At 39.1% G+C, this 288,358-nt stretch overlaps 8 protein-coding genes and 1 long non-coding RNA gene across 27 annotated transcripts; 6 read left to right on the top strand and 3 right to left on the bottom strand.

Annotated features, from left to right (window-relative positions):
- Positions 1-10,609: 10,609 nt before the first annotated feature.
- RHBDD1 (rhomboid domain containing 1) lies at positions 10,610-45,454 on the top strand. Of its 5 annotated transcripts, XM_062005580.1 has the most exons (9): positions 10,610-11,359; positions 13,174-13,264; positions 19,535-20,053; positions 21,268-21,400; positions 27,479-27,567; positions 28,783-28,833; positions 32,665-32,784; positions 42,536-42,668; positions 42,773-45,454. In XM_062005580.1, the coding sequence occupies exons 3-8, from the start codon at positions 19,621-19,623 to the stop codon at positions 42,649-42,651; spliced, it is 942 nt and encodes a 313-aa protein (XP_061861564.1). In that variant the 5' UTR covers positions 10,610-11,359; positions 13,174-13,264; positions 19,535-19,620; the 3' UTR covers positions 42,652-42,668; positions 42,773-45,454. The 5 variants fall into 5 exon arrangements, with proteins under 5 accessions (XP_061861564.1, XP_061861561.1, XP_061861560.1 ...); XM_062005577.1 differs by having other exon boundaries at positions 10,610-10,919; positions 42,536-45,454; XM_062005576.1 differs by having other exon boundaries at positions 42,536-45,454.
- Positions 45,455-48,996: 3,542 nt separating this feature from the next.
- On the bottom strand, positions 48,997-121,679 carry COL4A4 (collagen type IV alpha 4 chain). 4 transcript variants are annotated; one of them, XM_062005571.1, is made up of 47 exons: positions 121,334-121,679; positions 117,007-117,189; positions 115,129-115,168; positions 113,005-113,082; positions 102,562-102,696; positions 101,605-101,649; positions 100,117-100,233; positions 96,636-96,704; positions 96,384-96,419; positions 95,558-95,620; positions 95,064-95,099; positions 94,857-94,898; positions 93,799-93,879; positions 93,235-93,288; positions 91,981-92,040; positions 91,344-91,388; positions 90,365-90,418; positions 84,817-84,886; positions 83,260-83,364; positions 82,518-82,682; positions 81,845-81,937; positions 81,365-81,528; positions 78,430-78,502; positions 77,104-77,210; positions 76,465-76,648; positions 75,632-75,700; positions 74,478-74,582; positions 73,746-73,964; positions 73,444-73,605; positions 72,628-72,798; positions 72,081-72,224; positions 71,298-71,405; positions 70,870-71,048; positions 69,623-69,686; positions 68,038-68,112; positions 67,642-67,749; positions 67,216-67,323; positions 63,348-63,419; positions 62,451-62,579; positions 60,595-60,702; positions 59,599-59,754; positions 58,887-58,985; positions 57,249-57,380; positions 55,065-55,181; positions 54,147-54,335; positions 52,064-52,350; positions 48,997-51,467 (listed from the first exon to the last, which is right to left on the bottom strand). In XM_062005571.1, the coding sequence occupies exons 2-47, from the start codon at positions 117,060-117,062 to the stop codon at positions 51,204-51,206; spliced, it is 5,037 nt and encodes a 1,678-aa protein (XP_061861555.1). In that variant the 5' UTR covers positions 117,063-117,189; positions 121,334-121,679; the 3' UTR covers positions 48,997-51,203. The 4 variants fall into 4 exon arrangements, with proteins under 4 accessions (XP_061861555.1, XP_061861557.1, XP_061861556.1 ...); XM_062005573.1 differs by lacking the exon at positions 83,260-83,364; XM_062005572.1 differs by lacking the exon at positions 93,799-93,879.
- COL4A3 (collagen type IV alpha 3 chain) lies at positions 121,513-177,390 on the top strand. Its single transcript, XM_062005581.1, has 52 exons — positions 121,513-121,725; positions 131,707-131,763; positions 134,582-134,671; positions 135,983-136,027; positions 136,792-136,836; positions 137,123-137,185; positions 137,936-137,989; positions 138,659-138,685; positions 139,269-139,346; positions 140,350-140,412; positions 140,859-140,894; positions 141,039-141,080; positions 142,557-142,634; positions 143,998-144,060; positions 144,316-144,372; positions 145,373-145,417; positions 146,817-146,870; positions 147,245-147,286; positions 148,536-148,623; positions 149,033-149,068; positions 149,401-149,565; positions 150,437-150,529; positions 151,242-151,337; positions 151,684-151,754; positions 152,870-153,058; positions 153,930-154,098; positions 154,971-155,063; positions 155,369-155,473; positions 156,359-156,456; positions 157,813-157,963; positions 158,081-158,194; positions 159,365-159,532; positions 160,601-160,690; positions 161,216-161,350; positions 162,055-162,153; positions 163,643-163,732; positions 164,117-164,256; positions 165,252-165,378; positions 165,631-165,711; positions 166,666-166,764; positions 167,723-167,773; positions 168,785-168,970; positions 169,578-169,708; positions 170,161-170,233; positions 171,519-171,590; positions 171,713-171,832; positions 172,091-172,189; positions 172,780-172,992; positions 173,627-173,804; positions 174,520-174,634; positions 175,924-176,096; positions 176,338-177,390. The coding sequence occupies exons 1-52, from the start codon at positions 121,642-121,644 to the stop codon at positions 176,420-176,422; spliced, it is 5,016 nt and encodes a 1,671-aa protein (XP_061861565.1). The 5' UTR covers positions 121,513-121,641; the 3' UTR covers positions 176,423-177,390.
- Positions 177,391-181,278: 3,888 nt separating this feature from the next.
- On the top strand, positions 181,279-205,113 carry MFF (mitochondrial fission factor). 9 transcript variants are annotated; one of them, XM_062005422.1, is made up of 9 exons: positions 181,279-181,572; positions 185,943-186,160; positions 187,068-187,240; positions 188,111-188,199; positions 192,093-192,167; positions 195,704-195,862; positions 201,280-201,342; positions 204,025-204,109; positions 204,468-205,113. In XM_062005422.1, exons 2-9 carry the CDS (start codon positions 185,944-185,946, stop codon positions 204,597-204,599), a joined length of 993 nt encoding a protein of 330 aa, XP_061861406.1. In that variant the 5' UTR covers positions 181,279-181,572; position 185,943; the 3' UTR covers positions 204,600-205,113. The 9 variants fall into 9 exon arrangements, with proteins under 9 accessions (XP_061861406.1, XP_061861409.1, XP_061861410.1 ...); XM_062005423.1 differs by lacking the exon at positions 181,279-181,572 and adding an exon at positions 181,665-182,157; XM_062005425.1 differs by lacking the exon at positions 201,280-201,342 and having other exon boundaries at positions 181,280-181,572.
- A 1,831-nt stretch (positions 205,114-206,944) lies between these two features.
- On the top strand, positions 206,945-210,438 carry MRPL44 (mitochondrial ribosomal protein L44). Its single transcript, XM_062006041.1, has 4 exons — positions 206,945-207,108; positions 207,397-207,865; positions 208,777-208,955; positions 210,112-210,438. Exons 1-4 carry the CDS (start codon positions 206,945-206,947, stop codon positions 210,281-210,283), a joined length of 984 nt encoding a protein of 327 aa, XP_061862025.1. The 3' UTR covers positions 210,284-210,438.
- A 4,995-nt stretch (positions 210,439-215,433) lies between these two features.
- LOC133626480 (uncharacterized) lies at positions 215,434-222,920 on the top strand. Its single transcript, XR_009819547.1, has 3 exons — positions 215,434-215,886; positions 216,206-216,620; positions 222,577-222,920. It is a non-coding gene; the product is annotated as an uncharacterized LOC133626480 (long non-coding RNA).
- A 1,020-nt stretch (positions 222,921-223,940) lies between these two features.
- AGFG1 (ArfGAP with FG repeats 1) lies at positions 223,941-258,573 on the top strand. 4 transcript variants are annotated; one of them, XM_062005944.1, is made up of 14 exons: positions 223,941-224,427; positions 233,666-233,759; positions 243,375-243,490; positions 244,029-244,191; positions 245,120-245,276; positions 249,350-249,466; positions 250,085-250,156; positions 251,029-251,238; positions 252,063-252,246; positions 252,962-253,041; positions 253,299-253,391; positions 256,683-256,841; positions 257,377-257,468; positions 257,844-258,573. In XM_062005944.1, the coding sequence occupies exons 1-14, from the start codon at positions 224,261-224,263 to the stop codon at positions 257,901-257,903; spliced, it is 1,764 nt and encodes a 587-aa protein (XP_061861928.1). In that variant the 5' UTR covers positions 223,941-224,260; the 3' UTR covers positions 257,904-258,573. The 4 variants fall into 4 exon arrangements, with proteins under 4 accessions (XP_061861928.1, XP_061861927.1, XP_061861926.1 ...); XM_062005942.1 differs by lacking the exon at positions 250,085-250,156 and having other exon boundaries at positions 223,942-224,427; positions 256,686-256,841; XM_062005941.1 differs by lacking the exon at positions 250,085-250,156 and having other exon boundaries at positions 223,943-224,427.
- A 3,566-nt stretch (positions 258,574-262,139) lies between these two features.
- LOC104563285 (thiamine transporter 2-like) lies at positions 262,140-268,401 on the bottom strand. Its single transcript, XM_062006040.1, has 5 exons — positions 268,252-268,401; positions 265,621-266,437; positions 263,587-263,779; positions 262,926-263,067; positions 262,140-262,262 (listed from the first exon to the last, which is right to left on the bottom strand). The coding sequence occupies exons 1-5, from the start codon at positions 268,399-268,401 to the stop codon at positions 262,140-262,142; spliced, it is 1,425 nt and encodes a 474-aa protein (XP_061862024.1).
- Positions 268,402-276,072: 7,671 nt separating this feature from the next.
- Positions 276,073-282,281, bottom strand: LOC104551622 (thiamine transporter 2). The gene is made up of 5 exons (XM_062005901.1): positions 282,132-282,281; positions 280,989-281,805; positions 279,466-279,658; positions 277,465-277,606; positions 276,073-276,252 (listed from the first exon to the last, which is right to left on the bottom strand). Exons 1-5 carry the CDS (start codon positions 282,279-282,281, stop codon positions 276,073-276,075), a joined length of 1,482 nt encoding a protein of 493 aa, XP_061861885.1.
- Between the last annotated feature and the right edge of the window lie 6,077 nt (positions 282,282-288,358).

Here is a 288,358-nt window from a genome sequence, read left to right as displayed (position 1 = left end):
CATGAAAGGTAAGTGATTTCAGTGAAATCTACAATGAGTTTGATTCTATACCAATGTAATATCCAGTAAATGTTGTCTTTAGTGCATAATGTGAGAGAGAGGTCTGTTGCCAGTGACCTTAATACGACCAATTACCATGTGGTTTGTTGAGTAAGCACTGTGTAGTGAGCAAGTCAGAAGCGTATCCTCTGAATAAAGATAACACTACATCAATATATCATTATTTCAAGCTTACATTAACAACCCAAAAATATTTGTTAAAGTAGCAGAAATTGCACCATGTGAAGCCTTCTTTCACGTCCGTTCTAATGCAAAAATTCTCTGCAGAATGATCTCACAAGAAAAGACTGCAGAATCGTATATAAGCAACAAGGAAGAGTTAGGGTTTGCATAGATCTTCACTTTGTCACCTCCAGATCTTTATGAAAATGTAATATTTTTTTTGCTAAGTGATTTTAAAAATAATCTGTCCATGCTTTATTTCAGTCCACTGAGTAATCCCTACCCCTTTACTGGGACTACTGTCTCTAGGAAGGTTTTCTCTGCAAAGGCAAAGATTTTGCAGCAGTACATAAGCAGATGACATAGTGCTGAATTAAGTAGCTATAGATAATCTTGCAAGAAAAGAGAAAACATGTTATAGATTACTATTCCCAGGTTTAATTTGTATACACAAAACTAATGGTCCAACATGACCTTAATGGGGAGTGCCACTTGCTGTTCATTGAAAATGCAAATGGTTAAGGACCTTGAAAAGCACTGCTTGCAGAGGTCATCTCACTGATCTGTTATCAAAGCTTGCATAATGAAGTAGATGACACAGCCATTAACTTGCATATGGGTTTGTATATGTCAAACCAGACCAGCTTAATCTAAAGGTGAATTCAATAATGTTATGCTGAATTGCAGTCCAAAAAAAAGCCTGCTAAAGCCTATGATTAAGGGTCAGCACATCTGGCTTCTGATTTGATGTCAGCTGCTAACCTTTCTTTGACTTTATCCCCTGCAGACCTTCTAACTGACTATTACTAAGGATATTTTACAACATCATCTTGCTGACTCTCGCTGTGCAGTGAGAAAACACCATGTAGCTTCACCTTTCCTAAGTTAATTTCAAAACCTCTTCAGTGCACCTGGAAAACTAACATTTTATTTTAATTTCCTAAACCTGCTGTAAATTGTCATCTCACATTGGGAGGACATGAATCAAAATGATAGGAAAGTTTATTTTTCTTTTCAAAATAACCATTCCATTTATTAGCCAGCATGATCTCTGGAATTGCATGCTTTTCATAACAGCATTGTGACAAAAAATTATTCATCCTTAGCGTAGCTGTGTGAAACAAACAGCAGAAAATTTTGCTTGTGCTATATAGGAAATCATTCACACTGCGTGAGACTTCCTACTTTACTGACTGTTATTGTTCTTCCATTTATTCATTTCCCTGTATTTGGCAGGTTAGTGTCCCATTTCTGTTGCTGATAGGCTGAGGCTTGTTTACGCTTTTGAGTAGGGCAGTCCAAATCTGCCAAAACCCAAAATCTGTATTCTTATGCATTAAAAAAAGAGAAAAATCTCTCTCAACTTGGCTTCCCATTTGCATCAGAAAACACTCTGTTCATTAGAAACAGTTTGCAATCTTAAATGTTTCTCTAAGCTCCATATCAACTGATTCACATTACAAAACAAACAGAATCTACAATTTACAAAAGTGAAAGGTAGATAATTACACTAGTACACCCAGTTATTAAATCATTTCCTCATTTCCAAGTATTCAAAAGGAAGGAAATGAATGGTTTGTGAACACCCATATGCAATAGCCCACTTTTCATAGTGAGAATAAATGAACAAGTTTCTCAGCACAATGAATGACCAGTAGAAAAAGATACATGGAGAGTTTGATACCTAAATATTTTAGAAATACCGATCAGTTAGAACACACCTTGGAATTTTTTGCAACGTACTCAATTCTTCTTGAAAATGATGTACTACAGACTGATGTTCAGCACAAAAGAGAATCACACTATTTCAAATAATATGCTAGAATTCAGACGTATTTCTTTAATCTATATTTGTAAAAACCTCAAAAAAGTAACTATCCAAGAATAATTATATGCACTAAGATATATAAGAGAGACTATTTTTATTTTAGAATTTTACCAATTATCAGCAATTCCCACTTATTTCACCCTTTATGCCACATTTAGGGAAAATGGGGCTTAATTACAGAAGCTAGCAGCTGTTGTAGCTCCATAATAAATATAAATAATACACCAAAAGACTGTGGGGCCTTTTGGGGTTACTATTTTAACGAAGCAGTATCACAGTTCTAGCTTGTTCCACCATTTCCCCTGTACATATCAGCAGTAAATCTAATCAACTACATGCTGCATCACTGAATAACAGACAGAACCTACTGGAATGTAGCTGAAACCAATATGAATTTAGAGCTATACCATACGTAGCAGGAGCTGCAAGTACTGAGCAGAGACTGGGCTTGTTGTCTGCATCATGGCCGTTTAAAGTACCAAATAAATATGTATCAAGAAAACAGTAAAGACAATCAAAAAAAAAGTTAAATAACTTGGTTATCAATAAGACTAAACACAGCAATCAGAAATGGATCTGATCTATGCCTGCAAAGCCTTGTAGTCACTTTTTTGTATTACTCTCAGCCAAAAACGAAATCTTCATTATCACCTAAAGTCCACCTGGTTCTCTAAACAAGGCTTACATCACCTGTCCTGCAATTCTATAACTGAGCAAATTTAGTCCCATGTCACAGTCTTTTCTGCTAGATTGTGACTGCCCCCCAGTTTATCTGCCCAAAACCTATTCTGTTAACAAGCAAAAGGATTTTTCATATATGGCAGAGAGAAGGTGAAGATATTTGCTGGATGTTGTGTGGTCAATGACTCCTACATCCCTCTCAGTAATGCAAGCCTTCTTATAAACATCAGTAACCATGCATGCACAAAATGCGTTTCCCTTGCTTCCCATACAGGCTCTGGCTGGCACATTCAGCAGCCTCATTCTGTGTGAAAGTTTCATATTTTTCCCCATTATGAGTCCCCACAGCCCAGATTGATAGTAGACCCAGCTGTCCTTTATAATTACATTTTAATGACTTAGGATGGTTGTTTGCATTTTGGCAACTTGTTTAATAGTGATGACATTTAAATTGTCACAACTAGGCTTCAAAGTTATCAATTTATTAGATGATCAGGAAACTTCACACCTATGCTAGTGCTTTTTTTGGCTGCAAACTCAGTAATCCATCAGCACACTGATTTATACAATGAAGGCTATTTCATAGGGATGTGCTTTAGTTAATTCAGCCCTGAAAGGGATTAACTTGCACAAATTAAAAAGGTTCTGTCTACTTATTTATTATTACTTTAGATTGACAGATATGCCAAAAAAAACCCATATAGTGTTTGTCTTATGTTGCATTCTTCATTTCAGTATATTGGGTTTGTTGTGCACACATCCATTTATTTGTTCTTCTGCAAATGAACCTGGGATTTGCAGAATCACATATGATTCCTTCAGAGAAAACAGACACACCAACAGAAGTAGTCAAACACTGCATAGATTTTATACTTGGTAGATGTTTTTGATAAGTATTTTAACACCCTTCCCCCCAACAGTGCATCAAAACAGGTGTCCAACTTCTATAAATATACAAGTCATGAATAGTACAAAAATTAACCCTGATTGCCTGTTCCAAATATCAGTTTCAACCATAATACTGTCAGCTTCCTGGCATGTTCCCTACATACTGCCTATTTAGCCCTCTCCCTCCCTGCTTCCCATTTCCAACCCAATGGTTTCAGGTCTCTCTATAGTCTCCTTACCCATCTGAACTGTTGCCTGGAAAAGAATCACTACATCATATGGGCAGGTAAAGCTGTGTGAGGAAGAGGGTTGGGCTAAAAAGGAGAGGCATCCCCTTGGTATCTTCTGCCATATCTCCAGTACTCAAGGTCAGCTCTGAGATTTACATGCACACCCTCCGGCATTCCAAGCAAAAAGTCTGACCGTGAGTGGGAGGTGGTGAAGCCCATGAGCAACCCACACTTCTGGCAGATGAGACTGAAACTGGCCAATTGATTCAGAAGTTACTGGGGGAGGTCAGCAGGCAGGTAAAACTGTCACACATTAATTTTTCAGGAAATCAATAAAAACATGCTTGTATATGTGGCTGGTGATCAATATCAACATAGATATGCCAGTCAACACTGAGTAAAGCAGCTCTGGTGGGGACAGCAGGAGGACTACTGCTCACTACCAAGTCCCTGATGTTGCAAGTGCCACTGCTGAAAGGCAACATGCAGATGCAAGCTAACATTTTGCCATTTTGTGAGCTCCCACATACCTCAGGGATTTGGCTCAGTATAGGGTCTGCCATATAATCTTTCCTCTGAGAGAGCTGGCTGTAATAGACAAACTGGAGACAAAAAAACCTAATGAATGTACTTCTCTACATTTTTTACTGGCTTTTCCTCCTTATCAGTGGTATTACCTTCAAGCAAGTAATCATTAAATAGATCTCAAAGAAAAGTAATTTCAAGTACAGATTTCTTCCACTAAATTCCCTGGAGTGCCTACTCTGTAGCCTTTGGGCAAAATCCAGCATGGATTTCTCAAGAATAGGCCAATACTCATTAATCAAGCAAAAGCCTGGCTGAAATCTTCACGAGCGGCTGCGCAGAACGCTGATTCACCTTGTTTTAACTGATCGAGGTACTCTGCAACGCCAAAAGCCAAAAAGCTGCCAAAGACCATTATTTTACAGATGGAAAGTGAGTAAAGAGAACAAGGAAAGTAATTAAAGAATATATTTCTCAAGATCATTGGACACAGATAAAAATTAAAACACTGAATGAGTAATCGACAGGTAGCAGAAATATACATTATTCAGCTGCTGAAAGAAAAAGCTGCAGACTCTCACAAGTTTTTAAGAGGAGGAAAAGGTCTGCAGGGCAATCCCCATGGGAGTTCTGCGGAAAGTGGGAGGGTTCATCTAACTAATGGCTGAAAAACTTGCCCTTCTACCTAGAAAGCTGGAAGAACCCCAGCAACCTAAGTAAGTCTTAGAAAGTTTGCTTAAACACCCATGAACATAGCTGAGCGCTAGTTTTATGCCCTTGTTGGTGCTCATTCCATGCCAATCACAAGACCTTTGACCTGACCTCTGCTTTGTTCCAGAGATGCCCTTTGAAGTGTGAGGTTCTCACCGTGGAAATGGCTTGTGGGACAAGACAGCCCAGGGGCTGCATTACTTTTTCAAGCTGGGAGCTGTACTGCACCTCTTCTCAGTACAGGTAAAGGATGATGTGAATCTTGCCTCCTCCAGCCCCACCCAGCTCCTGGAGACAGCCCCAATCTGATAACCAAGCACTTAGCCTTGTGATTTTGTTTAAAGAAGATTAAAGAGCTCTATCAACAAGGGATTGACAGACAATCATCTTCAGCAGAGTGGGAAATAATCTGAAGTAGAATGGAAACCTGTTGCAGCTGTTTGCAAAGTGACTTCACCACAGCAGACCAATTCTCAGCCTCAGCTACATGTCATAAGAGGCAGTCACAGAAGTACAACATGGAGGCATCTCCCCTTGCTACCCCTAGCGTGAAGGAGGGCTTGCACCTGTATTTGTTGGTGCCATCAGCAAGTAGCACTACATCTGTCTACACACTTCTGTCTTTGTCCTGAGGAGACCATTATGGCTACAGCAGCACTACCACAAAACCACAGGTGAAACCTGTTACTTGAAACCAAGAACTGATGCTTATTTTTCAATACACACATAAGAAAAAGCACCATCCCCAGCAGACTCACCAGTTATTTCCACTCAGTTGCTATATTTAACTTCCAGTATGCTCTAATCAAAAAAAAAAAAAACCACCCTAAATTTTTAACTCTGAAGCCCACTGCTTCTGCTTCCAATCTGAATAAAGCATTGTGCACCTGCAAGCTTGTCTACTTTTCCCATATATACTAGCTGATCAAATAAAATTTATTTGCCAGAAAATTCTGTTTTGCTGGCTTAGAATGAAATTTCTCCTGAGCTGAACCTGAGGAACAGACGGCCACAAAATATAAGCTCCCAGATTTGGTGATGTCAGTAGTTTTACTCAGTTGGAGTATAACTCACACATAATTTTCTGAGCTAAAAATGCTTCAGAAAACCAGTTTGATCTTTACTTAGTTTACTTTTCTCCTTTCTACAAGATCTTTTTCATTTATATTGAATGTTTTAAAAACAGAATAATAATAATAATTTAAAAAACAAGCACTGATAGAGCTTACCAGCTTTAAACTGCCACTTTCAAACTCACTATCTTGAATATTGTATCTGCCTCTTTCCTACTATGGGAGGCAGGCCCAGCTCCAAGTGGGCCTGGGAGGGTTGTGGGATGGTCGGTCCAACCAAGAGCCAAAATCACATGGCAGCCAGTGGTAATAAGGCAGGTTGGAGGCAAGCCTGGGAACTCAGGATCAGACACAGGGCCAAGATGGCCAGACTGAGCCAACAGCCCAGGCCCAGGCAAGCAGGGCTTATAATCAAGGCTAGGCTGTGGTAGAGCTGGGGCTGTTGTGGAATCTAAAACACTACTACAGTCCCACTGAAGAAAGGAACAGTGGCTTGGGGCTGACCTTAAATGGGCTCCTGCACCTACGGGAAGGGGGTGTGGGGATAGGGGAACCCAGGTGAGGCTTGTCAGGGCAACTATCAGTGCACCCAGCCACAACAGGTGCCTTTGTTAGGCTTAGTTTTGTTCAGTAAAACTCGGTATGTTAAAGACAACTTTAAGAAACTCATTCAGTTGAAAACGATAAAGAAACCCAAAACCAAATATTCAACTTCCATTTCAATATTATGACTATTAAGCCACCCTATACCTCCTCACTACTTCTCGGATTCAAATTTCCAAGGGAAATACAGTTTATTTCACAGTATGAAAATGGAAATAAAAATATTGAATTGTGAAGTAAAATTTTAGGACCAGTCTTCCACTGGTTTCCGCTCCTCTTCCAAATGCATCCCTGCCCCTGCCTCTCAGTCTTTGCTGAGGATGTGAGTCGGGTTGGTGAGCATATACACCATACGAAAATACAGAGCAAGAAAAAACTTCCAAAAGGGGGATTAATATGATTTCTGGAGGATTTCCGCTACTATCTTTGACATATCCTTTTTTCCAAGGAGTGCCAGATAAAGTCCTCCACTATTGCTTCTGGATTAGCCCAACTTTGAGAGCTGGGAACCTGCAAGTACTTCAACATTTCATCTCCCTGGGGAGCACAGTGCTTCCACTGTCTTGGCATCCTGCAGGCCAATGGAGCACACAACATTGTCATCAGATTACTGATACATCCTTGTTATAAAACAGTTAAAATGGCATAAAAAATTGGAACAAACCCCATGTTTCCATAAAGAAAAACATTATATGCACACTTTCTAGAAATGTGAAATAATCACAAAATTTTCACAGCTACAGTATTAACAAAAATTCCCTGCCAGCAGCAGAATATACTTTAACTTCATGATTTGTAGAAACTGAATGATGAAATGTAAATTACATTGCTACCGAAAAAAAACTGTATTCAACAGATTATCTTCTGCCTATTGTATTATTATGGTTACCAACTTTCAGACTGTTTTAGTAATGATTATTTAACACCCCTGTGGTCGAGCAAAACGAAGGTAAATTCTTGCATATACATGTTTTAAAATCAATTTTAGATGACAGCAGGTTATTACATTGTTATTTCATAACCAGTAACTGTTGACATTATAGTTTGTTTTCACCAGTGATCTTAAATGATATTCTCTTTGGTTTTGATACTTTTTTCAGAAGGCTCTTTAGTTACATGGAGGGATTGCCTGGTATCTTCTTGGCATAGTTCACACATTCATTTTCTGAGAACTGCCTTTCAGTCTGCTTTCTTCTGGTCACATACAACAGCTTAGGCTTTTGAGGATGAAAATGCTTTGGTTTAACTGAAATCTCCCAAAGCAATGTGGAAATATCTGGATAAGCACGATGATCAAAGGCCCCTCTGGCTGTGTTATGAAACCTTTTTGATGTTAGTCCATTTCTTCTGGCCCACGTTCACACCAATACACTCTTTTATTTTCTACCAGATGTTTCTTCTATTCCTTCCGGCAGATCAAGAACCTCCAGGCCATATTCCTTTTATCTCTATAAGCTGGAGAGAAAGCATCTACATTTTTCACTCCATTGTCCATATCGTATTATAAAGTCATAGTGTTGGTGATGATGGCAGCAGAACCAGAGAAAGTACACCGCTATGGAAAAGTTTGTATGGGTGGGCTACGTAGCAAAGACAAAGTTAATGTCAGATCAAAGGCTCCAAAAGAGTAAGCCCTGAACTCATACAAAACAGTTGCTATCAGATCATATTTCTGTATATCTCTCTAGGAAGGGCTTGCCTCCACAGTTTCCAAAGCATAAGGTTGTTTCCAGAACCAGAATGGTAGTAGTTGTACATGGCTGTATATAAACTAATAAGACGTTTAAACCTGTTCGTTAATCGTCTGTATTTTGTTAATTTTCTGACAGACTAATAATATTCCATGTATCAAATTCTGGGTTACTGCTTCTCTTCTTCTACTATTTGTAAACACTGTCATGTACTGGCAGTCTAGGAAAGTCACAGTTCCTTTGCTATAACTGTGCTTTGACATCCTTCTTACATTTGTAGGCTAGTCCTAACTAGTTCCTTCACGGTTAACATAAACAGTGTTTCAAATATGCTGCTATCAGATTCCCAGCATTAATTAAAAACATATCCTTCAGATACGGATTTAATTTGCATCCATGCATTCCATAGCAGCCTTTTCCTTCCCAATTATTTTGTGTTGAAAAGCCTCAGTATAAATCTGAGAAAAAAATGAGTATTGAGAAGCTGCTCTACTGCTTCTAAAACCTGGCTAAACCTTGTGCTGTTAAGCAAAGATCTCAATGTCACTTTTTCATTATGGTTCAACATGTGACTAAGCTGTATGTTTACATTGATAATAGCTGTATTATAAATATTTACATGGATTATATAGTTAGCAGTAAGGCGTAAGCAGCGCTAACTGCGTGCGTCACTCCTGCACTAAGTGTACATGACTTATGAAAATGGTGGTTGTGTTTATTGCTTATTTTCTTTCCAAGAAGAATTCTCTTTCTAATCGGGCCAGCTATGACTAGGAAACAGAACTTACACTGTTAATAGTTGCTTAAATGGAAAAGGATATTGTCTTACACAAATTCAACTAACCTTTTATGTGCCAGCCCTTGTTCTCGTGACTTCTATTATATATGCCACAACAATGAAGACCTGAAAAGATGGAATATTAATAAATCATTGCTCAGGTTGACCCAGGAAGTGAACTAGGAATGAAATGCAGATATTCTAGGACCCTCAAGAGGACCACAGCTTCAGGACTTGTACATCCAGTAACAAGATCTGGATCTGTACTCAGGCAATAAATACTGTATCTTTAAGAATTATGATTGCATGAAAATGGAGTATGCTATTACAGAAAACGGTGCCAATTATAGAAAACCTGATGTACGACAGAAAATCTATCAGTCTAGGCATTTGTAACTCCCACATCCTGTGATTTCTATGAATTATTATGATTAGTATTAATTGAGGTAACAGATCTAAATGTGACAAAACTAGGGAGCTTTAGATAACGTGTTTAAATGGTGGCACACACTAAATCTGCCCTCCTCTTCTGGCTTCTGTTCATTCTTGGAAGACTCTGCTGAAGTTGCTTGTTTTGGCAAAGTCTGCTCCTTTAACTTGATCTCCACCCTGTTTCTAGGAATTCAGCCTCTCTCATGCCTGCCAGTCTGCTGAGCTGTGTGCTGTTTTTGGAAGGGCAGAATACAATTTTCTTATAAATACTATGACATACTTGCACAAATTGCCAAGATTGTCTATGAAACTTAAGTGCCACATAAACGACTGCAAAATAGGGCCATTTACAAGTAGCTTTGGCGATGGATTTTGCATGATTCATATCTAGTCATATATGTGCACCATCAGCTTCCCAACGTTTCTATTATTCAACCTATTATTTTAGGCATTTGTAGTTCGCTCAATGTATTTCCTGCTGAACATTAATAACAAAGCTCATAGTCTAAATGTCTGTATCAAATTTGGGGTATACTACTTAACACTAGCGACCAGTGCTCCACATAAGTGAAAATGTGTTCACCTAATTGCCTTTAATGCTTGAAAAAAAACTGAACGCGGTTAACCATTAAACTTACAGAACTAGTTACTGGTTTGCATGGGCAAGACATTTTCAAAGACAGCGCAATCACACGTTTTAATGGTAACCAGTACCTGATATTTTCACAGGCATTGTTAGAATAAACTCAACTCAAAGCCTTCTAACTGAGGAGCTGGACACCTTTTATCACCTGGAGCAGGTATTTCACCAGAGCTCACTCACTGAGAGGCTTCGCTCAGAAGTGGGCTTGCTCCTCGTCACTGCTTAAGACTCTCCCTTATCTTGGCAGGTTTGTACCGCCTAAACGCCGCCCGCGCCTGCAGCGCTGATAAAGCTCACAGGAGACACTGAACCCCTCCTCAGCAGTTGCCTCAGCTCCGGGGGGGAACCCTTCCCGGTGACACGACGGCCTGAGCAGAACAGGCCGCCACACGCCAGAGCTCATACCAACCCACACCGCCCAAGCCAAACTCCCCTCAGACCGTCTCCTCCCGCGCTGACGGCGCACTGCGGCCCCTCCCCGCGCACGCGCGGCTGCTGAAGGCCGCGAGGGCCGGGCTGGGAACAGCCGCTCTCGTCGCTGAGTGGTGGCGGCCGGGTCACGTGGTGTGCCGGAGGGGCGGGGCCTGCCGCCGCCGCTGCGCGCGCTGGATAACGTGAGTGCTGAGGCGGGGAGGGGGCGCGCGCGCCTGCGGTGCCCTGGGCCGCCGCCGCGACAGCAGTTGGGGAGCGACCACCGGGTCCTGCCGCCTGCTCTCGGAGCGCCTGCCCACACCTTCTCCTTTCTCCCGGCTCTGCCGGCAGGGCCCGGACTGCCCGCGGCAGCTTGAGGGACGCCGGAGTGCGGTGTCCGCCGTTCCCCGGCGGAGGGTGGGAGGCGGTTGTGAGGCCGGGGCGTCGCGTCGTGTCCGGCGAGCCGCCTGTCCTGTGATGCGTCCAGTACCCCGAAGCAAAGCCGCGGGGAGGTGTGTGGGCCAGGCAGGCTCCTGCCCCTGGAGCCGGTAGCTCTCTGGAACCAGCTTGTAGGAAGTTGGTCGCTGTCGAGTTCATCTCGTCCGCTGCCGCCGAGTGGCGGAGCGGAGTTGACGGAAGTGAAGTGAGTTTTAGACATCTCAAAGAAAAACTGGTATTTCACACTTTATCAGGCGTAATGTGTTGCCCCCGTTTCTGTAGCGCTTTGGGCTTGGGAACGCTTTTCAGACGGCAGAAGGAAGCGATGCCTCAGAGAGTATCACCTGTGGCAGTGCTGGTTCCCCGGGCACATCCCCCAGACACGCCCGATTTATCAGTGTCCTGCAGCAAACTAATTTCAAATGCAGGGCACCTTAATATGCACTGCTTCTTAGCTTCAACAGTCATTTTTTGGTCTCTGCTATGATTCTATACTTAAGTATTTTTTGCAGATTATGTAAATAATAAACTAATTTTAAAGTCTGACTGTAATTATATCCCTGTCTTTCCCTGTTGAAGTGATAAAATGGTAAAAAAACCCCAAACCAAACCTGTGAATAACTTACACTTGTATCAAATGCGAAGCAGGGACAAATGTAACCTCAGCTGCAGTTGGTAAGCTTTCAGGTGTTTGTGTAAATATCGAGTTTAAGTACTTCAGGTGTTTATAAAATGTATTTAATGAAAACCTGAGTTGGTTTCATTTCCTGAGATAGCAAAATGGTGTTCTTCCTGGAGCTGCATTTTGTTGAAGAGATTCGAGGTCTTGGAAAGAGTTAATGTACTAGTACTACACTACTACTAGAAAGTGTATGCTTCTGAATTGTTTGTATATTTAACCAATATTATTTAAACCTGATTTTATTAGAAAGTAAGCTTTCTGTCCTCCTTTTCTCTTACAAACTGCAGACCATTTTTCCTTGGAAGCAGGAGTAGCTAAGGTATGCTAAACTTGTAGAAGCTCTTGTGCTTCACACTTCTGAACTAGAGTTGGAAGCATTGATTGCTTGATTTTAATTATATTAGAAAATTCTAGAGATAAAAGAGGATGCTCTCTTGGGTATAATTACCCAGTTTTAGGACTAGCAAGTATTGCAATCAAGTAATAAACCCCCAAACTTCCTGACCCCAATTAGAGCAGTTAAACATCTATGAAGTAAAAACTCTTTAACTGTGGCCTGATTTGAAGTACACTGTTCTGAAGTATTTTTGTTAAATTGTAATATCCCCTGACTCTCACCAGTACATTGATATAACTATAGATATTTATGGTTATTTTACTTCTTTAACTGGAATTATGTGTAGATACATCCTTAATGTTTTAACAGGTAGTTACTAATTACTCAGTTATGAGATGGGGATAGTATGAATGTTATCAAACTCTTTTGTGTCTCTTTCCTTCCACAAATCTGGGAAGGGGCTTAATATGTCCATGTCTTCCCTCAAAATATCTTGATAAAATAATTCTGACCAAGCACAGAGGTTCAGCAACAGCTGATACTTCAATGAAAGAAATTATTATTGACACATTTCCTTTTACCCTAACTTGGTTAAAAGTACTTTTATCTGTTTGATTATACATGGCCTATAAATTAGAGGTAAAGAAAACTGTTGATTTTAAGATTTCTAGCCAGAAGTTGTAACACATTGCTGTTACAGGTCCTGAACAGAGCAGGATTTTTTTTTCAGTGAAGGAAAACTTAGTAATTTCTAAGGAGAATTGCTAAAATGTAGACTTTCATAAAGGTAAATTACAGAAATTTGTAAAGATTTCTGCTTTTTCTGTCTGTTTTGCACTAACAAGATGTACTGATTTGGCAAGTACAGCAGAACCTGTTTTATATAAAAACTTACGTAAACAAAACCTACCCCTTTTGATGGTCTATTTCTAATCAGGTTCTAAACTAGAATAAGCTATATAACCATGAAAAGGCTTTTTATTTGGTTGTTCTGTTTCAGGAGCTGATTTATGTTGCACTGTCATAAGACTGATGTGATCTTTGTCTCCAGAGGAGGAAATAGAGAGTATCCACTAGAGTATGTATTACAGGTAAATTGTCTTCACCGTACATTAGGCTTTGGTTTTGAGGCACATGAGCAAACCACTTCCACAGTGGTTTTCTATCAAAGATAATAGAGAAACTGAAAGATAGTGAAGGAGTTAATTTATTGGTATATTAGTCACATAATTAATACATTTTCAGTAATTTCCTGGATCACTACATAAACAACTTTTCAGTAATTTCTGTTTTTTTCAAAAACTGAGGAGGGTTTGAAGACTGTTGCATGAAAAAACAATTCTCATTTGCTACTGCAGGAATATTTTTGGCCTTTTTTAACTTCTATAACTTATTTTTCTTCTTGTAACTTGGGATCACTCATTTTGTTCAGATTCTGGCTGCTGCATAATGCCCAATGTGTAAATTGCCAGCAATGTGTCTCATCAGCTTTAGGGTCTGGTTGGTGTCCGAAATGCTCCATGTATTTTCCAGAGTAAGTCTCCCAGTCTGTGCTAATTGTTGTGTTGGCTCTGAGGGAAGTTCTGACAGAGCAATTGTGCAGCTGGTTCTAGTGTATGTGCTGGTGGAGCGTCTCCTTAGAACCAAAGGACTATTTGGACATTCAGATTGACCTCTGCTAGAATTAAACCTTTCAAGTTTGTCTTCCTGAGAGTGTCTTGAAGAAATTCTTTGGCTCTCTGTGCTGCATTGTAGGGTCATTGTAGTCAACTGAATAGTTTGAGGACTTTGAATTAGAAGTGGATGCCATGTTAGAAACGAAGGCAGGTGTATAAATACAGTTATCTTAAACACATTTTTGAGTTAATGGTAGTAGTCTCAAATGATGACAGAGACTGTAACTGGTCTTTATGATAACCATTAGAGAAGAGTTCAGTGGATGTTCATTCTGATATTTAGATGTGTATGTTGATTCTAATTAATTTTAAATATATGATAAATATGAAGTAAATTGATCTATTTTGTGAATGGAAACGTGTAAAAAATTGACAGGACTTCTAGTATTATTGCAAGTTAATAATTACAATGAAACAATTTGAATAACTGTATTTTAGCTGAAGGATGGAGAGGTAACCTTTCAAGTATTTTTCTTTTTAGCAATAGTCAAACCAATGGAGCAGTTAGGAGCCTAAAGGCTTAGTGGCTCATATAGTCATATTTAAGATATGAGTCAGAGTATGAGATTTAGCCTAGTCCCTTCTGTTCTTTCCTCCAAATGCTATCTCATTTTGGGATAAGGTGTCCAAAAGTGCTCTTGGCATGTATTCTTTAACAGGTATATATCTTACTGTGTATAGTAATTGTCATACTCTTCAGAACACAATTTCCAGTTTTAAGGTGAAGTTGTTCGCTTAAAAGCTTACCCTATTAAGGGCTTCTTTTTCATAGTACTTAAGTGGGTTAAAGGACTATAAAACACGTTCAGTTTACATGCTGAAGCAGAGATGAGAGGCAGAGGAAGTTCCTTATTCTCACAGAAAACTTTATTTTAAATAAACTGTCGCATACTGAAAATGACATTATGATGTAGTCTTTTATGCAGTCCTTTTATGTTGGTATTTAACTTTGCCCCTTTCAACGTTGCTCCTTAACGTTGTCTCCTTTCAACAAGGCAGTTATTGACTTGAAGTGTTTTAAAACATTTGTGTTACAGATGTCTGACTTCTCACCAAATTCTGAAACGTGTTTTTTCAGTTTCAAGTTCAGTGTTGCTTTGTGAGTGAAAGCACAGTATGCCCTTTAGAGACACCTTTGATTAATCGAGAAATCATTCTTTATAAAGTAATTACCTTTATAATTATGTCAGAACCCTGTCTTTTGTTAAGAGCTATGTAATTGACTACATTTCAAAGCTCATTGTAACTGACAGCTTGTGGTTCACCTTATCACGACATATGTATTAAATATTAACAGGATGATTCATTATGTTCAAAATTGTAGTTTTTTCCTGCATTGTTTGTTTTTCCTATTATGTCTTCCTTCTCTTGCCAAATTTTGAGGGAAATAGTAAAAGCATTTACAGTTTGTTTCTGCTTCCTTTGTAGGACTCTTCTTTTGCCCTAGGAGCCACTTTTCTGTCTCAGTCTTTACTTGGATAAGTCTTTGTACCCTGAAAATGCATCTTCATAGACAAGTAGTGTGGACCTGTTGAGGCTTATCTATAGTGTGAAATGGTTTATACTGAGGATCTGATCGTCACTCTTTACGTGTTTACATTGATCTAGCTCTGATCTGGATATGTAGACTGAATGCCTCATTTTTTCTGGAATGTATTAATTCTTTCCTGGAACACATCTCCTGGTTTAGTTTTATCTGAGAAGAGACCAGTTCATGCATATCCAGGTCATTCCATGATGTCCAATGAATTCAGTGGGGGCAATGGAGAATTTCCCCTCAAAGTCTTAGTCTTGATCTGAACTGAAAGAGCAAGACCTGGGATTTTTTTTCCTGTCAGTGAAGAGTTACACAATGCTAAATTGCCTCCATTACAAGTAATTTTTGCAAAGCAATGAAAAGAACAAAGCAGTTATAGAGAGAAGGTTGGTGACAGATCTGAAGGTCGGGATGTGACATGCAGGTAATGGCAAAATCTGTAGATCATGTCTGCATTCACCCTTGGCAGAATGAGATGTCATATGTATCAGTCTATTCATAACAACCTAGGATTTAATTTTCTCTTTTTTTAAGGAGAAGGGCAATGGGCTGGATCTTGCTTCACATAAACGTAAATCAAAATTTCAGGCTAGTTCTGTCCATTGCAGGGGGAGCTAGGGTACAGGGACATTTGTTTTCCTCTAACTTCAAATTACAGCTATAGGAAAAAGACAGCTTTAACTAGTATTTACTAAAATATTTACTTTATGACATGATTTTTTCAGTAATATGAAGTCATAATATTTTATGGTTGCCAAGTAAGCAAATGATGTTTTTACAGTAAAAATAAAACTTTAAATACTTTGCACTTGGTTAGTACAAAACAAACAAACAAATTCCGAGAATGTTTAGTTCAGACATTTATCTTGAGTAGGTGACAAGAATGCAGACACGTGGCAGCCTGGATGCGAGACAAATGTCCGTTTCAAGTCTTTTGGAAATTTGTACATTTTGAAGTGGGTGGCATGTTTTCAAAAAAGGAAAAGAAATAAGTGCTTTATTGTTTCAAGCCCTATTGGACTTCTAATAAACTGAGTAGAGGCTGAAGAAGAATGTTATAACAGTTGAAAGCTCTGTATATTTTAAGTGAGTTGCATTCCAGAAGGCTCTCAGATAACTACTGTTGTCTTTCTTGCATCTGTTTCCTTTATAATCAAACACATAATGGCTGATGTTTTTGATTGCTCCAAATAATGGGAATGACCCCTAATATATAGCACTGCTATAGTCATGGTGTAAAGCACTCCCAGTCATCTTAGGTCATTATTGTACAAATATGTACTGTATGAGGAGTTATTTTTCTAGGTGCATGTATGTAAAAGTATTTAAATTAGAAATTAAAAAGCATCAAAAGGGGGAGGTGGAAACTTTAAAAAGTTAGACTGTACTATTTGACAATTTGAACAAGATGAGCTGGCAAGATTTTGGGGGTTCTACATAACTTGTGTTTGAATGATGTCTACTTCTAAATTCTAATAGTTTTTCTCAGTTGTTTTGTGGTGGAAGAAATGTAGCAGTGTCAGTAGTACGAGACAAGTCAGAGGTTTGGGTAGATGCATGTAAGAACAGTTTGAGGATGTTGATATATGTGGTTTTGGAGCATGTAGTATGGTGAAAGAGAATGACTAATGAAACTTTGTTATCTAAATACTTTTTTGGTAACTACAGTAAAAAGTCAAAGGCTGATAATATTATCATCTGCAACAATCAGTTTATACTTTAAGAGGTCTTAGCTCATTTAAACTTTGTATGGACTAAACTTTGTGTCTCTTGGTTAAATTGTGGTTAATTGGTTTAATTGTTAGACACTGGTTTTTAAGGACACCAGTGTAGTTAGTTGTGCTTAAGAGGCCTAGTACAGCGTGTTTCTCCAGTTTCTACTGTTTTGAACAAGACTTAGGTATTATGTGGCATCTCTGAGATATTAGACCATGGGAAAAAATGGCAATATGTTTATTTGCGTTCTGTTCTACTACAGTTGTTCTAAGAATGCTACCAGGGTTGTGTTTTTTTTTTTTCCCTTCTCTTAAAGTGCTCTAATAAGTATAAATGCAATTTAAAGAGAAATCCAGAGACTAGAAGTGGCATGAACTGTGTGTGAACTAGCATGGAAGTATATGCTTCTCTTACTTGGATGATCTTTGATGTTCAGCCCTGTGCAGGTTTTATAGTTCCTTTTGCTCTTACAGGATAACATAATTCAGAGGTGACTTCCTTCTTTTCTATGTACTCCCATATTTTGTGTGGTGTAAGCTAATGAGGTTATTCATGATACTCTGAATACCTAAGGAAAAATGTTTAGTGACATGTTTGGAGGCACACCAATGGTCTGTATAAATACGAAACTTAGTAAATACTAGTAGATACAGCATGGAATATTAAACTGTGCATCTTGAGCTGTTGCCTTTTTCTCATAAGGGTGTAATTTTGTTCTGCTGTCTTCCAGAAGAACTAGATTGTTGCCTGTTTATCTAATAAAAATGTTCACAGAGGAAGTATTTGATGTGATAAATTGGAAAGGAATTTAAATAAAAAGTTAGTATAATAGCAACTCTGTTTCATAGTAGAAATGAAGGTGAAGGGGATGCTGAGATGCAAATTTTCTGTCTATCTAGATAGTTCAGGAAGTTGATTTGAAACCTGATAGCAAAGTTATGAAGAACAAGTGTGTTTTCCTGGCTCTGCTTAGTTGAAATATGTGTGTGAAATAATGTATTGCATATCTTTACAGTTCAGCAAAGAGCTGACCTCTTAGACATGCAGAAGAGTGGCTATGTTGTTGTGCCACCTTGGAGAGTTTTGAGAACTAAAAATAATACTGGCCAAGTTGATGTAGCCCTTAGCACCTACTTGAAATTCAGTGTCTCTTCCTTTCTTCTGCAGGTGGTTCTACTTGTGCTATATTGCCAATGCAGTTTCCTTCCTCCTCCCTTTATAGGCTGGCACAGTTTAACTTGATGCTCTTTCTGTTTCTCTCATAGAAACCCTACTTGTTGATAGATCTAGACTTTTTCTAGCCCTTTTTAATCCTCCATGTTATTTGACATAAATAGGGCAGAGATTCATATTTTGCTCTGTCTGGAAGTTTTATGTGTTGTTCTCGGATAAGATTTCCTCCTACAAATTTTTTTTTTCCCCACCATCATTGTCCTGGTTTGGGTTGGGATATAGTTAATTTTCGCAAGAAGCTGGGAGGGGACATAGGGAGCTAGCCAAGGGCATATCCAATACCACATGACATCATGCTCAGTATTTAAACTGAGGGGGCTGGAGGGGGTTGAGGAAAAGAGGAGTGATTGTGGCTCTGGAGCAGTCTGGGCATTAGGTTCTAGTTGGTGAGCAGCTGCATTCTGCATCGCTTGCTTCATACGTCATTTTATTAATGTTATTGTTGCTATTTCTTTCTCTCCTTGCATGATCCTATTAAACTGTTCATATCTCAGCACATGAATTTTTACCTGTCTCTCCCAATTGCAACCAGGAGAGGAGGAGGACTGAGTGGCCACGAGCAGCTGGGCCTGAATCACAACAATCACATGCTTTTAAAATAAACTTTGAATTACAGTCTCTAGGAAAGCAGTACCACTTTTCAAAGCATACATTTAGGAGTCCCTAGCTGTGTCTCTGATACTTTTTTAAATGGTAACTTCTAATTTTCATTCTTAGCTTGCACTGAATATTTGTAAAAATTGTCAAAATGGTCATGAAAAAAATTATATAGCAAGCCTGAAAACTGAAACCAGAGAAGAATTTTTAAGTAGTTCTCTTCCTGAAATGTTAATAATTGAGTGTATCGGGATAGTACTGAGAACATGGCTAGAACACGTAGGAATTCTACAGATTAAGTAAAGCTTGTCCAAAGATGAGAAAGAGAGGTTGCTGACTCGTTTTTCTCACAATGCTTGTTTGGATTATCTGTGTAAATCCCTTTTATTTGTTGTTTTACCGCCAGTTTAAAAATGGTGATTTTTACTCCTCATTCAAATTTTTGTTTGATTTTTTAAAAAAGATCTCAGCTGATTAGCTTGAAGAATTTGCTGTGTGTAAAAAAAAAAAACAAACCCAAAAACCCCAACCAAGAATCCAAAATTAATGAGCTCAACATCCTTGTATACATATAATAATGCAGCTGTCTTTTTCTCTTTCAGAATTTCCAAACTTTTTATGGTTTTAGATTCAAACAGAAGACAAGAAATTGAAGTCACCTTCACATTTGTCTGAATAAGAAGTAACAATGCAGCGAAGGCAGGGAAGAGTCAATGCTGGACTGCTTTTGCTGCTTTATCAAATTTCTCAAGTTGGACTTCAGAACATTCCTTCCGTTACCCTTGGGGTTCTTGTGCTGAATATTTTTCTCTTTCTGAATCCCGTGCTACCACTGCATGAAGTGTGTATCAGTGTAAACGAAGGCTTCCACAAAAAGAACTGGCAGCGTTTACTGCTCTCTCCCATCCACCATGCTGATGACTGGCATTTATATTATAACATGATTTCCATGCTTTGGAAGGGAATAATGCTGGAAAGAAAGCTTAAGAGCATATGGTTTGCATACATAATATCAGTATTTTCAGTGCTGATTGGAGTTGTTTACATGGTGCTGGAATTCATGCTTGCAAGAATTCTGGATGATCCTTCATATGAAATGCATTGTGCTGTAGGTTTTTCAGGTAAGGCATCTAGAAGTCCAATTTACATATGTAAAATATGTTATAGGTACTATATAACAATATTTGTTGAATGCTGAAAATTGATAGGTGTACATCCATATGCATGGGTATGGTTGCCAGTAAAGTTATCCATTTCTTTTTAATTAAGAACATGTACTCTGGGTATGAACATTATGTGGTTCAGTTCATATTCTTGTGACCAGCAGTGTCTACCTGAGAACACAAAGAAACAGATCATCTCAGTGGAATTATATTTTCTTATAATATAAGTCTGAAGATTTTAATATTCTGATATCAATAATGCTTGTTAGGTGAGTTCTAGAAAAGCCTACCACTTCAGAATTGTTATCTTCATATTAGAAAGTATTTATGCCTGTCTTTAGAGAGATTCCCCTACATCCAACCACCTGATTTTGGCCATCTTCCAGTAATGAATGGTCTTCTCAATTAGAAGATCAAAGTTTCAAGTCAATGAACTCCTTAAATCTGCACACAATGTTTTATTTACTAAATCTGTATTGATGTTCAGCTTTGCTCTCCTTTCCATGTTAAATCTTTACTTGTTATTGTTTCAATTACTTTTTGCCAGAAAACCATGTGAGCTTCCTCTCAATGGGAACTTTTTAGAAAACATTCTGAAAGTTCCAGTAAACTATGTGAATTCATTCTATCATATCAACTGTTGTTTGCATGATAAAAAGTTAGACTCAATTAGAAATAAATGATCATTTATTGTGATTAAAGGTGATTTATCTATTTTTTTTTTCAGAAACAAATGATTCTGGAGTATATGTAAGATGATGTTTCCATTAATTCAGAATTTTACCACGCTGCTCATCTTCACATGTTATTTGGTTGACATTAGGGGCTTTTCTCCACTGATGGAACTTTTTATTTAACTTCAATAATTTTCTCAAACATTTCAGTTCTCATTTTAAAATTGTGTTACTTTGAATATCTGAATAGCTACAGTGAGTAGGCATCTTAAAAAGCATTTTAGAATTGATTATTATACAAATATGTCACTTTTTATCCCCTTGGTTTTTTTAAGTTATTGAAAACCAGCTTGGAACTGTTGCTGCATGCCAGAACAGTAAACTCTGGTGCTGTGAAGCTGCATGGTACTTCAGCTTCAGTAGTTCATTTGTTTGCAGTTCTTTAATATTTGGTCACAAGTACTTCTCTGTATATGTGATTTTTGTTCTTGTTTGCAGGAGTCTTATTTGCTCTGAAAGTTCTTAACAATCATTACAATCCAGGAAGAGTCAGCAGTGTCCTTGGATTGCCAATATCCACTAAATATGCTTGTTGGGTGGAGCTGGTGGCTATTCATTTAATCTCCCCGGGGTAAGTGCATGTAATATTTCAAACTTAAGAGATTTTGGCTATCTAAAGTAGCTTGCAATGTATTTTGAAATGTGTAATATTAGCTGGTATCCAAGTACTGTGTTTGGGCTACAGTTAAATGTTGAAACCACAGTCAGCTTTTTTTCTCTAAAACCTTCTATTTTGAGCACATTTTAAAACAAAAGAAGGAAATACTGTGCCCAGAAGGTATTACTAAATACTGAGGGAAGAAGATAAAAGTTGATGGACAAGGAAAAGGGATGTGCATTTTCAGCCAAATAACCAAACTAATGTGCTGTGGTGCCAAGGATGTCAGCAACACAGCATTCCACTGTTTGCTTGTTATTTCTGTCCTAGTCCCTTCTGTCCGTTTGTTGTAGTCACTCTCCTAATTTATGATAAAGCTGTCAGCCAGTATTTTGCAAATTGTATAGTTTTACTGTCCTGCAGTCTTGCTGAGCATCATCCTGAATTTTCTTGTGCTGTAAGTTCTGCCAGCACAGTTCATCTGCCCATGCCTCTGCAAGAATAACCAAATCCCAGTTCACGTGCAATTTACCTTTTTGCAGAAAGATTGTTTTTCCATGCAGTGGTGCTGACATAGTCTTCATCATATCCTGTGATGTAGCTAATAGAATGTTTCTTAGGCCAGAAGGAGGATTCAAATATTATGTTAAACACTGCCTTTCTGGCTTGATGACACTGCCTGATTGACTGCAGCAAGGAATCGTAGGTTAAAAAACAGAGACTGAAGAATGCTCTGTTCCGAGTGCAGTTTTGAGTGTGAGCTTGAGAGGTCACTTGCATGGCGTTACTATGAGTATAAACCAGAGTTTTCAGTGCATTGAAAACATTCTTCTGAAAAATAGAGACTGTTGTGTTAGCTGAACATGGCTTTTATCTGGCAATAGATTTAATACTGCCACTTATTTTATTGTTAGCATAATGGAAGAACATTCTGTCTGATGTAAAACCATGAGTATATGATGATAATGTATCTGGCAGAGGAACAACATGAGTTTAGTGGCTAGGTGCTGTTATTGTTCAGTTGCATTACTGAAGAAATGTCTTTAGGGTAGAAAGTGTATAGAAGATCAAGAAATAATGTCAAAAGCCTTTTCATAATTTTATGGAAGCTTAGATTGCTGTCTGGTGTAAAGAACATCTGCATTGTTACATACAATCTTGATATGACAATTTCACAGCACTTAAATGATAATGGAGGTCACAGAGAACAAGTAGTAATCTCCAGAAATTCATGTCTCAGAAGATGTGTTTAATTAGTAACTGCTAACTGGCTTGCAATGAACTGTAACGAATGTAGCTCTTGGAGCATTGCTTTTACATGCTCATCTGCGTGTTCAAGGCATGTTGTGGTATTTCAAGTGTCTGATTAAATGTTGTCCCTTTGTAGATCAAGTTGCATGATTTAGTTTTTGAATAATTGAGCGATCAGTAATTGGAGCAGAAGTCTGCCCAGTAAAAAAGGCATGCAGTCAATTTGGATCTGCCTTAGTGAAGTGATGCACCAGGATCAACTGAGAATCCATAACCAATGAAGGATCCAAAGTTAATATTGGGGCTATTGTAAACTTTAATTTGTGCACTAGGAGAAGATTTAGGGTTTTACTGGCATCTGGTAATTCTTTTTGTTTCTCATAAATGTTGTTGTTGTGGATGAATCTTAAAAGATCTATAATATTCTTGTAACCTTCACCTCCCGTAAATAAAGGATGTGGAGATGTAGGCTTTCTGTAGCATCCACTACATACTCTAATTTCTCAGCAAGATCAAACTTTTTGCAGTGTTTAAATTATCATGTGCAGGTGACTCTGTACTTGTGTTAATTTGAAAATAAACTGTGTAGAAATAGCTGTATTTGATTCCCATCATCTCAAAAAACTGTTTTAAAAAAATGAAGTTGGTCTAGATTCTTGTGGTATGTCACTTGGGTATCATTCCTTTCTTTGCTTATTCAGTGAGAACATGTTTCCTAGCCTAGCTTTGGAACAGGAGGTGCATGGAAATAAGATCTTTTCACAAAAGACTGCAGTAAAAGCTTAAGCTAAAGACATAAAGACTTTCCTTGCAAAGTAAGAGACTTTGTTCTGTGGTAGAACTGCAGGCAAACCAGATTGGGGTTTGCTGGTAGGAGGAAGTTAAGGCAGTTGTGATAGGTGTAGGCTTTCTTGCTCTGTTTTCATTTGTTGTGCCAGGTTACTGACACTACGAAATTGAAACAATTCAGGACCAATTCACCAACAGTGAGAAATTGATTTCAATGAATCGTAAGGATACTGGAACATATATGAAAAGCAAATGCAGTTCAAGTGGTTTTCCATCTAGGGATACCAGTTTTCGTGGGAATTACACAGCCAAATGAAAAAGTATAATTAATTCTATTTAGAAGATTTTTCTGAAGTAATGTGCACATTAGCTTGATGGCAAATGTCTTCAGGAAGCAGTATTTAGACATATTGCATAATTATCATTAGTATGAAGTGAATAGTTGAGATAAATAAGATCTCTGGGGATATCTACATTTTCAAACAAAAAGTTAAATGAGACATCATTTGACTTTCTTGATACCAGGGAGAACATTAGTTAATACTCATAAAACTCATTGACATTTAGAGAAAAAACATGCAATTTAAAAAGTCAAGAACCCTGTTTTTATTCCTACTCAAAGTTCATCTTATATTATAGAAACTGAAAATTGTACAGTGGGGGGAAAAAAAAAATCTGTCAATTTTTCTTTATTAACCAGGAGGGAAAAGAGTAGTAATTTATTATGCTGCAATCATTAGAATGTTTTTTCATTAGTGTAACTGAAAAATAACAGCCAATTTTTACCTAGTAACCTATACATTCCAGTTGAGATGTGGTTTTCTTATGAATAGTGTAAATTGTCTGCTTTGGAATCAGTCAATAATGGAGGGTGTTCTACTGCAGGTATTGTAGGAGTTTTTAATTATATCCAGGATTATTTATATAGAAAGCAGAAAAAAGAAGTAATCTCAGTTTTCTGGATTAGGCAAGAAAGAAGAATGACATTTACAATACAAGTGAGAGAAGTCTTGATAGTATGTACTTGGGCAAGACTTCTTCACACAATTTATTTTGTGCTTCTTTGCAAATTGTTTATTAATCTATTTTCAACCCAAATCCATGGTATTTGGTTCTAAATTTTGCATGTTATTGTTCCCTGTGTAAACAGTTGTGATTCTGCCATTAGCTTTAATGTCTGCAGATAAAACTCAAAAAGACTCATAGGCAAGAAATCCATTATACACATTTTTAAAAACGACAATCTACTGAATTGAAATCCACTATAAAGTATAGGAAATACTCCAGAAGAGTGGCACTGCAGTATTGCTCAGGATTAGTTGTTCAAATATATTGAATGTAATTGGAAATAGGAGTATATGTTTTCGATTAAGGCATGTAGATAGAAGAACATTAATTGCACATGTAAAATAGTTATTATGTCATTTACTTAAATTGAATAATTCCAGTCTATTTTTTTTATAAATTAAGATTTTAGAGGGTCTGAGATAATCTGATCTCAGAACAAATGCTCATAGTGCTGAGTTTAGAAGATCAAACATATATATGTTTGTGTATAAATGTATGTATGTAACTTACATTCATCAATATTTAATGCACTTTTAAGAATCCTTACAATAATAAACTGTGATTGCTCTTTTCAGGGTCTCAGTAGCCCTCTCATTTTCTCTTGTGAAGCAGAGACAAACATGGGAGAGAATGGGCTCTGGAGCCTTGAGGAGCTGGGAGGCCTCTGCTTCATCTGGATGGAGACCTCCCAGTTTCTCCTGGCAGTCTGTTCTCCTACTTTGATGTTTCTGAATGTGTTACTGTGACTTATGTCTGTTACTCCTTATCTTATGCATAAAGAATGTGGCGAGTGTATTCATTCCTATTTTTGACAGACTTTTCCATATTTTAAGATTGTATCTGTGAGAGAATTCTTCATTAGATTTAAGTGAATATGATCCCGTGGCTCTCTTCTCAGAAATTGGGGGTTTTTTGTTGCTGCTTTTCTTTCATGGTATGCAAAAAGTAGGCTCAATTCTTCAGCTCATACTACTGCTGAGTAGAGTGCAAGCAAATTCCTTAATTTTGGGTTCTGTACAACACCATTATGCTTAGATATATCAAGATAAGCACAACAGTTGTTTAAATCGCTGCCAGGAATATAAGTGAATAAATCTCACGTTGCTGATTTCTAGAGTATCTTGAAGTATTTAATGTTTTCTGTGTACAGACATTTTCCAAGCCAGGCATGTATTTTTTAAAATTTAAAAAAACCTGTTTCAGAAAAATCTGTTTGTCAAATTAGTTCCTTAGACTTTATTTTGGTGACTCTTACCTCTAAATTATCGTATCAGCACTTGTATTACTCTTAGAAAAATCCTTGGTTATGTTTTGGAGAGAACTGCAACTCCACGTGGTAGAAGGCAAAAAGGTTGCAAAAGAGTGAATTTAGATTTGATCTCTATCTCCCTCTAGTGACACACTCATTTTCTTGAATGCTTTTACCAGTGCTGCCTGGAAGCTTTGTTGTCATGAGTTCATATGCTATTATCTATGTAATTTCTTTTTTTATACTTCTGACCAGAATGTAAAAAGGGAATTGTTTAAAACTATTTTTACATTAAACAACGATTTTGTTTCTGCTTTATAAAGGAAAACAACCCCTCATAATACTTTTGGATCTTTGGACAACCACTGTAAATCCAGTGAATAGTTATTTATAATGGCATATCACAGGATAGTAGGGGTTAGAAGGGACCTCCAGAGATCATCTAGTCTAGCTCTCTCCTAAAGCTAGTTCCTCTCAATCAGATCACACATCCAGAGATGTTTGGAAAAGCTCCAGAGGAGGCTCCGTATTCTCTCTGGGTAGCCTGTGCCAGGGCTCCCTCACAGAAAAGAAGTTTTTCCTCATGTTCCAGAGGAACTTCCTGTGTTCCAGCTTGTGCCTGTTAACACTTGTCCTGTCACTGGGCACTACAGAAAAAAGAGCTCACTCTGTCCTCTCATAAATACCTAAAGGGCAGATGTTAAGTATTGATAAGATCCCTCCTCAATCTTCTCTAGACTAAACAGCCCCAGATCTTGCATCCTTTCCTTGTCAGAGAGATTCTCCTGATCATTCTGGTAACCCTCTGCTGGACTCTCTCCAGAAGTTCCTCATTTCCCTTGAACTGAGGATCCCAAACTGGACATAGTGCTCCAGGTGTGGCCTCACCAGGGCTTCACCAGATGTGAAGGGGAAGGATATTCTCCTTCAACCTCTTCTTGACACATCCCAGGATGCCATTGTCCTTGACCACGAAGGCAAATTGCTGGCTCATGTTTAGATTGCCGTCCACTAGAACTCCCAGGTCTCTCTCTGCAGAGCTGCTCTCCAGCAGGTCAATCCCCAGCCTGTACTGGTCCATAGGGTTGTTCCTTCCCAGATGCAGGACTCTGCACGTGTCCTTGTTGAACCTCATGAGGTTCCTCTCTGCCCAACTCTCAAGCCAGACAAGATCCTGCTGAATGGCAGCACAGCCTCTGGTGAATCAGCCAGTCCTCCCAGTTTGGTGTCATCAGGGAACTTGCTGAGGGTACACTCTGTCCCGTCATCCAGGTCACTGATTAAGATATTGAATAAGACTGACACCAGAACTAACTCCTGTGGAACCCCACTGGCCACAGGCCTCTAACTATCTCTAACTTCATAGTAGGGGTGGACAATTTACAAATAGTGTTAAACCTGGTTAAACTCAAAATATTTTAGTCTTGAATAATGTTTAAACCTGATTAAACATAAGAGTTCAACATTTAATTTCAATGCTGAAAATTGGTTTCTGAGTTTATAGAGTACCATACTTGGAGCAAATCTCCAAATATGCACTTGGCACTCATGTTCTTACTGTTAAGTAATTTCTCTATGGTTTGCCTCACTCTGGGACTTCATTGATTACAACAAATTCTGTGCTCCTCCTTCCAGATCTATACAATGAAAAAGTCTTCCTTTCCATCACTCACAAGATGTTCCTTTTTTTGTAGCACTTCTTTTGCCGGGCATCTGTCAGGGATTCTTGTTGGATTGATGTACACCATGGGGCCTCTGAAAAAGATAATGAAAGCTTGTGCAGGTATATAATTTTGTTCCATTTTATAATCTGCATGAGAGATATTTTTGTTTTTAAAGTCCAGTAAGGCTTGAATATAGAAACTCAGGCCATTCCAACAAGTTTGTAGGCATTTAGAGCCATGCTGATTATTAAAATGAATGCAATATGGATGATAAGCAGCAGCAAACGTGTCTTTTAGATAATTTTTTAATTAGAGGAATACTTTTTACCCTTCTTTTAAAATGTTTATTTAGCGTAAAATGTTCCACATAAGATGTCAATGAAAATTTAATTCAGTTAAAATGCGATGAAGCCATAAATGTATGCCAAAAAACAGTGTATGTCCTTGTTGGTTTCTACTACTTGTGTGCATTCTAGTGGAAGTCCCTAGGGTTTGAAAAAGATTGTGAGATGCGGTTTTAAGTGGAAAAATAAAGACCAAAGCATCAGATTTATTATGCCACATGAGTGAAAACAGTATCACATTAGTGACATATTAGTTAACTGTTATTATTCCATGTTTCTGCAGCATGATAGGGCTATCTGATGACAGTCAAGCATCAGATCATGGTGCCTAGGGAGGTTCAACAGTCTCCATTGTTGGATGATTTCAAGACTTGACAAGATAAAGCCCCATCTAAGTTATTTGATCCAGTCTCATAGCTAACCCTGCTCTGAGTGGGGGTTGGGCTAGAGACCTTCTGAGGTCCCTTCCAAAATGAATTACATCAGAGTGCTGTGATTAAAACCTGTGGTACTGCTAGTGAAACATGCTATGGAGATCCTCCTGCTGTGTGACTAAGACCTGGAGGAAGGAGCGTTCCAGTACACAGGTCATCTTTTGTGTCTTTGTAGCAGAGCAGAAACAATGCTGTGTTATTCCAGTCCTTATTTTTCTGTCTGTTAACCCATTTTTACCAACATACGATCCCAGTGCAAAAATTATTCATTATATGTTTTGGAGAACTTTTGTTAGGCTGGTTTGCATTTTTCTAGGCCACACGGATATGTCGCTTAAACACAGCACACTGCTATAAAATCTGGAACAACATTCAAGCTTAAAAATACTATATTCTCTCACCAGTGCCCTGAAAATTCATAGGTACTCAGGATTTCATGTTTGTAACTTATAAAACAGGCTGTGAAAGAGTTCTTTATAAAGTACAGAAATCGAATTTAAACCAAGACAATGGAATTATTTGATTCTAATGTTCCATGTGTTATTCTTACATTTAGGTGGCATTTCTTCATTCACTGACCCTGCCAGACCAAGGGACCACTATTCAGGTCAGTACTCTCACCCAGTTTACCTAAAAACTTGTTTCAGCTCTAAAAATCACCTTTTCTAATGATAGAAAACCTATAGAGGAGCTAGTTAAATGGAAATACATAGAATATAGAAAATATTCTGCACATTTGTATACTTGATAAACTTAGATTACTTCTCTGGCCGTGTCTCACCTTTTCTTTTTAGAGAATTGTGTGGATGTATTTCACACAAGAGGCTTTAAACCTCAAATTAAGGTCATGACTTCATAAAATGATACCCTGGGGAAATATCATGCCTTTTGCAGATGGTGTAGCAGGGGGAAATTGTGCCTACTGAAAGCAGCCCTTTGAACCTTGGTAAATCTGCCCTGATCTGGGAAATTTATCTGTTCCATTCTAAAATGGTTTGTTCCCACCCACCCTGTCCCCAACAAGAAAGTTCTTCCTTTGAACACTTTTTGTAAATGAAGTAATTTACATGCAAAAAGCCTGCTGCTCACCAGAATAAATTTAGGCTACCTTCACAGTATGTAGATGAGTAGTTGTAATACTGGCACACTTTGAATGTAGCATGTTTGATTTACGTCTCATGCAGAACATTGAATCATAATGTGGAATGTATAGAAATAATAGGTGGAAGCCTGTCTGGGAGGCACAGAGAGGAGCCAGCTGTGAGTAGGGCTGTGTGTTTGATCAAAGCTAAGGGACATGTAGCCTAGCGTATCTTATCTACTGCAGTGATTTATACTATTTCCTGGGCATCTCTTATAAGAACATGATAAATATGTAGTGATAACTCCCTCAAATATCTGCCAGTGTGCAGTGGCTTGTGGCTTAGAGATATTCTCAGCACAAAGTTTTATGGAGGAATTTTGTCTTTAATAGCCTGTGATAGATTCTTCCATGAATTTGTCAAAAGCTCTGTGAATTGGCATGAACTCTTTTAACACCTACAACATCACAGAAGAATTTCACAGTTTACTTCCTGGTGTAGAATCTGTTGCTTTTATTTGTTTTGAACCTGGTAGCTGCTAATTTAATTTCATGCGCATTAATTCTTTGGGAGGGGAAACTAAACCCTCATTTTTTATGTACTTTCTTCATTCTCTTTATGGTTTTACAGACTTCATGCATACTTTACTCACCACGGTAGTGTGTTCTCTCTGGTTGAGGAGCTGTACTCTCTATGGTTGCTTATATGAAAACTGTTTAATACATTTGATCATTCTTACTGTCCTCTGATATATAGTCATACTGGGGGTTTTATTTTTTATAGTCTTCTGTGAGATGTGCTTACTCTGAGCCACAGTGAGCCAAGATTAGTGTTGCTTTTGTTCTTCATGATGGACGTTGTCTTCCATGATCTACCTCGCATTTTATTACTACATTAAGTAATCCCCACAAGCAAGATTATGGGCCCTTGGATATTTTTGAAGTGTCTGTTTTGTAATTCCTAGCCAAAAGATCTTAACCTACTTTCCTTACTAACAGCAGCAAAGATTATTGTAACTTAAAAGTATATTTGCCTGGGATTTTTGTTAGTGAAGTTCTCAAGTCAAAAAACATTTGATCTAAAGGCCAGTAAAGAAATAAAACAATATGAATACAGACTATGTAGTGAGCATGAGTAACCTATTTCTGTGACTGGCAGTCTCAGCCCAGTTTAAGATATTCACCTAGCACCAGGAGCTGCTCCGTCCTGGATGTGCTGCTTGCATTGCTCTGTATTCCACATTCATACACACTCAATCTTCTTTCAGTATTCCAGTACAGCAGTGTTGACAGAAACACTAAAGATTTAAGTTGGTACAGGTACTGTAATGGCTAACAAAGCTAAGAATTTCTTATCTTTAATATTCCTAATTTATTGCGGTTTCTGTACAAACACCATCTGTCAGTGTACAAGACCACCCTTGTAGAACAGGAGCAGATTTGAAATAGCCCTTTACTTTTTCCAGCTCTTCCTAAGCAGGAGAAAGAGAAGAGATTTCATGTAATGTATTTAGCATGATGGGAGCTACACAGTATGTGAGATAAACTGGAGTATGTTGACAGTGAGGAAGACAGGGGTTTTTTGCATGTCTTGGCCAGTCCCTACAGTAGCCATGCTTTCTGTTGTGGACAAAATGGAGATAAAGGAGATAGTTAACTTGGAGATAAAGGAGATAGTTAACTTGAATTATCCTATCTTCCAAGGTGGCTTTAGATGAAACTACTTCTTTTTTGCACTAAATTCATTTTTCTAAAATGCCTTACAACTGCAATTTAAAAAACCATAGATTTGTTAGATCATTCCTTCAGTACATACTTTGTAACTGTCTTTCATCCTATTTGCAGAAGTCTTTATGGAAGATTTAACCTTTTTCTTGGTGTATTATATATGTAATAAATTTGGCCATCTGTGAATTAAGAAAACTCTCTGTGGTGTCATAGGCTAATGATGCATATTTTGATTAATTTTTCATTTGCTGATCTTCCTGATTTATTTCTGTCTGCCTTTAAATACCAATTTAAATAGAAAAAGAGATGAAATTGTGATCAGAACAGACTTTATTAAACAGTACAAAGAAACAATGTTAGAAGAAAATTGTTTTCAGTGTAATTTTAACACATTTAGTTACTGAATTAGGTTTCTCTAAATGCAGTTAATGAATAAAGTATTAGGGCATTTATTTTGATGAGTAGGAACAACTCAAACCATCTTGATGTTGGTGAACTCTTTTTCACTGTAAAATAAGATTATTGTTTTCTGAGCACTTAAAACTTGATGGCAGCATAAAACATTAAACATACAGAAATTTACAATAATAGAACAAACTTAAAAGCAATCTTTTTCTTTCACTAGATAAGTCCATGCTTTTAGTACCAGAATTTTTATAGGATTCACACATGCAGTTTTGAAGCTTCCAGCAAATAACTTTCTAGCTGAGAGAATGTTCATTCAAATTAACATAATGCAGAGGGGAATGAGTGGAATACATGAAGATTGCATCCAAATGCAATAGAGTAGAAAAATGAGACTTTTCTCCCTAGTTTTTCTCACTTTAGATTTTCTGTGCCTGTCAGGCAAGATCAGATTGTCCTGAAAGGAAAAGAGTATCACTATTCTCTAGCCAAGTATCTTTTCTTCTAAATATCATGTGTTTGGGTGGAGGATGGTTTGTGCTTGGTTTTGACAAACTTTGCAAATGGTCAGAAATTCTTGGCTGTCAGCAGTGCAGGCAACATGCAGTGATGGTGACATTACTGTGTTTTTTTCCAGGGCAGATGTAGCTGTACAATAGCACAATATTAGATGTGTATATTACTACAAAAATTTGCGGGAATCTTTTCCCATGGGCTTTCTAGGTCCAGACATTGCTTGAATTTATGATGACATTGGCATGTATTGTTTATGGAAGCTGGAGGGAAGGGAGAGACAGGTGGGAAAAAGCCTGAGACCTGCCTATTTTCTTGTTGCTGTTCAAGTGGCATTAATAAAGGTATCCAAATTTTTGACAGTAAGGAACTGATTAAAAGCATCTTTCAACTTATATATGAAACTTCTCATTAATAGCAATTCTATGACACTTTCTTATATCAAGTATAAAAACCAGAGATGTTTGATGCATCTGTTTCCTGTTATTTTTCACTCTTATTTTTCACTCTGGCTTTGTAAATTAGAAATTCATCCATGGCATATATTGTATCATAACTGCATCTTAGGATCCCATTATTATATAATATATTTTTTCTTTACCAAATTAAAAGAATCTGTGGAAGAAAGATAGCATTAAGATAATATCTGTTTTCACACTCTTCTTCTGAGTAGCAGCACTTAATTTTCTTTACTTTGTATTGATGTTACAGATTATTATGGCTATGCAGGTTACCAGTACAGAACACCGAGGAGCTATTATGACTATACAGGTGGGCTTACGGAAGAAGAACAGCTTGAAAGGGCAGTGCTGAACAGTCTTAATGAACGAAGTAAGTTTAAGTTACAATTCATACTGGGAAGGAGGTGTGAGGGCAAGGTGTGTTATGCAGTATTTTGGACATATCTTTGGAAACAGATAAAAGTATCTTGGTAGATTTTTCAGGAGTGCAGCATGGCATCATTCTTGTACTATAATTACATTTATTCATAATTGATTATTGCTTGAGTGTCTTGCTACCCCTATAGTAAAAGAAAAGCTATCATAACAAATAACCCATAAATAAAGTTGCCACGCCAAAAAAAACCTTACAATACTCTAAAAAATAACATAAAGTGATATAATAGAAGAATTGATGTTGTCAGTCTTTCTCTACATGTATGCTTTTGCTTCTTATACAAATCTAATTGACAAGCAATATACTGTTTTCTTACTCTTCACACCATCCTTTTCTGCCTTATATGAAGCTTGTATTCTAGCTATCTGAAGTACCTAAAAAAATAGAAATGTTTATAAATTAAAATGGTGTTTGTTTTTAACAGAAATGTTTTAAATTGGTATTAAATACATTCATTATGATATATTGTTACCTTTTTATAATACAAGTGAAGTTGATAACAAAAGAGCACTTTATAGAATCTGTTTCTCAGTTTCTGAAAACTTCAACCTGAGAGAAAATATGTTCAATAGAAATAACCATGTTACTAGAGCATCACATGTACAATTTACATCACAGGTGAAATGTTTATATTGGAGTGGCCAAATAAAAGACAGAAATGACCATAGTATATATTGTCTGGTGTTGAGAAAGTTTTTCATACCAAACATTGCTTCCTCTTTAATCTGTTGCATGTCAGTATGGATTCTTTTGGAAATTCAGCCAAAGGCTTTAGTTGTTCCTTAAGAAATCTGAAAGACTTGTTTTAAATTTAGTGAAGCTGTAACATTTAATGATAACAAAAATAATAACATGACTGAATATCTCAACAATGTAATTCTGTTATTCTGTCTTCCTGGCTACCAAGGAAGTATTCATCAGGATAAAGGTACAGGAGCCTCTACTTGTAACTGCAGCCCTTAAGATGTGGAACTCCATTCATAAATCTAAGCTCAGAACATTAATTTACACCACTGTGTTATGGCTGTCAGAGAACTATCAGGCAAAATATGAAAATTAGTATCTTGACAAATCATCATCACTTCTACTTTCACACCTTCTGTGATCCTACTTTTTATTACACAGAACATGTCATGTTATCTGGAAGACAGTTTTAAAAGCAGCAGATGAGGCAAGACTGGGACAGGAAAAGGCTTTTCCAGTTGGAAAAAATGGCTAACATTTTTTTAAAGTAAATACAGCTTTTTGCTTTATTAAGTTTGCATCTATTCTATGAGTCACTTGGGAGGCAGGAATGCAAACTTCTAATGGAATTAGGGTGTTTGTAACCCATGTTTTTTTTCCTAGTTATCTTCACCTTTGTGTATACCTTTGTTCTTTAAGCGTAGCTCTCCCTCACTGTCCCTCAATATTTTGAGGCTACCAGCTTAAAACAAAAACAGATATTTTCTACAGCAAGATTATTTCTGTAATATATTTGTTCTAGAAGTGATTGCAATCTGAGTAGTCCCATTTCACTCAAACTGTACTGAGAAACATAGAAGACAATGAGAATCTTAGCCTTCAAATAATTCAATAAACCAGCATTTAGTCCACCCTGTTTGTCAGCAGAAGACAGTGAGTTAGATACTGTTCATTCTACGTAGAAATTTTTTAAAATCATCAAAATCATATTGTGTTGTCCTATGTAATTTTTGGACAGAATAGGTATAAAATGAACTTTATTAGAAGTTTTATTTTATTTTATTGAGTTTTTTACATCCAATTTTGCATCATTTTTAACACTGAGTTTGAGAAAGGAATCCTTAAAAACTGTAATGTGTTTTGAAACGTTACCTGCAAGCAAAATTTGTGTGGGTTTGAAACTATGGAGGAAATGGAATACGAATAACAATGACAAAATGATGATGATACAAGTAACTAGATAGCATACACCTTAGAGATGATCATGCTTCAGTGTGGAACACCTGCAGCTTTAATTTGTAGCCTTAAATAGTCTCCATCAGTATAGGTAACTAGGTCTTTTTTGCCTGCTTGGTTTTGGACGAAGGTAAGTTTTCAAGGGAATATATTCTTATTTGGAGAGTGCTTTTTGAAACATGAGATCAATCTGAAATAACATCTCTCACTGGTAGATCACTGTGGTGTACCAAGTCACATTTTTAATTTCAATTTGAGACAGCAGAGTTTCTTAACACTATGGCAGTGTTTGTTTTCAGTGATAGAGTTTCTTAAGCCTCATAGATGAGTGAAGTGGGGATATGTGTCATCGTATGTTTTTTCCAATATAGTTTGATATGATCAAATACATGTAAATGGAGGGTTTTTTTTCCTGTGGTTTAAAAAGAGTGTTTTAATTTTGCACCTCTTTCTGCACTTTAGTTTAGAACAGCAAGGCTTTACAGCTGAACACAATATATTTCCTTAAACTGCTTAAAGATTAAGCTTGCCTATAGATAGATGCCTGATTTAACAGAGTAATACAGAACATGTAACTGATCACACCTGTTTTATTGACACAAAGGATGAGATGAAATTACTGTGCTAACGAGCAATTAGGATATTTTTTCCCTTTCAGTTAGTCTGAAAAATAATTAGCTTGAATGAGCCATGTCCTTTGAAGACAATGCATTTTTCCCTAAAGCATGACATTCATGGTTGCTTGCAATTATATGGATGATGAAACAGGTACTTGAGTAAAAATTACGTTAAATAATTTTAAATAGCTCAATGGTTGTAAAAACATGTACCATAATCTAAATTTAGGGCTCTGTTTCCTTATTAATCTTTTCTCCCCCCTCAACTATAACATTTAAACCATCACAGTTGCTCTGTAGCTTGGACAAAGAGGTATTGCAGTAATTTAGACTGATTCCTGCCCCACCTCCCCAGCCCTCTTCCTTTGTTGGACACGTGCATTTATTAAGGTTTGTAATCCACAAAATGTGCCATTATGGATTTGGAATGTTGATCTATTCTTACCAATTACAATGTTAGTGTCCTGCTAAGCTATTAAAAGAATCAGTAGCATAGTACAGAATTTTCTGATATTGGTTCTGTTCCACAACTAAAAACTAATTTGTATTAAGACATGCATCTTCTTTCAGCTCAGTAGTTACTCTTCTATTATTCCACACATGGGGTATCTAAACCTACCATAAAGGTACTGCATTTCTGCTTACTCTGCATCCAGGCCTTCCTCAACTGTAATTCTATTTTTATTCTCTATCCTGAAAGTTTCTTAACAATTAGTATCAAATGCATAGAAAGAAAAATCACCAGGCTTGTTTGAGAGATATGTAGGCATCAGTTTTAAGGTTATGAAATTGTTGTAATGGTATAGGTCCACTTACTATTTATATTCTTTCCCTTCCCAGTTTTAGATACGTTATTGTCTCAAACAAGAGTTGGTTTAAACAGCATTAATTTTTTTTATCCAAAGTGTAGGTTTTTTCATTTTCATAATTATGTATTGATTACAAATCACAAACATTCTTCCTTTACTTAAGTCGAGAAAATAATTTTGGATTTAAAAAATCATATCCCTTGATATTTAAACAATACTGTTTGAAGTTAAAATATATGGCTGCCATTTTTGTTTAATACTATTATTAGCATCTGTCCTTAGCATAATCCCAGCGTAGTGGATCTCTTCTCTGTTGTTTAGTTGCTGTTCTGCTCAGATGAAATGGCTTGATTAGTGTGGGATGTAGATTTGGATTTTTGTTGTGGTGGGTGTTATGATCTTTTGTGAGTTGAACTTCTGTGTCTGTCTTGTAATCTCAGTAATGTTAAGAATCCCTTGCAAGTTCACGTCTCTGCACAAAGGAATTTTCCTTTTTTCTTAAGACTTAAGTTTTTTAAACATGTAGGTGGCTGTACAGTTTGTGATTAAAGAGAAATACCTGTAAGTATACATACATAGGTATAGTACTCATGATATTTTACACTGAAACTGTCTACATTTGCATTTCTTTTGTTCCACTCAAAGTTTTCAGATGGCCAAGTGTGGGCTACTCATAGGTACATTTGTGGTTTAGTTAGAAAATATCTAGGCACGTGGCTGGCTTGTTCTGGGAATTTTTAAGGGTTCCCATTTCTGTTTTCTTCTACCAAGACTGGACTTTGTTAGTAGTTTATGAAATTTGCCGAATCCATGGAAGACTGTATTGAGAATGAAACTGATGTCATAAGACTGTAGAGAAGTAGTGTATAATTCAATTTCATTTTTCCAATCAGTGTTATCTTTCCCTTCTACAATTGTAGGAATGTCAGTCCTTGCATTTGATTGATGGTTTCCTGCAGAAGTATCTTAAAATAGATGATACACACAAATGTTCAGGGCACTGTAAAATACAGTCATGAAGTCATTGGAGAGCACTGGCATCTGATTCTTTTCATCCAAATTTCCTTTTTTCTTTGTTTTTAAATCCAGACTATAGATGGTCTCAGGTACCCAACACCTCCTTTTGGAGAAGATTCCCCCCCTTGAGTACAGTGGCTGTTGTAAACATCTTTCTAAATCTGCAGCTGTGCTCTATGATCCTCCTCACCAGCAACTTTCTCCAGGCAAATTTCCAGGCAATTCAATCACACACTATTAATTTAAAAGTAGGGCTTCAGTCCATGTGAGTGATGTGTTTACACTTACTATTAAAGTGAAAACAATATGAAAACAGGAAATGCTGAAGCATTGTGACCTAGCACACTGAGAGTAAAGAACCCAACTTCAGATTGAGTTTGCCACCCTAATACAGTATGGCTTTCAAGGCTCTTTTGCTCTGTTTTGTCCTGTTGTTATTTGCTTCTCTCTAATTTGCCGGGGATTGTAGCACTGTGCTGAGGTTACTCTGTTCGGTGTTTAACATGCTGATGTCTCTCTTTTGCAATGCAGCACATCTTTTATTCCTTCCATCAAATGTTTGGTACTACATCAGGTGTACTTGGAAACACTGCCTGAAGGGTTAACTTCCTTTGGTCTTTAGGCAACAAGTTGACAGAGGCATAATTGTTCTTAGCTTCCGATTGTTGCTACAAAAGATTTTGAGACACCAATTCAAAAAATGATTGGTTTCTTGCATTAAGTATCTAGTACTCATGCAGAGTCTTTATCCACATTTTCATGCTAAAATGCATACAGCATGCTCATTTTTTTGTGTGTGTGACTTCTTAACTATGCAAACATATCTGAAGGTGCTGCCAATGCAGCTTTCTCTTGGATGCTCTCCTTCTTGCAAAAGTTTCAGCTGCCAAATACAATTAAAATAGGAAGAATGAACTTTATTAAGGAAGTTGCTAAATCTTTGACTGTAGCTAGAGGTATTTGTCTTATATTCATGCTACATCTATTAGTGTGGTTTGCATACGGAGGTAGAGGCTGTTGTTGGTGTTTTGATCCAAGACTCAGTGACAGAAATGAAAGGGTTTTTTCACTCAATTCAGTGGCCTCTGGATTTTATTTTTTCCTGAGTAACTTGAACTTTTTCTTAAGGGAACAAATGTTGTTCCTTTCACAGTGGGTTTGGCAGGGTCACCTTGCTGGAGAACAGGCAGTTCTGCTTAACAGCTGTGGGCATAATTAGAAGCAGCTCTGTGCAGGCTACATAAAAGCACTCTCTTCCACTTTGGAGAAAGTGGTAGTTGCTGTGGAGTGATTCCAGTCTGCACTCGTGTCTCCATCCATCCATCTGGATTTCTTACTCTTGGCATGGGGAAAGGGATATTGTTTGGAGTTACTTTGTTGTTATATGTCTTTGTTAGGCAGGCAGAAATGCACTAAGAGGGGAAAAAAAAGTGTTGTTTTTCCAAATATGATTTTATATATATTAAGATTCTTAATGAATGTTAACAGACTTAGTCTGGGGATACTTTTAGTGGTAAACTAAGGTCAGTGGATAGCCCTAATCTTAGATTTTCCCCTGATTCGCTATTTTAACTCTTCTTGTTTTATCACTGGATTAATTCCATAGACTGGATATACTTTACAGTTTGTTCATTGAGACTGTCTTAAAAATGACGTTCTGAACCTTTTTCTAATGTCTGGTTAAATAAATGAGTCAATTCTAGTAGTTTGAAGAAAGCTATGTGTCTCATTACATCTTGGTGGTCAACATCATGTCTGCACCCTTGTAGCCCTATGGACAACTCTGTTGTGGTTTGCTTCTCTTCTATACTTTTCGTTTTCTATCTGAAGTCTCTAGCTTGCATTTAAAAATGAATCTCTAGTTATTTTGTGCATTACATAGATTCCCTGCTGTTGTCAGCCTGCAGCAATAGGTTTTAGTATTATGCAGAAAAGGGAATATGTGGGACAGTTTTGTCTTTCATATTCAATCTAATATGACTGTGCAGTCTTGTAGACATGTGAGCAAGCCCAGCTTGCCCTGAAAGTTGGTTGGATGTGAGCCAGCTCTGATCAAAAAGTTTCATTTGTTCAAGAAGTTTTGCTACTGCAATTGGTTACATTTAGCAGGCTTAAGTATGGACAGTTATGGTCCTTTCTGCAAAGGATTCATTAGACATCATGACTTCAGTGAGGTATTTCAGATCTGCTTCACAGATAGGGCACTGCAAGATGGTAGTGAATGTCCGCACTTGTTTCAGTGACTTGGCAGTGACTTGTAGTACCATTTATATCCTGTAGTACACACAAAGGTGTGGCTTGCACCTAGGGTTGATGAACCTGAGAATTTAAATCTAGTTTTGAGCATAGTTTTTTTCAAAGTGGGGAAAAATGATTCAGGTCAGCATAACTTAGTAACTTTTGTTTCTATTAATTCCAGTAATTACATAGCCTAAATGTTTATTTAGTCCATTTTTTAACACATTACTGTGACTGATGATAATATAAAGGATGAATAATGTGGTTTTTTAGTACTTTTAAAAGAAACTTCATGTGAAGCAACATTTGGATGAAAATTAGAATTTAGTTGAAAAATAAATATGCAGTTAGGATATGTGATCCTGGTTATACATGCAAACTGGGGACAAGAGGCTGGAGAGCAGCCCCACAGAAAGAGATCTGGGTGTTTGGGCAGTATTCAAAAATAAGTGATGGAACACAGCATTGATTCTGTGATTAGGCTGGGTGTAAAACTAACTAGAAAAGCCTGTGTTGAAGTATGGATTATATGCAGTGGAATGCCCTGGGTGGCGTTTGGGTGATGTAATGCAATATATCCCCCAATATAGACCCAGGAGGGCTGCAGATCCACTGAAACACGGGAGAAAAGTGATCTTGGCAAATTGACAGGCTGCCTCAGAAAAGATGGATGAATTCTGTTTGAAGTTCTCTGTGCTCGTAGATCCAGCCAGCAGCGTAACATGGACGAGCAGCGCTGTGTCACACGGCACTTGCCTCACTGTGAATCTAGGCATAGGCACGTGAGCTGCAAATGCTTCCTTAGGTGCTCTTCAGTACTAACCTGACCTTGAAGTGTAGAGTGGCACTGAGTTCTTAGCATGTCTTTTGAAAAAAGAAACCCACTCCCTGTTCTTCTTCCTACAGCTTGATTTAATCTGCTTTTAAAAAAAATATCTTCCTCATTCCCTCAGAGCTTGTTCTGCAGCTGAATGCCATGAGCTACTAGGAGCATATCCTTGCACTGTTCTGTGGTGTTCTTCCTGAACCTTCTACAATTTCTATTACAAGTTGTCAGGTCTTCCCAGTTCTTTAGCTACATAATTTGTAATTTAAATGGAATTGACTGTAAGATCAGGCAGTTTGGCTACAGAAAACACTGTAAAAGGGCAAATCACACAGTAGTTTGCTGTGAGTCACAATGATACCTGAACCTTGGCTCTGCTAAGGGTAGACTTCTTGTCTTTCACAAAATCCAAGGCAGGGTTACCTTTGTAGCCTTGGACATGAGACAATTAGATCGGAGGCTGCTGTTAAGGGCTCTCCTATTCAGCACAGAGCACTCATTTGAAAGACTTGTATCCAGTAAGACAGCCTAACTCTGCATTTATTGTTGGTTGAGTTTGTTACCTGTTGTCTCTGGGTACAATTTCGAATCTATTTTCTTGTTCTAAACCAAAAATATCACTCAGTAAAGTCATGACAGGCACTGAGTGTCTGCAGTGTCAGAATGCCAGAGTTTCAGAATCGAGATAGCAGTTTGCTTACCATGTGTTAATTATAAAAATTAAAGCAGAAAATGGAACTTAAGATATAATCCAGAAGTTTTGTCTTAAGAATCAGAAGCAGCAATATTAGGTGCAGAATTCTCAGTCTCCAGTATCTGATAGGCTATGGCTAATAGTCTCATATAATCATATATTTTTCCTTTCTGGCTTATCAGGTCAGGCAGTTGCATTTTTAAGATGACTGTTGAATGTGCCACTGATTTCATTCCAAGTCTTGGAACTTGACTAGAACCAATAGAGTATGCCAAACTTTCTAGGTCCTTGAGGTGTTCCCCTGGTCAGTTCTATCTTTTGACTTGAAGACTTCTGCTCAATCATTTTTTGTCCAGGAAAAAGGGTGCAAATTTGATTAACAGTCTGTGAATTCCTGTTGGGGTTTTTTTAGGTAGTAAAAATGGTCTTATGGGTCAGCATAAACAGTTTTGAAGTCTTCTTTCTAAACTTGTTATCATGGTTTCTATACAAGCAGTTCCTCATCTAAATCTTGACAGAGGTCAGCCTCTGAAGGAAGCCCAGGAAGTGAGGGACTTCTCCTTCATAAAACCATACATTTGTTGGCGAGTACTCTACAAACTGAAATGCTTTTGTAATTGGATAAGACACTAACAGATCCTCTTCTTAAGTTGGACTGCCTGGGATCATCTCATGTAAACAGGCCTTATGTGTGTGCTACAAATGATTTGGTAACAGGATGCAGCTGGATTTGAAATTCATCTTGAAAATGAATAAAATAGTGCGATACTCACTTGTGGGTTCCATCTTTGCTTTTGCTGATTTAAATGCGATCCTGAGGTGAAAGTTTCAAAAATACTGAATGTTACAGAGGCTGTTATCTTTAATTTTGCTTCTCCTTAACACTGTACCTATGCTCAGAAGACAAGCTCTTATTTTTGTTTCCCAGAGCCTTTCAGCTGAGGTTGTATAACCATCGCTTTTTAATTGTTTCTTTGCTCAGTGACTTCATGTCAGTTCTGGAGAGCTGCTTTGTCTTTTGGAATGCCAGGGCAGAGAACCTTCCCTCTTGCTTTGCTATTTCCACTCAAATTAATTTGCTTACAGCTCTCTCTAGCAGAGCTGCCACGTGTAGTTTATTTCTGTAGTTGCTTCCTGCCAACTGAGGGTGGGAGATGTACGTGCAGATGGGACGGGTCAGCGCGTATTAGACCACAATCCTAAAAGCAAACACAAAAGCCTATTTTGCCAGAAGTAACTACTGAGGATGTTTAAATAATTTTAACAAGATGGAGTTTACTGTGTAAAGCAGGGAACATGGAAAATGTGAACTCCCATCTTAAGACTTGTTAGAGGTTTGGTTGTTCTTTCGGTTGTGGTTTGTCGGTTTGGTTTCTTTGTTGGTTTGTTTGCTTTGTGTTTCAGTGGCTTTGAGAGCAGTTGCTGGAAGTTGTGATTGCCCCAGAACTGGAAACATTCAACACCCTGTTTCCTTTGTGCTGTGATGCTTTGGATTACAGGATATATGTGCATTTTTTTCATATTACAGAACAAAATAACAGTTGTTTTTCATTGTGTCTTGTAGATTTTGGTGGAGCAACATATAACGAGCGGCGGCCCTATGGCTTCTGGTTTGCGCCCGAGCAGCACTCGGAAGAGGAAATAAGAAGGCAAAGGCTTCGTAGGTTTGAGAGGCGATGAAGTTGGCAGGTGTTGATGTAAATTGCAAAGTGCTATTCTGAGTTACCAAAGCATTTGCAGATTCATTTGTACTGTGCAGATTCACTGTATTTTTTTTTCTCTTGTTTTTTTTTACTACTAGCTACAGCACTGCAGAGGGTTTTGTGAGTTCAGGCTCGGAATTGGAACTTGCCTAACAAGTGCGAGATAGAAATCAAAAAGTGATCGCTGGCAGTCTCCATCTTAATGCACCTTAAACAAGGAGGAAGACTGATGGTTTTACCAAACTGTCTTTTTTCTTACCTTCTTTCTATGTACCTTCAGGAATTTCGAGGCTTTTTAACTGCCAGTATTCTCAGATAACAGGGGTTTTTCATCCCTCATGGATTCTAAAAGTATTATTTTTTGATACAATTGTAAATCTTGGCAGTTTTTTCTTACAAACATACATTTTTATGATGACCAACTGCTTTTGGGATTGATATGTAGAATGTCACTTGAAAAAGGCTGCTTTAATGACAACAGCTAGACCATGTGAGTCTAAAGCTCTTCAGCAGTCTTGCAAACTGCAAAAAACAATTGCAACTATCTTTGCCCTAAGGAGTTATGTAATAAAACTTAGTGTTGCAGTCTTCCCTAAAACATGCTATTTTGTCTACAGCTTGTATGATAAAAATGAGTTGTAACTACTTGTTATTTCTTAAAGCCTTCCGTAATATTTATGTTGTAAATAAAATGCTTCCCTTTAGAGTTGAAATAATTTGTTACTAGTTTTATGGAAAGGCAGAATATATTTGTTTAGTAACTTATACTTTTTCCAAGCACCTATTTTAATTTTTAAGAAGGCTTGGAAATTGTATCATGTATATGCTGTTCATACAGCTTCAGAAGGCCATTTTCTCTATATGTATCTGATTTGACAGCAGTAAGAGTTTGCAGACTGTATTGAGCTTGTGTGGCAGCAGGGGAGCTACAGGGGTGGCTTCTGTGAGACGCTGCCAGAAGCTTCCCCTGTGTCCAACAAAGCCAATGCCAGCTGGCTCCAAGACAGAGCTGCTGCTGCCCAAGGCCGAGCTCATCAGCGACAGTCACAGCATCTCTCTGGTAATACATTTAAGAAGAGGTAAAAAGCCCTGCACAACAGCAGCTGAGAGAAAGGACTCAGAATGTGAGAGCAACAAATCTGCACACCCCAAGGTCACTGAAAGATGGAAGGAGGTGCTCCAAGTGCTGGAGCAGAGGTTCCCCTGCAGCCTGTGGTGCAGCCCATGGTGAGGCCCTGCCCCTGCAGCTATGGGGGTTAATGGTGGAGCAGAGATCGACCTGCAGCCTGGGGAGGACCCCACATCAGAGCAGGAGAATGCCTGAAGGAGGCTGTGACCCTGCGGGAAGCCCACACTAGATCAAATTCCTGACAGGACCTGTGAACCCATGCAGAGAGCAGCCCAAACTGGAGCAGGTTTGCTGTCAGGACTTACTGACCCTGGGGGGGACCCAGCCTGGAGCAGTCTGCTCCTGAAGGACTGCACCCCGTGGAAGGGACCCACGCTGGAGCAGTTTGTAGAGAACTGCAGCCTATGGGAAGGACTCATGGTGGAAAAGTCTGTGGAGGACTATTTCCTGTGGGAGGGACCCCACATCTGAGCAGGGGAAGAGTGTGAGGAGGCCTCCTGTTTGAAGAGGAAGGAGCAGCAGAGAAAAAATCACTTTCATACAGAAAAAAAAAAATCCTGGAACTATTTTTTTACTGTTCCTTGTTGTGGTAGTTTGAGCCTGGCTGGATGCCAGGTGCCCACCACACCGCTCTATCCCCCACCTCCTCAGCAAGCCAGGGAAGGGGAGAAAATAAGATGGGAGTCTCTTATATGAGATAAAAACAGTTTAATAAAGAAACAGCAAAGCCGCGTGCGGGAAGCAAAGCAAAAGCAGATAAGCTGTTACTCTCTACTTCCCATCAGCAGCCATGTCCGGCCACCTCCCGAGAAGCAGGGCTGCGGTACGCGTAGCGGTTGCTTTGGGAAGGCCAGAAATGAATCTCGCCTCCCCTTCCTGCTCCTCTCCCCCAGTTTGTATTACTGAGCTAAAGTCATATGGTATGGAATATCTCCTTGGTCAGCCTGGGTCAGCTGTCCTGGCCATAGTCCCTCCCAAGATTGTGCTCACCCACAGCTATTGGTGAAGGTGGGGGAAGGAATGCTGGAGGGACAGCCCTGATGTTGTGCAAGCGGTAGTCATAATATTGATATCAACAGTAAGCACAGCACTGCAGGAGCTGCTGTGGAAAATCACTGCCATCCCAGACCCACTACACTTGTTTATGGGGTACATTTTCTGGTTGTAACTAAGGTTTTGTTTGCTGCAAAATGCACAAGCTATTCTTTCTTTCCTGTGGCATTCTTTCTTACACCTATCATCCTAGGATCCATTTTTGTGCCAAAAAGCAGGACAGTAGTGTTCCACCAGGAAGGTGCTGAAGGAGCGCCAGAAGATGTGGCTGCAGCGTGGCTGTGAGTGTGCTCAGCTGTTCAGACAGTGCAGCAACATGGCTTATGTTACACAAAGTGCTTTGTTCAGGTTCTAAGATACTTGGTGCATGCAGAATGCTAATGTTTGCTGTATTCTTGGTCTTGGTTGTTTCTCAATGTATGCAGTAGCCATAGAATAAACCAGCAGATACTCAGCCAGCCTTCCAGTGCTCACTGCGAAGAGGGATCCAAAAGCTGCCTGCACTTTGCCATTGAACGTGCACAAACATTGTCAGTGCTAATAATTGTTTGTCTGTTTTGACTTTCATATTAAAAATTGAAATATATATTTTTTTACATGCAGAACTTCTCTTTTTTGACTGTGGTAAGGAAGAGGGTGCAGATTTTGAATTCCAGGGCTGCCACCAGTGTTAGAAACAGAGACTTGTCACACTGAGGGGGGCAGATCGTGGCAGGATGAATTTTGTTTCTTTGCTTTGAATTTAGTAGAAGTTTTGGAATTAGATTATTGTAAAATTCCAGTGCTTAAAGTATTTTGCAAAACGTATTAACAGAATGATTCCTTAGTAGAATTTTTACTTAAAACCCCTATCACTTTAGGTTTCAAAGCACTGATGATGGCTGATGTAAGTTGTAGATAAGTTTCTCTCGTGTGCTCTGTTGCACTGTGATCTCTTCTGGGACAAGAATTGTAGACAGTCTCCAGAGCTGAGTGCCCTGTGTTGTCTGTCTCCTGACACTGGTCAATGCCTGACCAACTCTACACTCAAGGATTCTTTAAGAAAAAGCAGGTTTGCATAAAATACCTCAGCATCTGAAGTTTGATTCCTTTGCTGCAGGAGCTGTGGTTTCTTGTGAATTTTTTTTTGTATTGACTCTAAATTCTGTGGCCAGGTACCATGAAAGACATTCCACCCCCTTAATTAATCCTAATCAGCAGACTTGTTAATGGTGCAGTCTTAAAATGTGATGGTTGAATGATCTAACATATTACTGCTAATAAACAGGAGTTTCTCAGTCCAGAATCAAGATGTGCTGAAAGAACTGTGTATTTAACTTTTCAAGTTCTTTTCCCTCCAGTGTCTTGTCTTTCAGCACAGGCAGATTGCTCTGGCATCCATGTGCTCCTGTCCTGGCAGCACCACTGCTGTTGAGAAAACAAAATCACTAAGTGCTGCACTGCATAGGACAGGCTGTGCTGGGTGAGCAGAGGTGGGGAGAGAGTTCTCAGTACCAGTGTAAAGGAGATCAATATCTGTCCTGCCCCCTTCAGTTGACACCTTTGTGCTTGGGGAACTGTCAGGGGGGACAGAACCTGTTTGTGCAGTTGTACCAACCTTCTCCTGAAGTTGTTCTGCCTGAAGCCTTCTTTGCCAAGGTACATTTACTGCTTTGGTGAAAATCAAAAACAGGTTTTTCATGGACCTTTTAAAAAAGGTTTGACTAACTTCACCCTGTTTAGTTTCACAGGAATCACTCCAAGAACTCCACTGGTGTAAAGGGGGTAGGAGGAAGCAGTGAAGGGACTGACCATTCTAGAAGAATTAAGTTTTGCCTTTGAGTTTTTTGGCTTGGCTTTATTGGAAAGGGAGAGTTTGACTCTTAGGTATAATTTGTTCATAGCAAATTCAGATAAGGAAGAAAGCCCAAATATCGGTTCATTAAATTGGATAGATACAAAAGCCTGTGGAGTGATGATGTATCTGAGGAGAGAAGGAAAGTCTGTATTAAAACACCTTGCTAGGAGACTATTTTGAATGAGCTGAAGCAAGTCCCAGTTTTGATAGCTCTTAAGTTAAAAAGGAGAAAGGAGGAAAGTGAGAGAGACAAGGCCTTGGTATCAACAGCCTCTCTGGCAAATGTCTTCATTTTTGGTGTGTGTGTATATATATATATATAAGCTGAAATTGCAGCTGTGAGCCATGTTAGTCCAAGGCAGCAATCCTGACCAACTGAAGGCAAAATGATGCTTTTTCCCCTATGTAATAATGACAGATTGGAAATGCCTGCAGGACAAAAGTAACTCATTTGTTACTCACTGGTAAGTGTAGATGTTGTTCAAATATAAGAATAAAGAACTGTTGAAGCATTACACCACCTGCTTGTATCTAGACCGTGGAACCTGATAAGCCTACAAGATTTCACAGCAAATCTGGGTGACACCTGAAGGAACAGCTCAAAAACCAATTGAGGTACAGCTGCCTTTAGTGTAGTGATGTGATGGGAATGGAAGGTGCTGGGAGGACTCACTGCTGAGTTGTAACAACTTTTGTTTGGCATTGAATGAAAAAGTGAGTCACACTGCAACAGAACAGCTGGCTAACAGACTCCTCTTGATGGGCCAGGGCTTCTTGAAGGAGTGTGCACATATGCAGGATGGAATCATTTTATGGTTGTGCTGTAAGCTCCTGATTGTTTCCTATGTATTAAAAATATTTGCTAACTTCAGATTTGTTACTGGATTTCGTGAGGGCAAGAGAATGTTAACAAGTCTCATCTTCCAGTAGCAGAACTGTTTCTAAAAGAGTATTGTGCTGTCTGAAGGATCTCAATCTTCTAATAAATACTGATACTCACTTATGCCTTCAGGAGCTGTGACCATTGGAGGAGGGCAGTCACACATTTAACATGATTTGGGCAGTTTTGTTTACATGTGCTCAGAATGATAAAGTAAGTGCAAAAAATAAAAGCTGGAGTACCTCTGTCCATTGACAAGAAGAAACTGGCCTAATTTGCAGCACAAGGAATGTAAGCAAAGGATTTCTAGACATGTAGATAGCAAACTCTTCTACCAGCCTAGGGATAGTCTGGAATTTCCTTTAGTCCTTGTGGGGCAGGTTAAATACATACCTGGGAAGGGCTGTCAAGCAGGTAAATGGTCAATGCTCTTGGCTGAGGGAGGAGTGTTGGATCAGGTTAGGTCCTTCAGCCAGTTATTCCTTACAGGGGTAGTTGCAGAGCTATCAGCGGCTAGGCCACTTCTGCAAATCCATGTTCCCCCCACCTTGTTCAGGAACAGCTCCTAATCTGTACATCAGTGGGTAGGGACTCATCTCTTTGCTGACATTTTAGAAATGATATTTTAAACTAAGTGTAAGTATGCAGCTTTGCATCTGAGGGGGCTCCTGTGTCATCTCTGCTGGATTAACAGGCGGATCATGTTGTTCTTGAAGAGCTGAAGTCAGACACAATGTTAATAATGTAACTTGACTGGGTTTGGTGATATTTTTCCTTTACATTAGTACAAAATGTAATTCCCCACCTTCTGATCAAAGCTTTAACATATCTGGGATGTGAGGGTCAAACCTCATTTTGTTGGGCATTTTGAAACTGAGCTTGGGTGACCTTGACCCTGGAAAGCTTGGCTGGGCCCGAAGTCAGTAACACTGCTACCATTTATTGCATGTATTTAACTTGTTATTACATGCATCTTAAATATATCAGCACAATAAAATGAAATCATTTGCAAATACTAATTTGCTTTAGAGTTTTTGAAATCCAGTATGTAAAGTCTCACAAGCCATGGCTGCAGCTGCCTCAGAGTAGCCATTTCTAATCCAGATTTCTTCAGGTGCCATCAGAATTAATTGCTTTCTGCCTCCAAGACAGTTTCTGCCTCCACTGTAATGAAAAAACCTCTGTCTTCATCAGGCTAAACTGTGAGGGGAGCATCTCCAGAGTGGGAGTGGTGTTTGTAACGGGTGTAAGGAAAACTAAATGCTGAAAAAGAGGGTCCTTTTCTGGGTCCTGGAACAGTGTTTTCCTGAGCTGAATTTTCTGTGGTGTTGTTCAAGTTAGGTGGGCACAGATCCAATTCTAAAATCCCATTGTATTCCATTTGTCTTCAACTTGTCTTATTACAACGTAATTTGCTATAACATAGTGTTTAAGATTTTCTTTATTGTTTATCTAAGTGCCATTAGTAGCAAAACTCCACTAAATATTTCCAGCAAAGCCCACCCTTCTCCAGAGAGTTTCTAACCTGAAAAGGGGCTGCAGATGAGCAACAAAGAGCTGGTGAGGACTGTGAGGAAAAGGTCATAGATGAGTCTCTAACCTGGAATTACCTCAGTCCACTGAGGAAATGGGGCCTTTGCCACTGCAAATGTCAGCTGGAGCTGCAACCACTGGGGTTTTAGCTGTGGCCTTTTCGGAAATAGAGTCTGCATACCGTAAGGAACAGGTGAGTGAGGGATGGTGCTCATCTCACACACTGCTTTCCTCGCACAGGTGGAAGCACCAGAGCCCTCTGGTACCTTCCAGGGTTGAGATGTTTTTTTCCTTCAAAAGTGGATCTGACCTGCGTGTGTGTTGCTGCCTGACACAGGAGGGGATGGAATCCTTCCATCAGTTCAGCTGCAGGGATTAGTCCCTCCTCAGAAGGCTGGAGTGCCAGATGTGAAGCCTGCAGCTGGCAGTGCTGAAGAGTGAACTGAGAGATGTGCCCTGTCCCAGGGGGCCACTGGGACCAAAAGAAACATTCCCTGGGGCAGGTGGGACTGGAAGGTGCCTGGGAGGGCTCTCAGCCTTTCCCAGTGACAGAGCTGGAGGGTTAGTTGACCATCCTTTGAGCACAGATCAGTGGGGTTTGGCTGGTTTTCTCAGAAGGAAGTTCTGAAGTCAGATGTATTTATACTTGAATGGGCTTAATCTGACTATTTTCTTTTCCTCTGGCTGAGACTGGAATGTCTGTCTTTCCTGCTTTTTGAGTTTGTGTATCCAACATTCAAATTGGCTGATCAGCCTGTTGTACTCGTGATGGCTTCAGAGGGAATTTTCTCTGAATCAGGACTCTTGGAAGTGGATCTCAATTTCCTTGAAAATCTTTATCTTGGGGCACCTCTTTGTGAACACAAATTGGAATGAGAAGTGCTGCAAAAACCCCCATTTTATTCCATTCTAATAAAATGTACCTTATTTAAGTGGTGAAGGGAAACATTTGTGGTTCATGATGAACTATCCATTTCTAATCTGTGTTTCCAGTAGTTTCACCAAGGTTCAGATCAGCATTTAACAGCTGTGTGTTTATAGCTGAATAAAGGAGGTATACGTGTGTTTTAAAGGTGATCCGTCCTTCAGCTTATGAACATTTTAACAATCAGTGCCTTTAAATAAAAAGTGTCTCTGGAGCTGTGATTCCATAAAGACCTTAAAAGGTGATTGGGGTTTGGGGGGATGTTGTGATGTATTTAAAGAGAAGCAAAAGATGAACAAAATTTGTTAGCTTCAAGTGTAGCCAATTGTCCTGACACCACTTCTAGTCGTCACTCGGATAAGTTCACCCATTTTATCACCATGCTACTATTTCTTTTCAGTTACTATTAGAAGCAGCTTTGTTTCTTCAGATGCTTGGATTGGCACTTAATAATTTAACTGCTTTTAGAAATTAACTGTGAATATAAACATAGCTTTTTAAGGATTCCTTATCTCAGACAACTTTATTTTCTTACATACTCTGCTGCTAAACAGATTTGCGACATTTTGTTGCTTGTGGAAGCCCAGTTAACGGTTCTGCAGTTTGGTTCAGTGCTCAAATGGTAAAAGATTTTGATCTTTATTATTTTTTAAGAGATTTTTTTAAGCACATTTTCCCCTTCCCTCAGGAACAGCATGTGCAAGTCTCTTCAGCTTGGGGAATTCAGCTTTAGGGCTGTAAGACATTTGTATGTCCACACATCTGTATTTAGGATATTTAACTATAATATGCTACATAAATGCACACGTTCTTCCTGTGGTAAATACCATTTCTAACAGGAAATCCATTGCCTTGCACCCCAGGTATGGGTTCCTTGACGTTACTGACTTGCCTTCAAGCTCACCTTGTTACTTGTGTGTTGCTCTGACGTGACAGTTTCACTGGCTTGAATTGAGTTGCTTACCTTAGCTCTTACTACCTGTAGATGTGTGCATGTGTGTGGATGAGGCTCAACAATCTTTCACCTTTAGGTCTTTCTATATATCCATTTAAACAAAAAGAACTGTGCTGCACTTTCAATTATATTCAAATATTAAACACTGGTTAAACTTGTAACATGTTGCCCAGCCTTACGCAAGTCTCGCTGTAGCTGTTTGGTTGTGTTTCTCCTGTCAGCCGTGCTTCAGGCATACCTGGCATCTACTGATTTTTCTCCTCTGCTCTTGTCCTTCTTTAAGAGTTCCTGAGACGGGGGCTGATGCAAACTGCAATTCGGGCATCACAGTTGTTAGCCAGAAACTGTACTCGTTAGCAAAAAACTGGCACGTTCCCCGCTGCCCCTGGCATTCAATGAATGGTGCAGATCTGAAGTCTTCCAGGCAACTCCCAGGTGACATAAGGGACTGTCCGCCACCCTGATCACCTGATCCTGTGTGCTGGGAAGAACAAAGAACAAACTTGATAATGGTGCAGGAAAATAAGTCAATTATGTTGATCTGTTTTTCTTATTTGCTTTATTTGCATCTAACTGCACTGGTTTTGGTCACCTCGCATCGTAGTAAGCTTCAGTTGCTGGAGAATAATTTGCTCTGCAATGAGTTCATCTCAGAAGTTTAGAGCCAGCTTCCTTATTTTTCTGGTATTTATCAAAACTGAAGAAAAGAGTAATCTGGGTTGATTCTAAACGATGCTGTTACCTAAACTGCTGCAAATTTAACTGGAGGATGGCATTAAAAAGACCCCAACCTCTAACTGTGGACAGTTCACCTTTGTACATGAAAATCCCACGGTTTGTTACAGAGCAAAAATCTTTGCCATTTGAATTCTAATGCAACTCACAACTGTGACTTAGTATCTCTAGTTACAGCCAGGTTCTGCAAGTAGGAGCTAATCCTCGTCTTCTTTCTTTCTGTGGGTTTTCCTTTTAACAACTTTCCAGGCACTGCCTAGTTTACTTTTTCAAGCTAAAAATCTTCGAACCTTTAGATGGCAAAAGCCCTGTGAAAGAAACATGTACGATCATGAGTCTTACCATCAAAAAAGAATATCCTATCCAGAGGCTCCTCCAGTTCACTGGGCAGGGGGGAATTGACTGATCTTGGCTGTGAACTGCCACTGCCTGGGCTGGGGCCTCACATACAGCACATCTGCTGATGTACGGCTGTATTTCCTCTTCGGAGAGTGGCGTCACGGGGAGAGGGGCGGCGCTTGCCAACCAGTAAGACTTGTCATTTCGACTAGCGTAGTAACAAACCTGGTTGATGTTACAGTAGGCGAAGGGCATGGTGTTAAACACAGGCAGACAAGATCCTGCCAGGCCTGAGAATAACAACAAATGATGAACATTACTCCACTTCTTTCTAGGTGAGTTGAAACCAGTATTCTGGCCAATATTGCTGCAAAACTATGTATCTTAACAGGAGTTACACAATTCACAGGCCTTAAAGCTCCCAGACTATTTAAGAGAATGGTTAGTTGTGTTGAAAACAGCAGCTTTCATTTACTAGAGAGTGTCTTCCTTTGACCAAGAGCATGTGATGGTGTCACAATCCAGTATTTAAACATGATGTAGTTTGTCACCATGGCAAACAGTTATGATAACAAATTTCTTAGCTGTGCCAACACCAAAAAATAAATTAGGCAAGAAGTGGCAGTTAGTTTAGAAGGAGATCAGCTATTTACAAACTCATTACGAGCAGTGAGAAACCAAATGCCAATGCTGATAAATACAGAAAATGTTTGTAACATGTGACAAGCTGTTGCTACCAGTGCATTAAGCTGAAATCTCAGCAGCTGTTCTACTGTCTCCCAGAAAGGTTTCACAGACTCTCAAAGTGAAATAAAAGGATGGAGGGAGTTTGCAGAGCCAATCCTGCAAAATTTTCATCAGGCAGGCACTGATGGCATTCAGAAGCGAGTAGTGCACACTGCACCGTGCTTCAGAGAGGAAGTTCTTCTTCCAGAACGGAATTCAGCACAGCTTCATGATGACCTATTTAGTTAACAATAACAACCACTGCACATATGTTCTGCCTTGAACTCCATGTGATGTATTCTTCCTGTAATGCCCCAAAACCATAATGCCTCTTCTAAAGACACGTGACATTTCTGTACAGAAGCCCATTTTATCACTGATAATATTCTATTCCAGTACTAATAAAGGATCTGGAGTAGCTTGACTAAGGAAAATGCCTGCAAAAACAACACACTGGTCACAGGAAACAAGGACTTTTATTTTCTTTGAATCTTATTGTCACTGCTGTTATAAGCATTATGTTACCAGCTGGCTCTCCAGGGGAATGCCAAACACACAATAGTGAAATTTCAAAACACTGCTGTACTAAAAATAGCTCTTTTTATTGCTCTTTGAAATACTAGGGGTTTTTTTGTCCAGTTTATTAGGTCCTTGGTCTTTCCTCCTATGAGACTTCTCTGCTTCTTGTATAACAAGTTAACAAGAATTTAGGAACTTTCTTGCTGCCAATCAGTTTCTCAGGCTGGGAGGCAGACAGCTTATTTTAGTCAGAATTGTAGAGGGTGTAAAAGAAATGACTCGAGTCAGCAAAAGGAGCTGTCTTTGGGAGGAATTTGTCTCTTCAGAAATCTCTGACTTTTAAAAGCACACAGTTCTGCTGTACACATGATGCATAATTTTATTTGTAAAGGTGGTTTATACTAACCAGCTGTAACCACCTCATTTGACCAGCTCTTACTCCCAAGCTGTCTACAATAAAAGGAGCAGATCCTCCAGGGAGTTACTTCAGAGTGGCCAAATGAGGTTCCTGATCTAGAATCTCTCCATTGAGTTCAAAACAGCCCAAAGTGAGTAGCCAGGGTGAGTGAAATAAACCACTCATCTCTCCAAATTCTATTCAAATTAGAGGTAGAAATACTTCTTTTCCATTCAACTGCATAGCAGCAGACAGCTATTTGAAATAGGTCACCTAATAGGGCAACATAACCAAGTTCATTATAATCAGTGTAAATTAGTTTTGAGTCTGTAGAAATAAGTAATTGATGATTCTATAGTGTGCTCCATTTGAATTGTCTTTCATTGTACAGGTCACACCATATTGGACCTTAACTGAAGAGCAATTATGTACAACAGTACATACCAAGATCTTGATTATGAGCTTTCTCTTGTCCTTCCAGGTACAGCAGACTGTAGCCAGTCCATAATCTTGGCATCCCCTGTGGACAGAGTGGTTCTCTGTCTGACTGACTGTGAAGGATGAGCAAGAATCCACTTGCAGATCTAATATGGGGGCCTGGTGGTCCTGGGACACCAGTCTGGCCGGGTGGACCTTATACATAAAAGAAAAGGTAAAACAAGTTTACTTGTATGAACACATAGCTAGTGTGAACTCTGATCTTTTACTGTATTCCTGTGGTCAGTAAGCAGTTCCTGACTGAATATAACACAACTTCAGAGATTGTCATGGGCAATAAAAATGCCAAGAGACTCATGCTACCGTTCTTATGGGAAAGAAATGAAGTAGATTGCCACTGAATGCTTGACAGTTTGCTTTTCTATTGTCCTTCGGTCCTGTGCTGTATCGATTAAGAAATGAACTGAGGTGGGCAATGATTTCTCAGACTTACTTGCTAGAATGACTTGTCTGGACTGGATTTGAATCCCTGCAGTAATAAGCAATGCCCTTTCCTCATATGTATAAAACTATTAATTAATTATACAGCAGCCACAGTTAAAATACAATTCTAATTACTTGCAGTTGCACCATTAGCTGTGACTCAGAAATGCACACCTATTGATATATGGTGTTTAAGCCTGGGTGGTTAATTACCTTTCTGATTAATAATGGATGCTGATTCTTCCAATAGGTCTTTTTTACATGTTATGAAATCATTCACAAATGTCACTATCAGTGCCTGAACTGAGAGGGAAGAAAGAAGTGTCATGGTACCTCAGGGAAGAGGTGGATGTATCGGTGTGTGAATTGGGGGAGTAGAGAGAAAACAGTCTGTACATCATCTCATGCAGCTCTCCCTCAAAAGTCATGTTCCATTCTTACCTTGTGGCCCAGCATATCCTTGCTCTCCTGTATTCCCGTGGTCGCCTGGTGGTCCAGGTGCCCCTGGTAAGCCATCTTGACCTGGCAGGCCACATGATCCTTCTTCACCTTTTCTTCCTAGATCAATACAAAGTGTGTGCTTTCCCTTCACATGGCAGCATTTGAAGGTTATACACTGTCCAAAGATGCACAGCAGCAAAGGCCCAGTCTGCAGAACTGACACCACCTGGAAAGGACTTGCCTGGAGGGAGAGGTGCACTTCTGCTTTCTGCTGGGAATTCTCTTTACAACTCATTCCCCTTGTGACCACAGCAGTAGTGGAGAGGCAGGGCTTTAGTAACAGCAACTGCTAGTAAGGTTTTATGTCCTCTTGGCAGAACTTGTCATTTGCAGTTGAAATCAAAGCAACTAACAAACATAATCATGAAAAGCCTATTGCAGAATTACCATCAGTATCTGTACTGTGTAATGAGCTATAACTCATCCTATGGCAGACTTTCATCTTTTAGGACCCACTTCAGCAAAGTCCTTAAATATGTACTGAACTTCCTGTGAAGTAATGCACATGAAAGAGTACTTAGAGAACAGGGAAGGACTGCAGGACAGGACTATGTCCAGTGGGGAAGGGTAAAGACACTTAAAGGCTCCTGATGGCCTCACCTTTTAATATTTCTAATTTCTACATGCGTTTCTATCCATTGGCATCAGATGGCTATGACAGTAAGAGATACATCCCATGTGCAGGGCACAAATAGCAATGGTCCTGTTCACTGGCTACTTCAAACATAATCTGCATTGAACAAAATGATATTTGTCGGGTGTTACTGCACTCAGCAGAGGTTTTCTTCTTTTGGTCAAAACCAGTTTTCAGATGAGTGTTTTTTCCACAGTTGTTTCTCATTAATAGTGTGTGTTTCATTCCTTTTACTATTTAACCTGCAGACTGAGTAATTCAAGGCTGTCTCACAACATTCAAAATTTCCCCATGTTACTCTTTGCTAGATTGATTAAGAAAGTCTGAACTAGTCAAAACAGCTTTTCATTTTTGGTTGCACAGGTATTTTGCCAAAGCTCAAGTACACTGAACTTTTAGAAGCACACATTGCTTTTGCCAGTACAACATCCAGTCTGCCTTCCAAGCTGGGAGAAAATTGGAATTCTACTATCTCAATGAAAGGAAAAGCATTACTAAAGGTTTCATTCATAAAATCAGTGTGAGGATGTATCATTGTATCAGAAATTGTTTTAATGATGTACATAATGGAAACACAGCTACAGCTTTTAGCTGGCAAATCAGTTAAGATATGCAAAACTAAACAGTCCACTGAAAATTGCCTTGTGCTTACTTTCATAAGGGGAATGACAACTGCAGGGCATCTCCTGGAGAAAATCGTGGATTTTCTCTCCAGAGATATTGGGTGTCCAGTTCAGCCACCACAACAAACTTTCGTTTCCTAAGTAGGAAATATCTAAAACCACATGAAGGATTCCACTATCAAAACTAAGACACCACATTCAGACACAACCTAAACTGAAGACCTGACACAGTCCAGCTAGGCTATATTTCTATGACGACAGTCATTCTTTTGGAAGCATCAGTAGCAGTATCACCCTTGTTTTCATTTTATCTACAGAACAATGTTTCAGTCTTTCACTATTTTTATTTTTAAGATCTCAGGGTTTTTGTGGGAACTTTTTCATGTTCTAACAAATAAGAAGTGCTACTGTAGCTGCCTGTCTGACCTCAGTGTCCTTGCAGGGCTTGGGTTAGCAGAGCTTTGTGATTCATTATTGCTAAACTTTAAAGTGTGTGTATGTTTAACATCCTCCAAATATTCTTTGTCTAAACCATAGGAGTGGTTTGAGGTATTCCTCTTTCAGTTGTTGGTAAAAACAATTAAATACTATTTGAAGAACTCTTCTCCACTCTTCCTGATGCTTTTGTCCTCCCTGGCCTGGGAAAAAGGAATGCAGTGTATAGAGGCTTACACAGCCTGGTCCAGCTATACTAATCCATCATCCTCAGCATTCACCAGCCCACTACATGTTTCTGGAGTCTGTTAGTAAGTGTTTAAGGAGAAGAGACAGGATAAAACATAGAGAAGTAACACTGACACTCTGTCTGATTTCAGTTTGTGGTCTAAATGGCTAAAGTAGACATTCAAGCTTTCCAAACAAGCTCACCTTGGGGTCCAGGGTGGCCTATTGGCCCTGGTAATCCTACAGAGCCATCATCTCCTCTTTGCCCTGCTTCCCCAGGAGGTCCTGGGATTGCAGGGCAAGAATCATCTGTTTTTCCTGGTTCACCAGGGTCACCTGAAATGTGTAATAGGGAAATCAATTAGAAGGTTTTCTTAATAGGTCCCATGTGAAAAATCAACAAAACTGGTGTTGGTGTTCAAGTGAATACTTTTAAGTATTTTAAGATCTTGAATTATTGAGCCTCACTGCTTTTGATTTTACTCTTAGCCTTTTAGCACAGCATTTAACAGCACACCATGCATGTGTGAGCAAGTGTATGCTCACTGATACGTTTCAGATATTTTGTGTACATTTTTTCTGTCCTTATGTGCCTCAAACATATTTGAGTTAAACCTAAATTCTAGCCAACTGCAGCACAAACACCTTAGAACGTGTGAAGATTTACAGTACTTTGCCTACTCAGTGGATGCAAAGTCATCAGTCAGCAGGCCAAGGAAGTTAACTCATAATATCCATTTAGAATAATTACCATAATAAAAAATAATGACCACATTTTCTGCAATGAAAGTTATTGGGAGCTGTTGGCTATTTGTGTTTTGGAACAAAATCAGAATTGGAGCAATTTAGTCAGATTAAGAGTTCAGTGTTTGTAGTAATCCAGTGCTAGGATTCAAGCTTTTGCCAAGTTTTTGGTTAGAAAGCATCTTGTGGGACAACCAAAAAACAAAATGATAATTTGAAACAAGTGTGTTTTACAAGTCAAACTGACACCATAGCATGAGACCTCTCCATGGAGCGTTATCACGACATGGCTTGTCTTGCAAGTACTAGCTACTGATGTGAAAAACATATTACAACTATGTTGCTGTAGCAGTATCTACTATTCCTAGCAGACAGGCCAAGAACACCTTCTAATAAGAGTGTATCTATGGCTTGTGTAAGAAATAGCGTGGCCAGCTGGACCAGAGCAGTGATTGTGCCCCTGTACTCTACACTGTTGAGACTGCATCTCAAACACTGTTCTGGGCCTCCCACTATAAGAGGGATGTTGAAGTGTTGAAGCGTGTCCAGAGACGGGCAACAGAAGCTGGTGAAGGGTCAGGCTGGCCCAGATATTTAAAAGACATGCAGCTGAGGATATTTAAAAGACATGTAGCTTAGGTGCTGAGGGATGTGGTTTAGTGATGGGCTTGGCAGTGTGGGGTTAGTGATTGGACCTGATGATCTTAAAGGGTTTTTTCCATCCAAAACTATTCTATGATTCTACACAGAAGGAAGCCCACATGCAAAAAAGCAATAATCAATAGTCAGGAACTTACCTGTGAAACCTGAAGGATTGGTAAAATGAAAAGCAGATTGCAGCCATTGGAGTGCAGGTGGAAACAAGTTTCAGGCATGTAAATTAAAGAATGGAATGAGAACTGAAATCACTTATGCAAGTGACATTAGAAACATACATTGTTCCGAAATTCATACAGAAACAAGAAATCAGTTAAGCTCTGGGTTTTTTTCTGAGATTGTTTAAATTGAATGTGTGCAAGTAGATGTTAGTACGATTATATATGAATGGAAAGATTGTGATTACAATTGAGAGACAATGAGCAACAGCTTCATAAGTACCTGTGGGGCCTCTGGGACCAGGTTTTCCTTGAAAACCTTGGTCTCCTGGTTGTCCTGTAGCACCAGGTGGACCCTGTGGGCCATGGATTCCCATAGGACCTGGGGAAAAAAAACAATTGTGCGGTTACATGTGGTTGCATTTCAAGAAGGTGAACAAATAAATAAGATGAAGGGCCTGCTAGAGTAACAAAAAAAAATGCTTAGGCCAATTCAGCTCTGTTGTCTCCTAGAAAGAAATGCACATTTTCCTCTTCTCTCCTTGATCTTGAACTGAATTTATGACTTTTCTTTTGGAGAGATTAGAAGGGATTGGTATAGACAGGACTCTATGGTGTGTGGAAGAAGCAGAGTATCTTAATCCCTGTTTTCAAACTAAAGAATCTGTTGAAAGCCCAAAGCTATTGACATGGGACAGATGTGAGACTCTGTGTTGGTTCAAACACATCTGCATCCTTCATAGCTTTTCAAGACGCCTGCAGTGAGGTCAAGGTTTGTTTTATCTGGCAGACTCAAAAGTTTTACCGCCTTATTCTCAGGTTGATAGAAGAGTTTTCCAGCATGGTGTTGGAAGCAGTAACTGTGAATGCGCCTCTACTGTGACCTTCTGCCCCAGCCCTATCTTATCTGTATATCACAGGGCAGAGCTGTGTAATGTCCACCCTACCCCTTCTGTCCTAAGTGCATGTAGTACATAAACCACCTTGGACCGTACCCTTTGGGCCGCCTCTTCCTTGGCTCCCTGGAGAGCCTCTGGGTCCTTGCTGCCCTCGCTGCCCAGGGTGCCCCGGTGCCCCTCGCACACCAGCGTCACCAGGATCTCCTCGCACAAGCACAGTCTCTCCAGGGGGACCAGGGTTCCCAGGCTGACCTGTGGTAAAAAAGCTTCATTTTAATATATGCATGATGCATAAACATCTGAAACAGCCACATTCCACTGCGGATTTGGTGTTGGGGTGGTTTATCCCTGCGATGTTTGACAGCCCTTGTGTGTTATCGGAAATATTTGCTTTAGCCTCCGTCTGAGGCACTGTAAGGAAGACAAGAGCTCCCAAAATGATGTAGATTCTGTAGGAGCAAAAGGCAGCAAGCTAATGTCACATGTACTGAGACACTGTATCTCTGTGTTTATTCTAGTGCTCTTCACCCTTCCAATCTCCCTCCTGTTTCCCAATAGGAAGTAAGTCTTTGTACTGGCTAAGGGAAAGTTCAGATAATCATGTAAGGGGTCAGAACAACTCGAAAGAGCTCCATTTGATGACCAGAATTTATAGGAAATGACTGGATCCCTTGGCAATGCCTGCTTCTAACATACATAAATGCTTACAAAAGCGTTGTCAGCTTTAGGTTTCCTAGGGCTGGATTTAGATTGGAAAACTTTTCTGTGGTTTTAACAACAACGTAATGTGTTTTATCTTTTTTTGCTAGGAAGAGAGGACAGTAATCTATTTCTATTTGCTTTTATGGAAATTGAAATATGTTGTTGCAGCAGGACTTGTACAGAATTACCATACAGGCCAGAAAACTAAATCTGGAGATCTGATTTTATCCTTGCTCTGATCATCTGTCCAGTGTTTGCTTCTCTGTGCATTCACTGAGGGTGCTGATTGGTTTCTTTGCTCCCTCTGCACTTTAATGTGTTGTTCCACAGACAGTAACCCAGAGACTCCTAGTAGCTCATCATCAAAGTTGGTATTTTTGGTTTTAATACCTCTGATGCCATCTAAACCAGGTGGTCCTTGATCACCTGGAGGACCAGGAGAAGCACTGTCAGGAGATCTTCCCATAGGTCCAGGGGGTCCAACAGGTCCTCTTCTACCTGAGGGATCACATGTGTGAATAAAAAATGAGAAAAATAAATCTGAGGTTTTTAGGTTACAGAAGTAAGTTACTAGCTAAAAGAATGCTGATGCTTGAAGTCATGGAGGTAATGTATGCTCCCACTTGCATACTGAACATATCAGTGATGAGGCTAATGAAGACATCTTGTAGAAGTTAAAATATTCATTAGCTTTTAAAAATATTATTTCCATAAAATTTACTTAAACTAAAGAATGAATCATCACACGCTGGCCTGTTGCCACAAATAGCTGCTGCCTTCCAAATTCTAGCAATGGGAGAAATGGGAAACATGTAAGACAAGTGGGGCCGATGAAATCGTTCTGCCTGGGTCAGGATAATTATTCACAGATTGTCCCTAAGCAGAAGCGAGTTCAGCTGTTTCCTAAAAACCTCAGTGAGCAAGATGAACTTACTAGCTTTAAATGCATTTTTTTCCTGATTTGTGATTTGGATTTTTGCAGAGACAGACATTAGTGCCCTTAGGGGTGACAGGCATGTCACCCTCCTCTGCATGAGCGCTTCTGACAGTCGCACCTTGTTGCACTCTGCCTTCTCTGTTCTACCAAAAACAAATCTCATTTCTTCAGTTTTGTTTTCAGCCCCATCCTTCCATGTACTCTAGGGAGTTCTCCCTAATTTGTCAGAGCTGGACACAGTATACAAAGGGAGGCCTTGCCCATTCCTTGTCAAGCAGTGTTAATACATCTTAGAGTGAAACTTCTCTGTTTTTCTCAGCGGCACCCTTCTGTTCACTCCACCAGCTCATGAGCTAGTAACTGAATTCAGAAAAATGATTGTGCTTTCATCTTCAAATAATTCACCTCACCAGAATCCACCTCTGCTATTTTTCTTCTGTGTGATGCAACACTGTGGCATCACTTCTAATCACAGAACTGTGGAGGCCTGAATGTAGCCCAACACTCTCCTCAAAGCAGGCTCAGCTAGAGCAGGTTGCCTAGGGCTCTGCCCAGATGGGTTTTGAGTATTCCAAGGATGGACACTTCATAACTTCTCTGGGCAACCTGTTCCTGTATTCTATTATCCTCACAGGAAAAAAAGACTTGTTTCCTTACATTTAAGTACAATTTCCCATCTGTCTGTACCCATTGCCTCTTGTACCGTCCCTGGATACCATTATGAAGACTCTTTTTCTCCATATCTTTCTCATTAACTACTTATACCCATTGATAAAATCCTCTTAAGTCGTCTTCTGGAGGCTAAGTAATTCCCACTCCCTCAGCTTCTCCTCACATGACAGATTTTCCAGTCTCAGCCTTCTTAGTGGTCCTTCCTCAAACACTTCCTTTTTTGTATTTACATGTAATTCCTGTATCACCAAGGGTCTTAAATAATCACAGCAATCTTGAGATACAGTTCCATCTCACATTTACATCAGAATAGTTGATAGAGTTATTGTATTTCTGTGACTACCAGATCTCTTGAACTCTTTTTCTTCAGGAATTTCTTCCCAAGAGGCAACTCCACCTAGCACTTCCCTGAGTCTGTCCAAGTCTGGAATTTTCTGTTCTTATTCTTTCCTCTTCTGTAACATAATAAACCAGAAATACTGGTGTCTCTGTACCTACTCAGGAACAGAAATGTCTTTAGGGAGGGAATCTACTGGGTATGTATTAATGTTCACGCTAATCAGGGTAAAAGCCTGTACGAGCTTATTTCAACTCTGCAGGACACCTTGCAGAAAGGAGAAAGAAAACCCTTTCTTACCTGGGAATCCTGGGAATCCCCTTTCTCCAGGGGGGCCTGGAATAGAAATACCAGGCCATCCAGGTTCACCTCTGTCTCCTTTTGGTCCAAGTTCGCCTGAGTATCCTGGGGGCCCTGCTTCACTTTGACCTTTATAGGGAAACAATTATGTACATAAACCTTACAGTGAGTACAAATACAGATGTGCAGAATAGAAATACCAGCTGCAGATGTTCCTCTTTGAAAGAGTTGCCTAGTGCTATTTTTCTGGTTCTCTCTTGGAAGTTGGATAGAATTTTGTTGATTCTGGCCCTAATTCATCTCCTTCATAGAAAGTAATCTCTTTGCTTTAATGCTTTTCTTCAGGGGTGTCATTATTGTCTATAACTTGAAATGTAAAGTGGTTGTATGGTTCTAAATTTAATTTTCTATCAATGTAAGTTTGTAATCTCTAGGTAGATGAGCACTGTTTTTTAATAGTGCTTCAAAAGCACCTTTTGAAAGAAGCAAATATATCAGTGTGAGTGAAATCCAGGTTCCTCTTAAGGTTGTGGCACAACTCCCGTGGACTTTAATGGGGCTGGGATTTCATAAGTCTCCTTTTAATTTGTTAGTTTTATCTCTTACACATAAAAACCTGGAGACTTGGCTCTCCTTTGAATCATCTGCAACATTTTTGTTTTATAAACAGCCTTGTAAGGTTCCACCAAGAATATATGAGTAATGGAAGTTGTAAAGCTTCCCTACAAATAACTGCAGGTGTGTCATTAGGCATTCTTCAGATTCCGTTTGAAAGTTTTCTGTGCCCTAATGGTATCCCCTGGACAAGGCAAATACAAAATAATGCTCATTGTTCTTTGCACATTCAGTCATTTAAGAGGAGATTTTCTGTCCCACAAAGCTATTTCCCTTCTTTACCTGGAGCTCCTGCAGAACCTTTTTGACCTTTTAATCCATGCAAGCCATCCAGTCCGGGCAGTCCAAGAGGACCTGAGGAGGTATTATAGACATGATTGGGTGCCATAATAATCCTTTGAAGTCACAATCAAAAATTATGCCATTTTTTTCTCAAAACACATCTTGGGTCAATACAAGGTATTTGCTGAATTGGACTCTTACTGGCAACTGAAGATGAGATCCCATTGCACCTGAGTGCAGCCTTTTTGTAAAGGAAAGTGTGAAAAATCTGAAAGTAGCAGTCATAGTACAGTTTCAGATCAAAGCAACCAGAAAACACACCTTTTAATCCCTTGGATATTTCTAGACTGCAGCTAGCAGTGAGAAGGCTAATTTACTCTCTAGTGAACCTTGTAGCTGTGGCTGCTACTGCTATATGAGACTAGCTACTCCAAAGTTAGCTGTGCTATCACTACATGATCAGGTGACTGGGATGCAGACATTACCTGAAATAACTGTAAAGCTGGAACTTCTGTACAGTTCCTGTTCCAAAAACAAGTGCAACTTCACCTAGCTGCACTAGAAAGATGCGAAATTTTCACCTGGCTTCTTTTCCCTGGTCCTGCAGGTTTCACACAGCAAGCTATGTTATGCTATTGAAAAATCCTCTATCTGAAATCTTTTCTTATTAGTAGATGACAGGCTGCTATCTGCATGTAATCAGCATACCTCTTCATGTTTGATATCTTGTCTATACAATTTAGGAAACTATGGAGTGCTAATCACATGGGGATATTTTTACCCTCCACTGCAAACAAACACCATCTCAGTGTAGTTCAGCTTTTAAAAAATGCCATCTGTGTTTTTATTTATTGCATTTTATCAATTTTAAAAAGAGTACAGATTATAAAGCAAAACTTGTATCTGACTACCATGAACGCTCAGCCTGGCCTAGTGAAAACCACCAGCGACAAAGCTGCTCTGTACTATCACTTGTCAGTATAGATCTTAATTACAGATCTGTTGTCTTCAAAGACTTTGTGCTGTTCAGTTTCAAGAATTTTTGTAATACTGTGATAGACTTGGGATGCTTCTTGCTCCAGAAAATGTCAGGTTAGAGTGAACACTTACCAAGAAGTTCAACAGTACTGCCAGTGCCTCTTCCTGTCTCTTTACCACCTTTTTCCTTATCCCTAACTAATTTCCTTCCCCACTAGCTCCTCTCCCTGTCATGTAGGATTCCCAGTCCAGTTCCAGTGGTTTTTTCCCACATGTTTGAATTATCTTTCTGTCTCCTCCCTGTCTAGCTCCTTCCTGGCATAGAAGATACAGGTTCTCTGTTTCAGTTCCTGTGCCTGATCCCAGCATGTCCCGCAGCACGCAAATCTGCTGTATAACCAGGGCACGAATCATAGGATTTATTGCTCTACTTAGGCACATATGAACGGATTAGTATTTTAATAAAAGTTTAGAAGCTGGTCAAATTTGGCAAGGATAAATTGCTGTAGGAAAAGCAACATAAATGCCCTTTAACTGCTTCATCTGCCAAATGTAAAGGTCCCTAGCTCAAAGATGGATCATCTGAGAAAGGGAAAAATAAAAGGGCACTACAGTTCTCTAACAGACACACCAGAAATAGTAATTGTTATCATAAACTGTTGAATTATTTAAGTTAATATTTAATAAAGGACTGAAAAAAAAGGGAAAAAAAAATCCAGGCTGTAGGAAACACCAGTCTATTTTAAATCCAGAAGATTGACTGAAAACCTCCAAGACATTGTTAGTACACTCTCTGTATAATGCCTTTTATAAAATGGGATGTACTAGTAATCCAACCTGTAATGTCTTCTGTGTCCTTAATTAACTGCTCTTTAACTTTTCATTCTAAGTTTCAGTCCTTTTTCTGTCGCCTGCTTGTTCTTTGGGCGTGTTCCCACTTACAAATTTATGTGAGAGTTGCATGACAATCTGGGGAATTTAACAATGATATTTTAAAATTATTATGAACTCCTGACTATTTTTGGCACCCAGGTCACCATTTAAAACTTTTTTCATCTTTAGCTTATTCAATCAAGATTGATGGCTTGGTTTACTTCCTTTCCAGGGAATTTCTGACACATTTGCCAACAATCCATTATAATATCAGCACTTGCAATTCTAGAATTTTGGATTGCTATAGTAACATATTTCTAGGTACAGCTGAATTGGCTGACCTAGGCATGAACCACTCTTTCTGTATTTTACAGACCAATTCAGCTTCTACTCACACAAATAATTCTGCTGATATTCTTAATAGTACTTGCTTCATCAAGAATTACTCACACATGTAAAGCTTGCCAGACTAAGCTCTTAACTGGTGAAACTATCTTTGTAATAAGGAAAATGTGATTATACTTTGGTAGATGCTGTTTAATTTTTTTAATCTAGAAGTTCTTCAGGCACAAGACATTTAGTGTACATGAGAAGCAGTTGGCTATAAACAGCCAATTACCCATTTCACTTCTAAGCTAGCAACAATATTTACTGAAAATAGCATTAAAATTTATATTCTCCCATTGAATTGGAACACAAATTCCATTCGGTTTTCATTGCTGGGTATCATTTCCAAGGTGTTAACCCTCTTTTCAACTATACTGGCAATATATAGAATCCTAAGGCATACCAGGCAACTCGGTCTCTAATGAATTGCCATTTGGAACTGAACTTTTCCCTCTGCAGCACGTGTGTTAATTTGTTAAGTTTCCTGTGCAGGACGTGGGATAACTTCTGCACAATATAGATGTGCCTTGCCACTTAGGACAAGAAGGAAAGTGTCTACCTGCTACTAGGAAGTTTTCAGCAGTCAAATGCCTCTTTCTTTTGGACCCTTCTCAACTTAGACATCACTGTCACTGTGGATCTCTGCCTTTGTTACAGCAAATATTGCTTAAACAGTGAAATGTTCTTTTGCAGATTATGCACCAGCAAGGAATCTGTCATGACAGTTTAAATCAACATCACTTATTTACTCCAAATAATCATAAATGGTTTCCAGTTTTCATTTAAATTTTCAGTAGTTTCTAAGAAACCCTCTCAAGTTGTCCTTGACTGCATTGGAAAAAGTTAAATCCATTGTCCTCTCTAACCATTTATCATAGCCCAAGTGTTACTTTATTGTGATTTCTGTATATAGGTCACTAATATTATTCTTCCTGTCCAGGAACTGGTTATGAAGCAGACTATAACAGAGAGAGGACAGAAACTGCATAGCTGATTACCTTTCTTTATGAAGTAGTAGAGTAACTTATAATTTCAGTATATCATTGTGAGTATAGTAAAAGTTCTCCAACAAAAACAACTGCTGTTCAATCTAAACAGAACAGTCGTTGTGAGAAGGGTAAATTAGGATTTGGAAGAAATGTTTCTACAGTAAATTGACCCAAAATTAAGTTTTGGAGAAAACAAAACAAGCAAACAATAAAAAACAACCCAAGTTACCTATCACGATTTGTTAAAACAAATTGGTAAGACAAAACTGTCCATAGCAATCTGCTGGTTCTGTAGAGTAACAGTGGCACTCCATGGTGAAAAGGTAGAACACAGTGTAACTGAAGTGAAATATCTGAATTACTGCAAAGTCCTTTTTGTACTTCTGTTCTCAGTCACATCAGCTGAGCCAGAATCTGTTTCTACCTTCTTCTTTAGTCATTTTACATCATAGCCCAATTTTCTGAAGTAGCATTTATGTTACTTGGCAAAGGTGATAGGAACTGCCTTAATTCTAGTAGTTTAAGAGAAAACAGAATCAAAATCATGCTCACAATTAGGCCTTTTTCATTTTCACTGCTAAAAGGGTATTTATGTCGGATGCTGTTACAGTTCCAGTAGAGCTTCACTGTATACCGTTTACCTTTTCTGCCTGGGGATCCAGGTAATCCTTGCAATCCTGGAGGTCCCAAAATTCCAGGTCTCCCTCTTTCTCCAGGTTCTCCTGGCAATCCCTGAGGACCTGTAGCTCCTGAGAGTGGGGAAATAAATAAATAAACAGGTGAATATGCAAATCTATTAAACTGATGACTTTTTTTCATGCTCTGCAGCACACTGCAGCCATCACAGACACCTCTGGGAACACAGGAAGAATGGACAAACCTTGCTCTCAGACTCTGAGCAGACTATTGCTGCTGTCTATACATTCTGAAATAGCTTTCAATACATGCCTTCCTATAATCTCTCATTTCTCTAGCCTCCTCCACAGTGGTGCCTCCTCATCTGCATTTTTCTGTTCCATATCACTTTTATGCTGTTACCTAGAACTATTTTTAAACTTTGGCATTACCTGGAAATCCAGGTATTCCTGGGTATCCAGGGTCACCCTTGGATCCTGGTCTTCCAGGTTGCCCTTGGATACCTGGTGAACCCTTCTCTCCTGGGGATCCACAGAGTCCTTAAAGGAAAAAAAAAATATATAAATTCTAGCATTTACTTGTTTAAAGTTGCCCATTTTTACTTTAAAAATAGGAAAGTTCAGTAAGGTGACCTAGACAACACTAGACTCTACCTCCTATGTTCATGTTAGCCTCAATGCACACTATGCTGCTTCTCCAGGCCCTGGGTTTGTAATTATAGAAAATACAGGTCAATTTGCACAGGAAGCAGAGCTCACTCTTCGCTAACTAAAGCAAGAGAAAATTAGTTCTGAAGTCCAATTTCTTCTTCAAGCAGACAGAGGTACCTGGTAATCCTGGATCTCCGGGAGGCCCTTTTAGACCATTTGTACCAAGCAGAAGAGTTGGGTCACCTCTCTTGCCTGTTGAGGTAAAAAGATTTTCACCCAAGAATCCTCTTCATCAACAAAACTAACACTAGATAATTTTGTAAGATCAAGTAATTTACTCATAGATATTAACTGCTGTAATGGAGACTGAGAGAACACAGAATGAAAAATGCTTTGGCACATGCAAATTGTCTGTCAGCTCGGCTTTGTCTTGAAGTACTAACTCAGTCTGTTTAGTAGGACTCCTGGCAGTATTCATGTAAATTTCCCTAATGAGAAAAAGAAGAAAACCAGAATTTATAGGAACTTTCCCAATACTGACAGGCCATACTGAAAATGAAGGAGGTTGTATACATTCCCTATAACATGTTACTAAAGACAATATCTTATATAAGTTTGTGAGGTTGTGTCAAATCAAAACAGCATGAGTGTATTTACTTAGTAAAGACACTGTAGGAATCAGCTGGGAGCTTAAAGCCATCACCTTCGTCTTTCTGTCTGTGCTGAAATCCCTGTTTTACAGAACCAATCATTCTCATCAATTTTGCCTTATATTGTCTGTACAAATGTCTGGCCTCTGCTACCTATTCAAGCGATCTCCAGCTTGTCTGATTTTGCTGTGCAGAGTTAAGAGGAAATATCAAGTTGAGTGTTACTAGAAATCCCCTGTGCTTTACTGGCTCTTTCCTGCTTTAGTTTTAAGGGTAACTTGTCCAGTAAATTTGTTTTCTTTATATTGAGTATTGTTCTCTACTTTTTTGTGTGAATACCCTCCCTGGATGAGAAGGTTTTGAATTATTGAAGACATGGAAAATGTAACTGAGAAAAGAATTTCTCTTGTCCCCTTAATGTTTTGGTTTTTTTTCCAGGCAATGATTTCTGTTATTTATTAGAATTAAAATCCTGTTCCAAGGAAATCTGGGATATGATGGATGACACCATTTTGTATTTCTTTGAAACACTTTTAAAATATCTAAATATTTTAGAAAAATATTTCAGAGTAAACTGATGCAAAAAAACCCAAAACTTCTTATTTCCAACTGAATAATGTTGAATGCAAATGTATGAACTCTGACTCATTTGTTATGCTCCACTTTCAGGAGTTCCAAGAATTCAAAAATCACAGCCTGCAGAACACTCAAAAGTGAGTGGTGAAAAACAAAAGGAAAGTAATGCTGGAATATTTTTAAAATTCCACATATCTGTATAATATACTGCAATACCACAGAGGATTTCATTTGCTCTAATTTGATTTGACAAATTTTACAGATCCATGAGAGTGGGTGCATTTGGATTTTTTAAACTCTATGAAATTTGACATAAATGTATCTTCTAAATTAGTAAGACCTACTTTAGAACAAATTCTAAAAGAATATATTGAAGTGCAAATTTTGCCTTTATGTAAGTCAGACTTGTTTCTAATGACATTCCAGTTTGAATGATCTTCATTTCTTCCCTGTTTTCCCTTTTCTAGTGAGTACTTGCCATCTATCAGAGCATACAGATCCTAATAATACTGCTCTTTTCAAAAGCATGTCATTACCTTTAGATCCTTTCTGGCCTGTTAGTCCTGGATTTCCAGGGATTCCTTGGAAGCCAATGTCACCCTGTTTTTAAAAGCAAAATATAAATGTTTGACATGTGATATGTGTAGCAGGAATGATCTATAGAATCATGGAACCACTGAATGATAGGGGTTGGAAGGGACCTTTAGAAAGCATTTGGTTCTGTTATGCTGGTAAATAGACCAGCAATCAATATGAATAGCAAAACTGTACCTTAAGCTCAACAGAAAAACATGCTGTCTGTCACACATCTAACACTGACCACTAACACTTCCAAGAAACTGTAGATTAGACTTGCTAATCATTTCAAATTTGTGCTTTTGTGGTTTATGCTAACTCTTGGCTTGAACAACTTAAGTTCCCCACAGATGGCTTCAGTAATTTGATAAAAATTTACTAAATACTATGGTTTGTTACCCAAAATTTACTATAAATGTTAACTATAAATATGTTGTGATGTAACAGTAAAAATACAGAGATCTCTCAATTTTCTTTTGAATAACGACTTAGAATCATCAAAACACAGATTATCTCTTCAAAGAAATATAAGACGAGCCAAGCCAAGATATGTCCCTTTACCAAAAAAAGAATTGTGCTTTATGCTTCATGTAACCTCACTGCCTGTCTGCCTAATATACAGGCCAGTGATGAATTTTACTTGATTTCCATATGTGATATATATGTGGTTTTGTGTATTTTCTCTTGAACAATCCTGCTTGCCTGGGTTCTGTTTGGTCTAAGTTGTCAGTATGGACATAGACTTGGTTTGCCTTGTCCATTGGCTTGGCTGCTCCACATAGCAAGATTTGATGAAGCAGCTGTATATTCATTTCATACTTGTGCTGCTGCTATGTTATGATCTCTGCAGTAAGTGATTTGTCAATCTGTTCTTAGGAATAATACTAAAGACGTGACTGTGCATCCATTTTTTTCCCCTCTAATTAGTGCAGAGTAGCCTGGACTTACACCAAGTGGCAATTAAAAAAAATCAAGACATGCAGCAAGGGGAAAGGCCCTTTACTGACTGATAACATTTTAGCAGGAACTGTAGCCAAAGCATTGAAGTATTGCATTAAGGAATTTACTTTTGCTATGATACTGACAGTCTATTCTCAGGAGGAACATCTAATGGGTAAGTACAATGGAAGTACCCTTCATCCCTCCACCCTTCTTGGAGGTAGGAGATAATAGAAAGTCTGTGACATTTCCCTTCCATTTTGTTTACCTGGTCACCTGGTTGTCCTTGAAAACCCACAATTCCTTTAGAGCCCTTTGGTCCTGGGAATCCCCGTGATCCAGGAAACCCCATCAGTCCAGTGTCCCCCTGGCCACCTGGCAGTCCTGGGACACCATTCTTCCCTGGAAATCCTGGAGTGCCTCTAAAACCAGTATTGCCTTTTTCACCTGAAGTTAATTGCAGAACAAGATAATGACCAATACAGTCAAGCCATTATTTGACACTTATTTTGACTACTGCTATGCTTTCACACTTATACTGCCTTGGTAAGTGTCCAAAGAAACCAGCCTGCTGGTTAAGAATCTATAAACACAATAAGGTTGCTGGATGTTACTGCAGCTACGAGTCCAAACCGTGAAAAAGACCAGTGATTTCTGTCAGATGAATGTGATGTGTGTGAGGTTTCATGAACTTACCTCTTTCACCTCTAACTCCGTTCTCACCAGGAAACCCTGGTTCCCCCTTTTGTCCCTTCTCAAGACGGATGTTAATGCAGCCACTGTCTCCTGCAGGCCCTCTTTCACCTTTGAGCCAAACATATGGGGTGTAAGTAAATCCTCATGACTGACACGTCATGAATGAAAGTTAATTTTCATGAAGACTTCCCTAACAGAGAAAAACCTTCAAATACTAATGCAATTCTCTCTTGTTTCAGCAGGCTCACTGCTAACACAATTTATTAACCTCCTCTTGCTTTTAAGTTACTTCAGTGGTAACCCAGGTGATGTTAAATCTGAGTTATTCCCTGCTGGTCTGGAATATGAGAGATGGCAAATACGTTGTCCACTCCACAGTGTACTGCCTGTGATTGCACCTTGGAGGTGATTATTCTCTTATATTAATATTAGAGAGATTATTTCCTGTACATTTTACACAGACTGAAGAACAGAGGCAATACGATAGAAAACTTGAAAAATCTAAAGCTTCAGGTGTATACAGGACAAAACTCAAGGTTTGAATAAGTGATCCTACTCTGCTTGACTTAGTGGTAAATGTACCTATTGATCTGAGTGGAATTAATTCTTCTGTAGTTATTTTTCATTATGTATTTGTGAGATAACTGGATACTAAATACTAGTATTTAATATGTCTGAAAATAGATGTGAATAGACACTTATGACAAAGTAAACCTATTCCTAGCACAGTAGTAACAAAACTAACAGTAACATAACTACAGAGGGAAGGGGATTTTTACAAACCTTTTATTCCCATATCCCCACATTCTCCACTAGGCCCAGGTGGACCCATATTTCCTTCTTCACCTTTTACACCAGAGATTCCCATTGGGCCTTGTGTTCCTGGGAGTCCTGGGAATCCTTGGGGTCCTTGAATCCCTTTGCTTCCTGGTAATATTACAATGCTTTATTGACATATTCAGTCTGTTATGAGGTTGCTGTTATATATAAAGCAAAAGGCAGGAAGTTGAGAAGGACTCCTTAGGAAATCACCAAAGCTAGAGAACCAATAGATGCAGTATGGCTTCAAGCCAAGGTCAAATTTGTCTTGAAATCCAGACTGCCTTGAAGCAAACATCTTCCTCCTCCCTGCTGCCACTCCTTGGCAATTTACAATAAGTACTAAAGCAGTTATCCCAAACGCATCTTATATGCAATGCATAGTCTGAGTTACCACCAGATTTTGCACGTGGCTACTGGAAATCATTGTGTACTGCTTTAACAACAGTAGAAATAGCTCCCTCTGCAAGAGAAGCAATAGATGAGATGTTTTGCAGGATGTTTAATGTACCTGTTTGTCCTGGGAACCCAGGTGGTCCTCTATTGCCTGGAAGTCCTGGAAGCCCTCGGGAGCCTGGAAGACCTGGGGCACCTCGTGATCCAGGAGAACCTTTGACACCTTTGATTCCAGGTGGCCCAGCTAGGCCCCTGTCTCCTCTTTGACCTTTAAAGCCTGGTAAGCCTGAGAAAAAGAGCTTTAATCTATGTATGTGAATGCAGGAAAATGGTTCAGCAATTGTATATAAAAAATAGAAAGTGACAGATTTTGGTATAAGTTCAAATTCGATCAAACATGGCAAGATAACTTGGAAACTTTGCTACCATGCTAGAGTCCTACATTTCTCACCTGGAATGTTTCTTTTCTTGTATTTCTTTAGTGCCAGACATATTAGTCAAATTGTCCTGTGAAAAATCCCTACTAATCTGTAAATATTTTTTATATATGTCTACTGCTCTCCCTAAATAACAATTCCATTTGAGAATAAGGAATATAAAAGTATCACAGTAAAGACAGGAGCTCAGTTAAGTTGATGAGCACAACGGAATAAGAGATAACTCTTGTATTTATTAATTGACACAATGAACACTGTAATTTGGCCAATTAAGGAAGAGTGTGGAAAAGGAAAGAAAACTGGGAAAGATCTGAGATGCACAATATACATTCCCTGAGTTTAAGGAAATGTGCAAAACACTGAGTACATTTCCACTAATGAGCAGCTGCTATGGAAACATTTGCCATGCCAGGCACAAAAATCACGTGACTAAATCTGCAAGAAAAGATGCGCAGAGCTTAGAGCTGTGAGGCAACCTGATGGATGTGGTGTACCTTGATGCCCTGGCAGGCCCATGACACCTGTGAGTCCTGGTGGCCCTGGTAAGCCCGTGTCACATGGTGGACCAGGTAAGCCTGGACAGCCTGGGGCACCTATATCACCTTCGGGGCCTCTGAAACCTTTGGCACCTGGAAATCCTGGGGTACCAGGCTGCCCTGGAAACAAAACCAAAATAACACAAATGTTGTTATTAAACAAAAAAGTGAAATGTTTTAGTTTCATTCCTCACCATCTCTCAGAGCTCCTAATTGTAATTTTGAAACACATCAGAATGCTTAAAAAACATGCCTCATACCTTGAAACCCAGGAACGCCTGGATCACCCCTTGCTCCTTGTGCACCAGGCTGTCCTGGCAGCCCCCTGTTGCCTGGGATTCCTGGAGGACCATATGTTGTATCACCTGGAACACCTTTCTGACCATCTCTGCCAGGTGGGCCTGGAGGGCCATTTATACCATCGACTGTAGATCCTCTTTCACCTTCGTCACCAGGATCACCAGCTTCACCTTGAAAGCCTGTTAATATGATTTTCAAATACAAACAGGGCAAAATTCAGAAGTTGTTTGAGGTTCCCCCTCCTCCTCAAACTGTAGAATATTACAATGGAAATTTAACCAGAATTAAATTATCACTTTGCAAAGAAAAATAACACTGTACATTAAACGTCAGGTTTCTCATACAACTAATGATACACGAGGACTGAGGAGGGAGTTACTCCTGTGGGAAATGACAGTGGTTTTCTTTGGAGCAGCATCCACCTTGTCTATGGTCACCCTTGTCCAGTTCAATCCCTTTGCTAAAATGAAACTAATTGTTTCCAATGTTCTGAGAAAACTTCCTCTCTAGTCACTGAACTTTAGGTTATTGCAGTGCTGGGGGAAAGAAAGGGAAACTGGTAAAGATTCCTCTTCCCTTAGCTTCTGATGAAAGGTGCTTCCTATTCTGCTCTACCATGTTCTATCTTCACTTGCATCTGTGCCTTACAGCTTGTCCAGCAGGTCTCCTGGATTAAGAAAAGCACATTTTACCTTCTGGCCCAGGGATTCCTGCTCCTGGCCTGCCTCGATAGCCTTTGTGCCCATCAAAGCCATTTGGTCCAGGACGACCAGGGAGTCCTTTTAAACCCTTTGGTCCTGGAAAAAGAAATTATGTAAAAAAACCCAAAATATCCAAACCCCAACACAGCTCTAAAATGTGTTACCCAAGGAAACAGTATTGCATCTTTATCCTATGCAAATTCAAGCACTTTGAAGGCAAGCTCATTTCATCTGCTGATAACATTTTGGACAAAAGCCACCACCCAAGTCACAACCAAATGCATGGTTGCTGTTTTTCTAAATAGACTTGTTTCCTAATCCATAAACAGCAGACTGCAAAGTACCAGATCAGAAAAAAGCCCACAACTGTAACATTTTAATGTTACAAGACATCAACAATATTAACCTAGTAAATGACAGGAGTCAACTCAAATTCTTACACTGTCTTGTGCTATATGCTGCTTCTGGAATGGTGCAGAGGAGCTTAATACACCAATCCTTGTTCTCTCATGTCTGTATACACCGATGTCAGGGAGATGGGTAATACCATATTAAGCAGCTTGAAAGTCCAGTATCTCTATTTGTATTTCAAGTGTTTTGGAGGTGATCACAAGTAGCATTTTGCCAGTTTCTGGATGACTTATCAGAATTTAAATTAAGTTGAACAAGTTAAAGTAGTGGCAGTAAGTACTCAGATTTTAGGAGTCAATTGCAACTTGCCATGAGCAATATAGTTTCTAAATTCCTGAATTCCATCCTTGTAGCGTATCTTTGCCTCACACACCCTTTTTTCCCCAGTCTCCAGATGTACATAGTCTATCTCTTATCCAACTCCAGCCACCTGCAGATTTTACAGACTCTCATGGGTTTTAATTGAGGCAGGATGGACTTCCAAGCTACCTGCATTTAGTCATTTCTGTGGAGGCAGCCTGAACATTTTGATCACGTAAACTGTAGCTATCTGACTCTTGATTCTACTAGATTCGTATATTCCTGTATACCTACAGTTCTACATATTGAGACATGTATCTGTTGAAAAAGTAGACTAGTGAATCTTTGTAGGACACCTTTTTTTTTTTTTTTTAAATTAGCACCTTAAAACCTCTTTCAATTAAAACCAAAAATTCTCCCATCTGTAAACATACCTGGAATACCTTTAAAACCTGGAGGACCTGGATTTCCAGGATATGGTAACGTAATGCAGACAGTCTCACCTGAAGCAAGAGGGAGAAAGAAACTGGCCTATTTGATTTTAGAATAAATGGAGTCTGAATGTTTACTGTAATATTTCTGTGGGACTAACCAACTAGATGTAAAATAAAGGTAAAAAGAAGGGAATGTTGTTGCACATTGTTATTTCCATATTATTTCAGGTTTTATAGAGAACTTGAAAATATTTTCTGCTTGAGATTCATTTTGTAGAGAGCACTGTTAATGATTCAAATTGTTGCACTATAGTTGTATTCTGTGAAGACAAAACATTTTTCTTTTCTCCTTACAGAAAGTTGTCTTTACAAGCCTTTTGCAAGAAAGAATATTTTCAGCTGTGTACATTTTAGATTCAGTTATCACTGATACAGTTATCAGTGTAGAATTCTTATTATTTTGTTAGGGATTTTTTATAACCAAAAACCAGACCAAGCCTTAAGTATGAGTTGTATATTCCTACTCCTTCAGCAAAAGAGCATCACCTTGCAATTCCTTACACTCAGGAATACTCTTCACTCCAGAAAATCATTCTTGTGGTAGTGTGCAAGTGGTACTTTGCAAGTATAAGGCCTCTGGAAATCCGTATTGTCAGTAGTGTCTGCTGCTAAATGCTGACAGTACTGTACCTTTCAGTAGCCATGTTTCACATGACCACTGCTTGCCAAAATTTATTTTCACTATAAATACTGTATATAATGCATATGAAACTGTAATGCTTCCTACCAAAGTTATATTTTATATGGTTCTTAATGCAAACATTGAAAATTACCTTTTTGTCCCTTTGGACCAGGTGGCCCAACGTTACCAGTATCACCGAAGTCTCCAGGGCTACCTCTGACTCCTGGAGGGCCAGGAAACCCCAAACCAGGCAATCCCATCTGTCCTTTTACCCCAGGAAGTCCTGGGACCCCAGGGAACCCTTTATCACCTGGCACTGGTACTGCAGAATCACCCTAAAAGAAAGAAATTGTTTGTAAGTAATAACAAGACCTGTCTTCTTTCTTCTCTTTGATTATCAAAAGCCATGTTAGAGAATTATCTGGAGAAACCACTCTTCCATAATTGACTACATTGATGATGCTACTACTTTTTATTAGTAAAGGGCACTAGGAACAAAGAGTAGAATTTTGGGGTCTTTTTTTAATTCCTGATCTCATACTACTGGCACACAGTGCATGCATAAGTTATATTTATATACCAAAATAAATAGCTTTACTCTCAAGGAAACAATTGTTCAACAGATAAAAACAACCTTTTTTTATACAGGTTAATATAAAATTACAAAAGTGATTAATCTACTAGGAATATGGAATAAAATTGTGCTTTTCATTCTGTAGTTCACCTTTCATAAGAAAGTATGTTAACTGAACTCAAGAGGTTAAAATCAGTTGACAGAAGTCAAATGTACCTCAGCTCCTTTTTCCCCAGGCAATCCTAGTTCCCCATCTCTGCCATCATTACCTCTTTGGCCTGGCAATCCTGGAACCCCAGCAGGACCTCTTTCACCTTTTACTCCTTAAAACAATTTGGAAAACAAAAATAGTATTTGCAGTAAGTTTTGGGGCTTTTTGATTTCTGCTCAGGTAAATGCTGGGTAACCATTCAGCATTATCTGTACGATAACTTCCACACTCTTCAATTCACATTTCCTTAAGGAGCTATTTTAGGCTTAGAAAGGCAGTACGTGGTTGGACGCCTCAAGGAATAACTTGGTCTCTCTGTAAAAGACATGTTTACAGGCACCACAAGAATGTGGCTTTTGTTCATGCTATGTACAGAGTGAAAATATTTTGCTATTGAAATCAGAGTTTTACTCTTGATTTCAGTGCAATCAGGATATAGCAATACCATATGATGCAGAATATTTGCATCAATATTCCCCAAAGGGTTTTCTTATCTTGCACTGACATTTATGAAAATGAAATTAGAGCATAGACAATAAAAGTATTCTAACTCAAAGATTCATTGTGCTGTGTCAAGAAATCCTTTGCAAATAAACAGCAACTGTTTTGCCCTGCTCCAACATCTGTAAAGGAAACATAGGCATGCAAAGCTAAGCTAACTTTTCACAAACAATAAAACGGGCAATCTTTTGTCTGAATAACTAGTTTAGCATTTCTAACTAAGCTTTGTCATCAGATTGCTGTAATTTGTTGTTCCCTGTTTCTTTTGCTTTCGCAAACCATAACCATAACTGCAGAGAGCTTTTGATCTATTTAATTACAGGAATTTAAGTTGTGCAACTGGTGGCCTATTGTTTCTCCTCAATGCCTGGTCAAGAGTAATTTTTAGAAATAGGAGCAGGAATCTGAGTAGCCACTGAGACTGAGTTTTTCCCCAAGAAGGACATTAGTGGTTTCAGTTGAGGTAACAGCTGGGATATCGGCATATGACACTTCAGGAGGTGGCTTCATATTTCTACATGCTTTCACAGTAACTGTATTCTACTTAGTTTTTGCTATGCAGACCTCTGTAACACCCTGATTATCAATCACATGACATGAGAATTCATTTATTAGCATTATTATCCTATAAAACATGGTGTTGATTTTGTATTTAGTAAGAGGATGAACACAATGGTACCATGATAGCAGTTTGGATATAAGTGTTTTCTAGGCTTCAGGAACTTACTAAACTAATGACTTCAATAAAGAGGAGATGAATATGGTTTTCTCACACTATTGCCTAGGCATTGTATAGGAAACAAAAGGCCAATGACAAAATGTGCATTTACCTTTTATTCTAACTCTTCCTGGATCACCCTTCTCTCCTTTTTCACCATGTTGTCCATCAGGACCAGGTGTCCCCTTATAGAGAAAAAGCAAAGAAAAAAAAAAAAGGATCACTTATCTCTTTTGACATCTATAGAGGTGTGTGAATAGCACCTGGCTTTTTCAGTCTGACTCTGCCAAATGCCCAGATCCAGAACTATAAGAAGTTGAAATGCTAGAAGAATTGTGTCTGTGGCCAAACATATCTAGGGCTGTAAATGCAAGACTATGGAGATGTAAATGATACATAAACTATTTCCCCTGCAGACTTCAACCCACAATCCACTGATGCTGTGCAGGAAGGGAATCTCTGGAGAGCAGTCACTGCTGGATGAGGCTGTCCTCCCAGAAGTGAACATAGCAGGAGGTAAGTGATGCTTTTTTGCTGAGTGAAAGCCTACAAAGCTGTCAACCAAAAATTTCATCTATGTCTTGTTAGGTATCTGATATTGTCAGAGTAAGCTATGGCTTGACCACTTTAGAGGGGAAAAGAAATGCTTTTTGCACTGATTTGTGCACTCACTTCTCCAAGCAGAGTGTGGTTTGTGTATCATCATTGGTGAGGTTCTGGTCTTGCAACCATACACGTGGATAAGTATGTTTTACCAAGTGAAATATACACAGAAGTTAGAAGCCCTGAAGGTTGAAAAACTGGGGTATTATTTAGACAATTTCGTCTTATTCAAAATCTTTCCCTAAGAAATAGATGGATAAAATAAAATTTATGAAGTGACTATAAATCTTGACAATTGCAAAACAGGCAGGAGACCTCTGAAAAATGTGGTGTTTCTGAAAATAGCAGTGACTGTTTGTTAAAATGGCTAAATCTTTGAGTTGGCAGTGACCAGTTATTAGTGTTTGAAACTCAAAATGAGATATTTGAGAAGAAAAGAGAGCAGAAAAATGAGAAAAAGTATATATGTAGGAAATTCATTAGACCAAAGCACTACTGAAACAAAGTGAATTATTTATTTCCAAACTAATTACTTTGTAGTGGTTTCTCACTTAAGCAACCTAAGAACATGAAAGTGTTTGGGACAAGGCTTTAAATTTTATTTCAGAATACAAAAGCTAAAACATACCTTCAATAGTAATCAAAAGATTGAAATCTCACATAATCTGCTCAGATATTAGGATTTTATGAAAAGAAACCATTTGAACTTGTAACAAATCCATTTGAACTAGAATGACAGAGCCTCTCCACCTCCTTCCTTCAGTCTCACAATGGTTTGGTTTGGTTTTGTTTTCTTTTGAAAGAAAATGTTCTGGAAACTTTTAAGCAATTCCTCATGTGAAAATGAGTTCTGCTATTAAAACCAAACCTCAAAAATCCTCAAACAAACAAAAAAAACCTATAAGGGAATAGTCACAAAGCCAAGCATACAGCAGTGTTATATATTTTCAAATAAATTGGTCTCACACACAAAGTATATTAACCCCTCCCCCTCTATTTGGCAGTATTTTGGTATGCAGCATCCTGGATGTACAGTCCACATGTCAGACCAGAACTAGTGGAACAAAATCATAGCAAATCCAGTAAAAAATCATTTTATCATGTATTCTAAAGCAGTCATGGTGTTTGGAATTATTGCTCACTATGGGGAATAATATAAACTATATGAAGCATATTAAAGAAAATAAGTAATAGCTAGTCTCACCGAGTTAGGCAACAAGCATCACACAGTAAATTACTGACCCTGTAAATATATAGGTCTTGAGCTCACATTTATTTTGTTTGTTCATCCTGCTGACAGACAATTATAAAGTAGAAATATATATCTGACCTAAAGATACCTTTCAAATATTTCTTAACTACTCTCCTCTACCTTGCTGTGAAAAACCTTTATAGGGTTTTTTCCATTAAAAAAATGGATGTCAGATTTGTTTACACTGGAACAAACTCATTTTAGGAAAAAATGAACATTGTATGTTGATGTCAAATGATTCTAGTACTCAGAATCTTTACTACCAAAGAAGTTCATTTAGTTTCTGCTCTTGAAGAGCTTTAAATGAAATTTATATTGCAAGGAAGATATTTCAGCAAATGAAAAGTCTTCATTTTGATGGTTATAGTAGCATTTCCTTCTAAGAACTATTAAGGGTTTTTTTTTCACTCTATTTCAGCTTCATTGCTGATATGTTTGTCAGAGAGAGCCAAGGAATTACCTATAGTAGCTGATCCTTGCTGTGAACAAACTTTGGCTGAGTACTGACTGAAAACAGGAGATTGTAAATTAACATGGAATAGTAATGGGATAAATGCTAACAAATAGCAACGCCTTTCAGACTCTGTGGGAGTGAAAGACTACATTTTGTTCAGATTGCCTCATAAAATAAATAAAGTATATCAAATAAATTAAGCTTTTCAAATCACTTCTTAAAAAAGGAAGTAAAAATGACTTGAAATGCCTGAATAAAATCAAGTATTCCTTTTTTCTCCAGATGGGCTGTTGACATGAATTTTGTCTTGACCTGCTGACATGATGCAATTCTTTGCCTTGATAAGATTTTGCTGGAAATGCTTTCCTTTCAAATAACCAAAAAAGCATCTTCAGTGAATCAATCTGTGCATCTACTGTGTTTTCAAGAAAAACAATGGCTATTCAAAACTAGAAGAAAAACAAGTCAAAAGAAAAAAAGATGAACATACACTAGTTTTCCTAAGCCTCCTGACCACCCTACAAACATAACATAGGCTTCTGTCCCTCACTGTAAAACTGCTCACTGCCACAAGGGAAATCAGATAGAAGCTAATAAAAGCATCCTCCCACAGGACTGCAATAAGAAAAATGGATAAAACTTTCAGATAGGTTTTCCTGTATCCCTCTGCTTAAATGCCTCATGTGTAAGTGGTAACTTGATATTATTTATTTACTGAAGCTCACATAAACTACTCACAGGTAGCCCTGGTGATCCCATCGCACCAGACAAGCCTGCATCGCCCTTCTCTCCATGTCTTCCAGGGTATCCCATTTGTCCTTTCTGTCCTTGAGTACCTGGAGGTCCTTGCGTACCACGGGGACCAGGAGGACCAGCACTACATGAGCAGAAGCCTTGATTTCCTATGTGAATGTGTCAAAATTACATTGAAACAGTTGCAAAATTCATATATAAAAAGTAACACTGCTCTTTTCTGTGTGGGTAGTTCACAGACCATTTTACTTCCTTGCATCTTCCAAAGGAGTGAAGCATGCCAGTCTCTTTTTACAGTGCCCAGTAATTGAGTCTACTGACTTAGCAGTTCCAATGCCAACAGGCCATTTAACTCCACACTTTGATGGGCCTTATCCTCCAAGTTACCATAAATTTCTTGAAATTCATGTCTGACATATCTGGGAAAGGTCTTATATTCAAATTGTTGCTGTCAGGCATACTTACCCTTTTGTCCTTTTACACCTTTTCTTCCAGGAAGGCCCATCTGACCTTTTGCCCCAGGTTCTCCAGGGATCCCTCTCTCAGTACAGATTACACCTGTGAAAAAACAAATTGTACAGCTAGCATAAACCATGTTGACTGTTTCCACAGCTTAGGTCATGTGTTCTCCTCCCCCTTATCTTGATACCCTCACCTGAAAAGCTAGAGATGTTATGAAATACTTTACAAGTTTTTGCTTATAGATGATAGAATCACAGAATGGTTTGGGTTGGAAGGGATCTTCTACTACAAGAGTGAGTCTGGCTCAAGTTGATGCTGACACGTTGTTTTTATTGCCACTACTTCTTCCTTTTTCCACTGTAGAATTTTATGACTCTTGTTTCTTTACTAAAGGATGATGAATTGAGTTTCTTCCTGTTTAACTTCAGCTGATATATATATTAGGGATGTTTTTCATATGTGTTGCATTGTGGGTTTAAATCACTATGAAAATCTTGCAGTCTCACTGACTGACAACTAATAGAAAAAATATATTTTCTATATCACATGAAAAGCTCAAGATATCTTTCAACATTTACTTTTCAACTCTATTGCCTTTTTGTAGGACCAACAAAATCAATGAAACTATTAATATGTAGAATGATATTCTTGACATGTAAGTTCCTGTTGAACCTACTGGGTAGTCCAGGTAAGCCTTGTCTTCCTGGCTGTCCTGGTAGGCCTGGTGGTCCAGGAAAACCAGGTCTCCCTGGGATTGATTCACCTGATCCAGGGAAACCAGGGTCACCTTGAAAACCTCGAGGTCCTGGTGCCCCACTCACTCCTGGCAGGCCAGGTAGACCTATAAGGAAGAGAATGGTATATGGCCTATACAGCTTCAGAGCAACGATTGTTACAAGATATCAAAGAGGAAATTACAGGTCATATAGAACTGTCCTGAAGAACAGCTTCTGTAGAACAAAGACTTAAATCTAAATCATTAGGTTTTCCAGGATTCCCAGGAAAAGATACTCCTGCTTTAAACCTTCAATTGCTCCTTTTCCTCCTCCCCATTCACTCTTTTCAATATATCCCAGTTATTCTAGTTCCTCATATAGAGCACTTTCCTTTATACCTTTTTGAGACAGAACATGAATTTTTGAGCAAAGCACTCCAGATACAGGTTTACCATGGATTTACAGGTCATGGTACCATTCTGCTTTGTATTCCGTTCCTTTTCTAGTAATTTCCAATGTTCTGTTTGGATCATTTTGGGGTGTTTTTTTGCCATTAATTACTGAGACAATATTTTTATTGAACTCTCTGTAGAGCTCAAATTCTTACTGTTGATGACTTGCATCAAGTGAAGAACTGTTTTCTTTTAGTTGCATTCTCTCTTACTGGTACATACTTCACATTTTATCCCCTATTCCTCTTACTTGTTCCATCATCTCCTGGTATTCCTAGCAGGCCTGCAGGACCAATTGGTCCAACTGACCCCATATCACCGGCAGGACCTGGGAATCCGGGGTCTCCTTGTGGACCTACATGGAATTATAAAAACATGTGAATTGAATACCTTGTGCAAATTGACAGTTAAATTCAACTGCAACCAAAATTATAGTTTGGGAACAATACAAAAATAAACCACAGTAACTTCTTTTTGCCTTTGAGAAGCATTTTTTAAAGTGTAACAATTTAATTTTAAGGTGGGAGGATTTGGTTACTTTTCTACAGATTCCTGCCCATTTCATGGGTTCAAAGAGTTTTAACTCATTGCCACACTCTAGTACTATTTTTGCGTACATATTTCAGTGTTTGTCCCAAATCAATACATGTAGCATTTAAAATGAACATACTTCTCATGTTATGCAGATTTGGCAGTGCTCACAGGGAGGTGATTTCAGGATTATCCTAGTTCAAATTATCCAAATTTTTAACAGTAGATTTTCAAGTGAATAAATTTTAAAAATACCATTACATAACAATAAGAAAAACCCTGAGTAAGATATAAAATGTTTCATTAAATTAAAAAAATACTAATTGGTAGTAGTTTTGTTTTTAAACAACTCTGCTAAAGGCATTCTGGAGAATTTATCCACTCACACACCAGGCACATTATTAACTTTAAATGTTACTTTAAATGTTATTTGAGATATTAAGCATAGGGTTAAGTCTTCCATTGTATGGGCTGGAAACACACAGATGCCAATGGAAAACAAATTTCATTGATTTTTTGGATCAGGCCTCTAATGGGGAGGTTCTGCTGAACTGGGGTTGTGTTGTAACTTACTTCTGTGTTCATGATCAGCATTTACTGCACTAGAAATCCAATTTATGTTAGTTATTGTCTGTTAATGTTCTTACAATATAGGTTCCCCAAGTGTGAGAAGCCAAAGCAGGTCCCTTCCAGGAAGTGTACCTGGCTGTTCTCCACTGCCTTTTGCTGTGAAATAAGAACTTCCACAGACTTTTAAACCAATTAGATTATAAAGATGGGTATAAAGGGAGCTGCGACATAAAAATCCAGAGTAAGGTTTAGGTAGCAAAGTATCAAGATTGATGGTATTCTGTTGGGAGTACTAGTTCCAGGATTTGACCCCTGTTATGTAGTAGAAAGTTGTGTGTTTTGACAGTTCTGAAAATACAAACTCTAAAATACAGTAAGAAGGATGGTTTTCTTATTTGCCATTCATTATCAAGCATGGGCTTATTTCTCAGAGCTTTTAAAAACACATGCATATGTCCAATAACTAGGGATAGACCTGCATATCTAGCCAGTGCTGTATGCATAAAGATCTTTCAAGCAAACATTTAAGCTGGAACTTGTATGTTGAACATAGTTCCAGTAAGATCAGTGAGACACAAACACTCACACAGTGTGGCTACTAGGAACACATGTCCCCTTAATCCCTGGTGATCACTTTCAAACACCTTAGCAAAATAAGTCTCACACACTTTATACAGCAAAAAGACTAGTTAAAACTAGCTCTAACCTTTTATAGGAAGAGGTGGAATTCCAACAGCTCCGGGAGGACCTGGGGGCCCCTTTTCTCCTGGATCCCCCTGTAAGAGTCCACCAATAGATTTTATTGATAGATACAAATATGCAGTGTGCTAGCGTGTAACTGAAAATTTCAACAATGGTAAGGTATGTAAGGATGTGACACGTATCACCTGGGAAACTCTTTATAGCATTTAAACAGGCAAAAAGATGTAAAATAATAGTTATCTTTCAGGACAGTAGCGACCAAACAGTAATATACCTACTGCACATATCTATTTAACACTTAAAACTTGTGACTGTTGTATTTAATTTAATTTCACGTACTGTAAAGAGAAATTAATTACAGTATCAGTATCTATTTGAGACATTTTAATTTAGCAACCATGGTGCAATTATTTGCCTTAAAATTCTATATTGAAGTTTGGAAATGACTTCTGTAATGATGGATAAGCATTAAAAAAGGAGGTTTCACACTCTGACAGATATTATCAATGGTAAGAGATACTCAGACCTCTTATAAGAAGTTTAAAGCATCCGCATAAGTGAAACATAAAAGTGCCTACTAATGGCAAGGAAAATCACTTCTTCTTGGAGGCTTTCTAAATTAGCTTGGACTTTTATATTTAGAATTGCAAGTAAAGTGGACTTTAGGGAGGGCTTCTATGTGGCAAATTGTATTAGGCTTTTTACTTTGTAGATTAGGAGTCAGCCCTGCTCTCTGCCGCAAATGAGAACTGAGAAAACAAGAATGTGAATGTGGGAACTGCGTAGTGAGTTTGAATTCCTGAGACAAGTCCAGGGCCTTTTAGGATCTGGACAAGAAGAACTGAGACTGCAAAACTGTATACGCATTCTTACACAATTGTAAAGAAGGAGTCCATGTCTATTTCTGGACTTTTATTTTAAAATTAATATCTCTACAATATTTAAACAGTTCTGGATCTGTCACTGAATGCTGTCCTCTTAACCTTTGGCCTTTTGGCTGACTTTTTTCCTTTGACTGTATTTTGCAGAATGAAACAACATCCTTGTGTCATCTTTAGCTATTTTAAATAGGAATGTAAATTTGTCTTCACTAATGACATAGAAGAGTCTTCTGTGTGGCAAGAAAGAAAAAAAAATTAGCCTAGTATTTTTCCTTCTCTGATAAACTCACAAGTATTTTGGGATTTAAAAATAATTTAATGACTAAAAAAGTATCAAAGATTTGTACAATACATGGACATGGACTAAGTCTTATATGATTTTCATGTTGATTTTAAAATGACACAACCAGAACACAAGAAAGAACTGAAGAGTCATTGAGTCAAGGTTAAAAAAAACACAGTTCTTGGTATCTCCTCAAGTGCAAACTTCCAATGGTGGTCTCTGAAAATCTCTGTCTTTAGGCTGTTAGGTCTTACGACCCTCTATGGATGGCAGCTTTCTACTTGCTGCATTTTCACTGTTGGTACACTCCCACATAGTGGCATATATACGTTTGAACTGGTTTTTATTGACTGATGCTGTTTTGTCTTCCCATAAAGACTTCAGGAGACTTGACTTGCCAACAGTTATTAAAAAAAAAAAAGAGTAAAACTGCTATAAATGTCCATCAGAAGCATATCTCTCCTGTATTCTGTGATCTGGAGTCATCTTAAAACAAAAGCTTATAGCAACCATCAGTTTTACTGATATCCCTAATAAGCATTAATCACTGTACTTGTTCTGTTTCTATAGCTTTATATAATGTTGCTAGCAAAGAACATTTTGCATTGCCTGTAAAGACCATTTTAATGAGACTCATTCCATTAGTAGCAAAGATAAATGGTCTCAGAGTGATTTCAACAGGACTCATATCCTCCCTTGCATTTTGTCTGAAGACAGCATTCTGTGTTTTTTCATATTTATCACAGAATGGCTGAGTTTCGAATCATAGAATGGTAGGGGTTGGAAGGGACCTTTAGAGATCATCTAGTCCAACCCCCCTGCAGAAGCAGGTTCACCTAGATCAGGTCACATAGGAACATGTCCAGGTGGGTCTTGAATGGACCACTGGAGCTCACTGTGTCCAAAACTGCTGCTCAGCAGGACCATCTAGACCTAGTTACCCAAGACAATGTCCAGACAGCTTTAGAATATCTATAAGGGTGGAAACCAGTGCTGAGGGCAAGGATAACCTCCCTCAGATGATATTTTCCTAATAAAGCCCAGGAAATCATTAGCTGCCTTTGCAGCAAGGGCATGATGCTGGCTTATGTTCAACATCTGCACAGTGCTGCCAATGGACTTATGGATCAAAAGGTATGCCAACAATTCCTTGAAGGCCATTCTTTGCTTTAAGCAACAATCAACATTTTTTAGAAGATGATGTCCACTTCGAATGCAAATGTTTTTTTTCTATGCCTCTTTCTCTTAAATCTGCAAACATCTTATATTCTCTTTGAATGTGTTAATATCAGAAAATCTACAAGGATGGGCTATTCTCAGGAGTGTTTTTAATCATATTCTTGTTCCTCCAGTTTATGTGATTTTTAGTAGATCATAAGCAACACCTGGTGAGGCCAGATGAACAGCTGATGCAGTCTAGATAGACCTGCACTTTTCAGGAATAATCAGATTTATCCAATTGTTTCCCAAGCAGAACTACAGCATCTGTTCAGTCCCTCTGAATTTTGCATATCTGTGTGAGTTAATCTGATTATTTTTTATGAGGTGTTTTTTTGCTCCGTGCATTAGCAATTGTAATTTCAGTTTTTTGCATCACTGTTGCAGACATTCAAAATTTTCCCTAGCATAATCTACCAATAATTAATTATTCTTGCTTATTGTTTGCAGTGTTAATTGATGTTCTCTCAGGCTGTGGGCTAATCAATGGAGACTGTAGAATGGACTGTTCTGTCTACACAGTATGTTGTCTCAAGTTGGTTAATGATGCCCCCAACTGAAACAATGTGCACATCAGGGTGCATACTTATTAACAACTTAAGGTTTGATTCTGCTTTTGGGGAGTAATGTACTGTAATGATTTTTTGTTTAAATAAGACAAGCAATGTTTCTGTCTAATTAGTATCTGAATGATTCCACATTGTTGTGAATCTGACAATGGGCAAATGGGAGAAAAAATTAACACCCTTGGGCAGAGTTTTTTGCCCCTCAGTGTGACTACATAAAAGAAATCTTGGCTGAAGAAGCTATCTAGAACTTTCCTGGAAGTCCTAACTTTGAAACAAGTAAACCTGAGATTAAACCAGATATATTTACTGTGCTTTTATTTATTTATTCCATCTGTTTGTCATTTCTCATTTGTAAACCTGCAGTGTACTACTACTGGCAAGTTTGGACCAGCCACAGTTTACTTCCTTTTGCCATCACAGATTAGTATGTTCCAATCTTAACCTTCAATTTGTAACAGAGGTGATTCTTGCTCAAATCTCGTGAGTGTCATTTCTGATTTCACAGGTGTAACTAATAGTGTTTTAACATAAGTTACTGTTTTACAAGCATGTTTCCAAAAAGACTATTTCAAAGGGAAACAAACACTCCTGGACTTTTTTATTTCTGAGTACTTAGAGCCAAATTCATTAGTGTCACAATTTCTTGGTTTTGACCTCTGTATAACTTTGTATTAGTTTTTTCTCAACCTTGCTGTCTCTACTGATCCTGTCACTGACCTTATCTGTTGCAGTATTTCACTTCTCTTGCCCACACACTGCTGACCACTTGGACCCTATCCCAGTGACTCCCTAGACTTTCTCCCTGCCTAGACTCACTACTGCTTTGTTCTTTCAAGAGTAACATCCAGAACTGGAGTTTCATTCTGAATGTGCTTTAGCATTGTACATTCCATAGAAAATATAGTATCGTAGAATGGTAGGGGTTGGAAGGGACCTTTAGAAATCATCTAGTCCAACCCCACTGCTAAAAACAGGTCCACCTAGATCAGGTCACACAGGAACTCTTTCAGGCAGGTTCTTAAAACCTCCAGAAAAGGAGACTTCACACCCTCTCTGGGCAGCCTCCCTCACCTGAACAGTAAAATAGTTTTTCTTTATGGAACATTTTGTGTTCCAGCTTCTTTCCATTACCCCTTGTCCTGTTGCTAGATACGACAGAAAAAAGGGATGCTCCAACCTCCTGACATCTACCATTTATATACTTGTAAATATTAATGAGATCCTCCCTCAGTCTCTTCTTCTCTATACTAAACAGCCCCAGTTCCCACAGCCCTTCTTCATAAGGAAGATGCTTCAGTCCTCTGATCGTTCCTGATAATTCTCTCCATTCAGGTTCTTGTTGTCACTCAGAATTACAACATGATCATTGGTTTTGCAGACTGCAGAAAAGCATTCCACAAATTCATATAATGAAATATCACTAGATTGGCACCTGGACATTTTGAAATTGTCTTAAGCATCTTCCTTGCTTTTCAGATGAATATTCAGATAAATATTTGAGGCTGTTTAGTCTGGAGAAGAGGAGACTGAGGGGAGATCTTTATTAACATTTATAAATATCTAAAGGGTGGATGTCAGGATGTTGGGACATCCCTCTTTTCTATAGTAGCTAGCAACAGGACAAGGGGGAATGGGATGAAGCTGGAACACAAAAAGTTCCACTTAAACATAAGAAAAAACTATTTCACTGTGAAGGTGATGGAGCCCTGGCACAGGCTGCCCAGAGGGGTTGTGGAGTCTTCTTCCTTGGAGGTCTTCAAGACCCACCTGGACATGTTCTTATGCAACCTGATCTAGGTGAACCTGCTTCTGCAGGGAGGTTGGACTGAATGATCTCTAAAGGTCTTTTCCAACCCCTACCATTCTATGATTCTGTTCTATGATTCTCCTCTTTCATTGCTCAGCTCCCTGAATGTGACACCTAAACTTACAAATCCTAATGGAAAACAGCATGTGTTATAACATTAAAAATGGCTAGCATCATCTAAGTGAGCAAAAGGAAAAAATGTCTTAACAAAGCTGGTGTGAAGGACTTCAATTTCCATTCTGGTAAGCATCTTGGAATAGCTACTTCTGTGAACAGGCTGAACACATGCAAAGGGATTTTGGGAGGGCATGGAAACAAGCCCACTTCAATCAAATTTTCACATCTCATTTGGTGCGAATTAACATACTAGTTCATAGACCAAAAGTTTATAGGATCATACTGTTACCTAAATAGCAGGTTCCTTTACCTAGCATACCTCTCTGGGGAATGCAGCTCAACCACGAACACCCTGCAGAGTACTACAATTCAGATTGGATAGCTATGCAACTATAGTTAAAGGCAACTATTGGCAATTGGGATTAACCAATTCCTATGGCATGCAAAAGGGAATTCCCACTCTCATATGCACCAAGCAGGAATGTTTACTTACACTGTTATTTACAACCACAGTGTTAACTATGACCATAATGAAAACATAACATCTTAGAAGTGGTTCTGACTGTGTAAAAGGAAATGATCTGATAAGCAGGTACATTTGGGAGGCCTCATTACCATTTATATAGGGGAGTGTGTATGTGTGTGCACACATGCAATGTGTTTGTTAGTTTTATTACCTGTATGCCTGGATAGCCAGGTTGTCCAGGAAAACCAGGAAATCCTGTTTCCCCCTGGAAAGGATCATATAAATATAACTTGATTCATCTGCTCAGACATTAATATAGTTAATTGAATGAAAAACAGTGAAGCAGTCATACAACACTGTCATGTTATAATAGTGTCTACAGTTTGCTTCAGAAAATTCACTGGGAATGTTTCATAGAACCTCTCTGTTAAGAAATGCAACAAATATCACCAAGTTATTTTGACAGCGGTCAGCAGATTCAATGTTGCTGGGGCACAGAACTAGCTGGAATACAGACCAGCAGACTAACAGACTGTTATGGCTGAAATTGGTTTGTTGCCTGCTGAATGACCCTCCTAAACTACCGCTGCATGAAAAGCAGCTGCATTGCAGCTCCTCTCCTTTCATGATCTAATATACTCATCCATCCAAGAGTATTCAAACTCTTCAGGTAGGCAGTGGTAAAAAACAAAGTAAAAAGTAATTTTGCAGATAAAATAGGCACCTGGAACATAACGAGATGCAAATATCTGTACATTAATGTGATTTATGAATAGCATTATCATTACCTTAACTACATTTGAAAATGAGCCGGACAGAGCAGATAGGAAAAAAAGCAAGATGTAGCTCTATATACCTACATCTGTTCTTCACTCCAGTAAGATGATGTAATTTCATAACTAACATTCAGCAGACTTAACAGCAAAAGTGGAATTTCTTGAGACAGAAAGATAATCCAAACATCCATATAACACAATGTTAAAAATGTTAACAAGCTGTGTAAACTTTCTATCATGTGTCACACTGTCCCGTTCTCCCCCCTGCCCCGTGGCAACAGGTTGCAAGAGAGAAAAGAAGGAATGTAATGTGGGCTACCAAGTGTGTGGGAATTCTAAATCTGCATGAATGCACAGAAACGGAATTCTCACTAATGCCACTGTTCAGGGAACTGCTTACATTTTATATCTTACCTTCATTCCAGGAAAACCAGCAGGTCCGTAAGAACCAGGATTACCCTGATAAAAGCAAGTACAGTATGAGCTAAAATAGCAAAAGCTTACTCAAAATAACAGTTATTCAGAATTGCTAGGCAGCTAATATTCCTGAGATAATTATTAGAATTTTTGCAAATACTTTATATGAGAGACAGGCAGGAATGTGAGCTACAAACTAAAGTAAACCAGACAGGTCTTAATATTTTTATCATATTGCACAAAGCACAGTAGTAGACATGTTGCTCCATGTGAGCACTGTTCTGCAAATCAAGCACAAGGTGGTGTAAAAAACTGACATTGGTACCTATGGAATACATTAAAATTACTGTGTTAGTACTGTGCTACTCTAGAGCAGCTTAGTACAGCTCTAAATATTTAGACGATAACCCTACAGATTTACTTTCTTTCCAAGGACAGAAAGTCTGAGTGTTCTTAAGTCTGAGACAGGCTGAGTCCCAGAGCAGGACTCCTAAATATTCTATACAGAAACTATGACAGATTAATTTTTAAAATCCTTAAAATTCTCCTTGCAGATGCAAACTTAAACTGCCAAATACATTCTGAACCTAATTATAGTGAATTTGTGAAGTAATGTATTCTGCAACTTTCTTACCCGCAATCCAGGAAATCCAGGAATGCCTTTTTCACCCTTTTCTCCTCTCCCAAGTATACCCTGGAGCATTCAAAATACTTTGTTTCAACAAGCTGCTTGGTGAAGTTTGCCATAAACTTTATTTTTTGTGCATGTTTATTCAGTTATGCATATATTAGGTTAATGGACCTTGTTTCACTTCCTAGGCTCAGTCACTGGGACCTGCTTCATACAAAACCACTAGCTGTACCTACGTAGCTTCAGTTATTTAAGGAACCTGCTATGGTCTCTCCTCCAAGTTTAATGTGCTTTCAGCTTTTTTTGGTTTTTTTAAGCTCTGGGCATCTTTTGGGCTGCATCAGTCAGTTTCTTAGTTCCTGCTTATAACTAACAAGTGTGCTGTCATCTACACGTACAGTTAGTACTGGAGCAAGCATATAAAGTCCATCTTTTTCAATGTAAATCAGATATAAAAAGATGAGTTCTATCTCATTTTCCAGTGCTAAGTAGCAGTGGTCCTGTTATGACAGAAAAATAATTTTTGAAAATGTGCTCAACTCAGAAATGTGATTTTCAGGTTTCTTGTTTCTTCTCTTCTGCACACAAAGCTAAATAAGTTTTAAACATAAACGAGACTCATTCCTTTGTCCCCATTCTGGTTTTCTGAGATCTGGTAGTTTCATGTCTCTGGATTTTCCTCCTCCAAATCTATCAGCAATAAACACTTCAGAATCTTTTTTGTGACTGCTACAACTCAGCATCCAGGAACTCCTTACTGGCACACCAATGTTTTAAATTAATCATGCTGATAGTAAAAAAAGAAAACGTAGAACAGATAGCAAAAAGCAAATCTTTCTTTCCAACAGGTGGCTCTGCCTTCTCTAGTCTTGAGGATATCCACAATGAGAAGTTAATACGTCATGCCTCATTAAGAACACGTACAGATCTTCTCTATTTCTCTTCTTGAGAAAAAATAATCTACACTTCTGTTTTCTTCACAGTCTCAGTTTGTTACATGTCAGCAGCTCAACTGGCAACAACACTGCCCTTCTGCTGCCAGGCAACGTTCAGTAAGTACGGATAAAACAAGACTCACAAAGTGTTTTCCAAAAGGTTTTGAAATAGCTTTGCTTTCACACTGAATTAGGTGGTGATTGAACTTCACAGCACAAATGCTGTTATTTCTTCCATCACTTTGTGCTTTAAAAGATTAACTTAACCACAGAAGGGCTTTGCCAGCACCATAAAAAAAATAAAATAAATCACACTACTTACCTTGGGTCCACGTGGCCCTCTGAATCCTGTTACCCCAGGTAGCCCTTTCTGGCCCTATGTAAACAAGGAAAGGTTTTGTGCATATTAAAATGCAGGACATGCCTATGTGCTGTTAAATTTTTTCAAAGCCCAGTTCTAAATTACAACTGTTAAACAGTATTTTCTTAAGCTCTGAGCCTGTTCCTCTGAGCACAAGAAAAGTAAGAAAAACAGTTATGTACTGATGTTTATTTCTGTTAACACTCTGAAAACAACATCATAACTGTGGAGTGAGACAGATATATCTCTTAGCTTGCAAAGACCTCCTAATTGGGACTTTGTTCCTACAAACAAAGAAAAACAAAGCAAGGACAGTATCTGCTTTCTGCATTGAGACAGTCATCCCTCAAGGACATGAAGAGACGTACACATGGGTTCTCCTGTCCTGAAAGCCTCTATTGAGGGTACTGAACAGCAGGATTTCTGCTAGAGCTGATGGTTTATTTGTCCTATGCCATCCTCGCAAAAGTCACAAGATTGTATTTTCCAAGTTGAGCACAGTTAAATATGAAGACAAATTAACACCTTTTCTCCTTTGAACAGATGTGCTCCAGGAGGTCCAACTAACAGTGGTGACCCAGGAGGCCCAGGAAGTCCAATGTCACCCTGTGGAAGCCAAAGGAACAGCAGAGAGACAATTCTGTTCTGTGCAGCACTTCAGTAAGCCTCCAGGTGTTTTCCTGTTGTACTACAGCACTACATATTTCAATCCTCATTGAACATGCACTAACACTTGTAGATAAATAAAGGTTTGTATTGAGATCTGTAAGCTTCTACTGTCTTCCCAGATAAGCAAAGTTGACAAAGTTAACCTCCTCCTATTCTTCTCAATCATTAAAAATAATGTTATGGCTGAGGAAATAAATGAGAACTCTGTGCTCATGGCTCCTGCTCCGAGTTTGTTGTGGAGATAGTTACAGGATTGACAATCATCTGTGTGTACATACAGGCCCTCATGTTTCAGACCAAAGCTTTGAGCACAAGGCTTTGTGGATGTAAAGATGAAATTATTGATTTGCTGTGGAAAGTTGTGCTTGTTGGAAATTTGCAGGAATTCTAAGAAGTGATTGTGCAAAGTCATAGAAAAAAATGAAATATTTCACATTGGTTCTAGAAGTACTAAGCATACTGGTAGGTGGAGACTGGGAGAGGAACTATTACTATGTGTTTGTCCTTACAGCCCTTCCTTGGTATCTGTTGCTGGACATAGCAAGATGAGATTGCTGGCTGCTAAGCGATGAGAGTGATCTGGTACCACTGCTGTTACTGGAGGGTACTGTTGTGATTATTTAGGCAGTGTCTGCACAAACCAAAATTGCTCACTGTGTAGGTGCTAACTAATGTATCAGTCATTGCTTTTCGAAACCTCCAGAATATTCTTGATTCCTGGAGGCAGCTCACTGAAGGAATCATTTCTGCACAGAAGTAATTGATTCAATTAGTTACGTTACTTCTCCTTCCATTCTAACTTGATTCATGGGAGCACACAGCCACAAATGAATGGGTTCCAAGGAACCCAACAACAGTCTATTAAACAATATATTTGTAGTATTAATTTTCTTTAATAACATTTGTTTTCTTACCGGCTCCCCCTTTTGTCCATCCACTCCAATACCTGGATTTCCCTAATTGACAAAAAATACACAGTTGGAATACAATCACAGAACATGCTGCCATTAGATTTTAATCAACTCCTTTGAAAAACTTGGTAACAAATAACCAAAAACGATATTCCAAACATTTGTTATTCTATCATTTCACTAACAACTTCAGAAAAAGTCATTGCCTACCTGTTCACCTGGCAAACCAGGGTAACCTGGAATACCCTTTAAAAGAGAATGTAGACAAGTTAGTATGTCTGATTTAGAGACAGCTTTGCTTTGAAAATTACCTCCTCTTGCCAGTAGCAGCTAGAGGCAGAATTTCTTCTTGGGATGTACCTATCCTGAAGTGCAATTTACTTCACCTCATGACTGCTTTCAGGAGGATTGAACTCTGGCTTCCCACTTTCCTGTCTCACACAAGGTGGCTTTGGGGAAAGGGAACAGAGAGAACAAGCAGCGTTCCTCCATCACCAGACTGCCAAGATGAAATTTGTTCTCGCAAGCATGTGAAGGAACAACATATGCTCGAATTCCTGAATTTCCAAACTTATAAGGTGAGACAAAAATCTCTCTTTTTACCATTTGCCTCAGAAATTCTAAATTGACAAGTTTTATAATTGGTAGACCAGAATTTATGCACATCCTGAAAATGCAAGGCTGTATAACTGTGGGGATCTTACAGGCAGGCCTGTCTGGCCTGGGTATCCAGATGGTCCCGTTGTACCTCTTGACCCTCTAGGTCCCTGGAAAAGACACCAAAAGGTCTGTGAAAACATCTAAAAGCTTACTCTTCTCTTTTTTCCACAAAATAGTTCCTCTAAAATGCATGCATCACTTGGGACTCACTCTACTGGCTACTGCATTTCACCCATGGCCTGAAGCTTATATCATGCCTGAAACTTCAGCTTCACTAAAGCAGCTCAGCACCAGTTTCTGGATAATACTGTACAGATACTGGACAATGCACAGTTATACTGTATTAATGGATTGAAAGAATGCTTCTTTAGTAATTGTGCTACAGTGTGGGGACTTTATACAGTTCTCCAGTGAATACTTTTATGAAGGGAAGACAAAGAGGAATCCAAAGCCATTAAGAGCACAAGTCAGTAGTGAAATTAAACTCTTTTGCTCTCACATGTTTTCATGGCCAAAATACAGTACTCTGCTACATTTTCTTTGGGAGATCTACCAGATACTGTTGAAGGTGTCACATCTCTATGAATCTTCAGTTTCACAAAGGACGTATTCTGCAAGGTGTAAGTACCAGGGTGACAACTGCTCAATGCACAGCTTATGTGGATGGGCATGCTCTGTTTCTGCCCCTTTTCTGATTGCATGAACTGGCCATGAGAGCAGACACAGTCTTCATGTATGTTAGACTTTTCTCTGGGCTTTTGCTATTTAAAGCAGACAGGGAAAAACCCCAATTTCTCTTTACTGTACTAAGAAGGAAAATTTTAAAGGTCTTCAAGACAAAAATAATGTCTAGAATCTGACTGTACTTACAGGCATGCCAGGAGGTCCAGGATCACCTCTGTCTCCCTATAATGAAAATCATTTAGCACATGAATCATTACAAGCTTTGTTGTGGGTATTTTCTAACTATCCAGATCATAAGCTATCTGTTCCAGCTGTATATTTGATTTGAATCTGGTTTTGTACCAAACATTATTAAACTGTGAGGAGTTATGAGAACAATTACATTTGCAATATATGTTTTCCTACAAAATTTGAGTTCTTTCATAATCAGGTACTTACTGGAGGTCCTTTCCCAAAATGTGAAACATACACTGAATTTCCTTTTTCTCCTTTTTGTCCTGGACCTCCCTTTAAAGAAAAAAAAAGAGTATTTTAAAATGTGATCCACTACTGATATCCTACATTTCTATGGAGACTGAATGATCATTTCTCAGGTTGTGCTTCCCTGGTGCCCCTATATCACTAGGTAATCCACTAAAATCATGCCTGAGCCTTTTGCAGTTCTTTTATCTAACAAGACCTTTAAAAATAAAACTGCTTTCTATACTGTTGAGCAAAACAGCTCTCACAGCTTCCGGACTCCTGCTCTTAGCAGGAGTTAGACACTCTTTAGCTCTTGGATACTTCAGTATTCAACAGTCTTCACAGATCTTGCCTTTAGTATCAAGTATATCCATATGCCTGACTTTTCTCTCAGGGAGTCAGTGGCTTCAAGTATTAGCATTCCGCCTTCTCCAAAAGTTGATGCTGTGATTCAGAAAAATCTGGTGTGATTCTGCATACAGTTAAAAAGCTGAGAGCATGGACTGTGTGACATGCAGGATCTTCAGTGTTTCTATCTATTAGGAAATCTGTTTCACAGCTTAGAAAAAAAAACCTCTAATGCCTAAAAGCCTTGTTTCAGAAAAAAAATAAGTTCCCATGGTGCTTGCTGTGGAGTCCTTTATAAAATGTTGCCAATCTTGGCACTCTCAAAACCTCAATCTGACTTAGCAGGAACTGATGACCTCTTTTGTAAAATGTAATTGTAATGATCGATTGACTGTTAAGAGCATGATATGCACATATGTTAAGAACAGATGTATTAAGACACAATACTTCTGAAGTTTTCTCATTTGAAATCAAACGTATTGGACATAATTTAACTAACTTGGCTATTTAACTATTGATTTCAAAGAAACGGGATACTGTTTTTCATAGAGTTTAACTACTTTAAAACTGTACTGGTTTCCTGGTATTATACACTGGCTGCACAAATCCTGAATTCAGAATGAAACAGGGAAAGTACTTATCCCTGGAATAGTACGACAGAAAGAAGTCACAGCTGTCTGCAGCTGTATTTAGCCACAGTAAACTGGATGCAGATTATAGGTCAAAAAACAGCTGCTAGGGCAGACAATCAACACAGGAAAAGTTATATTTGTCTTTGGTTATTTTAACGTGTTATCTCTTGTATAATAGAACATCACTATCAGACTCAGTTTGTTACCTTCTACATGACTTAGGTCAAGGCTTACAATCAGAAACTACTTTTCTGCTTTATTAGTGAGGTAAATATACAGATCGTACAAGGTAACAAAAGTAAAGCTGATGAATATGTACATAGTGTTAAATAAAATTATATGGGACACCATTATAAACAAAATACATTCAAATGTTAGCTGTAATACAGAGTCAAGTTGGCACCCAATGCAATAAATTGATTGTAAAACAGGCAATCTGCATAGAGAGTTTGGAAGAGCATTCTTGTACACAAGAAAGTATGGTCACTATGTCTTGTTTTTCTGGATAGTTAAATTAATTTGCACTGCAGTGTTAGTGTGCATAGCCAAGGCTACATGCCTATTGTGTTTCCTATTCTTTGTAGCTTGCAACTACTTTTCTATGCCTGCCAAAGAGCATGTTCCTGGAATTGGGAGGACTTATGCTGTAATTTCTCCCATGTCCCATTTTGCTTTTATGTAATTTGGCTAACTATAAAACACAAAGCTCTTATATTGAAAGCCATGAGAAGTAAAAAGTACAGGTAAAATCTGAGGTTTATCAGAAGTCATTTTACCATTTAGAGGGTTAATGGATTACTTTGAGAGGTGCAGCAAATAGGACTATCAAGTTTTTTATCAGGTTGTGTATTTTGTGGCATTTATTACAGGTCCAAGATTGAAATAGTATCATTTTTTTATAATTGCTACACTTTTGATAACATCTTTTCACCCTGGCATTCACTGATTTTTTTTTTAATTCTCTGTGGCTGAACCAGCATTTTACTTATCTCCTGCTAAACACATTTGACTTTTAAAATAAATTGCAGTTGTTTTTATTGTTGTACTTAGAAAAATTCAGACACACTCTTGGACCAACCAATCGGCTGTTAATAATTCAGAATTAAAACTTGGTTCCATGTAAAGTCAAAACTTTTCCACTCAGTCAAAGCTGGATAGAAGTGTGGATCTGCTTGAGGGTAGGGAAGATTTACAGAGAGATCTAGATAGGCTGGATGGCTGGGCCAAGGCTATTTCCATCAGTTTCAATAAGGCCAAGTGCCGGGTCCTGCGCTTGGGCCACAACAATCCCCAGCAGCACTACAGGCTTGGAGAGGAGTGGCTGGAAAGCTGCCAGGCAGAGAGGGACCTGGGAATGTTGGTTGACAGTGGCTGAGCATGAGCCAGCAGTGTGCCCAGGTGGTCAAAAAGGCCAAGGGCATCTTGGCCTGTATCAGGAACAGTGTTGTAAGCAGTAGTAGTGGGGTGATCATTCCCCTGTACTCAGGTTTGGTGAGGCTGCACCTCAAATACTCCTTTGGGCTCCTCTCTACAAGAAAGACATGGAAGTTCTGGAGAGGATCCAGAGGCAGGCTACCAAGCTAGGAAAGGATTTGGAGCACGTCTCCTTTGAGGAATGGCTGAGAGATCTGGGGCTGTTTAGCCTGGAGAAAAGAAGGCTCAGGGGAGACCTTCTTACTCTCCACAACTACCTGAAAGGAAGCTGTAGCGTGGCAGGGGTCAGTCTGTTCTCCCTAGTAACAAGCAACAGAATAAGAGGAAATGGCCTCAAGTTGCACCAGGGATGGTTCAGGCTGGATATGAGGAGGAATTTCTTTACTGACAAGGTTGTCAGGCATTGTAACAGCCTGACCAGGGAGGTGCTGGAGTCACCGTCCCTGAAGGCGTTTTAGAGATGGCTGGATGTTGCACTTAGGGAAATGGTCTAGTGGTTGATAGGGCTGGACTTGATCTTAAAAGTCTTTTCCTGCTGAAACGATTCCATGATTCGATACTAATACAGTTAATGTGATCACCCACTAAAAATCTTCAAGTGTTACGGGACTTGGACTTGTTGAAACTTCCACTTATTGCTAATTCATCTCAGGTATATCCCTACTATTAAGGCTTCTAAGAAATTTTAAGTATTGATAGATGGTATGGTATGATGGTTTTGAGATACTCCTTCTCAGTTGTACTTCAGTGAAATGGAATGAGCTTTTGTGTGGCTGTCTACTGGGGACACAAAGCAGAATTTAACTCTCAAGGTATACATATATACATGGAGGTTATAGGAACTTATATCCTATTCAAGTTTAAGCTTAATCTGTTAAGGCACTTAGTGTCCTTCACTCACATTAACCTCAGCAAGAATGCCTGGAAGTTCAACGTAAAGATAGCACGGTAGTCTAAAACTCTTTCCATTTTAAGAGCTGTTAGCTTGAAGAGGAAATGTGCACATACAGTATTCATAGACAGTAAGAATGCCTTTCACATACATAAGGACCTCTTGGTCCAATATAACCATTTTCGCCTGGAAATCCTGGATCACCTCTGGAGCCATTGCAGCCATCCAAACCAGGCTTGCCTCTAGGTCCTCCACTTCCTGGCAATCCCTGAAAGACAGTTTAATATTTATTAATGATATATCATGAAGAATAGGGAATTACTTTTTAAATTAACAGAACAGTTTGGAAACAGGTATCTCACAGTGGTCCCAGCTTTGTGCTCTTTGCATTAGAAATGTTTTCTATTGTGATGAATAGAAATTTCATATGAGTAACAAACGATTTAAGTATTTAATATCTTTTTCTTTGATACATAGCAAATATAACAGGGACAGCACTGGTTCAGAGGGCCAGACTAAGCTCTCACTTGGGTAAAAAAGTAACATGTCATCTTCTCAGAGAAAGCATACTCTAGCCCTCTAGATGATCTTGTGTCTGTAAAGAAAAGCTGAAGAAATATACAAAAGTCATCTCAAGAGGCAACATATTTTTTTCATTGATTGGATAAACTAGGAAAAAAACAGGAGACAAATTGCCTCAAGCACCAACTAACCACAGAGATTATAACTATACATTCAAAAATGGAGGAAATTATTTTTCTAACCCAGCCAGACCTAACCAATGTCCAGATGGGGATTAGTTCTGTTGCAAATTATGACACTGGGCAATAAAAACAGTGAGATTTCGTTTGGAATGATCTTTCCGTTGGAGGAAAAATTCTTTTTACATAATTAAACATTTTTGTAAGGAACAAATAGTAATTTTCACCAAGATCATCAGGAAAGTATCCTGGTAATTTGCCCAAGATGTTTTTGTCAATTTTACCTTCTTCCTATCTTTAAGGTTCTCCATTTCAATTTATGGATATTAATTAACATTTTTCATTGCAATAATATCTTTTTCTCGGGAGCACTTCTTTTTTGTGCTAAATTTTGGCCTTGTGACCTCTACATTACACAGACTTTCTGGCAACAGTCCCATTGTCAAGTGTGGACAGCTGACAAGCAGATGCTAAGACACCCACTCAGTTTCTGGTTCTGTTTTCACTTCCAAAATTCAACATTTAAATTTTGTTTGATGCATATCAAACTAGTAACAGCATAGATATTTCATTCTAATAAACAGTATTTTTTAAAATATTGTATGTAAGAGACAGTATCTATCTTTTACCATACCTATTTCCACATTGAAGCAGACATTCAGAAAAATATACAATCATATGCTTGTAAATATATATTTAGGACCCACTTTCCATCTTCAGTCCCTACTCAGGTTTAAATTACTGGACTCAGTGGTTGCTTTTTTTTTTCCTACAAAAGAACTACAAGCAAATATACAAAACATGTAATTCTCTAGGTGACATGATATCAATAGGTATAAAGCCAAAGTATTTATTTGAGTGTATTATTCTGTTAGAGGATTTGCTACGATTTCATAGGAAGTGTAATTTTTATAAAGCAATATTCATTCAATACGTACAGGAACACCATCTAAGCCAGGAAACCCTGGGACTCCAGTCGGGCCCTACAAACAGGTGACATGAAAGAACAAAGTTGCTGAGTTCATTAACTTTTAAAATAGATTAAAACCAAGAATATGTCGTATTATATAGCAAAAAAAAGAAACAGTCTTGTTTTAAATATAAATCAAAAGCTGTAATTGTCAGAAATAGTTATCTGAAAAAAGTTAAATGGGCTTAGCAGGAGACTAGTGCCAGTAGCTACCCGTGTAACAGAGGGTACAGTACAGGACAGTAATCTAATTCTCATACTCATTTATTCCCCAAAGATTATAAATTGACAGAGAAGAGGAAGCTGTCTCTAACTTATAAGATAATTTTGTGTGTAATTTCACAGCCCTTGCTCCTGTGTTAATACAGCAGCACAATTTCTATATTCAGCACTTACATTTCAGGTGTGCTACATATTGACATCAGTGATTTCAGTAATCCATTGAGGTAAGTGGAATTAGACCATTAAAACTAATATAAAGTACCAACAGCTAAGTACAGAGACTGTAGAGCTATGAAAGACATGGATCTGATCTGCAATTTGTAGTAAAGAAGTGGTAATAAAATTCTGTTTCATGTACAGCACTTTGAAAAGCACTATACTCCTGTCTCCAGCTTCACATTCCTCCACAGCCCTCTTTGAGGTTAAGGAGGATGACATGATATGCAACAATCAGAGATTGGGTCTGTTTTATTTTATTTTATTTTATGTCTTCTGACAATTCTAATTTTGCAATCCACAGCAGAATTCCCCTGGAACATTTTTTCAAAAAAGCTGTAATTAATGTCACTAAGAGTTTTGTGTGAGCAAGAGTGTAGTTTGACAAATGTCTTCTGATCATTTTTTTGAATCATCTCTTTCACTTATGAACTTTTAACACTACATACTGTATACACCTAAAATTGTTATGTATGGTGTTTCCTACCTTATCACCTTTTTCTCCAGCTGGCCCAGGCTGCCCATTCTCACCTCTCTGTCCTTTTTCCCCTGGCAGACCAGCTGGTCCTGTAAATCCCAAGGACCCAATGGGACCTTGAGCTCCCAGCTCACCAGGCTGACCCTGAAAAGAGACCAAAGAAGTGAATGACTACTGCTGTAAATCCTACAGCAGACAGCTTTTCAGAGATAACTGTATGAACAAAACATGGGTTACAATATATACATACTCATGATTCAATGCAGCTTGCTGTGCAGCCTGCAGAGCTGTTCCATGCATTAGATGCTAGAGGAACATGACCTTGAAATGTAACAACTTGCTCACAGTGATAATTTCTTTTGACTTTCATCAGGTCTCCAGCACTACCTCTCTGAGATGCCTAGGATAAATTGCAAGCCTTCCTGGCTCTACCAATGTAAGTATCACCATCTGCAAGCATAAGACTCCACTGAGTATCATATTTTTGCTACCAGAGAAATGGTAGCTCATTTTAACCCAAGGAACTTTATACCCAATTAGAAAAAATGGAGAGAGTTCTCTCTTTCTTTTAAGTCATGCTGTATGCTAATTATCTTCAGTTTTTCTAGCCCACATATCAGCCATCACTACTCTCAGATCTTAATGCCTTATTTAAAAGTTGTGAAGTTTCCTGCTGAAAAAAAAAAAAGTCATTACCCAACATATTTACAGAAAACACCAATTGTAACAGATTGTGTCAAAATGGTTTGCAAGGTTGCAGAATGTCATTTATCAATAAATAGCTCTACATTGAGTATCTGTACCCACAGGATCATGCAGACCATCACTATGGATTTCTACTAACTTTTCTAAGGTAATACAGAAGTAAAAATACTTCCCATGACAACTGTATTTTTCAGTCCATAGCACTGGTGAAGAGTTGTTTGGGGTTGTTGTCGTTTTTGTTTCATGCTGCTAAACAACATTAAATCATAGATTCAAAGTACTGAATAAAGCAAGCTTTGCAGTGAGACTTCACGTGAGCTGTCTACTCCTTCACCTTGCGAAATCTATATATTTACATATCTTCTTTTCTTTTGCATATCTTTTTCATTCTGTATCATCTTTGTATAGCTAAAATTGTTGCTTCCCAACTGAAGTGTTTTGCTTTTCAAAATTCATCAATCAACTATACCACATTAAAAATGAGAGCAAAATAGAGCCCCGTGCATTCCTGAGAAAAGCATACGGCTCTAAGACCACTTGAGGGCAGTAAAGGATATTTCAGTACAGCCTCCATTCATAGAAATGACAGACCATATGTTTATTTCTATGAATGGATTGAAGGAAAACAAAATGAGAGAAACCAAAGGTGATTGTAAGCAGATATGTTAGCTTCAGGGGTTAAATTCTGTTGCAACAACAGAACTGAATTGCTTGCATTTCAACAGGCTGAATCTGAACAACATCTTATATTGTGAATTGCAAGCAGGGACTTAAACCTTTTTATTTATCTTCTAATTATCTTTTAAAATATGTCAATAAAATCAGCATGATTTGACAGTTAGACATGAAGTGAAGAAATGTTTTGTATGCATCACCCAGCCAAATCAGCAAAGAAACAGAGTAATGAGAAGGTGACTTACAACATGCTCGGAACAGAAACATGCTATAGACTTACACTATACTCAAAAGCAGGACTGGATCACCCTGAAGCTATGAACAGAATTTAGTCCAGAGGCTAGGAAAATAAGTCATACACTAACAAATAGGGACTACCCATATCATCATACACTCATATTCCACTTGTATTTACCAGTTCCTCTCACTTAAAACCTTGATCTGGCACCCAGTGAAGTCACTGACAAAAATTCCAGGGCAGAATCAGCATATTGTCTTCAGCAACAATTTTCTTGATACCATAATTTGAGCAGTGTAAAATATTATGCAAATTACAGGCTACTAGTATTAAAATCTGATGATTCTGCATCCTTTTTAACAATGAATGGACAGTCAGGATTCTGCATGTTTAATTTGAGTATTTGCTTGTGTGAACAATTGTAGCCTGTCTATTGGCAGTGTCTTGCACATCCTCTGTTGTAAAACAATGTATTCACTGAAGTACTCCTAAAGTACCTATAACACCCTTTAAAAACTTGACAAAAAAAGAGTGGACAACCATTTCAATTAAAGCATAACTGTCCATATAAGAAAAGTAAAACAAATGAGACTAATAATATAGTAAAATACAACTGTTTGGACCATTCTCTCTACTGGAAGTGGTACATTTTTTAGTCCACTGAATTAGCTGTTATCATGCTAAATGCAACATTCATCAGCAGGGAAAAAAAGCATAAGATATTTCTCACTAATACTCCAATGACTGTGTCTTAACAATGGATATTGTTGACAAGTTTCTGCAGCAACTTTAATATTTTTAATTCATTCAGTAGTTGAAAGAGGAATTTTTCAAATCATGCTATATCCTTCAGACAGCTGAAGAAACTATCCTTGGGACAGTTGCTAGTACTTAAAAAAAAAAGCTGAGACATTTTATGAATTCTATGGTAATTATCCATCATAATTAACCAACAAACCCTTCCAGGACATGTAGTTCTTTAGGCTGATAAAATGTCTTCATTAGTTGATACTCCGTGAATTTAATTGACACCACAGTTTATGTCTTCGGTAGGAGGTAGTGAAGTCATAAAACAGAGTCACTGAATCCAGAATTCACAATAGGTTTGACAGCTGATACAACTTTAGCATGCCATGTGAAGCTGGTGGATTGTCTCTCTTTCTTTCAGCTCAAAGACTGATAATGACTGGGAGCTTTGTTAAGACCAAACTGATACCATGTCATAACATCTATTATCACATCTATTATTTGTGCCCATCCAATGTGACTACCACAGCATTACAGTCTCAGGACAGCTGTACAAATAAAGAGGATGAAGGTAGTCATGCTCATGTGGAAATGACAAATTAGCTCAGTTAAAATGAACAGAATATTATGCCTGCTCTGCCATCTGATGCCAATAAATTCCTTTAGGATTTCAATGCCTTGTTAATTGTCTAAGTCAGGAACTACCCATGCCAAGACTATGGTCTGTTATTTTAGCATATCCTGAACTTGACCTGCAGTAAGAAACTGACTTTTGCCAAAACAAGACTATATTTTTTTTAATTAAGCAAGCTTCCTAAGACTAAGATTGCAAATACTTCAGAATCATGCAGCAAAGCATTTAATACTGTTCGGAAAAGGCAATGGCCAAGGTTATTTGGAATTACTTCTTTTGGCTGCCTGAATCATTGAAGAGCACTTGATTTTTAGAATGCTCTGAGCACTTAATTGTCTGAAAGCACAATGTTTTAAAAGAGTCTTAATTGGATTTTTTTTTTTAAACAGAAGGTTCATGCTATTAGAATTGTCTTGCTTCTAATTATGGATAAAATCACAAGAAGTCCAGTTATTGCCTTCAATTAGCACAGTACCCAATGTTATAGGCTATGTGGTTGTGCCGGTGATATGCAAAATTAATTCACCTTACATTGACATGAACAAAAATGAAAATGCCCAGCATGTCCACAGAATCAGATTGTAGGCAAATAATGTAGTGTCCTTTTTCATTCTGCACTAGACTCTGGCTTGTAACCAGTCTTTCTTATTTTACCAGAAACTGGATAAAGAAAGGGAGGAAAGTAGAGCAGTTAGGGGCAAGCGAGGAGTGCACACAAAGGCATTTGCAGACAGATGTTTTCTTTTGCAATGTGCTTAGTGAGGTGGGAGCATCTGCTGCTGCTCTAAGCTCCACCCATGTCCTCTCCCCTTTTGGAAGAGCAGCAAAGCCACAGCTTCCAGGGCTTGTAGGGGTGTCCATTGTAGGAGGGAAGTTTCCACTCCTCCACTGTAACTGTGTAGGACTGGGACTAACACCATTTTCACTGTTAAGGCTCCAAAGTAAACCTTCTAAATATTAACTTTATCAGGATGAGATAATAGAGTAAATTTTTTTGTGACTGTGGGTTAAACAGTGAGTGAGGAACAGACTAGTACATGGCATGTCCTTTATTCTCAGTTCACAAAAAGGTTTGCATAAAAGCTTCTCAGTATTGGAGAATTTATTTTTTATAGTCAGATTTTGAGCCAGTTAAATGCAGTAGTAACTCTTAGTGCTTGATTTTTCTCAGCATCTGGATCATGCTGCAAACTACTGGAAAATTCTGTGCTCTTTTATCCTATTTTTCAATGATCCAATATGCTACAGGAAAGTGGTACCTGCTGCTGCTGCATAGTATTCACAGTGATACTCCACTGAAGTACAACAAATCACACTGAAGTGCTGAAAACATTTTTCACAATGTACTTTGCTTTATGTTTTAACCCTGTGGAATGACGAAAACAAAGAGTATCCAATAAGCCAGTGGGTGTCACTATTGTGTTACACAGACACAAAAGATAATTTGGCACTGAAACTCTAAGAAACATTGTTAATGGTTGAAAGCAGAGAGCTGCAAAATAGGCTATTTTAGACCACAAACAATTAACATCAGATTACCTAATAAAATAAAACTAGCTTATGCTCCGATTCATTTTATGGAAACAAGTCACTGATTGGCAATTTTTTTGTTGATTCAAATATATGGAAGAGAATGATCTTGTAGAGTCTTCTCTTGCCTGATGTGGAAAAGCTTGCCAATCTGCAGGAACTAAGAAACCCACTATTTTTAGTATTGTTGGACAGGGGAACTAAAGGTATTAAGAAAGATGCTCAAGAACAAAAAGATTATTAATTTAACAAGATAAAATCTTTTGAAAAACTTGGAAACCTGTCTAATATGAAAAATGCTAATTTACAGATGCCGTAGCTGGACATTGTATGTGAAGAACAGCCTCAAAGAGACCTGACACTGAGGAGAATGAAGTGATCCTTCCCTGCTCCACATTCTGGTAAGCAGGCTCCATTCCTTACCAGTTTAAATCCTAATTTCTGGAGCCAGAGAAATACCTACCATTCTGCTCAGTTACTAAAACAATGTGCAGTCTGCTTCAGATACAGATTTAGGGGTCTCCCTTCTCTACATCTGTTTTTCCATGGTTCTCAGTGAATGTAAGTGAAATGCAACAGAAATATTGCACAAATATATGACTGGTGTCAGGAATCTTCTATTTTTTAAAATATATTATAGCTAATATCCTGGGGAAAATGATCAGCAAGAATGAAGCAAGTAGTGGGAGAGATTTGAGTTTCCTCAGATGCTAGTGTGCATATGTCTCTCACAGTGGATTCAACTAAGCACATGTATTAGAGATCAAAGAGATGGATTTAATATATTAATTTCCTGAGTGTGCAGCTTGAAAATTCAAACACAAGTGCCGGATATTCCACGTGAATGAGTGCCATTGCATATTGTGTAATAAATCCCTCTTACTCCCTGAAACAGACAGCATTTGCAGAGTTTTCTAGTTAGTGATCTTAAATATGTTTACACTGTGTTGTAAATCAGACTCAGTTAGTGTTGTAAATCAGACTCAGTTAACCAATAAGATCTATTAGGGAGATGTTACAGGTGATGCCAGAAGGCACATCTGCTGTACAGGTAAATTTCACTAGTCTTACTCCACTGCCCTGAAGTATACATCATCTGACTTCCTAACTTACCTCTGATAACAGACTTAGCATCTCTTGTGAACACTTACTCGTTACGCCTCATATGCCAGAAAATGTGAGACCTTCCTCTTAGATTCCTGTTTGATAGGTTCTCTCCTACACTAGTATGAAAATAGGCTATTCGCTTCATCTGCAAAAGAATGAACATTGGTCTTGCTGAGTTATATTTATTATTCACTTTGCTCCAGGCATTTCACATGATCTCATGGCAGCTAGATCAGGTTAGGTCATGAATAGATGCTTGCTTTCTAAATCTACTTAACTCTATAAACAAAGCCAAAGGAATTGAATGGGATCAAACTCTGGGGTCGACACAGGACAGGTTTACAATCGGTCAGTGCTAACTGCAAACACTTTATTTAACTATCTAAATTCTGTTACAGCAACTAGCATTTTTAGAGGCCTCTGATGCCACAGTGTAGGACTTCTCAAAGAAATTACTTCCCAAGTCAGAGAAATAGCAGGAAATGGAGGAAAAGATTCATTTTCTGTTGGACATTTCAGGAGAAAATGAAAATCATGGACTTTATAGGAGACCAAAGAGGAAAAGGAGAAAAAAAAAATCACAGAATCGCAGAATCTTAAGGGTTAGAAGAGACCTCAAAAGATCATCCAGTCCAACTTCCCTGCCAGAGCAGGACCACCTAGAGTAAGTAACACAGGAACTTGTCCAGGTGGGTTTTGAATGTCTCCAGAAAAGGAAACTTCACAACCCATCTGGGCAGGCCACTGAAGTTGCTGTTTATCTCTAATTAAAAACATTGACTGCTGGTTAATGGTCCTTGAAGACCATACACCTTGACTGGGAAAAAAGAGGCAGGAGAAAGTCTCAGTTGTTCTAAGCTGGAACTAGATACAGTAAGACACTTACTGGCTTATATACTTTCACTAATGAGTCTCTCCCCTCATATATATGTTCTACAATTCTTAAATGAATATTTATAGTAGAACACAGTATGCACAAAGAGATTTATAAGCACATTTTAATGGTGTCCTATGGAAGAGTCTTTTTGAGCTGTAATATGAGATCAAGAGATAAATAGTATAATGTAAAAATAATTCCAACAAGGCTATAATCCCAAACAAACAAGTCAAACATACATTGTGATATGGACAACTGTAGTGGTACTAGAATGCAATATACTACTAGCAATAGTGACTAGAATGTTTTCCAGACATTTCTTGGTAATGAATAGTAATGCAAATCTACAGCACAGATTTGAGAAAAATAAAATACAATAGGTACATGAGCTTTTATAAAATCCAATATAGCAACTAATAAGTAAGTATACTGGTTTTATATAAATATGATATAAAAGTTCAGCTATTCTCTTCCACTTTTCTTTCAACTTGCCTAATATCAATACATCCAAGTACGACCTTGGAAGTTTCTTCTTCTTGCTCCCATGGTCATACTTTCTCTAGCTATACCTCAATTATCTTGTGTACTCACAATGAAGAAGGTTTTCTATGTTGACATTTAAAAGATTTTTAAGTAGGCAAATAAAAGGCAAAGTCTTGATTGCCATTGCATTCACAGTTGGATGCAGACTTTTCTTACACTATCCTGGTAATCACAGCTTTAACTAATCTTACTCAAACTGTACTGAAAACAATGCATAGGAAGAAAAGTCATTATGTCAAAGCCAATAGGGCAAGATTTGATGTCTTACTTTCCTATGGAAACTTCAGAGTATACTACATTCCTGACACCAATTCAACTTGCTTCATAAACATAAATACATGTGGGAGGTTCATTTTAGGTGTGTGTTCCATTACTCTAGTTTTTACTGTTTTAGTGGACAGACATTAAGGATAAGGGTACAATTATGTCATATGCAGATTACAGTGGTTTTATTTTTACAAAATGTGAACACACTTCCTTTTTCACTGGTAATTAAACAAAGATGATTTATGTCAGCTTTCAGACTTTTGTTCTACCTTAATTTAAACTGTAAGTCTGCTCCAAACATAGAAATAACCTGTTTGTTCACTCTACTCCTAAAGTTCCATTGGGCAATGCTTCCACTGAAGGTCTTAAAAGGTAACATTCTCAGATCTGTAAAGTGGCAATGTCATCAAATACCTATCATAGTGTTTTATATGTAAACAAAAATCTCTCAAATGAAACTAGCAACAATATTTTCCTCAGAGTCTGCTGACAAAGTGAAACTCTTATCAGACGGGTACACCTTAACTTTGAAAATACATCTGCTGTTTTAGCAGCAGATAGATATTCTGACTTCTCTAAAATAATCTCCTGTAGGGAAGTGACCATGAGCAATGTGTGAAACAAACTACTTAGGTTCTTATACAGATCTTATACTATTTCTTGTAAGTGCGACCATCTAGCACAAAGTCTACATTATGATGCAATGAGTGTTTTTCCTATGACTAATAATTCCTATGCATTCCACTGGGTGTATTGCAAATAATGATGCATAGCATGTCCCCACATGCACTTTTGGGAGGAGATAAAAGAAACTTTCAATTGACACTGGAATTCTATTTGGAAAAATTCAGCCAACAACAAAGATTCAGAATAACCTATGAATGGTCACGTTCCAGATAGTCTAATGAAGGACTTGTCTGCAGATCTTGGAAGAGTTTACATAACATATGTAATCAATTCATAATAGGTCTAACCTTGTGTGTTTTTAACACAGATGATACTTTAGCATTACAATGAGACCATTTGCCCTTGCACCCCTGTAAGTTTAAGATTACCACAGTCAATGTAAGATCATGAAGGGAATACCCTGCATTTGACTCCCTGTGGTAAAAAAGATTAAGAAATACACAAACAAACAAATAAATGGATTGGTCTACATATATCAATGTAGCTCAAACATATACTGCTATAGCTCACTCAGATGCTGCCTTTCTCATTCAGCCTCTACAAAAGCCTCTGATAACTGCAGTTGGTTTAAGAGATCTGAGTAAAGACTTGTTAAATTTGAAGGCCGCTATGAGGCTGGCTTCTCAGCTTGTCTGGATGAAATTGTTGTTCCATTGCCTTTTCCCAGCAAGTACATGAATTTTCTAGAGCCTTCTTGCACTTTCAGCAAATGTTTGGTGAGGAAGTCGGCTCATCCTTAATTTTGACAGCCAGCCTGTGCTAAACAGTGAAAAAGGGGAAAAAACAGTGCTAGCCAACCGAATTTATACTGTTGCCCGTATCTCAACCTCTTTACACAGAAAGAATACCTAATAAACTGTACACTTCTGAAATTTTAGGCTTGCATACTGTACAATGCTTGAGGCTTTCAATGATCATCCGTTTCTTGCACTTTAAAGACAGGACTGAGGAAGAAAAAAAACTCTGAGGAACCAGCCTGAGAGCAGAATTCAGACATAAAAAGTAGATAAAGCAGATGCTTTGCATTCTAGGAAGCTAAGAATAAGATAAACAAATCTTTTATTTTGTCATGAGTAGTCTCCACAAAAGCTAGGAAAGCAAAGTCAGTGTGTCAGAGTGTAAATGCAGAACACAGTAAAGTTTAGAAATCAACAGGACTGTAGGAAGAAAACAAGATTAAGTAATCCTAAAGAAAATAATTAATCATCACACATTAGTATAGAAAATCTTTACAACAGTGTATCTGGTGTTTAGTTATACTGTATTTCATATGAAGTCTAATAAGTATTTCTCTATCTTGCACATTGATGAATAGGAATGACTGCATGAAATATAAATTTTTATTACACTGGAGAAACTTTATCCATCAGCATGCATATGTATTTCAGAGCTGTTTGAGAAAATGGTACAATTCTTAGCCTTGCATATGTATAGAATCATTTGCATAATGACACTGAATTTATTTTGAAATGTTTATAACACTTCTATTTGGTACTTAGGTCCAGATCCTTGGAATTATTCAGAAAGCCAACTGCAAGTGCATGAATCATAGCTCAGTTTACCTGTGGTGGAGAGGACAGCTTAGGAAAGACCCATAATAATTGATGTGAGTATTTATTACTGATTATGGGCATGTAATTCAGAACTTCCAGACTACTGAGAGAGAAGCAGAATCAGGGAAATTTCCTCTAGTTTCAAAGTCAGTTGGTTTTATTTGGCACTTCAGATTAGATTTTTGGTATCCAAAACAGTCTATTCAGTAGTGCTGAGAGACACTGCAATGCTGCTAGTCAAAATACTTTTCCTGGGATGCCCTTTTGTTAACACAGCGTTACAGAGATAGACACATCCTAGGCCTCTATTATGAAAATCCTACAGCATGGAGGACTTTCATATAGACATAATCCTGGAGGATTAGGATAGGATCCAAGGACACCAGGGCAGTGATCATGACACAGCAAAGCATGCTGCTAACTGCAGAAGCACAGGAAGGAAAAGTGTCTTGCTTTTGTGGCAAGCAGGTTGTGTCTCAGATTGTACATAAACAAATGGGGCATGAAGCTCTTCTAAAAACTGATCCACCATGTCCAGCCTTTCTAAACCCAAACTTTAACATTAGTACTTTGAAAGAAAACTGTTTCCATCACTGACAATTTTTCATTTGTTCGCTAATCATGGCATGTAAAAATAATAATAGTAATGATGAAGTCCTTTCCTCAAGTAAAAAATTGTTTGCTATCACTATAGATAAACAGACAACAAACTAGTCATCACTAGCCCGTACTTCAATTAACAAATAGTAACATGCACAGATAGTAATAGCTATATTTATGTCTGATTATTGATTTATTGATTTTTGTCAAGCATATTGATTTTAAAGAATGTGCACAACATGAACAGTATGTACAACAGTAATTATCATTAGTTTTAATCATCACTTACTCTTGATCCTTTTTCTGGAAAGCACCGACAAACTGAACAATCCTGTCCCCCACATGGCTCAATATAGGCATATCCTCCCTAAAAATGTAAAGTTTATGTATTTATCAGTACTAAACAAACAACAGTAACTTCATCAAACATTGTGAACTAGACATATTATTCAATTACATTATTTTTAAGGCAAAAAAGTTTGGCCACCCTTGCACACTCACAGGCCAATTTCCTTCTGATGAAGAAATCTGGCATAGCAGCAAATATCAGAATAGCGTGTAGATCTTCAGTTCGATGCATATGAACAATGTTTACTTAACAGAACACACACATCAATATAATATTTAAAATCCTCCTAACATTCTTGGACTTCTTATCAGCATAAACATTCTCGCAAAGTAGAAGCAATATGAAAAAGCTTATTACTGTTGCTGTAGAAAGTGCATGACATTACCTGCAAGTTCTGTTACATAATGCTAAATATTACAGTTAAACACAACTAAAGAAATAAGTTGCATCTAGAAAAATATTAGTAGAGTCAGAATTTAATTTGTGATAATGTGAAATTTGTAACTCATCACATTAGGTTAGGAGATTGTTTAACTAGAATTAAATGGTAAAAGGCAAAATGTGCTGAAGTGCCACAAGGCCACTCAGCAATAAAGCCTTCTATTTAATTCTTTCTATTAAATGAAAAGAGAAGTGTGTGCAGGCTGTACTTATGCATTGCCTACCATTAATTTACTTATTTCTTGTATTAAAACTTTCAGTTCTTGTCCTCTTAATAGCAAAGAAGTGATTGCTTTGTTTCACCAAATTGCAATGAGGGGGAAAAAGCATATTTAAGGAGAAATTAAAACACAACAAAATGTAAATTGAGTAGATTTATTGTGTGGTAAGTGAATATGATTTCAGTACTCTTTTCTGTTTCCCAAAGTGTAGTATTAAACAAATACCAATCATACACACCATATGTGTGTATAAACTCACTTAGATGGTTGGAATGTCTACTAGGTGACCTTTTTCTTTCATCAAAATCATGTAAATGATCAAAGAAATTTCAAAAAGGATGACAAGGACTTCAGAGATTTAAGAATAATTTCAGTGAACAAGTAAACTGTGATAATGTTAAAATATTTGCTCAGTGTGGACTTAATTTTTATCAAGGTCAAGATTGTTTTGTTACTGGTTTTAACAACCAAGAGAACACTATAGGTTCACACTTGAATTTTTAATGGAGAAAACACTGAAAAATATTAGATAAGAAGTCCAAATTCTATTCTTTCTATCTACAATATTTTTAGAATATCTTGTACTCCCAAACCTCTGACTAACAGGATATGATAATCTCTCTCACAGACTGTTTCTTTCACACGCTGGATTTCTCACGAAATTACTACTAGTCTCTCACCTAGTTATTAAAAACTTGCATCTACTGGAATCTCAAAGGAATGCCAGTTCCTAATAACACATAAGCTGTTACCCTTTGTTGTAACTGAACACATTTATTTAAAAAAATAAAAAAAAAAAAAAACCAGTTTTCAACAGTTTGACTAAAAAGAGATCATTTGAGGACAAAAACCAACAAAGAGCTTTTGAATATTTGAAAGAAACAATGAGGGTGGACTTGAAAGGTGTTTCCATGAGGACATTTCAAAACAGAAGGTTTATATGGAAGATAGCACAGAGAGGAAAATAAAGTATATACTGGGATTATATTTTATATGAAATTTTGGCTTTAGAGAGATGGGAATGTACAGAGAGGCCAGTTTAAGATCTAAGCTAACATTCAGAGAAGGGCTTGAAAGCTAGAGTTTAATACATGCTATAATGTAGAGCCATTGAAGGGACCTTGTGAAGGAGACAGATTCAATGCATGATAGAGGGGATTTTTAGGTGCAGCCTTCCCAAAGCATCTAAAGATGCCAAAGTTAGAGTCTAGAATAACTCAAAGGAGAAAAGTACAAAACAGCTAACCTGAGGAACAGGTACAGAAAGAGAAGTCAGAACTGCATAAATGCTGAAACAGCACAGTTTTTGCACAGAACTATGGGTCATTTTGGTGTTTATAATGCTACTGGTTTGAACTATACTATCCATCACCTATCTAAAGTAAAGATCGATGTCACTTACCCCATCAATTTCTTGTGCTGAAAAAACAATCAGCAGCCACCTGATTTAAAAGGAGGAGAAAGCTAAATTAAAACTAAACTTCCAACATCCAACCTTCATAAACATGCAGCAAGTATGTAACACATAATTAAGTCCAGTTTGGGGTGATTATAGAGTAAAAGAGCATGTTTATAAAGGGTATGCACCATCAAGAAATGGCCACCACATGCTATATTTATTTGTCTTTTTGAATTCGTGAGACTGAATACAAACAGATAAGTGTGAATAAGACTATGTAAAATTCCTTGTAATTTTCCTCTTGCAACTTATTTCCAACCCTGCAATTAGGAACGGACAGAGATGAACCACTCCAGACAGATTTCTCTTCGAAAATAAAAATTACCGACAAATTTAACATATTTTAGCCATTTATGTACACTTACTCTATGCACTTTTAAAATCTGTTGCATGCTACTTTTGCAAATACACAGATGTTACAGAAACAAAATATGAACTAAGGTAATTAGTGGTTACTAAAGACAGAAGCTCATACCATGTCCTGCTAAATGAGAAACAAAGGACTGATTAAACAAAGTGAGATTGCCAGATGATCAGCTACAGCAGTAAAATGGTGAAGTTTTGTAGTTTATCCTTTAATGCATCAAATTAGTCTGTGTAGAAAGGATTAAACTTACAGGAATACTTCAACCAGGCAGCAGACAATAGCATAGGCTTGCACTGTGATTGTTACTAACTTAAAGCCATTTTCCCTTGTAACCTTCTGAACTTGCAGGTAGTCCCTGTAAATGTTTTTTCCCATATCAACATTGACCAGGTGTGAGTTAATTTTCATTTAACAAAATTCCAAGTTCTGGTGAAGTCCTTGCACAAATGAAATAATCTGATGATGCTACTCTTGATGCATGGCACTGCGATCTCCCCTTTTTCCAGTCATATACAGCAGGCACGTGTTTGGAAGATTGTTCTCTGTCATACTAAAATCCCAGCCTCCTGAAGCAAGACAGATGTTGCTTACGTACTCAAATTAGCACAAGACTGTTACAGGTAAGTCATTCACAAGCAATGCAGAAAAAAAAGGCATGAAGAAGGCCTTGAAGAGATGACTGGGAGAGGAGGCTGCTACAATTGGGGAACACCTATATAACAAGTCGCCTGGGTTTGTACAAGCAAAACAAACATGAAAAGACATGGGAGAGAGTTCAGGCATATTAGAACAACAGAAAACTGCCTACAGTGAGAGTGGCAGGTTCAAGCAAGGTACATTTGCTGGGCCAGGTTCCTAGGTAGAAAGGTATAATTTCGCATGCCTGAAGAGCCTGGTGCGTGAAGTTTAATGAAGAAAGAAAATTGGATTGACTTTTCCTATAAGATGATATAGAGACAGAATTACTGATCCCACGCACCACTCCAAAAATTCCAGGCCATGGTAGTCCTGATCTTCTCCCAAAGATCATTTTCCTCCAGAAAGAACTTCTGCCACAGCTGATAGCAGGTATTTCCATCATAGTCTCTAGAAGTGTTCTTCATGCCTTTTAACAATTCTTCATCATCTGCAAAATTATTCTAGGAAAAGCATTCAGGTTTCAGTTGGTCATAACTTTTTCTTCTCCAAATATGTTCATCAGCAGAGTGTAGGAATATCTTTCCTCTTAAAATAGACTCTGTTTCCTACTATTTAAATAGAGTAGCACCTACACTTAAATGGCACAAACTGGAGACCAGCAATCGAAATAAAATACAATAAATGATCATATAGGCTTGTCAAATTTGTGACAAGTTTGAAGCAATTTAACTGGTAATTTCTTATTACTATTAAACTGATAGCTAAGACTATATCTTGGTGACTAGTTAAAAAATGTAGTGATCTGTAAAACTCACCAGGCAGCTGTGATAAGCCTCTTAATCCATTCAAATGAATCCTTTGTTAATGCCATTCACGCTGATTGAGGATCTGTATATGCAGCACTTTTTTTTTTTTTTATAACAGCAAGTCTTCTCTTTCCTTCTGTGTGGATGGTCTATAAACACTGTTCCATACTGTTGTTGTTTTCCCCTCTGAACCTGTTTATGTTAAAATATACAGCTTATGTATGAATGTGTAATTACCAGGTAACCAAAGTATGTCTTAACCATTTACGTATGTCATACTGCAGCTTATGTTGGCACTACATTATATTATTCCTATTTGGGTCCCATTTTATTTTACCAGCACTCCAATTATTTCAAGGGAATTATATATGTAATTGCTGATAAACATTAAAAGGGTAAAAGATTTCAGCCTAGAAAAGAGATAGTATTCACCTGGTTTTGAAATAATGAACAAAGAGCATCTTGCATCATTATTTCTTAAAAAGCTACCATACCCACCATTTTAGCTAAAGGCATCAAAAAAAAAGATGTGACAGTTGTCTAAGGTAAAGAACTAATGAACTTCAAAGAAAACTATCAAGAAAATATTTGCTATAGTTCCAAGACTAGACTTAGTACCTTCTGCAAACTGTGTTTAGACCAGTGCCTGTGTGTATATCTGAGCAAAGGAGGACTACTCTGATTGCAGAATAATCCAAATGCAGTTCAGTTCAAGAGTTCTACCCATACATATCACTGGAAACATTACCTAGATTCTTTTTGCTTTTAGAACATTTTTTTCCACAGCTTTTGCTAGGATTTAGGAGGCTGGAAGCTTTAAGCACAGGACTGGACAGAGGCCTCTATAGTCCCAGTCAAATTTTGCATGCATAAATTACCTACACAGTGTATCTGTGACCTCTGATTTAGGTCCAACATCATGTGTGTGGTTTTGTGTGCAAACATGCTGCACTAAACTTTTTGTAAGCCTCACAAATCCAGAGAAATGGCCAGCTCCTGTGAAAACTTAGAAGTAAGTCACACTGGTCATTTCAAAACTGAGCGCTTGAGAGGCTGGGCTTTTCCTAGCATAGCACAGATTATCAGAAGCTTTTCTTTTTTAGACCTGTAATCTTCCAAATATGGGGGTGTTCATTTTGAGGAGATTGTACCCTGACTAAAGTGAACTGACAGGGGTTTGCTTCCTTTGGAAGTATCTCTCTTGGACTTCTCTCAGAGAAGTCTCCTGATTAAGCAGAGACAATCAGTTACTAATAAAGGAGCAAAGATGTGAACCTGCAGCAAACTGGCTCCTATCTGACAGCTGTTCAACAAGGAACTAACTTTTATTTGTAAGGCAAATGAGTGTACACTTCCTGAAGCACTACTGTGTTGCTTTCTATTATTTCCACAGTATAACATCTTTCTAACCAGAACTAATCCACAAATAATATTGACTCCTATGTGTATGCTGGGTACATCCACATCCCACAGTATGAACAAGATTCAGAAGTTAGGAAATAGAAATTCAGGTTGCGTGACAATTTTAATGTGTCTCATGCATATGATTAGGATAGTTGTTTTAAGTACAAGAACATGTATTCCATAGGACTTCTGCCTCATTCATGATGCATATATTCCATACTCTTTCATCCTTCTGCTTAAGCCCTATTTTTTTCTTTTACAGTGTCCTATGAAACTTTTCATTTCATACTAAATTCATGCAACTGTACTATTTCCCTCAAAATATCCCTTATCTGTAAAGAAAGATAATACTGTTATCCTTGTAACTGAGGAAGCAAAATCAAAGCTACAATCATTAAATATCAATTACTGTGGAAAAAAAAGACTAACTTATTGCAGCTTTCAATTGCTTTCTAGTGTCAAGGCTGACCCCTGTAATTCATGCATTGGTAGTTTGTTTGGGCTTTTTTGAAGTACCTCTACAGGCAGCTGCAGGTATACGTTTTGACACAACTAATATTAAGCCTGCCTGGCCAGCTGTTTTGCCAGATAAGATTGTCTTTCTGAGTTTGTAGCTCTCTGAAGGCATTATGGACTACAACAGTATCAGCAACACAGTCTGCATCGAGGTTTCATACACTTTCTTTGGATGGATGCCATCAATTATAGTAGCAACAAAGCAAGAGAGAGTATCACTGGCTGATCTTACCTTTGTTCCAGCCAAATGCTGCTTTCAAGCCATGTGTCTGTCCTAGAAACTCACATAAAGACACTTATGCTGTTATGTGAGAATCTCATAATGCAAAAATACTTGCTGTTACTTGCTGTTTCTTAACTGTAACACAGAGATCTAGCATCCCACTGGGCCACACCTCTTAGCAGCCTGCTGCTCAGGGTCAGTGAAATAGATGGTACTAGGGTAAGACTGAGCTCAAAGAGGACTTATGAAATGCTCTGTCTTTTTGGGGCATCTCCCTTGTTAGCATTATCCAATGTTTGCTTCAAGCTTGCCAACTTCTCTTTTTTTTTCTTTTTTTAATTTCCACATGGGGTTTCATCATTTGAAAACTGATTCAATATCTTTTTATTACAGCAGTATTTAATTCACAGGGTATTCTGTATATGTTCATTTATTTCTACTAACAGTGGCTTGCCTGCTTTTGTCTTCTTGCTAGATTTCTTTAGCCTGCTATTCAAGAGCTTGCCTTTTAAGTACTATCTTCTTTGCTCATTAAGAGTCATAGTGTTCATTTTGCATCTAAATTTGCACCATTTCCAACCACTCTGTTCTGCTGTAGTCTCACTTGCTCTGACCTTCTTGTCTCGGTGAACCTTGCACCTTTTTTTTTTTACACTTTTGTATAAATGACTCTCTGGTACCTTCTGCCTAACACCAGTTCTAATGTTACATTTCAGCAGTGGATTTAAGTACTTAAAATTTATAGGTGCTTATGGCTTACAAACAACTGTAGAGACATCATTTTTGTCCTTTTTATTCTCACATAAAAAAACAAATGTAGCATTGTTACAGTCGACAGGTTTACAAATCTGACAAATAAAATGTGTCAAGTTTAGTGGGTTTATTCCTAAGGTATTATTTCCTCTACATGGTCACCATCAACCTGGCTTGAAAAGAGCAGTTCTTTTTCCCTTTTTCTCTACACCTTGCTCTCTATACCACCTTGCTCTCCCTGAGGCTTGAGATTTTTAAGCCAAGATGATAACATTTGTGATGATGTACAAGATCTCCGATACTGAACATACTGCTCTGCTCTTCCAGGGATGCATTCTTGCTGCTAGTACCAAACTTTGGGGAAATGTAGCCTCTAATAACTAGCTTTCACAGCAGATTTCATAGAGGGTTGGTATACTCCCATATGTATAATAGAAGCTGTTTTATAAAGCTCTATAGTTAGCACTATGCTCATGAAAGGCTTTAGATTTCTATTTCATGAGTAGTTCTAAATAGATTTATACACATATATTGTATATTGTTTCTTTTTCTATATTACTCGTAGTGTTTATTAAAACCTGTAACATAGGACTTTCTATACAGCATTGACGAACACTACAGATAAGGTAAAGTAGCTGTGGCTGGCTTGGCCAACATAGACTCTTAAGTTTGTGCCATCTCAAAACAGCACGTTATTTGGCAAGAAGCTTCCTTGAACATGCAGTACTTTCATCTACAACATGAATGTGATAAACTTTAAAGATGTCGACACTTTACAAATCACATGTCCATTCAGAAAACCTTTAAATCATGCTAAGCTAAGAGGAAAGCCTTGAAAGAAACATTTCTCGCTGATTTCTCACTGATTTCCATTTATGCAGTAGGCAGCATTTTGTCCCTTCTGGGACTTCTTGGTCTCCGCCGTCTCATTAAAAAAGCGCTTCAGAGAGAGAAAAGCGCTGCTGAAGGAAAACACTGTCGCCAGTGCCCGGGAAAGCCCGGGCAGCGGAGAGACGGAGCTCTGGGCCGAGGGCCCGGGCTGCCGCCAGCCTTCCCTGGTACCGCCATACGCACCCAGCGCTGCCGCTTCCCATCTTACTCCCGCCCCGATCTAACCGAGCCCTTCTCCCCTCCGGGGCGCTCCGGGCGGGCCCAGGCCATGTCCTTGCTCGGGTGGTGCCCGGAGCCGCCCCGGGCAGGTCCCGGTCCCCGCTGCCGCCGCGCAGCCCCGAGACTGTTCGGGCGGTGCCCACCACCTGCGCCCTCGCGGCGGCGTGGGGGATGGACACAGCCCTGGCACCGGGGACTCCTCCAGCTGGCCCGGGACGGAGATGGCCCGTTAGCGACCTGCCCAGCCACGGCAGGCGTCGAGGCCAGGCGGGACGGCCCCTGACGAGCGCCAGGTGCCGCCGTCCGGGGCTGCCCCTCCGCGGCGCTCACCTTAGCTCCCAGGCGGGACAGCCCCCCGGCTCCTCGCTCACTCCATGCCCGCTGAAGACGGACGGACAGACAACGGCTGCCAGCGGTGCCCCAGGCAGCAGACGCGAGGGGGAAAGGAGAGGGGAGGAGAGGGGTGGCCCAGCCGGCCCCGCCCCGGCCCCTGTCCCCACCCCAGGGAGCCGAGAGCGCCGAGGCGGGTGCGAAGCGGCAGCCTCCCAGGCCAAAAGCCGCGCGCGGGCGGGGGGCAGAGTCGGAGCGCCCCGGGCCGAGCTCCGCGGGACGCCGCGCAGGAAGCGCCAAGCGCGGGGATGACCGTCAAGGGCTGCCCCAGCCGCCTGGCGCTGCTGCTCCTGCTCGCCCTGCTCTGGCCGGGCCGCGCCGCGGCGGCTGAGGTGAGCGAGCGCGGGGCGGAGGGGCTGGGGCGGCGCGACGGGACGGGACGGCTGCGCGGGGTCCCGCCGTGGTTGAAGCGTCACCTGGAGCAGAACAGGGCTCACTCCTTCGGCCCTCTCCGCCAGCGTGCCACGCTTGGGGTTAGCAAGTTGTGAGAATTTAAAACGGTGCAGCTGAGCCGCAGCCGGGCACGGTGGGGCGAGGGACGTCTACGAGGTACCGTTACCCCGGCGCCGCTGCCAGGCGGCGATAAGTGAAGGCGGGGAGGTCCCGCTCAGGGCAGCTCGTCACCGCTCGCCTCAGGTGCAAAGGAGGAGCAGAGGGTCGTAGGGCGGCTTCCCACGCTACTGGCTACTCTCCCGTCAGAGAACGGGGGGCCAGAGGCCTGCCACGAGCCTGGGAAGCGGCTGCGGAGGACTGTTCCGCTCCGCAGGAGACCGCGAGTGCGGACGGCAAGGACAGAGATGAGTCGGATGTGTTGCGGATGATCTCGGGTAGACACTGGCAGAGCAACACTTATCGTCAGGACCACCTGTGCCGCCTTCGTTACAGACTCACTTTACAGTTTGTCTTTCAGGTGTGATGATGAGTGTGCAACACCGAGAAATTCTTCTAGATCACATTGTAGTCCTTGCTCTTCTTTTCTCCTATCTGCTTGTATGATTTAGATCATACATTCTCAGCTTGGTGAAGAGCAGTCAGCTGTGAATGTAGCTCTCAACGTTTCTGTCAGTTGCCAAACAGAAAACTGCCAGTTTCAGTAGATTTCTGAATGACTTCAAACACAGGAAACAGTTTTAGTAAATTTCAAATTCCTGCAATAGTCAACAATGTTAATTTCACCATGTATGTGTGAGTAAAGCTCCAACGCAATACATCAAAATCCTTTGCTGACAAAACATATTGCAATTCACTTTTACAAGGAGAAAAAGTCTGATATTTCTACTTTGTTGCTGCTGAAATAGAGCCACATTCTCCTTAGATTATCTGAAGCAGGCTAATAATGTTCTTCTAAAATACTACAGCTCTTTCCCTCACACATTCTGGGTAAAGTGTCTGGAAACAGCATAAGCACCTTGCCAAGTATGCTTTCTTGCATAGCACTCTAACTTGCAGTCAAATGTAGTCATTTAACAAAGATCTAATTGTTTAGTTTGTAATGGAATTAAAATACCTTTTAGTTCTTATGTAGAACAGAAGTACCAGATCTATTTGCAAAGAACACATTTTCTGCAGAGTTGTTTCAGGCTCTGTTTAAATCTGATCCTTACTCTAAAGCAAAATGTTGAACATGAATAAACTAAAGACCTGCCTCTCTCTTCTACCCAGTTTACTGTTATGTGTTCTGTTCTCCATCTGCTGATACCTCCCATCGATTGCCTTGCTGCTCCTAAAGGGTGGATGTTATCATATGGGCTTCTGGATGTCTGTTACCAGGCATCCAGACTGTGTAGGAGGAACTGCTTTCACCCTCCCGTGACACACACACACAATTTTTCTAAGCCTGTGTTCTTGCAGTGTTGATCTTGTCATCCTGTTCTGTGTTTTTTATCTCCAAAGGAAGGGAAAAGTAGGTGTATTAACAAGTAAGACCCCACTTACTTGGGGCCCAGTAAAGCCTTTTTTAGCAACCTCAGTAGGATCCTAAAGTATTTGCCAGTCTTGCGGACTCATCTGCCTGAGTTCATTAGCAGCCTTTCTGCTTAAGGTAGATCTTAAAGCTCTGAGATGGCTGTTCTCCAAAGCATTGCTGTTACTAGATCCTCATTTACACTTAGGTCATAAAGACAGGATTTGGGATTGTATGAAGTGTCTTCTACTGAAATCTTGCTGTTTAAGAAAAAGTTTGAGCATGATGTATTGATTCAGTGGTGTTCTGAGAATTCAGTGGATCTCAAGTGTTGTCTAAGATTAGTTTAAACTGTATTTACAACCAGTAAGTGGGATCAAATGACATCATTTTTGTTCTTGTATGAAAAATGCTGATAATTTCAAAGAGAAAGTCCAACAAAATGTTCTAGATGGTGGAGGAAATAGAAACATTTTTTAAAATGTTACCTAAACTTCTAGTTACATATTAGGGGCTAACATTAATTGACATGAAATGGTTGATGAATAAAACATTGCATCTAGGCTGGACTGTGATTTAAAATCGTGCTATACTTCTATATGAACATAAATTGATATTTAACCAGTGAGCAATAATTTGGCTGTAGGCATGAATTAAAAAATGTTTCAACATAGAAAAGTTTTAAGTGTATGTCTCAACTCAGTAAGTGGTTTATTCCTAAAGACAAGAAAATAATTATTTTGTGGCTGCTGATGTTTATACAGCAAATGTTGGTCCTCACAGTCCTTCAGAGTCCAGACTTCACTGCCCTTAAGAAGCTGAACTTTCTGGCACCTGCTAGGGAGTGTTATTATCTGCATTCTTGGCCACTGGCATGCTCTAATCACATCATCTGAAAACTCAGCAGAAGTAGCATCTTCCCATGTCAAAGGCTTTTCAGCTTGCTCGATGTATTCCTTCACTCCAAATATACATGTTAGAATTCCTTGGATTTTCCCACTGTTCACTTAAGTACTTTAAAAGAGTAATACAAATTGTCAACATTTCCTTAGGGAACAAGATCTTTCTCATTCCTCAGGACTCTTTTTTTTTTTTTTTTTTTCATCTCAGGAAAAAAACCAAAAGCGTTGATTTGCTTTCTCATGGTTTCCTTCTGTTTAACAGCACCCGGGACTGATACTGCCTTGATGTAAATATACAATCCAATAAATTCTCCACAATGTGTCCTGTCTTTTGATAGCACCCATATACTTCTCATATGTCTTGAAATTAGACACTAATCTAAAAATATGCCCTGAAATTTGCTGTCTCGAATGACACTAATAACGTAGGCCAAGTTCATTAATACTGAATCGATACTGCTTTTTAGTGGCACTGATCATTTTTATGATGGCATCACATTAGCATGTGTTCAGAACAGGATAAAAGAGGGTTTCTACTTGAGCAAGACTGCTTGATTGCAAGTTAACTGCACCTCATGTTACTATCATTTTTTTATTTGCATTGTAATACAATTGCAGTATTGTATTGGCTCACAGGATGAAGTGCTCTGTATTTCCCTCAGTCATTACTTTGTATTTTTTCATCACATGCTGTTGGCAAAAGAGCAGAGAGCAAACTCAGTGACTATAAGACTTGAGAAGGTCTTTTTTGCATCCCCTGTCTCACTTAGGCTTATAGCCTATGACTAGATGCAAGTGTTCACATTTCCCAGTTCATTTAATTTTTCACAAGTGTTAGGATTTTCATGCAAGTATAAATTAGTCTTTTCCTCTCCATACAATATTTTTTTCCTAATGATATGCAAACTTTACTGCTGTCACAAATAGATCTTAATATATGGCTCTGGAAGTTAAAAATGCAGTGTTCTAGGTCAGCCATGAGAATCTCATAGACTGTTAAGAATGAGATGCAGGCTGAATTGCTTTATTTAATTAGAAATAAAGATGTTGGAGGGACAACTGAGAATTTTCCTTCTCTGCTGGCCTTTAGAAGTACCCAGGTTCTTTGTTGCACAGAGAGGGTAAGATGTGCACCTGAATATACAAAAGCATGTTCACTGAATATGTTAGAAAAACAAGTTCTTTGTGAAGGGCTCTCTTTGATTTGGTTAATATGATCCCAGCTCTGAAGTCAATGGGGGTGATACTTTGATAATTGGGCCCAATTTATACTAGACTGTTCTGATCCTGATTGCCTCTATAATTAGTTGAAATACAGACATCATTTCTATAGAGAAACAGGCCAATGCAGAGCAATGCATTTCCTACTGGGCCAAAAGAGTTAGCATAAATAAGCAGAGTTGCCGTAATGTTTGTGCATCAAAATCTTTGGAGTTCTCCTGTCTTATACCACATGGAGGCTTGCTCTGATAGCCATGAAATGTTAAATATGCTTACATGTTCCTGGCATCATACAATGGAAAGAAGATGAACCTCCTTGGGTGATTTTAGTAAACACCTGTGAAAAATCAACTGTGAACATTTGATATATAGCCTTTTTCTAACAAATCTACAAGGTAAATACACTTTTAAGAAGGGCTCTATAGCTCAAGTTGAAAAATATCATTAAAATAATCAAAGTAGGCATTCAAATACTGATTCTTTTTTAATTGCTTTGCATTTTGTATAGATGTAACAGCATTTTATTTCGAGATCTGTGCTAGCAATCTCTTCTGCAATACCTAAAGCTGATTTAACGGCATTGAAACAAAATACTTTGTTATTAAGTGCAACTAGTATGGGATGTCCGGTCATCTGTTTTACTGTCACACTCTCTCTCTCTACTGCCTAACAAAGTAATACTAGAAGGCTTAGTATGTTGGCATGGCTTACAGGAGCCCAGGAGGAAGGTGAAACACAAAAAGGCCTTTTTCTTCTTAACTGTTTACAGCCCTAGTCTCTTGTGCATGCACTGAACAAGTTCCATGTTGCCATACCTAGTACATTTTTAGTTCTATTTTCATTGTCTTTTCTTTTTATTTTAATTTGGCAGTTTTGTGATAGGGTGCAAGTCTCAGAGGCTTATAGGTTTTCCATTTGGCCTGGTTCAGTGAAGGCTTTTTAACTAGGGCTTTATGCTGCACTTTTCCACAGATCATTTTGAGGAAGCTACAAGAAAAAGTAACAGGTTTTTTTTAATCTCTGAAATCACAGAGCCTTTCAAAAAAAGGAGAAACCAAAGCAAGAAGCTTTCTCTGAACAAGCTGCTGTTGTTTTCATTGCTATTTGCACCACTTAACAGAAGATGCACACCAGGAATTTTATGAATATACAAATATACAAGCCTTAGGAGACAACAATTACAGTGAATACCATTCCCACACTCAATAGTTGGGAAGAAATACAAATTGTGTGCTGTAATGATAACCATATATGATAGATAGGCAAAAATTCAGTAGTTAAATGTGTATTTCTTTGATACTAGATTGCTGTTTTAAGATGATCCTCTGTTAGGAAGGAAAAGCACGGATGAATAAGCTGATTAAACACCCTTAAGAGTTTGCTACGCAAAACAAAATTCTGTGGCCTGAATTGCCTGATCTTTTTTCCCTTGTGGAAAGGAAGAATGTTTATTTCTTTTGTCTCTGTGTGCTGTTCAAGGTCAGAAGAAACCCGCAGAGATGGGGTTTATGGGTCTGCCTTTGGAGATTTTACTTGCCTGAGTGTATCATGAACAGTTTTATCCAGTTTCTGATAGTCCTCAGCACAGTGACTTCCACCCCAGTGAGATTATTTGTAGAGTAAGATATTACTCATTATAAATGTAAGTATCAAAACTTTCTGTGTTTTAGCAGAAGAAAGCAAATCATCATTATTTCTGTTTAAAAGAGGAGTAATTCTGTATCTTCTCTCTATAGACCAAAAGTAATGAAAACCCCCTAAATACCAAAGATTCAATTGGAAGCTTCAACTTATAGTTTCCCCAAACTGTACACAACATGCCAGCTATACAGATATATAGATAGGGAGTGGTCACCACTGCAGAGCTCATGAACAGTTTGAGTTTGTGAAAGCTGAAGGTGATGAGGTGGTTTTTTTTCAAAATTACAACATTTCACTTGTTTTATCCTAATGAAATTATGGTAACATGCAAGTGCAGTGAAGATTGCTAAGGCCTGCTCTTCTCATACTCCTTAACTTTTCACTGTCAGTGGAGAGAAGGGAGAAGCTCCAGGTAATTAATTGTACTGTATCTGCTTGGAGAAGAATATGGCTGGCACCATGAAAATTGTATGTGGAACTATGAGCAAGATGGAAAAATGGTGTGCTTTTGTAAGAACAGTCCAAACAGCTGTTACTGTAGTTTCTTGGAACTTCCATACAGTCAGGCTTGTTCATAGAAAAAAAAATACTACACAGCAAGTATATTGAAAAAAAAATAAATTGCAGAGTGTTTTACATTTGTTATATTGGTTTGGGGTTTTTTGTGATTGGTTAGTTGCTTTCCTCAAGGACATAATTTGTTCCATTTAAACACAGGCAAGAGATACAAAGAAAGTTCAATGAAAATTTTTGTTCCCATCTGTTTTATACTATTTTACCTCAAGTTTATGTTACTAGTGTTTTTGTTTATTGTAATAAACATGATTAGTTATAATGAAGAGATTTGGCTAACACTACAAAATTATTACACAAAGTTTTTACTGAACAGATTATTCTTTAAGAACTAAGAGAAGTTTTTCAAAAGGTTTAAAGCTCTGAAGTGAAAAAGGGTTTTCATGCACATGTTCTCTTGACATGGCAGTCATTTAAATCTGCATCTACAGCAGTTTCTTCTGTTCCTCCATACCAGTCATTTACTGTAGTTGGTTTGCAAATACCATTCTAAATGTATCTTGGTATTACGTAAAAGAAAACTCCCTTCCAAAAGAATTAAGAATAGAAAAAAAAGAAATTAAGAATAAAAAGTAAGAAAATTCTTAACCAAGTTCATATAGACACGTTGTGTGTTCACATTGTGTGATCACAAATTGTGTATCTCTAAGTTGACACTTCATAGAAACAGGATTGTGTCCGTGTTTTTTTTCCTGTGGTCATAAATGCCTAGGCCTTCTCTTCTGCACCTCACACTGAAAGCAGCACATAACCAGTAATACGAGGCTTATGTCACCAAGGAATGGTATTGATTCAGTAGTTATTCCCTGAGCAAGGTTCCCATTACAAGTGCTTAATGGAGCTTATTCAACAACTGCACTTTCTGTAGCATAACAGTTGTCTTCACTGTGTCCTTTGAGATCTGATCTCCCTACATTTGACATTATTGACCAAGTTGTCTATTAGTTAAAATTACAGGTGTATTACTTTACAATGGAAAGTCAAAATGAAATAATTTTTGTCGGGTGCTAGGTATTCAACTGGTAGGCAAAACACAGTGAGTGCTGGTAGCATACATGGCTGTTAACAGGAGTCTCCTAAGGTAGGAATGTCTGGCTGCCTTCCAGTTCACAAGTGACTACACAATGTTTCAGGGTTTGGGAACTGACATATTTTCCTTCATCTCATCATCTCCTATTTCTGCTCTATGTTGTCTATACTTATTGAAGGCTTAATAATTTGGTTTAGTTGTACTGGTCCAGCAATCACTAAAAAAACACAAAGTTCTCCGTGGTCTTTGATAATTTTAATGAATTCATGTTTGATGCTTAGAATGCATGAAAAACTTTTAGTATACAGATTGTAATTGTGAGACTGGTATTTTGTTTTGATAGCAAAGTTTTGGAGTGAGGGGACTTCATTCTCCAGTACCTTGTACGCTACATGGTGTTTTGCCGTTGTGCAACGTGGGGAATATGCTGCCAGGGTCACGTATCTACTAACCATGTCTAGATAGAATTACTGACTGTGCTGGTCTAGCTGAGTATCCTAACACAGGTGCATCAGACTCAGAAAAAAGATTTTCCTTGTATAGCTTTTTCCACAGTGGGAACTGTTTTCCGTATACCTCTGCTCTCAGATCTTCTGCCTTAGCAGGTTAAGATAGATGTTTAAAACCACAACTAGGTCCAAGCTAGAAGCTTTAGCTATCACCATAGTGTCCTTCAGAAAGTGCAGCATTGCACATCTCTATGCTGCATACATATCCCAGCACAGTTCTGTAGTGTACAGTAATGTTAAAGCAAAACTTTCTACTTATTATAATCATAATGCTTTATGGTCACCTTTAGAGAACATCAGAGAAATGGGCTCTTTGTAGTTTTAAGCACTGTATTAATGTCAACTATTTGAGCAATATTGTTCTATGTGCTTAGTTGTGGTTTATAGACACAGCTGGAATGTGTGGAGTGATTGCTCTGCACTTGAGAGAGCTCAGGAAGAATTCGGAAATCTCAGTGTCAGCATCCCTTGAACATTCATAACCAAGACTCTTAAAGGAGATGACTCACAGATACATCATTTTCAATAACTGTTAGAAATTAAAAGTTACAGAAAACTCGTAATCAGCTGATAATTTACTTAGAAAGGACCACTGCCATGACCTGCCTATCTGTAGGCTCTTCAGGATACCATTAATGAACAGAAAGATGGAAAAAGAGGAAAAAAAAGTGGCATCACAGAGAAATAGACCTTGTCCAATAAGTCCTAATAACAGGATAGGTGAGATGCTAATAGTAAAGTTTAAATGAAAAAAAATCAGGCTTGCATTTTTAAAAAGTGAGCCTGATCAGCCATTACAACAGCCAATGAAGGAAAGTGACAGCTTCACTACCCACTTGATGGAAGACACCTGGGCTATTTTTACTGTCCAGAGTAATTAATGAATATCACTTGCGCTGCTTTTAGTTCACCTTAATTCCTCATGTGGCACAGTAATCCTTCATTCATGTTAACCAGGATTTACTTTTGGAATCAGTGGAGTTCACCCATGAAATTAAAGACCAATGAAGCCAAAAGTGTAAAGTTAAGTTCAACTGCAGCCAGATTACTGTATTCCTACAGAATACAATTAGTATAATGTCATCTTTCTTCTGGGTGTCTTTATTACTTACCCTGTGTGGTCTTGATTTAGTCTTCGTCTGCAACATACTTAAAGAATACAGTGCCTTTTGCCTGCTGCTGCCTCTCTGTCCTGGGTGTAGTGTTTTTAATATAAATATGTATTTTGAAATCATAGCTGACCTCCTCTGATCTTCTGTGAATCTGAAAAGGCAAGCAAATACTCTGACTGTTCTGCCATCAGATATGTCATTCCAAAGAGATCGATGGAGAAATATTGGCTCATCACCCTTACTGGCTCAGTTTGTCAGTTCCCCATCTTCCTGCCGTTAAATTGTTTCCAGTATGACTGTAGAGCCCCACCAATGTGAATGACAGGACTCGGTTTTTGCTACTAATAGAAGTGCCTATCACTGTTTGCTTTTTTCCTTACATTAATGCTTTGTGATGTCGTTTGACATATTCAGGTTTGATAACCTCCCTAAATACATTCTGTGGCACCCTTCATATCACTGTCTGTATTGGCAAAGTGCCGTGAGCTGTGTAAGATTCTCCACTCCACTCCAAATTAAGTGGCCAGTAGCAGTGTCTGCATGTTAAGACTATTTCTGTTGTGTTTTGTATTTACATCCTTCCTTGGGATGCTGAACATTGAATGGTAATCATTTTTATGCAGCTCCGCAGAGTGGTACTGATGTCCCTTATTTTTAAGAGAATACTTTGGGATGGAAGGTGCTGGTTTTGAATAGGGAACCAGAAAAATGTTTTATTACAGACTATTCCAAATTTGAGATATAGATCATTTTATCCTCTGGTATTTATGCTTAAAAGTTTAAAATACCAGTCATGTAACTTCATGAGAATTTAGCTTACCCGGTGCCAAACTCATAGACCTTACCAAGAAGAAATTGGAATACTATTTGTGGTTAATTCTGCCCTAATGTTTATTCTGTGTCTCTGGTAATGTAATAATATTGATTAAAGTATAGTAAAGGTAGAATTATCATATGGTTTTTGGCTAAATGACATCCCTATTCTCCAAATGTATGATGCAGTACCACTTGAATTCTAGTTGTCAGATCCAGGGAAAAAAAGAGTTTACATATGCATATATGTATTGTTTAATGTTTGAAACTCTGAAAATCTGGCTTGAAACATCAAGTAATCACATGTTGATCTGTCTATAGAATACAGATAGACACAGTAATCTCATACTGATATTATAACCCTGGTGGTGGTAAGCATGGCTTTTTGGCTTTTAATCCCACTGTAGAATTATACTAGTGCCCTTATCTGCCTCAAAAGTCGGTATAGAGGAATAATGAGCTCTTTTCTACTGTTAAGAATTGCCACTCTTACAAGCATTTTTTCAAGTTTTATTTGTCTTACTAAAACCACTGAGATCTCATTTGTCCCTCACCAAACACAATGAGAAAAGTAATTTTATTAAGAAGTTTGTCTGTCTTGTTTTACAGAGCTGTGTATGCAAAGGTAAAAGTCCCTGCTTTTGTGATAGCATGAAAGGTAATAAGGTAAGAACAACTACGTTTTTCCTTTTTTTTAAGATTCGCTTATAGCTGGATATTGTATTGTATTAGTTGAATTGATGCAGTGAGTGAATTTATTGTGTGATTGTATTCTGTCAGCAAAGTCTAAAGAAAGTTGTAACAGAAACGCGCTACCTTATGAAATTGTTAAAATAACGGGGGATGCAGTTTAGCTAAAAATACCTTTTTTTCTTCTTTAAGTGCATTAGTTTGTTTACAGCATTGCATGATGCTTAAACGCCAGCAGATCAGCTGTCTAAAGCACTAGGTCTCTCACAAACGCCTAACAAATGCCCATAGATACCATTACCCTGGCAGGAGCTCTCCTGTTACAAAGTTCATAATGCCATCAGAGTGTCATGTTTAGTGCTTCCCCTTTTCCATATTTGGACCTTACTAATCTCCCCTGCTTTTCCTGTTCCTAAAACAAAGCTACATGTGCTGGCATCAAACAAATAAATCTCCTATGGAACAAGACAGGGATGAGTTTCTGCATCCTAATCACAATCACCTTGTCAGCATTAAGGGAACAGCATCAAATCCTTCAAAAGTAACCGAGCCACAGCTTTGCCTGTTGCCAGTAGGAGTTTGGCAGAGGTTCGGAGTGGCTTTTGGGCAAACCTGAATTACACAAATGCCAAAAATTCTTTCAAATTGTAGTTGGAAAAACAACTGATTCACAAATGAAAGGGGCATTATTAACGAAGTCGTTCTCATTCAGGCCAACTGTGGACACTGTGATTTGCCATACTAAACCTTATCAATAGATTCCAGATGGCTCTGTAGCTTTAGGATTGTGATTAATAGATCTGACTGGTATAAGAATTACTCACAACTTTACTCCTGGTCTTTTGTTACGAAGGATAAAATGTCATACTGCACCACAGTAAACACTGCTAGTCTTGCTTTTAGGAAGCTTCATTTCAATGATAGTGAAAAGTTCTCTCGTAGTAAATATGTTCATTTTAAAAATATAAGTGAGAAAGGAGAATATTTACGCCGTCAGTGAAATCTTGGTGCTTATTTCTCATGTTCTTAATTGGTCCAAGCAGTTAGTCTAGACCAGTTGAAAAATTAGGAAAAAAGAAGTTAAAAGAAGAATCTTAATAAGATGAAGACCTGCAACTTGTCTTCATCATTTCCATGTTAAAGCAACTGAGCAATTTGTAGGTGAGTTAATCATTGTTTACCTGATGAAGTTTTTCAGGCAGCTTTGGAAAGTCAGGACAATTACATTAATCAGTATGTTTTGATAACTGATCAATGTTAAGAAATTCTTCTCTGATCTTATTGATCTGTCAAGAAGAAAGTGTGAATACAGTTGCCTTTACTGTATGGAGGGGAGTGAAACTGGCAGGAGGGCGCAGTGCTTCTGCGGATCTTTATCGTAGCTTGTTTCAATGAGGGTGTAGCAAGGTCAGTGGAGGAAGATCGTCTTTCGGTTTCCTGTGAGTTAGTATCACACCCCCTCCTGTGGCAGGACTTGGTATAGCATGATCTTTTTTTTGCCTTTCCTTGGATGCCGCTGGATGAAAGAAAGGATTTGTTATAAAAAGCTGCGCTGGTTTATGATACAGACATCTCATAATGCCATTCTTATTTTTATTTGTGTTTAAAATATTCTGGGATTATATTATATCTCATTGTTTTTGGTTGGTTGGTTGGTTTGGGGATTTCCTTTATAATTCAGGAGCTATTTAAAATCTGGTGAGCTTGTGGGATTTTGGGGGTCAAGAATTGGTGGTATTTTGGCTTGTGCAAGATTTCTTTTGGATCTTGTCTTGTACATTGCGTAATAAGATACTTTAACTTCTGCACAGCAAAACGTTAAATGGCTTTTTATATAATTGCCCCCTGAAAAAGCAATAGGGAAATTGTCTCAGAGACTTCATAACCCCATCCTCTCTCTCCAGTATCATGCTGTGATATGAAAGGTCTGGAACATGCAGCTCTTCACTGATGTAAAATTGAGCATGCTAAATTGCTTCCATTTGAAGAGCTGAAACACCTTTACTGTCAGTTTCTAGGCTTGAAACACTTCATTTTAACCAAGATAAGACTTGCATCTTTATTATGTTTAACTAAAAAAACAAAAATACCCCTTCCATTGTAACTTAGCCTCCTGTATTTCATTTGTGTAGCTTTAAGCTTCTGTGTTTCCTTTACATGGTTTGGTTATTTGCACTTGAACTTAAAAAAACCAAAGAAAAAGTAATTAGGTGTCTTAATCTCTGAGAATCACAACAGTTTTACTAAGTTGTCACTTAAGCCAAACTTATTTTATTCTATCTGAATGGTTTTGTTGCATTTTACTCCCACTGCATCTTTCCATGGCTAGAATGAAGAGAAGTATTGATGATTTGGAACTGACTTTCTATACAGCAGCAACCATTAAATTTGCCAACTGCAAATTATGGCTGGTTTGATGGACTTGTGTTTGTGTTGCTTGTAGGGATTAAACAAGATGCAGAAATATTAACAAAGAATATATATCACTTGCTTTCTTAAAATTTTCATGCTGGCAGTTAACTTCCATACTCTGCAAAATCTTAAGTAGTGTTGTCTTCTGATATCTTCAACCATGCTTGTGAGCATGGTACTTCAGTGGTGCGATGTGGCCTAGACAGCACATAGGCAGGACCAAAACAACAGGTAAATATGGTCAGGGGTAACATAGCTGCCACCATAACACACAGATATGTAGAAATTGAGAGGTATTGAAAGTAGTGAATGCCTTAGAAGTAAGTTATCAAAAGGAGAATTCATGGATATTTAAAGAACTTCATTCTCTTAATCTTCACAGGGTGAAAAAGGCTTTCCTGGTCTCCCAGGTCCACCGGGTCATAGAGGCTTTCCTGGACCAGAAGGGCCTCCAGGGCCACAGGGACCAAAGGTAGGTGTGTATACAAGATACAGAGAAACTACTGTGCATGGCTGGAAAGTGCGCTATGACTGAGTAGAGAATTATGTTTTAAAAAACAAAAGCCCAAACTTGTTTCAGAGTCTCCTATTTCGTAAGGGTAGTTGAGTGGTCACTAGCTGCGGTGGTCATGTTTGACTGAGTAGAAGTAGCAGATAAGAACATGGACTTTTGGTGTCAGAGGGATCTTGAGAGGCTGGCTAGATGGGCCAAGGCCAATTGCACGAAATTCAACAAGGCCAAGTGCTGAGTCCTGCATTTGGGCCACAGCAACCCCAGGCAACGCTACAGACTTGGGACAGAGCAGCTTGAGAGCTGTCTTGTGGAAAAGGAGCCGGGGGTGTTAATCAAAAGCCGGCTGAATGTGAGCCAACAGTGTGTTCAGGTGGCCACGAAGGCCAATGATATCCTGGATTGTATCAGAAATAGTGTGACCAGTGTCACCAAGGAAGTGGTTGTTCCCTTGTACTCAGCACTGGTGAGGCCACACCTCAAATACTGTGTCCAGTTCTGGGCCCCCTGCTACTAGAAGTACATTGAGGTGCTGGAGCGTGTCCAGAGATAGACAACAAAGCTGGTGAAGGGTTTGGAGAACAGGCCTTAGAAGAAGTATCTGAGGGAGCTGGGGATGTTAGCCTAGAGAAGAGGAGGCTGAGGAGAGGTACAATCACTCTGTACAACTACCTGAAAGGGGAGTTGTAGTAAGGTGGGAGTCAATCTCTTCTCTCCAGTAATGAGTGATAGGACATGAGGAAATAGCCTCAAGTTGCACCAGGGGAGGTTTAGATTGGACATTATGAAGATCTTTTTTACCAAGAGAGTTGTTAAGCATTGGAATGGGCTGCCCAGGAAAGTGGTGGAGTCACCATCCCTACAGATATTTAAAAGACCCATAGATGTGGTGCTGAGTGATATGGTTTAGTTTAGTGATGGATTTGTCAGTGTGAGGTTAGTGAGTGATCTCAATGATCTTAAAGGTCTTTTCCAACTGTAATGATTCTATGATTTTATGATCTCATACATGTTGATAAGCCATTCATTTGAACTCCTTGAAAAGTGTTCAGTAGAGCATTTTCATTTTAATAGGTACTAAATGGCAAAAGGTAAGGATAATGTATCTACCAAAAACATCTCTGTTAGCCCTGAATGACATTTATTGCAATGTATTCCAGTTAACTTTTACTATTCTCCCTCTATATCTTATCTTAAATGAAGTGTCATCCAGGATATTAGAAGCTCTGCAGTTCTGCTATTGAAATATGTTGTTTTCCATTTATGATCTAGGGATCTCCAGGGCTTACGGGCTTAGCTGGACCCAAAGGCATAAGAGTAAGTATTTATATTTTAAAAAAATTGTATGGATTAAATGTCATGACAACTTTCTTCAATGATTTGTGAAAAGTAACAAGATGTTCTATATGATTTTGAAGTGTTTTTAAAATGTATGATATGGAATATGCACATGCATTACCTATTTTTTTAAACTTTTGCCTTTTTTACTACAGCTTATGTACAAAGTTCATGCTGTACTGAAAAAATCAGAGTAGAGTTCCATGAAGAGTTGTTCAGATTTTTTCCTGTAAGCAAAACCAGTTTGTGATAACAGTGCTTAAGGTACCATTGTACTTGGTTCACAGTCAGAAAGGCTGAGCACATAATGATCTTTTCACAGAATCTTAAGGGTTGGAAAGGACCTTGAAAGATCTTCTAGTCCAACCTCTCTGCCAGAGCAGGACCACCTAGAGTAGGTCACACAGGAACTCGACCAGGCAGGTTTTGAATGTCTACAGAGAAGGAGACTCCACAACCCATCTGGGCAGCCCCTTCCAGTGCTCTCTCACCTGAACAGTGAAGAAGTTTTTCCTCGTGTTTCTTTAGAACCTCTTATGTTCCAGCTTGTACCTGTTGCCCCTTGTCATATCATTGGGCATCATTGAGAAGAACCTGGCTCCATCCCCCTCACACCCGCTGTGGACACATATTTACATTCATTCTTCTTATGAATATAATTAAAAGAATAATTCCATCACGAGCTTTTGCTTAATATTTGTAATATATTTGTAATATTATTCTTCTGGTTTTTATATCATAAGGGAGTCACAGGAATACCTGGATTTTCGGGTCCCCCGGGCCTTCCTGTAAGTAAAACCAAAACTGATTTAAGTATTTCTGTCTTACTCCAGTCTTAAGTACACAATTCTGCTCAGCTCACTCTAGTCTCAACATCGACATTGTCTCTGTCAATTTGCCTAGAGATAAAAACCTTGTCATCAGCAATTCTTACTCACTGTAATGACTTAAGAACACATTCTAATCTGTCAAATCTTGTGAAACACTGCTCTGACATAAACTCTTTCAGTGTTGCTATAGGGTAATATAAATGTACAAAAACAAAGCTTGTGTCAATTTTGTACTTCTTTTTAGGGTCAACCAGGAACTGTTGGTCCTCCTGGGCGCTCAGGTGTTCCAGGATGCAATGGCACAAAGGTACAAACCAAAATGAATGTTACAGAGGTTGTGTTTGGCTTTGCTTGGGAATGACCAAACTGCATTCTGAATATTTCACTTGATATGCAACAAATTTGATTTGTCTTGGTTTGTGAGTAGGAAAAATTTGAATCATGGAGCCAGAGGAAGGAAAAATGTTGTCTTTTTGTGTAAGAGAGAGAATGAAATAATACATGCTAATGGTCTTTACTAAAAAGTTAAGAATAATGTTTGGTGTTTTCATAAATATCAAAACGAGAAAACTTTTTGCGTTTAATCCAGAAGACCTAATCAATTTTGTGCAACCTGTCCTTCTGTTGAAATGGTTTATAGAAGAGGTAGTTAATTAACTTAATTTTACCAGTGCCTAGCTTGCAGTTGACAAATCAGAAGTCTTGAAAATTATTAAAGGAAATGTCAGTTAATGTCGAGGTGCAGATTTACTAGTTTTTGTTTGCTCTTTGATCAAATGCTTCCAGCATTCTAAAAAAGTGAGTCAGAAGAATGCCTGCTACAGAAAATCATACATTCCTAGTGAAACGGTGAACTGATCTGAGATAGCTCTTAAAGCTGTCTGGGATAGAAGTCAAGACCCATACAGTGAGGCTGCGCCCCTTCTAGCAAACATCATAAATGCAGCTCACAGTTTTAGTATGATAGCACAAAAACTTTATATGTAATCACATTTGCTAAAATCAGACCTAATAATAAACAATAATATGCATTTACAGCCACTTTTATTACTTTCAGGGTGATCAAGGCTTTCCAGGTCCTCCAGGTAGAAGAGGTGCTCCAGGCATTCCAGTAGGTGTCTGTGAAATTCATGATTGTGTGCATTGCTACCACATAAAGCTATTCAGGGGAATAGCTGAAGGGGGAGTGAATAGTCTAACATTAGCTGGTATAGACAGCAGTTGAAATGTATAGGTAAAGTGTTTTATTGGCTGCATATTGGTCCTCAAATTCTGAGTTAAGGAGTACATGCAAATTCATTGACTGATGTTAGCTCTTTAGTGTCCCAAGGAATACAGGTGAAAATTTACCAAGTGGCTAGTATAGATTCAAGAGATTGCAGTTTCAGTTCATGCCTAAATACCTTTGCAATGTGGCCTAATTAAGTCAATGAGAACCAGGAATTAAACACGTAACTTCTAATTCTGGGTACATTGCTTTAACCATAGGATTTGGGGTTTTTTTCCTGTAGAAATGTGTTTTTAAAAGAAACTTCTAAACAGATGGGAAAGGAATCCTATCTGTCAAGTTCCAATGCCTTCAAATCTATTAACTTCTAAGCATGGTCTTTACCAGCTCTCCTGATTTTATTTATTTGTTTATTAGGGTCAGGCCTCAAAACTGTTCTGCCTTCACTTGTAGAATTGTGACTTTGAGACTGGACTATTTTTTAACCACATGCCCTTTCTTCTATCACCATTGTCCCTTTACCTGTTTTAACAATACAATTGTTCTCCCTAGGGTGTTGCTGGCATCAAAGGAGAGAAGGTCAGTTATTTACTGCATATTATGTGAAATATTGGTGATCAATGATTTGTGTGTATGTTCACTGCTGGAAAAGAGTTCTTAACATTAACATTTGTATTCATGGGAAACAGAAGGTTTACTTTTCAGAAGAAGCAGCCACAAACTTAGATATATCTTCACTAGTTCCATTCACCCCAAGTTATGAATCGGGTTTTGGGTTTTTTCCCCTTTAACTACTGTTGTTGCATATAACAAATTTGACTCTCAAGCACACAAAAACTAAGCCCCACCCCCCAAACAGCTTATGAATTCATATGGAAATCTGCAGATACACTAGAGAATATTTTAAAGTGCCAAAAATGAATTGAAGTTACATAACTATGTCTGAAATGAAGACTGCTCCTAACAGAGAACTGGAATGCCTGAAAAAGGTATGTTCTGTTTAATGAAATCTTTTTTAAAGGTATAACTATGCATAGTGGACTGTTGCCATTATCATGCAATTGTCATGTTGCTTGTTTCCCTACAAACTGTATTGGAAGATTTGTTTCACTATGGAGTTCTACAGCATAACTGCTTCATCTTCCTTTATCTAAACATCCAGGGATGCCCTGCAGATGGATATAACCAAGGATATGGTGCAAAAGGTGATCCTGGATTGCCGGGAATGCCTGGGCTTCAGGTAATTGAGAATTGATTCATAGTCTGAGATAGATAGAGAATCTCTGTATATAAAACACACTATATATAGTATGTCTCTACATAAAATTTATTTTATATATATAGATTTATGTATTATTTATTTTATATAGATATAGTATTTTTTTAGATTATCTTGCTAATTTCCAAACTAGCAAATAATTCTGTGTCTTAAAAATATTGCTGACTTTTATATAAATCTGATGAATATAATAATTGCAAAATCTTTCACTTCGTAGAGTATACCAAGGCAATAGTAATTGATTTTGCCATCAGAACCATAGTTTTCATTATTTGTTAGTAAAGTGTGATAGGAGGTCAGGCTGTAGACAAACCACACTACTTTAGAAATGGAGAAAACCTGGTCACAGTCTTAAGAGATTTATTCCTACATATTGAATAGAATAGTTCAGTTGGGAGGGACCTACAGCCATCATGTAGTCCAACTGCAAAAGTTCTCCATGAAGTCAGGTTGAATAGATTAGATAAGCTTGACTTCTAGAACACTAACAAAGGACAGTATGATCCATATTTAAAGAAATGAATACTAATAGGAGAAGGCAGAGCAGACATTTCTTCTGACTGTTACAATAAACAGTGGACATATTTTTTTTTTTTTAATTTTCCATTTATTTGAAAATGAAGCTTTAAATTTCGAAGTTATCACATGGAACATCTGAAAGACTGAAGGCTTATTAGAGCTAGAAATAGGACTATATGGATTATGAGAATCTCCTCAGTATCAGAGGACATACATCCTCACTTGAGTAGTTTAGTTTTAGAACATATAATGTTTTCTTGTGTTGCAAAACACACGCCAGCCACTGAAACAGTGACAAGGAATTATAGTTCTGGTTTATCCCAACACACGTAAAGGAAATTCAGTGCTGCTTTTTTCTTTGTGATACCATTCATTGAACTTAGTGTTGTGAACTTAGTCATAATCTTGCCAGGAGATTTATTCCTATTTGTTTTTCAATATGCAGGGTACCCAGGGTGCTCAAGGATATCCTGGGGAACCTGGGCCACAGGGGCCTCCAGGAGCTTCAGTGAGTATGGACTTAGGTCTCATTTATTACTTTAACCTTTGATTTTCCTAGAAACCTCTAGAATTACACGAATGCAGGTACGTGACTCTCCCAGGCTTGTTTGATGTCTAGAAACAAGTGAATGCAAAATCCATATCCTTCTACACATATCTGATTTATTTTTTTCAGTTTCTTTGATTGCTTTAATACATATTTTCCATGTTTGCAGAAGCTTCCTTGTCCATATAGGAATAAATTTTAATTTTCAAATAGTTATCCATAGATTCACTTTAAATACTAATGTGTGTAACTGTGAGAGATGTATATGTTTGCAACTAGACTGTGTAGACATTCAGTCACCCACTCAAAACAAATTGTATTTTTAAAAGTGGAAGAAAAAACAATATAGTGATATAAATCACTTGAAAATTGGGTACTTCTTTACTTTTTTTTTCCCTGTCCTGTAGGGCATGCCAGGGAAAGCAGGACTTCCTGGACCTAAGGTAGTCTCAGATTGGTAATAAAAATGAAAACTTCCTATTATGACTAACGTTAATTAACTCATCTTATAGATGTTTTTAAAATTTAAAATAGTAACATTTAGGTTTGTTGGTTGGTTTTTGTTTTTTGGTTTTTTTTTTTTGCAGGGTCTTATGGGACTGAAAGTAATTGGAACCAAAGGAAGAAAGGTAATTGTGTAGAATGCTTAAAACATTTTCTGATTTTTGTTTGGTTTCTGCTTTTTCTGATACACTTTGGTGAAATGTTTGGGGAAGGAAGTACTGTGAAATAAAAATTTTCAGTATATATGTGTAAGTCTTTTATTGGAAAATGGAAACATGACAATTAGTATTGAGGGACAAACTATTTCCATATAAGAGATAATAAACTTCCTAATAGAAAGGTAAAAGGACCAAGTAGTTAATATTTACTAACACATAACATTATATTCATTTGTATATCTTTTGCACAGTATTCCTCAGTGCTTATCCAAGCATGTAAACATTGGGAAATATATAGCATCTGTAGACTCACAACTTCTTATGGCCCATATCTTTTCAGCGTCAGCCTTTATGATGCTAGAAAACCTCCCAGATTGTTAATAAAAAATGCATTACTTATTGTCCATGTTCTTACTTTGGATCTCATAAAACTGACATTAAGCTAGAAACAACTATGAATAACCTCAGTCTACAGTTGGAGGACCAGTGTAGTCAGTCTTGATGTTTTTACAGGATCCTCCCAAGAACTTGGGGCATCTCACGGTTATGCTAACCGACCTGCACAGATTCAGCTGTGAACTGAAGCAGCACCATCTGACAGTGGGATTGGTTTTAACTTTGTAATTACTACCAGGAATGTGCTAGAAGGTTCCTGGGAAAATTTCTGTAAACAGAACTGATTAGTCATTAGCATTAACTCAAATGACCATGAGCACCTTGCTTCCTTATGAGAGTGATGCATTCTTCGCTGTTACACTACAGGAACATGCAAAGGCATTCCACTGGCTTGAAATTATGGATGTTGTTTTGTTGAGCTCCACGGGAGAGATCACATTTATCACTTTCCCTGTTCTAAAAAATCCTTAATGCAAAAGTGTACTGCAAAATTCATGTTTTTGGTTAAGGACACATGAAAGAGTCATGGATCTGCTTGGATGTGTTCTCAGGCAACCTGATCTAGGCGGACTTGCTTTAGCAGGGGGTTGGACCAGATCATCTCTAGAGATCCCTTCCAACACCCACCATTTCTGTGATTCTGTGAATTTTATCTGCCAGCACAGTCATCTCCCTGTAATACATACAGTACAGTTTTGAGGATATAACCAAAAATTGAGATAAAAATGACAGTCAAGGAGATATTTGTATTTGATTTAGTTAAAATGGTTATATAACTTTTAAACAAATAATTTTTAAAAATTAAGCTAGTGCTAGATACTTCAATGGAAATCAGTCTATGCATTGTTATGTTTCTCAGCTAGGAGAAGGTTGTCACAGAAGTCTTAAGTCTTCCATATGCCTTTTATATTCTACGATAAGTAGCAAGCAAAGAGAAATAGTAACTGTATTAATAGCTAAGTGTTTTTACAATGTCAAAAGTATAGTGAGAGTGGTGTGAAATAGTAAAGACATATTGGTAGCTCGATTTTTCATGTTTCTTTCAAGGGTGACAGTGGATTAACTGGACCCCCCGGACCACCAGGAACCGTTATTGTGACATTAAGTGGACCAGACAACATGACGGTAGTAAAATTGTTAAATGTCACTTTCAGATAACCTGTCTTACTAGATTTTACTTTGAGAGGATATTTTCATCTTCCTTGTTCTGATAACATTTCCTTTTACCCATCCTGATGTTTTTCATACTTGTTTAGTTAGGTACTAAGCTCTTCTTTGAGTGCATGTCTGTACAGCCAGCTTAGGTGAAACCTGTATATGCATGTGCACGTCTGCATGATGTCAGTGGAATGCTAAAGGCTTACTAATAACGTACCTGCTGTGGATCTCCAGGTACATGAAGAGTAAATCACTTGTAGCTTCACCAAATCAACATGGATTTTCTGAATGGCTATGAAAGCCACAGCTATGTTGACCTCTGGGCTTTGTCACAATATCAGAACTCTGAGCTATGAGAGTTTCATGAAAGCTTACAACATGTTTATGTACCATTTCATAGTTCATTTTCACATTGTTTTTACTGGAACATAAGTAATCATGGAAAATGTTGGAAAAGGAAAGAGTACTGGACAAAGGAAATATTCAGTCTCAGTTTTTATTTTAAGAATTGCTTTGTGAATTCTTTCATTTTATTCTTATAGAGACCTTAAATAGTAGTAGATGATACACAGATTTAAGTCTTCACATATTAACAGAAAAAGTCTTCAATATGTTATTGACTTTGTTTTCATTGTTTAATTTGCATCTAATCTATGTAGTTACGAAAACTTTCTCTCCATTATGTGCTGAAATATGAGCAAATTTTGAATCTAGACCATATTGAGGAGGGAGGAGAAAGATTGCAGAAGCAAGGTTCAGCTTTTAGGCTTGGCAGCTCTTACCTTTTTAAATCAAATATGGACCACCTGGAGCATTTTCCAGCTAAAGCAGTTTATCATGAGGAATGGCAATTTTACAGAGACATTGGGCATTAGGGTTTAAAAAACCTGCAAAATTCCTTACATAAATAGTTTAGGCATAAATCTAACCAGTTAATGATTAAGTAGTCCATAAACTTTGGCTTTATAATGGCCTTAGGAGGCAAGGATCATGTGGGTAGCCTCTGTATTTAAATATTAGAGATAGCAGTAGCTCCAGTGATGCAATGAAGATTTATTTGTTTTCTGCTTGAAATTTGTTGCCATTTCTGGGGATATTTACTCTAGTCCTTCTGCATGCAGTCACAAATAAGTTGTTCTGCACTCACTATGTTCAGAAATACATGCAGAGTACAGTTTCTTCTTAAACATCGTAGCTTTAGTTTCTTAGTCTTTTCAGTAGAACTACCTGCTTTCTGGTAACACAAGGATTTCCTATTTGTAAAACTTGAGTGTTATGGTAAGCACAGAATAAATCCAAGAGACCATATTACGTTTTTATTTTCTAATAGGATTTGAAAGGAGAGAAAGGAGAAAAAGGATCAAGAGGACTTCCAGGGCCAATGGGGTTTACAGTAAGTGGCCAGAAGGAAATTCGTGGAATCCAGATGTTCAGGCAACATCACCTAGTAAATGCTACTCTTTAGAGACCAGTGTTTACACTACTTATTCCAACCTTTAATGAATAGAACAAAATAGAATACCTGTTTATAGCATTCTAACTGTACTTCAAATTTTTACTTTTTTAAAGATAAAATTATAAAAGATATGTTTGATTTAGAAAATGTGAGGCCCAAAATATGTGTATCTTGAGGGTGGTTTTGTTACAGGGCCCAGTTGGTGATTCTCAAAGTGAAAAGGGTGACCGAGGAGAACCTGGAGCACAGGTATGTGCAAACAATTAACTTGTGTGTTAGTCTTTTCTGAAAAGCAGTTTTGCATTAGTGTTGCTCTCCAGTTTTTGTTTCAGTGCCACTCAGAGCAAATTTTCTTAGTTACAAAAGATCTTTCTCCAGTTGACCAGACTAGAGAACTGAAAGTCAAAGGACTGTTCCTGTAGGCTCACATACCATTGAATACATGAAGTAAAGGTCAGTGGATGGTGGATGATCCCTTTTATCTTATCACCACCTACCTGCTGTGGATTTTAATAAGCCAGGTTTTCCTCATTTCTGCCTTCAAGGTGGCAAGCAAGGTATCCATATTCAGAATGATGTTTTCATTTTATTCTGTTCATCTACCCATTTTTCCCCCTTCCCTCCCTTCTATTTGTCTTATTTTTTTTGTTGTTATGAATGAATGAATATGTACTGTTGTCACACTACATACCAGGTTCCCAGCAGAAGGGTCCTGTGTGCCATGGAAAACAGCAGATACCTCTGGCACACTGCCTCTTTCTGTTTACACTTTTCTATTTATTGCCCTGCTTGCAATACCTCTTGAAGTTCACTCCCTATTCTTTTTCATAAAATATTTTCTCTTCAAGTCATCTCTTAACGCCATTGCCTGTAAGAGGAAAGTTCTACTTCAGTATCTTTCCATGCTTACCACTAGAAGTGCCACTAGTTGTTGTATTATCATTTATCTTGCTACTGCAAGGACCTGATTCTGCACCAAGTTTCCTGCACTTGCCTGACACTTTGTGCTGGTGAAGTGTCTGTCTCAACTAATCCTTCACAGGAGGAAGAATGTCCAGGGAGTATCTTACTCTAGTTATTATTATAAATAATGAACATTTAAAAAATAACCTCAATGGCTTTTTCAAAATGTATAAAGAACTAAAATATATTTACATGCACAACATTTAGTTGTCATGCTCTTTGAATGCAATGATTCCTCCTTTGATCTTCTTATTGTTTTATTTAACTTAATGCTTTCCCTTTGTAGGGTATACCTGGAAAAGAAGGTGCCCCAGGTCCAGATGGCTCACCGGTAATAAAGGAAGCTTTCTAAATGTTTTCTAATAGTCATCTGTTTATCATGGTCATATCTTCCTGTCACAGCTTTTTCTCATTGCAGATGTGTTTGAAAATATTAATTTGCATACAATGTGAAACATTTCCTTTCACACAGCTGGCCTTGGGACATACTGTGTCCTCCTAGATTTGTGCAGAAGAGAAAGGCACAGTTCAAAGATGTCTCTTCTGTTTAAAATATAAAGGCCTGTTGCTTGCTGCTAACTAAAGAGTTTGAGACATGGTCCAAGTTATGAAAAATTAATTCTACTGAGTTTAATTCTGGTTAGTCACATTGAAATTTTTGCAAAAGAGTTATGCCTTCACTTCAGCAAAAATCAAGAAACAAAATGAATAATTTTTAATCACTAGAATCAAATATATTCTTTTACAAAGAGAAGTTACTGTTGAGGTCACAGATGCCTTGGCCTAAAACAAGCTTGACTCATAGATATTAAAACTGTCATCTTATCATATAACCTAAAAATATGCCATTTCATAACCAGAATTATTTCATATGTGTACTCATATGTGTCTACTCATATATATTTAAAGGCTAAAGTTGTGTAAATGTATTTGGAATACTGTATTCAATGAGTTAAATAGAAATTATTTTATATTTACTTTCCTTGCATTTTAATGACATCATTGTGGTCACAGTGACCTTACAAGTATCTTAGCAAAATTCTTGTTGTCAGAATAGCCCATTTCACGTATATCTTACTAAAACACCATCTTCGTCATGCCAAAATGACCTTTGCTGACAGTCTAAACACATTCCAGTCTGACAAAAAACGTGGCATGACAGACTGCAAGGCTCTACTGGCTCAATTAACAGAAAGAAAACTTTCTGTCATGACAAAGACGTATCATTGTTCTGTTCTAATTTCAGCTTTACTAACTATCAGTGCCTTCAACTGCATAAGCTGCTGAGAAGTCCACTTGCAGAGAGTCTTAGCAGTCTGCACTATTTTGTCTCCTGGTGTTGCTGACACCTCTTGAGATCAGCACCATTGTGCAGACTGACCAAATTCTGGGAGAGAGAGTTGCTGAATGAGTCTTATGTTGTGTTCCGTTTATTTCCTTTCGGAACTAGTTTGCAGAGGAAGAACAAACCAGAGTCTCATACAGTTGTGCTATCCAAAGCAGTTCCACCTTGGGAGTGGTAGAGTGTACTGTTGTAAAGGCAGGTTTGGATGAGGCCTGTGACAGTTTCCACAGGCATGAAACTGTACCCCAAAATGAGTCCCTGAGATTTGATCCCCTGAACAAGTCACATTCACCTTGCCATTGCATGAAAGACTAAAGCTTTCCATTTTAGATCTTACTGATAACAGTGCTAGAAGATTAAACCTCTTAAAATTGTGTACCTGCAGGGACAAAAGGGTGACCAGGGCAAACCAGGACTGGCTGGCAGGCAAGGACCTAAGGTATTATCTGATGGTTTTGGTTTTTCTTGTGAGGATAAAGTATGTTTAGGGGATATTATATCATTTCATTTATCACTGTGTATACAATATGTTCTACTTTACCTAACAGATGACAAGTAACGATATCATGGTAGAGGGAATAGATAGGCTGAAATAGCTCATATGTTTGAACTGGTGTCCATCTATGGCTGATGATATATTCCTGTAGTTTTTGGTGTATGTGGCCAAAAATACTGTGTAAGGAGCAGAAACAAGTGGTGAAGCACTGATTAGAAGCAGAAGTTATGAGCAATGTACTGAAGCAACAGTGGGTACCAAATGCCATGTCATGTATTTTTTTTAATAAACAAATCCATCTCTTCCTTATGATTAAGGGGATGAAAGGAAACACTGGTCCACCTGGAGCTTGTGGTCAAGTAAGTGTAAATTATCTTAATTGCATCATTTTTCTAAGCCATTAGAGTAAGAATAAGTCAAACTGACAGTATGAGGCAATAACAGATGTCCTATGATGCTCTAATCAAGGCATGGCTTTCTCAAAGTACTGATGTTGCTGGGAGTCTCACAGATAGAGCATCTTTCTTCGTGTGGGGCTGGGGGCACGATCAGGGCCTGATTAAGCCTCAATCAGTTCCAGCAATTTTGGCAGGAGATTGGACTGTCACAGAAGAGTTTAAAAAATTCACAGGACTTAATTTTAAACCAATCTCTAATCATTTCCAGAACAGGTGGTATTCATTTTAAAATCCTAAAAAGGCTTTTCAAAGAAGGAAGAAATGCTGTGAGTACAGTTTGTGTATCTAGTCGGGCTGTCTCACTAGCGGCTTTCTTAAAGGCCCCATGTGCACCTAATGGAAACCTTCTGCCCCAGTGGTTCAAAAGAAATAACTTTGTAAAAAGCTGAATGGTTTGTGGTATTGACAGAATACTAAAAAATCACTGCTTAAAAAAAAAAGGAAACATTTTTAATTTTAAACAGTTTTTTTATTCCTGTTATGTTTATATATCAGGCACAAACATTTTTATAATACTGCTTTGCCAGTAATAGTGCCTGTGCAAAATAATCTAGAAAAGAGCAAAAATTTATAGTTGTAATAAAAACAGTTACAGCAAATTGCCTTCAGATTTTGCCTGTCTTGTAGGAACTTTGAAACAACACAACATTAAACTTCAATACTTTAATTTTTATATTGGAATTACTTTTTAATGCACATGTGATTTAAGTAGCTGGTTTTGCCTCTTTTCATGTATAATTATTTAAAAGATATAGCTGCTGCTACTGCTTTGAGACAATCACTTTTAGACTAAGTGATTCCTAGAGATTTCTTTTAAGACTATTTTCTATTTCATACTGCCATAATATTTTTGATTGTGTCTCCAACTTACATTTTGCCTGTGTAATTACATCTGCAGGCAGAGAAGTTCTCTGGGAGCAGAGAAACTGAGCTGAAATCCCAGCTCTCTCTATTTCTACAAGTCGTCTAAGATTATCTGTGTATAACAGTTACAATTTCTGGCTCCTTGTAATTACCACATGGTTGGATGTGTCACATCAAAATTATGAATGAAATCATAACATTCTTCTAACCAAATGGTCAATAGGAGGGGCTGTGCTTCACTCTTTGTTCTTACTCTTCTTTATTTTTTTAACATCTTTCTTTTAAGACGGAGTATTATGATAGTGTGGTTGGTGAAAAAGGAGATGAAGGACTGCCTGGACCCCCAGGACCAAAAGGTCAACGTGGTATGCCTGGTGAGCGAGATATCAAAACCTGAATCTTTTAGCAAGAGCTGTCCACTCAAAGAGCTCGTTGCAGGCTAGGTTTTTGAGCATCCTGACAACCTGATTCTACTGCTACAAGAATATTTCCAAATTACTCACATCATAGTGCAGAAAGTCCTGAGACCATCGCCTAAGATAGGCTAGATGGATCCTATTCCTACCTTTTGTAAACATCCATATCTTGCCAGATTTCAGTGTGAGTTGTCAGTATGTAACAGTTGTGTAATTAGTAGATACCTGTCAGGCAAAACCAACTTCTTAAAAGATAAAATTAAGTTTAAAATGCAGAAGCCCAAATCTTGCAGCCAATATTATTGAGTGATGTCTTTGCAGACTATACATTGGTCTAACTCAAGGTCTAATCACATTGCTTTTGCAGGACCACAGGGTCCTCCTGGACGTGCTGGTAGACCAGGTATGTGTAATGATCCAATATCAACGATAAAATACATTGTTCTTCCTGTCTGTTTCACTGAATCCAATTCTTGGAATGTTAACTTCTCAACATATCTCCATGTGGTGAAAAATTGTGACCCAAAAGCTTCGATGGGCCAAGTATTTAAAGAGAGGTTAAAGATAATTTTAAAATGTCTTTACATTCTCATTGTGATTATTTAATATATCACAAGATAATAAAGATTTATGGGATTAACTTGGTATGTTTGTCTTTCACTCATCTTATCTAGTACTTTCTTTGCTTTGAAATTCCATTTCTTTAATTTTTTTTTTTTATTTTTCCCTGGTTAGGTGTGTCAAGACCTGGTCTGAGAGGTCCCCCAGGATTTCCTGGGCCAAAAGGAACAAAAGGAGAGAAAGGACAAGCTGGCTTGTGTATTGTGGGTCCTCCAGGACTACCTGGTACTACTGGCAGACCTGGTTCTGTTGGATTACCAGGTCCTCCAGGAGAACCAGGTGATATTTCAGTATTGTATATGTAGTGGACAAGAAAAAGTCAGGAGTCATCTTCGTATCTGATATAGGAGATTACATGAATCCAGTGTCTACATAGTATATTTTGAGTAATATGGTTGAATGTAGTTTCTCTTTGGAAATTATTTTTTAGGATATTCATGACAAGACATATGTAGCAAAGCTAATGAGATTCTGTGGGAAAGTTACAATGACTTCCCAGAATAAAGATTTCTCACCTTTTTGTATAACTGACTATAAAAATTGCTACAGAAAACCAGGAAATACTAATGAGAGAAAATTTGTTGTTAAAATTAATTCTTGTAAAAATTGTAGTAAATCTGTAAAACTAAATTCAGCAGGGGCTGTCTAAGAGCTAGAGAAATCACTTGCGTGCTTCTAAAGGTCTTATTGAGCCTTACAGCAGGTTTGAAGTTCTGGCAGCATGTAAATAAAGCTGTAACAATTTATAAAACTTCTAAATACATAAACAACATCAATAATTAAGGATTAAAAAATCCTTCTATTTGTGGTAAAGGAAAGAATTATGTTTCTTTTGATTCAAACAAAATGGCTTCTTTTGGAGAAAGTATTTCCATGCTTTTTAAAAGCTAGACAGATGGATTCAACAGTCTGCTGAGATTTACTTTGCCATTACCATATTTATTCTCAGTTACTTTTAGTTAAAGATGTTTTGGATCTGTCGTGGTAATTATCTTTTAAATGAGTTGTGGAATATCACAAGTTGGAAGGGACTCCTAATGTCAGAATAATGTCTCCAGCTCATGGCTGCAACCTTTTTTCTTTCTTAGCAACTAGAAAGTTGTCTGCATCATCTGGTGATGTAATGGTGCCATGTTGTTTTTCTTGACAGGTAGAGTAACATTTAGAACAGGCCCACCAGGACTTCCTGGAGAGCCAGGGTATATAGGACCTCCAGGACCTCCAGGAGATGTTGGCATGAAAGGTCAGTTCGAGAAAACTATCACTTACATGGTACAGTTCAATAATCTTTATGGATCTTCATGAAATTTGAATTTCCTTTACCTCTTAAGCAATTTGATTATTAGAGATAGCAAGATGACCTCCTCCTCTTACAGTAAAGAGCAACTAAGAGTAGTGCATGTTCCAGTGCTGCACACCAGCTGTTCGACACTGCAGCAAGGTATAGATCTTCACTGGAACAGTTATTACAGATTGGTAGAGTTTTCATATTCATCTGTTGTCACATTCAACACTAACAGTTGTTCTCTGAGACAAAGTTACATCTGAAAATTTCACCACAGGAGAGTCTGAATCTCTTTGCTACTCGCTAGTCACTGCAGTCATGAAGCCATTTCAGTTTGAAGCCTATGTCCCTTTCTTCTTTTGAAAGAATTTGGCTTACAAATTGTATGACTGTATCCAAATGGCTTTCTAAAATTAAACATGAAAAAATCAGGAGATTGAAACTGAATGTTCCTGCATTTTCAATTTAATGTAATCAGTTCTGATTCAATGTCTGACCACAGGTAGTTTTGTACTGTGTTGGAAGTGTTCTTCCAAGAATATTGAGGCTGTGACTCTACCGCTTCCTGGCCAAAAAGCTTTAGCCATCCTTTATAATTAGCTGTGTAACATATTTGTTAAGCTTGAGAATGACTTGCTGCAAAACAACTAATGAATTGTTTTCATTCTAGGTGATGAAGCTTATGTGTGTACTGATTGCAGCTATATTCCAGGAATACCTGGTCTTCCTGGTTCTCCTGGGCCACATGGTCAGGATGGCATGCCTGGTAAATTATCTTATTGTTTCTAACAGGATAGTAGGAAATGCCAATGCTTTTGCTTTTAGCATGACATTCAAGTATGGGCATGCCTGCAGCATGTAGTCCTTGAACTAGGCCTGAGGCTGTGATGTGTGTGAACCTGATGAAGTTCCATCCACTGAGCACAAGCCCTAAATAAGGTGAAGTCTGAATGCTGATAGGTTTATGTGCAGCCTGAAGCCAGGTCACTCTGTGATGATGCAGTCAATGTAACACGCAGGATCATTCAATACTGAATATGATTATTGGAACTTGTCAAAATCCATGTCCTTATTTTCATTTCTCTTTACAAAATATGGGGTTTCTTTTGCAGGTAGAGAAGGGGAAACTGGTCCAAAAGGTTCTCCAGGTTCTCCAGGAGCACCAGGGCTTCCAGGAGCTCAAGTAAGACTTTATTTTTTCAGATCCCACAAGATCTATTTCAGAGGCAGCTCATGGCTGGTGTTAAATGGAATGTCATGTCAAATTCAGCACAGACAGTGAGGCAAGTAAATATCTGTGTCACTAACCTGTGCTGCATTTCATGATGGCGGGACTGCTGCTTCTGCCTGGGATGGGTAGTTAACTGTAAAAATCTGTTAACCTACATAATTCTGTAATCATGGCCATGACTAGAAAGCATATGTAGAGTCCTCTACACTGTAATCTTCATCAGACTTCTTACTTCTCTTGTTTCCAGCATGCTCGGGACTTGCTAAAGCCCCAACCATGCAGAGGAACTTGCTTCTTACAATACTCCATTCAGGGGTGCAAACGACATTGCCTCTTGGAAAACGTTATGAAGAGGGAAGGCTGCAACAGACATACCATTTGGTTGTTCTGCCTTGTGTCTGTAGCAGTAAAAGTTAAAAATTAAAGTCAGCGCTGTCCAAATAGAAAGTGTCATTCACAAGTATTTGTCGTGGTGGTTGCCATAAAGATGCAGAGTCTGCTAACAGACTATTCCAGAAGGCTCCCAAGAGTTCATGAGCCCAAGATCACTGGAGCCCACTGTGCTTTCAGCTTGTATTGGCTTCAGCTGGGACAGAATACCCACTGTGTACCCTGAGGGGGGAAGAAGGGGGAGGAGAAGTTAATTATGAACAGGGCCAACTGTGGCAGTTACAGTGTCCTTTGGGAGATATTCCCATGTGGAGGAGAAATCTCTAATTAGATTTTAAGGTTTTTTCTTTCTGTCTGTCTTTTTGTGCCACAAAAGCACAGCCAGGTAGCTAGCTACCAGTCTGATCCATTAAAGGATCCTGCATTATTCCTACTTAGAGTACCATAAATGAAATGATAATCAGTACCAAAAGGAGCAAAGGCAGGAGAAACAGGAAAAAAAACCAAAACAACAAACCCCAAACCAAAGAAACAAGAAACCCTCTTAATTTAAGTGTGCTATTACAGTGATGCCATTACACAACATAGAACCACTGTCAGGTATTTAAATTTTAAAAAACAAAGCTTGAAAGCAGTTGACATATATCTAGCACTGAAGTACTTTTGCTTTGTGCCAGGGACCTCCAGGTTTTAGAGGGGATCAAGGACATAAAGGATCAAAAGGTGAGCCAGGGTATGTGTATCCAGAAGGGCCAAAAGGTGAGCGAGGAGATCCAGGAGCCAGGGGAGACAAAGGAAGAAAAGGTTCGAGTGGATTTATGGGAAGACCTGGTTCTAAAGGATCCAAGGGTTCCAAAGGTGAAGAGGTGAGCATCCACTGTTTGCAATTAATATAGAATTATATTAGATACATAGATATAAATACTGACCTAGGTTTTAACAATCTTGTACAGCAGTCTGTTTTATCTATTCAGATACTTCAACTGAATGTTCTGTACCTGATTTAGGGGTACTATGCTCAACTATAGCAACCAATAAGCATAATCAAACGTGGTACAAGAGAGACGTGCTACTGAAAAACCTCAGCAGTCTATTGTGCTGATGGTTTTGGTATTTATATTGGAGTATTATCATAGATCCCTGCAATGAATAAGATTTTTAAAAAAGGACAGTTTTCCCGACTAGTTGTAATGCTTGAAATGAAATAATTCCAATAGTTGCTGTTCAGTCTTTAGGAGTTAATCTTCAGTCAAGACTGAGAGGAACCTCAAAAGTGAGAGAACTGACCATGAAACTAGGATCATTAGGGCAGAGCTCCTGCAGCAGAAATAAAAAGTAACAATTACTGTTGTGTTGTGTTGGCTGATAAATTGTTAACATGGTTCAGATACAGCTGTCTCTAAACCTGAGCCCATGGTATTTAAGAACAATCAAAACTTTTAACAGGTCTGTTTTAAAAAGAGAAGATGTGTACAGTGTAATGCCACAGCAATTGAGAAACTAAGCTCCTGTATTTATTTGTACTAATTCACTCTTAATGCCCTCTGTTTGTAAGCATTGATTTTAAATTCCTATTATTTTAATCACAAACCAGAAAAAATCTTCTTAAGTTAGCAGAGCTACCCTGTTACTAAAGTAATACAAGATTATAGTCAGATAGAGTCAGGCATTTTGTTGTGAAAGCTGGTATGGAAAGCAAGTAATGCTTTGTATACAAACATGTGTAATTATTAATAGGGATTGGTTGGTCCTAAAGGAGATAGAGGACTACCTGGATTGCCTGGCAGTCTTGGTCTTACTGGAGAGATGGGGCTTCCTGGTCTGCCAGGATATGGACCACAAGGAGTAAGAGGATTCAAAGGCTCTAAAGGAATACCTGGTCCACCTGGCTTACCTGGAGAAGCTGGTTTGTAACTTCCTGTTTTACCTATGATAAAGAGTATTTGATTGACATTGCAGAGATAGACTGAAGTCAAACACATAATTGATGAAACACAGGAAGTTTTTCCTGTTATGAGATGTCCACAGCATTGTTTCAACTTTGATCCCACTGGAGATAGTAGAAAAATTTAGGGTCATAAGATAATTGGAGGGACCCTATGAGGTCTTTAGCCTAAAATCTTTCTCAGAACAGGGTCAGCTATGAGATCAGACGAAGTTACTCAAGGCATTATCCATTTGGACCTTGAAAACTTCCAAGAACAAAGACAGTATATAATCTCTGGGCAGCTTGTTCCAGTACTTGACTGTCCTCATCATGGAAAAAAAAAAGTCAAGTACGTGTCATCATCATCGTTACTATGAGCTCAGTCATCAGGGGAAAATATTAAAGACTTCATAATTTTTGAGTACTGAAAACATACCAGTATGTGTATTTATAGGCAAGCATAATCTAGAAGGTCTCAAAGTTGGACGGCAGACATAGTCAAGATTTCTTAAAGAGAATATCCATAAAATCTATGACATGGAGTTGCAGACTAGGCATTTATCAATTACATTATTTCTCTGCTAACTTTGAGCTTCCTTTTCTGGGTCTCTACTAAACTGCAAGAGGGCTGAGAGGAAGATTGCAGATGGACTTAGAATCAATTAATTTCTTTTGCCTGTTGAAGCCAGGATCCAAAGCTTTTTCAAGTCTATTGGAGTTTCAGAAATACAGAAACTGTAGAAGACCGAATTTTTAACCAAGTAGATTGATCAGGATTACTTCTAAATGTTTAGGATTACATAGTGATAAACTATAAGCCTTTGTAATCTTTCATTATGCCTTTGATGAAGGTCTGAAAGGAGAAACCAGTCGGATAACTCCATTACCTGCATTGCCAGGACCTCGAGGACCAGATGGTTTACCAGGACCCCCAGGAGTGCCTGGTGAGTACATCTGTGCTCAAAACAAAACAGTAAAAATCACAGATGACTGGGATTTTTGGTCAGATAAAACTGTTACATTACTTCGAAATAACTATAAAAAGAATTTCTGTGGTACAGGAACTATGGAATTAGCTGTAACATTCCCTTTCAAGAAAACTAGGGGAAGTGGATGTAGATAGGACAGACATACAGGGTCAAGTCCATGGTCTGCAGTATGGCAGAGATGACAAGCTGTCCTATGCTATGACTTGGTCACTCCAAGAACCAGAAAGATATATCACAGTTCACATCTTTTCTTCCTACAGGTAGGGTTGGAGCAAGAGGTCAGCCAGGAGATCCAGGACATCCAGGGCCAACAGGTGATACAGGCTTTCCAGGGCTTGGGTTTCCTGGATACCCAGGTCCAAAAGGTAAAATACTCTTTTTGATCTTCTTTTTGAAAAAAAAAAAAAAAACAGAACATTTTTTTTTCTCTGCCCGCATTAAAAATATTGACGTTGAAAAAAAACCCCAAATAGTCAGGTAGGTGTTTTCAGGACTCTTGTAATTTACTGCTTTAAGGCTTATAAACTGCAAGTTTGAAATATTTTAAAGTATTTCAGAGAATCAAGTATCAAAACTGACAGTGGAAAAATATTTTAAAAGACATTGATGCTTGCTGGAATACTGTCCAAACGGGTGCAGCTCATCTGAGTGCCATGATTACTTCAGGTGGATTCTCTTTACCTGGATATATGTTACAGAGACAGAGCTGTATCAGTACTTCATTTGTAATCCATTTTGGTTAAGTACAATGCAATACCTGCTCTAATGTGCAAGTAATAGACAACATTTTGAACGCTGTGAATTTGACCATCCCATGCAAAGTCATCAGTGCCTTTGGACACTAGAAATATTAAGAAATTCTTATAATCTTGTCAAGACGGGGAGCAGGGAAAAAGTAAGCTCTGATACTGAAACTACTGCCAAGTTGCTTCTTAAAGAGAATGGTAGGGAACTGACATCAGAGTAGCCTCACTTGAAAAGATTTCCATGTTAAATAACTGATCTGAAGCAAGTAAACAAGCAGGGTTATGGTCAACATTGAATGAATATGTAAGGAACAAGATGCAGTGCATCAACTCATAAATCATAGAATCATAGAATGGTAGGGTTGGAAGGGGCCTTTAGAGATGCTGTCTTCAGCTCATGTAAACTATTTCAATGTCAGAGGTTCATAACTGCATCCATACAAATACCCATTTGTAAGTTAAGGTGATAACCATAGAATTATTGACATCGTATTCATTTTTCAGGAGATAAAGGACTTGCAGGAGGCAGAGGGTCACCAGGTTGTGAAGGAAAGATTGGAGATCCAGGCCGAGCTGGAAACTTAGGACAACCAGGAGAAAAGGTTTGGTTAGAAATATAGCACAGACTTTTCAGTAGGTCTCATTTGTTAAATGTGACACTGAGCAAATAAATTAAGAAGCATACAGGATATACAAGCTCCTGGATTTCTTGACCAATGATGCTTCTTTTATATAAAAGGCACTCAAGCCAAACATTTTAATTCAGATATAGCATTTCAGAACTCCAGGTGTTCGGGATGTTTTGGTACTTCAGTGTTCAGAGCACAAGGAGGATATTGCATTGCTTACAGCAAAAAATTAAGGCTATAGCTTCTGAAAGGATAACTGTTCAGAAATTGCAAGTAAGCACATATTTGATGGAGGTTAGCAACAAGTGAGTATGCTTTTAATTTAAGCAAGTGCTCTGTTGAATTGAAGCATAAAAGAAGTAGGTTGGAGGTAATACTGCATACAGTCTCATTGATTAACAGAAAATAATCTACTGATGGCATATGTAAATGTAGGATTCTTGGCTACACTGTAATAAAGATTCAAATTAAAACAAAATAATAACACCTAAGTGTTTTGAAAAAGTGACAGTGGTTTCTTTTCTTTGAGTGCTCATGTGTCATTCTTTTGTGTGTTTTTTGACATGACAAAGTGTGGAGTTTGAGGTTGTGGGGTTTGTTGTTGTTTTTTTTATTTAATCTCTGACACTAGGAGTGGCCTTTGGTGTCTCAGGTATATCATCAGTGACTGATATAAACTCAGCTCTACAGACCTGATTTGATAGTACTCAAAGCTAGTACTCAAAACAACTAGCAGTTCTGTCAGCCAAAAAAAACCAATAATTCAAACTTTCCAGTCAAGGAGTAGTCTTGGGACATTTGTGATAAAACCAGCCTGCAGGGAAAACAACATTCAGAAGAATGATTTTAAAAAACCCAGTAACTGTGAGTGTTCTGAGACATATCTGGGTGGTGTCCTTGATTATTTAAATAAATCTTTGTATTAAAATATGACTGCCATATAAAAATTAAAGGAAAAAATGTATTTCCATGGATTTCAACCACATTTTCAGATACAGGTTCAACGCTTTCCAAAGCTACAGCAGTTGTCAGAATGCAGTAAAGACAGAATGGAGGGAAGTGTCTCTCATTGATTAGTAGCAATTTCTTAGAGTTAGGAGACAGTTCAAGAGCTGTCTAGACAAATTACTCCTCTGGTATGACCCTGGTCAATAAGGAGCATCCATGGTCTGATGAATTAGAGCCATGAAAATTTATAATGTGAAAGATCCTCAGGGAATGGAGAAAATTATCCTAATAAAATAAGATAATTCATCACACAGTGGAGAAAATAAATTCATCAGATTTCCAAAACATAGTGGATGGTTTACATTCCTCTCTCTATTGCAGGGTGACCCAGGCATGGTCATTCCTGGAGAGCCAGGTAGACTGGGTTCACCAGGAGGTCGTGGCATCCCTGGCTCTAAAGGTGATATGGGATTTCCAGGACTTCCAGGCTTGCCAGGGCGTGCTGGACATGATGGTGATGAGGGCTTGAGAGGTACTGTTTTCAAACAAGCAAGTAACTTTAAGGAAAAGAAAGCCAAGTCAAACAATGTTCACTCAAAGCCTTAAAACTCTATTTACATCATTGTGAATGCAGTCTCCATTCTTTTAGGAGATCGTGGCTCACCTGGAGTTCCTGGAGATCCAGGTTTTCCAGGGAAACCTGCTGAATGTCTCATTGGCCTGCCAGGTTTGCCAGGTGGCCAGGGAGCTACAGGTTCACCAGGTAAGACCTTCTGAATCAAATGCGCCATTTGGCTGGGTGGGTTTGGGGTTTATTTCTACCTTCCAATGGCTTGAAGGAGCTGAAGCTGTTTCTGGGTAGTGGTTACAGGACAGTATGTGAGGAAAATGTGAGCCCATGTAAAAGATGTATTTTCTGCAGATGAGAGGAAACATATTCATTGTTTAAGAATGGATTAAGATTCAGGTTCCATTTTACAGTATAAAGAGTAATCACAAACTGACTCCAAAAATGGAGCATCTTCCTTATAAGGAAAGGCTGTGGGAACTGGGGCTGTTTAGTCTGAGGGGAGACTGAGGGGAGATCTCATTAACATTTACAAATATCTAAATGGTGGGTGTCAGGAGATTGGGGCATCCCTTTTTTCTGTTGTATCTAGTGACAGGACAAGGGGTATTGGAAAGAAACTGGAACACAAAAGTTCCATTTAAACAGAAGGAAAAACTATATCACTGTTCAGGTAGCCCTGGAACAGGCTGCCCAGGGAGGATGTGGAGTCTTCTTCTCTGGAGGTCTTCAAAACCTGCCTGGACAAGTTCCTATGCAACCTTATCTAGGTGGACCTGCTTTTGCAGAGGGGTTTGGACTGGATGATCTCTAAAGGTCCCTTCCAACTCCTACCATTTTGTGATTCTATGAAATTCTGCAGGAAAAAGGGTATTTTAGTCATGTCTCCTATATGGGGCTGAGTTTCTATTCCTTGGTGTAATGCGAATGATAAACAAAACAGAGGAAGAGCTCAGATAGGCAGAAAACTAGTTTAGGGCCTTAAAAATACCTGCATATACTGTGTATGATTTTCATTGAAAAAGAAAAACTCAGGTACCCAGCACAGTCTATGTCTGATCTCAAAAGGATATTTTAAAGGGCTTTTTTATTACAGAACTAATGCAGATTTTTTTTCCCTTTTTTCATGTTTCTTCTTTTTTTTGTCTCTTTTTCTCCTTTCAAAAAAAAATCCCCGTCCCAAAACCCTCCCCCCCCACAACTCTTAAGTTTTCCTGAAGATTTCTGTTGTTATACAGTTCTAATGCTTAGCCCTTAAACAAGCAGAGTTCAAGAAGAGTTTCATGCTCATGAGGACAAGTTAGAGATGAAGGTTGATTTTCCAGAGAGATGTGTCATACTGCATGGTCATGTATTTTTTCTTAGGAGAAAGAGGTTTGCAAGGATCAAAAGGAAACCTAGGTCCTCCTGGGTTGAGTATCCCAGGAATCTATGGAACACCTGGGGAACCTGGATTAATAGGTCTTCAGGGACAAACAGGATTACCTGGTCCCAAGGGACAGCCTGGAAGGCCAGGAATCTCTGGTGTGCCAGGTAAGAATTCTTCAAACTCGTGTTTTGACGTGGAGGTTAATTCAGTGTCTGCTAAAAGGTGTCAGCCATGCTTTTCCAAATTGAAGATGCTGTAATATTTTTCCATGCGCAGTTTTCATGTATCATTGAGATCCATAAAGAAATCATAATTCCCAAAATGACACGCATGTCCTGAAGCTGTCATGACACAGTACTATATTTTCTCCAGGTCTTATGAGAACAGAGGGCTGTCTCACATTGTGTTTTGTACAGTAATGCCCTTGCAGTAGGACATAGGTAACATTCAAAGGAACTCCCTAGCATAATGGAAGTGTGAAATGTTTAGTTCTTACTCAGCATCCCTTTTCAGATACCTTATTAATTCTGTCTTCTTTAGAAGCAAGTTCAGATCTTGAGTTTGACAAAGCTGAGTCAGTCAAACTGTCAGCTCTGTTAACCAGAGATAACTTTAGGTAAAATAGGTAATCCCTATCAGGTTTGGTCTTTTTTTTCAGAAATGTGTTCAAATTTGATTTGTAGAGGAAAAGAAATATGCTGCTTATGTCTAACAAAGATTTGTTGTTGTTACTATATCCTGCATTATTCTGTGAAAAAGAGATGGTACATACCTTTTTATATATACAATCTATAAAGCTAATTATAAACATGTAGCACCTGACTCAGTTGTGCAAACCTACAATGGTGATGTCTTTTGAAGGAAGCTGTCATGTCCCAGCTGGCCTTTAATTCCTGAGCCAGAAGGGAGTCTCTTTCCTATCATCCCATGAGAGGTCTCACATCCCTGTGTGGATATCAGATCCGTTAGCTTCACTGTCAGTTATTTCATTCATTGACAGAAGCTGTGGCAGCTACTAATCTAGGTAGTTTGTGGATTACTGTGTGGGTAAGTGCTGTTCGTGTGGTTAAAGACTGGAAAACAGGCTTGGACAGTATGTTATATAAATGGAGAAAACAATAAAATAGGCAATTAAACACTTGAATGACAGGCATATATGTGGCTTTCTGAAGTAACTTCTGTTTCACTGATCAAATACTAACCAATATGTTCCTATTGTTTCAATTCCACAGGCTCAAGGGGAGAGCCAGGTATAATAGGCCTATTAGGCATTCCTGGACCGCCTGGCATGATTGGAAGACCAGGCCACCCGGGTATCAGAGGCAAGTGGCTGTAGTAACTATCTCCATTATTATTTGGACTTATAAGAACCTTCATGCTGAAGTAGTCTCATGATGCATCTTAATGTATGTTACCCCTCCTGAAAGTGTGTCATACTGGAATTAATCTCTGAGTCTTAGTAAATCTTTGGCTCCTGTATATGTGCAGCCTACAGACTGAATGACAACATTGTTTTAAATATTTTTAGCAGTTTTTAATTACTGGTGATTTGCTAAATAAGGAGCAGAGAGCTGCTTTTCCTCTATTTTTCCCATCCCATTCATGTTCCAAATATCATTATTATAGATTAAATGTCTATTCAGTATAGGAATAATTATTGTCTCTTGTCATAATCTCTGCTTATAGATGCTTTATTGGTGACTGGAGTAATTAAGAAGCTATTTCAAGTTTTTGATTTGGAATGTACTTACATATGTAGTTGCCCTTGAAGACAGCAATTTCATTTCTTCCTTCATGACATTGTCTAGTCAGGTTTCTTCAGAAAATTTCATTACTTTTTCTTGCAGGTTCTTCTGGGTTCCCAGGACTAAAGGGAACAAAAGGGTTTCTTGGAGCAAAAGGTGAACCAGGTGATAAAGGTTTTCCTGGACCATCTGAGACCTTGGTTGATATTGGGAATAAGGGAGAACGAGGCTTAAAAGGTACATATGCATTGTTCTGTCATTCGAAACTAGTTAGGGTTGTCATCACGTTGCATTTCTGGTTTACTCCAAAACATGGAAGAAACTGTCTCCACTGTGGAGAGTATTCACATGGCTTTCAAGTAATTATTGATGAGCATTGTAACTACCTTTTTATTTTTGGGATGGTTGGATATTTACACTGAATATTTATTTCCATTTTAAATATTCCAAATTCCTTAAAAACCCCTGTTGTTGTAATGTTAAACCAGTAAAACTATGTCAATAGTGCTAGGACACTTGTATACATATGGTTCTACTCATCTAGTCACCCATCAGCACAGAAATGGGTGTGCTTACCAACTAGATGCTGGACTATAAAGAAATTGAGTCCACTCAGAAATATTTGACTGACAGAAGAACTCCTTTGCTTTCAATATTAATACAGGCTCTCTGAATAGGTGTTGTACATGCTTAACTAGTGCCATCTGGCTTTTTGTGCACACGTTTTCCTATGGAAGCTTTTAGAAACTTCCTTTTGTCTCCATATGAGAAATAAAGAAGGCATTAACTGTGAGCTTTTGTCTTGCTTATGTGTGTTCACAGAGTGAAAATCCTATGCTCCAATTCTGGTTCATTAGCTTTAGGAATTCTAAAACTTTTCATTTCACATGAAACACATTCTGTTATTTTGCAATATTTTTTTAAATGAAACTTTCTTTTAGGAGTTCAAGGAAGAATGGGTCTGAGAGGAGAAAAAGGAGATGCTGGTGTGCAAGGTCCCCCAGGTCTTGATGGATCTGAAGGAATACCTGGTCTACCAGGTATGGAATCTGTATATTGAAAATTAGTTTATCAGATAGGCAGTAGAGATAATATTACTTCAATGCTAGCACATAAACTCAGCTCCAGCAGCAGCATTCTCTATATTAACTCTGAGGCTTCTCTGAGATTTCTGAAAGTGAGCAATTTCAAAAGCTGCTATTTAAAAATCACAGCAGCTATCACCAAATGATTCTTTGTTTCCTTCCAAATATAGACCATTGTTTGGGGTGGTAAATAGAAAATAGTATTAAATACTGAATAATAGTAACTTGAAAATCTAAAAGCTGATGGAGCCAATGAATAAAAATGTGTTTTATAAAAATGAAGTTTGAATTCCTAGAGTTATTTAAAAGGCAGGAATTCTACAATTTTGCACAAAAATATTTCAGAAGCCTTTTTTTGTTTCAGATTGATTTTGTTTCCCTTTTCACAGCCTGCACATTTGTCTTATATTTTGGAAGTTACCAGATATTCATTGAAAAGCAGACTTAAAAAGAAGCTGCATAAATTATATACTTACCTAAGCTATTTCAAAGTTGTGCTGTGCCATTACCATACCCCTCATACGTAACAATACATTGACCCTTGAGTAAGAAAATGCATCTGGTTTTCAAATGCATGCTAATAAAACGTTTCTTCCCTGAATTCTGTATTTTTGAGTCTTTGAGGTAACTCCTTTCTAGAAAACCACACAACACTATAATTAGGTACATAAAAATGATGACAGGTAGGAATAATTTTAAACTTGTCATCAAAATGGCCCTTCTTGTGATGGCAATTATCCATGCTATGTGTCATCATAGCGTGACTGTTACATTCTGGCATTGACATCCTGTGAAGTCATTGCACTGTAGCCATCACAGGAAAAACTGCAAATGTACCATAACTCCCTAACTTCTAATGCAAGAAAATACGACCTTACCTGCCTAAATGTTCAGGCATTGCTAGTACCCTGGTATTTAAACATCTGGACATTCTAGATGCAACTAGTTCTTATCGTCATTAACGTGAATGCTAACGTAGCTAAATTAAGCTAAAGCTGAGTGGGGAAAAATGGACCTGAGCCATGAAAGAAAAAGCTTTTGAGGATATTAGTCATGAGAAGTTCATAATAAGTATGTGGTAATGTGATTGCAATATGCACAGAAACAAGACTGAACTCAGGGGGACAATGAAAGGAGAGTCCAGTGCATAAATACAAATTTCTGGTCTTGATCAGAATTTGCAAAAGAGTATTTCAGGTGCTGCTTCCGAGTGCTGTGGTCACAAATCATGCTGATGCGGGTGATGCTTGTTATTTCCTTGACTTTAACCTACCAGAATGATAATTTTATCAGTGTCTGGGGCAAGAGGCTGCATGTGGATTTAGAAAAGTGTAAGATATTATGACAGGGTGTGTGGTAGAGGATTCTGTATTTGTGACGGCACTATCAGACAGCCAATGTCTAAAGCAAACATGTGAAGGTCACTTATTTCTTCATCTTGCAGGTGTCAAAGGATTTATGGGTCTTCCAGGGATGCCTGGAGGACAAGGAATCCCAGGTGCACCAGGAAACAAAGGAGACATGGGAATTCCAGGTCATTTTTCTGTCAAGCCATTTTACAAGTTCACAGAACTGTACAGAAGGATTGGCACAGATCTGAGCAGTTACCATAAGCACGCTACACAGTAGTTTGAATGTGATTCCTTCTTTGCAGTATGTGTAGACTTCTCAAAACCCCAGTGTTTGCTTGACTTGTAGAATGCAGTTCTCAGTCTCTCCATATTAAATATAACTTCTTCAATGTATATATTGTTAAATGGCAGAACCTCTTTTTAATATGTTTAGACATCACTGGCTGCATAAAATACTTTAATGAGGTGTGAATATCTGACTATACAAGCAATAGCTCACAAAACATGAGGTGTGGTATGCAATTATGATCTTTTTAAGAATGGCATAAGTATCTTTATTCTTCTAGGTCCAAAAGGACAGAAAGGATTTCCAGGCTTTCCAGGACCATCAGGTGACCCTGGGCTACCAGGCTATGGTGGCTTTCCAGGTGACAAAGGAAATCCTGGGTATCCATCTGCTGGGCCTCCAGGAGAACCTGGTCCAAAGGTATTAAGGCAATGGAAACATCATCACATTAGGCAATAAGCAGAGCCTTGAACTATAGAAACAGAACAATGTGGAAGCAAAAGCTGCAGAGTTTGCAGAAATAAACGATTTCTTAGGGATAAGAAATTCTATTGGGTCATTACCTAGGAGAAATTTTTTAGTTCATTCTATCTCATTTTTCTCTCAGAGCAATAATTTCTTATTTGTAAAGATGAAACATCTTGGAAACATTTTTGTTTCTGTAAAAGTTGTTAATCCAATGAGAACACAGACTTGCACTTAAAGTCAACAGTAGAAATACTTTAAAAGGGCTGAAAAATGTAATCTTAGCAAATGTGGAAGTTTTCTAATCTAAAATGGCACTCTTGTTTTTTGATAGTCTAATAGTATGACTAAAGAAGATTAATTTCTCTCAGCAATATATATTGCATATTGGATTTCAACTAAGAAAAAATCAGTATCATTAGGTCAACTGGATACGATTTTACTTCACATGGTCTTGTTGAACAACTGACAGTCTTCTTACATATGAGATTATCTGAACTACGTGGTTGAGTCTGTAAAGTGTACTATACCTCATATAATCTGTCTAAATTAGGGAGCCAAAATGAGATTACTGTCATGAAAGTCAGTAGGAATCCAAGGGAGAATATGCATTTTAGTATTTTGCATATCTGTGTATTATGTAAGGAATATATATTTGGATCAAAAGAGGAGGGAAGTCTATGTACAGGTGAAAACATCTAAATACTGAAGTTAGTTTGTATAGAATAAAGATAAATCTTTTTTTCTTGGCTATGTCTAAAGGATCTGTAGTATTATGAGAAGACTTCATGTTAGTCTACTTCGATTTTTTTGTCTGAAAATCATAATGAACCATAATTGCACTTAACCTTTAAAATTACATATGATTTTTCTACTGTTCAAATATGAAATGTAATGTATTTAATACAGTGTGATTCTTTTCCTGTTTGTGTGCAACTGCTATTTCTTAGGGAGATCCAGGCCTCCCAGGAGTTTTGGGCAGCAAAGGAGAAAAAGGATCCCAAGGTCATCCAGGACGTAGAGGAGTACCAGGTCCACACGGGAGCAGAGGGGAAACTGGAGGTGTTGGCATCCCAGGTATATTTTGGTTTGGAGGGGTGGTGAGATATTGACATGTTTTTAGGAGATAATTTCTCAGTAAACTTTGCAGGGTGCCATTTATATTCAATTGCTGTAAACCTAAACAGCTCCTTTGTAGTCAGTGCAGCCAGGCTAGCTTCCATCAGCTAGAGGTCCTTTGCAGCTGTCCAAAGCAGAAATGATAGCAAAGTTTTCAGACTGAATCTGGATCTACTGATAATACCTTTTCTCCTGCATTCTTTCTTATAGGGAAGCTTGGACCTCCAGGAGATATTGGTGAAAAAGGACAGCAGGGCTGCCCAGGACAACAGGGCATTAGAGGCCCTCCTGGTACAGTATATAGCATCTCTCCCAAATCACTGCCCTCTGGTTTGTTATTTTCTTTGTAATGAAGCAGTTGATGTTCTTCTGAGTTTTTTATAATGTAACTGATGCAATTGCAATCTCTATTTATGGTAGTTCATGCCTTTGTTTACCTTCTCTGGTTCCCCATAATGTCCTTAACAGTCTGTTTTCAGTGTTATCAATTCAGCTGAGCCAAGAGCCTTTAATTTTGTTTCACTATTGCAAAGCATTTTGCCTTTTTTTTTAAATCTCAAGATTTGATGTCCACACAATTATAGGAAAGGCTTGTTCAACATCCTAAAAGAGACTAATAAGCTAGGATGTAGTGAGATGAGAGTGAAAAGAAGGGGCAGAGCTGTAGCTGTTTGCTAAAGCAATGGAAAAGATCAAACCATTCAAAATACACCTAATGGAGTGTGTCTGCATCAGAGAGATATGCAATACAGGCTTTAATGAAGTGAGTGCCAGTCATTGTCTTCAAAAAGAGCATTGAATGCTCTTATATTCAGAGATCTTCATCAAAGTTATGTGCTTTTGCAGACTTAATGAACTTGCACTGACTAATCAGCAGAGTTAGCATAGATCAGAATCTAGTACCTCTTTAGAGAAACTCTGAATTTGTAATAAAACCCAGGAGGGAAAGCACACTGCATGTATGGATTCCTGCTCCTGCCAGCACAGGTTAGTTCAGAGGCTGGGTCCTAAATTGACTTGGAAAGACAGGAAGTTATGGCCTGTGAAAATAGTGGGGGTGCTAAATCCACTGAAGTCCAGTGAGCTCAGTAAAAAATATACACTACTCTTTACAAATGTTTATTTACCAGCACAGTTACATCTTTGAATTAATTCAATTTTAATAAAGTGGACTCTTACCTTCTCCCTTTGACATGCGAAATTGTAGAAGTGAAAGTGATCATTGTGGTCCATTATAATTCACAGGTGCTGTCGGAGACCCTGGAGAAAACGGACTTGGTGGTGCAAGAGGTAACCAAGGTCAGGATGGTCTGCCTGGTGCCCCGGGAGTAAAGGGAGAACCAGGTAATGCCAGTGAAATATTTTCACTCTGTTTCACAATTGTTTTTTTTTTTTCGTAGTTAAACTAATTAATCCTTCCCAAATAAGCCTTACAAGGAGCTTCTGTGAAGCCAAAGATAAGTTTATAAGTAGCAGGTTTTTTACTTTTACGTGATTCACAGGTCTCTCTCTGTAATTGCTGTACATGCTTTTAACAGCACAAATGCATATATCACTGCTCTGCTATCCACGTGATTCACCATAAAGTTACCTAAAAACATTAATGTCTGCAAGAGTCAAAGTATTGCTGTCAACAGTTCTCTACATGTTTATTATCAAAGAGATGAGAAGAACCAAAATCCTTTTAAAGGAGTCTCCTCTCTTACATGGAAATAAGAAAAGAGGAATCACAGTGCTTACTTACATGACCAGTGAAGGTTGTAAAACCTTTCATTTTAGTGTCACTCCTGATGTCATCAGCATCCACAGATAGATTCACCCCTCTGATGAATTCTGATAAGAAGGTGCTTTCATATTTTACAGTGAAAATATTTCTTTGCATATTAGTATAAAGAGGATATTGAGAAGGCATTCATAATATTCATTAAGTTTTTTCGTATTAAGTTTGAAGTAATCACTGTTAGCATTTTTTTTTAGGTATTTTCATGTCTTCTATTTTTCTTAGTAAACAAACTCAGATTTTTCTTCTGTTTTTTTCCCCTATGAAAAAAGACACAGTTTGTTATTCTAGAATGCACCTCAAATATGATTATCAATAAGAGTTCCTACTATAAAGAATAATTTCAAAATTTAATTCATATTTCTGGATAGAAGAAATTGAAATTAAAATTATATTTTGCATATAACTAAAAAATGTTTTGATTTTGTGAACTCTGCAGAAAAGTATTAAATATTAGACAATTACACTGCTTTCTGGCAATTATTCAGGACTTTGAGTATAATGTGACCTGTTATTTTATAGGAGCACCAGGGAGAGGAATCCCTGGCTTTCAAGGTATTCCTGGTCGTAGAGGTGAGTTATCTTTTCAGAAAGCAAAAGCTTACTTTTTAAGTACCAGAATATTTATCTCCATGTCTAAATCACCTTCTGCTTTTGGATGCTTCAGATGGCACTACGAGTGTCAGAGGAAATCAAGAGTCATTCTGTCTATTAGATCAGTGGTCTGGTGCTATATATTAAACGTCAAGAGTTCTTGCTTGTAAAGTTAAGGATATTGTAAAAGAGAAATAAAGAAGCTAACTTCAGTGGTTTTGTGAAGATATTAATACACATTCTAGAGCTTTTAACATGTTAGTTCGATACATCATTTGATTAACAGAGTTATGTTCTAATTAGAAACTGATGATGTTGCTGAATACTAAGGTTACTGTAAAAAAAGCTTCAGTGATTGCATTTTCATTTTTGTTCATTTTCCCTTTTATATTGATGAACAGTTGACTGAGGGGACTCTTCCCATTTTTTAGATTTTGCATTTTATTTCTTGTATTTGTAGAAATCCATTGATTTGCTTTACTTGTAAAAAAAATAATCTCTTCATATCCTCCATGTATAGATCATGCACTCCAAGATCAGCCTTAGATCAATATCCATTTGGAGCAGTCTCTTTGTTTCTTTGGGGTTTTTTTTTGTATTCATATTCATGCTTTTAGCTGGAATTCTATTTAAAGGGACTTACTAATTCTGATGTTGAAGGAAACATTTCTTCTACTTATGCATCAAGAAATAGTCCCTGTTCTGGTCTTTCTACCCTCTTCTCCAGTTTATTCCGTTGTATGAGCAATCTCAGAAGTGCATTTTTAAAAAAAATAAAGAAGAAAAAGAGAAGAGTAGTACCTTGCTGTGAGCCCTGTCTTCTTACAACTGTTCTGTTTTAAGGAGCAAAGTGACTTTGGGTACTTCTTCATATTAAAACCAAAGGCTCAATTCCACTTTTGTGGTGTAGTAAATGCATATGTTCTGTGTAGTCACATTGTCTTACCATCTTGACAGTTCTCCCCAAATTTAACACTTTATACTTTGCAGGAATCAAAGGAGATATGGGACTGCCTGGTTTTCCTGGGCCACCAGGTATGAAAGGTCATCAGGGTGATCAAGGACCCATTGGACCTCCAGGCTTAGTGGGGTTACCTGGATTTCGAGGTGCAACAGGCATGGCAATTACTGGACAAAAAGGGAACAGAGGTATCGCTGGTGCAGATGGAAGACCAGGTGTGTTGTTATAACTCCTTATTTCTCTGAAATAATATACTGAAATTGAAAGCAGAATTCAGCCTGTCCAGGACTCGAGGTTGAAAGGGATCTTCCTTTAAGACAGCTTCAGAATTAAACAAGTAGTTCCTTTAGCAATTAATGCAGTGATGGCTTATGCAGTATGATGTCAATTAAAAAAATGCTAAGCTCTGCAGTCCATTTGATTACATTATGTTGCTTTCTTCCCATGCAAAATGGGAAGCTGAGATCCAGCTTCAAAGTAAGATAACATGAGTGTGTAGACATGACACTGAAGGCCGTGGTTTAGCGGTGGACTTGGCAGTGTTAGGTTTACCTAACCCCTATGCCTGTGATTACAGGCATAGCTACAACTGGAGGATATTAAAAAAATTGTAGTGCTGTAGAGTACTGCAAGACCTCAGCTCTGATCTCTGATTAAATCAGCAGATTTAAAAAAAATAAAAAATGATATATTCACTTGGAGATCACTGAGATGGTGAACACCAGCACCACTGCAGAGCTGTTGAATGTTGTACTGCATTGTATGTAACAGATATGAAATGCCGTGGCAGTCGTCTTTACTTACTCTAATGTTTCTGTACAGGTGCCCCAGGTTTTCCAGGGCCTCCTGGTCTTTCCACTCTCAGCATAAAAGGAAGCAAAGGTGTTAGAGGGGCAGATGGCATACCAGGGCCAACAGGCCCAGCCGGTGACATCGGTCCTCCAGGTCCAAAAGTCAGTGAAAGGAATATTGCTTGTTTCTTACTCCATTGTTAACTTGCTCTTATCATGAAAATAACACTCAGGACAATTAAAAACAAAACAAACAGACAAACAAAAACCAAACAACAAACCAAAACAAAAAACCCCTCCCACATCCTCCCAAAAAACCCTTTTAATAGAGCAAAGATATTAAATGGATACGAAAAATAGGCTTTTTATGGACTGAAGTTAGCCAAAGAACTAAATTATCGTGAATTTCTGGCATGTCATTTCCATGTCCATTTGATGTTACAGAATAATACTAATAATGATATGACTATTTCTAATATTCTCACAAAGAGAATAAATAATTCTGGTTGTGGCATGTTGTGAACATGTTTTGAACGTTCTAAACAAAAAGAAAATGTACTTCATAACGTGCAGATGCTGCTTCCTGCTCATTATTGGTGTCATCTGATTTTCAGGGCATAGAAGGTCGATCAGGTTATCCTGGTGCTAGAGGGGACCCTGGATTTCTTGGATTTCCAGGTGTAAAAGGTATTCATGTATTTATTACATACACTTCTGTGTGCCAAATACAACCATTTACATGTTGCATTGTACTAGTATTTCTATAACAGTACCAGGTGTGGTCCTAGACACATGAGGTTTTTCCATGAAGAGCAGAGTGTAGGTCAGCTATGAACAAAAGCATTCACTAAGAGAGCATTTTCTTTGAATTAGATACTGTAAGGATGCCCAAAGTGATGTTACAGTGTAAAAGGCCTCTTTTCCAGGCAAATTCAAAACAAGTTTGTGCTTAGTGACTAATAATATGTACAGACTTTGGGAATGAGTCTGTTAATTAGAAATGCCACACACTGCTAGAAGATGTGACTTTTTGGCAACCTCTTAGCTGTAGAACTGAAGAGGATTAAATCATAATTGCAACACAGAGTCTGGGTCCTCTGTTTGCCATAAGAATAGTCCCAATTATAATCTGATTTACCTGTTTATCAGCAGATGAACTTTTCATTTTCATGGTATCATTGATTTCATATTTCTGAGACTTAGTTTTATCAGCAGCTCTTTGAAAATTCTTTTGACATTTTTCTAGTGATTTAACTCTGAAATAGGCCTGCATTTCTCCAGTATTCTCATTTGCAATTGCATGTTAGAAATTGACAAAGTTGTCATTGCCTGTTTAACCTACTGGTTTGTGTTCCTTGGTAATTCTTGTGTATTTTAAATTTGTTCTAATTTGAACAGTCACCATACAGACAGTAATTATACATTCTTAAGCAAAAAGGTCTCATTTCATGGCATAGTCAGTCAAATCTCCTGTCTTGGTGATAAGAATACTTTTTTACTTTCAGCAGAGCTGTGGAGAGTAATATGAATATAACCTCATATTTTGTACAATAAAAAAAAAAATGCTTATTAAGTTTTAAACTATACAACCCTCCTAACAGCCATCAGCATAACTGACAGTAGGCTTAAAGGGAGTTGAACTGCACAGCATCACTAACCTGCATATTCAGTGACAAAACCACATAAGGTAAAAAATACACAATCTAAAGTTGAGATTTTAAGGTAGATTTATGGAACCAGCCATTATATGAAGATAGGCATGAAAACATCTTACAAACTGAGTGCACTTGGCCTGTAAATTAGATGGTACCAGCAGAGATGCAGAAATCCACTTTTGCATTTCAAATGAGTCTGTGCTAGTTTTTGTGAAGGATGCATAGATCATGCAGGACTCCTAAATAAAACTTTGAAACTTTGACAGTTCTTTTGGCACTTGAAATGAGACAGATTTATCTTCAATCTTATTTTTTAGGAGAAAAGGGTAATCAAGGACCCCCTGGACCACAAGGTGCAGAAGGGCCAAGGGGACCAAAGGGCCAGCATGGTAACCAACCTTTCTCATTCTAATGCCTGCTGACTGAGGCTGATTTGGGGTTTTTGTTTTGTAGTTTCTTTGCTGTCTTTTAATGTAAAACAGTAGCTCTTCATTGTATTTTTTTCTGCTAGGTCCACCTGGAGTCCCTGGGAGAATATTCTCCATCCCAGGAAGCAAGGGTCCTCCTGGACTGCCAGGGATCCCAGGAACACCAGGTGATCAAGGAATTCAAGGGCTTCCTGGACTACAAGGTTGCTTATATTTTTATCTCTATACGTGTTTGTGTGTGCTGCTTAGTGGAACATTTTGTTATGAAAACATGCTTCTGCATAGAGAATTGATGTGTCTTAAATAGGGATAATTTTAAGTAGTTCTTTGTACCTTGTTACCACTCTTATATTTATAACCTGTCCTATTCTGTCTGCTCTCCATCCTTGCAATCAGTGAGTAAGTTTCCCCCTGCAAACTACTACTTCTTGATTCTGTGTTTTTCTTGATTTACAATTTAGGGCCTAAAGGAGTAAAAGGTCTGCCAGGAAGTTTTGGTCATCCAGGTCAACCAGGACTGCCTGGACCAAAAGGGGACAGGGGATTTCCAGGACAAAGAGGTACAGGAAAGCAGATATTTCTGCTTGACTGCTACTACATTTAATACTACATACTGCTAAAGAATTTACAGATAAAGTGTATTTCTGATTTCTGTAAATCCTTATCTCCCATGTATTGAGATTCTGTAACATTTACAGTAGCTTGAGGGCCATGCAAAAACATTCTTAGCTTGTAACAGATACATGTTCACAACTGATACAAGAATTTACAAAAACATGTCTTGACTCCTCTGTTATGAATCACATTTATTTATTCACTTGGAATCCCTAGGTGTGCTTTTTTATGGCATCAAAATGGAACTAAATATTTTTATTTAGTCACTATACAATGTTTTTACTTCACTTTTTGTCTCTAAAGATGGCCATACTTCTTTAACTGCCTCACTATCCCATGAAACTCTGCAATGTAAAGCCACCTGAGCTAGGTCTGAAGGAGATAATACATCTAGCAAGAAATACTACCAATGTTAGTGTTGTATCTTCTCATTGAGAATGTTTTGTTAGTTTTCCAGTTGCTCTGCTATTTTAAATGAAATCAAAATTCAAACAAAATTATAATATTTGCAGTCATATTTGTTTTCCCTCCCCAGGACAACCTGGACTGATTGGCTTTCCAGGTCTGCAGGGGTTACCTGGGTCACCAGGTACAACCGTTGCTGGTCCAACAAGAAGAGGTTTTATCTTTACCCGGCACAGTCAATCAACAAAGCTTCCTTCATGCCCACATGGGACATCGCAGCTCTACGTTGGCTATTCACTGCTTTTTGTACAAGGAAATGAACGAGCACATGGACAAGATCTGGGTACTGTATTGGTAACAATTTTCACATTGTTTTCTTTAGTGTGCTAATACTGTTTTGTCATGAAACCCAACTCCCAGTAGGTGTCTGAGATGAATGTTGGTTTCAACCATCAGTCTGCAGAGTGGCCTGATGCTCTGAGTCAGTTCAGGAATAGCAGCTTGAAAGACACTTTTCTTTCTTGCACTCATCTATCCCCTTTTTGCTATCCCTCTAGCCATTTTTGAGGAGAAATTCATTTACTTATGGATAGATGTCTAGTATAAACATTTACAACATCTGCACAGAGCTCCCAGCACTAACACAGAATCTGAAGGAAGATCTTGGTTTTTTGGAGACCAAATAGGATGCCTTAGGGTGTCAAAAATGCCACCAGAAGCTTTTGTTTAAGTAGCTGAATCTCTGCCAATATGTCAATGACTGATGCCATTCAAGATTACACCACTTTAACAGACTTTATTCTTAGCCCTTATTTTTTATATATACCATAAGCATTTTGTTTTTGGATAATTCCACTGTATAGACACTTCTCTCTTTATAATTACCAATTGTTTTAATTCTTACTATAGTAGATTGGATGCCATCATGTGTCTTCAATCTTCTTACTGTCACAGACCTCTCCTCTTTTGTCTTTTAGGAACAGCTGGTAGCTGCTTGCAGAGATTTACCACCATGCCATTCTTATTCTGTAACACCAATGAAGTTTGTAGTTTTGCTTCTCGCAATGACTATTCATATTGGCTGTCAACTGCATCAGTAATGCCAGTAGACATGGCACCAATTTCTGGCAGGGCACTAGAGCCCCATATAAGCAGGTAAGAGCAGAAGAATTTTAGCTTTTCTGATCTGGAACCACAAACACATCATAAAATGTTTTGAAGGGAAAATTTTAGGCAAAGACCTGCCCATCTCAAGCAGAAGCACTGTTTCTAACCACCTGATTTTTTTTATTACTCACCTGAATACATCAGATACTAGTGATACTCTAATAAAAGTTAAAGATAGGGTCTCACCACAGGGCTTAATCTGCATAGCTGATATGAGAAGATGGCACACAAGGCAAGGTTTGCACTCTGTCTTCTAGCCTGCACTACCTAGTTGTTGCAGTACAGTCGGTAGGCTTCATAGTTTCTTTGTTCAGGATATAAACATTACTTTTTTAATCTTAACAAATAAAAGTACAGGACTTTCATCTAAATCACAACACCATAAATTAGTGAGCACACGAAGAATGTGGAATTTAGCTTTTTACTTAATTAAAGACAAAATTAGGAAGCTCAAATATTCTGGGACTAATTCCCATCTTATATCAATTTTTATCTGGTGTTAATAGCAGAGACTGCAAAGCAAGATATCTGGGTTACCTTCAGTTTACTTACCAGCTCATTCAATAGAGAGAACCTTCCTGAGTTGTAACATTTATAGTAAGCCTTGTCATCACGTAGATGCTAGCCTGGAAGATACAATTTTTACCTGCTTTCCTGTTTTCTCTCATACTTGCACTGAATGCTTTTGCCTTTCTTCTTACAGGTGTGTTGTCTGTGAAGGAGCTGCAATGGTAATAGCAGTTCACAGCCAAACAACTGTAGTTCCTGCATGTCCAGAAGGCTGGGTGTCTCTCTGGAAGGGTTTTTCTTTCGTTATGGTAAGGATGTAAAGACTTGAATTAATAATGTCATATCCTATCGTTTTCTTTGGCATTTTAATTTGCTCATAGCTCATTTGTTTCTTAATTATTGTTAAATTATTTTATTTCCCTTTACCAAGAAATAAACGATAATTCTATTAACTCCTGTTCATAGGAACAACTGTTCTGATCTGTCCTCAAAAATAGGTGGCATGAGGAAAAGGGGAAAAGATCAAAGGAGAACCACAGTCTCACAGAAATAAGTGCATGATCTCATTTTTGTGTGTCATGCTAACATCTAGGAAATAGGTTTGGGGAGTAGAGTGGTTAAACCAGACCTGAACACAAACACACATAAATAACTGACCCATTCCATGCTAGGCAGTTCTTTTATAAATCAGATCTTGGGGCTGAACTCCACAGAAAGCCCAAATCTAAACACATGCAGAACACTGTCTACAAAAGACTGGCTCAGCAATTTTGATGCCATAATGAGATACGAGTTAAGAAAGTATAAACTGAGAACTGATTATGGCAATATGGGCTTATTTATACTAGGGGGGACAGCATTTCATCTTTATTACCCATGCCTGTGGGATGTCATAGGAATGCCAATCAAATGAGGTTAGCAGATAGATTTAAAACCCCCTCTTTTTTTGCATGATGTTCTTCTAGGTCTAGTGTGAAATTTGTTGTCTCCCCTGGGATTTGTCCCAGGAGTAGTAATAATAATAACAATAATCTTGGAAAGAATATTTGCAGCATCTGGTTAAAATCATCTGGTTGTTTCCAACACCAACACCATGGAAATGTTTTTTTTCTAGCCAATTTTCTACCATTGTAAACAATTTTGGAGCTCCTTCTACAAGCATGTACCAACACCAAAGAAGGAAAATGTCTTCTTTGCTTTTTGTGTTTGGAGGAGCAATCAGTGCAACAAAAAATATGAACAAACAATACATAAGGGATTGGCTCATTTGTAATGCAGTTACTGTAGTCCTCTAAAGGCTAGAAGCCAGTTACTTTAGAGTCTTTGCACTGGTTGCAGTTTTAGGCCTTTTCATGGAGCAGAAAAAAGCCTTTACAGGGACTTAAGAAATGCCATAACTGTGCTTAAATTTTCGTACAGCTTCTGTTCTTCATGATAGGTTTGGTAAAAGGAATCTCTGTTCATTTTGTTTTGTCCACGATACACCATGTGCTCTGCAGGATGTTTTAGAAAGAGAATTTTTTTTTTTGCCTGCAGTTTACTAAAAGCTGATGGACAAGTTCTCATAAAAAAAACCAAAATGTCTTGGTGGTTACAGTACACGAGTGCCGGCTCAGAAGCTTCTGGCCAAGCATTGGCATCTCCTGGATCTTGTTTGGAAGAATTTCGAGCCATCCCATTCATAGAGTGCCACGGCAGGGGGACGTGCAACTACTACACAAATTCCTACAGTTTCTGGCTGGCATCGCTAAATCCCAGAAGAATGTTCAGGTAAACTGAATTCCATACACATCACACCCATGCTTCAGGTGCTTAAGGAGACAGTAACTGTTGGCATAACATGTAGGGGCTCTCCTATTAATTCCCCTCAGTTTAGACATCCCCTTTGTTAGGCGTAGGGTCGTTCTGTAGCACAAAGATGCCTTGAATGTTTTTAGTAATTCCAATACATAAGTTTCATCATCTCTTGCTCTTTTTTTCTTTAAAAAAGTAAATGTTTTCTTTCTTTTAGGAGACCTCTGCCACAGACTTTGAAAGCAGGAGAACTAGAAAATATCATCAGCCGTTGTCAAGTCTGCATGAAGAGACTGATCTAAACAGTGGCCACTCTTGATGGAACATGAAACTCTACTTTTATTGCAAAGAATTGCCTGACTCTGAAGAGCTGTAATTTATTAAAGTCCAACTGCATCTGGAAAGAAAATTATAAATTGCCAGTGAAGCACTGTGGTGAGGTAGGGCAACAGTTTGACTTCTGTCTTTGGCAAATGACAAAGCACTTTGTTGGAGAAAGCTTGTAACGGCACTCTGCGGGGGCTTCTGCTGAACTATGTCATTTCTCAGCTCCATCTTCATTATAAAACTATGGCATTGCCAGATTTTTCATGAAAGATGTTAATGCAGCCTGGTGTCATGTGCTTTTCAGACTGCAAGACAAACTAAATGCTCTACATCATCTGGTATATGTTCAGTATTCAAAGTGGATATAATGAAAATCTGGCACTTACGAGAGATAGGGTTCAATAGGAAATGGTTTCAGTGCACTTTTATATATATAATGAATCATTTAGGGTTGTTTTGTTTTGGTTTTCTTGTCTAATAAACAATTATTTCCCCACTTATTTCACCCTTCCTCTGGCTGGCTAACAGGAATACAATATTTTTTGTACCACTGCAATGATACTGGTTCTTGACTAGCCAGAGAAGAAGCCACACTGTGCATTGGGCAGACAGGACAGGACAGTGGTGACCTGCACTGCTGGTGCGAGCAGGGACTGTGGCTGAGGGCTGACTAATTGAAAGTGTTGGAAAGTTTTTCTTCGATTTCATGGCTCTTGACATAGATCATGAGATCTTTTAAATTCTTCAAAAGTTGACAGTATTGGGTGTCTGTTACGATCACATGCTTTTGTCTCTACTGATGAACAACTATTTACCATATCATAATTTGGCATTTTGATGGAATTGGCAATTCCTGTTTGGTTCAAGGGCTCCCCGTGGCATTATCAGGTTATCAACCAACCATCAGGATGTGATCTCTTTCTATTTTATTTTCATAGATTAAAAAAAAAATCTCTTTGTATTATATTCCCTATTAAAATAATTATCATGAGTTATATTCTGAATTTAAATATTGATGACACGTTTCTGTCAATGAACCGATTGCATCCAGTTAAATGTATGCATCCAAAATTTTGTAAAAATACTGGTATTTCAATTTTGCCATCTAAGCACTGACTTATACCAGAGAATCCAACTGTAAATGAACATAAATACTTGACAAGCACTTTCATTTACTCATGTAACTTATATAAAATTGTAGCTCTGAGGTTGGTTTTTTGTATTTATAACATTGCACTTGCAAGGCTATTTAAAATGTTGATGTTAACATTTCAAATGTTAATATTTTTAATACTTGCACAATCTATCAGAATTCCAGTATTTAGTGTTACAGAAGAGACCTAATTCATCTGCATCATTTTAAATGTAGGGTCTAGCAACTCATTGAAATAACCAAGATTTCTCATTTAGGTTTTTTTTTTCTTTTAGCCAGTGAAGTTTTATATTGTTTCTGTTAAAACATTTGCTTTGTGTTTGTCTGACTGTTGGAACTGTCAGTGTTACCCTAAGAAAAAGGTTCATCTGTGTTTCATGCAAGTATCTTCCGATGGAGCTGACGTGAAGATACTACATATATGAACTGAATTTGTTTGCCTGAACAGTCAAAGTACTTCTGTTTGCAAGATATAATTGTGAATTTGCAGGTTTTTATGAAGAATCTCTATGCAGATGCACTACTGATAAGAAAGTATTAATGTCAAGTTAATATTTAGTCTTCCGTTTGAACCAGGTTTGGGCTTGAGGATGTTTTCCTTAAAACAATCATGTTAGATTTTTCCATAAACTCTGAAGTTTGCTTTAAATACCCAAAGAGAATATCCACACCCGTTGCTTGTGAGGTGGTTGGGGTTTTGGTGGTTGATTCTTTGATTAAAGCTTATTACAGTCACCCAGAAGCCTTGTGTAGAGTACACAAGTGATGACCGTGGAGACCCTCATGTAAAACTTGCCAGTAAAATGCAGAATGTAAGTACTTGAAGTTGGAGTCTGCTGTAAATGGTCAGTAGAGGATAACGTTTAAGGAGAAGGGAATGGATTGTGGTTTTAGAGTCCAAGGTAAGTTGCAGAGACTTATGTTTCACAGAATAGCACATAACTGGATGTTGTGCCTTGTTTCCAGTTTTGGATTCCACTGCTTACTTTTTGTGTGGCCTTCAACAAGTTACTATGGAAAGATTTTCCAAAATAGCTTTAGATTTTGAGTGCTCAAACTCGGTCTTTCTTTCAAAAGCATGAAACACAACTGCAGGGATACGTTTGATCATCCAGGCCCAGCAGAATGCAAGCTGGACACTGAAAATGAAAGAAAAACTTGAAAAAATGTGATCTTAACTGCTCTCTGCAGATGCAGATCATTTTACTTCCCTAATGATTGTTGTGAGGATTAGTTAACTCCTGTCTAAATGCTTTGAAAGCCTTAACTGGAAAGTGCTGACAAGGTGTAAGGTGTTAATATATTGTACTGACAGAATGGAAGCATGAAAAATCAGAAAGAATGAGCAAACAAGGGGGGGCAGGGAGCAAACCTTCTGCAAATACAGACAAATAAAAATATTTTGACTAAATAAGACCCATTTCACTTGGTTTTCTTCTTCTTCCCAGCGCAAATGACCTTTTCCACTACTGATGCATAATATTAAAAAAATACATATTAATAATGCCATCTGATTAAAGTAGGTGGAGTTTACCCTCAGAAAGATGCTCATTCTCTCCTAGTTGGGACTCCACTAGAGGCCTGGCACTTCAGTGGAGATACTCAAGCTGGATGTCTGCCTGCTCTCTTTTTTCCTAGATCTGTTTCTACGTAGGATACTGCAATGGGCTGGTGACAGTGGGTTTGACCTGCAGCAACTCAGCCATGTTCTTCTCTTTGGCCTCATTCATTCATATCACAGTTAGGTAGCAACTTGCTGTTGACAGAAATATTATGTGAGAACAGGTTGTGATACCACTGAGGGAAAACTGGGACAATAAGGAAGGTTGGCTGATGGGGCCCCAAGCACACCAGCAGCCCCATGTTTTGTACCCAGCTTGCACTCTCAGCACACAGGCCCTGGCACTGCATTGGAGCCTTGCCTGAGCTCTGCTGTTGGTAGGCTCTTGCTCAGCCCTCTCTTCTGCTGCTTCCAACTTCCTGTCTTTGACCTGGAATCTGACTTGTCTTTTTTGCATTTGCCTATGGTTGCTGGATGGTTAGAAGAACCTTTTCATGTTAACAGCTTAGCTCTGTGTTGCTGGGCCCAGTATGGTGAGTCTGTTAGCAAGCTGCACAGAGACTTTCTTCCACAGAGAAAGAAAAGCCCAGCCTAGGCAGGGCAGACATCTCTCCAACAAAGGCACAAACACAACTTGCATAAGGAACCCCTTTAACTCCAGGTTCAAGAAAGGGACTGGCCATCAATGGAATAAAAATAGTTACACAATGGATGTCAACATAAAAGGATCAAAAGGGACGCGGAGGGGACCGTGTCCAGTGTGCTTCACAGCCAGATTTTAGGCTTCCTGCAGATTATTATTTTTTTAAAAAGACTCAATCCCTGCTGCTAGTTTATAAATGTTAGGGCCTGGACAAGTGAAACTGAGGCAGATTCTCATACAAGCCAACAATTTGTGTTTCAAGGAGGCCAAATGTAAGATCATATATCTAAAAGCAAACGCTGTGTAGTTTTCACTGTTACACAACTTGTATTTTTGTCTAATAAGAGATCATGTTTCAGACCAACTGCCTCTGTACAACAGTGCAGCTGGCACTTGTAAAGAACTGAATTAGCAAGTTGCATGCCTTCAATCAATATGTGCTTCAGTCCTGGCATCACTATTTTTGACCTCTAAACTATTATTGTGACCGCAAAAGAAAATGTAGGGAAAGCTCAGAGGCTACTTTCCTCTTTAAAAAAAAATACCTATTCTATATAAAAGCATTTTTCATTTTATTTTTCTGTCTGGCATTGGAAAATTGATAATTATGCACACCACAAAGAAACAGCTGCTCTAAGGCAGGCTGTGCTGCAAGCTGGAGCCAGTTTTAAGAAAGGTCACCTAATGGGACCCTTGCAAGTGCTGGACCAACATGAGGCGAAAGGGCTCTCCCTGTCAGTGGATGTACATGCTGGGTTTAAGTAGGACTGGAAGTAGATGGCTGTGTCAACTACATTTGCTGACTTTTATGTAACGGTGACAGGGTGGTAACTGACATACAGTTCTGACACCGTTTCACAGCAGAGGTGGTGTGCATTCACCAGCAGGTCAGACGTGACGCTTAACTAGCAGGCAGCTGTGTTTCAGTGGCATAGCTGAGCAGCTGCCTCTTTCGGAAAACACCCCCTGAAGTCACGGCCATGAGGCCGGTGTGCCGGGTTCCTCACACCCCCAGCTTTTCCACCCACTTAACCCATAATCAGATCTTCATGTTTCCGTATTACAAGGGCGCATTAATCTGCCCCGGCCTAAAGACACGAGCAGAGAAACGCTGCTTCGGGACAGCGAACGCTAGGAGCTGGAGGGGCCGTAAGGAGCGGTGCCAGGAGGAGCGAGCTGTAGGCAGCGACGGCAGCAGGAGCGGCTCATGGAGCGCGGCGGCGCGTCTGGTGCGCGGCGCGGCGCCCTCTGCTCCCGGGCCATGCTGGGACACAGAGTGAGGAGGCGCAGGAGCTGCGGGGATAAACAGTGTCTCCCGGTGCCGCTATTCACGCTCGGGCAGGAAGCGGCCGCGACCGCAGCCCGTCCCTCGGACCCCGCGGGTCACCTTGCGCCGCGTCCCGGGCCGCCTGCAGCGCGCCTGCGCGGCGCCGCCTGCCCTCACTAAACATGGCTGTCCTCCGGCTCCTGCGCGTGTGACTTACCAGCGAGAACCGCTTCCGCCCTTTGGCGAGCACATGACGCGCGGTCTTACGGGAGCATGTCGATCACATGACGCAGGCAGCTCTTACGGGAACCCGATGGGGACACGCCGGACGGTTTCTACGCGCGACCTGCGGAGCGCGGTGCGAGCGAGTCGCGCCGCTTAACGCCCCGCTTAACGGCCCTCGCGCCGCCGCGCGCGGGACCCAGCGCCCGGGTCCGGAGCCCGGCAGGAGCGGCCCGGCCGGGCCGGCCAGCGCCCGCCGCCGCCTTCCCGCTGCTCGGGGTGAGTACGGCCCGGCGGGGCCCGACGGCGCCGCAGGCTCTGCCGCCGGCTCGGCCTGGCCGCGGGGCGCCCGCGCCTGCGAGCCACAGCTTGCCCTGTCCCCGTCCCCTCGGCCTGAGCCCCCGCCTCGGCCTGTGTCATATCCCTCGCGACTGCGGCTTCTCTCAGCCGCGTCCACCCGCCCGCTGCCGCCGAGGCGCAGGGTCCGCTCCTGCCCCAGCCCCGCTCTTCGCGCCGTGCCTCCCCGTTTGCCTCGGCCCGTGGCTGCCGCCGCGCTCCCCACACCCACATTTCAGAGCATCTCTTCGTCTCCCCGCTTTCCTCCGCCGCTTCTGCCCGTCGCCCAGTTAGGAGCCGTCCCTTCGCACCGGTGCCAGCTCTCGCTCGCCCAGCGCTCCTGCCATCCGGGAAACGTACACGGGCCGCCGCCTTTCCCGGCTGGAGGCTGGCGTCGGCCTTGGGTGCCTGACCCTTGAGGGGGGTCCGCAGCAGCACCAACGGCCGCCGGCCACTCGGGGCAGGGGCTTCGCGCACTGCCGGCTGGCAAGGTCTGCTGCCGTGTGCTCTTAACGCTGTCACACCGCAGTGAGTATCCGGGTGTTTCAGAGACATGGTTGTCAGACTGTGGCAGTATTTTATCTCCTAACGCTTCTAGTATTTATTTAAAAAAATAAGGTGTAGGGAGTTCTGTGCTGAAACCTCCATCTGGAGTACAACAAACGGAAAGAACACAGTCCTTGGTGTTCTGTAATCCCATAATCTTGTTCATGTATAATAGGGGGGTGTTAGCATCAGCCTCAAGCTAAGGAGAGAGGGTAGCCTATTTTAAAAGTTCAGCACATGTAACTACTGTACAGAACTGCTTTCAGCGTTTGACTGACATCTAGCTCTCCTTCAAATCATTCCATTAGTGCTTTGTTATTTCATAGCCTCTGATCCTGAATGCCCCGGTGATATATGTGCTGACAGTTTAAGCATCCCATAATAGGGTCCTTTGGGCCCTATAATACACATACTTAAGTCTTCCTCATCCCCTTTTACTCATCAAAGGATATGTAGATGTTTGCCAAAGGAGCGCTTTGTACCTTATATGCACTTGAACAGACTAATTTGGGAACAGTAATGTAGCTGCAGAAGTTACAATTAGTTTGGTGTAGGTTGTAAAACCTGCTCTGACCTCAGTGGTGGCACAGCTATGCTGTAATCAGTTCTCATCTTCATCTGTCTCAGATTAATTCAGACATAACAATGTCCATAATGTTCCTAGTTGCGGCACAGACATGGCCAATATCTGGTTATTGCCAGAATGCTGACAAAAAGGCATCCTTCAGATTTTTATGCCTTACTTGATCCCCATCTCTTCTGTTGACATTCTTTTTTAGGATAGGGAAGAGGAGGTACCCCTGTGTCTTTCTGAACACATGTAATTCACCTTAATAACTTGCTCTCTCTTCCTTTATCCTCCTCTGGATTTTCTCCTTCCTTTCTGTTTCTTAGTAAATGCTATTGATGCTCATTTGCACTTCAGCTGCTCTCTACCTTTTATTTATCCCGTGTTTCTGATTGTATCTTTATTGTTTGATTATTGTCAGGCTTCTCTTCTATTCTTATGTCCCTCTAGAGCTACTTAGTTCTGTAAATACCAATTTAAAGATCCTCCTTCTCCCTGATTTATTATTAATGTCTTGTGTAACAAGAATGTTACAGAAAGTGTAACTTTGATTTCTGTTCTCTTTGAGTACTTGGGGAGTTTTGTTAACAAGCTCTATTTGAATATTTCAAATTTCCTGTTCCCGAAATGTCACTGTTTATCATTTGCTGTTTTCTTGTAAAAAGAGGTAAAAATTGAAATCTCTTTTGACAGCAAATACAATTCTCAGTGATGCAAAGTAGATGAGAAGTAGGCAAGAGCAGGAAGATAGTGAGATATCGTATCCATAGGTCCTTGGCAAGTACAGCTAAACCCACACAGCCCTATTTAGTTCATAAAGCAACTGATCTAATATTTTCCTTTTCTGTGTGTATTTTACTGTAGAGCCAGAAAGCAGCTGTCACGCAGACTTGTGTGCAAAAGCACTGCCAAACTTTAGGGAAGCTGTGGGGTAAACGCTGCCGTGGCGTACTGAAGTGTGTTTGCATAAATCAGAGCCCTACAGGTATTTCACAATGAGAAAGTGAACAAGCTGCAAAACAGTTTTTGGCGGGCTTTGTGAGCAATAATTATTCTTTAAGCTGCTGCCGGTAGATATTCTGAGTACTTTAAGTTCTGGAAATTCAGTCATTTTATTGACATGATGATTTTTAGCCGTGTCCGTCTGGAAATGCTTTCTTGATTGTCAAATGAAAAGCAGCTACTGGAATGTAGAAATGTCAGAAGACAGTGTACTTTGTTCATATCACAGGCTGATCTAACCAATGTCTTACAAGAGGGACAAATCTAGCTTGCAAGGCCAAAGGGAGGGGACAAAACAACCCCAAATGAAATCTTAAGAATTCTGAAGTGACAGAGCTGCTTAAGCACCTTTTGAATTCCTGTAAAGTGTTTCTTTCTGACTAAATGGTTGTTCCAGTTCTTTTCACTTGAGTCATACAAACAGTAAGAATTAATAACTTATGGATTAAATCTGTATCACTTCAGGTATTTGCTTTATAACTCTTTAAAAAAAAGTTCACATAGAACAGCAACTTACCTTCTGCCTGACCCCCAGTTCTCTTACTGTGCTGCAGTGAGACTTTGAGATGATTGAGATTCTTTTATTTGGTCTGTGGTGATAGGATCCTGAAAATAACACTGGGGATCCCAAGTGGATCACACTTTGAATACAGGAAATATGTGCATTTAATATAGTGTTACCCAACACTATTGCTTCTTGCTGTTGTCTGAAGGTTACTATTAGTTTGAGGTTTTATTGATAAATACGGAAAGCACTGCTTCTGTGTGATGGTGGGAGGAATGGCCTGTGATCCAACTCACCTGCCATGTGGATGGTCTGCCCTGAGACACTCTGTTCCCAAAGTTCTGCATGTTCAGCTGCTGAAAGCAGACACACCAACAGACGAAGCCTTGCTGCCAAAAAGAGGGAAAGGATGTAGTTGCAGTTATAGCAACAAACCCTCCCTTTTTGCCAGCATTGATTGCTTCATTTAGGGAACTATTTCAAGCAAAACCACTAACAAATTTATTGCTAGAGTAAGCTATGCTTCCCAGAGGTGCATTTGCTAGGGAAACTCTATTTATATATTGTGTGTATGTAGAAATGCATAGAGCTATGTATTTCTCTCAAGCCTAACCCTAAAAATAATCATTATCTCCATCTGAGCTCTTGACAAGGCCCCCTAGCCATTGTCTGGATGAGAAGTTTCTCGCAGCTCCACCAGCCACTGAACAACTTCTGTCAGCTATTGAGTTCCCTGTCCTAACCCAGTTTCCAAGAGCAGCCCCTTTCCAGCCCCTTTCCAAATGCAAGTCTAGGATTTCTTTTTCTCTCAACCTTAAACCAGTAATCTACAGTTCCCAGCAGTTATCATGTTAGTAAGTTTCTCACAGCCCAGTTTCTAGGAGGTTTCCCCAGTTCACAGGAAATTCTCCTCTTTTTTGTAGGAAATTGTGCATGTAAAATGTTGGCAAACCCTTTTATGCTTAAAAAAAGCCTTGTTTTCTTTCTGCCCATCTTGTATCTGTTCTGCAAAAATAAGACTTTCCTTCACAGAAAAATGCAGAAGTGAGGAGTTTACAGAATTGCTTGTGACTGGGATGGGTTATGAATATGCTAGATTTTCAAGCTGATTTGACAGGCTGTTGATAAGGAGCTTTGTCCTTGTAAGATGGAGCGAGATCTGGGTGACTGATAGTGAGTTGAAGGCAGCTGCTGTGGAAGCTGAGCCCTTTTTTTCATTCCCCTACTTCAACATGCAGTTCTGTAAGACTTCATCCATCTTCTCAAAGACTACTGTGCTGGGCCTATCTAGATACAGATCAATATTTCAGCTTTCTTACTAACCCTGAATAGATTTCCTATCAGTTCCTTATGTTGTTTTATTTGTGTTTCTTTCTTTGCCAGGCAGTGCAAGGATAGTACATTACATGGAGAATTTCTAATATCTTTGTCACAGCTGGATTTGAGGACCCTCAGTGCAGCTTTAAGCGTTGCCTACAGCATCACTTTGTTCTTCTGTCATTGCCTTCAACTCTCAGCTCCTTGTGACTACACTTCCTATGAATTTCATTGTATAATTTGTTTCTCTAAATTAGTTATATTCAGTGAGGATCATCCATCACTGGCCTAGTAATCCGAACAAAGAGTTTCCTTTATACACTTTCTGCTTGTTTCCTAATATTGCTGTTATAGCTTTTGGTTTTCTTTTGCCAGAATGAGTGGGGCTGCGTTTCCATCTCCAGCTGCTGAGATGGCAGAAATTAATCGCCTTCAGTATGAAATGGAATACACCGAAGGGATCAGTCAGCGCATGAGGGTCCCAGAAAAACTCAAAGTAGCTCCTCAAAATACTGACCTTGAGAAAGGCACCGAAGAAGGATTTGCAAATGCCAGTGTAACTATGCAGGTTCCAGAGCGGATTGTAGTGGCAGGTATGTCTGCATCTCAAGAAAAGAAAAACAGATGTCAAATTAGTTCCCAAATTTCTGAATGGACAAAAATGCATATTGATTTTTTAAAAATTACACAATGTTTTCTGGTTTTCCAATGGATTTTGGTCTTCAACATTGACTTAGGAAGTTTCTTGAACTCTGAAAATGTTCCATGACTAGTTTTCTTGTGGCTTGTAGAGGAGACAATTAACGAATTAATTATGAATAGAAAGTTTAATTGCTGACTTTTCATCTTAATAAACCATTTCTGCAGCAAAAAAAAGTATTGTTTATTGATTCACACCTGACTTTTCTTAGTTAGCTATAAGCTAAAGTAACTATAACAAGTTTTGGGGATCTACTATGTATATATTACCCATGCAAATAGTATTTGGTTATAACCAGAATGCTAATCCTGTGAAGTTAGTCTACTGTGTCTAGTCTACTAGAGTGGACTCTATCAATACTTCTTTAGTATTTATGGTCATGGTCTTTACAGTGACCGACCTGGAACTGCTGAAGGCTCTACGTCTTGCAAAACTTGTGACATGCATATGTTGTGTGCTTTGTGAATGTGATATCCTTGCAACCCCAGTCACTGAACAAATATACCTTTAATAAGACTGTATCTTGAGACTGGAAATGTCTTCACTTGCAATATAGCTGGTGTTGCTCAGGATTACCTAGGATCACGGTTCTTGGAGAAACTCCTCAAATAAGTGTCAGTTAATATGGTCTTTATGAGAGCTTTAACCATACTTTTTAACATACATATTCTATTAAACATAGAGATACTTTAATTATTTGGCATAGGAGAAGTAACAGATGTGATGTCTTTTTGAACTTTAGCATTAGCCCTCAGGCCTCAGAACAGCTTGCTTTCTATTGACAATTGATGTTCTTGCAGGTAATAGTGAAGACATTCCATTTTCCAGACCACCAGACCTTGACCTTCTTCAGTCTACTCCATTCAAACCACTGGCATTGAAAACTCCTCCCCGTGTTATTTCTCTTAGTGATCGACCGCTAGATTTTTTGGACCTAGAAAGACCTCCACAGCAAACACCTCAAAATGAAGAGGCTAGTACTTACTTTGCTTTTTCCTTAGTTGAGAAGCATTCTACTAAAGACAGTGAGATGACCAATGATTTGTGTACTGTGGTGCAGGTCTACTTGGTACTAACATAAGTTGAGAAAATACAAATACACTTTTATTAGCATCGCAGTAGTTCTAATTATGACATTGAAGCTCCATATTTAGCTGGTAGATGGCTAGAGGTTGCCATGCTCATTAAGCTGACAGTAATTATAAAAATTAAGTCATAATTAGAACTACTCAAAATACTTTAAACAAAACAATAGTTTTGATTGAAGAGAAAGCTGCAAGATTTTTTTAATTTGCAGGCTATCAGAAAGCAAAATAAGATTCTTTTAACATGTGTAGCTAACCTTTGGAATTCATGGTCAGATGATTTAATACTACATAGAATTAGTAAGTTTTAGCAAGACTCTGAAAACTGGCTTAGAAAAATGATGGGACATTGGCATCCAGGTGGATGATGGTAATTGACATCTTAAAAACTGAAAAGTATTTATGAAGCTGCATATTCTATAAGCTCATAAAATGCAGTAGAAATATAATTATCTCTGGTGATAAGAAGTAATATTAAACATCATATTGCTTTCTTATTCAAAATTCTGTTTGTTCATACTTTTGGCATCAGACCACGTGAATAGATAAAGAGGATTGCAGGAAGTTTGGACCTTGGTTTTACATGTGCTAGCATCAGGTCCTGTCATCAGTTGTTTTCCTCCTTATCACTGTGAAACTCATGAAAATGTGCCCATGTATCTGAGGGCAGATGTGACTTGCAGATCTCCAGTTCAAATTTTGAAGTGTCTCTCCTGGAATTCCCTTCTTTATCTCCCCTTTTCTCCCCTTTGACATAGGTCCGCTCGGTGGGACGACTGAAGAGAGAACGTTCCATGAGCGAAAATGCCACTCGACAGAATGGTCAGCTGGCCCAAAATGATTCCATGTGAGTAGAGCAACAGACTGCAGGGGCATAACCACAGCATTCTTAAGTATTTCCTTTGTTCCTTATCTCCCTGGTATTTGTTTTTCTCCAACTAATGTTCTGTATAGTGTGGCAAGTACATATTTTTAAATATTATAAGGCCTGCATTTTTCTTAATTTCTATGCTTGTTGTTTGTTGAGGTGACTCATTTGTGAAGTGTTTTCTTGCAGTGGATGGGTGGGAGTGTCTGTGGGCTCACAGTTGGTGTCACTGTGAGTTATTACTTCAGGAGATTTTTCAGTTTCTGAGCTGATATGGTTTCTTTTTCCCCCCTGAATTTTCAAGAAATGGGGTTCTTTGTGCAACAAAATGTTCCTGGTTCTCTCACTGTTGATATTATAATGGTTTTCATTCACAGAAGAAGGAATATGTGTATTTCCTCATAAATATTAGAGTAAGTCATTTTTATTGTCAGTGGACATAATGTATGGGCATCTGTGTGCATCCTAACGTTTTGAGATCAAAATGGCAAGTAGCATTTAGAATTGGAAATGTCATCTATTATTACCATCTGAGGTAGCAATTCTTATGGTGCTTTCTGAAGACATACAAGTCTATATATTTTTATTAGATGTGATAGTTTTTGATTAATCATGATTTATTCTGAGTGACAGCATCTTTCCACCTGGCAATAACTGTTTTTGCAATGTAATACTTAAAACTCATATAAATGATTCCTAATACAATTGCCACAAAGAATACTTTCCCTTGTTGAAAGGATCTTGGATTTAAGACCTAAAAGATGGGATTCAGCTTTCCCAGTGTAGACTTTATGACACTATTGCAAAATCACTGTAAACTTTATTTTCAGTAACTAGAGGGAAATAAGTGCGTGACCTACTTAGCGTCTACCTATTTTTAGTCTTAAATAGATCAAGTGAATTATGTCCTAAAAATGTCTGTGTACAGCAGGAGCACTAGGAAGTACTGTATGTGCTATATATCTGTCTACCTGTTAGTTTTTCTAAAACTGATGAAATGTACTCTGTTGCATGTTCCAGGTGTGTTATAATTCCCCTTCTGTTCCTCTAGATCTTCATGGAAATATTGTTGCACATCTTCCTCTTCTTATTTAATCAGACTTTTGGCTCACACAAACATATAGATTGTATGTGTCTAGATACTCAAGTCTGCCAAGTAATACATATTCACCGAGCTGGCAAAACTAGATTCACATTCTTAAGCTCCTGATCAGCTCTGTCTCCAAATATTCCATCAGCCTACTTGGGTACTAAGTTCCTTGTGTTATCAACCATCCAATGATGTCCTGTTGGATTAGACATACTAGCATCACACCAGAGGAATGGCCTTCAAGTTTCCTATCTGATAGTTTGCACTATGCATACTGGAATAGGTGGTCTTCATATGATGGAAGCTGCTTGTGAAAAAGTTGATGTTACCAGTTCTGCTTTGATGTATTGAGATTTAAAGGAGAAATAGATTGTATACAAGTTCTTGTGATTTCTTGAAGTCACTTTATCTTTACTCCTCAGGTTAGTTTAGTCTTCTGAAGTTCATCGCTGTGTTGGCCCAGCCAGCCATCTGAGAAACAGGCAAGGTCAGCTCTGACTGGATGTATCCAGTTGCTGTCTCATTTCCCCCATACATTCAGACTTCCTGGATCTGAAAATCCTAAATCTGTAAAACTCACCTTTGTGCTTTGCTGTCTCTCAGTGTATCATCTATATGTAGAATTACTGGTTTAAAATGGTGTGAAGGTTATTCATTGTCACAGCTTATCCATCTACTAGCAGTCTTTCACAGGCTTAACAATACAACGTGCACCTGGAATCCTGTAGATTTAGAAAGGATGTGATCAGTGAACGTATAACTGGTAGCTCATGTGACTCAGTTTATCATTTACAGAAGTCAGGAAATCATGACACATCTGGAGATCAGTTTTCCTGTCTTATTGCCCATGCAAGTGCCTGCGTAATGTCTGTCAAGTAAATCAAACTTCTGATGCCGAGCACTTCCCATTATGGGTGTCTTTGAGGAAAATTACATATATTTGAGATTGATCCTATGATTCTGTGATCCAGGATCTCTCCTCTTTTGTTTGTATGAAAAATAACAGCTAGCTAATACTGAGTCTGCTCTATCTGCATGCTCTGTTGCACAGATGGAAGAAGCCATCTATCTTCAATGCAGCATTTTGTAACTGTTGACCTGAGATAATGTATTTTAGTAGAGCTTGGTTCATCTCTTGCCCTCACAAGTGCTTGTTTTCTCATGACAGAAGTTATGCTGTGTCTAATGTGTACATCACCTACTTGAAATCATTGAGGTTTCTAGAAAATGCTTCTTTTTCTGTCATCATCGTAGCACTCTCAGTGATGCAGAGTCTGGCATTTCTCCCTTTTTTTGTCAATCTCCAAGTGAACAGGGTCACTGTGTGCCTGTCTGACTCTCAGGAGACTCTTCTGCAAGTTCAGATTATGAAAACGCTGTGTTCAGAGCGAGTGTTGTATGGCTCACACAAATGCAGAAAAGCCAAGCCTTTTGAACCTGGAGAAGAAGGTCTCTCTTGGCTCTTGTTTCCTCACAGTTTAGGCCTACAGGACAGACACTGAAAACTGCAAGAAAAAGTGCAAGTTTCATGTAAATAAACCTGGAAGTAATGATAACATGGCATTCTGGTTTCACTGTGGTAGCTACTTAGAGAAGCTATCCATGTGGAAGTGTTACTGTGTGTCTCAAAATAAGCAATACAAGCAAACAAAGTTGCTTGATGTAAGTTATGCTACCTCAGATGGTACTCAGATGTCACCTAGCATCTCTTAGACTACTATTCTATTAGAGGTTGTAGCAAATGTGATGCATGTCTTCTAAGCCTGGTTTCCTTGTTGATAAATTGGACCATTTAAGCAGATAAATTTTACTACAGATGTATTCTTTGCACTACAGGAAACTTAATTGTATGCCTTTTACCTCATTTATATTACACTGAAATTCCTTTGCCATTAAGAAAGACTATTTGTTTTCCAGTGGTAAAAAACCACAAGAAACCAGCTGCTCCTAAAGTTCTTATTTCCAGTGTTATTGACTGAAAGATACTATCTTTCTTTTAATTACTGTAATGATACATTGCTGCTTCATGAAAACTGTCTTGACTTTGAAGTTTGTATTATATGTAAGTAGTTTCCTTCTGCAGTAACAAATACCATGGTACTCTAACTAGACAAAGATCAACTGTTTGTTCCTGTGCTTGTGTGAGTCCAGCTCACGTCTTCAAATAGGAGAGAGAATCCATGTTTTTACTTGAAAAATCCAATTCCTACCCAAAAAAATGCTTTCTTTTTTTAATGCTTGCTTCTCTTGCCTCCTTGATTCAGCTTCCTCATAGACATGATAGTCTACTCATGATGAGGATTCGACTGAAAAAGCACTTTGACCAGTGCCATTTCAAACCTTTGCTTTCTGAATAAGGCTATAATACTCAAGTTTTACTTCAGGCACTGTTGTTGTCCTTGGACAAAATATTCAGATGTACTGTGCGAAATTCCAGTGCTTGACCTACACAGTGACAAAATCCCAAATAGACTGTCAGATTGAAATGAAAAGAGTTGGCTGGGTTCCCTATCACAGTGTTCTCTACATGGTACAAATAGTTATCTCTGTTCTGTTGTCTTTCTTTTCTTGTCAGCCAGTTGCATGCAGAGACAGTTGTGAGAATTTTGCAGTAGTTGGGTTTCACTAAAGACAGACATTTTCAAATGCTTTTTTTTAAAAAAAGAGCCTAACAAGTAGGCTGCTTGTACAGTAACTATTTATGTAGTAATAATGACAGCTATCTAAATTATCCCTCTATTTATGTGGATGCTTACTTAAGAGATTACAATTATTATTCAAGGTGGCACAGATCAGATACTGTCCCAAGAAATAAAATGCCACGGTTCCAGTCACCTCTTTCGACTCAGGATTACACGTAAGCCTAAATCTTACCTGGTATATGAAAATCAAGAGTATGTTTAATTCTATAGCTCTCTGCAATACTAATTTCCTTACTAAGTATCCATAGTTTAGAATCTAAAATTTGAAACAGCCTTTGCTACACTGAATGTGTGGTTTCTAATTTTGCTTCAGAGTTTCTCAAACTTGGCCAAATTGTTTCCCTGTGTAAAGAACAGAGAGAAAAAAACCTGATGGCAAATAAAAGGGATAGCTGCAACGGAGAGCAGATTTGTAAAGAAAACAGAATTTCAAAATAGCTTTAGTTTGTTTTATTCTTGTCTGTTCCTTGGCTGTTTTTGAACAGCTGGAGCAACAAAGCTTTTTATTGGCCGTTGCCACCCACTGTTAAATGCAAAGATTCTGCATGGAATGGCAACAAATCAACAGGAGTGCATAGAAACGGGCACTATGTTTCACTTTTTTTTTCTGCTCCAGCATTTCCCTTTGAAAAACAGATCTCTAGAGAGAGTTTGGTTTCATAGTTTGAGAAATTCTGTTCCATGCAAGTCATGGGGGGAAAGGTGATGGTGTGCACATCTTTAATGAGAATCCAGTCTGTCTGTGTGGATGAATTTTAAGTAACCTTAATTAGTTAAATCTGTTTACCTCTCATTTCATACATCCAGAACTGTAAGTCAGAGAAATATCTGAAATAAACCCTGTGTACGTCACAAATGCTTTGAGAAGGTTTAGGGGAGCTAACTGCTAAGCTGAAAACTCTGTATATAATAAAATGTTAGTGTGCTCTTCCATAGTAATTTCTGTAATTCCATGTTTGTTTTGGTTCCAGACTCAAATTGTTTGGTGTTTGTAACCAGGGAGTGCAAAAATAAGCAGCTGGAGTTGTAGATAAGGGCTCTCTTGAGAGATTTGAAATGTTATACCTAGGACTAAGACCATTTAACTATAATGGAGGAGGGAAGGTGATTAGTCACAATGTCTAATGAGAAGTATTCGCACAAAATGTTAGAGAATTTTCCTTAATGTCATCTTGGCTGATGTGTATATTGACTATTTGCTTCATAATCTTTCTTCTCCATAGTCTCTGATATAGTTCCAAGGACGACCACATGTTTACACAACCAAAATTTTGAATCCTGAAAAAGGAAGATAGAAGCAAAATTTGGATCATTTTTATCCCCTCACTCCTTATTTCTTCTTCCTGACATTTAAGCCCTACATAAAGTTATTCTCACTTTCAAACAGAAAGGAAGAGAGAGGTCTCTTTTAAACTGTGCACTTCAGGATAGCCTTGATGGAGAAAATTTGATGGAGTAATTTCAGATGGCTGTTCAGTTTAGCTCATATCCAGGAGCAGATACATTTAAATAATCTTTTAAGTAATTAAATCATTTGAGAAACTAAATGTTCTCTTCCATGAGAATTAAATAATATCTTAAAATCAATGGAGTAATGTCTTGAAACTGCCTTTTCTTACAAGCTGCCTATAAAACAACAAGCATATAGTAGTCCAGGAATTAGACCATGGGGTTAGGAATTATCTGGTTCAGAAGTTTGCCTTGTTTTTTTCCTTGCTATATACACTTTACATTTAATCAGCACATGTAACATTTTTCTAGAGAATTTTATGCAGTCTGAGTTAAATCTGTTTGGGGATTTTATTTTTTTCAATATCTACAGAAAATTCTGTATGCAAATAACAACATTGCTGTGGTATTTATGGTAATACCATTCTGCATGACAGCAATTCCACAATATCTTCTAGTTTGCAATATGTCTAAATATTTTTTTACCCTTTTTTTAAGCTTTCAGTTTATTCTGTAGATCTGAAGCAATGAACAGGAAAAATTACTTTTCATATAAAACGTACTATGAGTTGAAGCCTGTTGCTCTTCCCTTGTTTCCCTTCAAGCCAGAAAACCCTCAAAGGAATAGAAATTCTCATACATTCACTTTAGTGGTAATATTCCATATTTGCCTCTGTTTCCTGATATTTTTTTCTGGTGAATGTTGTCATTTCCAATGTAATTCAAGAGCAAAATGTGCAGTTGTGATCACCACCATTGATTGTGAAGTAGAATCGTAATTATAAAAGAAAGATGTATTCTACAAGTAATGGGGAATGATAAAAGCTGTGAAAAGGTAACATAGATGTTTATTGATGGCTCCTCCTCCTTCCTACTTTCTCTTGTCCAAATGTACTCTACAAGCAGCATAACAAGTGGTTTAGGTAATAGATAACAACCAGTATCAGTCCAACACCAGCCACTGATATCTTTGCAAGTCTCTTGAAGCACAGGATGACTGAACTCTTCTGTAGGTTAAGTGACTTCTGTGTAACGTTCTCTGAATCTGTCTTTCCAATTGAATTGATTTCTTACTAAGCTTTGTGATCTTGGTGCCAGCCAGTTGCAGAGCAACTCTATTTAGAATAAAAGTGTCTACTGAATTACAACCCATCTAGAGATTATCCAAATGTCAAACCAGCTTCCAAGCACTCATGCTTTGCTTAATTTCTTAAAAATACCAAAAGTGGGAAGATTGGCATTCTAGATAAAAACCCCTAAACCTGTTGGAGTGTTGCAAGATCAAAGGAAGTGCACTGAGTTATGGATATTAATCTTGGAATAAAAGCTATCCCAAGATTTAAAGGATACAGTGACTCGCAATTGGTTTGCATTTGTTTTAATAATAACAGTGAAGTTCACGTGAATTACTTCCTATTACTTCCATCTCACCTTTAAAGTTTCCAGATTAAACTCTCTCTCTCTCTCTCTCTCTCTATATATATATATATATATGTTTAAAACTTTGGAATATTTATATATGACGGATGAAATCAGATTGAATGTAAAAAGACATAAGCAAATCAAAGGCAAGTTACCAAAGCTAACTCCTATCTGATAGAGATGAGGTTTGTATAATCCCAATGATTGTGTTTAAATTTCAGTTCTGTGTATTTTAAATATAATTTGTGCATCATAGTGAAAATGTCAGATCATGTAATTTGTTGTCACTGGGATGTGAATTCTGTGCCTTTTTAAAAAACTTCTTGCAGTTACCTTTAAACTTTGTTCATGTGCAAATCAAAATACTACTTTGATCTTTAGTCACAGCTTGAAGAAAAACTTTTGTTGAAGTCAAAATCTTTGTGTGAGATTCTCCCTACTGGAAAAGGCTTGTGTTTTGAAAAGAGGTTGTGTAGGATGTGTTTTAAAATGCCAGTGCTTTAAAAAAAAACATTTATTGTTGTCAATGAGAACTTGAATACTGACTTCAACAGCTACAGATGTGGCTGGACAAGGACTTTCTAAAGCTAACTTGTGTGTCCCAGGCTTATTACTTGTGTTTGTTTCCAGAAGACATCTATAAATGTAGCTCATGATCCTTATGCTATTAGTTTGTGGGTGTTACCTTATAGTGGTGGGTGAAGGGTAAACCAAAAGCAAACAATAAGCATTTTGGAATGGGGTCTATCTGAAAGCTTTTTTAAATTTAAAAATCTGACTCTAGTATTTCTCTCTTCATTTATTGTGCTCGTACGAACAGTGTGACACCATCACTGCAACAGGCTCGTATCTGTCCTCCCAATATGTTACCTGAAGATGGAACTAATCTTTACTCTGCTCGTGGCATTTTGTCGTTTATCCAGTCTTCCACTCGTAGGGCTTACCAGCAGGTCTTGGATGTGCTGGATGAAAACCGCAGGTGATTGGTTGTCACTGATTTTGCCAGCTTTTGCTGCTTTCTTTTTTTCTTTTGTTTTCTACTTTTTAGTGGAGTTTGGTTTCTGTTTACAAAAGAATGAGGTGAAATATTGGTTTTTGCTTTTGCTTTCTTTTGCTTTCACTACTCATAAGCAATTTCATTGTCCAAAATTCACATTTCAAAATGCTTCCGTTTCAGTCAAATGTAGCAATGGTTTGGTTTCCTTCCAAATAAAAATCAAACTAGGAAGTGTTAGTCTGTGACAGCAAGGGATTTTGCTGTTCCCAGATTGTCAGTGTTTTCTGCAGTTAATACTTGGCCCCAAGCCTGCAAATTTCTTAGCCTTGCCTTCTGCTTTTGTGTTGGTGAGCCATGGTGCAAATCAATAAGATTGGGTTGATGTCATCAAGCATTCAAAGAAAGATGCAGAAACACGGTAGAATAATATGCAGGGCATTGTAGACTCTCCTTTCAATAATGTCTCGAGACTTTAGGCTGTTTCAATTTATATTGAGAATAGTTCTCTCTGGTTGATACAGGACTGATGGTGACGCCTTTGCTGGATGCTGAGAGCGAGAAAGGCAGTGTATACTGAGAGGCTGGTTGCTTCTCTCAATAGTGCTGTTTCTGGTTTTCTGGGTAAGCTGATGCTTTGAGAGGCAATGAAGCAAAACAAGCCTCATGGCAATCATTGCCCAATTGGATGTATCCTTGGCCTGTTTTGATTTGGCATTTCTAAAGAGAAACATTTGTAAAACCTAATAGTGGCAAAGATAATTTACCAAAGCAATTTTCATTTCAATAGTATGCTAGCACAGAGGTTCAGGTCAAAGTTGCCCCCAGTGTCTAGTGTAGGGCTATCTGAGACCTCTAGGGCTTGGCGAGGGGTCGAATTGGAGGAGAGGATGGGGAGTAACTGCTCATTGCTCCCACAGCCCTTCCCTGGAGCCTGTGCTCAGAAGTTCTTTGAAGTTTTCCATCTGCCTCTGGCTTCTAATATCTCTACAGCACTCTTAATATTTTGTAGTGTGAAGTTAAATGCTTTGCTTTTTAGTTGGTTTGGTAATAAAATGTGACTGTCGAGCCAATCTTATTGTGAATGTCTGTGTGTTTGCAGTCACTTTCCAAACTGGCACCTACTGTAGCTCACCATGTGTACTGACCTGACAGAATGTAAATGTCCATATTAATATTTCTGAATCAGAGAATCTTTTTGGCCTTCATGTTCTTAAACTAGGACTTAAAAGAAAACAAATAATTTTTTGAAACAAGAGACACTGCCTGCATAGTTTCCCTTGAAATTCTGAGTTGGATGCTTAACTGTGACTTAATCCTATGGAATTTCAGGCTGTAGCTGTTACAATGTTGGTGCTTGTCAACAGCTGGACAGCAGTAACTTTTTTTTGTCCCCTTGTCAGTATTAAAAATCAGATATAAGTTTGGTTTTTTTCTATAAAATTAAAGCATACTGATAAGGAGGAATACTACTGTCTGTGAATAATAGCACTTATGGATGCTGTGCCAAGAGTCCTTGTAAAAATACAGACTGAAATTCTCGCCCTCTGTCCTGTCTGCAGTGAAGCTCATGGGTTTTATTCCTGGCCTCCATTAGACATGTTCCTTCCTATGTTTTCTTGGATTCTGGAAAACATACACATATGCATACATACACTTTCAACTTAGTTCAATTATCAGAAAGCTTCTGTGGTTCTGAATACTTCAGAAGCTGCATTACTGTTCCTGATTTGGGTTAACTTTTGAGATGTTCTTACTAACCTTCATAGAAGAAATAGGAAACCTGTTTCTAGCAACCTATGAACAGATAGTTGCCAAAATAATGAGCTTTTCAATAAGGTGAAAGTGTATTCTTCATGATTGGGTGTTTAGATACCCACCATTACCCTACAGCTGGCGTAGGAATGTGAAATTTGGATGATTCACTTGCATGGTTGCAAAATATTGTTCATTTTAAATTGCTCCTAACCTGCACTCTGTTCTTTTGCTCTAACATGCTTTCTGTCTCAAAGCCTTATCTATTTGATCTTTTAAAATGAACAAGATCTGACTGTGTGTTACTGGAAATATTTTTAATTTATTTCTTGACTTGCTTGCTTTTTGCAAAATATTTCCCAGTTTCCTCAAGCTGCTAACGGTAGGTGCTCCCTGTACTGCTGCACATAATGGATTATGCCTCATTTAGCTGCCACTGCTCATATAATAGGTTATTTAAACGGGCAACAGTTTAATGATCACTGTTTACACTGTCTGTTTGCTCTTGCATTTCCTTCAGCTTGGACAAGGACAATAGGTCAGTTCTGGTTTCCAGTTCTAACCACTTTTCTGTTTTAATTTTTGTTGAATGACTGTAGGGCCTATACCTAGTGTCTCTTAAAGGCTGATCTTTTATACTCTAGGCAACAAAAAAAAACAACTCTAAATCCCACCTTTAAGGAGGTTTTAGTGATGTCTTAAATGCAGGAAAGAGGCAAATTTGTATCTGAATAGAATTGTGTTGAAATCTGTACTTTATCTGAACTATTCTTCATCTCTTGGGTCAATACGTTTTTATTTAGGAGAAAAAAGTATGGAAATTTTATTACTATTTACTTTCTTCAGGACAACCCTTTCTAAAAAGCTACTATCCTCCTTAAATGCCAGACTTCACCCACATAATTATATACTGAGGTATTATGAGATGACTTTTTATATTGAACAAGCTAAGGATATTTCTCATGGTAGAAATAAAACAGGGTGTGAGTTGCCACCATCAGAGAGCTACACGTGACTGTAGATTGGGGTAATACAGTTCAGAAGAAAATGGAATAGGTTTGCTAATGTGAAGGAGCCTGGGAAAGCAGTAGCCTGTTGCTTTATTGGAAGGAATGGCTTATGGCACCAAGACAAATGAGTACAGTTTCATCCAGTCACCGATTCTTCAGTGCACCAATCCTTTCTGTACTTGAGAAGCTTATTACCCAGTTCATGTCCAGAACATGTCTGTAAAGTCCTAGTACCATTCTTCTTGCCTTTCTGAGATTTCCAAAGTTTTAATGTAGAATGGGAGATGAATAGAGCTGCTACCTCTGCTGAACCAAGAGAATGTGCAGCCTCAGTGCCCTGTGTGCTTATACAGAAGCGATTGAGGTTGGACCTGAGTTGCTGGATTATCTACACCTTGTTTTCCTCCCAGACGACATGTTTATGGCAGCATCGTTACTGTGGCATTCCCACTGTGTGCTCATCTCTCAGCAGCGGCAGACAGATCCTATGCATTGGGTCACATTGCCCGTTTCCCCGCTGCTATTAAACTGTATTGTTGTGCATTCCCTTCATGTTTCAGGCAGCTGCTGTATTTGCAGTGAAATAGTGAAGTGTTGAAGTATACGTGGCCTCAGAGTTACGGCTTCTTCTGTCCTTGTGTTAATGTTTAGGATGGAATTGACAGCAGTAGCCAGAAAATTCAAAGTTTTTAGTGTACTGTTACTCAGTCTTCAAAAGAAGGCCACACATTCAATAGTTTGACTATATTATGTGTTCTGTATTTACCAAAAAACTTGCTGCTGATTTGGGCTAAGGTGATCTCAGTTATGATGCCACCATGATCTATAGAATGAAGTTTTTTGTTGCTATGTAAAAACTAAGCAAAGAGTAATGAGTCGGAAAGGCAGGGGAATATTCTGGTGATACTTTGGGTTCACCTATAAAGAAATAAAATGTGAACTGCAAAGAAAAGGAAATCACATACAGCTTCTGAACAGCCTGGCTGTGTTGAGAAGTGGGATTAAAGACATGTCTTAGACTAAATTCCTGATTTGCATATGTGTCAGTGCTCTAGTTGTGTTCCTTGCTGAAGCCTTCAACAACCTCTAAGCCTGCAGTTTTCCTTGAAAGAGCAGTGTGAATTAGTAGTGATTAACACTACAACAGGTGCAGGACTTTGTTTTGCCACAAACTACCACATAGTCTGATTTTTAGAGAGTATTTGAGACTGTTGTCCTCATCGTTCAAAATCCACATGTTGCTGTCCTGTGCCAGATAGAGAATGACAAGCTGGCCTTCACCTGCCAGCTGACTGCAGGTGGCTTCTGCTCATCGTACAGAAATTCTGCAGCCTTTTCTGTAACTGCTGTTTGTTGAAGTTCTTTTGCCTTCTTGAAGTATTTAGATGTAGCATCTGTCAGATAAGGCTTTAGACTAGATAAATTAATTCTCTGATTAAAAGCAGGATTGCCCTTTTTTGATAGCTTTCTGCAGAACCTTATGCATGTAGGTGAAAATATTCTTTTCTTGTATGTGCTGGGAATGGGGGTTTCCATTTGTAAAACACACCATGCTGGCTTATGTACCAGAGGGGAAACCTGATGGCACGCACTGATGGTGCTGATTAGAGGAGAACCTCGTCCTAGGAAGTACTATGTCAGGTTGCAGTTTGCTAAGGCTCCTAGATCCTGATCCTTTTAAAATGAAACTAGTGGTTGGGCTATTTTTGCATGGTTCTTGCATGTTTTCAGGCCAGGTCACAGTGTTCTCCCAGCCACCTCAGCACCAAGCCTCTGCCTCCTACATGTACCTGCTGTAAAGATCTTCATACCTAGATTGTGTTTGTTTTTATAGCCTGAAATATAGATGGATTAAATGCAAGGTACAAGTTCCCCCAGCTGGCATTAGGAAAATGGGAGAAGTTGAAAATAAGATTTCAGGCTCTTGAACAGTTTGTAACACATTGTAGATATGGAACAGTGATGCCTTGTTACAAGAGGTACTGGGAACACATGCTACAAGCTTCGGCATTCACAGCTTCTGTAGACTGGGACACAGTAACTTCTTATTGCAAAGTTAATGTGTATTATATAGTTGCAGCAACTTAAAAAGCTGTACCTTTTCTTCCTCTCTGCCTAGAAAGAAAAGGGAAATAAATTGAAAGAGCAAACCTTATAAGAATGATCATACCATGTACTCAAAGCTTCTTCCTGGAGAGATATACCTCTCTTCAGACTATATATGTCTTAGGCTACTAGCCCAGGTTTTCTGAATTGCATCTAGCAGAGATAAAGAAAGGACAAATCTCCCCTTTCCCTACAGGGAGGAGAGGATGGTTGGAAAGGCTTTTATAAGTACATGTAGATACTTTTTTTCTGTTGTTATGGGATGAAATTTTGTGGCAATATTTTCAAACCATGTTTGAAATTTGCTTACATGTCTTAGCTGCATAAACATTCAGTGTTGATCGTATCTTGAAGGGAAATATGAATGTACCATTTACAACAAAAAGAAATAGATCTGATATTGTGTTGAAACATTATACAATATACATGGAAGTATTTTGATGTTCTCGTGTTCTTTGTGGTTTACCTTTTATCTCTGTTTGTCCTTTCCTGTTTCTGTCTTACGCTTTCTATCCACCAAAACCTGCATAGGCCAGTGTTACGTGGTGGGTCAGCTGCTACCACTTCCTCTAACCCTCATCATGACAACACCAGGTAAAGAGTATTTTTTGTTAGTCACAATCCACTTATTTAGACTCTAAAATTCATATTTCTATTTCCCTATTCCTAGTGTATGTATTTTAAAGCACAGTGCTCATTTCTGTCCTCAACTCCTTGAGCTGTTTCAGGCCTTTATTCCTTACCCATCCAAGTCATCTGCAAACACCTCACTTGACTAATAAATACAACATGCTGCAGAATTCTGACTCCAATTGATGTACAAGGGCAGACTTAATTTACATTAACAGTGTACTTCAAATATTTTCTGTTTAGGAGTGAGTTTCCTATTTTTATTGCTAGAAGTTTTAGCTTTGCATCACCTTATTTTTCCCAGGCGTTCTCCCTGACATGCCTGTGGTTGTTCATTGCAGCTGGACACCTTTTCACTGCCATTATCTTGGTAGATTGACATTGTTTCAGTGGAACTGGATACACAATTGATACATAATGTCATGGTCAGGATGAAGGAAATCAAATAGTTCCTTCCACATCTGTTGTTCCCATTTTCCACCTCCATCAAAATGGAGATTACACTTGCTCTTAAGTAGAAACCAGCTTCAAGCAAGTGATTCTTCTCTAAGTCAGGAATCTGGTTTTTGTAATGGCACAAGAGATTATCTTGAGGGATTTTTTGCTGGTAAATCTCTTGATTGCTAATACCTGGAATGGTGGGGAAGTTGGTAGAGCCGCAGGGATACACTGTTTCTTTATATTAAATTTGTGTGACCTGGGAGAGGGAGGTGCCTAGCTCACTGAAATGGTGAGCCTCTGCTTTTCCCAAGAGATGGGGAGGGACAGCTATGCCGTGGATCTGGTGGAATTTTCAGATTTCTGAACCGTTTACTACAAATAAAAAAAGACAGCTACAAAAAGACTCCCCTCAGAAATCTCTTTGGCTTTCAGAGGATGTGTAGTAATAAGGAAAACTTGGTTTATTTTTTGTATGTGCAAAGCTTCAGACTTTTTTTAACAGTAGAGTTGTTGAAATCATTTTATAATGAACTTAAGTTTATTTTTAAAAAGTTTGAGTTAACAATAGGAGCTTCAAAAAATCCAGCAGGTTCAGTATTTTTAATGTTGCCCAAACTGAAAGAACTACAAGTAGTAAATAATATGTTACAATTAAGTGAATGTTTGAAGTCTCTTTAGAATTAAAAAATAGTAATAGCCTTAATGAGAAAATCTTTTCCTAACAAAAGGAATTGTTAAACTTTTGTTGTTGGTCTATACTGTGGCTCTGTTGTTTGTTGTTAAGGACATGGTTTAGTGATGGGCTTTGCTGGGTGAGGTTAGTGGTTGGACTCAATCTTAATGGCCTCTTCCAACCATAATGATTCCATGGTTCTATGAATTATTTATTTGACTATTCCCTTTGTTATCCTGATCTCACCTGGCAAAGTTTCTCTCCCCCTGTATACTCTTCAACCTAAAAACCCCATAATTAACTTACTTATTGTTATCTAAGTCCAGATCGATGTGGCTCTCGTCTAGAAATGGCAGTTCTTACATAGAAAACAATTTGTTAATGAACAATGATACAGGGAAACTTTACACAAGTTGTCTTTTGGGTCGGAGGGGAATCTTGCCCAAGCTGAGGCCATGTTATAGAAGCTGAAAGTGATGCAAGAATAAGTCATGCAAAAGTAGTGTCTGCAGTTGAGGGCATTCTGCAAGCTTCAGGAATTCTACTAGTATTCCCTTTAGCCAAAGTTGACTATTAAGTGCCATTAAATGGCAGACATTCTTTTAGGTGTATTTTGTCATGAGTTTGGTAGCCTTGACGTTATTTTTATTCCATTTCTGAAGCTGTCTGTGGCAGTTGTTCTTGTGTCCTAAGGTGAAAGCAAGTCAAGGGAAACTAATACTGGAAACTTAGATAGGAGGTGAGAAATTCAGTCTAAGTGCAGCATCAGGAACTACTCGTACCTATTAGTTGCTGGAAAACAATCTGGTTTAAGAGGTAGCATTTGGATGATCAAAACACATACCTCACATAGACTTTCTGCCACTTCCCAACTAATAGAAAATGTGCTGTGTTTCATTAACTTACCCAGTTAGTGATGAGTGATGCTTCTCAGAATCACTACAGTAAGAAAGCTGAGAGGTGCTCTGGGAACAAACTTCCTAATGCCTGTCAAGTTCAGCAAGCAGTGACTCCACACTAGACCCTGTTTGCAAAAATCTCTGCCTAAAATACTGAGATGAATGTGACTGAGATCACTAATCTCAGGAAGTGTTCACTGGGATATTTCAGCAGGTACTGAGCAGAAGGCACTCAGTTTTTTCAGAGTCCTGATTTGGTTACTTATCCATTGCCATCTCTCTTGCAGCTTTGTCATTTTTGGGCAGGCAGTTAGCATTTTTTGTTAATCACTTAAATAGCTGGAAACAGTCTTTTGAGGGACCAAGTGACAGGAAGATGTCTGAGTAGAGAATCCTCAAAAATAGTTAAATGTGGAGAGCAATAAACCCACATTCAGTCAAGCTCCCACTTTGTATGTGTTTGTACTTTATTCAGTTCTGATCCTATTGAAATAGGCAATTCTAAAACCTGGGGAAAAAGTTTTGTAATTCTCTCCACCATCACCACCAAAAACGTGCATCTACTAGGGTGCTGATATTATATGGTAATCCTTGCATGGATGAGCCAGCTAAGCTGTCTCCCTTATTTGATAGATACGGACTTTCCAGCTTTGATACGACACTTGAAGGAACACCAGATGACCTGACAGTTGTAGATGCGGCTTCCTTAAGAAGACAGGTATGTAAAGGATTGTAGTTGTAATACTAAGAAAAAGCCACAGTGGTAAAATGGGGCACCATGTTCTGTGTGGCCACAGAGGAATCCATAGCAGATGTGGTGAGGGATCCCTCCGTACCCCTCCTGCTCTGTGCCCCCATGTGCTCTGTGCTTATCCAAGAATCTGGAGGGTCTGACTTAATTTCTGCTCCTGCTTATTGGGGACAGCAAGATCTGATACCAGGCCACTGAAGATAGAAAGGCAAATTATCACATGTTTAAAATCCATCTGAGACACTAATTTTATGTGACCGTTCAGAAGCTTCTAGAAAGCCCATCAACTTTTCATCAAGTATTAAAAGCCTTTCTTTATTTCTAGATAATCAAACTTAATCGCCGTCTACAGCTTCTGGAAGAAGAAAACAAAGAGCGTGCTAAAAGGGAAATGATCATGTATTCAATTACTGTAGCTTTCTGGCTACTCAATAGCTGGCTGTGGTTTCGGCGCTAGACGCAGCCCTCGGGAAGATTTACTAGTTGAAAACACAATTTGCAAAATTATTTGTTTCTGTTTCTAAATTGTATGCTGTTTTATAATTCATACACTGGAAACTTCCACCACAGATAAAGGCTATAGAATTGCAGTGTTAAAGGACCACCTTGTTCAGGTCTAATGTCTTCGATAGATTTGCATTGCAAATAGCTGCAGTATCCTTTTTTGCATGCTCCATTGTACACATGGATCGGCCAAGGCAACGTTTGCTTCATGCAGGAGTAACCACTGGAGGTTTTGTTGTGGGAAGACAACTAATGGAGTAGGTTTGGAAAGAAAATAAAAACAAAAGAATCAGAAGTAGTTTTTATTGTTCTGTTGTTAGATGCAATTAAACATGATTGCACTAGTTTTCCTTCAGTCTGAGTACTTTGAGGTGTGCCATATGCAAGGAGTGTGTCCTGTTTCATGAGTGTGTTCCTTGTTTAAGCACATGTTCAGGTCAAACAATAAAAGGAATTGTCTTCTAACATCCAGATTGTCCAGAGGTGTGTAATATGTATTTTTTTTAGCTTTAATTTTGCAGACGTTTTTCTATAAAATACATTTTTAAGCAAGTAGTCTGTGAGTGATCAAAATATTATGGAGGAAGATATTGATGTATATTTAATAAAACTATCTCTCAGAAAAAAAACCCCAAACCATTCTTCATTATTATTTCAAGAAAACTTAGTGAGGGTTCATGTGATTTATCATTCTGTGAAGTAAGTAGCAGCGATGGACTGAACAACTCAAAGGCAAGAGCTGGGCATCTGCTAGCCCACTGCAGGCCCTCATCCCCTCCGTGTGGTATTGTTCTCTGTGCATGGGTGTCCCTATACAGGGCAGTTTAAACAACCTCACTTCAGCCCTGTGATCCATCACCTTTTTGGCAGATACTGTCCAAGGGAGTGCTGAGCTGCACAGTGTGGCTGTGGGGACCTGACCTCCCTGCCTCCTAGTGGCTTCTTTCCTCTCCATGGCTGCAGCTGACCTTCCCACTCATGTGCAGGGGTGGAGCAGCCACAAACCCCTTTCCTTGGCGATGTTTGAAACAACCGATAGTGTCGGTGTGTGACAGAAGATGCAAGGACTGCAAAACTCTTCCTAGAGCAGCTGGAGCTGGACCACTGTTGGGCCTCTTTCTGGGCCCTAGAAATCCCCTGCCTGGTAAGATGGTGGGACCATGCAGCTGAAGAAGGGAAGGATGTGGGGGCTGTCAGCAATATCCTGTCTCACTCTGCAGCAGCAGAGGCGCAGAGCAGCTCCAGGGTGGCAGAGCCCCATCAGCAGGAAGGGCCCTGTGCTCCTGGGCAAGGGGGGCAGGGCACAGGGATGGCCACCATGCTCTTCAGAAAGTGCCAGCATCAGAAGCCCTGAGGATGCTGTGAGGGCTGGGTAAGGAATGTGGCTGCCATCCATTTCACGTGCTCTCAGGCAGAACAGAGCCTTGTCCCTGCGGGTCAGGGGCTTCTGCAGTGGTTCACCATGTGCCCAGTTGTCAGGGACAACAGATAACAGAACAGCAAACAACGTTATGATTGTGGAGAGCTGAAAGCCATGGGAGAGCAGAACTGGAGCAGAACCGAGACAGTACCAAGACTGGCTGATGCCAGAAAAGCAGCGAGATACAGAATTCGGAAACAGAGCAAGGACATGAAAGGCAGAAGATTCCTTTAGCTAATGGCTAATAATAGTTTAATCAGTGAATGCAGCTGTGGCTTATGTACGGCAAAAATATATCAGAAACATGGGGAGAACAATGAACTGATTCTGCTCGGCTTGCATTCGGGGCCCGTGCCGTTCAGCTCCACACCAGCGGCTCCGTGGGCAATGGGGTGTGTGCTCTGCACACTCCATGAGCTCCCCGTGAGCACCTTTTCCCTCGGTGCCGGGCCACGTGAAGCGCAGGGACGGCTTCGCACCATTTGCGTATTAATAAGCATTTTTGTACCACGACCCTTAAGCTCAGGTGCAGTGCGAGAGCCCCGCTGCTGCACAGGCGGCTTCAGAGCTGTCCCGCTAACAATAAAGCTCCCCGGAAGGGCACATTGCCAGACCGCGTCCTGCCCAGGGGCAGCTCCGGGCTGCGCCCGCCCCAGGGCCCGCCGCCTGTCCCGAGCAGCGGCCGCCGCGCTCCCGGCCGCGTCACCGCTGGGCGCTCCCGGCGTGCAGCGCGCTGCCGCCGCCACGGCCGCTTCCGCCGCCGCCGGTGCGCGCGGTGCTGCGCGCGGCCGGGAGCGCTTCCGGCCGGAACGCGCGGGGCCGGGGCCGCGTTTCCCGGCGGGGCCCGCGCCGCGCCGCCCCTCGCTGCGCCCGCCGCCATGGCCGCACGGCTGCTGCGGGGCGCGGCGCGGCTGCTGCCCGCGGTCGGGGCCGGGGCCGGGGCCGGGCGGGCAGCGCTCGGCACCGCGCAGCCCGTCGAGAAGAAGCGGTGGCTCCGCGCCTACTTGGAGCAGCAGCGGCTGCTCGCGCCCCCGCAGCGGCGGTGAGCGGGAGCGGCGGGGCGGGGGGAGCGCGGCGATCGGGCAAACGGGCAAATGCACAACGCTTCGGCGCCTGCCGCTCGGGCCGCGGGGCGGAATGGCTCTGTCTCCGTGTCTGGGCGCGGCCGGGGCCCGTCCGGAGGCAGCGAACCGCGGGCTTCAGACGGCGGGTTTGATCTTCAGAAGCGATCGTGTTTTTCATTTGCGCCGCTGCTCCGAGGCCCGCAGCCCGCGGCACGGGCGGCTTCCAGGTCTGTGGCTGAATTTGTTCTCCTTTCCCCTATCCATAGCTCGGAGAAGCCCAACTGGGATTACCATGCAGAGATACAAGCTTTCAGCCACCGGCTGCATGAAAACTTTTCCTTGGATCTCCTCAAGACTGCGTTCGTTAACTCCTGTTACATCGAAAGCGAGGAGGCGAGGCGCCGAGAGCTGGGGCTGGACAAAGAAACTGTTCCTCTTAACCTACAAGACAACAGTAAACTCGCTGAGCAGGGAGTGTCCTTCTCCCGCTCTTACCTGACGCAGTGCTTTGCAGGTGCCTACCCAGATTTACCTGCTAAGGGGGTGCAGGCACTTGTTGATTTTCTCACCGGTCAGGAACTTGTTTCTTACGTGGCTCGAAACCTGTCTGTACAGGACCTGACACTTTGCAAAGAGTTTCCCGTCCCTCCAGACGTGCTACACAGGACCTTCTTTGCTGTGATAGGAGCGTTGCTCGGGAGCAGTGGGCCCGAGCAAACGGGCATCTTTGTCAGGGTAAGTTATTGTTTCTCATCTAGTTTTGGACTGACAAACATCCAAGGGCCTCACAAGTTATGGGGAAAAAAAGGGAATATTGCCTTGTGTATTGATGGCCAGAGGTCCAGGGGCCTGGCAGAGCTCTGACAGTACCTGCTTAAAGACAGTTCGGCAGTGAGATCTGCTGGGCACTGGTGGAAGTTGGTTGGGTTTGGGGGTTGTGGGTTTCATCTCTAAGAAGCACAGGCTGATGAAGCACATCAAACCACATTCTTTGGTTTACAGTGGCAATACTTCAGTATTTGCTGACCGTTGCTGAGGGAACAGGTTACAGCTCATGCACTGTACTGTCAAATCATGAAATTAGTCCATCTAAGGTGACACCTTCAATTGAAAAATTACATTTTCTGTAAAGTAGGGGCTGAGTTTGTAGGTTTTGCACTCAGGAGTGCAGACACATAAAGGTGTTTTATACAAAAATGTTCAATTAAAATGCAATGCAACAAAACAGTTCTAGCAGCTGCTGACCTTTCAGTCAAATTCTTCTCTTATTTCTAGTTCTGCAGTGGAAAAATGTTTGTTGAAACCTTATTTTTGATACAAGACTGTTGAGAGGTCTCTGTAAGAGCAAGTAGCAGGCAAGAGAGTGATCCAAAAAGGTGTCAGTCCTGTGGTTGGCACCTTCCCTTCAGCCTATTCACAGAACTTGTCTGATGTACAACTTCATGTGTTGAAGCAGCAGTAAGTTGCTCACCTCATGCTCGGAGCTGTGCAGAAGTGTTGTCTGAACTCCTCTCTCAGGTTTCCTCATTCATTTCAGCATTTGTCAACTGTTTTAAGCCCTCTTCGTGTTTTTATTATGAGACACTAGAAGTTGGAGCCTTCATTACCTGTCCTGTGACTTGTAACTTTTAAATATTCTTGTTTAGGATTTTTTTATTCCCGAACTGATTGGAAAAGACCTGTTTGAGATCTGGGAAGTTGTCAATCCTATGGGCTTACTGATGGAAGAACTGACCAAGAGGAATATCTCTCCTCCAGAACCCAGAATTACCAAGCAGCTGGGAGTCAGCACGGTTCTGCCACTGTACTTTGTCGGGTTGTTCTGGTTAGTACAATATTAATATCAAGTGAAATGGATTTAAGATGGGGCGGGGGGAAGGGGGAAAAGGGTCTTGTACTTTTCTAGGTGTGCTCAAGTTATTACAGAAGAGAAACCTAGCAGAGGCTTGCAGATCAAAGCAGCTGTTGGGGCTCTGGCTATGGGTTGTGTGACAAGGCACACAGGGATGGTCTCTGACTGAAAGGCTTCAAAGGCTGACGGGGGCCCGCAGCAGTGCCCAGCTGTGGGCTCAGGGGGCTTTGGCAGGAGAACTCTGCCACAGCAGCACTCAATGGCTTCGAAGTAGGGAAGGGTAAAGAGATATGGACAACAAGGAGGTGGGACTGAAGAGACACTTATGTTCCATTCCAGGGAAGCTTTTTAGTTTTCAAATCACAGGCACTGTAGGCTAGGCAGGAGGAGCATCTGTATCCAGACAAGACTTGGTCATCCCACTACACTTGTCTGTGGTGTGGTCAGTGCTCGCCCTGGTCTCTTGCTCAGGGATAGTGTTGCTCCTCTGGAGCACACCCACCACAACCTACATCGTGCTAAATGAGCTGCAGATAAACACATGGGAAGGTTGCTGTAACCTGTTTGGATTTGTCATGCTTTGGTTTAGATACCTTTAAAGATTTATTATCTTTGGAGTTTTGATTGTTTTCTGTAATCCCTGGTGTCCTTTCACTAACTGCCCCTATTCAGTGCCCAGAGATGTAGCTTAAACAGAACTGAGTGTGTACTTCATAACATCTGTGAAGCCTTTTGAAGATGTTTTAAAATGCCTTCTTACCAGGGGAGGAGAAAAGACAGAAGTATTTCACTTCTGTGTTTAAGCCAACCAGAGCAAAGAATTTGCTCATTTTTGACAAGGCTGAACACTGTAAAAAATCAGTGACATGCTAGGAATCTTAAATGAACTGAGTGTTCTTCCAGGAAATGGATGCATTTCTGATTTGAGTTTCCATTGTTGAGTATAGGATCACTTTTCTTTGCAGGAAAGACCAACAGAGACGTTTCCATTTGTGTGTATGTGGAAATGACCTTCAGTATTTAGAGACCTTGGAGAAACACAAAATGTAGCAGGCTTTATCTGTGATACACAGTAGTGCTGAGGATTTCGAGATGAAAATGGTTTAAATTTCTTTTCTTTTTGCCCAAGTGATAAGAAGATGATAGCTGAAGGTCCTGGTGAAACACTGCTTGCTGCAGAGGAGGAAGCTGCACGCGTGGCGCTGCGGAAGCTCTACGGGTACACAGAGAACAGGAGGCCTTGGGATTACTCAAAACCCAAACAAGAATTGGCAGCTCAGAAAGCCATCAGCAGTAACTAGATGATAAAAGGCATGTCTAATTTCTCTTAAGAATTAATGGCTTATGTGCTGAATATGTATGTATTTAGGAGAGCAAAATTCAGTTTGGTTTCCTGATTTTCAGTGTCTTGAAGTCAAATACGGTCCTGAAACAAATAAAGTCTTTTCCTTTTGCACAGTGTTTAGTATGTGCTCATTTTCTTAAACATAAATATCCCTATTCTGTATTGTTACCTTTTGTCTGAGAAATTGTCCCATACATCAGAGGAGGCCATTTTTAATCCTGTTTTGACACAACGTTATATGTTACAATCCTGTTAAATGACACAGTCTCATGTAGAAAAAGGTTTCATGAAGGCTTCCTTAGAGATTGTTTGGAGGTTATTGTTAATGAGCTGCTTGACATATGCACTGCTGGTCTTTGGATTGCACCCCCAGATTGCAAATGTGATCTCTGTGATGCTGACACTGTTGGTGATCCAGTGGGGGGAAGGAAAAAGTGCAAATGGCACTTCTGAGGTTTGTATTTGCATACAAATTTTATTTGCCATACTGCACGTTGGTTTCCATCGTTGGAACATGCTCTGAAAGAGGGTGTATTTTTAAGTTTTAAACTTGTAAAAATTTCTTTATTCCAAAACTAGAAATAAGTGAAAACAAAGGTCACGAGGGCCGGAACCCAAAGAAATAGGAGAACGTGATTTGGTGATAGGCTCTTAGATAAGCTACAGCATTCTCTTGTCTTTTTTTTTTCTCTTTTCTCTGTTTGATACTTCTCCTGTTTAGTGCAGGTACTTCCATTTTTCTCCCATAGACCACTTCATTTCAGCAGTCAGATGACTAATGTCTTGCAGTCAGCCCCCAGGCCTGTGAAGGGTCGGCACAATGAAAGGCCTCGAGCTGCTGTGGCTGCCGAGTAGCCCTGTGGCACGATCCCTGCTACCCTTGGCCTAAGGACAAGTTCTGCTTCAGGACTACTCGATGGAAACAGATTTATTCGTATCTTTGAGCAAAAGAACTGGTTCTCTGTGATTGATGTGTGTCCTCAGCCTTCAGTGTGACCTGTATTGCAGCGTGTATGAAATGCTGATGTGGCTGGGCAGCAGCAAAACCCTTCTGTGTTCTGGTGCGAGAGATCACATATGTGAGAGATTGAAAGGAGAGCAGAATGATCAGTCTGACAGAAAATACACGTAAAATTGCAGCTAGGTAATCTGTCATGGCTTATATAAGAGAAGCCAATAAGGTCATTGTATTCCAGGGGAATAACAGCAAAATCTGAAAAGACGATAGAAATGACTCGTTATTTTTAGTTTCCAGATGGGGTATTTCTCTTACCTTTACCTATTTTTAAAGGACAAAAGTGAAGGTTGTTGGGGTTTTTTTAAACTAAGTTTGATAACCTACTATTTTTTGTGTACATATTGATGTATTTTGAGAGGAAAAAACCAATTTTTTGTCAGTTGAACTTAAAAGAATAAATAAGTTCTGCTTACTGTGGCTTTACAGTAGTCCCAGGAGAAGTGGATTACTGAATAGCGTGCTGGAAAAACACTGAGTAATGTAAGATAAATCAATTTCTCATGTAGTACACTTAAGGAATGTCTTAAGCTCAACCAGAAAGACAGTTTGGGGACAGAGAAAGAAAGGACTGGGTTTTTATAGAGGTGTGAGTGAAAAAGAAGTTTTCATTAAAAAAGTGTCCTATTTTCAAGATTCCATAGGCCAGAAAAGCGTTTTGTGTAGTACCTGTGCTTTAATTCTTGTCACTCAGGTGTGTACCATTGGAGTAGTGGGATCATTTACATCCTTCAGATTAATAACTTCTTTTTCTCTTGGAATCAGTAGCCATAAGCAATATCTAAGTGGCATTAAAAGATTGGTTGAATTTCCAGAAATCAGTATCTACAAAGCCTGGTGAAAACAACAGCTTTTCTTCTAGTAGAAACATAGAAATTCCATGACAATTTTCTTTTCTGGTCTAGAAGTGTTTTTACTCCAAGTATTAAATAACCTCAGTTGGATTGGATTACTCTGTGTCTGTCGTCTCGATACTTTGTCTTTTTCTTGCAAGTGTTTTAAAAGTGATTTTATTGTGAGAAAGGTAAGAGAAGTTCTACTATGCTGGTCCCAGATAGGTAATTGGAGTAAAACTCCTCAATATGCTTTTAGGCACATTTATTACGTTCTGTTCTTGGTATGTGCTTCTGCACCTGTGTCTCCACGTGTTCAGTAAGGTGTCTGAACACTAATATCTTCTTGGTTTCAACTGCAGCTTCTTCTGGTTACAATAATCAGATATTTTGCTGTCTTTTTTTTTTGCTTTTTTTTTGGTAAAAAAAAAAAACCCTCCAGGAATGAGCCCTGTCTTTATTATTGCTGTGACTTAAAGGCAGGAGATTAAAACAGTCACCTTAGTCATCTCCATTTATGAAATTGCTGGGGAAAAGTTAATGCTTTTATTGAAACTTCTACCAAACTTTTGGGGTTTATGATAATAAACTAAGCTGCTCAGATGTTACGTTGCTATAAAAAGCCATGAAGAATTCAGAACATCAAAAGAAGTCATTCTGCTTTGCAGGGCAGGGGAAGAGGGATGATGCAGTACAGAAACAGAGCCCTACTTTTTCTTGTCCCTTACTGAGTGCTGTGGTAAACTGAACAGGCTCATAACTATTTGGGTTCTCTTACATCTGAGCTTTGAAGTTTAAAATTAAGAGATGCATTTAGTGTAGAGAAGCAAATATTAAGGACGGGTTTTTTTATCTTTTCAAAGTGAATCCACTGATCTGGTGGCACTAGTTTTGTGTGTTTACCATTTCAGCTTGTCAAAGAAATTGTTGATAAATTAGGAAGATAAACTGGTCACCAGTTGGTCAGTAAATAGCCACTGTTGTAGTGCACAGTTGTGTGGTTTAAGCACAGCTGATCTGTGTGACAGAATCAGAGCACTGAAGGCTGTTGGTGAATCTCTAGAAGACAGGCATACTGCAATGCAGCTCTTCCTGGTGCACCTGAAAACTGGAGCTGGCCTTCTTTGGGAAAAGGGCAGCTCCAGGGAGAAGGTAAATGTTACCATCCTGTTCTATTTTTGTATAATAAGTGTAATGTTTCTGCCAGGTTGGAGGACCTGTGCTTGTGACTGTGCTCCTGAACTTCCACTTTTACATTCAAACGTGATCTGAATTACTACAGTACAGGTGTTGCACAACTATCAGGGGCCTCCTGGGTCACCAAGACAGTCCATCACCATCATAGCCATCTCATGTGATCCTTTCCTGAGCAGCAGACTGGCGCCATTTTAGAACTGTATCCTTTGCTCTTGTTGCTCCAACTGGGGACAATTACAGAACCTCACTGCTGTGATATGGACATTTAAAACTATGCCTCACCTTGGTAAGTATTCAGTGCCAGTTGTGCTCACCTGTTTCTGTACCAGTGTTCCGTAGCAGAACAAATCTTGATTTTAGAAACATCAGCAGACTTAGTCTGGGATGCTCTGGTTTCAAACATGTTTGACAGTTCCCCTTTATAGGGCATCTCAGCAGCTCTGCAGTCCTGCATCTTCCCCTAGTTAGACTGAAATGCTTATATAAATCAGAGCAATATTTGGTTTTATAACGAGTAACACATTTTAGATGAATCACTGTAGTTGAATACTTGGCCTTGAACACATGATTTTGGTTTAAAGTACTTAATTTTTGTACTTTATACAGGCAACCAAAATTAATCACATCAATATGTAGGTGTGTCTATTAGGAAATGGTATCCTCAATAGTCATTCAAATCACTTGGCCAAATTTTATATAGCATTTCTACCACTTAGAAGCCTGCATACTTGCAAAGGAAAAGTTCTGAAAGAAGGGTTTGATATCCAGCTTCAAAGGAACTGTTTAACGCTATTTAATGTTGTTTGGGCAGAGAGACACAACAGCTAACTGTAGTCCTTTGCTTCTGGCAACAGATTCTATAGTTTCAGGACTCACACCTATTTAGATAAGTATTGAATCAAATCTGTGGCTTGTCAATGCCAATGTATTTGTCTCTTTCTGTGGGCTGTGGTTAGCACTTAGATAAGAGGGGAAAAAAGTGCCATTGGCAATTTTCCCACCTTATAGAAGTGAGAACAGAAATACTTTTGACTGATGGGGGAGATCAGTTTAAGTTTCTAGGTCTGGAAGTTTCAAAATGTGCTGCTCTTGCTTATTTGACCATTTCTAGAGAATTTAAGTAGTAGTTAGTAAGTGATAACAGACCCACTGCCACATTGAGCTGACAGTTTTGTGGGGACATATCTGGGTTTGTGATGAATATCTCTGAGGTAATGCAGGGGATATTGCCAGGTCAAACAAATAATTAAGCTTAGCTGAATGAACAACATTACATCTTCCTCGAGGCAGAAGAAAGCACACTGGTGGAGTACCACTGTCCTGTGTTAGACCTAAACTGGGAGAAAAGTTGGACTAACTGGAGTTGAAAAATTCATGCACCTTCATGCAGGCAGCACTATGTAAGAAGACACTAATGAAACTGAGCAAGTGTTACAGAATTGGTCCTGCAAGAGGAGGATAAACCAGGGGGAAGCATTCCCACGACCAAAGGGCAGTAGTTTGCCTAAAAGTTCTGTCTTGGCCTAATAAAGAAATGTGGTTACTTTAATGACAATTTCAATAGCAAGAATTAGGAGGCACAGCTTTATTCTCAGTTATTCACAAATATATCAGTGCTTAGGATGATAATGTAACAAAATGAATTGTAGAAATAATTCCAATGTCAGAGAATGTTCCAAGGAGGAAAAAAGTCCAGAGAGAAAATGGCTTCATTTGTCGAGTGTTAGTTGAATGTTAATGGACATTGTTCTTTTTAATTACAAGTGTTAGGAATGGAAAATGTTCACAAAATTACAGTTTTTTATAGTCCACTAAAAAAAAAAAGCAAGGTTGCCTAATCTTAAAGTGTGCACCTGAAGGTTGAATACCCATTTGACAGCCCTCCTGCATCAAGTAACTACTGCAGCAAAGAGCTTAGTAGAATACCTTCATAATTTGGGCTTTCATCATAGCGGGGCTAATGGGTTTAGATTGGAGTCATTTACCTATCATCTTCTGCTTTTTGTAGTATCAGAATAGAGTTCAGTTTTGCTTTTATGCTTCTTTTGCAATAGAAATATATGTTAAATATTTCATTTCTGTCTCAAATCATGTGATGCTGTTTCAGAAGGTTTTCAAACAAGCAGATGTGTTCAACAACTTGTATGTGCCAGGCAAGGAGACAATACTGGAGAAAAACAACCAAAAAATGCCACTGACACTTAGCAGATCCCCCCGGCAATTCATCATTGTTTGTATTGCTGCTTTTATTACTGTAGGATGCACCTCCTCTAGATGTACATACTCATGTTGTCTCACTTCAAGACCCATACAACTGTATATTTTTCTCCCAGCTGCTGGGAATCTGCACGGACACTGGAGTCCTGTAACTTCAGACATGATGTCAAAGTGAGCTTTGAGATTACTTCCTTGATAGTGTCTGTGCCCCGCATGAACAGTGGGCCAGGCCACAGAAGCTTGTGGAAGTCTACACCAGTAGCAAAACTGGTGATTGTTTCCAGCTTTCAGAGGCAGGTAATTTATTTAATGTTTTTTTTTCTTGAAAGATGCTTGTTGAACTTGTCAGTTCTGAATTGGTTACTTCAACTGCCTGCTGCAAGCTTGGCTGTAAGATCAAGTGTTTAGGAGATGATCATGGATCAGATTTAATTTGGTTGATCTCATTACCTTGTGAGAGATAAAGCCAGGCAATTTAAAAATAACAAGTTTCAACATTTTTGACTGGAGTACTATATTAATAATTTTCTAGTATCAAAAAACATCAGGAACTAAGTATTAATAATAAAAAGAAAGTATTTAAAATTTTGGAATAAGGCTCAAAATTTTCTTCTAGAGAAAAATTTCATCTATTTCGGGAGATTTGCTGCTGGTGACAGAATCCACAGCTGAATTATGACTCTTGCAAGATTCTTTTTGAAACCTGTGAAGAATGCTTTTCATACTTCAACATAATTTCCATTTTTGAAGCAAACAATACATCCTTTCGAGATGAAGAGGTGATTCCAAAGAGTTCACATTGACAAAGAGTTACTTGGATTTTGTTATACAAAGGGATGAAACTGGCTGTAGAGAGGACTGAGGGCAATTGCGGCCATTGCCTGGCAATGCTCAGAAAGAAAATGCTCAAAGAAAGACAACACACAGTACTTCAGAGCAAAGCTGAGATTGTGGACAATACTCTGAAAATTCCTTGACAGTCAGGGGCTCAGTTTATCACAAGGATGAAACAGAATTAAACCCTTTGAAAGGTGGGTTTGTACAGTGATCTCTATATCAATGGTGAAAAGAGTAGGAGTGTGAAGCAGGAGTTCACCCTGGCAAACATCTAGGACAGCAACAATGGAAACCTTTCATTAATTACTGTGAGACCTTTCTCTGTTAACCATCACTTTTCTTAGTTTTCTTTTTGACTGAATACACTCATACTCCTTGAATTGCTCCGGTTGTGGTGTGTCCCTCAGTGCCAACTGCATGGCAGCTGCAGCCCCTCACTGCACCTCTATCTCTCGCCTGCACTTGTCAACGTTTCAGTTAGGTGGTTATCTGTGTGCACAAAGGGGCATGCAGGGAAGGAAACAGAGGCTGAAGGGTAGTGCCGGCATCAGAGCAATATTTATAAGCTGTCTATGAACATGTCAAACCTGAGAAACTGGAAAGCTACACCTTAAGTAGTAAAATACTGAGGTGTGAAACAACCCCACACAAAAAGGAGCAGGATGCAAAACCTCCTATGGATTCATAATGTAGATTTGGTAATTTAGGATAGTCAGGATAAACTTAAGGCTATAAGGAATTTATACTCTCAGTGTCACAAATTCTAACAAGAGACTTGATTAGAGGTCCCAAGTTGTATGAAATACTACACGCACCTAATAGTTTCTGTAATACTTTTGTTCCCATATTTATGATGATTTATGGTCAGGCTCCTTTTCCCTGCCAATTTCCTCATCCATGATAGTCTGGAGGAACTTGTTCTAATTTTTCTTTCCATTTGTTTAATAATCTCTTGCACATCAGGAGCTGTATTCTTCAAATTCCGGTGTCTGTCAGTAAGATGCTGCTCTTTAATAATCAGGCTATTGCTCTGGCCAGACATTATCCTAAATTTGTTGTTTACAATGCTGTTTCAGAGTATTTGTTTATTGTCTTCCATGAACTTCCTTGTCCACAAATGAAACAAAAAACCTAAACCAAAACAAGGTTTTGTTCTAGTCAGGCTGCAATAGTGTTCTAAACACTGACTGCATTCTAGTTGCTAAAAACCAGCACGTGGAACATTATGATGCCCACCATGTCTTAATTGTTAATTTGTTTCTGGGTTTTTTTGCTGTGCTGTTTTTTTATGGTTTGTTTCCTTCTAAACTTATCTAAGCATGTAACCAGGAAATATTAAATATTCCTGTCATGTCCTAAAAAAAGCTGCTTTTTCATATCAAGTTGATTTTGTTAAGGCTCATGCTGATGAGCATTTCTCTTTCCCTCTTGACAAAGAGGTTTTGTAATTTGCAAATAACTTTCAATTTCTATGATTCTCTGTTGAAATTCATATATATTGTTTCAAGGAGACATGCCTGTCATTGCCACTTGAGCAGAGAATGCATACTTAATTTCTTTAAGCTGTTTGAACCTATAGGTATGGCTTGCAATGTTGAAAACAGTGAGTTCAAGGCAAGAGACTGCAGGTGTTCTTGCTGTACAGCAGAATGTACATGAGACCTTAATGTCAGGGGATTCCTTTGTTAAGTTAAATATTCTAAACAACAATTTGAGGATTTGTCCTTTTACATACAAACTAAATGACATGGAGAGAATGTGCTGAAATGTTTCTAGTTTTAGCAGTATTTTTCTGATGTATGAATTGAGATTAGGCTTCTCCTGCAGAAAACCTCCCTTAAGAGGATATCTGCTGCTACCAGGGATTATCCATATCTATTCACTGCAACGGCACCAGTCTGTGCTACATTCACTGGGGGTTTTTTGTGCATCTTGTTACTGCTCTCAGTTTTAACCCACTAATACTACCAGTCATGAAGCCTTTCTCTCTGCAGTTTGGACAGACAGATTTGTGGGAATTCATGAGAAAAATCTTGGTGGAAATATCTCGCATGTAAAAATTACAGTAATGAAAAACATTACACTGAATCTGAAGGATCAGGTTTCCTTTTGTAGTCCACTTCTAAAATATTTTCTATCAGAAACAGGGTGACTGAAGAACTTTTTTCCCATATTCACATTACACAGCTTATTTTCTTTATTTTTCTGTTTGAATGACATCTGAAAGCTCTGTTTCCCAAATTTCCCTATTTTATGTCCATGGCTTTATTCTAAGGTACTGTACTTTTTCATGCCACTTCAAATCCAAGTGAATGTTTCTACAATTTTTACTTATTCTGACACTTGACTAGACTATATAACATTATGAATTATTATGAATATATATTTTTATTGATTTGTTTAGCTTAGTGTACAAAACTCTATTAGACAAGATTCTGGTGTACTGGAGTCCTTCATTTACCATCTTGGAGTTTCAGATAATGGGATGCATGATGGGTATTTTGTGGCTTGTGTTGGCATCTTAGACTCTGCTCACTTTTCCCTTCTATTTGACCTTTTTCATTCTTCATATATTTAGGGTGACTTAGAAAATTTTGGACCTGGTTTCTCTGTGGAGATTCCAGGCGTAAACACTGCTTTGGGATTACCATGAGCACTGAAGGATGCTTGCTCAGAACAGGCAATTCTCCTGTAGCCTTCCCCAAATCTGCCCTCTGGTGATGTTTATTAAAAGAATAAAAGTTTTAGGGAAGTCTGAAGGAGAATTTGTGAGTCTTCTAAAGCATGGGCAAATAAGAGAATATTAGTTTAAACTATTACTTCTCCTATTTTAATATTGTGTTTCCCTCAGTAAAGATGCTTCTCAAATTACCTGTAATCCTCTTTGCCAGATCTAAGGCATTTCTAAGACGGCACTAACCAACAGTAGTTTCCACAAATTAGACTGACTAATCAATAATTTAGATTCCTTAGTGGAAAGGAACAAAGGCCTCTCTTGATTCTCATGGGAGTTTTACAGAAAACAGGAAATACTCATCAAGTGGAAAATATACTGAAGAACTGAACTTGACAAAAATATCCTAAGCTTTAAATTCTCATTTGTAAGTCAAGAAAGAAGTTGTGTTCATGTGAAAATTAGGATGTTCCTGTTCAGAAAAGTGTGGGGGCATTTCCTGGTTTAGTACTTTATTTAGCCAAATACAACAGAAATTGCTGGTGGCTTAATTAGCTATTAAAGATTCTGCCTCTCCTTCCGATTTAGAACCAAAAGTCAGACAGAGTTAAACTATCCTTCCACCATCAAGGTCTGTCTTTGAGCTCTTTGTCTCCTAAGGTCATTTGTTTGCTTCCTTCTTGCTTTATTCATATTGGTTCCACAACCTCTCTCTCCTACCTTAGGCGCAAGGCTACCTTGTGTATCACTAATATCCCCATGGGCAGTTCCAGCAAAAGTGAAATGTGACATGGCTCATCATCACTCTTCTGCTGCTGTTTGTGGGATCAAATATTAATATATTCTCTCAGTTAAAAGAATTCTGCTCTCCTCTGGCATGTTACTCAGAAAAGATGCATGAAACAATCATTTTACAAAATGTCCTGTGATTTGTGGTACAATTTTTAAGGCATCATTCAACCACAGGATCTTACAGAATAATGATAGAACTATAAAAACAAAAATCAGCAACAGAAATATTGGCACATACCCTAAAAACAAAGGTACTATAAAGATAAACTTAAAAATACATTCACCTTGTGCACAAGATACTGCTACGACAGATGTTGTGCCTTCGCTGCGACTATATTGGCATGTTCTTTCCACTGCCTAGTCTGTGATTACAAACTGGAATATGATCTTGTGCACTTAAGGCATGATGGAAATTCAAGAACTGTGTCAAATAAAAGGGCAAGGTTGAAATATTGATAACCTTGCAACATCACTGTCCAAGCTAGAAAGCAAGAGAGAATAATGCCTCCTCGGCTACCAAAATTTCTCACCAAAATTTCAAAATGAAAAATTCCTGTAACTTTGGAAAAAGTCAGTCTGCTGAAGCATCCTCCCTGCGTATGAAAACCTCCTGTTGAGCTACACTGGACTACTCTATTGTCCAGTGCTATAATCTAAACATTACTATGACTTTCTCTTCTTTTGATCTGTAACTAAAATTTATCCATTCATTAAAAAAAGCTACTGCTTAAACAAGGCCAGGCACAGACACGCTGATTTATGCTCACTTGACCAAATCATTACAGAGCATATCAATGAACATTCTTGCCAGAGACACTTGCCGTGTTCTTCCTTAGCATTCTCAGAAAACCCTTCACATACAAATATTGCAGTAACAGTTTGCCACAGATCCAATATACCTAATCCCAGGATTAATTTTGTATGCCCATCATTAGGGAAGCAAGATGGATTTAATAGCCCATTAGTCTTTCAGCATGATAATTTTCACGTCACTTAGCCTGCTGGGTTAATTGCTTTAAAATGGGTATTACCGACCTCAATCCTAGTGACAAACGGAAAATGTCTTATTCATCTCCCTAATGTACATTCTTAGACTCTTGTTTCTTTCGGTCCCATATTAGCCCATATTTAAGGGCTTACTGAAGCCGTGCCTTTCAGACATTATTATCCATGACTGGGCTTACTTTTAAGTTCTGTTTTTTATGTAAAGAGAAACATTGCAAGCATAAGAAATCATTGTTTTACCTCCTTGTTAAGAAATTAATTTTAATGCTAAAATCTGTGGCAGGTGCAGCAGGGATTAAGCACTTTTGGAATAAACAGCTGGCCAGTATATTTCCAACCACAAAAGTCTAAGTCATTAAGAGGAGAGAATGAAGAACAAATTTAGATAGAGAAGCTGTAAGAATGGAAATTCAGGTCCTAGAGAAACAGAAATCAGGAGAAAGAAAACCTAAGAGTAAAGCTGAAGAGTAGAGTTTTTATTCCTCTATATTATTTGTGGTGTTTTTTCCCTTAGTAATTTAGATAAAATAAAAGCCATCTGCTTAGAGGAAACCAGTGCTATCTGTGAGCAGCAAAAAATAGAATAAGAGAGAGAGGAAGAGCAGCACGAGTTATGTTATCACTTGCAAAGAGGTGAAACAGGGCTGGAAGTGAATGTAGCCAGTTTTCAGACCTATACGTGTCATCAGTGTAACACATACGTTTATACATAGCAGTTTTATTTCTCAAGCACCGGTTCCTATGGGAAACGAACTGGTAAGATTTATATGTTTGCTTAGAGGAACCTGAGATTTGGAACAGATGTGCTCAGTCTCTAGAAGAACCCAAATCCCACAGAGCTTATGGATATTTTTAAAAGAGAGTATCCTCACAAGCCTCTGAAGTCTCACTCTGTCTTTTCCTGGGATAAATTTGCTTTATAAAATAGAATGGAGAGGCTTGGTATTTTTAAAAAGTGGTTTCTAAACAAATTTTTGTTAACAAAAGTAATTTCTAGCATAAGCCCATCTTAGTGCTCAGCACAAATAATGTCAGAACTGCTTCTTCATTAAACAAATCAGAGCATGCTCTAATGCAACATCAAATCCATAAGGTTCCTATTGAACTTTGACTTAAACAGCACAAGGGTTTGTTTTCCCTGGCAGCTCAGTTCTACATTTTCATGACAATGGCAACTTCAATGACAATGGCAAGTTAGACCTTTAATTTTACTGGTTTTATTTACAACTGTTCCTAGGTGATATTCATGTCAGTACATTCAAATCACAAGCAGTTTAAGTTGGACATTCTTGCTTCCCTTTGCCTCACGTTGAAACAAACCCCAAAGGTACACAGCAATGCTGCTACAAGTGTTGTGGCAAATCACTGCTATCCAAAGTATATTCCAGGAAAAAAAAAAAAAAGTTGTTTTTTAAGCTTTAAACTTTTGTTTTTTTAGAAATTTAGGTCATCTACTGTAGGTTGTTTAGAACACTGGCAAATCTCCAATGTTTGCATGTTTTTTAGAAGTCAAAAAAAGGAAACCTGAATAACAAGGATATCAGCATTTCAGAGAGAAGTGAAAAAATAGAGGAAGCAGTGCAAATTTGGTCCTCATAAGACTGGAACCATTTTGTGTTTACTTTTAAGAATGCTATTTAAGTGTTTGTGATTATTTAATGATTATGTTTGTTTTTCAGTATGAACAGCTCCTGCCATCTGTATTAGAAAAATTTGAGGCCAGTGCGTTGTACTCTGGGTTTAAAACCTAGGACTGGTCCATCAGGTAATGTAAATCAACATATCCAGAGAAATCAGAGGAGAAATCGCCAAATTATTGATGCTGAACACCTCGTCCCAGATTTGTTTAACTAAAACTATGAGGAAAATACAGATCAGATCTTGCTGCTACAAAATCTAGAGCTAACATATGTACTGACGTCAGAGGTGCAAAACTTGACCCTAAGTACATTGCACTGGGAATCATTAAACCTTTAAAGATTTTAATCATACACAGTGTTGCCAGGCAGTTTTGCAAATTAAATCACCAAATTAAAAGTATGCCGATCTCTTTTTTTTTTTTATATGGTTTTTGCGTGCTGCTGAAATATATTCCTTTAGGCACTTCTGTAAGGAACAAACAAGTATTTTGTAGATCAGTGGCAGATCTGAGTTGAAGCCAGAGCCAAGGGCTCCTCAAGGATATCAGCATACATACGTGACTGCTGGCTGTTTCTTTTCCTTTGATGAGGAGTGTCCAGTCCGGCACCGACGGCCAAAATCCCAAGGGGAAACTGTGCACTTTTCATCTCCGTCACAAAACAAAACCCACAGAGGCCTATGACAATGTTCTCACAACACCGCTGCCTTGGAAGAATCACACTGACAATTCCCACTGAGCCCTCGTGAAGCACCACAGGCACCAGCCCATCCCCTGGCAGTTACCCCTGTCAGCTCTTTGGAAAATGCCTGTGACGAGGAGGTTTAGCGAGGCTTTGCTGAGCCTCACACGGGCCTACTTTCACCTCAGACCCTGCTCTCGTGAGTCTCCGCAACGGCAGTGTTAGGCTTTTGGGAGACGAGGGGAATTTAGAGGTGCACAGGCAGCGTGGGGGCGAGGGCGGTCTTTGGTGTTCGACGGCAAGGAGCCCTCTCCACAGCCGGCCCGAGCCCGCCTCACGGCCCGGGGCTGAGGGCCGTACGGCGCCCGTTGGGCAGCCCCCAAGGGCCGCGCCTTGCGCTGACCCCGGGCCAGGAGCGGAGTAACTGCCCGCCCCAAACACACCGCGGGGACGGGGCGAACCCCTCCTGCCCCACGAGGGGCGAACCGTACGTTTCGCAGAGGTTTTCCCGCCGGCACTGTCCACGGCACTGCTGCTCTGCGGGGTCGCGCCTCTGCCCGCCCCGCTGGGTCACGCCAGGTGACACGGCCCCGCCGGAGGCCCCGCCCCCAGCCCGGGGTCGCGGCGGGAGGGGAGTGCGACCTCCCGCGCGAGAGGGGGCGCTGCCGCCGGCGAGTGCGCTCGGCGCCGCCGCCATCTCCTTCTCTGATCTCATAAAGGTGTCGCGCAGGTTCCGCCCGGGCTCGTCATTCAGCTGTCCCGGGCCCGGCGCTGCCGCCGGCCTCCTCCGCGGCGCGGCCCGGCCCGCTCCCCTCCCCTCCCGCCCTCCCTTTCTCGCGGTGCCGCCGGCCGGCGTCAGCAGCGACCGCGCTCCCGCCCCGGCTCCTCGGCGGGCGCCGGCTGCCTTCCCCGCCCCTTCCTCCTCTTCCTTCCCCCCCCGCCCCAGCCCCCTCTCCCGCCGGCCGGGCCCCGGAGCGCCGCCGCCGTCGGGGTGTGAGCGGGGCCCGGCGCCGTGCTGGGCCGTCCCCTCGCCGGCGGGGCCATGGCCGCGAGCGCCAAGCGGAAGCAGGAGGAGAAGCACCTGAAGCTGTTGCGGGAGATGAGCAGCCTCCCGCCCAACCGCAAGTGCTTCGATTGCGACCAGCGCGGCCCCACCTACACCGACATGACGGTGGGCAGCTTCGTGTGCACCTCCTGCTCCGGCATCCTGTGAGTGCGGGCGGCGGGGACCTCCGGCTCCATCCCTCCGGCCGGCTCGGGAGAGGGAGGGCAGCCCTGGTCCTGGCGGGGTAACCTCCGCCCCAGGCCGGGCTCTCCTCGCCGCCGGCAGACGCGCCTGCTGGGGCGGCGGCGAAGCGAGCCGCTACGCGGGACGCAGCGCCTCGGCGCCTTTGGCACCGCCGCAGCCGCCGCACTCCCCTCGCCTGTGCCCTTTCTCCTGCCGCGCGGCAGCGCCGGGCCGCTGGGTCAGCCACGTCGGAGCGGAGCGGGCGGGGGGCTTTCCCGGGGAGGGGGAGGGGACAGCAAGCGGGCGGGTGGGCGGTTTTCGCGAGGGCAGCCGCTAAAGATCCCTGTCGGAGCCTGTCGTCTGGGGGTGACGGTTGCGGGCCGGAGGTGTGTGAGCGGGGCTCGGAGCGTGGCCGGTGGGCAGCGGCAGTCCGGAGTTCGTCTATTCCCTGGGAGGTGTTCCCATGCACGTAGGGAGTGTAAGCGCTTGCCTATGGCAGGCTCCGGCAGAGGGGAGCATCTCCAGCCACCCCCCTGGAAATCGTTGGAAGTGTGGTTAACTAAACAAATGTTCAGGGAATACTTTTGGAAAGGGGGCACGTGGCTGAACAGCTCACTTTCATGACAGCGAAGAAGACGTGGGGAGATTAACTCTGTCGTGAATATCGAGTTTGATGTTCATAATCTTACTATAACATTAAGTCGCCAGCCTAGTCTTTTGTGTATCAAATTATACTCCACAGTAGTTTGTAAGACAACTCTCCAAACTCTTAATTTAGAGGATAAACTCTAGGCTTAATAGTTTAACAGACTTGACCAAAAAAGTAATAGAAGCTTTTTTTTTTTTTTTTTGCATCTGTTACTTCCTACAAACTATATATATAAACCTTGGAAAGGCATTGGCTCTGATAAAGCCGATTGCATTTTTCCTGTTCCTCATTCCTACATGGGCCTCCTCACTACTCCTCCCTTTTCCACCCTTCCTCCTCCAAGATAGTGTGTATGAAACTAAGCCTTGAGGTCAGTCAGTTCTGAATTTCAGTTATGTACATCTAACTTGTGGGAAAGTTCCCTGCTGTCTTTAGTGTTACTGTTTTTGTAGTTAAATCTCTTTTGCTGGTTTGTGTTTTTGCGGCATTGTGCTTATGGAATGGAGCAGAATCAGAGTGGTCAAAGTAAGTAATAAGTACTATGTCAAAGGATACAGGTTTGTGTTTGTAAGTCTTTGAGTTCATAAAAGGTATCCAGGAGCCTGAACTAATCTCTCTCCCTTTACTAAAACGAGCTAAGTATCCCACAGAGGCCTTCCAAGTCAAGTCTGGTGTTTTAGAACAAAGTTGATAATTACATTGAAATTCAAAACAAAGCAAGTATGTTAGTTCTGTGCTGAATTTACCTGGAACAAACTGCCTTTTATACTGATAGACACCTAACCTTAGGTTTTTTTCTTATTACGCTTTTTGTAGACTCTTGAACAGGCTTTACGCAAATACAGAAAATACATTCAGGTTGTAGAACTGAAAAAAGACTCTAGTTCTTGACATATACATGCTGCTTAACCAGCCAGCTCTGGCTATTGTTTGCTCTGTTAGCAAACTGTTATTTGTGCTGGCATGTGAAACTATTTTAAGCTGCTGCACAGAGCTTATTTAATGGTTGCACATGTTCTTGCTGGTTAAACTGACAGCATGATGAAACTGCTCCATGAGAATATTTTCCTTTATTTTTCAGATTTCTTAACCTTAATAGACAAATATATCATGAGTGATGCTTAGCATGGTATCAGTATGATTTGTTCCTTTTATCTTTTGGCTGGGAGATACCAACTACTAAAGTCCGTAGTCCACATTACAGTAACCAAAAGGACGGACATGCTGCAGTGAAACAGTTAGTAAGCAGGGGACAGCTGTCACTTGCTGTTAAGTTGGCCATCACTTGGATGTTACCATGCTTCAAAAAAGAAGACATTTTCCAAAGAAAAGTTGTGTATTGGTATTCTAATAAAATGTAAATAGCTCTTTCCTTCTAAATATGCAGTGCTTTTGTGTTGCTATAAAAAGAAGCCACAAACAACATTTTTAGCTGTTGCAGCTAGTAACACCTACACTTAAAGCCGGAGTAAAAGACTGTAAAGGACTGTTAAGACCACTTGAAGCTTTCTTCTGAAGTAAATTTGGGCTCATTCTTTCGTGTTGACTTGAAAATGCTTTCATAAATTGTGAGTGCAAGATCACACATATTGGTCAACACCTTGGAACATAACCAGTGGGATATTTTTGTTAGTGATGAGACAGTTTAGAGGTAGGTCATGTCTGTTTCATAACCAGAAACTGTTATTTGTAGCACTTTTATCAGAGTAGTCCTTCATAACTTGTTTATTTCCAACGTTTTTCATGGTAGAATTCCACAGTAGAGGGAAATGACTTGGGAAGAAACCACATAATGGCAAATAAGTGTAAAAGTACTTCTGCTTCTATAGTTGTTAATGGCTGCTTGTATTCTACCTCATAATACTTGTTTTACTATAAGACTTTAATAATCTTATTACTTTATCTTGTTTTATGAATGAATTCCATTGCTTCTTGTTTTAATTATTTTTTTTTCTAATCTGGTACAGGTAGTATTCTTGAGGTCAAGTAGACAGTTTTCTCAAGTATGAAGTGCCTAATGCAAGATGAAAATGCTAGTACATAAACAAAAATCCTTCAGAAACGTTTCTCAATTGATTAAAAGTGGTTGCTAACATTTGTGTCATCTTAGACAGGCATATTGTGCTAGATATAGTTAACTCTCAACTTTTACAGTCTGAAATCTAACTTTTTTTGGGGAGGCAAGTTTTCTGAAGTGTTTATTCATTGTCCTGGCATGGACAGTCTTTTTAAACCTAAAATCTTCACTCTGGCTCCATCCTTAATTTCCACTAAGGATTCTGTGTGGAAAGAAAACGATACTACTTATTGCTAGGTTTTGGTTAAAAAAAAAAATTAACATTTTCTGAACTGTTTCCAAAAATAGTATGTCTGGCTTGATCAAGTACAACTAAATGTGATGGGGAACTAGTGTCTTTGCTACAAGGGTCTGTTTCTGGCTTTAATGTTGAAAGTGCATCTTGTCAAATTAAAAGGAGGAATAAAATAAAGAAAGTACTTTTCTGTAATACCTAGATTTTAAGTCTTCTCATCGGATTGAGTTTACCAGGGCAGAGTTTTTGTTGTGCAAAATGGTGCACATAGGAGAAAGTTTATGATGTGGATAGTGGCTTCCTTTTAAAATACCTTTGCTTGTCCTCTGTGTTTAAATTCTCTATGTGGAGAATTATCACACAAGATGTGCCTATTTCATCTTCCTGATGTTGGACAAGAATATGGGATATGAATAAATATACACACAGTAATTTCTTCCCCGAGAGTGGGAGATGTTCTAAAGGAGCAGTCTTCTCAGGTCAAGGATTACAGCAATACAAAACCAGCAAACTCTTTATTGTAGCTAAACTCATTCTTGGGAAATGTTGACAAAGGATTATGTTGGTAGCTATGTCTGTTGTGTTTCTGATACTGCTATGTGTCCTGATGACAGTGATGTCCTTTTTTGTCTTACCAGTGTCTCTTTGTCTTGCTTCTCAGCTGTTGACGTGTATATTTTCTTTCAAGCACTTCTGTACCACGCCTGGTCAGCCCCTTCCTAAGTTTCATAAAAATAAAGTGTTTTTATATTCTCAAATGGAAAATACTCATTTTTGACTAAGAGTACACTTCCTTAAGTTTTGTATTATTGATTTTTTAAAAATGTAATCTTTTTAATATCTACTGATGTGAGAATTAGACACTCCTAAGCTTTCACTTGTTGCTACCCGCTTCACTCTCTCCATATGAACTTACTGAGGAAGTCTCTTATTTAGATGTTTGTGCTTCTGGCTTCTATCAGGAAGGAAGAACAAAGAATGTTTAGAATATATAGTTACTGTAGAGACTGCTAAAGCCCTTTTATGCCATTTCTTACCAATGCCATTTCATTGGAATAAATCACATGACCTTCTTTTGGTGGCTCATAATATTCCTAGTTAAACTTTTCAATTTAAAATTTTCCTGTGTAAGGGCCTTCTGTGTCAGCTATACTGGAGTATTTGATAGCAGATACTTAGGAACAAAGTACAAAAGAAATCTCTGTGTAATGGTAGTAAATTATTGTCCCTTTCCTCAAAGAAGTTTTGCAGAAATTAAAATGGTCTAAATAAACAGTTTTAAGAGTGAAGGTGGTTCTGATTGTGCTGACATGACTTTCCAGGGGGGTTTTTTGTTTCTTTTTTCTTTTCCTTTGGAGCATGTTTGGAAAATGGCTCCATATGTTATTTGCCTGTAGATATATATATTTAAAGGGTATTTCCTACATTACTCTGTTTCTTGGTTTTGGTGTTACGACTGGAGACAAAATGTCTATACCACAGTGAATGCTACAGAAAGAACGTTTGCTTTTTTTTCATAAGAAAAAAGTTAAATTAACCTTGACTGTGCTTCTAAATGTGCATGTGAGCCTTTCTACAGTTAAAAATAAATGAGCTTGTGAGATGGTGGAGGGTCTCCAGGGAGGTCTACAAGTATCAGGAATGGTCAGTGCTGCTTATATTCTTTTTTGCTAGTAACAATAACATAGAAAAGATAATGAGTGCTGTGACATTGGGTTTTGTAAAGCTTGTTTTCCAGAAGCCTGAGAGTGTAGGGAGCGCCATGATGGCTTGGCATTTGACTTGTCTCATTCACTTCCTGCCTCGTAGAGGATCAGATGTTGCTGGCTTAGGGTTGAGATCCTGTTAAAATTTGATACTAGGGGACACTAGCAGTATTGAGTGGCCATCTGCCCACCAGTCCTCCCATGGAACTGACCCTCTAGTCTAGCAGAGTCTACTCTTTTAAATTTTTCCCGTCTCACTCAGCCCTGGCCTTTGCAGACAACTTTGCTGACATTTGTTTGAATGTGGGAATGGCTGCTCTGCCAACGATCACAAGTTCAACCATAATTTGCTACTAAATTATGTTAGTAACAAATGTTCAGTGCTCATTGACAGTATTTTGAATGTTTCATGTTTCAGTTGCCAGACTTGAGTATCTGTGTCAGCAGCCTTAAAGCTTCCTTTGTTTGTGAGAGCACCGGTTTTAACAAGGCTCTGTGAAGAACAGATCTCATGTTCTGCACATGTTATCATAGCTGCCCCTGTGATAGGCTGTGTCACTAGAAACTCAGGCTGATTCAATGGAGGGTCAGTGGAGGATACTCACAGAGCTGTAAGTTCTGGTCACACTGCTGTTGCACAGAACTAACCTTTGGTGAGCATGAAGAGTTGGCAGTGGGATCTACATGTGGGATGTTGTAGCTATGGTGTGCTGGGTAAATGCAGATGGCAGAATAGTCTTACTCAGTCCTCTTTCCCAAGGGCCTCTTGGGAAATGGCTGCAATCTGAAATAAGTGCTGAGGTAATGTTTGGTTGCTGTTTTCCTTAGATATTTTGTGGTAGAGAAAGGAGTAACTGGTACCATGGTATAAATGCAGGTTGCAAATATTTGTTCAGAGTCAATTTAAACTTAGGTGTTATTAATTTGGACTAAGTATTTATATATTTTTTGTCTCCAATTAAATAGGGAGTACTCTAAAGCATTAGAACTGTGCAAAGTGATTGTCAAATACGTGGGAAAAAAACCAAAGCAAGTGGTAGATATGCTTTACCTATAATAAAGAAGGTTTGCTAATTCCTCATAGGGATAATTGTACTTGGCTGACTACCAGTAAGCTTCCCCCATATGTAGATGAGTTGTTTGTGAATCATTTGGGTCATCAAGTAATTTATGTAGGTAAGGAAGGGTATAAAATATCTTAGAATTTTAAGAGTAGCTTTTGTGTTTAGGCTTGGTTCTTGACTTCTGCTTCATAAATCTCACAGCTGTTCTGTTTTAGGGAGATTCTAGTCAGTTCATGAGGATAATGCTATTGAAAGGGGCCCATGCCAGTTAAATTACTTTGTTTCTACCATTAGAACAGCTAAAATCCTATATTTGAATGATTTCTAAGGAACGTAATGCATATGTTCTGGGTTGTATTTGTATCTGTATAATGCAGCCTCTTATATTCAATCTCTTGTTCTAATCTGACTTACTACACTGCATTAGCATCAGAGGGTGCTTTTTGGAGACTTCCCCCCATCCCTTGCTGTATTAAACAAACAATAAAAATACTTGTATATATAAAACTGCAGCTTGACAGTTAATATTTATAGCTATTAAAGTTATGTTCAGAATTTCCACTCTTCCTGGACCACTGATGTGGTGATATGCTCTCTTTCATGATGTGAGACATCTGACACTCCTGTGTTATGATCTGACATTTAGGAGTGGGATAGATCTTCCTCTTTTAGCAGAAGAGTGTAAAAGAAATGAGAATTTGTCTTGTCCCACATCATTGAAATAATGTGCAAACGGGGGAACTTCATAACTTGAACCTTAAAACTCTAGAGCAGTCTTCACTGGAGAGAGGGGCATATAGGAAATCTCTAGTTAGACTAGACAAAATGTTGTCCTATGATTTTAGATAAATTTACTATTGCTGCTTAACTGAAGATATATCTTTGCTGATGTAAAGGCTTTGAAGAGCTTTAGTAGATCCGTGTAGCATATGTACTGCTAAAGTAACTTGTGAACTGCATTTAAATTGCCAAGGCAGGTACAGTATAGTACTTATTTTTACAATAAGTATCATTTTCCAGTAGAAGCTACTGTGAAAGTTTAGATATACTAGCTATGCTGAAAAACGTGTTAGTGACTAATTCTCGCTTTTAGAATAGTCATGAAGTAGGTTGCAACTATTGAACAGTGCACATGAGAATTCTTAATAGGAGAATAAATTGAACACCTAAGGTAGACAAAACTACTCATATTTACTGAAAGAGCAAGGCATAGGGATTGCCATGTAATAATATTGGATAGAAGGTATATATATGAAATGCCAGGTGGATGCCAACTGTGCTGTCACTTCATATGTAATTCTGCTGTGCTGCTTAGTGAACTGTGATTACTCACATGCACAGACTAAGAAGGTATGTTATTAAAAAAAAATGAGAAAAATAAACCTAAGCAACCAAACCTAGTACAAGCACGGAAACAATGAATTTTAACTGCATAGAGCTCCTACAGAGTTTTAAAAGTTATTTTAAAATGAGTATTTACTTCAAAATAAGTTTAAGATAATACAGCCTTTTAGGAAGTGTTCATTTGTGTGCAGATGTGGGTTTGATTTACTTCTAGATGAGATGTTAAATTGTTCATTTCCATTTACCAAGGAATTTAAACATATTTTGAGACAGGAAATGAAACTGTAGATGGTTGAATTGAATAAACTGTCTCGGAACCTCTCTCACTAACCTTAATAAGACTTCTGCCTTTTTGTTGAGGTGCAAAACCATGGAGTCTGACTTTAGATGCTCAGATTTAGCTTTATGTAAAATTAGTTCTCAAATGCCAGTAGATTTGTATGTGACTTCTGCTTTTAAGATAGTCCAGTTAATTTCAGTTGTTAACAAAATGCAATTAACTGTTTATCCAAGTGTTTCGAACACGGAATGTCTTAAATCTACGTTTTCTAAGTTTTAGCTTAAGTGTAAGAACACTACCTAGTGTTCTAATAAATAACTTTCAACTAAAAATGTGGAAACTTGTTTAATACAGGATCAGAATTGTCTTATATACAGTGTGAATGCAGGTGTCAGGGTGAATTTGCAAGCTAAATGCACAACAATTTTTTTTTTTTCCCCTCTTATACATAGACAAAGTGCTTAAAATTTTTTTCTAAAAGTTGAGTCTGAGCTGTTAACATTTGGAAGATCACATTTTTGTTGTGCACTGTATAGATGGATGACAATTTAGTTTATAGTTAGTGTTATTAGAATAATCACAGGGTTTAAATAAAACTACTAGTCTTGTGATGTTAATTATTTTTATTTTCTAAAAGCAATCTGAATAAGATTTATAGTTAAACTGTAGTAATAAATATAAGCAATAAAGCCAGCTTCTGTCAGCTGATTTGTTAGCCTCCTATTACATCCCTGGAAAGTTTCCTCCAACTTCCTTTCTTGAAACTTTGTTTTCATATAAATAACCACAGAATCTTCTGTCCTTTGATATCTCATAGCTAATGGTTATTCATTTTTTTGTAAGATAGTATTGCAAAAATCCAGACTTGTTTAACATGAGTGTTAAACTAAGCCCGTTGTAGTGCCTGACTTGGTGTCTCCACTGTTTGGCATACTGGGATGGAATGTTGTTTCCTTTGAGCAAAACATGGCTTGATTTTAATTGTAAGTATTTGTGGGCAAAAGCAGTAGTTAGCATGTATTTAGAGGAAGGGCTTGAAAAGAAAGAAAGCTTTTTCTTATACTGGCACTGTTACTCAGCAGGATTTTTCTCTGTGCTTGCAGATTTTGACTGAACTGGGTTTGACAATGTCAGGCTTTGACAGCAGAAATGACCTGAGTTTGTTAGCCCCGCTGCAGTGGCCTGTGGTGTGGATGGGAGAATGCTGCAAAACTTTGCTTAAGGCAGAGCTGCTGATGTTTCAATTTATTGTATTACTAATAGCATCTCTCATTGAGAGCACAATGAAAACATTGTCTCGTAGCTCTGTTGCTGCTACTTCTATAGTGTTTGGGAGGAGGAGGTAGAGAGACCTGTGGATGAAGAGGCAAAAAGTAAACTAGAAAAAGATGTAGGGAGGAAACAGGAAATATAGATTGTGGCAAGAGAAAGAGAACCTGAGCTGGGGAGTTTGACTTGAAGAATCTAGTGACTGGGTAGAAGTTAAAATAAGAATAGGTTGAAGTGAGGAAGAAGTTGGAGGGAAAGCACAACAACAGAGGGGCCCAAGATTGAGAGATGAAGGGTAGAGGCAAGGGTGAACAAGTTTGGAGAAGCAGATTAAGATTTTTTTAATTGTCTATGTTTTCACAAATTTGCATAGAAAGTTCCAGGGTTTATATGTGTAGTTGTGAACATTGGTCTCCTCTAAAGCTCAATTATTTGACTTTGAATGCTGAATGTTATTCTTGAGATGAGTTTATTCTGCCTGAAGTTGTATGTCAGTAGCAAAATGAGTGCACACTGACATCCGGTTGTAATGTTAAAAGTGACTGATGACAGATTTCCTGACTACTGACTAAATACTTCTTGCTTCTTCTTTTAGACGGGGCTTGAATCCACCCCACAGAGTGAAGTCAATTTCAATGACTACTTTCACACAACAGGAAATAGAATTTCTGCAGAAACATGGAAATGAAGTAAGTATCATTTGAAGACTATCAAATGGTTTTGTCAGTTCAATATTGAACTTTAAATACTACTTAAGGAGAACTTGATATATTTTTTACATAGCAAAAGGTAGGCAGAAGTATTTCAAAGCCAATGTTATTTGAAATCATTCTTCCAAAGAGCTTTACGTATTATTGCCCAACCCAGACAATCTAGGTTGACATGACCAGCATTTCTGAATTGGTTTTTCTTTTACTTTTGCATAAAGCAGTGTACATTTGTCTTTTTTTTCCTGCGAGCCCAGACCTTGAGACTGACTGTAGCAGTGTTTCCTGAAAAAGTGTACCATGACAAAAATAAATTTGTTGCTTGTAGCTGTGTAGGTGTCAGATTCCTCTAGTAATTTCAATAGCCTCTTTAATTAAACTGTCTCAGTGTTGAAGGTTCTTGAAGAGAGGAAGGAAGGGGAGAATTTTTTTTCCTCTAAGGATTGTTAGCTAATAACTGTCAGTATGTTTAGAGTGGCTTGGGGCAGCTTTGAAGACATAAAGTTCTGGTGTACTGCCTTTTTGTTCTTTTTAATAGATGAAAACTCACTTTGAGGTTGAATTGGCTCTATGGGGACAAGTGAAGCACGTAAACCCTGGATATGGCTATTGCTGTCATCAGTTCGAGAGTGAAATCTATGTTTTAATACTATACAGTATCTTAAGAGATAGCTTTTGCTTCTGTTTGGCATTAGAAAAAGTTCTACTTCATTTTGAATCTATATTCTGGTTGAGCAGAACTATTGATTGCAGGCTATAGAGTGTCATATCAACCTGTTCTTGTGAAGCACTGTGGGGATAAATCCCATCATTAGCTAAAGTACTGGTCCTTAAACTTGACCTATTTATAACTGTCAGATTGAAGAATTAAAATAGAAGTAGCAATTTCTTCTTCTGTCCTGGTAAATACATGGTTTTTGCTGAAATGACTGTTAGTCTTTTCCATCTTGACAGAGATGGAAAAAGTTCTAAACTTTTCCAGACATTATAAACTACTACTAATGACTTTGACAAGTTTTTTCTTAAGTATTTTTGGCATGTTAAAGCTGTATGATGTTGCATGCGTATCCACACACATGTATATACATATTGCTGACTTTTACATAGGGAGAATAATTACCTTTTGTGGATTCAGATATAGTATGTTGGAGCCTCTTTCCATAAAATTAGACTATAAATTCCAACTTTGCCTTGTGTCAGAAGTGTAAAGGAAAATGTGTGTGTGTTTCACTCCTTCCCTGCATCTGTTCTAATTTCAGTCTTTCACTGAATCTGAAATGGCTAGAGAATGCTACTGGTTTCATTTTTAACTGATCTAGAACCTTAAGTGGTCCCTACTCAGTTGATTAGTGTAGTTGTCCTTCTCATTATAGGCCTGACTAGTCTGCCAATCATAACAATTTAATTGATAATTTATTATTGACATGAGTTCAGAGATCTCTGTGCTGCTGTACTGTTTCAAAAGCAGGAATCTTTGTGTTTGTAGTACTTATTCCTCTAAAGTATTACTATTGTTTCAGTGAGCTGCCTCACAAGTGAGGATGTACTCCAGAGTTCAGTTTTGGGTTGTTAGTTCCTAAAAGTTGATAGGTATTTGTAGTTGCAGATGGTAAATTTAACAGATGCTTAAATACTGAACAGAAGTGATACTGTTTTAAATGCTGTTCAAAGTTTAAAACCTAATTAAATGCGTTTTTTTTGTCATGCTGTATGTTGGAGCCGTTAAATAAACATTTTGCTTTCTCCTGTTAGTATTGCCTTAGGAATACTCACCTGCAGATAAGATAAAATATTGGGCAGATGAAGCTCATCTGACCTTGCAAAAAAAAAAAAAGAAAAAAATCTTTGTTTAGCTTGCTGTTCAGCATAGGTGCCTCTTGTATAGATTAAGAAATGAATTTTTCTAGGATAAACTTGTTCAAACATGGTACAGTCCAACATTTTAGAATGTGGACATAATTCAGAGTAGCTTCTTTCCTCTCTATTCAAGGAATGTCTTTGCCACAGGTAACTTGGAACTTTTTTGGATCAATGTTTACTGCTTCAAAAAGAAAGTTAGATATTTTTACTGTATTAGAAGACATCTATATTTTGGTGGTGTTTGCACATCTGTAGATATAAGCAGATGTCCAGACTCTGTTTTCCCTTATGTTGGGGTTAGTTGTCTTTTTTCCAGCAAGAATGGAGACATCTTCAAGCTGATATTCCTCAATGTCTTCTGAAGTCCTTTTGAAGGCTAAAGATGATGCTGACTTACTGGATAGGATTTTCCACCTCCTTGTTCTCCTCAAGAGCAACGTATTTTCACAGTGTATTTTCATGTTAGAAATAATGAGGAGAGAGTGGTATGGAGATGGCTCTGTTTGAATACTCATAATAAAATGATGCTAACGTCGATTAAGCCTTTGATTCAGTAGTGCAATGGTAGTAGAAAATGAGCTCACTGTTCAAAGTGGAGGTAGTACTAGTCTCATGTTGTCATTAAAACTGTGAATATTTATTCAGCAGCTTTCCCCTAAAGCTGAAAAACAGTATTATGAGGTAAGCCAGTTACACAGTTAACTTTTCTACTACTTTTGGAAAGTAAGAAATCTTTTGTAAGCTTTCTGAATACCCTATTTCAATATGCATGTGGTGGAAGATTATTTAGATGGTTTTGTATTTGGAAAGTCTATCTTCCTCTGGGGATGAAACATCATGTTTACCTGAGCTAGTGGCTAGAATGCTCTGTGGGTATGTTCAGCTACCTGAGATTAGTTTAACAGTGCTTAATTTTAATTTGGTGCCAATTTCCTTGACTCTTTAGAGCACCTGTACACCAGTTAGCATTTGATAGCACCAGTTCCCTGCAGTCTTGCAGAGCTAGTAGGAGCATGGGACTGGTTCAGAGCTGGTGTTTGGCCTGACAAAAAGGCTTTCTCCTTCTCTATGGTATGTGGCCTAGAAACCCTGTCATGGAAAGAGCAGTACTAAGCTGGAGCTGATGAGTCCTGACAGCATGAGCTGTGCAGTCAGGTGTCCTTGTAGTACAGACTTGGTTCTGCTAATACGATATAAAGATACATGAGCTGATTGTGTCTAGAACAATGTCTTTGTTAGCAGGATTTACTAGCTTGGATTCTGTGCTTATGAAAGTAACTATAGCATCTGGACCCAAACTGGCTTTGAAATCAGTATATTGGCAGTTTAACATTCTTTTAACCTACAGAGATTAATGAATAATATTGACATCAGAACTGCTGAATTATTAAACAAAGCTATAACTTGCTTACATAAGGAAACTGTTTCCAAGTCTTTCTTCCTGTGGTGAGTGTTATGTTTTGGAACATAGTTTTGTTGTGTGGTAATCTGAAGTTCTTTGCACTGTCAGCATTACATATGGTGCATAACTGAGGATATTTTATTGAGGGGAGGGAGAGAAGAAATCTAATTTGGTATTTACCAGGTTGCTGAAGGATAATGTCTTGTTAAAGCTTTTTAAACTACACTGGCATCTTCCTGTGCAATGGTATGTCTGGGTCTAAACAAGAACTGCTGTAGGTCTAGTAGTGTGCTTTTTTTCCTTGTTGAAGTGCAGCTTCTACTAGGAGAAGTATTTTTCTTATAGCTTTTCCTTGCCATATTGCCTTTACTGCATACAAGAGAAGGTGGCTTTGTGAGCAAAAAATTCAGCGTTGCTGGCCTAACTGAATTCTGATTACTCCTAACTAGCACAACTAGGCTCAAGTGTGGTGGCTTAATGGGTTTTGTAAGCAAAAGGCCTTTTTCTCTCTCCCGTATCCACCTTCCCACACACTGGAGATCTGTTTCAGTGAAATAGTTAAGATATGGTCAAGTGTTTCTTGGTGGTTGAAGTATGTAGCGCTGGAGCAGAAATAACTGAAATCTCAGATCCTTTGAGGCTTTCTGCAAAATTTGATGGATACTACTGACTTTTTTCTTTTTTAGAAGTTTTTTAGTGTGTCTGTCTTCCCAACTCTAAAAATACACATAGCTTCCCTCATGGCAACAAACCTAGAAGCAAAACAAAAAGCTAAATGTTTGTGGAAAACAGGTATGTTTATATTGGCCTTTGAGCCCTGCCTGCAACTCCTAAAAGCACAAAAAAATTCTGGTTTTCAACTAGAAACCTTTCTGGTTAGCTTTATTTTTGTGGAGTACCAGTTGGGCAATGAATGGGATGAGTTCTTTGTTCTTTTATGTCAAAGCTGAAAAGAAGGGTAATTATATTTGTAGTCCTACAGTTTGAAGTGTATAGAAAATAAGTAAATTCTAGAAAAAAATGATTTCTCCCTCATAGTAGAATAGCTGTTGATTTCAGATTTAGGGAAACCAATGATATGAAGAGAAATATATGCAGAGACTTCATTATCACATACAATATGCACTTGGCCCAATTTCTCCTTTCAATGATATATTTAAGTTATAGCAACTTAGTTTCTGGCTTGCTACCTCCTGGGTTTTTATCTAGGTCAGGGTGAGTAGGTTGAAGCTAGTTTTGAGTTTTTTTCCGTCATGCTGTACTTACTGATCTAATTCTGAACTTACCAGTATCTAGTTGACAAATGTCTAATGACATGCCTTGCAGGATTGGAGTTTGTTGGCAGAGAACAGGTGCTGTTCTTCCCAAACCAGTTGTGAAAGGATTCCCACAAGCTTTTCAATTTAATGAAAATAACTGTTGAATCTTGTTTTCTACTTATTGTTACTTGACAAGATAAAACTTTGCTTTATTTGTGGTACTTCGCAGCTCCTAGTGTAGCAGAAGCAGACAAAACTTCAAATCTTGCTTCTATCAGCCCTTCACCAAAAGCAGACTTTCAAATGCTGCATGTGCTTAATCATTCTGAATCCAGTGCTGGCTCATTTTTCTTCTTGCTGTATTGGTGAACCAGTAGGACATGAAGTAATTATACTTTTCAGGAACAGTGGACAATGATTATGGATTGTTGGATATATTCCACTGTTTCTAGGGGCTTCCACATAACTTGGATGTTTACTCTTGGCTCCAGCTTGCCAGGCTGCTCTCTAAGCAGAGCATTTTGTTTAATAGACCTTTTGGTTATCAAAAGTTGAAGCATAGCATGGGGTTTGGTGAAGGAACAGAGCTTTTGAGCAGAGGATTTTTTGTGCTGCTTCGCAAAAAGAAGAATATTCATGTTAAATGGCTGAACCAGAGTGTCACTGAGAAGGTGGTGTGATGTAGAAGGATTTCAGAAAGCCATACAATTTTTAGCCCTGACCCTTAATAGTAATGCTGTGTAACTTCGAGTTGGGTTGCATCTTCATCTGTGTCATTTATGTATCCTGGTGGGATAGGGAAGAGAATTACCAGGTGGATTGAGAAAAAAAAACAGTTTAATAATTGTAATGAAAAGGAAGATTAAAAAAAAAAACAAACAAACCAAAACCAAGGCGGGTAAGTGTTGCATAATACAATTGGACACCACCTGCTGATTGATGCCTAGACTGGCCCTGAGCAGTGATCTACCCACCCTAGCCAACTGCTCCTAGCTTACATATTGGGCATGATGTTCTATGGTATATAATAGTCCTTTGGCTAGTTTGGATCAACTGTCCTGGCCGTGATCCCTCCCAGCTTCTTGTGCATGTTATTGCTGACAAAGCATGGGAAACTGAAAAGTCTTTTACTTGAGATAAACACTACTTAGCAACACCTAAAACATCTCTGTGTTATCAATATTGTTCTCTCACTAAATCCAAAACACAGTGCTGTACCAGCTACTAGGAAGAAAATCAACTCTATCCCAGCCGTAACCCGGACAAGGTACTATTTGTAAAAGCAAAGGAATGAGTAAATCTGTTGAAGTGGAGCTTAAGATGCATCATTAAACTTGAGCAGTAGCATTTTCTGAATTAGCTCTACAGATTTTATTTATAAATGGATTAGAGAGGTGTTTTGAAGTACATGTTCTTTGGGGTATGAGTTTCTCAAAGCATATATTGTTCTGAATATTTGCATCTTTCGAAAATAACTTTATTGGTTGTTCTCTCAAATAGTAAGTTTGTATTAGTAAACTAAGAAGCAAACTTTGTGCTTCATAGAGGGAATGACTGCTTAGAGTTTGGTTTCATGCAGATCCCTGTGCCCTTTACTGCCTTTCTGCACTCTTTTCCCACATTATGCAAGTAATGGCTGGGCAAGAGCCAGAACATATTGTGAATAACTGTGTGCTAATTTGGTCAGGCGTCCTGCCTAGGCAGCTGTCAGGCCAGGCAGAACGTGGAGTTCACAGACATAAAACCTGAGGTTGAAGTATTGGCAACTGAAGTGGCCCATCTGATTTTCCTATACTTCCACTAATCTTTTTTTTGTTACAATTAATATTTTAGAATCTAAAATGCTGTCAAATTCAGACAGTGCATTTAAAAACTGTGATTAGTGGGAAGTAGTCAAGGTACCAAATGCTGAGTGATTATTCCCCATCATAACTCAGCAGGAAGTTGTGGGGCATAAATTCCTTGATCTTTATGATAAGAGTAATTTTTACATAGCTTTGAAATACAAAATATGATGAACTGTTCGGTAGATGTATTCATATGTCTCACAGCAAACTTTTCTATACAGAAGATTCATCACTGTTAGTGACTTTTTTAAAGACTGGGAAGTTAACTATTTCAAAAATGAACAGTTGTGTGATGATGTGAGTTCTGTCTCTGACAATAACATTTTTTTTTAATCTTAATTTCCAGTTTTTATTTCATCCTGTGGTATTACACAGCACACTGCCATTGGCTTTTGTGCATGTTGTTGAAAACTGTATAAAGGCTTGAAGCATAATCAATGTAGTGTTGTGAATTGGTGTTAAGTCAGATGATAGTAACAAAAGTATAGCTAGAAAGAGCATACAGGTCACCAACAAACAAGGAAAGACAGTGGGCCTTTCATTATGTTCTGAATGCTTGCTTTGAATAGCTACTGATATTCAAAGCATTGTGTGGTACTTTATACAGAAATAGACAAAACTGTGCCTTTTAAGTTACTTGTCTGGCATTAAAGCTTTATAAAATTTGGCTTTCTAAAGGACATGTCTGTATTTAAGTTTTCTAAGAAATTGTACTTTTTCTGGGCTCTTTAGGTAGAAAAACCTCATAATTTATGTCTTGTGTGCTAAAGCTAATCTTTTAACCTGTGTTTGTATAGCTACTGCTGTCAAATTCTGTTCAAATGAGAACATCTTGCTGAAGTGTTCATGACTGTATCTAGTTTCTTTGCTTGGTGGTTGTATATTGTCTATTAATAATAGTGTTCTTTCTGCTACCAGTAACAGAAGCAATAAATATTTCATTAAGTCTGCCAGGTTTAATGAAATAAATTATAGTGACCTAATGTATATTTCAGTTGTTAAGGTCTTTTGTGCTTAGATATTTAGAAAAAATCCGTTGTTCCAGGAAGCATTTCTGGCAGCAGAAACTGCAGTGCAAGAGTTGAGGCCTTTAAGAAGCTTGCATCATTTTAAAACAACGTTGTGTTTGAAGAACAGTTGTGTTCATAGAACAGTTATATGCTATAGCTGCATAGTTGGTAAGTGACTTAAAAGTCACACAAGACCTTGTTTTCTGAGGAAGGCTTGAGATTACCTGCCTTGGAGTCAATTTTTTTCCTTTTCCCCTCATTCTGAATGCCTAGGCACTTCAGGGTGCAGATGGAACTGAAAACTAGGAGGGAGAAAGGTGAAAACCTGGTTTATGGTTTGACTGTTGCTGTGAGATGATTTCAGCAGAGGCTTCAGTGATTCTAGTGACATGGTAACTGTGAGTTTCTTTGATCTGACTTGTTTTGGGTGGTAGGAGAAGGGGGACTATTTTCGTGGGCTGGTATGGGTGGGGAAAAGGATCTTCTCCTTCATTCACTAGCACATCTTAGGCCAGACTTGGGCACTACCAATTCCTGCTGCCAGATATTCTATATCTAGCCTCAAACAGGACTTCTCTTCCTCTTAGTAATCATATGATTGCTAGATTTAGAACAAACTTGTGATCTCTTTTTTACCAAGTTTTTATCTTCTAATTTTGTGTGAAGTATTAAATATCTCCAGTTTCATTTCGTCTATTGCTGTACTGCAAGTAATCACTGTTTAAATTCACAAACTCAAATCAGGGTATTGAACTTAAACCTTTTGCAGAATACTATTGCTGAATGAATGCCAAGTAGCTGAGTTTATTTGAAGTAGGAACTACTTATCTAGTTTTTAGATTGACATTTAAATTGTTAATTTCGACCTCTCCTTTGATCATTATACCTATTTCCCATTGTTGTTGATTGTATCCAGTAGTTGGCAATAAAGAATGTGGAGTATTGGACATGCAAACAAACTATATTGAGACATAACCTATGAAAAATATGTTGCTTGTTTAATATCTCAAATCCTGAGCAATCCTTGAAATGACCTGTAATACTTACCACACTTGACAACTAGTGCTTCTGGAGATACTGAGTTGCTATAGTTTTGAAGTTAGCTGGCCAGGTAAAGAAGAAAACCTCTCTGCAAAGGATGATGTAGAAGTACAACAGCTTCTACCTTAATTTGCCAGCTTTCAGGGCAATTGATGTATGCAGCTCTTGCTTGTTCGAGCATGTGCTTCCTCTGAGAATCATGGGGACAATGTTAAAAACCTGACAGTATTGCAGGGATAGAGGACAACGTTTGTAGGAGGTGTATGAGAGGGATGGTCAGGATTATTTCAGAAAAGATGTGGGAAGAAATGGTATACATCATAAAAACAAAGCTTTTTGACTGCACTCTTCTGGAAGAAACCTGATCTAAAGTGGCAGAGTCTGTTTTTAGAGGGTAGCTAATGTTTAGTGTATTGTTTGGTTGCATATTTAGGTTACTTGAGTAATCTGTTTTGCTTAAAGAAAATGAGTTGTGACAAACCCTGTCTTTCATTTAGTTTGAGTAAAGTTACCTTTCCTCCTGTTTTTGTCAAGAGTTGAAGCTGGACATGTTAAGAATTGTATCACTTTCAACTTTTTGCTCACATTTAAAATTAGAAAGTTAAAGCAGAGTAAGACTATTTTTTGTCCTCTTATACTTTCAAAGGGATATGACACCATAGAAATTGTATCATAGTGAGAAAGGCTTTTTACAAAGAAGTTCCTATATTCTCAATAGTAATCACAAGTATAAATATTAAACCTCAGATCCTTTAAAAGTTATTATCAGGGCTTATGGCATATGGCATCTGTTGAAATAGTTTAAACCCTGAAGTACAGGTAAGTTAATGTTTAGAATTAAGCGGAGAAGAGTCTTGAAGATCACAAGTAGAAATTGGGTGCTACTGCCCACTTCATGAGTACATACTGCAAATATTTTGTTGAAGTGATATCTGGTGGTGAAATTGGATGCTTGGATTTACTTGCCCTCCTGTGACAGATGGTCTTTCATCTTTATATGTTTAGAGCAGCATGGTGCATGGTGCAGCAGACAGTTGTTAAAGCAGCTCAGTCTGGAACCAAAAACATGTGGCCACACACTTCTTAATGATTTAATCTATTAGTAATTGTAAACTTAAATAGGTTTTGAATTAAGATATTTTCCCGGATTAATCTATGCTGCTTTTTTTTTTTATAAGGTATGCAAACAGATTTGGCTAGGCCTTTTTGATGATAGATCATCAGCAATTCCAGACTTCAGGGATCCACAGAAAGTAAAGGAATTTCTACAGGAAAAATATGAAAAGAAAAGATGGTAAGATAGCTTTACTATCACAAATATTTTTTTTCTATGACAAGAAGTGAAGATGGATTATTACCCCCACATTCTTCAGTGAGCGTTCCTTCTTGTGTTCTCTTTAGACTAGATTGCACAGCTCTGAATAAAGCCCAGAAATCATTTGCCTTTACAGAGCTCCTACAGGAAGAAGAGAAGATAAATTATTTAAAGAAGTTTTTCAATGTGTCATTCATATTGATGGAACAGAAATGGCTTAAGGGGATGTCAACAACGGTGTAAATAAGGGTTTTGTGGGCATTCATTATGAGATGGGAGCTGTGTGGTTTTTATTCAATAAGTGCTATAAATTAGTGATGAACTTGGAATTCTAATCCTTTGTAAAAATATATCTGGCTTATTTAAATAACGGATATTTGCAAATTACTGATAGAATTTCTTGCACAATCAGTGATTAAAGTAACAAGGCTGAGATCTAGTGGTTCTCAAACTGAGTCTTACAGATGTTGAGCAGAGCTTTTCATCTTACAAAAAACATTGTTCTTTTTGAATGTAGGTATGTTCCTCCAGAGCAAGCAAAAGTGGTGGCATCAGTCCATGCATCCATATCAGGGTCTTCTGCTAGTAGTACAAGCAGCACACCTGAGGTGAAGCCACTCAAATCTCTCTTGGGAGAAGCTGCACCTACACTGCACTTAAACAAGGGCACACCTAGCCAAGTGAGTAATGACAGAGCTGAAGAGACCTGAACAATGTTTTTTCTCTTTTAGTAGTGCAAGAAGTCTTGCAAGAACAACTATTAATTTACTATATGATCTCTAAATACAACTTAATGTATTTCGTTGAAGTATACAGGTGTTTGCAGATGAATTTCTAAATTAAGCTTGTTTCTGTTTACCAAATTGATTTATTTTTTTTAATGATTACTTTCAGTAAACAGTTTTCCACTGTGATTGACAAGTGTAATTATGATTGCTTTTTGCTTAAATATCTCTAGAGTTGGAGCCTACTGTGGTAGATTTTCCTTGTTTTTTTTTTTTTAATTTGAAAACAATGAAATGGCTGATACTGTTAACCATGAGTTTACTAGTCAATACGTGGATGAACAGCATGCATGTTCACTATTACTTGCTCTGCACTGTGTAACTCTCATTGAATGATGTTCAAGGGGAGTGTCTGTTGTTACATAAAACCAAGCAACACTGTGTGCTTAGATTTTGGAGGAAAGACAGGGTTTAAAAAAATGTTTTAAATTTAATTTACAAGCAAGTCTTGAATGGACTTAAGACTTGAAAAGAAGACATTTTCAGCCTGCAGCAAATAACTGTTTCCCAACTTGTAGAATTTTTATTGTGGGGTTTTTTTTGTACAATATTCACAGTTTTAAATATGTAATTTTGAAGTTGCATAATATGCTCCTACTTTTTTTTCTTCTAGGCCCTATTTATCCATGGAAATCTGCAGCTTCTCAAAAAGCTGCCTTAGTGTACAACAAATACATGGTCTTTGCTGTATACAGCATCTTAAGCTTCAGGAACAAATGGCTTGTTAAAGAAATATACTTAGTCTGTCCTTCTAATATTTCGTAGAAGTTGCTTGGTAAAATATGGGGTTTTTTGTATTAGCTAATTGAAATGTTGTTTGTAGTCTCCTGTTGTAGTTCGATCTCAAGGACAGCAGCAACAAGAAAAGAAACAATTTGACCTCCTCAGTGACCTTGGCTCAGATATCTTTGCCGCTGCTCCTTCTCAGTCAACCGCTACAGCAAATTTTGCCAACTTTGCACACTTTAACAGTCATACAGGTAAGTGTGCTGAGCAGTATATCCCTTTTTAAATGTATGAAATGTAGTTTTAATTTTTGGTTACTTTAGTCTAAACTTCTTCATGAGGTATGTGTAATTTCTGTGCCTTGAAAATGCTGTATTGCTAAATATTTCCTTTAGATCTTTATAAAGAAACATTGAGTACATAAAGGCTGATAATTCTGCCTTTCAATGTGGGAGTTGCTATAGCTGTTTTCTATGATATGTATGATTAGACTGTTTCTGCCTACTACTGGAACTTTAAATTCTTCGGGGGAGAGAGAGTTGAGGGGATGAGTAACAATGTAGTGAGAAGCTGACATCAGACCTTCAGTTTTCTTTCTGAAAATTATTAGGAAGAGCATTCATGGAAAGAAAGCAGATAGATAGTCAAAGAAGTTCAAATGCATTGAGAGAAACTGTCAATTTATTAAATGAAAAACAAAAGCTTCTGTTAAAAGAACGACTTCTTTTATGTGTGTGCATGTGTGTGAAAACTGCATTCTACCAGTGTGGGTAGTAAGCTTTGAGCATACGTATTGACTGAGGATGGGGGTAGGCCTTGAATTCTTTAAGAATTACTTCAGTAAAATATATTGATCCCTCAAGGCTTATTCTCAGCCAAAGATCTTGAGCCATAGAAGCCTAGCCTAAAGAAAAAGTTGATTTTCTAGTCACTGAAGTATGTTGTTGCTAACTTGCATTGGAATTGTGGGAAAGTACCTTTGTCTGCCTTGTCTGAATGAGCTTTTCAATTAACTTTTCTGGGAGAGATTGTGATGTTGCTAAACCAATGAGAATGAGAGATTTCTTGCAGATCAGTCCTGAAATTAACAGCTGAGAGGAAATGTGGTAGAGGGGACTTAATGAACTAACTATCAAGGCTTTCTCAGTCTTAACTTGTAAAAATAGTTTGTGAAATAATTGTCTGAATTCAGCAAGAGAGAATCAGAGTTGCCAGTGCAGGATTTTTTGTCGAGTCCTTAGCATAAGAGTTAATATTAGTCATCTCTTGGAGGTGTATTTAACTGGGAGAGCTTGTGCTGACTGGCGAATGTTGTACAATGTTACTGAAGACGCTGCAGAGACTTGATTTTTTTTTTTTCCTAGTAACTTATTCTTTCCAAACTTGTCGCTGAACAATTCTGCATTTATATACATGTAATTGCTCTTTACGGGTTTCAGCAGATGAAAATTCCATTAAAACAGTAATTCACTATTGTGTCCCAAATCTTGGTAAAATTCCCCTGCATCTCTGCTGAGTAATTTTTAAAAGGATAGAGTGGAATATGAACACTCAAGAATAAATATAGTTTTACAAAAGAATCCATTAATGTCTGGTTGAAATAAGTGCTGAAAATCAATATTGATAGGAATACTCAGCTGTACTGACTAGTCTTCTGTTTCAGTAATTAGCCCATGTCTTTCCCAAGACACCTCTCCAGAAGTTTATAAAAACAAATAATTTTCAAGGCTGGTCAATTAGTTTATAAGAGACAAAAATCTGATTCTCAGCATATGATAGCTGAATGTATGTTGGAGACTGGTTTATGTGAAGATGTTTTTCTGACTTAGAGTTCTAGGATAAAGCACTTGCAAGGCTTGTTCGGTATGCAGTAATGAAGGATAGTGTTAACTGAAACTGATAATGAAATGTTACAGGTTCTCCCTTTGGAACACAAGGAGGGTTGATCACTTTTCCAGATTTGGCAAAAATAAGCTTTAAATGCTCATTTAAGGAGCTGTGTAAACATGTAATTTTTGTTAGTTACTGCATGCAATGGCAGAAGATGGAAGAACTAGCACTTAGTCCACTACTTTCTTGAAGTTTATGGACTGATGGTCTAGAGCTTGGTTTTAGCTATGCCTACAGGGGATGGACTTTTTCTCTTTCCCTTAATATATACCCTATTGTTACCTAAAGAAATAACTGAAGAACACCGGTGAATTTTAAGGTCTAAAATGTCTTTAAGGGAGAAGATGTTTTACCCAGAAGAAATAATTCTCCAAGGGACAATAACTGTGTCATACTATTTTATTTTCAGTTTTGTAATTGAATATATATGGACTTTAGTGGGTTTTTTATTTTGCAATATTTCAAGTCCTTATTCCACACTAGGTAATGCAAACCTCACAGAGGAAGCTACACAAAGACTAAGGGGGGCAGCTTGGATTGCCATGAATGGTAGTGTCACACTTGAGGTAGCTTTAGCCAGTTAGCTTTTGTACTGCCTTATTTCTCTGCATTCACAACAGCAGTTGTAAATCTGTTCCAATCTGCTATCTGCTGTAGTTCCTTAACGTACTTAGTGGGAGTTCATGGGCTTCTGTGTGGAGAACTGAGTTTAGAATTGCCGGTCCATCTTCAAAAACATAAGCAACACGTTCAGGTACAGGAAAGGACAAGTCTTACCTGGCCTTTACCATTGTGCCACTTTTACACAAGTTTAAACTTTACCACATAAAATAAAGCAAGATTAACATCTGAATACTCTGAAGAAGTGTTTACATCTCTACTCTTTTAACATGCGCCCACTTGCAAATCACACTTCCTGTGTCAGCTGATGAAATGAAATTCTTAAGTGGCCTGCAATATAATACATTCTACTTTTTAATCTAGAACTAAAATATATTTAAGATTCTTGATGGAATATTCTGTTTGTGTGAGTGGTTAAAATGGAAAAAAAAAATCACAATTCTGAGTGACATTTATGTACTTAATTCTGTTTGGTTGACTAAAACATTGATCTCTGAGTAGTCCGTGTCCAAATGATGGTCAGGATGAAAGCATTGCTTTCATTTTGAAGCAAGGTGCAGCTGAATTTGTAATCTGTTCCTCTTTGAAAGCTACTGGTTTAAAAACAAAACAAAATGTGGAGTCTGTACAATGCTGTTTGAACTTATACAAATGATATAATAATAGAAACTATTTTCTCTGTCAGTTTTTTTTTTTGTACACTTCAAAGGTGAAAAATTGAGGACAGAACTCTTCCAAGGCCTTGCTTTTTTATCGAATGTTTTTCTTGCTTGTTGACTCTCACACTGTGGTTGGTTGATTTTGGCTGGCTGCCAGGTGCCCCCCAGGCTGCTCTCTCATTCCCCTCCTTCAGTATGATGAACAGACAAAATACAATGAAAAAACTTGAGTCAGGCTGAGGACAGGAGAATTGCTCACCAGTTACCATCATGGGCAAAACAGACTTGATTTGTAGAAGAGTAATTTGTTGTTGTTTAATATTAGGGCAGGATAGTGGGGGGAAAAAAAAACCCAATACAAAACACCTTCACCCCCTTCTTTCGAGGCTAAGTTTAACTTCATTTCCTGAGCAGCACAGGGGAATGGGGAATGCAAGTTGTGGTCAGCTCATAACACTTGAGCCCTGCTATTCTTCCCTCCTCATGCTGTTCCCCTATTCTATTCTGGTGTTACAGCCCCACAGTGGGATACAGTCCTTCACAAACTTCAACGTGGGCCTATCCCATGGGTGGCAGTTATTCAGGAACTGCTCCAGCATGGGCCTTTTCAATGGGGTATGATCCCTCAGGCATGGACTGCTCCAGCATGGATCCCTTAGCATCATAGCTTCTGACATAAAACTGATCCTATGTGGGCTCCTCTCTTAGGCCCACAACCTGCCATAAGCATGGGCATTTTGCAGGCTGCAGCTTCCTTCTGGGCATCTCTGCCTACTCTGATAACCTGGTTAGGGTTCTACAGATAAACCTCTGGTGTTTGTAGTCTTGTGCTGTTTTTGTTCCTGACCAGCCACCACTGCAAGCACTCTAGGATTAAGCTGAACTGGACTTAATCAGGTCATGCAGTTGTGAGGAGTAGCATGTGTGAGGAGAAAAGTAGTATTAACTGGTACAGCTTGATGAAGGTGGTTTGTGAAAGCTTGTTCACAGGCAACTTTCAATTGTAGAATATCGTGTATATTTTTTTCATGTAAAAAGAAATTACAGGGTAGTACATAACCTTTGGAGACTGTCATGACCATGAATTCAGTTAATACATCTGTTTTGTGTTTATTTCCCATATCCATTAATGTGTTTTGTTTCTTTGCAATTTACAGCGCAGAACTCTGCAAATGCAGGTTTTGCAAACTTTGATGCATTTGAACAGTCTAGTGGCTCGAGTAATTTTGGAGGTTTCCCCACAGCAAGTCAGTCTTTTCAGCCCCAAAACACAGGTAGAACTCCTAGCACTTTTGATTAATACTTACTTGAAATAATCCTTACCTTTATGTTGGAAGGTACTTGAGTTGGTTTCTTACATCTGCCTGCTTTAATGCAATCAAGCCATCTAAAGCTCTGGGGAAACTCAAAATTAATTCCTTCTGTTTGGTGTTGATGTTCTTTTTTTTTCCTAATGCTACACAGAAGTCTGATTTATGGCACTGTGTGTTTGTTAGCTCTACACCTGAAATAACTACAAAAAGAGTAAACCATACTGCTTTGATAAATATTGAATTGACTCTCTATCTTGTAAGTGTTTGAGTAGACCCAAAAGCACATTGCAGTACTAAAAGTGTGTGTCTGTGTATTTATTACATACACATACACAAATGTTTGTACACTTGACTTCATGTGTAGATCTACTGCTAAGATTTATGTTGCTTTCCTTTAATTTGATCATGCTTTAGAACTTCTGCTTGAGCTTACACTTGCTGTTTGTCTAGATCTTTGGCTGACTGACTTTCTTTTCCTTTTTTTTTCTTTGAGTGTGGTGTCGTTTTAAACTTCTTTTCAAATTTTCTTTCTCCCTTCTTATGTTAACTTTAACCCACACACAATTTCTGGCTGTCCAGCGTTCAGAACGCTTTCATCTAGCTGCAGTTTTGGTGAATTTACTTCAGCTTTTCCTCTCCAGGCTGTACACAGTAAGTTCCACGCAGTGGAAAACTCAGCTTGCTTCATTTTCTGCCATTGTAGTATAGCATTTTCATTCCTACTGTTGCGTATGGTTTTTAACTTACTGATTGTGCTATTGGAGAGTTGTGTGTTCTGCAGTATGAGTGGAATCTTCAACCAACCCTTGTAAAATGTGAACCACTTAAATTTAAAATGACTTGCTCCATTAAGTACATGACCTGCCTAGATTAAATTGTCTGGACACTGAAGAGGTGGAAGCTCATGGTTTATGTTTGAACTGAAGTTCAGTTGTTTGGGCCTAAGTCATATTTTAAAAATCAATATACGGATCTCTTGTCAGTAGAGACTGTATAAAAAGATCAGTGTTGTCTTCCATCTCACCTCTTTCCTGATTGAATGTAATCTAAAAAATCTAAGAACCAAAGTATCTCAACCTTGACATGGAATCATACCATTTTTGGACCTCTGGGCACTGTTTTTTTCTTAGAATGATGACTGGCACCTGAAATGGTTTAACATTGTACCTTTAAGTAAATGCCAAGAGTTGGCTGTTCATTAGACATACGACAGGAAAGCGAGGTTTCTGTATTTTGATTATTAAAAATTCAGACACTTATTTTTCTAACAAAATATTATTCTTGAAATAACAGCTACTAAGAACTATTCCAGACCAAAAGCTTATATCCGAATCATAATTTGAAGTTAGGGGTCTTTTTGTCCTTCATCTGCAGACTGAAAAGTAAAAAACCATTTTTCTGGTTATCTAGTGTAACCTGGAAGGAAATGGGGAAAGTGTCTTAAGTGCGTGGGGTGGGGTGAGGGAACATGTTGGCTTGTGTAACCATGGAGTATTGATCGTGTTAAACTTAATTTGTTACAGGTGGAAGTGCTGGATCAGTGAATGCTAACTTTGCTCACTTTGATAACTTCCCCAAATCCTCCAGTGCTGATTTTGGAGCCTTCAATGCTTCTCAGAGCAACACAACAGCAACTGCAGCCAGTAAAGCTGCAGTGAATAAACCGAATCTCCAGTCAGCTGACAAATATGCAGCTCTTGCTAATTTAGATAATATCTTCAGTGCAGGGCAAGGTATTTATTTTTTGACATGTTTATTCTACATATGTAGGCATAGCACAAGGATGGCTGTGCTCATCAAAATAGTAACTATTTCAAAATGTCCTTAACTTCTAAGTAGAATTTCATGTCAGTGTATGTGTAAAGGGCAAGATGTTTTAAGACTAACATCACTGCAAAAAGATGCCATCAGAAGACTGCTTTTTTTGCAACCTACTTCTTATCAAGATGAATAACTCTAAGTGGAAATACCTATATAATATATTTTCATCACTACAGTGGTAATTAGTGTGGTTTATATCTGAGCTAAAAACTCTGGTGAAGGCTCTTGAATGGAGAGCTACAGTTGTTGCAGAGAACTGCCAGAGTAGCTTTCCTACCTCTCTGCCACAAAAAGATTTGGCTGTAGTTTTTTAGAAAGTAGTAGCAGTGATACTTTGATTTTAGTTGATTTTGAGTTGAGAAATGAAAAAATAGTTATCCTGCGCCTGTTTTCTCTTCCACTTGTATTGCTTTGTAATGTAGAGCTTTGTTCCAAAATGGATTATTTAAGGGTATGTGTTATGTTAAATTTTCTAGTTGAAAATGATGGTAGTACTGAGTCATTTTCCAGGGAAACCAGAGGCTCTTTGGAGCTGCAGAATGTCTACAGAAGCATGACACTTTAATAGCTAATTACTTGGCAAACCGTGGGATTTTTTCCTCTATGCCCTAATGCATATTTAATTTTTAAATCTGAAACTTAAAACTGTCCCTCACCTTTCATTTAGTTCTCAACATTGGCAGGGCAGACAATGGAGCAGTCTTCATCACTTTTAATCTGGTGTCTTTCTTTCCAGGTGGCAGTGAGCAAGGAAGTGGCTTCAGTACAGTAGTGTCAGCATCAGCAGGTCCTGCATTGTCAGCCCCAAATCAGTCAAGTGCATCTTCAGACAAGTATGCAGCTCTGGCAGAGTTAGACAGCGTGTTCAGCTCTACAGGAACCTCTAGCAATGCCTATACTTCCACCAGTAACGTTAGCAGGTACATTGTAAGAAGTAGATGACTTTCTGCATTGACTTCAGCAATGTGTGGAAAAGGAGCTCAAAAGTTGTCTCTCAAATCTGGCTTTATTGGTTATCAAAATGGATTAAATGAGCTTGGAGGCACTACTGAAATGGCAGCCTTTGTTTTCAGTAATAGTAGTATTGTCTGAAGGGACATTAGAAGATAAAATTAAGCGTACTTTCTGTCAGCAGAATGTTTTCTGCACCTTTTCAGTCATTACATGCTAAACTTGTTAGATGGTAACTCTTTCCTGCACAGAATATTTGCATGCAGCCTGAAAATCATTGCAGCATCCCTGTCATTAAAAAAAAAGTTCATATATTAAGAATGTAAATGGTGCCAGCCACTTATTTTTTTTAGATTGTTAAACTAATAAATACCAAACACCTGTTACAGCTCTGCTCAGTATTGCAAGTGTCCCTACAGTTTCTGCTTTGCAACCATTATGCTGTTGGCCTCTGTTCAATATTCTTTCTCCTGCTGTTGGTGGAAATAACTTTTCATTGCTCAGGCACTAGTTACAGTCTCTGACCCTGGCATCAGGGCCTCAGGTCCTGGCATCAATTTTATTGCAGTTTGCAAACTGCACATAAGCATTCTTTTTGTATTCTTTTACATGCCAACAATAATTGTAAGTTGTGTTTAATTGTTAAGCCATTCTGACTTCACTGAGTGTATGAATTATTTTCAGCAATGCTTTTGGAACAGTACCCGTGGCTGCTACTGCACAGACACAGCCTGCATCTTCAAGTGTGCCTGCTCCTTTTGGAGGTATATAAATGTTACTAACACTTTTTTGTGAACTCTTAAGTAAACATTTTACTAATACTGATTTGATTGTGCTATATTTTGACATAGTATCCATGTTACTAAAGGATGCTGAAAAAGTTGTGATGCATTTAAGATTAACCATTTTATTATCAATTTCTAATTTAGACATTTCTGTGTAAAAGCTGTATAAACCTAATGTGAGTCAGATTGGCTGGTTTTAAAAGACTTTACTAAAGAAGTTATTTTTAATCTTTCAGCAACACCTTCCACAAATCCATTTGTAGCTGCCCCTGTTGCCCCGGTGGCACCTTCAACAAATCCATTCCAGACCAATAGCCGAGGAGCAACAGGTTAGGAAAAAAAAATTCTCTGAGTGTTTGAAAAGCATTCTGTCAAGACTTGCATTAATTCTTTTTTATAGCTTTGTAATTTGTTCCTTAAAGATTTTCTGTATTCTCTGTTTCTAGTCTATTTGACATGTTATGTGTTTGTTCAATGTAGGGTATAATATTTATGAATAGACTGCAGAAATGAACTTCTTATTTGAGATTAGTGATGCTTTTTATTGAGCCAAGGACATAATTTTCCAGTTTCTGACCCAATCGTAGGATTTCAAATGGTGGCCATTAAAAATGTCAAAATGATTAAGATCTTCTGAAACCAGGACAGTAGTATTAGGAGAACTTTAAGTATTTCCTTCCCTTTCTCAAAAACTTCTGATGTATTGTCTAACACAGTGTCATCAATGCATTGCAGGTGTTTTGGAGCTTCACCTTATTCCAGCATAGCCTGGATCAGCCCATGGCAAACGGGGGAGCTGTTTTCACTCGTGGGGCAGTTGATTCCAGGTGTACTGGACCAGGTGAACCTCTGGAATGCTTCCAATACGCTGACCTGTGTGCAACTGACACTACATGGAATTAGTGGCTCACACTGATCAAACAGTGGACTTGAACAGGAAACTCCAGTTGCCTGGTAATTTTAGAAATGACCACAAACTGGCCAGAAGGCAAAGATGTGGGAACCTAACATGTGTCGTCTGTAGTCTCTATAGTCTTGGAAGGTAAATTCCAAGACCTGTAATATTAACTTTGAGGCATGCTTCACAGGAGGTTGCTCTCATATCAGAGATGTTGAAAGCCCTGCTGCTAAGCTGGTACACATGCTTTTTAAAATTTATTTCTTTATTTCAAAGCCTTGAAAGCCCTCAAAACTGAAGAGTTGGAGCTAGAACCAGGAAAGACAAGGCTTTTGTTGGGCCTTGCCAGTCCACTTACTTGGTTCATTGGTGGTGTCCTTTATCTTGCCCTTGTAACAATAAAGCGTATGTTTAAATATAGTCTTTACACTCCTGAATTACATGAATTTTCCAGGGAAGAATTCTGTAGAATTGTAGTTCTATAGACAAAATTTCGTCACTTTCGAAAAACTCAAACATAATTTTCTTCAGAACACTGAACTTAGATTTAGATAACACCTAGTTTATGCTAATTTTCTTCTCCAAAGGCACTGCTGTATTTTACACTTAATGCATCAGCAGATTTTAATCTGTGAAAGTTCAGTTGATGTATATGCATTTTAACATGTGAATTGTGCTTTACTCAGTTTTAGGTAGATTGAGTTAAACTGAGGCTGAATTAAAAATGAATTGATCAAATTTGTATCTTCTGCTAAAATGATCCTGTTTTCAGTCCCTTTTGAGATACTATACAGTTAAACTATTTAATGTCCAAAATTACTTTTTCCTTATTTTCATCTCCTTCCTAACTCTTCTATTTTGTATCATTGTTAAGAACTTGTAGCCTTTTTAGCTAAGTCTGTTTGCATTTGACAACTCTATCCTTCCACCTTTTAAACTGCAATTCTTGGCTTGCAGAGATTCCCTTTGGCAGCTAGACTGATATTATGTACTAGGTGACAGAGGAAGTGACAAAATAGAGAGAATATTTTACTCTTTTCAGCGTAAAGTGTAAACCTGTAGCTTGTCACATAATATAAAGTGTTCTTTCTGCATGAACTGTGCTATTTATTACCAGGGAGATCTGTTTTGTACTATTGAATGGTTTTCTTAATCTATTGCTGGTCATGTTATGGACAAATTGTTTGGTTACATGTATGTGTATATATATAACTAAGAAATTACTGTTTTCAAGAGTGTATAAATGATTTGACATTGTCTGGTCTCTTTGTGGCTTCCATAAGGCCTCTCGGGAGCAATGCACTCTCACATATTTCCTCAGGCTCATTTTGGTAGGTGGCCACATTTGGTATCGAGTTTCTTGTGGCTAATTGTTCTTGCTTGTAAAAGCTTATTGATAGCTATCTGGTTCTCTGCACGTAGAGTTTTGGAAGACTTTCCATTTTTTAAAATGGAGTGGGTGTGGGTATTTGGTAACTGGGTAGAGGGAGAGAAGAGTATGTCACAGATAAGCGCTTAAGCAACTAAAACAAAACCATTATTGGTATCATCCATGGTAGCAATGTAATGCGAACAAGTTGAGTGACTCTTGAAGTTTCTACCAACAGTAGCTTGATGCCTTTTGGGATATCCCAGGTCACTGGTGATTTTGTTGTGCCTGTTTGCTGTTTTAGCAAGTTTTCCTGTTGAGTAGCTTCTCTGCTAACTGTAACTTGACAGTGGTAGTACATTAGTTTTGCACGTACTTTGTCAACAGTTGATGTATGTAATCATGTCTTGCCCTTTAATACTTTTGGGGTAAATTTTTCAACTGATATTAAATTCCATTAAATATGTAACTTTTAATAAACTGTTGAGTTTACCTAAAATCTAACTAGTAGCATTTCAAAAGAAAAGTCCTGTCTAATGTTTAACTAGAAAAAAATGCCTGGTGTCTGTGTTTGTTTGTACCAAAAAAACTTTCTATATCTTTCAATAACAACTCCCAAAAGACTGAATAATGGTTTTGTTCCTACATTTTTGCACTTGGTGTGCTCCTATTTGTTTGCTGAAGGCATGTGGAATTGCATATGAGCTATGTGTTCTTGACTTGAAATGATCAGCAGAGAATCAGATGAGAAGTTTTGAGTTGTTTTTTTAAGTCTTACCTCAACAGTGTGAGCATTTGTAATAGGAAATTTGTGTGCAAAAAATGTGCATGGTGAGAATTTCCTTTCAAGTGGCGTTGAGGATGGGATGAAGAGAGAGGGGATGCATGGATCCCTTATGGGTTTTTTTTTTTTGACTTGTAATTTCCTGCAATGCAGCTTGAAGTAAAAAGATCCTTTCATGCTTTTCTCAGAAGGAGAAAAACAGAGGGGCTTACGCTGCCTGAAAATGCTTGCTTCTGATGTGCACAGACTCCTACCAGAAAACTTTAGGGGAAGTTTATGATAATGTAGAGAACACAAAAACCAATTTCCATTTCAGAAAGTATATCTGAATGTACTGGGTCTAATAAATCTTAAATTATGTTCATTTTTTAAAATGCAGAAGTAAACTATGCACCTAGTTGGTGGTGATCTAAGCTAACGAGTCAGTTTGACTGTAGAAATTGAACCTAACTTTAGTGTGGTCACTGAGACAGACATTAGGAGACTTTTCTTAACATGACACTATAGTAATTTGTCTCATGGGAAGTGATTTTTGTAGAAATAACTGAATGTTACTTTTTGCCTACCAGCAGCAACATTTGGTACTGCATCTATGAGCATGCCAGCAGGATTTGGAACTCCTGCCTCCTACAGTCTTCCTACTAGTTTTAGTGGCAACTTCCAGCAGCCCACGTTCCCAACCCAGGCAGCTTTCCCTCAACAGACTGCTTTTGCTCAGCAGCCAAATGGTAGGTCTATAAATTTTAGATAATCCTGTTTAAATCAAACATGGAGAAAATATCTAAGTTAGCACTAATGGGTGCATACTTACTTCTATTTGAACTGGATAGCAATATTGATGTGGGGTTCCCACACTCTGGTTTGGCTCTGTAGCTGAGCTTTTTGGTTTGGCTATGTGCAATGACATCAGTACCATATTACCATAATCTGATCCTACAATTATAAGTGTTCCCAGGCTTAAAGGGGTTTTATGGAAGAAGGATTGATTTGTCTTTTTTGGAGTGTCTGCAACTGATTATAATACTTAGTCTAACTTCATAGAGCATAGGCAAGAGAAAATTGTGAAATACCTTCTTCCTAAATTTAAATGCTATATTAACATTGAAAAGAACTGTGGATGTAGAAAATGGAAATTGATTGATTAGTTCTGGACAGTTGAAAACAAACAAAGCCCACCTGTGTTTTTCTTAACGCTCACATTCCTGCAAAGAATGCTTTGAGAATTGATTGCTAGTATTAATATTTGTCACTTATCTTTCCAAGGAGCAGGTTTTGCTGCATTTGGACAGGCAAAGCCTGTAGTAACTCCTTTTGGACAAGTTGCAGCTGTTGGAATATCTAGTAACCCTTTTATGGTAAGTAAATTGTTGCATGGTGTTGATAACTTCTCTATGTGTGGAAAGGTGTAATCTGTAACACTCAACTTAGACACACACACGAAAATACTTTTTTACTTCAAATAAGGGAAGATAGCATGGGAGTCTCCTGAATGCAGTTGAGAATTATGATGACATGACGTTTGTAAGATTCCTCACATCAGAAGAGGCACATAAATACCCTGCTCTTCAGTAATTTTAAGAGAAACACCAAGACCACCCCAAACCACTCTGCAGTGTAAACCAGAAACATTTCCTAACATTGACGTCTCTTGTAATATATCCTGCATTTATGACTTACAATATGGAAAGAAAATCTTAAAGATTTATCTCTTGTTCCATTTTTTCCCCCAGGCTGGTGCACCAACAGGACAATTTCCAACAGGAAGCTCATCAACCAATCCTTTCTTATAGCCTTATAGACACTTTACCCAAAAGAACTCTTATGTGGTCACATAACATCTCTGCGCCTCTTGCACTGTTGTCTTGTTTCACTGATATTAGCTTTAAACACAAAAGAAGTCTTTAAGAAGTAAAAATAAAAGCCTGCATTGTGTACCTTTAAAAAAAAATTAAAAACAAAACACGAAAACCAAGAAAATCAACCCCTCCCCATGAGGTAATAACGTGCAAAACAGAGGGCTGTGGTAACATCCTTGAACCTGTGAACTGGCAGGTAAAAAGTAGCGGTATCATGTATATTAAAATTGGCTAATAAGTTATTGCAGATACCACATTCATTATGCTGCAGTACTGTACATATTTTTCTTAGAAAATAGCTATTTGTGCATATCAGTATTTGTAACTTTAACACATTGTTATGTGAAAAATGTTACTGGGAAATAGATCAGCCACTTTAAGGTGCTGTTGTATCTCTTGGAATGAATGAGCTACATCATTTTAACCATTGGTATTGGAAGTCATGAAGTTAAATTGAAGGTTTGTTCATTTCTCAAAATGTTTTTCCTTTCCTAAGAGCTCTTCTATTTATACATGCCTAAATCTCTAATGTTAGAGGGATACCTGTCTGCATAATAAAGCTGATAATGTTTTGCTACAGTTTGCAGGTGAAAAAAAAATAAATATTAGAAAAAAAAAACAATTGTGTAGCATTATTTCTGTACAGTAACATTTCATGGGGTTAGAATGTACATGTGAGTCTTGGACACAGATGAATTATCAAAAGCAGTATGCTTAAAGGTGAGTTAAGCTTCACACTTTCTCGTGCCTCGCTTGGATTCATTTCTTTGTGTCTGTGTGATTAAACTTGGTGTTGTGGCTCAAGTCGAGTGACATGTCAAACAGGAAAATGTAGAATGAACTTGGATTATTTTGAGAGAATAACTGTGAAATGAAAGCACTGGAAGCACTGAGGAGGGCAGTGCCTGGAGGAATGGTTAACAGCAGAAGGTATGTAATTACAAGTAGCTGATGACGATCTTGGAACAAGAATTAGTTGGGATCAGAACAGTAAGTGTAGTAGCAGGCTGAGGTACCACAGCTGTAATAGCCCTGTTTTTATTTAAAAAAAATTGATTTATATTAGTAAGATCTCCTGTGGAATATTGAGTCAATTTTTTTACTGGAATATTTCCTGGTGCACTACAGAGGGATTAATGTGGGAGTAGGGGGGAAGTCTGGCTTGTCTAGTCTATAATAGTAGGTTTAAGAGAAATAGAATGCTGCATCAGAGTAGTAAGTGAGGGTGATTTAAACACAGATAACTTGGTTTCAGTTCAGGTGTAATACTGAAATTAAGAAAATAATGTAATTTTAGTATGAATACATAAACTGCAAGCTTAAAAATGGCTGCTGACCAGCTGGAGAATAAAATTCTAATAGCATTCAAGTTAACAGGAATAAATAAGCTTAATTTTTTTTTTCCATTTCATTTTTTGGAGGGGGGTGGAAAGAATATGCAAGTGCATTTGAGACAAACATGAACATTCCTGAAAGGAAGATATTTCACTTGTAATTGCTTGCCTGAGGGTTAGATCTGCTTATTTCTAGGAGAGGTGAGTTTGACCACTACTTGCACAAGCATTCTTCTGCCAATGCTTTTGACTTTTGGCCAGTTCCCTACTGATATGCGAGGGGTAGAGTGGTAGTAATTTCTGTATTTTATGGAGTTTATTTTTAAACTTTGGAGATCCCAAAGCAGGGCAGCAGCTTATACAACAAATTGCTTATAGTAGCATTACTTACTTAAATGCCCTGTGAGCATAAAGTTTCAACAGACTTGAAGCCTGTCTCTTTCTTCTGATGAGGACTGTTGATCACATAGAGTATGGTATATAGTTCCTAGGATTCTCTGGGGAATTTTCTAAACAAACCTCCAGCAATTGAGGGTTAGCAGAAATAGCTGTGGTTCTGCCTTGTTTTTCACCGTACCTTCTTTTGGGATAGTCACACATGAATGTGGTAGAGAGTGGGGAACTGCAGGGGTTCAGAAGAATTTGTGGAACACTTAAATATGCTTATTCTAGGGAACTGGACCAAATCAACCAAATGTCTCATCGGTGAGATGAACTGCCTTGTGGAAGGGGAGCAATCCTGTGCTCTCTTTGAAAAAAATTGTGTAAATCAAGCTTTTGGCAAGGACTTATGAGGTCAGCATCTATTGAAGCTGTTGTTCTAATCCGAGTGAAGCTGATTACTGTTAAGATATACTATTTACCTGTGCAGGGCATGTAGATTTAGGTTATGCTGCAGATATAGTGGAATACCTTATTTTTCATAACTAGCTTGAATGCAGATAAAACTGCATTGGCAACTTCTACTTGCCAGAGCTTCATCTGTTTAGCGTGTATTCACCAAGTTTGTCAAACTCCAGACAAGTAGCTGAAGATCTGTTATTGTTTTGAGTCTCCTTGGTGTTGAGTAGAAACTTGACACCATAGTTGTTTTATTGGTGAGCTTTTAAAAAAATCCATCTGTACAAAATGAATTCTTTACACATGATTATGTTTTTGTCTTGGAAATCTCTGCAGTTGTTCCTGCAATTGCTTATGCAATGAGCATCATTGCTCAAAAGCTACACATCCATGAGCTTTTCAGTATGCTCTTCTGCTTTAGCATCAAGGCACTTCACTTATTTTAGCCCTGTTATACAGAAGCTAATTTGGAGACTTTATAGTTTAATACTTTTAATCCTAATATGTCAACTCTTAGGTGTATTTAAAAAAAATGCTGTAAGAGGTATATCCTGAGTTCCCTGATGCAATGCAGTACGTGGCCATCACATTTGCGAAGTTATTTAATGGTTGCAGATTCCCAAGCACTGTGCTGAAACAAATGCTGAATCGTGGAATCATAGAATGGTAGGGGTTGGAAGGGTCCTTGAAAAGTCATCTAGTCCAACTCCCTGCTCAAGCAGCAAGAAATGAATTTGAAAAGGACCCGATTTAGTTGCAGTTTCTGAAAAAGAACTCTGTGATGCATGTACACTGCTGCCTTGAAGGGAAAACTTAACTGTGGTATAAAGGCAAGCTCAAGAAGCTTTTAGAAGTATGTTTCTTAAAAGAATTAATGACTTCTTTCTTGCAAGCTGAACTGGGGCAAACATCAGTTACTTCTGACTCTTGGTGAATCGGTGAGTTGTGAAGGAATACGATGGAGTTATCTGATACAGTTAACTCCAAAGTGAACATTATTGAAGACAGTTAGTTCTAGTTATAACTAAACTTTATCATGTTATCTAACTAAGACTGCCTTGTATAGAAATTGAAATTTCCCCATGGCTTTAAAATAAGTTAGTTTAGTAGTGGTTTTGCTTCCAAAGATGAGTGTGTGTGTGGGTGGGTCATGGCAGTTGTCAGACATAATTAATATATATGCTTATCAAGACAGACCTTCAAAGGCAAGGGTAGTGTGTTGTACATCATCAACAAACAGTAATGCTATTACTGCTGTTTCTATAATGAAGTGTTTTCTTGCAATCCTGTAACTTCATATTTCTGAAGAGTGCATTGTCTGTGTGGAATCCAAAATGAGCATGTTTGGCCATTTGTGAGCTCGAGTGTGGGTATTGCCATGCGATACAGTGCTGTGCTAATCCCCTTTTGAACGCCCACAAGTGTCTTTGGGGAAAAAAAAACGTTCATTGCTCTTTGTCAACTTGCTTTAAGAATGCATGTCACAACTTCCAGATGAAAAAGTCCTCAGTTTTCTAAAGGCTTCTGTGTCAAACCTTCCAACCGGTCATGTTGCTGTTACGGGGTGCCTGTGCCTTTAGATCCCTGAGGAATGTTTGAAGATTTTATGTCTGACTAAATTGCCTTTAATGGAAATACTCAGTAGTGATCTTTCAAAGGTTGTGTTCCAGAATCTCTTCTGTTGTGAGGCTCAGGCATGTGTATGTACTGCTTTTCGTACTCTTTGAGCATTAATAGAAGCTTTGGTATCAGATCGCTACATTTGAGTTGAATCAGATTATTTGAGGACTGCTTGGTACTAAACTATTGGTGAAGAAAGCAGGCAAAATGCATCAACCTGTTGACAAAAGCTCTTTCTGCTTGTTCGTTTGAGCTCATAAATGGTCTGTTCCACCATTACCAAGTCTTTATTGAGCGTTGTATTCATTTTAATCCATTGTTCAGATGATACAGCCTTCTGCACTGTTGCTTGCAACCATTCTTTTGGTCTCCTTTGTTAAGGATCAGTGTGTTCACTGGCCACAGTGGTGTTTCTGCATTTGATGGAGATGATGGTATATGTGCTTCTGATTAGGAAGATTCCAGCTATGAAGGCAAAGTAGCTGCCATAAATGAGAAACTGGGAAATGAAGGTAGAGAAGAAAGAGGGTGAAGCATCATAAATTGCTTTTGCTGTTAGGTAATAAGTTAAGGGGTCTCCCTCCACTGCTGCCTTCCCTTCCTTGTCAGCCCTGTCACAAAGTGATCCCATTTTTAAAAGATTCAAGAAGCCCAGCTGCTTTACTTCATACTGTAAGATGTCTGCAGCTGCAAGAGGAAGGGGAGATAATACTCTTCTCTGAAATGTGGAAACTTACTGGGGAATTTTGAGAATTACAGTAACTTAAAGGTGCATTGAATGAAACTATAGAACGTTGGATTACCCTATTAAGAGACCCAGAGGTTGCCTTTGAGCTTGCTTTCTTTGTCGACAATAAACTTGTGACCAGTAAATCTTTAAATAGGATAAAAAGCTCAAACCCTCAATAATAGATGATGGGTCTTTCCCTTCTGCTCTGTGCAAATGGTCTTAAAATTATTGCAGAAATGCCAAATTGGCAGGACTAGAAGACAAGCCATTTGTAGTAGCCACTGCCAGTTCACTTCAAAAGAACCTGTTTTTCATGTCAGTAGCAGTCTTAAGCACATTACCTAGTGTCTTCTCAAAGGCAAGTCTTGGGAGTAGAATCCTCCTTTGGAGAAGAGTGGGGGAACCAACAGCTGTGTGAGTAATGCATCTTACCTGGGTGCTGATATCCAGTCCCAGCCCTCTTGAATCTACTACCACAACAGTTAAAATCGTCTGAATTGCCAGTGCAATAAAGTTGTTGAAGCCAAACATCAAAGCATAACGCTCCATGCTCAGATTGACAGCTATCTGAAACCTGAAAACGAGGGTGCAGGTTAACTGACCTGTGGAGAACAAGGATATTTGCGGTTGACTTGTGGGAGGGAGTTGTGACCAATTTAATGGGCACAGTAGATTGTTTGAAGGATAAAGCCTCTTCAGTTTTGGCTGTTAAGCTTTAATAGCTTCATTTTGGCAGAAGTCTTGCTTTTCTGGCTTTGGTGCTTTGGTATGTCCTACTTATCTATTTGAGTGGATATTGTTGTGAAATAAAGACCTCTGTATGTACATTTGATCACTTAGGGAATACGTATACATAGATCCTTGAACAGCTAAATGCAGGCTAAGGTTAAGGTGGTTTCTGACTTGGAGCAACCTGTTACAATGGTAAGGTCATACAACATCAAGCATGAGTGCACATAAGCTAGAAATATGTGCTGTTTTCGTGACCTAATTAAAAACCTTATTTGCAGGGAAACTTTCAGTAAAATTTTGATCAATTTGTGTGATGCTGATTTAAATCTGTTTCCTTAGAACAGTTGTGCATTATACTTACGTTGCTATTGTTATAAGGAGCATATAGCATGCTTTAAACACAAGGTAACCAGCGTAACATGCCCAGATGTTGTCAGTAAAGTACATGAGGAACAGGGCACCAGCATCCATTGCAGAGAAAATTCCCAAAGCCAGTTCTCCAGAAAGATCCCAGTTCACTTTGACGTACCCAACTGCCATGGATGTTGCTGAACCTAAACATTTAAATGTAATAATTAAAACCCTGAAACACTGTCATCCTTGTAGAGTCATTGCCATTGTGTAACTGTGTAAGTGGATCATGCCAGGAGCTTCTGAGACTGTTACGGGCTTCGATAATGGTGTGGCTTATATTTTCTGTTGGGAAGGGTTCTTTTTGCAGTTTTTTCTCCTAGCTTACAGAGCCTTCACAGACTGAAGTACTCTGAGAAAGTGCCTCATGCCTAAGGCTGGAGGCAGCAGTGTAGAGTCTATTGTTGCTCCCTTTTTCTAAAGCTGGGAGCAAAGAGAAAAACAATCCCACAAAGCGTTTTCTGCCAAGTATGCATAACAGAGTTTAATTCCTTCATGTAAAGATCTTTATGAAATGAAAATCTGTTGCACTCTTTTATGCTTTCTATTTTTTTATGAAAGTTTCTCTTCTGTCTGGTGAAACATCTTCTTAATTGCATTTGCTAATGCCTTATTGACCATCACATATAGTAAAAACCCTAACTTCAGTGTGAGATGTAACAAACTCCAGTGCCTATTTTGGTTCTTTCATCTCTGCAATAATAATGAAGTTTACTTTTCTCAATTCTGGAGAAATGCCCTCTTCTATAAGAGGGTTATCTTGCCATCAGAGGTGTTTTATGTTCCTTTAGCACAAGGGCTCCTGTAGCTTTATGAAAGCTCTTGGAAATGCAATATACCGAGGTTAGTAACTCATATGCAAAGGGAAGCCTGGTCCAGCCAGCAGTGAGTTATTGGAATTCAGACAGTAGCACTTGCCCAGATGTTTTCATGGTGGCTGGCATGCTGGTGCAAAATTGACCTTTGTTTGTTGATTATATCTGTTCTGATAAAGAACTCAAAAAGCCCTCATGAGCCTGCTCCTTTGGGTCATCCTTGCTTTAACCAGAGTTCCTAGTACTGTGCTTGCTTTTTGTGCTCTGACATGGTAGTAGCAGGTGCATGAAGGCAAGACAGGCCTTGGAAACACTGCTCAAACCAGTAGCTGAGTGTTGGAGCACCTTCAGTAAAATGTGTTTTCATGGTGATTGCTGTTAGAGTAAACTAACAGTACCGTGTAGAAATGTGAGATAAGGCACCTGGTATGAAGGAGGAAACTTATCTGCATAGGGTGAATGTGAGCTTGAAAATGCAGCTTCATTGGTGCACTGTCCAGCTCTTAAAATGAGGTTGCACCTGACCTATATGCACTCTTTGGCCAAAGAGGAACAGCATTTGGATGGGCCTGGTAGCTGTAATGAGAATTAGAATGACTGAGGCTGGAAGAGATCTTGGGAGATTGCCTAAAAGCAGGGTGAAAGCAAGCTGCTCAGCATATCTATGTCTCAAAGGATAGGGAATCCATACTTCTGGCCAACCTGTTCTACTGTTAAATCACCCTTGCAATAAAAATGTTGTTCTGTGTTTAAGTGGAACTTTGTTTAAATTTGAGCCCCTTGTTTCTGGTCCTGTCAAAGGGCACCACAGGGAGGAGTCTGACTCCAGCCTACTCACTACTCCCCTTCAAGTGTTTATGCACTTTGATAGGTTCCTTTGCCTCTGGCTGTGACATACAAGGAGGCTGAGGGAGCTCTGATTGTTTAGCCTTGAGAAAACAAACTCATTGATCAGCATGCAGATGTATTTATCAATGTAGTTTTGTTTTAAGACCCCACTGAAAGTTGTGCAGTAAAAACATTCTTTGCAAGTTTGTGTGTTACATATTGGAGTCTGTTGCTCTTGACCTGGTCCCTCATAGGAACTAAACAGAAAGTCAACAGAGGCATGGCTGAAGAACAGGCTCAGCACAGCAGCAGTTAGAAGTAGTTGATGGTCTTTTACTTACCTAGAAAAGTTGCTATTGCTTCCACAGCTCCGTTGTACACTGCTGAGCTGTGGGAGGGGGCTCTGAAGTCCCACAGCACTTGGACATAATTGAGAACCTGGTTAAAGCCTGCCGTGGCCAGAGCCCACCACAGGGACCAGTACAGAAGTTGCCTGGAGCTGTAGCAAACCTTCAGGTCCTTGCTGAGCTGCAGCAGCACTCTGAGCACATGATGGGGGGGCCTGGCACTATCAGGGTGCTGCTGAGGCGTTGGTCCCCTGTCAGGGGATCCAGAGCTCTTGTCTTCTTGGCAGCTGGATGGCCCAGAGGAGCTGAGTGTTGCCACAGCTTTCTCTGGTGCTGGGGGAGGTTCTGAGCCCTCTTTCCTGTGGAAGAACATGCTCTTCTGGGGCATGGGGAGGAAGAAGGAACAGAGGAATGCCAGGGCCACGGAAGCCAAGGTAATGGCATTAAGGTGAAAGTAGGATACATCTGCTAGGGAAACGAGGAGCTGTCCCAGCACGGCTGCTACGGTGGCTGCGACCAGAGTGACGCTTCTGCAGTAGCTGGTCACCCTCTGGTAGTGCTGGGCACTGACAACGCTGTAGATGTAGGCGTAATAGGCCACCTCGGTGGCCGTCACCATCCCGTAGAAGAATTCCACCACCTGCATGGCCACCACTCCGTGTGCAAAGAGCAGCAGGAGCCACGTGACGATGAAGCTGATGCCCTGGAGCAGGAGGACGGGCTTGTAGCGCACGTAGTCTGTGATCAGGAAGACTGGGACAAGGAGTGCGAGGTAGGAGTATGTCCACACTGGGAGAACCTGGTTGGTAACCTTCAAGAAAATAAGAGGAAATCTCTTGGTTTTTTACAAAAGCTGGTCTTGAAGCGGTTTTTTTTTATGGTGGTATTGAAGGACACAGTTTTGCTGACAGGAAACATTTGCATTGTGTGAATTATGCACTTATGCTGCTTTAAATTATGAAACTGTAAACGTGCTTCTTGAGGCAAAGATAGTGGTAGTAGGCTCCACTACATAAACAGGTAGATTGGCTGAAAAAATTTCTCTAGGAAGGCCTGAATAAGGCAAATTTTGATGTGCAGATATTTAAAGCAATTATAGTAGTGTCTGTCAGAGGAAAGTCTAGCATCAAATCCTGTTCCCTACAGTAGCTGAAAATGAATGCCTGGTTACTTTTAATGAGTCATTTTACACCTTTGGTCATCTCTCTCTTTTGTTAGAAGAAAATGCATATGCTTCTTAAGGTGGGGGAACTGGGATTGCACAAAGTGGGTAGCTATTAAGTCATCTTCACCATCTACATTTTCTTCAAATTTGATGGGGAAGATGGAACAAAGTTTCTGTTGCTCTTCAAAGCATAGATGGGCTGAAAAGATTTTATTTTTTTTCCCCGAAACTGTTGTGCTTTCAAGTTGAAAGCTGCTGTTAACTGTGTTAAGCTCTGTGCTTGCCCTGGCAGCTGGACTACAGCTTGGGGAGGGGGGAATTTCCCTTTCAGATGCACATCAAAGTGAACTTGTTCTATTGTTTTAAGTTGCCTGTTTTCAGAAGGTCTTATCCAGTAATTGCTGGATAAGATACTGACGGAGTATCTGTTCATCATCACTTGTTGTCTGCTTAAGCAATGAGATTAGAAAGAAATTGTTTTAAATGCTGGAGGACTAATAAGTGGATTTGCATGGTGAGCATCAGTTTCATTCTATCTTTCTAGTGACTTCTCTTGTTTCTCTGAACTTTTAAAACAGAATTTTCAAGTGTTTGACTAAAACTTAGGGAATTAGCTCACCAGAGGTGAGTTTGGCTAAAAGAGCCAGTGTCTGTACTACACTTCTTTTTGAGTAAGGTTTCAGAATTAAAGCATGCTATCATGCTATTTGTTTATTTCATGTAAGAGAGAAAAGGTCTCCTTGTGGTTAATAAAAATAATAGAGGGAATAAAAAAAAACCACCAACCCAAACCACAAATACTTTCTTTCAGAAGGAACCTTGAGTTCCCACAATGCTAGCAGATTCTGCCTTAACATTTGGTACTGTGCATCAGGAATGACTGTTTTTCATATCAGCTGTATGTGGGTGTATCAAGCTCGTGCCTTCTAATTATACCATTAGCTTCATGACTCAGATGCTTGTTAACTACATTGCTGTTTGTTGGGAAGTGTACTCCTGAAGCAGCCAGTGCTCAATGGAGGAGCAGAGCAGAGAAACTTGCAGTGCATGCTTTTGTTGAAAAAGCCCACTTTTAAAAATATGAATCTGATCCTTGCAGGTTAAAGAATGCTAGAAGGGGAAGTCTGCTTGGTTTTTGTACAATTTGCAATCACTGAGTCGCTATCAGTGTAATCAATTCCAGGACAAGTTCTCTGGGGTTCTAAGTGGAAAGAGGAGCCTAGTTCACCTGGTTTTACTGAAAATATCAATTTCATAATCACCAAAGTGGTTTTAAAGCCCAAAGAATGTAGGGGCTTTTTGCAGTTTTGAAGAGGTGACCCCTTGTTCCTTTCCAGAAGCATCATGAGTCTCTAGATAAAATATACGGGTCTTACTGAACACTGTCTCCCCTTCAGTTATTGCTGGAAGAGTTAATGTTTCAAGCACTTCCATTGCTACTTAAGGTAATAGTTACATACCTCTTCAATTGTTAGGTTTTTGTCTGGTCCGGTTAGATAAGGAGTGAGAAAAGATTCTGATGGCCTCATTGATGAGAAAAACCCATTGGCACAGATGATCAGTGTGGTATAAATCCAGCTGCGGCCTACGTCTCCCTTCCAGCAACCCATAGTCACCTGCAAGAAATGTAGTAAAGAAAGGAGCACACAAGGAATTTTATGAAGATACTCTTCAGACCAGGAGCGTGGCACACAAGGCCTGGCCCAGCAGTTTGCATGGCAGTTGGCGCAGGCAGGGCAAGCAGGGAGGGATGGGCAGGGAGCAATTCCACAGCCCACACAGACACCTACAGGTCAGAGAAGTGCTTCTGCCTCAAGCCAATGAGATGGTGAGCACTCTCTTGAGAGCTAAAGCCAAGGCTCAGGTGGAGAATACCCTGGTTAAGATTAATGCATCCACTCAGAGCAGGCCAGCAAGGATGCTTCAGTGCAGGTGGATTTCAAGGGGTGTTTAGGATGTTCAGGCACATCTGCTGCTAAGGTGTGATGTGTGATAGGTACCTTCAAGAGTTGCAGCATCAGGTGAAAGAGCAGCAGGAACCCATTAGTAGACTATGTAGTACTAGAGGAGTGGAGGTGGAGATTGACAGATACCAGCTACCAGCCTCCACTGAAACTGAAATGCTTTGGGTCCTGGTGACAATGAAATCAGGGCTTCCACTCATAACCCTCCTTCCAGTGTGCCAATTACAAATCAGTATGAGATGTTGCCAACAGTGGACATAGATGAGCAAGGTCCAGAAGGAGAATACTCAGCAAACAATTCACCACCAGCTACTCCACCAGCAACAGACAGCGGGCATCATAACAAGAAGCAATGGGTGCTTGTTGTGGGTGACTCATTCTTAAGAGGCACCAAGACCCATCTGTCATCGGATAAGGAGTCACATGAGGTGCTGTCTGTGGGGAGCCAAGATCTGTGACGTGACTGAGAGTGCACCACAGCTCATCAGGGACGCGGGCTACTGTCCCCTACTCATCTCTCTTGTGGGGATGAATGATGTAATGAGGCATGATATTTCCAGAATTAGGAAGGATTTTAAAACCCTGGGAGATCAAGTGAAGGGTAGGAGGGCCCAAGTTATTTTCTCTTTCATCCTGTCCACCAGAGGAAAAGGGGAAGTCCCTAATGCAAAAATTGCACAACTTAACTCCTGGCTAAGAGGCTGAGGGTGGAAAAGTGTTGATTTTTATGACAATGGCACCTCTGTCACAAGGACACTGGAATACTTAGGAATAGGCTGATCAAGAGGGCTTTAAACTGAAGGACTTGGGGGATTAGGGGAGAAATGGCAAAGAATGAGCCATCCCATCTAAGAGAGAAACAAGGCAGAGCAGGGAATGCAATGATGAGTGCTCCTGAGCTGCACACCAAGATGAGATGCAGAAGGCTGACCACCTTGAGGAAGTATCAAATCAGGGAGGATCCTCTTGCATCCATCCAGGGGAACCTGTGTGTTTGAGTAAGCCCCTGCGCTGCCTCTACACCAATGCACACAGCCTGGGGAATAAGCAGGAGGAACTGGAGATGTGGGTGCGGATGCAGGGCTATGACCTCATTGCGGTCACAGAGACATGGTGGGACAGCTGCCACAGCTGGAGCACAGCCATGGAGAGCTGTGGATTTTTTAGGAAGGACAGGCTGACAAGGCGTGGAGGTGGAGTTGCTCTCTGTGTGACAGAACCATTAGAGACCATTGAGCTTTGCCTGGGTGGGGATGAGGGGAGGGGTATTGTGGGTGAAAACTAAGGGGCAGGGTAATGTAGGTTACGCTGTTTTAGGATTTTGCTTAAGGTCACTTAATCAGGAGGGAGGAAGTGGATGAGGCCTTCTACAAACAGCTGAGAGATGCCTCAATCACAATCCTTGGTCCTCATGAGGGACTTTAACCTCCCTGATATTTGCTGGGATAGCCACACAGCCAAGCACACGCAGTCCAGGAGGTTCCTACAGATTGTTGATGACAACTGCCTGTCGCAGGTGATTGAGGAACCAGCAAGGAGGGGTGTGCTGCTAGACCTGGTGCTGACAGATAGGGAGGTTCTGGTTGGGGATATGAAGGCTGGAGGCACCCTCAGCTGCAGCGATCACGAAATGATTGTGTGTGGAAGAGGCAGGACACAAAGCAGGACCGTGGATTTCAGGCGAGCTGATTTTGGCCTCTTCAAAGACCTAGTTGGAGGGATCTCAAGGGATAAGATCCTAGATGGTAGAAGTGTCCAAGAGAGCGGGTCATTCTTAAGCACCACTTCTTCCAAGCCCAGGAGCAGTGTGTCTCTACATGTAGGAAAACAGGAAAAAGAGGCAGGAGGCCTCCATGGATAAGCAAGGATCTACTGGGACAAATCAAGAAGAAAGCAGCCATCATGAGAGGTGGAAACAGGGACTGACCTCTTGGGAAGAGTACAGGAACTTTGCCAGAGCTTGCAGGTGTCTTGAAGGGCCAGAGCCCTTCCAGAATTAAACCTGGCCAGGAAAAGTAAAGGGAAACAAGAAGGGTTTTTTCAGGTTCATCAGCAGTAAAAGGAAGATTAAGGGTAATGTGGGCCCACTGCTGAACACAGAGGGTGCCCTGGTGACAGAGGATACTGAGAAGGCTGAAGTACTGAATGCTTTCTTTGCTTCAATCTTTATGACCCTTGGGAAGCCCAGTCCAGCAAGGGTAATAGGATTGCCAGGACAGCAGAGGACTTGCCCTGACTGGTTGGGCAATCTTAACACAGAGTGCTGAGGGAACTGGTTTATGTGGTTGCTAAGCCACTCCCCATAATTTTTGAACATTCATGGAGGACAGGTGAGGTGCCTCAGGACTGGAGAAGGGCCAATGTCACGCCAGTCTTCAAAAAGGGCAGGAAGGATGACCCAGGAAACTACAAGCCGGTCAGCCTCACCTCCATCCGTGGAAAGATGATGGAACAACTCATCCTGAATGTTATCACTGAACATATGAGGGAAAAGACGGTTATCAGGGGGAGTCAGCATGAATTCACTGAGGGGAAATCCTGTTTGACCAACCTGATAGCCGCCTATGAGGAGATTGAGGGGGCGTCTCATTAATATTTACAAATATCTAAATGGTGAATGTCAGGAGGTTGGGGCATCCCTTTTTCTATTGTATCTAGTGACAGGACAAGAGGTATTGGAAAGAAGCTGGAACACAAAAAGTTCAATTTAAACATAAGGAAAATCTATTTTACTGTTCAGCTGAGGGAGCCCTGGCACAGGCTGCCCAGGGAGGGTGTGGAGGCTCCTTCTCTAGAGGTTTTCAAAACCCACCTGGAGGAGTTCCTACGTAACATGATCTAGATGGGAGTTGGACTAGATGATCTCTAAAGGTCCCTTCCAACCCCTACTATATCATTCTATGAAAGTTGATAAAATCATTTGCAGGTTTACTCTTCTAAGTTTTCTTTTATAACTAACTCTACTTCAACTCTTGCTAAACCTACCAGTGATCACAGACGCAGCCTGTAAATGAACAACTCGGATCAAGGTACATTGGCAGTGGCAAATTGCAGTCTCTGTCAAAGATTGTTAATGATGTAATTACTCTTCCACTATGATACAACTCATTTGTAAGTTCCATTACTATCTCATTTTTTAATAAATGTTATGGGCAAACTGTGTAATTTAAATCTCATTCTCAGCGTGCTCGAGGACTTTTGTTCTGTTGATTTGCAGCCTGAGAGCCAAGTGGAGCAATTGAAGTGCAAGCCTCTTTGCAGACAATAAGAGCCACCAGTCAGATAAGTTTCTTCAAAATGGTTTAATACTCACCTTACTTCTTGTGCTTCAGTCCTTTGAGTGAGTGAAGAAAGATACAGAAACTTGTGATATCTGCTCAGACTTAGAAAGGAGGAGTGTTGACTTCACTTTTGAAAGTGGTGATCAAAAAGAACAGAATGAGTCTTGTTTCTTCACTTCAGTTGGCAGCAAGAAGAAATCCAAAGAGATTTGAATCTTTTAAGCTTTTTTTTCCCCTTGTTTTGTGTTAGAAAGTAAATTCCATGGTTCCTGGAAAACAAGCGAAACAAGAATGTTCTGAAAGAGAATGAAAGCAAATCACTCACAGATGTTTAATCAAGCTGTTACAAGCTATTTCTTTTAAATTGTTGAAATCTGTTTTATAGCAGACAGTCTTTCAAAAAGTGCTTCTACTTGCACCATGTATTTATTAAAACAGCCTAAAAGGTGTGTTGAGGAAGTATTTCTGTCATCTCAGAGGAATGTTGCAAAAGTCAGCCCTAACATTGAAATTTGATTTTAAATGATTTAATGCTTCTGATTATAATTTTTTTTCCCATAATTGTTCTATCCTTAACTTGAGCTCTGCTCTTTTCAAAACAAGAATAGAGTAAACCAGACCTATCAATAACATCAGCAAAAATTTTGCATCACTTCCAAGTGCAGTCAGTGAGTGGATGACCAGCACAGTTCCAAATAGCTCCAGAAGTAATGAATTACCTGTCAAAGCCATGGCTGTGGTATATTTGCTGTGGATTCATGCACAATCTCCTCCTAGGATGACTCTGTCCCTTGCAGAAAAGAAGTCAGAAACAACCCTTTAGGACTGGAGGTAGGAAGAAGTTTGTGTCTTTGTTTCCTAAAAGTTCTTTCTAAACTTCTTAAAATTTAAATAATGGTAATAATTCATCACATTTCTTCTTGCTTGCAGAACTTGTCCATGAGGATTGAAGGGGAAACTTTCTCCTTTACAGGTTTTGTCAGCAAGCTGAGTCCTCATCTTAAAGCTTTAAGACTCCCAGTAGCTAATGATTAATAAGAACTGACATGGCAGGAAAGCAATCACTTGTTTGCATTTTTGTGTTAATAAATACCTTTAAAGGCTCTACTTTCTGATTCATGAGTAAGACACGGCACCCATTTTATAGGTTGGGCTGACACTGACCCTGCACACAGCACAGTGGCCTCTGGACTGATGGGGTCTCTTCTGACAGTCCTGGCTTTGCTGGGAATGTGGAGAGGTGGGATATCCAATACCTCATATGTGAAGTTAGACAGGAATTCTATATAAGGACAGATCTGTCACTTAAGGGCAAATAGAAGAGAAAATAAGCTGCTAAGTGTAGCTTCTAAGGCAAGAAATCAAAACACAACTGCTTCACAGAAGTGCTGCTGCTGCTTTGTTTTCCTTTGTCCAGTTCTTTTGGACTGGACACTCTACATCTTCCAAGGTGCATCAGAGGTTGGGACTGACCCTGAAGCCCATTGTCAGGATGTTTCTTGCCATGGGGAGCAAACAGGTGGTCCTGGCAGGAGGCTGTGCCCTCCAGAGCAATTTGGTGAGCTGGACTAAACCTTGTCATCTTCTACAGTTATGGGAAGCTCTTGTGCTGCTGTGAGTGTGGAGTACAGCTGGGCAGGTAAGCATTTAGACAAGCCAGGCTTGCTTCTGCCATTACTATACCAGTGGCCTCTGCAAAAGGCTGTCACTGGTGGGGACGGTGCTGCCGTGTAGGTCACTGGGCTGCTGAAAGGGTAACCCACCTAGTGCTTAATTATTACCTCCTTGCTTTGAATACAAAGACACAATTTGCTCACTTGGCCAGAACTGGCCTTATCAGCTTGCTGGGCTGTATCTTCATGAAAGACTTGTACCCAACTAATGTTTCAAAGGCAGTGTTGTATTTAGAGGGAGCTGTAGCTACAGGGAGTGATGTGCTCAGCTCTGGATTTTCATATTTGTGTGGAACCCTTTAGCATGCTGGGAGAAAGAGAAACAATACTAAAATCTGCAAGGACAGGAAGATTTGCTCAGAGCTTCCTTTTCCTGCAGAATTAGAGCTTGTGGTTCTAGTCTTGCTCATAAACTTTCTTCTTGGTATCTTTGCTCCTTAGTGTTATCCTGTATACACAGAAGGCAATGAACTCTGGCCAGTTCAGAATGGAACACCTTCTAATGCCTATTTCTGCTAGCTTCTTTCGTGCACCTTCCTACTGCCATTATTATTTTTAATAATAGGAAATAGTTCTGCATGTTGTTGTTTCCTGTTCTCAGCTGTTATGTAGAGAGAAATCTCTTAACTTTCCTTGCCAAAGGCAGCTTGGAGGCTGTGGAGCTGGAAATACGAGTTCCTCCTTTCCATTTAAACAAAAACTCTAGTTAGCTTCTAGACCAGGATTGGCACCTTGTTCTTGAGCTACATGCCTCAAAAAAAAATTCCTACTCACAAGCAAAAGCAAAACAAAACAGTCCTTGCTCTGCTGGACTTTGTCCCAGTTTCTTCATGCGGGAGTATCATATTCTCAGTTCTGCAGTAGATAAAAGATACTTAACTGCTTGGTAGAGACATCTCTTGCTCTTACAACTGTATTGGTTAACCTACTCTGCTTAGAGCCAGTTTACAACAGAGAGTGTCCACAAAATACACAATAATAAGCAAAAAGCATAGAAAATGAGCTTGATCACTTGCTCAAATCCTACTGATACTGCTTGTGGCTTGAAACAAATTGCTTCTCTCCTGCCTGTTCTCACCTCAAGGCAGTTTATCTAGTTGCAGTATGTGGCAAGTGTATGAAAAGCACCTATGTCTGTACAAACCATAGCTCGTGTCTACAGCAAAACTATTATTCTGTAAATGATGTTTTCTTTATTTAGTGAGGTGTAGATATGGGAAGCCTAAAGCAGATAGAAGTACAGATAGCTAACACATAGATATAGTTTATATTAAATTAGGCATTCACTATACAAACTCATTTGTAGTATCTTTTTTTTTCTCTTCTCCTGGACTATCTTTTGTGCTTGACTAAATTAACTATAGGACTTGAAGCTAAAGAGATTCTGAGATGCTGACCCTGCCAAATCTTTGGCTAAGAGCAGTGGACTTCCCTCATTTGGCACTCAGAAGCACACATGATGCGAGCTTTTTGTTCCAGTTAAAAGTCTTCTTGAATATTCATATTAATCTGAAATTTTCCTCCATGGAATCAGCCAAATTTTTCTGCAGTGTACTTCTCTGGGTTTAGTCTGAACTACTTAATCCATTAGATATTTTTTGTTTTCCTGTTGAAATAGGAAGACACTCAGTCCTGATTTTAATTTTATTGGAAGCATAATGAAAGGAGTGCAGGTTTCATTTTGTTTTGGCGCTGAAGTTTTTGTCTTCTGGGGTGAGATTGCTATGGACTCTGTACAGTGTTTATGTTGCGGCTTTCAAATGTAAGTCAAGCAACAACTGTGGCTTAGCAGTGTTTCAGTGAACCCTCTCAGAGCAAACCCTGCTCTGGTGCGCCATGGCGTGCAAAAGGCCCGCTTTAGATGTGGAGTTTTAAATTAGAAGGGAAGAGGAGTCTGTCACCAGTAGTTAGGTAAGAAAGAATATAATGCTGCAAATACAATTTCTTCTTCCTTGATTCAGAACAAGGTATGTACAGAGGGGGTAATAGATCCTTTACTCATGTCCACGAGCAAATGTGCCAATACCATATAGAAGAGCTAGAACAAGTAAGGCAGAGCGGACTCTGATCTTTGCCATCATGCACGGTGGGCTGACAATGTGGTTGCTCTGTTCTTGTGTATATTTATATTGCTGTTAATCTATTTATAGGCAAGAAAAGAATCTAAAGCAACCAATCTTTTTTTCTTGGCACAGTGCTGTTATGATGATATCTTAGCTGGCATATGCTGTAATGAAGTGCTGTAATGATTCAGTGTAGCTTTTTGGGGCTGTGTTATACTTCCATCTTGCACTGCTGTTCCCTAATGCTGCAGCAGCTCTTCTCCCATGAGCTTTCTCCCCATGAGCCTCTCTGCCCAACTCCTACAGCCACGTTGTAGAGCCAGTTACTATCTGCTCTTTCGATTCACGTGCAGCACGGTTCAGTTGCTCATTGCAAGGTCTTGTGGTTTTCCTTTTGCATTTGCTTGAGACAAGCATGCAAATGCTTCTGATCAAGAAAATCCCAGCTATGACTGCAAAGTAGCTGCCATAAATTAAAAACTGGGAGGGAGAGAGAAAAACGCAGAGAAAATAATGAGAAACACATTAGGGAAACGCTGCATTTTCTGGAGATCACAGTCTATGTGTCTATGTTCTGGCACATTTTCCCCATGCTCAAGTTTTCACTTTGTGACAATGCAAAATCTTAATTTTTCCAGCAAACAGATCTTTGAGGGATAAGGAACTTCCCTTTGTTTCTAATCCTTGTCTCTTAATAAGCATCAGAGTGGGGAAGGGATAGGAAAAGAATTTTTTTTCTACTACTGCAAAATGTAGAAGTAGCTTCATTACCCACATAGTCATGAATAATGTAAGTGAAGAATCTGAGTTGCTCCTTTTTTGCTCTTACTTGCACATTTCAGCCCTGTCACTACACTGGCTTCAGTAAATATACCATGACTCTGTACCAATGTTTCCAATAACTGTGGCAAGGCTATTTATGGAGTCCTACATTCTCCTGTGCTTAATACCCAAGTTTTAATTTTCAGTGTTTAATTCAATCTTTCATATTTTAAAGAAACTTTTGTCTTCTCTGTGCAGAGTATCTGAATAGCTTTAGTCATCTTCAGATCTATAGGAGGAGGAAGCTGCCCCACCTGAGAACACTTCTGAGACTGCTGAAGTCAGTACACTTCAGTTGACTCCAACTGACCAGAGTTGGATGGACTGAAGTTAGGACAATTGTGAAATAGGATGTCCCGTCTCAAAGTGCCAAAACTGTGGGCAGAAAACTCTATTATTCATGTAGAGACAGACCAGGATTGCTCCTGAGCTGCAATTAGAAGGCAGTGTCCTTTTCACTTGAATTGAAATGACTCCAATAATCCAGGCTGTGTCTAATGGTCTTGAGTTTCTCTAATAACATGTGGTTATGTTGATTCAGTATCTGAGGAAAGCAGCCTGAATTTTTGGATGGTAGAGTTTGTTTTTCTGTGTCCTATTAATTAGCAAAAGCTGGCCAGATAGCAGAGCTTGAATATTTACCTTTTGGCATAACTGCCTTCTAAAGTCAAATACCAGCATCTGTAATCCTAAATGCTGCACTAAAAGGTAAAAGAGGAGAATGATGGCTGACACCAGGGAAGAGCAAGACATTTAGATTTCTATAGGAGAAAAAGGGAATAAATAATCTTTTGGTTTAGTAATTTCTTTCCTGATAAACTTTTGGAGATGAAATGGCTAAGCAATAAGTAGGAAGTTAATAGCACTTACCTGAGTCACTATGTTCAGGCCCAGGCCTCTTGAATCCACCACAACTACTGTAAGAATGGTCTGAATCACCAATGCAATGAAGTTGTCAAATCCAAACATCAAGGCATAACGCTCCATACTCAGATTGACTGCAATCTGGAACCTAAAGTGAGACTGGCAGGTCACTTACTTCATGCTGAGTGGAAAGCTGTTGCTCTCCACTTAATTGATGAAGAGAAACAATTTATGGGGATTGGTCTCTTCTTCCCAGTAACAAATGATAGGACAAGAGGAAATAGTTTCAAGTTTGCCAGGGGACATTTAGATTGGACATTATGAAGAATTTTTTTCACCAGGAGAATAGTTAAGCATTGGAACAGGCTTCTCAGGGAGGTAAATATCCCTAGATATATTTAAAACATGTATAGATGTGGTGCTGAGGGATATAGTTTAGTTCAGTGATGAGCTTGGCAATGTGCGGTGAGTGATTGGACTTAATCTTAAGAGTCTTTTTCTATTGTATTGATTCTATGCAGATGATATATCAAAGACACACTAAATGGCGCTTTCTTTGCTTACTTCCTTGCTTTGTCTAAAAAACCAAAGTCTTGACTACCATAGTATATTTTGATGCTTTTGTACTTGTCTGTGTTGCTTTTCTGGACCCTATGTCATCAGCTGATTTGCTTTATCGAGTAGAATATCAGATAGCGTTAACCTTTCTCTTTTTTTTTATTCCTCTACCTTCACAGACTGCCTGACAGGTTGTAAAGCCTCCATGGTTGGACACTTTCAAAGACCTGGCCAGACAAAATTATGATCTGATCAGGCTTTGGCAGGAGTCCTGCCCTGGCTGGGAGGTTACACTAGAAGATCACCGTGTGTATCTTCTAACCAACTTTTCTATGTTGATGCAAGTCCCTTTTTGCGTTGTACCCTGACAAAGGAGGTAACACACTGTTTATTTCTGTCAAGAGCCTGTAGATTTTCCTTGCAATACATTTTTTTGGCTACTAATCAAAACATCTTTCCTTGCAGTATTTACCTCCAGGTGTTACTCCTGTAGTACTTTTTTCATTAATCTTTTTTATCAGGGTTTTGTGCAAGATTTTACTCTTTTTTTTTGGTAGGATATGTTGAAATAGCCCATGTGTGATCTGGTATAATGTACTGTCAACCCACCAAAGCAAAAATAGAGAATTCACTTGAGACAGCCATAATCTTGTCATGCATTAGAGTTTTAGCAGGTTTTTTTTTTTTAATGATATCTAAAAAATGTTGGGTTTTGACATAAACATGCATCTGGTATTTTTGTTGATAAATCAGTGTGGCATGTCTAAAGACATTCCAGTCAATAAAATAACTGGAGTAATAAAAACGTTTCATATTTATTACACGGATCCTGTATAATCTTTGTTACTTATATTAACAATCAATGACACCAGAACAGCTTGGTCTCCTGAGAGATGTTTTCTGAGTTTATGTGTCTAATGTTCTCTTTCCTTCCTTCTTTGCATTATGATATCATTAAGGATTATATGCATAAAGTTACATTGGGGAACACTCTATACTAAATCTTTTCTTGCATACATGCAGTTCACAGTGTGCTAAAAAGCTTATCAGCAAGAGGATAAGGGGGTCTTAAAGCTGTCTTGATAGTTGTTTATCTTGATGGTTCTCAAGGCATGCTTGTGTCTATTGTTCAGTTTGAGTCTTCCATGCCAGGAAGGAGGAAAACAACTTAAATGTTTTGCTGTTACCATTGCCTTAGTAATAAAGATGCCCTGTAGTTTGTTTAATTTCTGCCTAGGTAAATGTTCAATGTCCAGATTATTCTTCTTTTATGGTTATTTAAAAGAAGGAAAACAACATAACTAGACATCTGAATGTCCTTGTCTTTACCGAAACAGTTGTGTCTAGCAGTAGATCAACTACTTCTGGGTAAAAGGAAGGATGCCCAAAGTAAACTTAAAAGGTCAGTATCCTGTGCAAAATGGCAGCAGTGTAAGGCTTTGTACTTACGTTGCTATTGTAATGAGGATCATATAGCATGCTTTGAAAATGAGATAGGCAGCGTAACACACCCAGATGTTGGTAGTGAAGTGCATAAGAAATAGAGAAGCAGCATCTATTGCAGAGAAGATGCCTAAAGTCATCTCTCCAAAAAGGTCCCAGTTAATGGTCAGATATTGTACTGTGAAAGATGCTACAGAGCCTGGAAGAAGAGAAAGAAAACACATAAATGTATCTGTTCTGTAGCCAATGTGATAGAATCCTGCCATCCTCATGTGCTGAGTGGCAATGCTGAGTGGAACAAAGTAGTACTGAAGTGTTTTGGAAGCATTTTTCATCACTTTTGAAGTTGTGCAGATGACTGGTCAATTTTAGATAACTGCATGGATCAAATTTCTAATATTCTTTTCATCATGTTTTATTCCACTTCACAGGATAAAGAAGGATATGTAAAAGGATTCATTATTTAGCTCTCTGTACCCAGAATGTATCTCTAAGTTTGGAGCTCAAGAACAGTACTTCCAGCTTCTGCTAGCTAAGCTAGTAAGACTTCTAGCTTAACAAGTTAACTCTGTGCAGCTCATAAAGGGCCTGGGCTCATCTGTGTGGAGGTAAGTCACCTGACTGTCCATCTTAGGGTCTCATACAGCTTAAAAACTTGTACATCTCCACACTGAGAAATAGGTGACTCCATCAGAAAAAGGGTAGACTCTACAGGAGTTGAGTGCTTCCAGTTTGTGATTCAGTTGGTCTATTTAATTACCTGCCTTGAAACAAGAGTAATTTTTCATCTCAAGGTATCTGTTTCTCCTTGGTGCCTTTAAAGGTAACCGGAATGACCAAGTATGGTGCAGATGTGTTTGCTTTTGCTGGTAGGCCACACCCCAATGTCTTGTGCAAGTTCCCTCCAGCAGCACAACATGAGTATGTGAAACACTGCCAAGTCAGGATGGTATCCTCTGATGTTACCTTTTGATAACATTACTTTGCTTATTTAGTAAGAGCATCCGCTTCCTGTGCAAAAAGCATAAAGGCTGATGTCAGAAGGATAACGAATCCAATAATGTGGTTTTCTTAGCAAAAGTCTCTGTCTCTTGGAATAACTTAAATTCTTCTTTCTGTCCTGCTGCAAAAAATAATTTCATTTTAAAAAAAATGATGAGTGAATTACGTTTTTTTCATGTAAAATATTTATGGAAAACTAATCTGTGTTAGCTGATACCATTGTTACGGGAACAGTGTGATACTTATTTGGGAAAAAGGACGTCTGAATTGATTTAGCAGCTGAATGTCAAGTCTATGTGATTTGTATGCTCTCTGCATACTGGTAGGATAAAGTTGTGTGTCCCAGTCCTAAAGAAAAACAGCATAGCTGACATTTGAACTAACTTGAACATCAAAGAACTGGCCCTGAATCCACAATGCAGACACTGTCCTTCTGGGGCATCTGGAAAGGAATGGCACTTTTAAAGTGTTCTAAAGTAAAACTTTAGAGACTATGATTGAGGCCTACTCAGAACTAAGTTACTTACTCAGAAAAGTTGCTGTTGCTTCCACAGCTCCGTTGTACACTGCTGAGCTGTGGGAGGGGGCTTTGAAGTCCCACAGCACTTGGACATAATTGAGAACCTGGTTAAAGCCTGCCGTGGCCAGAGCCCACCACAGGGACCAGTACAGAAGTTGCCTGGAGCTGTAGCAAACCTTCAGGTCCTTGCTGAGCTGCAGCAGCACTCTGAGCACATGATGGGGGGGCCTGGCACTATCAGGGTGCTGCTGAGGCGTTGGTCCCCTGTCAGGGGATCCAGAGCTCTTGTCCTCTTGGCAGCTGGATGGCCCAGAGGAGCTGAGTGTTGCCACAGCTTTCTCTGGTGCTGGGGGAGGTTCTGAGCCCTCTTTCCTGTGGAAGAACATGCTCTTCTGGGGCATGGGGAGGAAGAAGGAACAGAGGAATGCCAGGGCCACGGAAGCCAAGGTAATGGCATTAAGGTGAAAGTAGGATACATCTGCTAGGGAAACGAGGAGCTGTCCCAGCACGGCTGCTACGGTGGCTGCGACCAGAGTGACGCTTCTGCAGTAGCTGGTCACCCTCTGGTAGTGCTGGGCACTGACAACGCTGTAGATGTAGGCGTAATAGGCCACCTCGGTGGCCGTCACCATCCCGTAGAAGAATTCCACCACCTGCATGGCCACCATTCCGTGTGCAAAGAGCAGCAGGAGCCACGTGACGATGAAGCTGATGCCCTGGAGCAGGAGGACGGGCTTGTAGCGCACGTAGTCTGTGATCAGGAAGACTGGGACAAGGAGTGCGAGGTAGGAGTATGTCCACACTGGGAGAACCTGGTTGGTAACCTAGAAGAGAAGAGGAAATCTCTGTGGTGTTATTCTTGGGGAAGGGAAGTTCATTTATTTTAAATGGCTTTGTAGCGGGAAGTTTTTGCTCTGAAGGAATTTATAAAATATGTAACGACACTGCAGTGGAATGTGACTGTTGAGCAAGCAAATGGATCCAAGTGCATTACATGCATCTTTTACTTATGCCATCTGCTGCAGATTGTAACCCGCCAAAGCTGGTTACAGTTGTGCCTTTTAAATTTTATCTTTGTTTAAAAACTTTAAACAAAGTTTTATTTTTGTATTTTTTGCTGTTCCATATAAAAGGCAAAGTAAAACCATACCTCATCTATGGTCAGGTTTTTATCTGATCCTGTTAGATATGGTGTTAGGAAGGGTTCTGATGGTTTCATCATACAGAAAAATCCATACAGGCAGAGCATCAGGGTGGGAAAAGTCCAAGAGTTGCTTTTCTCTTGTGTCCAGCAGCCCATGGCCTCTGCAGCAAAGCTAAGGAGGAAGTGAGAAGGATGAGACTGCCCACCTGAGCACTGAGATGTCTTGTAATTGATTTTTGTTTTGTGGTTTCTAATGTTAAAGACTGCTCTTGGGAGACTGGTAGATGGAAAATATTTTTCTTCATAACTTTAAAGTGAATGGCTTTTCCTTACATTCGTCTGCTGTTTCTCTGTAGACAGTGATAAAGAAGGACTTGGAAGATCTTTAACCTGGAGACAAATTAGACTGTCACTCAATCTGCACTGACCAAGCTAACCACAGGAAAACTTTAACCACAGGAAGCTTTTCTGGACAGCAGCCACTGAAGAAAGCTGAGTGCTGAGATTACACTTGGTGCCATGAATGACCAAGCATCTTGATGAGTAAGTGATTATTTTGTAATTGCTGTTTTTTCTGTTATCTCTTACATGTGCATGGACTTCCTATTACAGAGAGCTGGTAACTCCGGAGCCTAGAACGTGAGAGTCACTAACAAATGCAGAAAGGACGTTAAGCCAGATCCTCAGCTGGAATGAACTGTGTCCGAAGTCCAGCTTGGATACAAACATCTTATTCTTAAATATATGAAAAACATTTGTGGTAGCTGAAGGTAACAGTTCGCACTAAAATGAAATTAAACAGATAGTTTTGCTCTTGTCTCTGAATGAGGCTTATGAAATAAATTAAGCTTTGCAACTCTGCTGAACAGAGTCCAAAGCAAAGTCAAAATGGGTGTACCAGGGGTTATGCAAAGGAAACAAGCTTTAAGTTGTACTCCAGATTCATGTTGGTATCAGTAATGTCAGGAACTCTCATCTTTTGGAGCCCTGTGGAGGGCGCTCATTACCAGCTGGGATTTCTACCACTCTACTTTGGACTTTTACCTCCTGAGAACTGTTTTTTGTTTTCAGGCAAAAGTTTGAATCTTAAAAATTCTGTGTTTTGCAGGCAATGTTTTCCTTCAGCTTTTTTTTATTTTCTTTCCTTTTTTTTTTTTGTAACAGCTGAAGAAAAATCTCTTCCAAAACTGCCAAAAACATTCATGTTCCTGCTGACTGTATCACTCCAGATTGGTTTGACAGAGGATGCTCTTATAGGGTGTGATATGTAATGTATAAGGCAGCAGGTTTTAAGCATCTTCTCCAATTTCACACTAGGATAGCACATTTTACTAATGGCCTAATGCCCTAAGAAATGGGTTCAGATCAAAGAGAATTTGAATTGTTTTATGCATAACAGCTGAAACCATTGACAAGAGAGAAATTACAGCAGAAATGAGTTTATCTCTGTGTCAGCTCTGTAGTGTGAACCACTAGAGGGCAAAATGACTCCAGAAAAAGAAAAAAGTGTATGGCAGGAATGTGAGGCATGTTCCCAGTGCTCAAGGAAAGTGTTTCTGCCCCTCCTTCCTCCCAAGTTATTGTAATAGTATCTGCTGCAAACATGGACCAGTTTTGGCCTTGCCCAGGATCCCATCCACTTAGCACAACATCCTCTCACTCTCCTTTCACTTGAGAATCATTAAAGCATTACAATGCACTAATGCCATGTGAATGCATCATGTGGCACCAAGAGATTCTGAGAGAGGAAGGGGTGTGAAGACACATCTAACACCATAACAAGGAACATTTGTACAAGTTAACTCTGTGACTTAGCCAGGTTATATTTTTCCCTTCCCTGCCTAGGTTCTCTGCTCTAGTCTGTTTTGGGTCTTTTCACGTTAGCTCTCCCTCCATCAGGCTGCATGATGCAAAGGCAGCAGATTCGATGGATCCTTTCAACATGTGCTATACCTTAGTAGGTGCATGTGGAAAACTGCTGTACACCTAGGGCTTGCAGAGCCCTGTGTGCTGCACCTCTGCTACTGTCTCCCAGGGCTCGGCCATCACGTTCAGTAATTTCTGTTTTGAGCTATATTCAGAAAAGCTTCAGACATGCTCTAGTTGCTGCATTGCCACAGTCCCAGCATGAATACTGTTTGGAGTTTCCTCCTAGACAGCTATCTCTGATCCATTGCTCTTTGATTTAAACAACAGTGCAGGAAAAACCTGCCTTTGATGCTAAGCTGGGAAGCACAATGGGCTGAGGGCTCTCAGGGGATCCCATTTGCCCTTGGGGAGCGGGAGGTGGATGCTGCTCATTTGCAGCAGGATGTGTGCTCACCCTGCACCCCAGTCCTTCCCTGTTGGTGAGGGGCTCTAATACAGCCCCAGCTCAGTGTTGCTGGTATAATTGCTCCTTTCTGCATTCATAATCACAAACTTCCCACACTGACATCTGTACCTTGGTTCTTAAGAAGGAAGGATCCAACTTGTTCCCATTCAATCACCCCTTATGATCCACTTCTCTTTCATAAATCTAAGTTTTTCTTAACCTTTGGAGGGATAGTGGAATGCCTCAGTGGTGTCCTGCAGCAAAACAATTCTCTGTTTCTTGGTTCTGCCATCAATTCTTGGTTAGTGCTGGAGCTGTCAGTTCTTCTCCCACATAGCCTGACCCAGCCCCCCAGTACCCCACCAGATTGCTCTCTTCTATCCTCCTCCTTTTTCTTGTCACTGCAGGATTTTTGATTTCCAAAGTTCATATATAATCATACCTTGTCTGCTGGAGTTCTTCCTTATTTCCAAGAGAAAAGTCCTGGTTTAGTATTTCCAGTCGTTCTTCTGTCTGTCCTGTGCGTTTTGCAGCTACTGGACTCTATCTGGCTTTTGTGCTTTTCCTGTTCTACTTGATATTTCAACTTGTCCTGATGACATCTCCTTTGAAAAAAAATCCAGCTGGCTTTCTTTCAATAACCACTTATAACACCCTTAAAGGAAAAGCCAGACAAGCTTGGTCTGCCCTTCCCTAAAGGCAGCAGCAAACCAAGACCGAAACTGCAGTCTCATGCTTGACTGGCAATGGAACTAATCCTTTTCCCAAAGAATTTTGGATCTCTTTGACAAGGTACATGGCTTGGGATCCACTTGTGCCTCAAACTGGTCAGTATTAAAGATGAAGTAGTAGCTATGTGTGGGTAATGTCAGAGGCGAGGGAGAGCAAATACCAGTGTTATAAGATTTTAATGTTCCATCCACCCAGAAATATATGAGGTTTCGTACTATTCTATCAACTTTAAAAAGAAAAATACTCTGCTCTGCATCTCTTTGTGTGTTACCAAATTTCTCAGATCTTTTGTTTAGGCAGGATCTCACAGTCCTACTGAAGGTGATGATCTTACAGTCACCTTCAGAAGGCCCTGCAAGGCTCACAACAGCAAAAGATACTATCTAGAATGTACAGAAGATTTGCACAGAAGATATGTACTTACAAATCTAGATCTACTCCCATACCGGTCCTACAACATATTGATCTGGCATGTGAGATATAATAATTACTTAGGAATGCAGCCACTACAATTGAAAAATGATAAATTTGTAAATAACAGTGAATTATCCAGTAATTTCAGAGGATTGCAACTTTTTAGTTCATACATGGTAAAATAGTAGTTACTGTAGGCATAGATATATGAAGATGGAAAAAACATATGAAATTCCCTGTCAGATCAGATGAGTTCCCCAATCAGGCTAGTCTTTTTCCTTTAGACTTGGCCACATTTTGCAGCCTTTTTGCTTTCTATTCTTCAGCAGTCGAAGTTACGGGATTAGTGATGTTAGAGGGGCCATTCCTGCCTATTGCCTTTGAACTAGTGTTTATTGACCATTTGTCCCTGACAGGTCAATTCTTCCTGAGACACTGGTGTGTACTTGTGTGAGCTTTCACAAAGTATGTGAAAGTAATGCATGAAAGGGATGTAATAATTTCTTTTGGTACTTTCCCAGCCATTAGTTGCTGTCTTCACACTGAATCCAGAGCTATTTTGTTTCTGCATGTTTGAACCTGTAGCTATAGGAGGTGACAGCCCATCTGAGAAGATACTGTGTATACATGTATTTGATTTTATTCTCAAGGGCTCTTTATAAAATGCAGAGAACTTCTGTTGAAGTGAATGCTGTGGGTTTGCATTGACCTATTGAGGTAAAAATCCAACTGAAATTTCTCAGCACTAAAAAAACCCCCAAATTCTGCTTTTCCTGTAATGTAATAATGAGAAAGAGTGATTTAAGTAACTTCTAGTGATTGATATTTATTTTTTCTGCTCTCAGATTCCTTTTTTATCTTCTATTAGCTATATGTTCATATTCTTTAGTATAACTCATTTGTACTTAGAGTTTAATCCTTTTTTCACTGATTCATATCAGAATGCCAAATATAAGGCAGTAAAGATCTGATGGACTTCTAGAATCTGAAGGGCTGGAAGGGATCTCAAAAAATCATGTAGTCCAACCTCCCTGCCAGAGCAGGACCACCTAGAGTAGGTCACACAGGAACTCATCGAGGTGGGTTTTGAATGTCTCCAGAGAAGGAGACTACACAACTCATCTGGGCAGCCTGTATGCAAGTTTTTAATCAGCTTTAGCCCCATGTCATAAGCAGCCTGCCACAGAGCTTGATTGCTGGATTTGAAGGTGAACATGCTCTTTTATGCTGAGTTTTAATGTCATCTGGTCAGAAGCAGAAGTGTTCTTCTGCTTGGAAGGTGGACTGGGAGATCTGTTTACAGTTGGCATGCTAATTCTGTTCACCTGGGAAAGGGAAGGCTCTGTAAGACCTGGAGAAAAAGTTAGTTTTGTAGTAGCAGTGTGTTCTAAAGAGTGAGGTTTAGAGTAGTAGTGTATTCTAAAGAGTTAATGTTATATGATCCCTAATGTACCAAGGAGACAAAGGGAAGGAAAGGCAGGAAAAGAGGAAGACTGCAAAACTCTGTCACCCCCAGTGCCACCTTCTTCCTTTGCTTCCCCCTGGGTTCAATCCTGGTATTATCTCTAGAGCTTCACAAGATGGTAGGTGAGGCTGAGCGCCTCACCTCAGCTATGACTCAAACTGTTTGATTGGGTGCTGCTTAGGCACTGACTTTCAGCTCCCAAATCCCATCTGTTTGTTAACATCTGCCTAACCTGGGAGAGGAGGCTTTGCAAATAAAACTGAAGACTTATACATTCTGAAGAATGTGTACGACACTCACTTAAAGCATGATGGCAAAGAGAATTTACTGTGGCTCATGGAAGATTTTTCTCAATTGGTGGTCAAATACAGCCCACACACAGGAAGGTTGCAATGGCAGTTATGATGATTAAACTCCCTTTTGTTGGATTCCTCAGACCCAGGAGTATTCTCAGGACAAGCTATTTGTTTGATCTATGGATAAGCAGATCTTTGTCTTTTCCTATGCTCATTTTGGGAACAAGCTGCTGTTTGCAGTTTGAGCCTAAATTCTGTGGTGTGTGGGTGAGGGTTTCCATAACTCGCTTCTCAGCTGAATCTCACGCAGGCTTCACAAGGTGGGGACACGTTCACATGCTAGGCTTGAATCTGAGAGGCTTAAAATGCATAAGCATTTTAGTTAAGAATTCTAGTTTTAGTTTAGCATTCTAGTTTAGAATATTTTGCTAGAAAGTATTGGCATTACTCAAAGGGGTATGTACCTAGTTTAAATGTAGACTTACAAGTGGTTCTTTACTAAAAAGAAGTAAAGTAAGGTTATTTTTCACTACACTGTTATTTACATAAGACTCATGCCCTTCCTTTTTATCCAGTCACTTTTTGTACTCATGTCACTTGTGTGCGTTGTCATTTGCACTGTGGAGGGTAGTGGCTGCTGGTAGCTGTGCAGGATGTGGAACTAACAGCTGTGTCATTAATCATCATCTCGGGACATTTAGGGGGAGTTAACTCTTTTTTTTTTCTTTACAGGCAACATTTTATTTGAGACACACTTGGATGTTTGCACCAATAAGGCCTGTAACTCTTGCTACAATGAGCTACCAGAATAGCATGGAGCACATAGAGGTTTTGTGATGAGTTTATAAAGACTAGTTGAATTTCCTTTGCTTTATTTACACTGCTAACTCTGGGGTAGTGTTGGGTTGAAAGGACTGCTTTTACATCTTGATCTCCTCTTATTGGCCTGGGAAAGTTACATTCAGTTTTTTCAGCTCTCTGCAATGTAAATCATTGGTTGGATTTTCTCCTC

The sequence above is a fragment of the Colius striatus genome, chromosome 12 (assembly GCF_028858725.1).
Source record: "Colius striatus isolate bColStr4 chromosome 12, bColStr4.1.hap1, whole genome shotgun sequence".
In the NCBI taxonomy this organism is placed as follows: Eukaryota; Metazoa; Chordata; class Aves; order Coliiformes; family Coliidae; genus Colius; species Colius striatus.
Note: the sequence above shows the minus strand (reverse complement) of the source record. Positions and strands in the feature narration are given on the sequence as shown.

Bases quoted from the DNA above. Each gene is read 5' to 3' on its own strand.
- RHBDD1 (XM_062005578.1), top strand. From the start codon at position 19,621: ATGCAGCGAAGGCAGGGAAGAGTCAATGCTGGACTGCTTTTGCTGCTT. The intron at 20,054-21,267 runs GTAAGGCATCTA...TCTTGTTTGCAG, and splicing joins TTGTGCTGTAGGTTTTTCAG to GAGTCTTATTTGCTCTGAAA. The intron at 32,785-42,535 runs GTAAGTTTAAGT...TGTGTCTTGTAG, and splicing joins GAACAGTCTTAATGAACGAA to ATTTTGGTGGAGCAACATAT.
- COL4A3 (XM_062005581.1), top strand. From the start codon at position 121,642: ATGACCGTCAAGGGCTGCCCCAGCCGCCTGGCGCTGCTGCTCCTGCTC. The intron at 137,186-137,935 runs GTACAAACCAAA...TATTACTTTCAG, and splicing joins CAGGATGCAATGGCACAAAG to GGTGATCAAGGCTTTCCAGG. The intron at 169,709-170,160 runs GTCAGTGAAAGG...TCTGATTTTCAG, and splicing joins TCGGTCCTCCAGGTCCAAAA to GGCATAGAAGGTCGATCAGG.
- MFF (XM_062005422.1), top strand. From the start codon at position 185,944: ATGAGTGGGGCTGCGTTTCCATCTCCAGCTGCTGAGATGGCAGAAATT. The intron at 201,343-204,024 runs GTAAAGAGTATT...CTTATTTGATAG, and splicing joins CCTCATCATGACAACACCAG to ATACGGACTTTCCAGCTTTG. The intron at 204,110-204,467 runs GTATGTAAAGGA...CTTTATTTCTAG, and splicing joins CGGCTTCCTTAAGAAGACAG to ATAATCAAACTTAATCGCCG.
- LOC104551622 (XM_062005901.1), bottom strand. From the start codon at position 282,281: ATGGGCTGCTGGACACAAGAGAAAAGCAACTCTTGGACTTTTCCCACC. The intron at 279,659-280,988 runs GTAAGTAACTTA...CTCTTCTTCCAG, and splicing joins AGCAACAGCAACTTTTCTGA to GCTCTGTAGCATCTTTCACA. The intron at 277,607-279,465 runs GTAAGTACAAAG...GTCTCACTTTAG, and splicing joins ATCCTCATTACAATAGCAAC to GTTCCAGATTGCAGTCAATC.
- LOC104563285 (XM_062006040.1), bottom strand. From the start codon at position 268,401: ATGGGTTGCTGGAAGGGAGACGTAGGCCGCAGCTGGATTTATACCACA. The intron at 263,068-263,586 runs GTAAGTATAATG...CCTCGTTTTCAG, and splicing joins CTCCTTATAACAATAGCAAC to GTTTCAGATAGCTGTCAATC. The intron at 262,263-262,925 runs GTAAGATGCATT...TTCATTTCCCAG, and splicing joins GACTGGATATCAGCACCCAG to TTTCTCATTTATGGCAGCTA.
- COL4A4 (XM_062005571.1), bottom strand. From the start codon at position 117,062: ATGGCATTAACAAAGGATTCATTTGAATGGATTAAGAGGCTTATCACA. The intron at 96,420-96,635 runs GTAAGTACCTGA...TTTTCATTATAG, and splicing joins ATTTTGGGAAAGGACCTCCA to GGAGACAGAGGTGATCCTGG. The intron at 94,899-95,063 runs GTAGGCAATGAC...TTTGTCAATTAG, and splicing joins CTGGTTTGCCAGGTGAACAG to GGAAATCCAGGTATTGGAGT.
- AGFG1 (XM_062005944.1), top strand. From the start codon at position 224,261: ATGGCCGCGAGCGCCAAGCGGAAGCAGGAGGAGAAGCACCTGAAGCTG. The intron at 244,192-245,119 runs GTGAGTAATGAC...TGTTGTTTGTAG, and splicing joins ACAAGGGCACACCTAGCCAA to TCTCCTGTTGTAGTTCGATC. The intron at 257,469-257,843 runs GTAAGTAAATTG...TTTTTCCCCCAG, and splicing joins TATCTAGTAACCCTTTTATG to GCTGGTGCACCAACAGGACA.
- MRPL44 (XM_062006041.1), top strand. From the start codon at position 206,945: ATGGCCGCACGGCTGCTGCGGGGCGCGGCGCGGCTGCTGCCCGCGGTC. The intron at 207,109-207,396 runs GTGAGCGGGAGC...CCCTATCCATAG, and splicing joins CTCGCGCCCCCGCAGCGGCG to CTCGGAGAAGCCCAACTGGG. The intron at 208,956-210,111 runs GTTAGTACAATA...TTTTTGCCCAAG, and splicing joins TACTTTGTCGGGTTGTTCTG to TGATAAGAAGATGATAGCTG.